This window comes from Carcharodon carcharias, chromosome 10, assembly GCF_017639515.1.
Source record: "Carcharodon carcharias isolate sCarCar2 chromosome 10, sCarCar2.pri, whole genome shotgun sequence".
Classification (NCBI taxonomy): domain Eukaryota; kingdom Metazoa; phylum Chordata; class Chondrichthyes; order Lamniformes; family Lamnidae; genus Carcharodon; species Carcharodon carcharias.
Genome location: NC_054476.1, coordinates 66,000,678 through 66,289,035, shown reverse-complemented (window position 1 = coordinate 66,289,035; position 288,358 = coordinate 66,000,678). Strand labels below are relative to the sequence as shown.

General features: G+C 43.3%; 1 protein-coding gene and 1 pseudogene across 3 annotated transcripts; both read left to right on the top strand.

Annotated features, from left to right (window-relative positions):
• The first annotated feature begins 120,036 nt into the window (after positions 1–120,036).
• ptprja (protein tyrosine phosphatase receptor type Ja) lies at positions 120,037–288,065 on the top strand. Of its 3 annotated transcripts, XM_041198436.1 has the most exons (32): positions 120,040–120,268; positions 156,641–156,659; positions 160,941–161,207; positions 170,370–170,630; positions 175,967–176,242; positions 180,043–180,312; positions 188,048–188,314; positions 191,804–192,079; positions 195,045–195,317; positions 196,248–196,514; positions 200,594–200,869; positions 202,916–203,197; positions 204,113–204,379; positions 210,091–210,366; positions 212,415–212,696; positions 220,059–220,331; positions 224,653–224,913; positions 229,765–230,046; positions 234,181–234,327; positions 242,458–242,659; positions 246,387–246,505; positions 247,216–247,303; positions 249,552–249,602; positions 256,063–256,074; positions 256,892–256,973; positions 257,890–257,980; positions 260,570–260,643; positions 266,506–266,640; positions 268,392–268,511; positions 270,987–271,147; positions 278,048–278,183; positions 285,905–288,065. In XM_041198436.1, exons 1-32 carry the CDS (start codon positions 120,209–120,211, stop codon positions 286,049–286,051), a joined length of 6,000 nt encoding a protein of 1,999 aa, XP_041054370.1. In that variant the 5' UTR covers positions 120,040–120,208; the 3' UTR covers positions 286,052–288,065. The 3 variants fall into 3 exon arrangements, 2 of the variants coding, with proteins under 2 accessions (XP_041054370.1, XP_041054371.1); XM_041198437.1 differs by lacking the exon at positions 170,370–170,630; XR_005944303.1 differs by lacking the exons at positions 260,570–260,643; positions 266,506–266,640; positions 268,392–268,511; ... (1 more) ...; positions 278,048–278,183; positions 285,905–288,065 and having other exon boundaries at positions 120,037–120,268; positions 256,068–256,074.
• LOC121283725 lies at positions 189,356–189,464 on the top strand (annotated as a pseudogene).
• Positions 288,066–288,358: the final 293 nt, after the last annotated feature.

The window sequence follows — 288,358 nt, the reverse complement described above, 5'->3', positions numbered from 1 at the left end:
AGATCACTACAGGAGTTCCTCGGGGCAGTGTCCTAGACCCAACTATCTTCAGCTGTTCCATCATAAGGTCAGAAGTGGGGATGTTTACTGATGATTGCACAATGTTCAGCACCATTCGCGATTCCTCAGACACTGAAACAGTCCATGTCCAAATGCAGCAAGACCTAGACAATGTCCAGGCTTGGGCTGACAAGTGGCAAGGAACATTCGTGCCATACAAATGCCAGGCAATGACCATCTCCAACAAGAGAGAATCTAACCATTGCCCCTTGACATTCAATGGCATGACCATCGTTGAATTCCCCACTATCAACATCCTGGGGTTACCATTGACCAGAAACTGAACTGGACTAGCCATAAAAATACTGTGGCTATAAGAGCAGGCCAGAGGCTAGGAATCCTACAGCGAGTAATTCACCTCCTGACTCCCCAAAGCCTGTCCACCATCTACAAGGTACAAGTCGGAGTGTGATGGAAAACTCTCCATTTGCCTGGATGAGTGCCACTCCAACAATGCTCAAGAAGCTTGACATCATCCAGGACAACGCAGACCACTTGATTGGCACACGATCCACAAACATTCACTCTCTCTACCACCAATGCACAGTGGCAGCAGTGTGTACCATCTACAAGATGCACTGCAGGAACTCACCAAGGCTCCTCAAACATCACCTTCCAAACCCACGACAGCTATTAGCTAGAAGGACAAGGGCAGCAGATGCATGTGAACACCACCACCTGGAAGTTCTCCTCCAAGCCACACACCATCCTGACTAGGAAATATATTGTCATTCTTTCACTGTCGCTGAGTCAAAATCCATGAACTTCCTCCCTAACAGCATTGAGGTGTACCTACACCACATGGACTGCTACAGTTCAAGAAGGTAGCTCACCACCACCTTCTCAAGGGCAATTAGGGATGGGTTATAAATGCTGGCCTGGCCAGTGTCACCCACATCCCATGAATTAATTTAAAAAGTCAATTTCGATCACAATTTTAGATGGAAATTCTGAAGTTTTTAAGTTGTTTCTTTTTATTTGTTATGTGGAAATTTCATGGATATTTTCCTACTTGTAAGTTTTCCCTCTGGTTACTCACCTCCTACAAGAAATAAAAAAGTGGCAGAGAATCCATCCAGTATCAATGTCAAATGGCCTTTTGGATTAAGCAAGCTCGATGGTGCCATTTCCTCATTTTGCACTTTCTTATGTCGGTAATCTAAGTTTAAGAAAAAGTTGTTGAGGAATTCTTAAAAGAAGAAATTGAGAGCATTTTTAGGGCATGTGGTGTTAGAATTAGTACATTTTTTAAAAAGTATTTTTCTTAGCTCTTACATAGTTCATTTGACAAACGTGATACTGTGTCATAAAACCAGAGACTAGGTTCAAACCTGGGTCTAATCTGAACTATTTGATCACAAGGTCAGGCAGGAGTGGTGACATTGTCCTCAAATTTCCTGAGCTGTGGAAGAGAAAATCAGCCAGTGACCCATTACTGGCTGCTTTGGAAAATGCATGTGTATGGATGTTGGGTGAGTAAAAGATTGGGTTGAGCCGTGACGCCCACTCCATGCTGGAACAGCCTGCCAACATCACTGTCTAGACACATAGAGCAGAATTGCCACTTAGGGATGGAGGTACCAGAGTACAGCTGGCTCCAATACAACTACACCACAGCCAAAGTCAGTGCTTTCAAGAGGCAGAGTTAAAGGGCATTATAAAGCATTTTTCTTCTTGAGCACAAAATATGGTGCAGTATTAGAAGAGTATATTTTCTCTGAATCTTGCAGATGTATAATTTGGAAATTAATAAATGTTACTAAATAAAGAGAAAGTGCATGGCTGAGAGAAAGACATCTTGTGTGTACATAAAGCATTCAGACTCAATTTAGTTACAAGGTCAAAGGAGATGGCAAATAACAGTTTAGCAATAATGGCAATATTTAAAATTAAAATGCTTTTGGTAGGCAAAAATGTTATTAATAAGGTAGTACTATTATTTTTGGTGAAGTTACTTGTATAAATAAATAACACCAGAACTGAAAGTCACAGTGCGCAATGACCATTTTAAGAAATATATTTTCAGTTCTGCTTTTACACAGAAAATTACTGGAATATATCTGACTTTGTGCCAGTAGTTTTAGGAACAAAAAATACAGCCGGCAAGACTGCTGCTGGCATCTCACAGGAAGTGTACAAGGTCCCTCACCTCTATCCTAGTTCATTCTCTTAGCTCTATCCCAATCCCATCTCACAGCTGTACCCAAACCCACCTCACAGCTGTCTCAACACCATCACACAGTTCTGTCCAAATTCATTCTCATAGCTCTGTGCCAATTCCACCTCAAAGATCCATCTCAATTAATTCTCTCAGCTTCATTCAAATTCATTCCCACAGCTCTGCCTCAACACTTCCTCCCAGCTCTATCCCAACTCCTTTTCACAGCTCTGTCCCAATCCCATTTTACAGCTCTAATCTAATCTACCCTCAGCTTTATTCCTATCTCTTCTCACAGTTCATTTACAGTTATTTTTATAGCTGTATCTCTATTTTTCTCATAGAGCAATTCCAATATCCTGTTAGTTTGCCTTACAGTTTCCAAACATGTCATCTTCTGAGCTTCACTTTCTTGCCCCTTGAATCATTAACGTCTTCAATGCTTCCTTTCAGAGAGAATGCAAAAGCACATATGGATTCTGGGCTCAATGCTGCTTTTGTCAGGGCCCTAATGTAATGGAGGAGGCAAAAGAGGGAGAGGCGACGCCACACACAGGTTCAGCAGGTGGGACATGCCTGAGGGACATGGTCAAGCAGAGCCAGAGCATGTCACTGGCAGGGGATACCCTCCAATTCCACATGGCATCAGGTCTTCACAAAGAATGCGGCTTATGTGATGTACCAGAGTTCAGGACGTGCACGGAATTGCTTCTCACTCATTTGTAACTAGGAGACTCTTCTATGAAACATGTGGAAACTGTAAGAGTCCATAGCTTTTCCTGGATTACTTGCATGGTGACTGACGTCGCCTTGTCCCTGAGACACTAGCACACACATCGAGGTGACCAAGGTGGCATCACAGATATGTAACATCTTGAGCCCTGCATGGAATGCTAAGGTTAATTGAGAAGAGTGACCCAACCTAGCTCTGTGCTCCAATCTCTGATGTGGCATATTAATGACCAATTAGTTGTTCACGGTCAATGAGTGGATGCCTTTTGGCCTGTTAGGGATGTAAAATCTGGTGAACACGTGAGAGGCCTTCATTGGTGTTCTGCCATGTACAATACATCTGTGCCTCCTTCACTATTGCCTGCATTCCCAAATTCTATGCTCCAATGTGTTACTCTTGACATGCAGCGACTGTGATGTGAAGCCACTAAGTTCTGAGTAGCCCTTTAACGGTGCTAATGAAGCTAATGGCTTTCAGTGGACTTCCTCCTTTCTTTCTAAGCAGACTCCTGTTCACTCCTGCAGCAAAAGGTTAGAGCACGACCCTGGAAAGGCCCACTTGTGTTTGCCCTTTCCCCTCACTACTATTCCACAGCCTTCCTTCTCCATTGCCCACCTTGTGTTCGTCATCCTCACCTGCACCTCACAGCCCACCCCTGGTTGAAGTGCTAGGTTCTGAAAGTGGAGTTCTGCCCAATCACCACTGTACAATGGTGTGATGTTGTCCTTGTGGACAACAGTCCAGCCACTGGGAGTAGAAGACCCCTGCACACCCTAATCCCAGCCACACTGGTCACTGTCAGAAAGTGGAGGCCTGCATGAGTACCACAGCACAACGTAGGCAAAGATCAGGAGCAGACCAACACTACCCTTGGAAAGCTAATGGAATGTTATCATTTATTACAAGGGGAATTGAATACAAAAGTAGGGAGGTAATGCTTCAGTTGTATAGGGCACTAATGAGACCACATCTGGAGTATTGTGTACAGTATTGGTCTACTTATTTAAGGAAAGATGGAGATCTGCCGGCATAAAAGGAGTTTGCAATTTTTCAGATAGCGGGTTAGTGGTGGGACTGTTATCCCGCTGACTAACGGTGTGAACGCCATTTGCATTCAAGCGTCTCATGAATGCTCATTAAAACAGCTGCTCGCCGAAATCTTGTCATGCCTTCCAATCGGGCCTCAAATTACATCGGTCCAAACCCTTTTGAAAAAGGATGTCATGCACAAGTTGGACCTCAGTTTGCTGATAACTTCAACATGAGTGCAACATACATAGCCTACCTGCCACAGCGCTGCGCCAGTCTTGTTGCAATGAACACCACACTGCTGGGGTTGTACATATGGACAAATGAACAAGGAGCAGGAATAGACCATTCAGCCCCTTGAGCCTGCTGCACCATTTAATAAGATCATGGCTGATCTAATAGTAACCTGAAATCTACATCTTGTCTACCCTGACAACCTATCACCCCATTGGGAGAAGTTTAGAGAATGTTTACCAGACTAATATCTGGAATGGGTGGTTGTTTTATGAGGAAATGTTGGACAAGCTAGGCTTGTATCTGCTGGAGTTTAGAAGAGTCAGAGGTGACTCGATTGAAATATAGAAGATCCTGATGGGACTTGACAGAATGGATGTGGTGAGGATGTTTCCTCTTGTGGAAAGATCTAGAATTAGGGGTCACTGTTTCAAAATATGGGGGTGCACATTTAAAGCAGAGATGAGGCAAAATTCTTTCACTCAAGAGGGTCATAAGTCTTTGGAACTCTCTCCCTGAAAGGGTGGTGGAAGCAGAATCTTTGAATATTTTTAAGGTAGAGGTGAATAGATTCTTGGTAAGCAAGGGGTGATAGGTTGTCAGGGTAGGCAAGATGTAGATTTCAGGTTACTATCAGATCAGCCATGATCTTATTAAATGGTGCAGCAGGCTCAAGGGGCTGAATGGTCTATTCCTGCTCCTTGTTCATTTGTCCATATGTACAACCCCAGCAGTGTGGTGTTCATTGCAACAAGACCGGCGCAGCGCTGTGGCAGGTAGGCTACGTATGTTGCACTCATGTTGAAGTTATCAGCAAACTGAGGTCCAAATTGTGCATGACATCCTTTTTCAAAAGGGTTTGGACCGATGTAATTTGAGGCCAGATTGGAAGGCATGACAAGATTTCGGCGAGCAGCTGTTTTAATGAGCATTCATGAGACGCTTGAATGCAAATGGCGTTCACACTGCTAGTCAGCGGGATAACAGTCCCACCACTAACCCGCTATCTGAAAAATTGCAAACTCCTTTTATGCCGGCAGATCTCCAATTTTTTGCCTGTGTTTGGATTCTCTGCTCCCGCCCGCCTTTGGCAGGATGGGAAATTTTCGCTCTATGTTTCTGATGGGAATTGTCAATCTCATTCAGAAAGGCCATAGAGTAGCTGATGCGAGAAATAAATAAAATGGCAAGTGTTCCATTCTCCAGTGCAAATATCATTGACAACCAGGAGCACAAAATTTACAAAAAAGTTACAAAATAAAATGCTGGCCAGTGAGTTATTTTTTAAATGATTCTGGATAAGTGACATCTCTTATTACTGGTAAAGTGCTTTCACAATCTAAAATAAAAAGAAATACTTCTGAGTCATCAAAATTGTCTGTGAACCAAACTCCCAATTCTTAAGTGTTCAAAAGAGAATTCATTACTCTGCACAAACCATTGCTTCAGCACATGATGGGATGCGAAGATCGAAGCAACAGGTGAAGCAAGGGAGAATATATAGCAAGATGGCAAGCTGTGCCTTGTTTCATGGATCGATGGAACACAGTTCAGGCTCTCTGCTTCAATGAGCTGCCAGTTCAACTATAGTTTTTTTCAATTCTTCCTTTTTTTCCTTTCCTCTTGAAGCTGCAAACTTTAGCTGGGTTACAGTTCATCAGACACCAACTATCCAGTGTTACACTGAGGTTACAGCACAGCAACAGGTTCTAACTGGTTGCTTCAACATTTATGCTTGACAGAATAGTACCACAATCAACTCACCATTATTAAGACCATCAACTCGGTCAAAGACCCTCTTTGGTTTGCCCAAAACTAGTTGTTCTCCCAGTGCAAAGAATTGTCCACAACTGAGTGTTGCAGACTGGGGATATTCCAAGGTCCAGAATTATGTGCTGAGGGACAAACTAAAATTTGGGGCAGCCACCACAGCAGTGCAATGGGGAAAGGCCATTGTCTAAGGCCTTTCAGCAATAGTATACTGAGGGGCTGGAAAATGGGTCAAACCTCTCAGACGTTATCTTTGACATGTAATGAATGTTGTAAATATTAAATGTATTTGTAAATGTAATAAGTAACTTACATCATTGGAAGAAACTGATTTGGTTTTGCACCTTGTATCACGTCAACTTTGAGTAGTCATACAATGTACTTTTATAAAATTTTATGAATAAAGTATATTTTTGGTAAAAGAAAATATTAATTCTAAACTCTAAACTCTAGATAGCAGAGGGCTATTCAACTGAAGAGACATCATCAAAGAACAGACCAGGGATAGATATTGGGTTCTTCTTGCCTATACAATTAAGTGTTATAACTGGTCGAGAATTTACTGAATGTGTCATTGGTTATCAGAGCTATCATTTTAATGCACAGCTCTTCATGCATTTGATATATTTTGATCACATGGTTAGCATTTGCTAGCTGCATACACTTCTAAGGTTGTAAAAATTATTTTAGGCTGTTGTAGCAGTCCCAAACATTGGCTGTTGAATTGAATTTTACACTGCACCATTTGAAAGATAATTTCATTTCAAAATTTTAAATTTTCCACTTTTAAAAGTCATAGCTCACATAAATGCTGTCCTTGTCCTTCCTCATTAATCTAAAAGAAGGCTGTGTTTATTTGTGCCACACCAGGAGGGGGAGCACTTCCTATGGCAACGAAACAGTCTGTGACTTTATCATTTGCAACGAGACAGGTATCCTCAATTAAAATTTGAGGTGCAAACTGAAACCTGGTGACAGGGAGTACATCATGTCAAGGTTGACTAGTTCCCCAAAATATTTTGTTCATTTGTAACTCATTACTATTAAAATCTTCATCAGAAATACGTCAGGGTATTGCTTTTTTAATAGGACATTTTGCAAATGCTATCAAAAAGACTTAGAGAAGCATCAAAATGTATGGGCTTACTCCAATTTGCATTATTTATTCACTTTTACTGTTTTCTACAAGTGAATGCATTCTTCAGCAAACAAATAAATAATAATAAACAATATTAAATAAAAAATCATCTCCCAATGTCAGGTTCAAGACCATGACTCTGGGCTTAAGAGCCCCATTAACTACCAACTGAGCTAGCCAGGGATTACTTTTGCACAACCCTTCCAACTCTGCAGTACCCACCAGAGCATATGTCACGATCCATCATGTTTGCTGCATTCGACATAACCTCACCATCATGAGGGCATAGCCCTTGCCACCGAGCATTTGAGGGGGAGGAAGGGAGGAGGCAAAAAACACACATCTTTTCTAGTTGGGCTGTCTGTGATTGGCTCATCTGGCTGCAGTACCAGTGAACACGCCCCAATTCCCCATTCATTAACAGTCTCATATCTTACTGGTCATAAGAGTGTTCTCTGGGCCACAATGCTGAAATAAAAGCCATAACAAAATAAATATTCTAAACCAATTTTATCAAACTTCATACAAGAGTTAACACATCACCCTTGGTGATTCCTTTAATGTCTGGCTTCCATTTGCCTTTGCCTGGCCTAGTGCTCTTAAGCAGTGCCATCCCAGCAGCTTCAGCTTGGTTGGTGGGAGGTTTCTGAATTTCAATGGGAGAGACTGTGGATGCACTTGCAGGATGACCTTGAGCATCTTTGACCCTAGAAGGCCCAGCTTTGGACTACACCATCTTGGCATGGACAGCAGAAGTCTGGGCTGACTGACTGGTAGGGAATAGCAAGGGCACTGGCGGAGTAGCATTGGCAGAGGAATGAATATTGTCATCCTGAGGGTGGACAGCACGTTTGTGCTCCACAGAGCCTCTGCTTGGGGCAGTGCCTCAGCAATCTTTGAAATATGTTGGAGGACAGAATGCTCCACTGCTATGAGACCCTCTGTCATGCTCAGTGCAAACATAAGGATATTGCATATTACGGACTGTAAAATCATAATTTCTTAAAGGGGCCACAAAACTTGTTAAGAAGGCTGCAACATAACATGTGACAATGAGCATTTAAACTATGTACAGTATTGGATTCTGTGGCCAATATTTAGTTAATCGTGGACCCGAATAAGGGTACTTTGCAGCCACCTGTGAAGCTTAAACATCTCATTGCTTAAGGATGAACCAACATTTGAAGAATATGGGATCTCTAGACTGTTGGTCTCCAAGTGCTATCTTGAACAAAGGAGAATATTTGAGCTCAAACTGAGTGAGTGAATTACCATTGTTACTGCCATAGTATCATTGTGGTCTGGACCCCAGAAGTGCTAACTGTGCAGTCATGTGACTGAAACTAACTTTCAGGGACTGCAGTTTAAAATACTCTGAACAAAGCAAATCTAGCAGAGAAACATCTGAACCATCATAGCTGAAAGTCTTCTAAGGCAGCCAAAGTTGTACTTGTAGTTGTTCCAGTTTCCAAGTCCACCTGAGAACCAATCTCTTGGCTATTCATCTATAAGAGGCTTTGCAGCTTCATGAGAATTTGTTGTTTCTAAAAGATCTTCACTCCAACTAAAGGACCAATACAACTAAGAAGATATCAGGCCTGCGTTGACATAGAGACTGAGTTATAAAATCTATTTTTATAATTACAGCTTTAACTTCATCTGTTTCAAATCTTTGTATGTGTGAGTGACATGAGTGATTCAGATGTTGCCTTTCAAATGTCTAGGGAAAGTATGTGATAATAAAAAATCTTCATTTTTAAAATCACCAAAAATTCTGCTCCTGGAATTTATTTTAAATTAGGAACAATTACTCTGAGAGTAAGAAATATACATACCTTATGTATAAACATCTTGATTACAAGTAGGAAAGGACCACACAAATTCTGCCCATTACACTTGCAAATCCCTTTGGGCACAGATATCTGCAGCCATGATGACAGCAGTCTTCGTACACATGGAAGCAAGCTGTGCTTACATGGCAACAAATTGAGCTTGCATGTCTTTAATCTGAGTTTCCACTGCAGCCCTCAGAATTAGGTGGCTACTACTAGTTTTGCAATGGAAGATGAGCCATCAGCCATGCAAGTGTTCTTATGGAGTTGACCAACACTTCCATGCTGAAAAGGTGGGCTCAAAGCTCTGCGCAAAGCCCTATGTCAAGTTAATACCAGATGATGCACACTCCATGACAGTGACCTGCATTGGCACTGCAGGCTTCCCAATGTACTAAATATTTCTATCTGCATACCCATCAGCCTTTTTCTGCATGCCGCCCTGTCGAACCCCTCATCTGAGACCCCTGAAACAGAACTAATATGCAATAATGAGCTGCACTACTCTTTCCCTCTGCCCTGATTGTAGGCCACTTATGCCCAGTGTCTCATCATGTGCAGATCCCACCTTAATGATAGCCCCGCCGCACATGCCAATATCTGAGTTGATGTAAGTGTAAGATTGAAGGACAGTTTCATCATCATTTGTCCATTCTTCCTTTTCCACTTTACACTCTTGCACCACTACCTGCCCAGCTGATAGTTCTTGGTTATCTGACAGGAGAAAGGTGCCAGGATAACATTACAGTGAGGGGAGGAGGTGAAAGTAAGAGATGCATGCTTGCATCATGTGTAGCTTGGAATCAGAAGAGATTGTGAAATCGGGGGAAGTGGAATGCAAGAAGGAGGATGAGATTTGAGCATACCGTCATCTTTGGTCCTTTCAGCCTTGCCGCTGGCCAGCTGTGGCCACTCTAATGATGGCGAGTATTGCCTCCTCCATCACAATGAGGACTTGAAAACATGCCTGACCGCTGTTAATTAGCTACAGCTGCTTTCAGTTGTCTACCACCTTGGCCTGCAATACAGAGGGAAGTGTATAGGTGATTGTGCTGCAGTCTGTTTGAGTGATGGCACTGTCATGGTTCAATAACTGTCAGTGTGGTGTGAGATGTGGTTTTGAGCCTTCCAACAGTACTAAGTCTTAAGGGTGAACGGTAAAGTTATAAATGTTAGGAATAAGTCATTATTGAGGAAGATTGTTGGTTGGTGAGAAATGGGGACAGGTGGTGGATTGTGCAGTGTTTGAGACGTGTGGTGCAGTTGGTGGAATGAGGCATTGAATAGGCTTAACCACTCCACGAAGTCATTCCTTCAGCACTGCATCCAGGTCTCAGACCTGCACTGCTGGCATTAAGAACAACCTTCCTTTCAGATTTGCTTCAGAAGCACCTTGAGTGCAGCATTCAAAATTTGAACAGCTGTACTTCAGCACTTTCCTTCTAGTCATAGTGAAGCACACAGACTTCGAAAATACTTGAAATCATCCAAGCAGAAGTGTAAATTGTTGACAATTGGCACATACACTATGGTTGCACTAGAATTCTGCAGATACTCTGTTTTGTGCATAGTCAGCCATGTGATAAATGGCTCCCATGATGATAAAAGACAGTGGTCAACAGCTAGATTTGTTACAGTTTCATTTCACATCACTTTTCTGAAATAAGTTTTGCAGGATAAAAGAGTGCGAAGAGAGCAGAGACACAAGATAAAAGAGTGTGAAGAGCGTGGCGGAGACATACGATAAAAGAGCGCGAGGAGAGTGGCGGAGACACAGGATAAAAGAGTGCAAGAAGAGTGGCGGAGACACAGGATAAAAGAGCATGAGGAGAGCAGAGACACAGGATAAAAGAGTGCGAGAAGGGCAGAGACCCAAGATAAAAGACTGCGAGGAGAGCAGAGACACAAGATAAAAAAGCATGAGAGTTGCAGAGACACAGGATAAAAGAATGCAAAAAGAGTGGAGACACACGATTAAAGAGTACAAGAAGAGTGGCGGAGACACAGGATAAAAGAGCACGAGGAGAGCAGTGAAGACACAAGATAAAAGAGCACGAGAAGAGCAGAGATACAGGATAAAAGAGCATAAGGAGAGTGGCAGAGACACAGGATAAAAGAATGCAGAGAGTGGCAGAGACACAGGATAAAAGAGCGCAAAGAGAGTGGCGGTGACACAGGATAAAAGAGTGTGAAGTCACACCTTGTAGTTAAGAAGCATATAACCTTAGTTGTCAGTGGTATTAGTATTCAATAAACACAGTAATTTGTAGATAAAAGCAAAATACTGCGGATGCTGGAAATCTGAAACAAAAACAAAAATAGCTGGAAAAACTCAGCAGATCTGACAGCATCTGCAGAGAGGAATACAGTTAACGTTTTGAGTCCGTATGACTCTTCATCAGAAGTTCATCTGTTCTGATGAAGAGTCATATGGACTTGAAATGTTAACTGTATTCCTCTCCGCAGATGCTGTCAGACCTGCTGAGTTTTTCCAGCTATTTTTGTTTTGTTACAGTAATTTGGAGCATACATAGAAAGAAAGTAATTAAATTAAATAACATAAATTAGAATGGCGGGACAGGTGTTATGTTGCAGCTGTGAAATGTGGGACCTTTTGGACGCCAAGGCGACCCATGACAAACACATTTGCAGGAAGTGTAAGCAGCTTGAAGAATTCCGGATCAGAATTATTGATCTGGAAGCCGAAATGCAGACACTGAGCAACATAAGGGAGGGGGAGAAATACCTGGATACTTTGTTCCAGAAGACAGTCACACCTTCTTAGAAAAGGGTCATCTGTTTTGGTCAGCAGTGAGGCTTAGGAGGATGTGAATATCATTGAGGCAGGTAATGGGACCAAGCAGACAGTAGGGGAGGAGCCTCAGACTTTGCAATTGTCAAATAGGTTTGAGGTGCTCATAACCTATGTGGATAAAAGCAAAGTCTGCAAGGTGGATGAGCTGACTGGCCATGGCACTGTAGTATAGGAAGCCATTCAGGTGGGGGGAGCAAAAACAAATGTAGTGACAGCAGGGGATAATATAGTGAGGGAGATTGACACTGTTCTCTGCAGCTAAGAGTAAGAGTCCAGACGGCTATGTTGCCTGCCCGGTGCCAGGGTTCGGGACATCTGCTCAGGGCTGGAGAGGAACTTGTAGTGGCAGGGGGAGGATCCAGTTGTCATGGCCCATTTGGTACCAATGACATAGGTAGAAATAGGAAAGAGGTTCTGCAAATTCAGTATGAGGACCTAGATACCAAATTAAGAAGCAGAACCTCAAAGATAATAATGGATTATTACTTGAGCCACGTGCGAATTGGCATAGGGTAAATAAGATTAGAGAGACAAATGCATGGCTCAAAGACTGGTGTGGGAGAAGTGGATTCTGGTTTGTGATGCACTGGCATCAGTACTGGTGAAAGAGGGGACTGTACTGTTGGGACGGTTTACACCTGAACCATGCTGGGCCGAGTGTCCTTGCAAATTGCATAACTAGGGAAGTAGAGAGGGCTTTAAACTTAACAAGAGGGTGAGGGATCAAGTTTGGGTAGAGGTAGCAATTCAAGGTGTAGAGTCAAGACAGGAAAGTAAAATAGTAATGTGAGAAATGAGGGTGAGAGAATGGCAGGAAGGGACAGAGAGAAAAAAAACCTAAGAATACATCAACAGCCAAGACTAGATGTTACAAAGGTGACAAAAAGACAAAACTGAAGGCTCTTTACCTGAATGCACATAGCATTCTTAGCAAAGTAAATGAATTGATGGCCCACATTGAAGTAAACGAATATGATCTGATAGCAATTAAGGAGGTGTGGCTGCAGGACAACAAAGATTGGGTCCTTAATATTGAAGGGTATATGACATTCAAAAAGAATAGGAAGCTAGGTAAGGGTGGAGGGGTAGCACTGTTAATCAAAGAGGGTATTGGTGCAACAGTTAGAGATGACCTTGGTTCAGGAGATCAGGATGTAGAATTGGTTTAAGTGGAGATGACAAATAGTAGAGGGAAAATGTCATTAGTGGGAGTGGTCTACAGCCCCCCTAACAATAGCCACAGTGTAGGACAAAGTATTCAAGAGAAAATATTGTGTGCTTGTGATAAAGGGACAGCAATAATCATGGGTGATTTTAATCTACACATAAACTGGAAAAATCAGATTGGCAGTAGTAGCCTGGATGAGGAATTCTTAGAATGCTTTCGAGATATTTTCTTAGTTCAGCATGTTCTGGAACCAACCAGAGAGCAGGTTATATTAGACTTAGTATTGTGTAACATGACAGAATTAATTAATGACTTCAGATTAAAGGCACCCCTAAGTAGCGGCGACCATGATTTGATTGAATTTTATATCCAGTTTGAAAGGGAGAAGAGCGGGTCTAAGACTATATCTTAAAATTAAATAAGGGCAACTATGTGGGGATGAAAGCTGAGCTAGCTGAAGTGATCTGGGAAACTAGGCTAGAGGATAGATCAAGAGAGAAGCAGTGGCAGACATTTAAGGGAATATTTCAGAGTATTCAGAATTAGTACATTAATACTATAAAGAAAAATTCTAAGGGGAGGACCCACCATCTGTGGTTAACTAAAGATGTTGAGGAAAGCATCAAATTTAAGGGAAAAGCATGCAACTCTGCAAAGATGAATGGCAGGGCAGATGATTGGACAGAATATAAAGAGCAGCAGAGAATGATTTCCCGGTCGGCGAGCAGGGGGCAGGGCCCACTTGCCAACGCATAAAATGACGCGGGATGATGTCACCCACCCCATTTTAATTTTCAGGTAGGCGGGGGCTCAGCAGAATCAGCTGTGCGCCCACCGACCTGTCAATGACTAATGTCACATGAGGGGGTCATGTCAGGGAAATTTTTTCTTTCTATTTTTAAGTTTTATTAGTGTGGAGCTGCTCTCCCTGAGGCAGCACTTAGCCTCAGAGAGATAAGTGTGCTCTTTAGTGCGCATGCATAAAAGAGCACACTCTCGGCTTAGGGAATCCCCCCCGTCTGCACAGGCAATGCATAGCGCTTCCTGGCAGACATCACGCTGGGTGGGCCTTAATTGGCCTGCCCATGTACCAATCAGGGGCACCGACCAGAGGTTTGCCTCCAAGCGCCCGCTCCTAAACATCCCCCCCAACAGGGGGAAAGTTCTGCCCTAAGAGAAAGAAATTAGAGTATGAGAGGAAGTTAGCTAGAAATGTAAAAACAGATGACAAGAGTTTCTACAGGTATTTAAAAAGGAAAAGAGTGAGTAAAGTGAGTGTTGGTCCTCTAGAGAGTGACAGTGGGGAGTTAATAGTAGACAGTAAGGAAATGGTGGAAGAAATGAACAAATTTTTTACTTCTGTGTTCACTATAGAGGATACAAAAAACATTCCAATAATAGCTGCAAATCAGGAGGTGAGCGGGAGAAAAGAATTTGGTGAAATTGAAATCACTAGGGAAACGGTACTGAGCAAATTGTTGGAGCTGCAGGCTGGCAAGTCTCCAAGTCCCAATAGACTAAATCCTAGGGTCTTAAAAGAGGTGACTAATGTGGTAGTTGATGCGCTGCTATTAATTTTCCAAAATAGCTAGATTCTGGAAACATTCCATCAGATTGGAAAGCAGCAAATATAACCCCCCTATTCAAGAAGGGAGAGAGGCAGAAAACCAGAAACTATAGGCTAGTTAGGTTGACATCTGTCGTGGGGAAGTTATTAGAATCGATCATTAAGGAGGTTATAGTTGGACACTTAGAAGACCTCAAGGCAGTAGGGAAGAGTCAGCTTGTTTTGTGAAAGGAAAATTATGTTTAAACAATTTAATGGAGTTTTTTGAAGGAGTAACATGTGCAGTAGATAAAGAGGAGCCTATTGACATACTATACTTGGATTTCCAGGTGGCATTTGATAAGGTGCCAAATCAAAGATTATTATGGAAAATAAAAGTACATGTGTAGTGGATAACATATTAGCCTGGATAAAAGATTGGCAGGCTGGCAGAAAGCAGACAGTATGCACAAATGGGTCTTTTTCTAATTGGCAGGATGTGACAAGTGGAGGCCCACAGGGGCCTACTGGGGCCTCAATTTTTTACAATTTACATCAATGACTTAGATGAGGAGAGCAAAGACATGGTAGCTAAACCTGCAGATGTCACAAAGATAGGTAGGAAAGTTTGTTGTGAAGAGGACATGAGGAGGTTGCAGGTGGATATAGATAGGTTGAGTGAGTCGGCCAAGGTCTGGCAAATAGAGTTTAATATGGGAAAATATGAAGTTGGCTTCAATGGAGAATGGCTACATAATTCTGAGGTGCAGAGGGATCTAGGTGTTCTAGTACTTGAGCCACAAAAAGTTAGTATGCAGGTACAACAAGCAATTAAGAAGGTTAATGGAATGCTATCCTTTATTACAAGAGGCATTGAACATAAAAGTAAGGGTAAACAAAAACAGAATTACCTGGAAAAACTCAGCAGGTTTGGCAGCATCGGCGGAGAAGAAAAGAGTTGACGTTTCGAGTCCTCATGACCCTTCGACAGAACTTGAGTTCGAGTCCAGGAAAGAGCTGAAATATAAGCTGGTTTAAGGTGTGTGTGTGGGGGGCGGAGAGATAGAGAGACAGAGAGGTGGAGGGGGTTGGTGTGGTTGTAGCGACAAACAAGCAGTGATAGAAGCAGAATATCAAAAGATGTCAACAACAATAGTACAATAGAACACATAGGTGTTAAAGATAAAGTTGGTGATATTATCTAAACGAATGTGCTAATTAAGAATGGATGGTAGGGCACTCAAGGTATAGCTCTAGTGGGTTTTTTTTTTATTTTATATAATGGAAATAGGTGGGAAAAGGAAAATCTTTATAATTTATTGGGAAAAAAAAAAGAGAAGGGGGAAACAGAAAGGGGGTGGGGATGGGGGAGGGGACTCACGACCTAAAGTTGTTGAATTCAATATTCAGTCCGGAAGGCTGTAAAGTCCCTAGTCGGAAGATGAGGTGTTGTTCCTCCAGTTTGCGTTGGGCTTCACTGGAACAATGCAGCAAGCCAAGGACAGACATGTGGGCAAGAGAGCAGGGTGGAGTGTTAAAATGGCAAGCGACAGGGAGGTTTGGGTCATTCTTGCGGACAGACCGCAGGTGTTCTGCAAAGCGGTCGCCCAGTTTACGTTTGGTCTCTCCAATGTAGAGGAGACCACATTGGGAGCAACGAATGCAGTAGACTAAGTTGGGGGAAATGCAAGTGAAATGCTGCTTCACTTGAAAGGAGTGTTTGGGTCCTTGGACGGTGAGGAGAGAGGAAGTGAAGGGGCAGGTGTTGCATCTTTTGCGTGGGCAAGGGGTTGTGCCATAGGAGGGGGTTGAGGAGTAGGGGGTGATGGAGGAGTGGACCAGGGTGTCCCGGAGGGAGCGATCCCTACGGAATGCCGATAAGGGGGGTGAAGGGAAGATGTGTTTGGTAGTGGCATCATGCTGGAGTTGGCGGAAATGGCGGAGGATGATCCTTTGAATGCGGAGGCTGGTGGGGTGATAAGTGAGGACAAGGGGGACCCTATCATGTTTCTGGGAGGGAGGAGAAGGAGTGAGGGCGGATGCGCGGGAGATGGGCCGGACACGGTTGAGGGCCCTGTCAACGACCGTGGGTGGAAAACCTCGGTTAAGGAAGAAGGAGGACATGTCAGAGGAACTGTTTTTGAATGTAGCATCATCGGAACAGATGCGACGGAGGCGAAGGAACTGAGAGAATGGGATGGAGTCCTTACAGGAAGTGGGGTGTGAGGAGCTGTAGTCGAGATAGCTGTGGGTGTCGGTGGGTTTGTAATGGATATTGGTGGACAGTCTATCACCAGAGATTGAGACAGAGAGGTCAAGGAAGGGAAGGGAAGTGTCAGAGATGTTTTTTGTTTTTATAAAAGTAAGGGTGTTATGCTTCAGTTATACAGGGCATTGGTGAGACTGCACCTCAAATACTGTGTGCAATTTTGGTGTCCTTATTGAAGGAAGGATGTAAATGCAATGGAGGCGGTTCAAAGGAGGTTTACTAGATTGATACCTGGAATGAGTGGGTTGTCTTATGAGGAAAGGTTGGATAGACTGGGCTTGTTTCCACTGGAGTTTAGAAGAGTGAGGGGTGATTTGATTGAAGTATACAAGATCCTGAACGGCCTTGACAAGGTGGATGTTGAAAGGATGTTTCCTCTTGTGGGTGAGTCCAGAATTAGGGGGCGCTGTTTTAAAATTAGGGGACACCCTTTTAGGACAGAGATAAGGAGAATTATTTTCTCTTTGAGGGTTGTGCAACTTCGGAATTCTCTGCCTCAGAAGGTGATGTAGGTAGGGTCATTGAATTTTTAAGGCAGAAGTGGATAGATTCTTAGATAAAAACAAAAAACTGTGGATGCTGGAAATCCAAAACAAAAACAGAAATACTTGGAAAATCTCAGCAGGTCTGGCAGCATTGGCGGAGAAGAACAAAGTTGACGTTTCGAGTCCTCGTGACCTTTCAACAGAACTAAGTAAAAATAGGAGAGGGGTGAAATATAAGCTGGTTTAAAGTGCGGGGGTGGGGGGTCCTCTTCTCCCCCCACCCCTGCACCTTAAACCAGCTTATATTTCACCCCTCTCCTATTTTTACTTAGTTCTGTTGAAGGGTCACGAGGACTCGAAACGTCAGCTTTGTTCTTCTCCGCCAATGCTGCCAGACCTGCTGAGTTTTTCCAGGTATTTCTGTTTTGATTTTCGATTGATTCTTGTTAGGCAAGGGAATCAAAGATTATTGGGGTTAGATAGGAATGTGGAAATCGAAACAAGGTCAGCCATGATTTTATTGAATGGTGGAGCAGGCTCGAGGGCCCAAATGGTCTATTCCTGTTCCTATTTCTTATGTTCTTAAGTTTTCAAGTTGGTTTAAGATTGTGAGCATTAGCAAGTCAATGATCAGGGTGGAACTGAGTGCTGGTAGCCAGTGAGCAACCAATGCAGAGAAATGTATGCTCTTATTTGCAATGGGCTGCTGCTTCCTCTCTTAGTTCTATTTCAGACCAAGTCACTGAACAGATATGGAGACTGTCAAGTGCTGACAGCATTATTTATAAGATACCACATTACCAGTAACGGAAATAGATTCAAGCAGATATTTCAGCAGTGCAGAAGTAACTGTTATCATTGGTTCTGAAGAAAGGGGTATGCTCAATGTGAATTAGTCACCAAGCGGGGTGATATTGTATTCGTGTTGTTACAGCCAGAAGCTGCAGCTGAGAAATTAATGATATGTTGGAATCCTATATTAAATTTGACACTTGACCAGTAGTTTCTGTTTTTGTGAACACCTATGTATTCATTCATATAAAAGCAAAATACTGCAGATGCTGGAAATCTGAAATAAAAACAGAAAATGCCGAACTGTTCTGATGAAAGGTCACAGACTTGAAACATTAACTCCCTTTCTCTCTCCACAGATGCTGCCAGACTGGCAGAGTATTTCCAGCATTTTCTGTTTTTTTCTATTAATTCACGGGATGTGGGCTTCACTGGCTGGGCCAGCATTTATTGCCCATCCCTAGTTTCCTTTGAGAAGGTGGTGGTGAGCTGCCTTCTTGAACCACTGCAGTCCATGCGGTGTAGGTACACCCACAGTGTTGTTAGGAAAGGAGTCCATATATTTTGACCCAACGACAGGGAAGGAACGGCGATATATTTCCAAGTCAGGATGGCGAGTGCCTTGGAGGGGGATTTCCAGGTGGTAGTGTTCCCATGTATTTGCTGCCCTTGTCCTTCTAAGTGGTAGTGATCGTGGGTTCAGAAGGTGCTGTCTAACGAGCCTTGGTGACTTCCTGCATTGCAACTTGTAGATGGTACACACTGCTGCTACTGTGTGTCAGTGGTGGAGGGAGTGAATGTTTGTGGATGTGGTGTCATTAAAGCGGACTGTTTTGTTATGTGTTCATTCAGTTATCTGCTGTATTTCCAAGCTGCTCACTATTGCAAGGAAAAATATGGAAGCACCGCTGTTGTCTTTTACTTCTGTGCTAGTAAAGGGGAAGTGTACCTTACTAAATTACCTTATAACTTGTACACTAAAACACATGCAGCCAATCTATATCTAGCAATCATGTGTTCTGCCATTAGTCAATATTGCACCTTTGATTTCATTCAAATGACAGTGGCGGATTTACAATGAAACATTGTGCCATGGCACGGGGTCCCCAAACAACAGGGGGGCCCCAAATAGATGAGTGAGTGCTGAACTGTTGGAAGTGCTGTCTTTCAGCTGAGACTTTAAACTGTCTGCTTGGCTGTATACAAAAAATCTCCTGGCAGTTTTCCCCCTCTCAAGACACTAAAACAAACCTTTATGTGATTTGCAAGCTTGATATGGCTGGAGCGAAGAGGGGGGGAGATGAAGAGTGTGGGAGGGAGGAGGATTCGGGGTAAGCAACCTCAGGATGTTCCAGGCAATGTGAATGGATGGCTGAAATCTCAGAGACAGGAGACACTTTCCAGTGATGTCCCTATAATAATGCCACCTCTTGTTGCTTTTAGATTCACCCTTCTGTGCTTGCTCGGTATTAGTGTGCAGGCTGCTTTTACCAAAGTATTGCATGTTTCAGTCATGCAGGGTGAATACAATGTGTGCAACATGGTTTTAAGGAGAAGAATAGTGACACAGTTCTAGTTTGTGGAGGCTGCAGATTGCATTGCTAGGCAGTTAGTTTTCAGCTTAGGTTATAAAACGAGAAGATTGGGTGAGAGAGAGAGCAATGATTTGGATGCACAGCAGATTCATTTTACTGCATGATAACCCTTTGTATGTAGTACAGTGGCAGAAAAAGAAAGTCTCAATATTGCAAAAACTGATTAGGGTCCAGGTTGAACTGAACAATGACTGGGGGGATGGGGGGACCGGAGCAAAAGGCAAGGGGGATGCCATTCCATTGCGGTGCCATTCATTCAGAGGGAAACAGGTGGGATAGGGATAAAAACAAAAAACTGCGGATGCTGGAAATCCAAAACAAAAACAGAATTACCTGGAAAAACTCAGCAGGTCTGGCAGCATCGGCTGAGAAGAAAAGAGTTGACGTTTCGAGTCCTCATGACCCTTTTGAATGTTTCTTGAAGCTTCAGCCCTTTCTGTTGTGTGTGTTAATGCGGGTTTGATGTGGCACTGTTTCCTGGAGGAGCAGGGGAATTTTCCCTGCAGTCCTGCTATCCATCAACCAGTGTCACAAAAGCAGATTATCCAGTAAAGGTCACATGTTGTTTGTGGAAGCTTCCTGTAAGCAACTGTGACTGCAACCTAACAGTACTTTATTGGCTGTATTGTCATTGTTCACGACCACCGGGTATCTCAAAATGTTATTACATTTTAGTCTTTCTTTTAAAAACTCCAGTGTAAATACAGGGCGAGAGATCAAAGAGAGTCACAGGTTAAACTAACCTGGAGACCATTAGTTGGGAAACTACCTGATGGCCCCACCCGACCCTCACCCACACCAGCCAATGTACTTCGAGAATTCTATTGCCTACTTCATACATTGATGCATTTTAAAGGGAAATAAATAACCTATTCATAACATCTTATATCACTGATAAACATTGGTTGGTTTAGATTATAGTATTCATTGCTGAGACTTTTTCGATCCAAGAAACTGGCAAATTGAACAACATGAAAAGAGTTAATGCCAAGATGAAACACACAGTGCAGAACCAGCAGTATCAGAAGGATCATCGCCTTCCTTTCTCTCTCCACAGAAGCTACTTCATCTGCTGAATTTTTGCAGCATTTCTGTTGATACTTGAAATATTTAACCAGGACCCATCCGTTCTCAATCTACAGAAATTGGTCTCTTCCAATTTAATTATTTTATTGCTCTGGATTGTACTGTGTCCCGTTCCACAGCCAGTTGAAAGCTCATGCCCTGAAGTTTTAGCTCCGCGGGTGGGCGCGATCGACAGGCCCGGGATTGGCCAGGAAATGCGCAGCCGACCACGACCGGACCCAACCGTATTTTCATGATGGCTGGCCAATTAACGGCCAGTCAGCATGAAGCGCATGCCGAAAAGCTCGGCGCTGCGGGTGAGGGCGGGAGGAGGGTGGGCAATGATGTCAACACGGGCGTGGGCGAGCGCTGAGAGAAAACTTCCTGAAGGCAGAGAGCTGCCGACCTGAAAATGTACCAATAAAATTTTTTTTTTAAATGTCCAAGCATCACAACCATGCACCTGAAAATATAAATGATAAAAATGCTGCCCACAGATTTTATTTTATACATTTTATTTTATTTCCTAACAGAAATCTCATCCCACCCTTAGGTGAGGTTTCATGAAAAATGTAAAGGCCGCCTGGCTGATTCGCCCGTCCGCCAAACGTGAGGTTGGACAGGCAACGGAAAATAGCAGACAATTGCCACTAAGGGCTTAATTGCCCTCTTAATTGTCGGTGGGCGGGCTTCCAACTTTTGCACCTGCCCATTGAATGAAATATCACCCGAGTGCGTGATGGCACTGGGATGCTCGTCCGACATCATCTCGTGCAATTTCACGCCCAATTGAGTCGGGCATGCGCCTGCCCGATCAACGTAAAAATCAGCCCCATGTTTTTCAGAACATGAGCCGCTCAACAGAAGTCCCTCTAGGTTTGGCTTGAACTCATAACTTTGGCAGTGCACACGCATCAATCCTGCCATTAATGTATCACGTGCTAACTGATTGCGCCACAACAGCAGAGCAGCGTTCATTTGCATACACATTTTAAGTTGTGTCATCTTGTTTGAGGTACTAAGTATTTTTGATTGAGTGGCAAGTACTGAGGTTATACAATAGTGTGCAGGAGTAGTTACGTGACTGTGAAAAAGCCGGTGAAACAACCAATACCCTGTACTTTTGGGTTCTGTCCAGGGCGTCCCCAAAAATGAAGCTGAGAACAGGGCCCCACAAACTGTAAATCTGCCACTGTTCCAGGGTGTCCACAATTATGAGATATCATTAGGTGCATACAATGTCCAGACCGCAACGCAGAGCCCAGAAAGGTTTACGCTCAAACTCATAGGCCCCAATCCCACACAGCTCATTCTAACTCCTTTCCAAGATCCTCAAACAGGAATATCCTCAAGCAGGTCCATTGTTTCCACTGTTCTTGCTTCATTGATCTTCCTTCATTTCTCGACTCAATTTTTTTCCCCTTGTCCAGTCTCTTCCCACCCACTTCTATTACTCTTCCAATGGCTTATGCCACTTTACCAGTTCCTAGTTTCCTTGCCCTAACAATCTGCTTTTCATCATGAACGTCTAGTCCCTCTACACCTTTATCCACCATCAGGACAGTCTGAGGGATCACTGCTTCTTCCTTGAAGGGAGGTCCAACCAGCCCTCATCCACCACCACATTCCTCTGCCTGGGTGAACTTGTTCTTAAATGAAATAACTTTTGTTTTGACTCCACTCACTTATGCCAAATGAAAAATGTTGTTATGGTAACTGAATAGGTCTTAGCTATATCTGCCTTTTCTTGGGATCTGTGGAACATTCTTTACTCCAATTTTATTCAGGTTTCCTTCCTACCTCTTTTTCTGGTACATTGATGACTGTAATGGCATCGCTTCTTGCTCGCAGCCCGAACTTTACTTCCAATTTCCACCCAACCTTCGCTTTCAAATCATCTATCTCTGATTCCTCGCTCCCCTTCCTGACTTGCCCATCTCAATTCTGGGGATAGACAGTTGGACAATAGCTATCATAAGATTACTTTCTCCCAAAGCTACTCTGATTACACTTCCCTCCAGCTTTCTTCCTGTACAGGCTCTATTCCATTCTCTCAGTTTCTCCATCACCATTGCATCTGTTCTGATACTGTCACCTTCCTTACTTTCAAGATGACACATCACAACCTCCTCAAGGGCAATTACCTAGTCACATTCCAGTCGAATATACAAAAAAACACCTAACTCTCACAGCAACTTTCATACACTTCTTCCATGAACTTCCTGTTAGAACTCTATTCAACTCTCCTAGCTTCTACAGCTCTGTTCTAAAGATTCTACCTTCCATACCAGTGCTTTTGATATGTCATCCTTTTTGCTCAACTGAGGATTCTCTTCCTCCATGGATAACAGGGCCCTCAACCGTATTTCCCACACTCTTGCTCTCACCTTTTTCTCTCCCAGAACCATGATAGGATTCCCTTTGAAATGCCTTCCAACCCATCAGCCTCCAGGTTTGACAGGTCATCCTCCGCCATTTCTGCCAGCTCCAGTATGATGCCATAACGAAACTCATCTTCCCTTACCCTCCCATGTCAGCATTCTGAACAGACAGTTCCCTCTGCGACACCCTGGTTCAGTCCCCAATCACCCCCAACAAACTTCCCCATTCCACAGCACCTACACACATAACTGCAAGAGATGTAACACCTGCCCTTAGTTCAGGGTTTCAAGCACTCCTTTCAGGTGAAATGGAAGTTTAGTTATATATCTTTCAATTTTGGTAACTGTTTTCCCTTACCATGATGTGGTCTCCTGTTCATTGCAGAGACCAAACACAGATTGACAAATAGCTTTGCTGAACACCTCTATTCAGTCCATAAGCATGATCCCAGATTTCTGGTCACTTGGTCATTTTAATTCTCTGCCATGCTCTAACCTCTCTGCCCTTGACCTCCTAAACTGCTCACTGTAAGCTCAAGGGACTGCACTTCTGCTGTAAAATTAATTGCCATGACCTTTGCTGGGGTAAGATGTGCTGCCAGCTGTTTCCTATCTAGCACATGAGGCAGTCTATCAGAAATGGGCACATGTGGGGGTGTCACCAGTATGCATCAGAAGGCTATGGATGCATGCTACACTGATGCCACACAACCCATCTGGCTGATTCAACACCAGATTACCTCATTTTGAATCATGTAACTCTTTCAAGTACAAACACGTTTCTATCTGTTCCTATTCAGATGAAGTTACATTGTTTCATAGTTTGCCATTGTGAGATTTGAACTCTTGATCTTGGGGTTACAAGCCCAGTACCATAACCACTTGGCTATTTAGGCCAAGCCTATTTTGAACCATCTAGGTGCAGGCAATGAGTTTATCAATCACTAATGAAAGCAAGCATGAAGTTGGAAAATGGGCCCCGCACTAACATTCTGTAAAGGGTCAGGCATCCAGGTTGCAAGTAAAGTAATTTTTAAGAACTTCTGCTGTTGCAAAGTGTCTGGAAATACTCTAGAATGTTTTTGGAGCTGTTGTGGTGTTGTTCCAGCTGTGGTTCAGCTGGTATCATTCACACTGTTAAATCACAAGGTTATGAGTTCAAGTCCCATTTCAGGGCTTAAGCACAACAATTTAGGCTGAAATTCCAATGCAGGACTTCTGAGGCAGTGCTGTACTGTTAGAGGTTCCAGATTTCAGCTGAGTTGTTGAACTGAGGCCCTGTCTGCCCTCTCAGGTGAATGTGATTAATCTCTTGATGCTATTTCGAAGAACAGCGAAGTTATCCCCAGTGTCCTGTCCAATACATATATCCCTCAGTCAACAGCACAAAAGCAGATTATCTGGTCATTATCATATTGCTGTTTGTAGGAGTTTGCAGTGCGCAAATTGACTGCCATGTTTGCAGCATTGCAACAGTGACCACAGGTCAAAATTATTTCATTAACTGTAAAGTGCTTTGGGACATCCGGTGGTCATGAAAGGCACTATTTAAATGAAAGTTTTTCTTTCCTTCTTTTTCCTGGATTTGACAGTGTTGTTGCATTCCAACAGGGATGGCTGCAATAGATCCATGACACAGTGGCAGTGCTTCCAGATCTGCAGCACTACAGTGAGATGGAGCACAAAGTGTGGAGAGATGGACCTGCACAATGGTCTCTGACAACTTGGAAAGGGATTCCTCAATGCTCCTTGACAATGACAGGAGGCTGTCTGGCAGGCCAGTGCACCTCATCTGAATCCTCTGCAACACTCACTCTCCAGTGAGCTAGCAAACAAACCACCCTTTCTCCTGGCCTTGCTGTAACCCACTTGTGCTCTAATGACTCACCACATGCTTATCCCAACACTATACTTGCCTCCAAGGTATGTATAGTGCCAGTATCTAAGCTAATGGCTCTGACTGTTGGTTCAAAAGACAGGTCATCTTCATCAGTGCTATGCTGTTGTTCTCTCTCTTCCTCCTTAGGCTGCTGTGTCTGGGCAAGCAGCAATTCTTGGGTATCTGAAAGCAGGAAATCAGAAGAGGAAGATTGGGATGAAAGAGGAAGGGTGGGGGAAACAAGAGGTCCATGGTCACTTCATAAGCAGCTTGTTTGTTATGCCAGATAACAGGATTAGCACATGCTGGGAGTTGAAAAGGGGCATAAGGCAGAAATAAACAGTTATCCTCAGTGTTCTCTGTGATACCGGATACCATGGGCTCCATTGCGGTGAGACGCATGATGTTAAGAGCATTTGCTTCATCGGGCTCAGGAGATGCCAGCATCTTTGTCCCCAATGTTTCTGTTCTCCTCTATTGTGTACCACCTTGACCTGCATAAGAGAGGGCAGAGTGTCAATGATTGAGTAGTGCTGTTTTTAGTTCATGTTCATGCCATAGCTAAATAGCTGGAAATCATGTAGAATGGTGATGGGTGTGTGGCTGACAGCATTGGTGGTTGCATAAGGATGAGGTGGAATATCTGGATGTTAGGAGTAAGTCCTGGATTTTAGGTAGTGCTGAGTGATGGTGGTGTGGAGCATTTAGCAGTGTGAGAGGTCGGTGGTATGGTGTGGTGGAATGGTATATCATGTGAAAGTGCATTCTCTGGTCTTGACTGCATGTGTGAGGTCATTGGACTTGTTGTAGAGTACTGGCAGATCCTCAGGGCCAGACTGTGGGAGTTGACCCATCTGGCCACCTGCTCCATTCCTGAGGGTGCCTCTTGAGGGCCTCCTGCACGCCAACCCCTGAAGAACCATGGCATCTCTCCTGCCCACCTGCACCACAAATGCCTCTAATGCCACATCTGTCACTTTGGAACCCCCTCATTTCAATGATGTTCATTTGCCATCTATTAAATTCCAGGAATATATTCTTCAACATAACTTTCCTTTAAGAGGGATAGGCTAAGTTTAATCAGAGCAGGCTGGCTGCAGCATATGATCTAAAAAAAAACACTCAGCTCTCTGCTGAGTGCAGAGGAAACTGACAGTGCACAGAGCAGCATACTGTTAGATAAATGAGATGGGAGCGCTAGGTTTGCATCCTGCCCACCTTCAGTGGAACTGGGGTGGACAAGTCGTGAATCATGACAACCCCATGCCACAACACAGGATAAACAAATTTTTAGCTCCTGATTTTTTGATTCGTCAATTTACAGCCTTCCAGACTCAACATCAAGTTCAAAAAGTTCAGGTCATAATCTCATCCACCATTCTGTTTGGACAGCAGCTGTTGGTAATGGTCCATCTTTGATTTCTTTACTTGGTATATTACCATCACTTTTTGGCTTGAACCATCATCACTTTTGTCATTTAATCTCTCCTGCCTTCCCCCGCACCCCCCCACCCCCATCTATCACAGACCATCTATTTTGGTTTTTTTCTCCTGTCCCTCCTTTCATTGCATCTGTGCTTTCTTAAGAACCTGTTACGTTTCTAACTTTTCCCAGTTCTGTAAAAAGATTGTTGTTAATTGTATATTAATTGCATTTGATCATATGCAGGTGGGCACTTGAATCCCCTTAAACAGAAACAGACTGAGACTGATTGTTGGGCTAGGAGGAGATGCTTATAATGTTAATTCTGTAAATAAGTATGAAAGTGTGTAAAGATTGCCTCCAGTTCTATTCTTCACCAGTTGGCTTTCTGGAACACAAATGGGAGCAAAGGATGATTGTCTAAGAGTGAAGGTTCGAAGCTGAGAGAAAAACATTTAGACAGAAAACTACAATCCTAGTGGCCATTGTGAGAAATGGCAGGAAGCAAGTGCACATTATTTGGGTATGATTACACTTTGAGGTTCTCAGAAACGGAATCATATGACCAGTGGAAGAACAAAGTAGATATGTAGAAACCGGTTAAGTCCCAACTTAAGAGGAAACATGATATGGCCTTGGTTTGTCACTTCCTACAAGAAGCAAAGTCAGAAATGAAGTATTTTGTGAGCTGGATGTTTATCAGTTGTACCGTGATGACGATTTGGACCTGCTATTAGAGTTCTTGGATGAAATTTACAAGAAAGATGGTCTGTTAAGTACCTACAAGTACCTGCAAAGGTTGACTTTGATAGATTTTGGAAAACAGATGGGCATTCCTTGGAAGAGTGTTTCATGAAATACAACAGATTGTCGAAGTACCAATCGGGGATTCCTGGATCAATGATGACATTCAAATCGCTGGATTGCACTAAGGTGATTCATTATGGGCATATAACCAGAGGGATCTCATATGCAGGTAGTGGACATTAACTCAATGCTCACTTGAATCTCTATAAATAGACTTGGACTGAAACAGTGGCTGAGTTTAGGAGGTGTATGCTTGCAATGTGTAACTCTATGGGTGGGGTTTTCCAGCCCTTCCTGCCAGTGGGAACTTCCAATCCCACAGAAGTCAACGGAGATTTGAATGGGTCGCAGCATCCACCGTGAGGGAACCTGCCATGGCGGGATCGGAAAATCCCAGCCTATGAATAAATAAAGAAGTGTAGAAAGAATGGTTCTAATTCTATCCTTCACCAGTTGCTTTCTGGAATATAACAGTAATTCAACTGAAACATTAACTCTGTTTCTCTCTCCACATATACTGCCTGACCTGCTGAGTATTTTCAGCTTTTTCTGTTTATATTTCAGGTTTCCAGCATCTGCAGTATTTTGTAAATATTCATCTACTTTGTTTTGGTCCAGATTTCATTTGATTTCTCAGTGGTGAGAGGTGACATGACAATATCCAGCACTGTATGCATTACTTAATTCAAGAGAAGATACCCTGAAGCCAACTGGGCTAAATGCGAACCCATATCACACAGATTTCACTGTACTTGTGCTTTTCTATTCTGAGTTTAAAAGAAAGCTTCAGTATCACTGGTTGTAGGTTTAACCTAGCCTGAAAAATAACTGTGTCACTAGTGTAAATATTACAAAAGCAGGTACCTACTTTGTGTATGTATAATCCTTCAACTGAAGAGGAGCAAAAAGCAGCCAGCATATCCCTCTGTACTGCAACTGGTTCATTTTTCCTTTAACTACTGTATGATGTATTCACACTAGTTTGAGTTTTTGCCAATGGAACAATAATGATTACATTTTAAACACCATTCATTGCCTGTGAAACACTTTGGGATGTCCCCATATGGGTTCATTGGCATATTTACAGCCTTGATCTAAGCTATAGTGTGGTCCAGAAGTGCGTTGCATTGTTGGAGACGTTAAAAGTTCTAAAAACAAAAAACTGCGGATGCTGGAAATGCAAAACAAAAACAGAATTACCTGGAAAAACTCAGCAGGTCTGGCAGCATCGGCAGAGAAGAAAAGAGTTGAAACGTCAACTCTTTTCTTCTCTGCCGATGCTGCCAGACCTGCTGAGTTTTTTCCAGGTAATTCTGTTTATGTTAAAAGTTCTGTTGATCTTTTTCAACCAGGTGTTAAAAAATCTCTTAGCACTGTTCAAAAAAGAGCAGGTTGCTTTCACACTATTCTGGCTGACATTCTTTTGTAGAATCATAAAGCACAGATGGAGGCCCTTTAGCCCATAGTGTCTGTGCAGCTCTCTGAAAGAGCTTTCTCCTGGGCTGTCCTTTCTACCAGTACCTGCTGTCACTTACTTGTGCTGGGTGCTTAACGACATGTAGACCTCTCCAGCTCACTATCTACCCTGTGCAGGTTAATCATACTGTGCAAGTTGTTGGGAGCGATGCAGCATGTGACAATGTATCTTCAGAAGGATCGTTCTCCTCTAAAGACCTGCAGGAACCTCTTGTTGAGAAGGACTTAAAGAAAAGCAGAAAGAATGGCAGAGAGATTGGACATCAATAGGTGACAGGCTTGAGAATGTAACTTGAAGTTGTGAAGCTTGCTGACTATTTGCTGAGGTGAATGAAGAATTGTGAGAGTTGTAGGCGCCTGGTTCAGGTAAGGCACCAGGATCGCCTGCCACAATATTCATGGCTCCGCCCATACCACTAATCTTCACAAGTTCTTGTTCTGCTTAGGTGAGAGCTATAATTTTGGGAACTTCTCTTCCAATCATGGTCTATTCGCTTGTATTATGTCCTGCAAAAGAGAGGATGAGTGGTAGACTATTGAAAAGCTAATTGGTTGATGCATGTAATACATATGCTAAGAAGTGGAGAAGAGGCAAAGTAGATTGAGGATGAGAAATGATGATGTAAGGCTATATATGTGGATTATGATGTGAGGAAGGAGTCCTATAAGGAGTTGGTGACTGCACAAACGGTAGGATATGAGAAGAGAATGGTGTCAGAGCACAATGCAAAGAGACCAAAGAAAGAAGTGTGTTTTTCAAATGAGAAAGTAAGTTGTTGCAGTGTGCTATAATGATTATACACTGAAGGTTATGATGTAGGGGAGGGAATTGTTGAGAGTGGTGGAGGCGAGTATGGTTTGATTGAGATGAAGAGTGTATTACCTTTGCTGCTATATTGAGGTCATATGCTTCCTCTTTCTGCACTAAAGTTAGTGAACCCTGGGGGCTGCTCCACAAGAGGAGCCCCAAACTCTTGTTCTTTTAAGTTTGTGGGGCCAGGAAGAGGGGGAATGGCCCCAAAAGATTTGAACTCAGCAACCGCCAGGCCTGACCTGCCAGTTAACCATTTTCCCACCCTTCCACATTCAGTAGGCTGTGGTAGAGTGTTCATTTGCTCCTGGAGCTCTTTGGCTCTAATGAAATGAGGCCCAAATCTGAAAATGGTTCTGGATTCTCACATGGTTTTGGGCAGTCAGCACAACCACTCCTCCAATGTTATGCCTGCTTTTGATGTACATTTGAAATCATCCTCAATCTTAGAGAACAGTTTCTTCCAAGAATCATTCTCAGGAATGCTGAAACATGCTGATTTGAATCATGTCACTTCTGGGCTGCTACCAAGTATGAGTCAGGCACTCCCCACAGGAAAATAAAGAAAATAGAAAGCTAGAGTCCAACAATGTTGTTGAATAATTCTATTTTAATAACTCCCTTTCACTTGCTGTATGGAAGCTAGGATAACCCTTTCTCCCAAAAGTTTTCTGTTTCCTTCTTAACTAGAAGCATTGACTTCCAGCTTGGCGAGCATCCCACAGTTGGGCACTCAAGGAATGGAAAATCAGAGACTAAAAAGGAGGAAGGCTTACAAGGAGACATTGAATACCACTGCATTATTAGAAACTGAAAGTAGCTCTCATATGCGTAGCAAAAAATCTATGAAGGCCTATTATTAACATGCAAATCATGTTGCTGGACTTATGATCCAATTTTAAGGTAACAATGGATGCATGTACCATGCACACTCTGCCCACTGGTGCTAATCTCCAATCCTTAAAGGGACCACTGCAGGCTTCTAAGAAAATAGGTAAGACAAGGTTAGTTCAAAGATACTTGTGGGGCCAGGAGCAACATAAATATGCCTCCATGATGACCCACAGAAGTCTTCTGGCCCATTACCGATCCATCTGCCACCCTTCAACCCACCTCATGATTCCCTCCCCAAATTTAACACTGGATTATGTACTCAACTCGACAAAGAAGCTGCTTCATTTGCCGCCTCCTCCCTGACTGACAGGTTGCCTGTGAACACTGGTTAAGCATTTATAGCTCACCAACGATTTTGGGGTGAATGGTGCAATAGCCCAGGAAAGCCCCGAAGAGGTACAGTCACACTTAGTAATAAGAAAGAAAGATTTGCATTTCTGTAGTGCTTTTCATGGCCACTGGATATCCTAAAACACTTTACAGCCAATTAAGCACTTTTGAAGTATAGTCACTGATGCAATATAGGAACGCAGGAGCCAAAGTGCCTGCAGCAAGTTCCCACAAACGGCAATGTGGTAATGAGCTGATAATCTGTTTCTGTAATGTTGATTTAGGGATAAATATTGGTCAGGACAGAGTGGATAATACCCCTACTTTTCTTCGAAATAGTGCCATGGGATCTTTTATGTCCACCTGAGACACCAGATGGATCCTTGGTTCAACGTCTCACCTGAAAGACAGCATCTCTGACAGTGCAGCAAACCTTCATTACTGTACTGGAGTGTCAACTAGATTTTCAAGCTCAAGTTCTGGAGTGGGACTTGAACTGGCAAACTTCTGACTCAGAGGTGAGAGTGCCACCCACTGAGCCATGGCTGACACTATTATTAAAGAATATTATCTTTTACTTCCAGGAAATTTCCTTTGTTGATGCATGATTAATTGAATTATGGGTTGCTATTGTGTAAAAAGTTAGCCATTTCCATGCCTAATTCTTAATTTAGGGTGACTATGAATGATGCTGTTTGATTTAAAGTTTTTTCTTAATTTTTCTTCCTTCCTTTCCTAATTGAACCTTATTAGGTAATGTCACCATGGATATCAATACTTCACCCAAGTAGCCTTTCTGCAATTCTGAATCTAGGCAATGAATGTTGTCAGGCTATTCCATCATGAGTGGCATCACAATTGAGAACGAATCCTGCTCTCAATCAACATCTGTACCTAGAAATAGAAAGTGTGATCAAGAGCAGATTATACAAAAGAGGTGTAGTAATTTCCTGGAGGGATTTGCAAACAAAATCAAGGCTTAGAGGGACAGGGCTAGTAGAGTTGGCTCAGGACTTTGTGTGCAAAAGCACTCGGGCTTTGTGTTCTCAATTAGCCTGGGTTTTTGGCATTGAGGAGGAAGTCAGCCAGAAGAACATTTCAGAAGTTAAACTTCAAAATGAAGGGTTTTGCAACATTGGGAGCATGATAGATGATGAGAAGGCAAGGTGGTCTTTATAACAGAAGGCACAACTCTCAGCCAAACAGAACAGTGTGGGTGCACATCACTCAGAGAAGAATGAGTGTGTGACCAGTCTAATGAACTCAGTGCCAGAAGCATGTAGGTCTTGGCAAAAGCCTAACTGGTTTGCTTCAGTGCTGTCCATGTTGAACAGGAGTTACTGAATAGCGATCAGGAGTAGTCACGCTTCCTGATTATTTTCCTATGGTCCTGAGATGATTTGTAACAGCTAACGGCATTCCCAGTTGAGATAAACTAATTCAATATGGACTAAGAATCAAACCTGAGACCTACTAAACCCTATGGCTTTACACTTCAGCACTCATACACAGAGATCAGTAAATTTTCAAATTTCTGCTTCTTAATTTACTGCTGGCAATCTGTTGAAGTAAAGATCAGGAAATTGGAATTTTGAAAACGATGGCCTGAATTTTGCACTCGTTGGGCGCGCAAGAACAGTGGGCCCGGGAGAGGCCGCAGTGTCCACTTCTGCCCACGAACGTTGGAACAACGTGATTTCACACTGGCTGGGCAATTAAGGGCCAGCCGGCATAAAACGTGCCTGGGCATTGGTGCAGTGCTGGCAGTGGGCACAGAACTGTGGCAGGTGCTGGCTGGAATGGTGACTCAGAGGGGGGCATAAAACGGGCTCAGGCAGCACCCTGAAGGTTGCTAGAAGTTGGGGAGGAGCCTAATGGAGCTGACAACAAGAGACCGGGAAATTTGGCATAAGTGATGGCCTCAGCACCCGGTGGGCATGGCAGGTGGGATGCCAATGCTGGTGGGCACTCTGGCCCACAGTTCACAGATGACTGCCTGCACGCCCTAGTGAAGGCAGTGACTGCCTAGCGTGAAATACTCATGCCGCGGGATGGCAAGAGGAGGCCACCCAACCAAATGAAGAAGGCCTGGACAGAGGTGGCTCCCCAGCTGAGTGGGTGTGATGTGGTGTGCTGCACATGGATCCAGTGCCGGAAATGGTTCAATGATCTTCTGCACTCTGCAAAGGTGAGTACGAGGCATGGAGGTGAGTAAAGATGTCTTGGAGGGTGGCCATAATTCACGGTGCTCAGGGGTCTGAGATGCATAATGCCATATGGCACATATCCCTACACCTGCCAAGGGTGGGAGATGTTGCCACTCACCTTGTGTGTACAGAAGGATGAGGAGTCCCAATCTGACGGGCACCTCAAGCTGGCTCTCCACGGAGGCTGAAAAGGTGTTGCAGGTAGAGGCTGGACCAATGAAAGCACTTGTTTATGTTTAGGAGAAGAGATGCCATAGCAAGCTGGAGTGCCCATGAACAGGTGGTGGGGTGCCCGACATCTTGACCCTGCCCAGGTTTGAGATGGATGCCCTGGGCAAGGAATGCGAGCGAGGAGCAAGGTCCATAGGTCTCAGAGAGGCAGGCATCTCAGAGGATGGTAAGAGTGCAGGGGGCGATGAGAGACTGGGGAGGTTTTGCAAAAAGGGTAGGGTCATGGCATCTCCAATGAGAAGTTCAAGTCCATCGCTTGGCCAGTCACAGTGCCTCAGTGAGGCACGTGTCCATTCTGGCAAACAACCGTCGTGCTTGCACAGACACATAGTGATGATATTCTTGACTAACATATTCTGTTTCCCCCTCAAAAGTGCCATCCTCACACACACGGCTGACACTAAGGGCCCCCCCCCACCCACCCTTTGACACCTGAGGAGGAACCACTGAGCGATGCACCCACATCACATCCGCTCTCTGCACCAAGCACCAGCACAGATACGCTATAGCATGTCGGCACCATTTGGAATGCACTGTGGTGAGGGCACATTACACTCGCGTGAGGAGCTGGAGAGTTCCCAGGGCGCCGGCAGTCAAAGGACTGCTGGCAACCAGGACCATGCTGAGTCCAAGGCAGATGATGAGCCTCTGGAGTCATCCATTGAACGGCAGATGCTGCATGTCCAGCAGGATGCGTGGAAAGATCTGGCAGAGATCCCAGGATCTACATGCGGTGGTTTCTGTCATGGAGGGATCCATGTGGTGTGTGAGCACTGCGTTGACCCTGAGCACCGAGCGCACAGCTTCCACCATTGAGGGGGTGGCAACTGTCACGGAAAGGCAGCCCCAGGAATAGAATCAGGGGTGCCTGGGGTCACACGACCTGTAAGCCCACACACCAGCTGTGAACTCACACTGCCAGTGTGACAGATGGATGAGGCACCTTGTCTCTTTTCTAGGTGCCTGACCATCAATGGTAAGCAGCAAGGTCTCGACGTAACTCACATGGGCAGACGAGCTGCCTGTCATCTCTGTGGACTCCTCCCATGGCGCTCCAGACAAGGGCGGCAGCTCCTCTGCCCCTCTGCCAAAGAGCATGCCATCTTCTGAGGCCATGATGACTGAGGAGTGCCCAGTCATGTTGCTGGTCGACCCTCTCAGGCAGAGTCTGCTCAGACCCTGCTGGCCAAAGGATGACCATCAAAGTCATCAGAGCCGACATAGGGTGTCACTGTGAATGGCCAAGCGATGGGTTCTCTGGACTTGAACTTCTCATAGGAGATGGCATGACAGAGAGCAGAGTCAACAATCCGCCTCCAATGCCGCTGCCAGTGAGGGGTTGGCACTTGCAAATGTAAGTATAAGGCACCGGATGGGGTTTTCACAGGTGACATGCATTCATTTCATCAGTGCTATGTACTGTTCTTGTGTAACTTTGACAACCATGTTATGTTTTGTTGCTTGTTTGCAACTCTGGTAAAGATGTAAAGCATGATTTTGTTTCAATGTCCTGACCGTCTCTCATGTTTCCCATGCAGGTCTCATCAGTGCTTTATAATAGATGGCAGGGGCAGTGACCTTTATTACAGAGGCTGTGAGGCGACATTGGGATCATAGCATTACCATCTCAGAAATGTGTATGACGGATCCATCTTGAGAATGACGCCTCGAGGCGGTGCCCTTGCACTGAGATGGAAGCCAAGCCCTGGCAGGCTAGCTGAAGGAGAGTTGAATCAAGGACTTCCTGATGTCCCTGCCTCCCTGAAGGTTCATCAAGTCTGCATCCTTGTCCCCACCCTCTGCATGCCCGGCTCCTCATCAAATATATCTGTAGAATCTTCCTCCGAGGCGTGTAGAGCTGCCTTGGTATCCTCATCAAGTGGGTCCCCCCTTGCCAGTGCCAGATTGTGCTGAGCGCAGCAGACCATGATGATAAGTGATGAGAGCTCTGGAGGATATTGTAGGCAACCTCCAGAACAGTCCAGGCAGTGGAACCTCATCTTCAGTAGCCCTACTGTCCTGTCAATCACTGCCCTTGTGGAGGCATGACTCCAATTGTACCTCTCTTCAGCCTCTGTCCTAGGGTGCCGGAGTGGCATCATGCCTTTTGACTGGATACCCTTTGTCACCCAGCAACCAACCATCCAGCTGAGCTGGAACCACGAACAGCCTGGGAGTGTTGCATCATGGGAGCTGCCAGGGTACCTCGCACACACTTGCAGAATCTGGGTCTGGTGGTCACATACAATCTGTACATTCATGGAGTGGTAATCCTCCCTGTTCATAAAAGCACTCGGCTGACCCGCTGGCACTTTATGGCCAACATGAGTGTAGTCTATGGCACTCTGGATGCAGGGGAACTCAGCAATAGTTGCGAAGCCTTTGGCTCGCTTAGCCTCACTGGCTTGGTCCGTCCCATAATAAGACCATAAGACATAGCAGCAGAAATTAGGCCCATCGAGTCTGCTCCGCCATTTAATCATGGCTGATAAGTTTCTCAACCCCATTCTCCCGCCTTCTCCGCGTAATCTTTGATCCCCTTACCAATCAAAAACCTATCTATCTCAGTCTTAAATACACTCAGTGATCTGGCCTCCACAGTCTTCAGTGGCAGTGAATTCCATAGATTCACCACTCTCTGGCTAAAGAAGTTTCTCCTCATCTCTGTTCTAAAAGATCTTCCCTTTACTCTGAGGCTGTGCCCTTGGGTCCTAGTCTCTCCTACAAATGGAAACATCTTCCCCACATCCATTCTATCCAGGCCTTTCAGTATTCTGTAAATTTCAATCAGATCCCCTCTCATCCTTCTAAACTCCATTGAGTATAGATCCAGAGTCCTCAAACATTCCTCATATGTTAAGCTTTCACTCTTGGGATCATTCTCGTGAACCTCCTCTGGACCCTCTCCAGGGCCAGCACATCCTTCCTGAGATACGGGACCCAAAATTGTTCACAATATTCTAAATGTGGTCTGACCAGAACCTTATAAAGCCTCAGCAGCACATCCCTGCTTTTATATTCTAGTCCTCTCGAAATAAATGCCAACATTGCATTTGCCTTCCTAGCTACTGACTCAAACTGCAAGTTACCCTTAAGAGAATCCTGGACTAGGACTCCCAAGTCCCTCTGCACTCCAGATTTCTGAATTCGCTCTCCTTTTAGAAAATAGTCTATGCCTCCATTCTTCCTACCAAAGTGCATGACCTCACACTTCCCCAAGTTGTATTCCAACTGCCACTTTTTTACCCATTCTCCTAACCTGTCTAAATCTTTCTGTAGCCTTCCCACCTCCTCAATACTACCTGTCCCTCCACCTATCTTTGTATCATCTGCAAACTTAGCCAGAATGATGAATAATTATAATATTATAATTATAATAAATATATATAATAAATGAATAATGAATGAATTTGAGGACCCATCTGAACAGAGCGTCCATTACAAGCTTGACACAACTGTGGACAGCTGAGTGGGTCACCCCACACAAATCCCCCACTGCCCCCTGGAAAGTACGGATGCATAAAAATTGAGGGCTACTGTGACCTTCAGAGCCACTGGTATCAGGTGCCCACCCACACAGTTAGAAGTGATCTCCGGCCCAATCATATGGCAAAATGATGTCATGGTGTCCCTAGAGAGGCGGAACCCCCTGCGGCACTGGACCTCGGACATGTTGAGGTAGCTGCATTGCTGCCTGTACACTCTGACAGCAGGATTGTGCTGCTTCTGCAGTCCCATCCGCCTCACTAGCCCTGAACCCTCTGTGCCCGTGCCTCTCCTCCAACAGGTCTCTCCCTGCAATGCTGCCTGCGGACACCTGGCCTCCTCTCCCTTCTGCCCCTCTCTTTCTCATCAGAGGAGATGCCCCTAGCAGAATACACAATCCCCATCTGCTGACATGGAGATGGCATTGCCCCGTGCACTGAAAGCTGCACTGTGCAGAAATGCTTCAACAGAGTTGACAAAACAAAACAGCCCTCAGAACAAGGTTAACAAAGCAAATACCTCAGAAGAAGGTCTGAAAGCTCAAAAATAAAACAACAGCAAACTCTCACCTGAACTACGAACAACTCACACAACCAATGCTCCTGCCCCTTTTATCCCATCCTTAGTTGAGAAAAGTGAAAAAACAAGATGGCTGCCTGCCCGTGTTGCCCTTGCACCAAATGAAAAATTGCATGACAAATGTAAAATTTAAGTCAATTACCCTTTTAATTGCCTTAAGTGACTGGTGTGTTGTCCTGCATGTGCCCAGCGACCACACTATCACGCGAGTGCAGGATGACGTCGGGACACCCAAAACTAGCACGTAAAATTCTGGTCAACAATTCTGTCAATAGGAAATGAGTTCTTGGTCTATGCAAATAACCATTGCTGTTGAGATAACTGATAAAAATGTTCAAGACTGGGTTTCTGCGTGAGGAAGTTGCACATTCTGGTCAGGGGTTTACATATAGACCTGTACAAGATATTCATTCTCTGACACAAGTCTGTCCTGTAAGTACCTGCACATCTGCTGAAATTAATATCTGTCCTATGATGGTGTGACCATGCAGCCACAGCAAGAGATTCCTCAGGTTGTGTACTGGACACTGTATCTTACACATGCCCCTACAAGTGATGCCCTATCTTATGGAAGGAGGACTGAGCAGTCCTCAAGTGAGACAAAATCAATTGCAAACTAAGAGATTTGTCTATTTAACATGTAACAGCAAATCAGGCATGCGGGTGGTTAAATGACATGCAATGTCCTTACCCCTGAGAAGGCATAACACTCTCAATCTGTACCATTTTTATCATGTTTAGCACAACAGTTATTTTCTCCTGCCTACAACATTACAATATCTAAGAACATTGATGCACCTTCCTTCTTTGGTCTGGTTCTTGCAAAGGCTCATTCGGCAGCAGATGTCTTCCCAGTTTTGCTCAAAATGACATTGTGTTAACAACAACGAGAACCCGGTGCCTTGTCTTCAATTTAGATTTTGTGCCTCAAATGTGATGAGACAATTTAAGAAAAAATATTCATACTCAGCATGTGGACATTGCTGGCAAGTCTGGAATTTATCTCCATCCCTGCTTGCCTTACAAAGGTCGTGACATGCATCCTTTGTGATTCACTTTAGCGGTTTTGAAGAACTGAGTGGTATTGCGGGACTGGAGTCACATATAGGTCAGACCAGGTAAGGACAGGACTGAACCAGTGAACCACAATCCAACAGCTTCAAAGTCATTTTTACTGCAGTTATTTACAGTTTTTTTTATTGCATTCACATTCTCAAACTGCTGCAGAATATCAGTCCAGACCACCAGATTGCTCGTCCAGTAACATAACCGCTACATTATCAGATTGAGGACGGGCAGGAGTTTTAGCCTGAAAGAGTGCATGGGTTTAGGCATTGGTGGAGCTTAAAACCAGAAAAAATGCAAGTACGTTGGAAGCTGAAACCAACCAACAGATTTCCGTGTTTAACTAGAGCGGCTTAGGCTACTTAGGTGTAACCTCTCAGGAGAGATGGGTTGCCTATTAACATATGTTAATCGCTGAATTGGAGTAATATTTGAACACACTTTCAAACTTAGCAGCACATCTATGAGCTACCCAGATTTTCTGAAACTTGACAGTGAAAACAAGGCAAGAACAAAACAATTGTGTAAGCTAATTCAAAACAAGTAACATGCCACACAAGTGCCAGGCAATAATAATCTCCAACAAGAAAGAATTTAAACACGTCCCCTTGATCGACAATGGCATTACTATTGTTGAATTCCCCACCATCAACATTCTGGGGTTGGGGTTCGGGGTGGTGTGTGGTGGGGGTTCACCATTGACCAGAAACTTAACTGACCAGCCATGTAAATATTTCGGCTACAACAACAGGTCAGATGCTGCGAATTCTGCAGCAATGACAGTAGTTCACCTCTTGACTCTCTAAAGCCTGTCCACAAACCTGCAAGGCACAAGTCAAAAGTGTAATGGAATATTCCCTACTTGCCTGGATGAGTGCAGCTCCAAAGACACTCAAGAAATTCAACACTATTCAGGACAACGCAGCCTGATAGATTGACCCCCACATTCAACATCTTAAACATTCAGTCCCTCTACCACCACTGCACAGTGGTAACAGTGTGTACCATCTACAAGCTGCACTGCAGAAACTTGCCAAATCTGCTTCAGCAGAACCTTCCAATCCCATGACCTCTGCTATCTAGAATGACAAGTGCAGCAGAGGCAGGAAAGCACTACCACCTGCAAGTTCTCCTCCAAGCACACACCATCCTGATTAGAACTATATTGTTGCTCTTTCCCTGTCACTGTATCAAAATCCTGGAATTCCCATTCTAACACAACAAGGGATGTACCTATATATAAAAGCAAAATACTGCGGATGCTGGAAATCTGAAACAAAAACAAAACGTGCTGGAAAAACTCAGCAGGTTTGACAGCATCTGTGGAGAGAAAGACAGAGTTAACGTTTCGAGTCCTTACGACTCTTCTTCAGAACTAAAGAAAATAAAAATGTGGTGAAATATATACTGTTTAAGGGGGATGGGACAGGTGAAGCTGAGTAAAAGGCCAGTGATAGGTGGAGGCAAAGGAGAGATTGCAAAAGATGTCATAAACAAAAGGTCGAAGAGGTATTGATGGTGGTGATACTGGCTAAAGGAGGTGCTAATGGTGACATTAAGAGTAGAAAGCAGGATGAGCAAGTCACAGATCGCCGTAGTGGGGGTGGGGTGGGGGGAGGGGACGGTGTGGGAAAAAAGATCAAAATGGGCTAAAAGATGGGGATAAAACAATGAATAAAAATGAAAATAAATTTTAAAATTAATAATCGTAAAAATAGGTGGGATAAAATATATATATAAAAATTAAAAAGTAAATCTTTGAAAAAAGGGGATCAAAAAGGAAGAGGATGGAGGAGAGAGTTCATGTCCGAAGTTGTTGAACTCAATGTTAAGTCCGGAAGGCTGTAAAGTGCCTAGTCAGAAGATGAGGTGCTGTTCCTACAGCTTGCGTTGAGCTTCACTGGAATATTGCAGCAGGCCAAAGATGGTCATGTGGGCATAAGAGCAGGGTGGAGTGTTGAAATGGCAAGTGACAGGAAGATCTGGGTCATGCTTGCGGACAGACCGAAGGTGTTCAGCAAAGAGGTCACCCAGTCTGCGTTTGTAGGGGATGTGCCTATACCACATGGACTGCAGCAGTTCAAGAAGGCAGTTCACCACCACCTTTACAAGGGCAACTAGGGACAATCTAACTTCTGTAAACTTAAGGTCATCCAAAACTCTGCTGACCAGGTCTCAACTCACACCAAGTCCCATTTCACTATCAACCCTATGCTCACTGACCTATATTGGCTCCAGGTCAAGCAATGTCTTGATTTTAAAATTCTCATCCTTGTTTTCAAACCCCTCTGTGGCCTCACCTCTCCCATTCTCTGTAATATTCTCCAGCCCTAAAACCTTCTGAGATATCTGCACTCCTCTAATTCTGGCCTCTTGAACATCCTGATTTTTACTCCTTACCTTTGGAGGCTACACCTTCAATTGCCTAGGCCCCAAGCTCTGGAATACCCTTCCTATATCTCCCTGCATTGCGACCTTGCTTTCCTCATTTAAGACAGTTCTTAAAACCTATATCTTTGACCAAGCTTTTGTTCATCTGACCTAATGTTTCCTTATGTGGCTTGTTGTCATATTTTGTTTTATAATGCTCCTGTGAGGCATGTTGGGACACTTGCACTGCATAAAAATGTTTTGTTGTTGTATGCAGGGGCACATTAATGAGAGCTGCTGTATTTGTTAGCATGCTATTTACATTGCTGCACTCTCTTCAGTCACAGTCAGGTGAACACATTTAAAAACTGAACAAGTGACTTGGCTGTAGTTTTCTATAGGCACAGAACAGATCCAAAAGATTAGCAGCTATTTCTCTTGTGCATTTTGCAGACATTCCATTCTGGAAAATCACCATCACACAGGTGAGAATTTGAAAGTGCACCAATGATCTTAGACGTTGGCTTCAGAAGCTTAACCAGTCTGATCACCCTGGCTCATAATTTAACAAATATTGATTTACAGCACTGAGCAATAAATAACCTGCAGAAGGTGATACATGTCAATTTTATGCAATAAAAACAGAAAATGCGGAAAGAGCTCAGCAAGTCTGGCAGCAGCTGTGGAGAGGGAAACAAGAGTTAACATTTCAAGTCCATGTGACCCTTCTTCAGAGATAAAGAGAAGTTGAAATGTGATAGGTTTTATACTGTTTAAGAGGTGGTGGAGCAGGACATGTGTTGATGTCATTCATTTTTTTAAAAAATAATTTTTCCCCAAATTGCTCCCTTCCAACACTATCCCAGAGGCTATCTGTCACTTGTTTCTATGTTGTGCTTTCATAGAGCGCTCACTCTTGTTTTGCTATTCACACACTCTGCCACTATCAGCACCTTCTTTAGTCCTTACTACTACTATTAACACTCCCTTTGTCTTGTGTCCATGACATCTTTGTCAATCTCTCCTCAGCTCCCATCTATTCCTGACCTTCTATCTTGCTTCACCTGCTCCACCCCCTCTTAAACAGTATAAAAGCCATCACATTTCTACTCTTTAGCTCTGAAGAAGAGTCATATGGACTCAAAATGTTAGCTCTGTTTCTCTCTCCACAGATGCTGCCAGACCTGCTGAGTTTTTCTAGGTTTTTATTTCAGATTTCTAGTATCCGTAGTATTTTACTTTCATCAGTTTTATGCAACTTGTCCTCGTAAATTAATCCTTTAATGCCTGGTGTCATTCTGGTGAATCTGCACTGCATTCACTCAAAAGTCAATATATCCTTCATGCGGTGCCACACCCAAAACTGAATGCATCCTTCCATTGGAGTCTGACTGAGGTGCTATAACACGCTTTGCACACCAGCATCAAGGTAAAACAGTTACTTCAGATTCCAGTATTGGGTCTGTGGTAGCGCTCTCCCCTCTGAGTCAGAAGGCCATATTCTGGAGTCTTGAGCACATAAGCCAGACTAACACTTCAGTATAGCACTGAGGGAATGCTGCACTGTCAGGGGTGCCAGCATTCATATGAGAAGTTATATGTGAAAGATCCCATGACTTTATCTTAAAGAAAAGTAGGGATGTAATCCTAATGTTCTCGCCACTATTTATTCCTCAACCAACATTATTAAAATCCAATTATCGAGACATTATCACATTGCTGTTTGTGGGAGTTTTGTGTGTGTAAATTGGCTGCCACATTTCCTTTATTAAAGAGCAATTATACTTCAGAAATATTTAGTTAGCTATAAAGCATTTTGAGACATCCTGAGGTCATAAAAGTCACTATATAAATCAAAGTCTTTGAGCTATAAGAAGGTTAACTTTCAGACAATATTTCATCTACTCTACCTTGTGTGCCTCTTCAGTGTGCTCACGAAGCATTTTCTTGATGCTTGATAGAAAAAACAAAGTTTGACACCAGCAAGTATGGCCTACCTACTTGGATGATCCATCATTTAAATAAGTAGATTAATACACTGTTTACTGAAAGTGGGAGTCAACCCTGCTCAGAGGGAGGCAGGAACCTTGAGTGGCGTTTTACTAGTGGCAGCCAATCACCGGGACTACTGAAAAATTTAAGATAGTGGCCCATCTTCCAGAGCTGTTGGCCTAATTGAGATGGGGTGTACTTGAAGACAAAATAAGTTTACCTTAAAGAGCTGGGGCTAGATAGGCAGGCCCCAGCAATCTGGTGGTTAGTTGGGGTTGCAGGTCACTTCCAAATGGCAGCTGTGACTGGAGGTGTACTGTGCCCCACTCCAGCTTCCTTAGCATGGTCTCCAGCAGCATTATGAGACACAACTTTTCTCCCTGTGTTCCTCCAATTCTGGCCTTGTACCTCTTTCCATTCTTTCACTCCACCATTGGTGCCATTCCTTCAGCCATCTATTCCCTAAGCTCTGCAATCCATCACTAAAACTCTCCACCTCCCTCTTCTCCTTTAAGACCCTCCATAAAACCTACCTCTGATCAACTGTCCTATAATGTCTCCCCCTTTTACTTGGTGTATTTTTTCTTCTTACTTAGTCACGGGATGTGGGTGTCGTTGACTAGGCCAGCATTTATTGCCCATCCCTAATTGCTCTTGAGAAGGTGACGGTGAACTGCCTTCTTGAACCGCTGCAGTCCATGTGGTGTAGGTACACCCACAGTGCTCTTAGGGAGGGAGTTCCAGGATTTTGACCCAGCAACAGTGAAAGAACGGCAATATATTTCCAAGTCAGGATGGTGATTGGCTTGGAGGGGAACATCCTGGTGGTGGTGTTTCCATGTATCTTCTGCCCTTGTCCTTCTAGATGGTAGTGGTAGTGAGTTGGGAGGCACTATCTAAGGAGCCTTGGTGAGTTCCTACAGTGCATCTTTCGATTGCACACACTGCTGCCACTGTGCATCAGTGGTGGAGGGAATAAATGTTTGTGGATGGGGTGCCAATCAAGCGGGCTGCTTTGTCCTGGGTGGTGTCAAGCTTTTTGAGTAATGTTGGAGTTGCACTCATCCAGGCAAGTGGAGAGTATTCCATCATGCTCCTGACTTGTGCCTTGCAGATTGTGGACAGGATTTGGGGGGTCAGGAGGTGAGTTACACGCTGCAAGATTCCTAGCCTCTGATCTGCTCTTGTAGCCACAGTATTTATACGGCTAGTCCAGTTCCATTTCTGGTCAATGGTAACCCCCAGGATGTTAACAGTGGGGCATTCAGTGATGGTAATGCCATTGAATATCAGATGGAGAAGGTTAGATTTTCTCTTGTTGGAGATGGTCATTGCCTGGCACTTGAGGCACAAATGTTCTTTTCCACTTGTCAGCCCAAGCCTGGATATTGTCCAGGTTTTTCTGCATTTGGACATGGACGACTTCAGTATCTGTGGAGTCATGAATGGTGTTGAACAGTGTGCAATTATCAGTGATCAGCCCCACTTCTGACCTTACGTTGGAAGGACTGTGTAGTGCTCACTCCTACCAATACTGTAATGGACAGATGCATCTGCAGCAGGCAGGTTGGTGATGATGAGGTCAAGTATGTTTTTCCCTCTTGTTGGTTCCTTTACCACCTGTCACAGGCCCAGTCTAGCAGCTATGTCCTTTAGGACTCAGCCAGCTCAGGGTGTACTGGTGCTACTCAGCCATTCTTGGTGTCGGACATTGAAGTCCCCCACCCAGAGTACATTCTGCATCCTTGCCACCATCAGTGCCTCCTCTAAGCGGTGTTGAACATGGAGGAGTCCTGATTCATCAGCTGAGGAGGCGCTGTACATGGTAATCAGCAGGAGATTTCCTTGCCCACGTTTGACCTGATACCATGAGACTTCATGGGGTAAAGAGTCGATTTTGAGGACTCCCAAGACAACTCCCTCCAGACTGTACACCATTGTGCCGCCATCACCTCTGCTGGGTCAGTCCTGCCAGTGGGACAGGACAGGGATTGTGATGGTGGTGTCTGGGACATTATCTGTAAGGTATGATTTTGAGAGCATGACTATGTTTGATTATGCTCCTGTAAAGCATCTTGAAACATTTTACTACATTAAAGGCATTATAACATGTAAAAAATTGTTTATCTCAAATAGCTGAGTTTAACTTGCTAGCTTGGACAGAATAAAGTTTCATGTGCCATCACTTTAGACTCTGGCCTAAACTTGGTTTCCAGGCAGCATTCTGAAACTGAAAGTGAGCTGAGCATGGGGACCATTCCCTCGGGACACCTGGTCCACTCCTCCATCACCCCCTACACCTCAACCCCCCTCCCACGGCATCTTCCCATGCAACCGCAGAAGGTGCAATACCTTCCCCTTTATTTCCCCCTCCCCACAGTCCAAGGGCCCAAACACTCCTTTCAAGTGAAGCAGCACTTCTCTTGAACTTCCCTCAATTTAGTCTACTACATTCGCTGCTCCCAATGCGGTCTCCTCTACATTGGAGGGACCAAACACAGACTGGGTGACCGCTTTGCATGACCTGGACCTCCCTGTCACTTGCCATTTCAACACACCACCCTGCTCTCATGCCCACATGTCCATCCTTGGCCTGCTGCAATGTTCCGTGAAGCTCAACGCAAACTGGAGAAACAGCACCTCATCTTCCGATTAGGCACTTTGTAGCCTTCCGGACTTAACATTGCGTTCAACAACTTCAGATCATGAAGTCTCTCCTCCATCCCCACCCCCTTTCTGATCCCCCTTTTTCCAATAATTTTTATATTCTTTATATATTTTTTTTATATATATATTTTTCTTTTCCCACCTATTTCTATTATTTCTAAATGTATTTCCATTCATTGTTTTATCTCCACCTTTTAGCCCATTTCGATCTCTTCCCCCAACCCCACCCCCAGTCGGACTATCTGTCACTTGCTCATCCTGCTTTCTACCCTAAATGTCACCATTAGCACATTCCTTAGATAATATCACCACCATCAACATCCCTTTGTCCTTTTGTCTATGACATCTTTGGCAATCTCTTCTTTGCCTCCACCTATCACTGGCCCTCTATCCGGCTCTACCTGTCCCACCCCCCTCAACCAGCTTATATTTCATCTCATTTCTATTTTTCCTTAGTTCTGATGAAGAGTCATGCGGACTCGAAACCTTAACTGTATTCCTCTCCACAGATGCTGTCAGACCTGCTGAGTTTTTTCAGCTATTTTTGTTTTTGTTTCAGATTTCCAGCATCTGCAGTATTTTGCTTTTATCTTAGTGTTTAACTGACTGCCACTTCTTTTCCAGGAATGCCTACCTTGGAGAAGTACTGCTCTTCTCTCCGACAGGATTTCCACTTGTCTCTTTTGCCCTGTTCACCTTCATTGCTTTCCATTTCTCTCCTGGTCTTTGACAAGGTGTTTACTAAAACTCGCTTTCACAGCCATATTTCCTTCCTCAGTGACTGTCTCCACCTCCGACTTACCCCACATGGATTCCAACTGAAGTTCCATCCCTCATGTTTCGAATCCACCTAGGATTACAGGTATCTCCGGGACATCCATCACTCCTCAGACTGCTGTTCTCATCGCATCCTGAGATCCACACTGTGTGCCATGCGCCGCCATATGAACATACTCAACCTCTCTCTCCAGCAGCACCAATTCACCCTATCTCTAAGCTGTCCTTGCCCCCAGTTTCACTTTATTCTTCATCTTATCCAACGCCTTAACAAGAAACTTTGTTCCTTCTTTCAGGTGCCAAGGAATGCAAGCTCCAACAACTCATTGACACCAACGCCCATCCAGGACCCTCCATCCTTGCCTGTCCCTCTGTCCCCATCCCATCTTCCAATCCCAGCCTCGGCCATGTATTCACCATACCCCATGACCTTACCCTCTCTGATGCTGAACATTCAGTAGTCAGTTTCATGCCCTTACACCCTCACCTCAATGAATTTCGGGCTCAGCACGATGCTGAACTCTTCTTCCGCCGCCTTCGTCTCCATGCTCACTTCTTTGGACAGAAGCCCTCTCCCCATTCAACAGATCCTTTTACCTGCCTCCAATATTCTCCCTCCACCTGGACCCCTCCCTCTGGATTCTTACCTGCTATGGATCTTTTCATTGAGAACTGTCGGCGTGACATCAGTCGTCTCAATTTCTCTGCTCCTCTCACCCACACTAACCTGTCTCTTTCTGAACTTGCCGCATGCTGTTCTCTCAGGTCCAACCCTGACTTTGTCATCAAACCTGCTGACAAGGGTGGTGCTGTTGTTGTCTGGCGCACTAACCTCTACCTCACAGAGGCTGAACGTCAACTCGCAGACACTTCCTCCTACCTCCCCCGAACCATGACCCCACCACTGAACATCAAGCCATTGTTTCCAGGACTGTTACTGACCTCATCTCCTCTGAAGATCTTCCTTCCACAGCTTCCAACCTCATAGTCTCCCAACCTTGGACAGCCCGCATCTACCTCCTACCCAAAATCTACAAACAGGACTGTCCTGGCAGACCGATCGTGTCAGCCTGTTCCTGCCCTCTGGAACTCCTTTCTTGCTATCTTGACTCCATGCTCTCTTCCCTTGTCCAGTCTCTTCCCACCTACATCCACGATTCCTGTCACGCTCTACAACATATCAATAATTTCCAGTTCCCTGGTCCTAACCGCCTCCTCTTCACCATGGACATCCAATCCCTCTACACCTCCATCCCCCACTGGGATGGTCTGAGGACTCTCCACTTCTTCCTCGAACAGAGAACCGAACAATCCCCATCTATCGCCACTCTCCTCCGTCTGGCTGAACTTGTTCTCACACTGAACAATTTCTCCTTAAACTTGTCTCACTTCCTCCAAATAAAAGGTGTGGCTATGGGTACCTGCATGGGCCCCAGTTATGCCTGTCTCTTTATGGGGTATGTGGAACATTCCTTGTTCCAGTCCTACTCCGGCCCCCTCCCACAACTCTTGCTCCGGTAAATCAATGATTACTTCGGTGCTGCTTCATGCTCTCGTCTAGACCTGGAAAAAATGTATAATTTTGCTTCCAATTTCCACCCCTCCATCAGTTTCACATGGTCCATCACTGACACTTCTGTTCCCTTCCTTGACCTCTCTGTCTCAATTTCTGGTGTTAGACTGTCCACCAATATTCATTACAAGCCTACCTACTCCCACAGCTACCTTGACTACAGCTCCTCACACCCTGCTTCCTGTAAGGACTCCATCCCATTCTCTCAGTTCCTTCGCCACCTTCGCATCCGTTCCGATGATGCCAATTTCCAAAACAGTTCCTCTGACATGTCTTCCTTCTTCCTTAACCGAACTTTTCCATCCATGGTGGTTGATAACGCCCTCAACCGTGTTCGGCCCATCTCCCGCGCATCTGCCCTCACACCTTCCTCTCCTTTCCAGAACCATGATAGGGTCCCCCTTGTCCTCACCTATCACCCCAACAGCCTCTGCATTCAAAGGATCATCCTCCACGATTTCTGCCAACTCCAGCATGATGCCACCACCAAATACATCTTCCCTTCAACCCACCCTGTTGACATTCCGTAGGGACCGTTCCCTCCGGGACACCCTGGTCCACTCCTCCATCACCCCCTACACCTCAACCCCCTCCCACTGCACCTTCCGATGCAACCGCAGAAGGTGCAACATCTGCCCCTTTATTTCCCCCCTCCTCATCGTCCAAGGGCCCCAACACTCCTGTCAAGTGAAGCAGCACTTCACTTGCACTTCCCTCAATTTAGTCTACTGCATTCGCTGCTCCCAATGCGGTCTCCTCTACATTGGAGGGACCAAACGCAGACTGGGTGACCGCTTTGCGGAACACCTTCGGTCTGTCCGCAAGCATGACCAGGACCTGCCTGGCGCTTGCCATTTCAACACCCCTTTGTACTTTTGTCTATGACATCTTTGGCAATCTCTTCTTTGCCTCCACCTATCACTGGCCCTCTATCCAGCTCTACCTGTCCCACCCCCCTCAACCAGCTTATATTTCATCTCATTTCTATTTTTCCTTAGTTCTGATGAAGAGTTATACGGACTCGAAATGTTAACTCTATTCCTCTCCATAGATGTTGTCAGACTTGCTGACTTTTTCCAGCTATTTTTGTTTTTGTTTCAGATTTCCAGCATCCACAGTATTTTGCTTTTATCTTGATCTTGGTGTGTCTTGCCTATCCCATGACAAAATCCTTCCCCAACAGCATCATGCCTAAGCATGACCATGATATCTCACCTCTGAGACGTTGCATTAGGATTGTGGACAGCATTAGCTGTAATGGTATCATTACAATAGAACATATAAAAGAGTCCAGGCAGTCTATAATTAGTAATTTTAAAGTATAATCAGTAACAAGATACTGTTGGGCCATCAGCATGTATGGAGAAATATTCCTTTCTAGCATTTAAGAGCATGGGACAATTCAATAGAACAGACTTCCCTCTAAGCAATGAATGAAAATGCAAACAGTGCATTACTTACTTGAAAGCAAGAATTGTTTTACCTTATCTATAAATGGCAAGAAGCAAAACTTTGCATTTGGGGCAGTTGAGTCTCTTTTATTTCTGTGTAAAAGAGAGAACATACAAACAAGAACAGCAGTTCTTGGGTTAAGGATTAACTTAAAAGAGGGAAATTCTGGCAAGACTATGATCATTTGAGTACATTCTGATTTTAGATAAGATATGCAAACAATAACCCCTTATGAACAGTTGCTTGGTAGTGCAGATCTTGCATATTGCTGAAAAGAGAGAGACATTGTTGAAGCTTTTCATCTTCTGCTCCTCAGGGCAAACATAAGAATGCCAAATTTAAAAAGAATCACTACAATTTATACCTCAGAAGGAAAGGGTACTGGTTGGTTGGCAAAAAGTTGACTCTGATTGGCCAAGGCATTGCCATGCAGAAATCAATGGGAAACTACAGGCTCTCTAAGCTCCCAAGAATTCAAAAAAGGTGCAAGGCTTGAACGTAATCCTTTTGTTTGCAGAGAATGGATCCCTCCTTATGAAAGTATATTGCCTCTAGCAAGCATAAATAAGCCATGTTACAAGCTTGACTGATTATCTTAAATTGGTTGTTAGTGTAGCTATTAGCACACTTAGGATATTTCAGCAAGTGCTGTCCATTTGCAAAATCTTATCTAACAGTAAACATTTTCTTTTGAATTTTGCAAGTGCAGGCTGGTTTAGTACCCTGCTTATTTCAAACAGCAGAAGGAACATGCTGTTTGATTCAATCAGCCAATTATTGGGATGAATGGTCAAATTGCAAATTGACAACTGCTCTAGCGTAGGCAGTACATGCAAAAAACACATTTCAGATGGTTGGGGGCCACAGCCCCTATCAATCAGTTTAAGGCAGGAATCCAAAGATACCTTCAATAATGTGGGACCATCCCCCAGCTTTGGAGGGGACGACTATTAGTTCAGTTTTTGCAGAACATTTGAATGCTATGTTAGCAGGGAGGAGAACATTTATTAAGGCAGAAGATTCAGCAAAATAATCAAGAGAGCTTTGAGGTATCGAATCAGGCCATCAGAAATGAATTTTAAGCCTGGGGTCATGGTGTATTATAAAACAGAGGGACAGAAAGATTGGAGAGGTCCAGCTAAAGTTATAGGCACTGATGGCAAAACAATAATCTTGCAACATAATTACCAAACTGTTAGAGTATATTCCATGTAGTTTACTGGCACTGATTACACATTGACAGAACCTGAACAGAAGACGGAAACTGAAGATGCACCATGCACGTCGCCCACATATATGCCGGACCTGTACGAACAACAGGTAGTGGCAGATCACAGGCTAATTGAGAGCAGACCAAGTGATAATTTATCACAAAGATTAACTATCAAAAGTTGGAACTAGGGTGAGATATATATCAGAAGGTGTGAGTCGGTGAAGGACGGGAAAGGCCACAGGGAAATACAAAAACTGGCCGAATGTACAAGACAAGGGGCAGAATATCAGATCTATGGATTGGCAGAATGAATTGAAATGTCAAAAGCCTGGAAATGTAGTGTAAGTTCAGACAGTGGGCCTAATGGTGATCACAGCCCAAGGAAAAGATCAAGAACTTGTCAAAGGAAGTCTAGTCGCTGGAGGGATGGGTCGAGTAGTAGTAGTCCAGATAGGGACAGGAGATCTAATAGGGGACGAAGTTTAACAAGAGCAAGGATCAAAGAACAGGTGAGGAGCGACACAAGAAGTAGGGTCCCCTACAATAGAGAAGTTCTAATAGTAGCTATTAACAAGTTAGATGGTAAATTGGTAAAGGAGGCAAAACAAAAAGAACTCACAGTTGGAGAGAGTTTAGCGTTTACACAGAGGTACCAGACAAAGGACAGCCAGCATTGTCTTATAGGTGGATATGAATGGAAAAAGTACTTCCTGATGGTACGTATAAAGCCAAAGCCAAACTTGTAGTTCGGGGATTTGAGGAACAACTGGACAACCAGGAAGTTCAAGTAGACTCTCTAACAGCAGGAAAAGTAGGTTTGAGGATTCTCCTAGCGACATACTCATGGGAGTGTAAACCCATTGACATCAAAGCAGCGTGTTTGCAAAGGGGAACAATTTTAAAGAGAAGTATTCTTAAAGACTCCAAAAGAAGCTAGAGATATAGAGGAGAAATTATGCAGGCTAAGTAAGTGTGTTTAAGGGTTAACCAATGTATCCAGGGATGGTATTTTTCAGTTAGGTCCATCCTGCTAAATGCTGTTTGTCTTCAGCTAAACAGATAGAGCAATGTTTTATTGATACAATGAAGGAAAACCAGTGGGCATTTTCTTCATGCACATAGATTATTTCCAGTGGGGGTGGGGCAGGAGGGCATTGGGATCTGTGGCATTTGATAAATTTATGATAGATAAAATTATAAAGAAATTCAAAATTGGAAGTCGGGCTTCTGGAGCATTTATGTGTACAGGATTGGACATTAGGCAGACTAAATTGGAAATAACTGTCACTCAACGGTCTTACCTAGAGAATGTTAAGAAGATCCTGATAAATCAGGCCAGATCCTCACTAAAGGAAGACTCTACAAACAAGGAAGAAGCAGATCAATTAAGAATCTTAATTGGGCAATTAAACTGGTTATGTACACAAACTCGACTGAATGTGTGCTATGATGTATTAGAATTGAGCACCATGCTGAAATATGCTACTGTCAGAAAAGTGCTAAAAGCAAACAAGACAGTGAAGAAATTAAGTTCAGAAGAATGTACGCTCAGATTCCCAGACCTGGGTGAAACAAAAGGGATGAAGTTGGTCATTTTTAGTGACACCTCAAATGCTAACCTTCCCGACGGTTTTTCAAGTACAGCAGGATTCATTGTATTTTTAGTGGGAACAAACAATAAATGTTGTCTGTTTGACTGGGAATCGAAGAAAATAAAGAGAGTAGTTAAAAGCACCTAAGCTGTGGAGAAACCTGCGCTGGTAGAAGTAACTGATATGGCTTTGCATTTATCAAGTATTTTAAAGGAACTCCTATATAAGGGGCAACCAGGGAAAAATGTGCCAATGGAATGCTCTATAGATAACCATTCGCTCTGCGACAATGTCCATTCAACAAAGAATGTCACAGAAAAGAGGTTGAGGATTGATCTCGTGAATATAAAAGAGATATTGGAAAAGAGGGAGATATCCAAAATAAAATGGGTTGATGCATGTCACCAGTTATCGGATTGTTTCACAGAAAGAACTGTTTGTCCAAAGAAATTGTTGCATATCCTCGAAGAGGGATGCTTTGTGTCATAATGAATTACGGGAACACGGAAATTTTCATGTTGTAACCTTATTAAAATTCTTTTTGTTTTTTTGGATGGGCGGGGTAATATGAAGTATGTTAAAGATTGATTGTATACTGAGATAACATGTATTATCATTTTGTATTTTTTCTTATGCATAGTTTTGTTTGCGTATCAATTTAACTTAAGGAGGGGAATTTGTTCATATCTAATTGGTTCTGTTGATGGATGTTAAATGCCTGATAGTTTAAGGTAATAGGGTGAACAAGTGTTGGGAATTGATTAGTTAATAATACTCAGATTTGAATAAAGAAGAATCAGCCAGCACTGGGGAGAGATTGTCTTAGAGTGAAGACGTAAGCTCTGTGGTAAGCAATAAATAGCCTTCACCAAAGCATCTTAGTCTCAATATATTCTTAATACACAGGCTTGGGAGTTTCTCTGACACTGAGAAGACTGGGTACATGGAAGCTGACATACAGTGGGGACCCAATCATACCCACTCCAAGGAATTAATTGGGTCCCATGAGAGGGTGAACAGTGCAGAGGGGGATCTGGCCATTAGAAGACAGGTGCCATTGGGTCAGTGCAGATTGAGGGGAGAATGGTCAATAAATATTTTGGCAGCATAGGGCATTGTCAACCTGCAGGCATCATGGGGGCATAAGAGGACAAAGGGGGCCATCTGAGCACAAGGAAGGCAGCAACTGGCAATAGGAACGTGAATCTTATATTTCAGGTCCAGTGACAATGAGAAGCAACATCCTCCGCAGGAAGGGCAGAGCCCTGGGCATTTGGAGGGTGGAGGAGAGGGATGGAGGCTACGAAAGCAATGGATGCTACACCCTAAGCATAGGATCTACTGCTGAAGATGGAACTACTTTGAGATAATCAAGGACCAGTGCTGGAGGAGACTGTGGCTCTCTGGGCAAATAGTCACCGACACTACTGCCCCCACCATAGAAGACCTCACACCTTGCAGCACCACTTGCCGTGCCCAGCCAGCAGCCATCAAAGTCACTGTCCTTGAGCCTCTTTATCTCTGGCTCCTTTCAAGGATCAGCTGTGGACCTTGGTGATATCTCACAAATAGCTACACACCAGTGCATCTCACAGGTAACTGATGCCCTATTTATAAGAGCTGGACCGTGTATTCAATTTCAGGCAGATGGTGCCTCACAGATACAGAGAGCAGTGGGTTTCTCCTCTATTGCTGGATTCCTCCAAGTACAGGACATCATCATTGTGGCCACCCTTGTGGGCATCAAGGCACCAACTGAGTGCCCAATGCGATTCATCACCAGAAAGGACTTACTCTCTCTCAACGTTCAGCTGGTCTGTAACCACAAGAGCTTCCTGTGTGCACTTCTTTTACTGGCAGCAGCCATGGGGACACTTTCATTGAAGACACGGCCTGGAACAGCTCAACTTTTACTGCCAATGAAGAAGGCACATCTGCCCAGAGATTACTATTCATGGACCCTTTTTCCTTTTCACAACTTCATCCTTCTTTTCCTGTAACATTAGCAATAAGAGGAGGCTCACACATCTGGCTTCATGTGTCAATATTTACATAGTGCTCAAAAAGGTAAAAAGTACACAGTTACAGGTGAAAAATTTCAGTGATCCACTCAATGCTCTGCCTGATGAAATGGCCTCTGTCTCAGCCATTTTTATACGGTACACCCCTTGTGGTAAAGATGAGGTAAAGGCAGTCCACTGACTTGTCACAGCTTGTGGCTGAGGAAACATGTGAGTCAATCATCCTTACTGCAGAGACTCCTGCACCTACCTCCATCACCAAGCCCAACTGCACAAATGTTCCCTCAATCAGAGGGGCCGTTGCTGCTGATGATGATGCCATGAGGGGTGGTACACTCATCCTCCTCAGTAACAGCCTCAGCCCTTGGCTGGTGCTCCTGATGGCTAGAGGAGACCATCAGCTGCTACAATTGGCATCCACTCCAAATACCTCTGTGTCATCAGCACCACTGACCAGTCAAGGCTACATGGCATGACATGCATCCTTTGTATGTCAGTACACAGTTCCTGCATGCACTCCAAGTGCTGCCACTTATCCCTCCAAGAGGTTGGCCACTCTCTCAAAGGAGGAGTTCATGTGCTCAAAGTCCTGAGCCATGGTGACATGCATGATTCCTCCATTCACAGCCCCTGACCATGCACCGCCTCAGGGAACTCTGACATGTAGCAGCACATCTGTTGCTGCTGACCTAAGTACAGCGTCCTTTCCTATGACTCCAGAAGCCCTGCATCTGTGCCCTGCTGAACAGGGTTGTGGCATCTTCCATCCTCCAACGGGATCTGCCCACAGTTGCCTTTGCCTCTGGCATCTCTCCCTACACACTCATGATGTGCTCATCACTCATTGCCTACCTGTCAAATTGCTTGCAGGGTGCTGAGGCGACTATATTTGGCTAATGTAGAGTACCCTTGTAAGGTGTGATGTTGTTTAGTCAGTGATGGCACAGGAATCAATGTTTGTGCCTCGACATTAGCACATGTGGGAAACACAAGAAAAGATCAGTAGAATTAGCCTTGGAGGGCGGAAGCTATATTAGTACAGCTCAGTCTTTGGCATGCTGTCAGAAAGAGTGGAAGTCAATGCACTGCCTGAATGTACGCATTGCAGTCTCAATTCAACCTCTCCACCAGGAATGCCCATCTCACCTTCCCCGACTTGCTCTTTGTCAGCAACCCTAGCAATCTCCATGGCTCCCTCTTACATTGTGGTGATGATGTGCAGGCAGGGAACCCCTCCTCCCATCTCTGCCCTCGCTTAGGCATTATGTGCCCAATTCTCCTGCAAGGATAAAAAAGATAGAGATATGGCACAGCTGGCCTCAACAGTCAATGCCAGTAGCTTACATAGATAAGAACAGCATGTATCAGTGCTGGCAGGTCCTCAGCAACACTATGGCTATGATCCCTACGAAGGGTCAGTAAGTGCACTGGGCATCAATGTTCAGGAGCAATATGCACCCTCAGGCTGCTGGTGTATTTGCTGGAGGTTGAATATCCAGAGGCCTGTTGTGGGGATTGGGGGGGGTTGCACCCACCTTGCCAGAGTGAATAAGGTCCTTGAACCTCTTCTTGCACAAGACCTGGATTCTGGTAGCCCATTCAAGCACAGCAGAGTCCCATGAGCAGCAATGAGATCATCTGTTTTCGAGGTATTTACATATATTTCCTGAGAAATACATCATCTCAAGTTCTGTGTAAAAAATTATGCCCTTGTGAAGTACATCAAGACTAGTTCACGGTGCTTACGTTTATAAGTTGCTCTATTTGCAATAAAATTGGTTAATACCTTGTCATGGTGTGATGTAGTTAGTATTTGTCTTCAGAGACATAGGCCGGGATTTTCTGGCCCTGTCACAGGCGGGACCCGCTCCAGGTGAGGCGGTGACTCAGCCAGAAGTCCATTAACTTGCGACGGGACCGGAAGATCGCGGCAGCAGGCGGGTGCAGAAAATCCCACCCATAATAGGATTCTCAAAACAGCAAGGTGTAGAAACAGTTTGGCTAGAGATAAGAAATAGGAAAGTTACAAGGTCACTTGTGAGAATAGTTTATAGGCCCCCTAAGAGTAGTTACACCTGTAAAGAGAATATCATTTTTTCCAACATTACTGTGGGGTACTGTGAAGGAGGCTTGTGGGGACTGCGTGTAGATTGTGTGTGTGTATGTATGTGAAACTAATTTAATTAGACTAAAGACAGTCAGATTGCAAGGTTTAAATCATCAAAGAGTTAGGTGTAAAGCAGGCATTTTTTAAGTGGAAACGGACAATCTAAGATGGGATACAAGTAAGGACAACATGAATAGGAATTTGCATTAGGAGATAAATGAGATATTGAATTTTTAGCTATTGAATTTCAAAAAAGGGGGGGGGGAAGGAAGTTTTACAACTGGCAAATATCTTAAATAAATAAACCAAAGTTATTAACTTTATTTTCCCCAAAAGTAGCAGCCATAAAGACAACATGAAGGCCAGGATTTTCCCCTTGGCGATTTGGGGGCGGAGCCCACTTGCCGAGGGGAAAATGACACGGGATGATGTCAGGAGGAACCCCCAACGTCATCCCGGGCCATCTAAAATTTTTAGAAGGCGGGCGGACAGCGAAATCAGTTGTCCACCCGCCGACCTGTCAATGGCCAATTGAGGCTATTGACAGGCAAGTTAAGATAATTAAATACCTGCCCATACAAGCTTAAGGCTGGTGGGCAGGCCAGGAGCCCCAGCAGGCTCCAGATTATTCATGAAACTTCATCCACTGGGGGGATGAAGTTTCATGTCCGTTTTTAAAAAATGTAATAAATTTTAAGTGTTTATTATTAACATGTCCCATCTTTTGTGACATTGTCACATGAGGGGGACATGTTAATAATTTTAATATTTTTCTATATTTTGACTTTACTTACCTGTCATGAATCTCCCTGAGACAGCACTTTGCCTCAGGGAGCTGTGCTCTCTTGTGCGTGCATGCACGAAAGAGCGCACTCTGACAGTTGGGGATTCCCCCCCACCCCACCCCACCCTAGAACAGGAAGTGCCTGACACACACTTGCTCTCTCTCACACACACTCGTTCTCTCTCACACACACTCATTCTCTCTCGCACACACTCCGGGCCCCGTTTCAGTGGAGGGGGTCGGCTGTCCGCTTGCCGCCGAGCCGGTGGGGCACGCATGCCAACCAAGGGCAAAATTCTGCCCGAAAGGTTTTTAGATTCTGGGAAAGGTAATTTTGAAAAGAAAGTTAAAAACAATGGGTTTAAAGATGAAATAGGAAAATATATTTAAGGAAAGATTGAAAGCTGTAGAGGGGTGTGTGGACATGTGATCTTGAAGAGAGTGCTGTGCTCACAGTCCTGTGAAGGAAGCAGCTTCTAGCCACCCCAGAGAAGTGTCTGGTTGTTCTAGAGAGCAAAGTTTTGTTACAAACTTTGGATCTCCATTGTCGAGTGAGAGGGAGAGAGACGTTTATGAAATACCTCCCTTATTGTAACAGTGGGTGCCTTGCAGTAATATTACTGGATGTTTCATAGATTAAGAATCTATAGGGATTTTTGCCTGGAAAATGGTGCTTATTTATAGGTCTAGCTAAGTAGAAATCTTTTGGGAAATGTTATAAGACTAAATTTAACTTGTAGAGGAAATATCATTTTTCCTAATATTACTGTGGAATACTGAAGCAGGCTTGTGGGGGCTGTATGTTGTGTGTGTGCATGAGAGAGCGATTGAGTGTGTATGTGTGTGTGAGACAGAGAGTGAGAGAGAATGAGTATGTGAGAGAGAGTGAGTGTGTGTTTGAGAGTGAGTGTGTGTTTGAGAGAGAGTGAATGTGTGTGTGAGAGAGAGCGAGTGTGTACATGAGAGAGTGAGTGTGTGCGAGAGAGAGTGAGTGTGTGCAAGAGAACGAGTGTGTGCAAGAGAGAACGAGTGTGTGCGAGAGAGAACGAGTGTGTGCGAGAGAGAGCAATTCTGTGTGAAAGAGAGCAAGCCTGTGTGTGTGAGAGAGAGCGAGTGTGCACGTGTGTGTGGGTGTGAGAGAGCGAGTGTGCATGTGTGTGGGTGTGTGTGTGAGGGAGATCGTGAGTGTGTGTGTGGCAGAATAAGTGTCAGAGAGAGAGTGTGTGAGAGAGAGTGTGAGAGAATGTGTGAGAGAGAATGAATGTGTTTGAGAGAGTGTGTGCAAGAGAGGACGAGAGTGTGTGTGTGTGTGGGAGAGAAAGTGTGTGTCTATGTGCATGTGTGTGTGTGTGTGTGTGCGTGCGTGAGAGAGAGCAAGAATATGTGTGTGTATGTATGTGTGAGAAACAGAGAGAAAGCAAGTGTGTGTGCGCATGTGAGAGAGTGTGTGCGTGTGAGAGAGCGAGTGTATGCACATGTGTGTGAGAGAGACAAAGCGAGTGTATGTGTGTTTCTGTGAGAGAGAGAGAGTGAGCGTGTGTGTGTGTGTGTGTAAGAGAGAGCTAGTGTGTATGTGTGTATAGATCTTATCATGCCTTCCCTAACACATAGCTTCAATCTCCTTTATACATGTTTCCCCCTTTTTATGTATATCCCACTGTTCCCTTATGTCTTCGGAACTTTACCTTTCTCATAATATAAATCTCTCCATCTTTTCATGGTGCTAATATTATCAGTAACCTTTGGGAAAAATAAACACACTGCTTGGCCTAGCTTCTCTGGCTAGGTGTAACATTCTACCATCTCTTTAAAATTCAAAATACCTTGATTTATCTAAAAATGCTAATTCTCCTCACCTCACATTCTAAAACTTCAGCCATGTTTATATATTTAACATTTCAAACCTAGTTTCTTTTGATGAGTCAAAGCCTCCAGACCAGCTGTCTCCAATTCAATTAAATCCCACACATACACACAAACTATCCAAACCCCATTATTAACCTACTTTTACAATAAATCACAATATTATGAGAATTATTATACTTTTGTGACAGCCTCTTCCTTACGGGAAAATGAAACATAACTTCAAAAGACGGCTTCGTTTTCTTAACCCATTTTAAACTACCTCCTATACTTATCTATATCCTCAGACTATTACATTACCAGATGCATGCATTAATATAACTATATAATCCTTGGTATCAACAGAAGTTATTCCAATCCATTGTCCAGGTTTTAAATGTCCAATTTACCATTTGAGCTTTAAACTCTTGACAATGCATCTGCAATTAGTTTTTCCCATCCAGCCATAAGTATAATCTATAGATTAAATGGTTGCAGTAATACACACCACCTGAATAGCCTTGCACCTTGGTCTCAAAATTTGTCCAGAAACTTTAAAGGACTGTGGTCTACATAAGCAATTGTTTCTGATGAATTGTTTGCAACATAAAACTCGAAATGCTGCAACGCTAATACCAGACACAGAGTGTCCTTTTTGATCATTGAATATCTTCTCTGTTAAACATTCAACTTCCGTGAAAAATACCCTATCGGTGTCTCAACTCCAGTTTCATTTTCTTGCAACGGTTCAGCCCCAATGCCTATATTGATTGCATCAATGACCAACTTAAATTGCTTTGCATAATTGGATGCTGCCAAAATTGTTGTCATAGTCAATACAATTTTTAAGTTGTCAAATGCCTTCTGATACTCCTGTCCATTGAAACTTCTGGTTCCTTTTTAATAGTTCAGTCAATGAAGCAACCACACTGCTAAAATTTCTGGTAAAACGCACTCATGTCCAGAAATTTCAAAACTTCTCATTTTGTTGTGGCACAGGGAAATCCACAATAGCTTTGACTTTCACAACCCTTGGGGCCACCATACCATGCCCAATGGTATGGCCTAAATATGTAACTTGCATTTCTGCAAACACACTTTTAGCCAAATTTGTCACCAAGTTAACTCTTTATAGTCGACTAAATAATTCTTCCAGATGTTGTAAATGTTTGATTGAAAACTATCAAGTCGTCAATATAAATAACACAATAGCTCAGTCCTGCAAATATATTTTTTGTCAGTCTTTGAAATGTTGCGGGTGCATTTTTCATACCATATGGTATGTCTTTAAACTGATATAGTCCATCTGGTGTCACAAAAACCAATATCTCCTTTGCTTTCTCCAATAAGGGTACTTGCCAATATCCTCTCAGCAAATCAGTTTTTGTGATAAACTTTGATTGTCCCACTTTCTCAATGCAATATTCCAGCCATGGTATAGAATATGAATCTGCTTTTGTCATTGCATTCACCTTTTGATAGTCCACACACAAGGCGGAACTTTCCGTGCCTGCTGGTGACGGGCATGATAGGTGGTGTGCGCGGACAAATGACACAATCTGTTTCATGACAGCACAAAGGCAGGTCACGATCATCCGCTCAACCCACTGATGGTGGGCCATGTTTCCCACCAACGGTCGTTGGGGAAATCATTGTAATACATAAGCATATCATTAAAAGGCCATCCTGGCAGGCTCTTGGACCCCTGCTGGATCGACTGTCCACATCGATGGGAAAGCACATCAGCATGTTTCACAACAGCACACAGGCAATGTGCACTTGGCAGCCTTCATTTTGGGGGAACTGGAGACGAGTGAACAACATCATTCTGCAGAGCTTGCCTGAGTCGCCTGTTGCTTTGCAGGCTTCAGGGGCGTTGGGTGAGGTGCCGCCCTGCCACTGAGGTGACTGTTGTCAGAGGGGTGTATGGGGGCAACTGCTGCCCAGCCTCAGAGGCGACTGTTGTCAGGGGTTGGATCCTGTGCACAAGAAATCGAGGTGGGGGACAGGGTAGATGAGGGAAGTAGACACCTGTGTAAACCGACCATTCCTCTGCAAGTGAGACAGTTCAGGCACAGCCGCAGTGATATGATTGAGGTCGGGCAACACAAAGGCACCAAAGTGCCACCAAGCGCGCCAGACCTTAACCTTCATCCTGCATCCCAGCCCCTAGCACGAACTGCGAGTCCACAACCACTTTACTGGACCATGGAGCAGTTGGACTGCTCCTCGCCAGCGCTGGCCATGTAGCAGTCACTGCTGGAGGTGCTCACAGCTCCTCGCAATCTCAGCATCCCGGTCAGGAGCAGCCTCCCCATGTTGCAGGTTGACAGGGCAGCCATGCAGTGCACTCATCTCTGGCCATCTGAGGGGTGGCCAGCACTCTCCACAAAGCATTAAGGGGCCATCACACAGGGCCAGGAAAGGTGCTAAATACACCTATGCTAACCATGTCTCTCTCTCTCTTTTATGCCGGGGGTGGGCCACATCAGGAATACATAGCCTGGTGACCTAGCTGAATGCCTGATGGCCAACAAAGAGCGAAGAAGATGGAGGAGAGAGTGACTGAGGCTCCTGGCTATGTACAGGCAGAAGCAGCAACTTCAGGAAGAAGGGGCTGCTGGGGCTCCCATACATGTTGCCCAGGAGCCACAGTGACCCATGGTTAGTCAGCGTCCAGGGTCTATAGGCACCGCCTGTCATCCCTGCAGATGACCAAGAACCAGTGTCACCCACAACTGCGTATGTCTCAGGACCTGGTCGCTCACGTCTGCCACTTACTGCAGGACTTGGCGCCAAGGGGACGTGGAGTGCATCCCACTGCCCATGGCTGTGCAAGTGACCGTGGCACTCACTTTCTACACCAGTGGCTCCTTTCAGGGCTCCACAGGTGACCTCTGTGGGATCTCACAAGCCACCACCACTAATGCTTCCATGAGGTCACAGATGTCAGCTTCTCACAAAACTTTGTGCATTTCACCCAGGACCATGACATCCAGAATGCAAGGGCCATCGGATTCTCCCGTATCTGGGGATTCCCACAGGTGCAGGGTGCGATTGACTGCACCCTGTGGAGCTCATGTCTCCATCACTACACTCAGTGGAATACATCAACTGCAAGGGCTTCCACTCACTGAATGTGCAGCTGGTGTGCAACCATTAGAAATGCATCCTCCGGGTGTGCGCACTGTTTCCAGGGAGTGTGCACAACATCTACATCCTCAGTTGGTCACAGATCCCTGCAGTCTTCCAGGATCCACAGAGGCTGCAGGGATGGCCCCTCGGGAACAAGGACTACACACAGAGGACATGGTGGCTGATGACACCCATGCGGCTGCCTCAGACTGCAGCAGAGCGACGGTATAATGAGGCTCATGCTGCAGCTCCCAACTTGGTGGTGCAAACCATCAGGATGCTGAAGGTGCAGTTCCGGTGCCTGGTCCGATCTGGTGGAACCCTGCAATACAGTCCACAGAAGGTGTCAGGAATCGGAGTTGTTTGCTGCACCTTTTACAGCCTGGCACTCCAATGGCGAGATGAGCTGGAGGAGCTGCACGTCTCCTCCAATGCCTACGGGGTGAGAGTGAGAAGGTCCTTGAAGGCGATGATGACAGGGATGAGGTTCTTACACTGGTTAGATGAGGCAAGCATGCTTGGGATGCCCTCATAGCTGCTAGATTTGTGGAGGATGATGACGACATGAAGTGAGGTGACCGCATAGATCCTCACATCACATTTGTGAACGTTTGACTCCAGTCTGGCATACGTCATGGAGATGCAGTGGAGGCCCTAATAGTCACTCAATTGCAGGAGGATAATGACGACATGCAGTTGGGACAATCCATAAATCTTCACGTAGCCTCCGAGAATATCTGACTCCTGTCTGGCCGAGGACAGCTCACTCATGCTCCATGTTCAGGGTCATCCCATAGAGACGCAGCCATGAAACTTTAGAAGCATCTGATCCTTTGTCTTCCTTCAGCACCTGAGCCCTTCAGGAGCTGGAGCATAGCAGCAGCGGTCACAGATGCTGAAGACGTGGGAACCAGCTACTTGCTAAAGGTGCTGAGAGCACATTGAGAAAATGAGAGAACTCTGTGGCACCTGCCCACTACATTCTGGCAGCAATGACAAGCACCACTGAGTTGCAGGTATCAGTAATGTTTCCAGGGCGTGAGAGGCTAGACCATCACTTTGATCTGAAGGCTGCACAGAACAAAGGGAAGAGGCCCTGGACTGAGACACCTGCCTTTATCTTGTACAGAAAGGTTTCACATCTGAGTGACAAGAACACTGCACATCAGAACAAGGAGCCATAGGCAGGGAGACATTCTTGGGAATTTATTGACAATAGTGAACATTATGTACAGGTGATTAACACCTGTACACAGGCTGTGCAACGTATTGTCCTTGATGGTGAACCTGCTCCTGGGCCTGGCCAAGTTAGCCATTAACAGGTCCAAGCAGTGGGTGATCAAGGGGGTCATCCGACCCGACCATCTGCCCCTCTTCCGCAGCTGCTTCGCGGTCAGATGTCCCTGGAGAGGGAGCACATGGTGTCTGCCGGCACTGTCAAGGCCTTCCATGCCCGGTTGACACCATGGGGACTGGGGTGTTTTATCGACCCTGATAAACACATTTTGATTTGATGTTTGTAAGTTTCCTTTAAATTTTGTCCTTGGTTTTGCAGTTCCCTAATTTAGGGGCTGTGTTTATTTTATCCATCATTTTGTTAATTTAGTTTATTTGGTTGACTCCAAAAGAGTTAATTGCCCTTGACAGGATTGAGGAGGACCTCCTCATGAACCTGCTCCTACGCCTGGCCAAGTTAGTCATTAACAGGTCCAGGCAGCGAGCGATCGAGGGGGTCGTCCGACCTGACTATCTGCCTCTCTTCCGCGGCTACTTTCGCGGCCGGGTGTCCCTGGAAAGGGAGCACGCGGTGTCTGCTGACTCCGTCAAGGCCTTCTGTGCCCGGTGGGCAGCGCGGAGACTGGGGTGTTTTATCAACCCTGATAATCACATTTTGATTTGATGTTTGTAAGTTTACTTTAAATTTCGTCTTTGGTTTTACAGTTCCCTAATTTAGAGGCTGTCTTTATTTGTCCCTGAGTTTGTTAATTTAGATGTATAAATAATGTGTTGGGCTCAGGACAATATGGCACAAAAACCCACCATCACCATCAGCGGGTAGAATGCCATTTTGCCCACCTGAAAAACCCACCATCACCATCATCGGGTAGAATGCCATTTTGCCCGCCTGATACCACACTTAGAGCAAATTTGGGAAACTTCCATTTGCAGTCTTTGTGTTCCTTCTATTTTTGGTACCATCCCAGTAGGCAAACTCCAGGTACTGTAGCTAGACTCAATGATGTCATTTTGAAGCATAAATTCAATTTTTTTCTGTACTTGTGATAACTTTTAATGTATAAGGATGTTGACTTGTTGAAGTTGAAACTTCTACGCTCACATCCTCTGTAGCTAAATTTGTCCTCCACAGCTTATTCCCACAAATAGCTTTGTGTGACTACAATAGCTTCTCCAAATCACTTTGACACTTGTCTGGAAGGTAACTCAATATTAGAACTAAATTTTCAAGTACTCCCTCAATATCCAATTTGATTAGAGGAAAGTCAATTTCAGAATCATTCATTTCTACCTGTTTCTCCTTATCTACCACCAATAATACTTCCTTTTGGTCTTCTTCTCTGTCAAACATATTTGTAAACATATTTACATGACATACCCTTTGCTTTTTTTTCTATCTGGAGTATTTATTAAATAATTTACTTCACTCCATTTCTTTTCAATCCTGTAAGGCCTACTAAACCTTGCCTTTAATGAGTCACCCAGTACTGGTAACATGACTAATATTTTTCCACAGCAACAAAATTCTGAGCTGCAGCCTTCCTGTCTGCTTTCACTTTCATCACTTGCTGTGATATCTTTAAATGTTCCCTAGCTAACTCACATTCTCTTTCCAATCTTTCTCTGAAGTTTGATACATAACCCAGAAGAGTAGTTTCTGAATATTGACCCACCAATTTCTCATGAATTAATATCAGTGGTCCCCTTACCTCATTACTGTAGACTAATTCGAAAGGACTAAATCCAGCCGATAGGAGCATCCCTAATAGCAAATAACAAGAAAGGAATTCCCATATTTCAATCCTGTGAATAGTCCTGGCTATATGCCCTTATCATAGTTTTAAAAGTTTGATGCCATCTTTCCAAAGCCCCTTGTGAATCAGGATGGTAAGCTGTTTTATCCCCAAACTGTCCATTACTTCCTTAAACAACTATGACATGAAATTTGAACTCTGGTCTTATTGCATATCTTTTGGTAAACTATATCCAGTAAAAAAAAAATTAGTCAACTCTTCCACAATTCTCTTTGTTGTGATATTTCACAAAGGTATCGCTTCAGGAAACCATGTAGACACAACCATTATTGTCAGTAAGTACTGATTTCCAATTTTGTCTTAGGGAGGGGTCCTACACAATCAATCATGACCCTAGTAAAAGGTTCTTTAAATGCTTGAATTGGAACTAAAGGTGTTGGCTTAATCACTGCTTGTGGCTTCCCTATCTGACATTTGTGACACGTTCTTCAGAATTTGACCACATCTCTATGCAATCAAGGCTAATAAAAATATTTTTGTATTTTTGCTTGTGTCTTTCTAATTCCTAAATGTCCCCCCATTGGAATTTCATGAGCTATTGTTAGTATTTCATTTCTCTATCCAAATTGTATAACATTCTGAGGTACTTCCATCCAGTTTTCATTTACCTACTCTGCCCTGTACACATGGAAAGACTTTCCCTTCACAGACAAAATCTTTAAACGTTTATGTAACCTGCTCCTCAGAACTCCCTTGGGTGAACTGTGAACACATTCCCACTTCTTTACTTATTGTTGATTCTTCCTGTTTTGCCTGTATACAGATCACTAGTTTTACCTGTGCCTGAGCCTCACTAACACATTACCCTGAAGGTAATAACATTCTGGAATACATTCTGCCTCTGGTTCTGAGTAAGCTGTCTGATATAACTATTTTATTCATGGATTCTTTTTCTATAACTTTGCTTACTGCTTTTAGCTAAACACCTCAGCTGCATCATCCTCCATTCTTTCTTCCTGAACAATCTTATCAAAGGCAGTGTCAGCTAATTGAACTTCAACACATTTTCCCTGCCTTTTAACTTCCTGTTCTTCCTGTTTCAAGCTGTGAGCTTGTGATCTTATCATCACAGAATGTGGAAATGATCCAGGATGCTCCTTCTGCAACATTTCTGTTGAAAACACCTCTCCAGGCTGCTCATCTACCATAGGCATCACCCACATCTGTGACCCAGCTATATCATTACCTAAAATAAATTGAACCCCTGCAATGGGCAATTTTTCCATTACTCCAACAATCACCTCACCTGTTTTCTACCTACTCTTTAAATTTACCTTCCACAATAGAATAGGTTTAGCATCTCCATGAACCCCACTTATTATTACCTGTTCCCACAATACTCCCTCTGTACAACAAATATCACTATCCCATAGCATTAATGATTGACTAGTCTCTGTGTCTCATAAAATTTTAATCTTTACCTAATCTGCCCTGTACACATGGAAAGACTTTCGCTTCACAGACAAAATCTTTAAATGTTTATGCAACCTGCTCCTCAGAACTCCCTTGGGTGAACTGTGAACACATTCCCACTTCTTTACTTATTGTTGATTCTTCCTGATTTGCCGTACACAGATCACTAGTTTTTCCTGTGCCTGAGCCTCAGAACCCTCAATACTTCTACTTCCAGAACTTTTCTGCATCCCAATAATTCCAATAGATTTTCTGTGATTTCCAACACACTGACTTAGTGTGCCTAACTTTATTACAATTAACATGCCTCAATTTGCATGTGTCACTTCTACCCTCAGCACCTTCCTTTTCCGTCTGAGAAAAAACTTCCTCGGAATTCCCACCTAATCCATCTCTTCCTTGAAGACCCACCTTCCTTTCACTTTCCCACTTTCTATCCTTCTCTGATTTAAAAGGGTGATGAAAACAAGGATTAGACCTATGAACTAACTTATAAGTATCAGCTTTCTCTGCTGCTTGTATCTCCATTTTAACCCTCTGTTCCTCAACATGAGTTTTTACTACCAAAGCAACTGAATCTTTAAATTCTTCCTAAAGAATTACTTTTCTAAGAGCTGCATATGTTGTTTCTTATCTTTAATGCCCATATCCACTGGTAAAATTACTTTGTTTTACTCCCTCAAACTCAATATAGGTTTGCCCAGGCTGTTTTCTTATATTCCTAGATTTCTGCCTGAATGCCTCAGGAACCAACTCAGATGCACTCAAAATAGACCTTTTGTTACCACATCATAATCCACTGACATTTCTTCTGATAGTGAAGCATAAACCTCATGAGCTCTACCCACTAACCTAGATTGTAACAACAATGCCCAGTTTTCTTCTGGCCATTTCATCTGTTTAGCCATCTTCTCAAATGAAATGAAGAATGCCTCCACATCTCTTTCTTCAAACTTCAGAAGAGCTTGCACAAACTTAAACATCTCCCCACTGGGTTTTAGGTTAACAGTTTTCTCATCATCAGAATTTTCCTCACATCTGATGTTTCTTTTTTAAAGCCCAGCTTTTTAAGTCGGTAGTCTCTGTCTCTTTCCTTCTCTCTTTCTTCCAATGCTAATTTTTCTCTCTGGAGATCAAGTTTTTGAATTTCCATTTTTTTTCAAAATAATCTCTCTTTTTCTTTTGCCTCCAGTTCAAGTTTTTTTCAGTTTCTTTGCTTGTTCAAATTCAAGCTTCTTCATTTCTAACTGAAGTCTCACTAACTACAGTTGTGACTCATTAGTTTCAGGTGTCACTTACAACTTTAAATGCTGTGCTATCACTTCAATTATGTCTGCTTTCTTTGCCCCTACAGGTAACCTCAAGCTTGGCTTAAATAGCCAAGTGGTTATGGTACTGGGTTTGTAACCCCAAGATCAGGAGTTCAAATCTCACAATGGCAAACTATGAAACAATGTAACTTCATCTGAAACAGATGGAAACAGGTTTACTCAAAAAAAAGAGTATCAAGATTCAAATCTCACAATGGCAAACTATGAAACAATGTAACTTCATCTGAACAGGAACAGATGGAAACGAGTTTGTACTCGAAAGAGTTACAGGTAACCTCAACTGCAACTTATCTGCCAACTCTGTTAACTTACCCTTAGATACTTTTTGTAACACAGAGTTATATCTTCTACCTCCAAAAAGGTTTTGCAGTCTCACCACTTTAAAAATCCCTCATACCAACTACCGAATACAAAATGCTTCTCTTACTCATAATCTTAAGATTCACCAACTCCAGACCAATCAAGGAATTTCAAATATCCCACAAAGAGCCTCCAGTTGGCAGATGATGTGTGCCAGCCAATCAAATCCATGTGGAAAACTCAATCCCACTATCAGAATGGTTTTGCAATTTGTATTTTATTTTTAGATGCGTCCCCTGATTTCAATAGTAATATGTCCACCAAGAGTTTAGAGATTTTTAGAAAACTAAATTAAACGTTTATTAACAAAGTAAAAGATTTCAAGCTTATACATACATCTAAAAATTACTGCTATAATAACCTGTAAAACCCTTAATTAATCTGGCTTCCAGTTACACCCCTGTTAAGGCAACAGTAAAAACAAATAGATTTGAACAGATACAAGCAAGTCAACACAATACCCTGGATAATAGAATTCAAAGTGGCCTTTCCTAGCCTCAGTTTCTGTAGACAGCAAGCTTGGTGCACAAATACTGGAGGCTTTTCACACTTCTGATAGATCTTACAATACCTTCCCTGACATATAGCTTCAATGGCCTTCATACATGTTTCTCCCTTTTAATGTTAAATCCCACTGTTCCCTTATGTCTTTGGGACTTTACCTTTCTCATAATATAAATCTCTCCACGGTGCTAATATTATCAGTAACCTTTGAGAAAATAAACACACTGCTTGGCCTAGCTTCTCTGGCTAGGTGCAAAATCCTACCATCTCTTTAAAATCCAAACTACCCTGATTTATCTAAAAATGCAAATTGTCCTCACCTCACATTCTAAAACTTCAGCCATGTTTACATATTTAGCATTTCAAACCTAGCTTCTTTTGATGAGCCGAAGCCTCCAGACCAGCTGTCTCCAATTCAATTAAATCCCATACACACAGAGAAACTACCTAAACCCCACTATTAACCTAAATTTATAATAAATAACAATATTATGAGAATTATTATACTTCCATGACCATGCTCTAATGATTATCTTCATTAATTACTCATTTTTAAAATATTATCAATTTGTTGCTTCGACACTATATTTTTGCTCAGCAAGTTGTTTCTTTTCTTCATACTTAACCTTGATTTGAAATTCATATATCTTTCTGAAATTTGCTCACCAGTCCATTCAATGTGAAGAAAAATGGAAATGCTGCCCCCACACAAATAGGTTGGACAGGACTGATTTAAATGGAGGGAGATTGCAGAACTTGGTGGTGTAGAGGAGTCAAGAAGAATGAAAGGTGATCTTTTTGAAATATATAAGATCCTGAGGGGAGTGGATAGGGTGGATGCTGGGAGGATGTTCCTCTTTTAAGGAAGACTAAAACTTGGGGACACAGTTTAAAAATAAGAGGTCTCCCTTTTAAGACAGAGGTAAAGAGGTTTTATTTTCTCTCAGACGGTCATTAATCTGTGGAATTCTCTTCCCCAGAAAGCAGTGGAGGCTGGGGCACTGAATTTATTTAAGGTTGAGTTACATATATTTTTGATAAACAAGGGAGTCGAGATTATGGGGGCAGACAGGAAAGTGGAATTGAGACCACAACCAGATCAACCATGATCTTAACTATGGTGGAGCAGGCTAGAAGGGTTGAATGGCCTCTTTCTGCTCCTAAGTCCTATGTTCCTATACACAATCTAGTAAAAAGTTTACCATAAAGGGAGGAGTGTTTGCACTGATACATGCTCTATCCCATGTACTAGAGATAAAGGATAATATTCAGGCAGTAGGATGTGCAAACTCGCCTTTGGGAGCTGTAATGAAAAGGTGAAAATAGCATTGGGAGCAAGTCCAAATAGCCTTGGGACAATTGAGAGCATGTTATTATTACTCTGTGGTGTTGTTGGTATATGCTATGTCAATATTTTTCATTAATACTGTGTGCTCTGATATTGCCACAGACAATCACAATATCACAGCATCTTTACAGTGCAGTAGAAGGCCATTTGGCTCATCGAGTCTGGACTTGCTCTCTGAAAGAACATTCCACCTAGTCCCACTCCCCTGCCTTATCCCCAAAACCTTGCACATTCCTTCTTTCCATGTAGCAATCCAATTCCCTTTTGAATACCTCAATCAAACCTGCCTCCACCAACTGGGTGAAAATACTTTTCCTCACATCACAATTACTCCTGTTGCCAATTATTTTGAATCTGTGCCCTCTAGTCGTTGATATTCATTTGGAGGGGAACAGTTTCTCACTATTTACCCTGTCCACACCACTCAGGATCTTGAATACCTCTATCAAGTCTCCTCTCAGCCTTTGTTTTCACAAGGAAAAGTGTCTCAACCTCTCCAATCTATCCTCATGGTTACAGCTTTTTATCCCCGGAATCATTTTTGTAAATCTCCTCTGTAGTCTCTCCAAAGCCTTCACATCCTTTCTCAAGTATGCCGACCAGAACAGTATTCCAGATGAGGTCTAACAAGTGTGTTATACAAGTTCAACATGAACTCCTTACTCTTGTACTCAATGCCCCTATCAATCAAGCCTAAGATACTATATGCTTTTTTATCTGCTGTCTCAACATACATAGGTCATTGAAGATGACAGGGTATATATACACCAAGGTCCCTCTGTTCCTGCGCCTCCTTTAGAGGCTCTAGCTTTATTTTATCCTGTCTCGCCATATTTTTCCTGCCAAAACGAATAACCTCACACTCCTCTGCATTGAACTTAATCTGCCACTTGTCTGCCCAATCCACCAACATGTCTATGTCCTTTTGAAGTTCAAGACTATCCCCATTGCAGTTGACAACATTTCAAATCTTCATATCATCTGCAAATTTTGAAATCACGCCTTGCACACCCTGTCTAGGTCATTAATATATATCAGGAAAAGCAAGGGTCCCAACACTGACCCTTGGGAGACTCCACTACAAACCTTCCTCCAATCTGAAAAACAACCATTTATCACTACTCTCTGTTTTCTGTCACTCAGCCAATTTCTTATCCAAGTGCCTAATTTCCCTTTTATTTCATGGCCTACAATTTTGTTCACAAGTGTGTTGTGTGGCACTGTATCAAAAGTCTTTTAAAAAAATATATAGCCCACATCAATAGCATTTCTCTTATCAACTTTTTCTGTTACCTCCTCAAAAGACTCTAGCAAGTTAATTAAACATGAATTTGAATTTCTCTTAATGAATCCATGCTGGCTTTCCTTAAGTGACTATTGATGTTATCCCGTACTATAGTTTCCAGAAGTTTCCCTACCACAGACGTCAAAATGACTGGTCTGTAGTTGCCAGCTTTATTCTTGCATCCCTTTTTGAACAGGAGTGTAACATTCGCAATTCTCCAGTCCTCTGGCAATGATTGGCATATAGCATTTACTTCGTTATGCACACATTTCTATGGTATAACATCTTTCCTACTGCTAAAAATATCTTGCGGCCAACAAATTCCACTCGATTGACCTCCAGGAACACCAGTATCTTCTTGCAGAATCATTCCCCTTAGTGCGTCTTCTGGATCTGCTATTTTAAAGCAGATTAGCCAAGCATAAGCAAGATGTTTTGCTTAAGATGCACAGATGTAAATGTTTAATCTAAATGAATGAATCAAAGGTGGCATTCCCAAGTCTAAGGACAACATGTGCCATTCATTCAGCATTGTGTCCAGTCATGGATGGGGCAGATACAAGCATTTGAATTAGGAACAGGATTAGGCCACTTGGCCGCTTGAGCCTGCTCCACCATTCAATAAAGCCTAAGTGGAACGTAACCTCAACTCCACCTTCCTGCCTACCCCCGATAACATTTCATCCCTTTGTTAATCAAGAATCTATCTAGTTCTGCCTTAAGAATATTCAAAGATTCTGCTTCTGCCCCCTTTTGAGGAAGAGAGTTCCAAAGACTCACAACTTTCTGAGAGAAAAAAATTCCCTTCATCTCTGTCTTAAGTGAGTGACCCCTTATTTTTAAACAGTGACCCCTAGTCCTAGATTCTCCCACAAGAGGAAACATCCTCTTCACAACCAACCTGTCAAGACCCCTCAGGATCTTAAAGGTTTCAATTAAGTCGCCTCTTACTCTTCTAAATTCCAGTGGTTACAAGCATAACCTGCCCAGCCTTTCATCATAAGACAACTTGCCCATTCCTGGTATTAGTCTAGTAAACCTTCCCTGACCTGCTTCTAACACATTTACATATTTCTTTAAATAAGGAGACCGGTACTGTACACAATAGTCCAGATGTTGTCTCACCAATGACCTGTTCAACTGAAGCACAACCTCCCTACTTTTGTAATCAATTCCCCTCACAATAAATAATAACATTCCATTAGCTTTCCTGCGGTACCTACATACTAACCTTTTATGATTCACAGCATTTCAAATACAGGGCATGAATAATGATGGGCCTACACACATTGTGCTCATATACCACAATCTTTTACTATTTCCAGAGTCACCTGCCTTTACTGAACAGTTCTTGATATCTGTAAGAGTTTATTGTAGTAGACAGGTTGAAATTTCCCTATGACCCGGGAATATATCAATTTCTAGATTATTTGCATCTTAGCTATCACGCAATGTTGTGAAGGCAACAGGGCACCTATACCACAAGAAACTGAGAATACTCATCATCATTGGATATCTGAAATAAGGGAATGTTCCTTTTCCCAGTGATGATCCTCACCTTGAGACTTTAAAATTTATAAAGACCTTAGATTGCCAACCTCCTACAATATTATGAGTCATCAACTAATAGAACAAATGCGCTGGGTGATTCTATTTTAGTCTTTCTCATGCGTCACTAAAGGAATGAAAAATGCTAGTACCTTAAGGCATGTGGTTGCGCAGGATGATACATTGAAAACACACAGCCACAACTGAACCTGCCAAGGTACTGGAACAGAGGAATGAAGTCAGACAGGAACTAATGCATCAAACAGTGACTTTTTAAATTCTGAAGAAATTATCAATAGCTTCAGATCCCATGGCCAGGATTTGATGGCGTCTCAGGGAGTGTCCTAAGAGGCTGCAGTGGAGGGGAGCTTTAAATTGGTTGGGGTGGGGGGGGGAGTGTCATATCCACTGCCCTCCTGCTGTAGTTGGCATTTTACCAGTGGAGGGTAGACATTTTGCCATGTGGGGAGACCACCAAATATATCTTGGCGACCTCCCTTTGGGCTTGGTTGGGGGTGGGCACCCTCGTGATCAGGCACCCTGTGGCTCATGGAGGGCATCCCCCACAAAGTGGCAAGGACCACCTTCACTGAAAGAGCCAGCCATGTCCTCACAAACAACCCTCTGCCCAATCCTGGGGCTTGCTAATTGGCACTGGTGAACCCAACCCAATTTTTACCTCCATTCCGGAAGCTCCTCCAACATGACTGGCCCCGGTCGGCTGCATTCACTTCCAGTGGTGCTGGTGGGACTGAAGAGCTGCCAGCCCTCTGTGTGGCCAGCAGTTCATGGTGGGTGCATAGTCTCATCTCTTGAAGAGATGGAAACCCCAAATGTAGGCAGTTAATTGCCTGATGGATGTAAAATACATTTGAGGCTTCATAATTTACTTAGCCAGGGTTGCCCCCAAGCTTCCAGCTAGTGGATGGGGCCATTGCCACCCGTAAATTCCCAGCTCATGTATTTGTAACATAAACATCCAGTTTTGGGTTTAAGCTCTATTTCTTTATGTTGTTTATTATATGCTAGTGACCTAAAATATACTTAAGAATCTCCAAACCAAGCCGCTGAGTAGTTCAAACAAATAGTTTCTGTTTGCCTGATATGAAGTACACACTGTCTTCCCAGAAGGATACACCATATGTACCTGAGTCCAGAGAGTTTAGGAGCAGTCTGTCACAAGGCAACACTTAGGGACTCCTACATGTGCACAAGAATACCATTGACAACAAGCATGCAGTTACCAGTACGAAATACCAGCCAGCTTCCTCCTGGTTGGCTAACTAAGGCATGCAGGAAGTTTCTAACCTCCAGTGACAGATCATATTAATGACCCAAGCTGGTTGCTCAATCATGAACAATGAATTTGAATGCTGCACTTACATCGGTGCAGACATTTGATTACCAGGCCTTCCTTGAAGTCCTAGACCCACTCACATATTAGTTACATAAAGATCGAGCATTGTATGCCTAGGATTTCGAAACTACTAACTGAAAACTGTTTGGAAATATAACTTGTACCCTAAAAGCTCAACTTGCATTGAGACTTGGGCCAGAATTTTCCTTGTGGTGTGCGGGGGCAGCCCCGCACACCAACGCATAAAATGATGTGTGGTGACATTGGGCGAGCGTCCCGACATCACCGCGCACCATCACGATATTTAGGTGGGCAGGCCCGCGATGTTCTTGGATATGCAGCCGCCATTAATTATTCATGTAGTTAAGGCCCTTGAGGCAGCAATTGACTGCAATATTTCAGGGTCCATGTGATCTTCAGGGCATTGCACAGGCACAACAGGCAGGCGGGTAGGAGACACTTGTATAAACCTCATCCTCGGGCGAGATGACGGGTGAGTGGGATTGCGAATGTTATCTGCCAGATATTTAATTGTGAAAGTTACTGCTACTTGCCTTTGTGAGCAGGAATACTTCAAAACTCATACCAGCTGCTTGGATAGGAGTAAAAGCCTTCAGGTCAGGACTCTACAGTCAGGACTGTACTCATTTTTGGGGCCTGCAGCTTTCAGGAAGCCTTCCTATAGCCTGAGAATGGGAGTTGTGCACTCCACTGAAGGCACCTCCTCTGAGGAGGAAGGGAGGGCCAAAAGGGGGAGGAGGCCAGGAGTCCACATTCAGCCTCCAGGGGAACCACCTTTGGAAGGAGAGGTGCAGGCACAAAGGGCACAGGGCCAATAGGAAGTCCAAGGTGGAAGGGGCCACAGATGACACCACTATCCTGCCGCCAGGGTTTACAGGCGGCGAAGCAGCTACCTCAATATGTCTGAGGTGCAGTGCCGAAGGAGGCTCCGTCTCTCAAGGGAAACGGTCACCTCCATCTGTCAGATGATAGGCCCCGAGATCTGTGTGGGTGGGCACCCCATGCCAGTAGCACTAAAGGTCACAGCTGCCCTCAACTTCTATGGCTCCAGCTCTTTCCGGGGCTCGGTGGGTGATCTTGGCAGTGTCTCCCAATCAGCTGTACACACTTGTGTCAAGCAGGTCACAGACGCTCTGTTCAGATGTGCATTGACCTTCATCCACTTCCATTGGGACCAGGCAAGTCAGGCACAGCGAGCCAGGGGCTTCGCGGCCATTGCTGGCTTCCCCCGCGTCCAGGATGCAATAAACTGTACACATGTGGCCATCAAGGTGCCAGCAGGTGAGCCCGGTGCCTTCATCAACAGGAAGGGCTTCCACTCCATGAACGTGCAGATAGTGTGTGATCACAGGATGCTGATTCTACAAGTTTGTGCAAGGTAGCCAGGCAGCTCTGATGACCCCTACATCCTGAGACACACCCAAGTGCCGAGGCTCTTCAGCGCTCCAGCTCAGCTTGATGGATGGCTGCTGGGTGACAAGGGCTATCCACTCAGAAGGTGACTCGAGACACCTCTCCGCCATCCAAGAACAGAAGCTGAGCAATGGTATAATAGGAGCCTCCACATGGGCTGTGGTGGAGAGAACCAACGGTCTTCTCAAGATGCGCTTTCAATGCCTTCGCTGCTCAGGGGCTGCACTCCAATACTGCCCAGATTGTCTGTCAATGATAGTGGTTGCATGCTGCGCCCTCCATAATCTGGCGCTGGAAAGGGGCGACACAGTGGACGAGGAAGACGTAGACACAGTTGCTCCAAATGCACATGAGTCCAGCAGAGAGTCCAAGGATGAGCACACACAGGAGAATACTGAGGGGGTAGACGCTGATCCGGGCTAACTCCAAGGAGGCAGGGATACCCGCGAGGCTTTAATCCAAAGAACCTTCAGCTAGCACACCACGGATGGACCTTCAACACACACCAGGGCTGCAGGTTCCATACTCAGTACCTGAGTGCTAAATCTTCCTGGTAACATTAACTAAGGTCCTTGTCAATAAAGCTCAATATTAAACAACTCACTCATAACATCATGGCTTCCCATCCATCCGCAGAAGTAAGGAATCACCCTGAGGCATGGCAACATATCAAAATTTATTGAGAGAACAAATGTAACTTCATAAACCAAAAACAAAAGGTGTTGCACATGACACCAAGTCTTCAATAAACTACTATGGGCCAACATAAAAGCACCTGTGAGAAACCCGTTGTGTGCCTAAGGTGCCTTAAATTTACGCTTATGGGTGCTACGTCTAGGTGCTGTCCCATCGCTGGCACTGGCATCTGAAATAGCCTGCTCACTCTGCTGTCCTGTTGGCCTCGATGACATTGCTGTACTCTGGCCCGTGGAGCCTTTGATAGCCCCACCTGGGAGGGAGTGGCCAGTTCCACAACAGGCTTCTCCCCATTTGCTGCAGCCTCATTGGATCCCACAGTCACTGGCAGTGGGGCGGAGGAGCTGCTGCCCTCATCTGGAGCACACTGAGAGGAGCTCGCACAGACGACAGGCAGCTGCTGCGCCAATGTGAGGTCGCTTCAGACCTCCAAATTCGCCATAGATGGATGGACACCGGGTTGGGATACTTGGTTCCCAAACCATCTCCCACATTGGCACTGACCAGCTGAGGTCAATGCTGCTGTGAGGGCTTGTAAGTCTGAGCGCAACCCCAGGAAGCTCTGATTGTTCTCCTGGAGGAGCCTCTCCACGAGAGTGGGCCACTCTCTCCATGGAGGAAGCATGGCGCTCAGCCATGAGGAACATTGCATTGCTGATCCTCCACATGGACTCCTCCAGCACGGGGACCACGCCATGCATAGTCTCATGTATCTCCGCCAGATCCTCCTGCATACCCTGCTGCACTTCCAGCCTTTGCTGCCTCACAGTTGACTCCAGAGGCACATAATCAGCCACCAACTGAGCAGGTGCCTGGTCCCCAATAGTCCTCCGACTGCCGGCGCTCTGGGCACTCTCTGTCTCTGCCTGCATCTCAAGTGAGTGTGAAGTGCCCTCACCACTGTGCCCCGGGACACTAGCCAAAGATTTAATTCCCACCGAGGTGCTCGTATCTGTGCTGGTGCCTGCCTGACAGAGATGATGTGACACTGGTGAGTCGATTTCCTCTGGGCTCTTAGGTGTGAAAGGTGGCCCCTCTGCCTCCTTCTCCTGGCCCTGCTCCAGTGATGCTGGAAGGAAGAACAAGGACACTTGATTAGTTACAGTGCAGACAATGTCAATTTCCTTGCCTGTCCCCCGGATTGGTGTGCGCTCATCCTTCCATAATCAATGGCCAACCCATGTTGCAAACTTCAATCACTGAGCATTCAGCAGTGCCATGGTTTTTGGAACACACATAGTGACCTCAATACTCGGCAAACATACCTCCCTATGGCGCGCCAGCCTCATCACCACTGGTAGGCCTGGGCACATGGGGCTTCTCCAGATCCATGGCCTACTGTTCAAAAGGTGTCAGGGTCGCCAACTGGGCCTAGCCTCCGCCAGTCCGCACCCGCTCTGCGGAATTGTGCACAGTCTTCTCCTGAAAAGGAGAGAAGTGCATTGATTAGTCCAGCCTGTACCTGGATTCCCATCACATCCCTACCAACACAACCAGAGTGGGACATTGCAGGGCTCTTGTTCTTCATTACCCTGCAGCTGCCACACACTCATACAAAGAAGCCAGGGTTGACCCCTGCCTTGCCCAAATGCTGCCTCCTTCACATGTGGCACCACAAGGTGTAACTTTGCTAAGCAAGAATGCACAAGCACATGGAACGGAAAGACCAGCAGATGGATTGGTGCCCCACCACCTGGAAGCTCCCCTCCCAGCATGTTAGCACCCTAAATTTGACATGCTTCCCAGTTCCAGCACTATGCCTAGGTGCAGATCCTTGAGTTTCACCCACATTCTATACTCTGGGTGTCAGTGTCACACATACTGCGGGTGCAGAACCCATCCTAGCTCAACTCTCTCAGGGTGAACTAGGCATGGGCAATAGCTGCTGGCACACCCAGCGAGGAATATGTGCCATGAAGGATTCAAAGCCGTTACTGTACTCAGAGCTGGGGGGTGGGGGGCAGGCTGCATTAAGTGACCTCAGCCAACATGGTACTCACCCTTCTCGAGCACAGGAAGTCATTGAATCTTTTACGGCACTAGACCCATGTGCTCCACACCACATCATGGGAGCTCACACTCTCGGCTACCTCTTCCCATGCACGTTTGGTCAGGTGGGAAGGCGTCCGCCTCCCATCCCTCGGAATCAGGACCTCCCGCTGCGCTGCCAACTCCTCCAGGGGAGCAGCTAGGCACTCATCCAAGAAACGAGGGGCACACTGCCCCACTGCCCTATCCTCCGGCCTGACCTGGCCTGCCCCGCTGGCCTACCCTCCGTATTTGTGTGCTGCACAGTAGCCCTCTGCTGTGCACTTCTGCCGGCCATTGTGAGCAGCCTTGCAAAGGCTGCCAGGCCTTCGTTTAAACAGGCCACTGGGTCACTATTGGACCTGGCGGTCTGTGCACACCCGCTGCTGCTCACCCACTCCCATTATCCTCAGGAGTCAAGAAATATGCTGGGCAGGCCTTAATTGGCCCACCTGTGTAAATGGCGGCACGGACCCAATCGCGGGCAGCGATCGGGTCCGTGACCATCCATGCCCACTCCTGCTCAGCCTGCCCGCCATGAGGAGCATTCTCCCCTTGCTCTCAGTGAGAAATTACAAAGAAGATCAAAGCACACTTTGTTCCCTCTCTGTGTTGTGTTGGCGAATTGTGCCTAAGGCTCATATCACAGATGTCTGTTTCAAATTCCAATCAAAACTTTAAAGATTTCATTTTGAGTAATTCTGCACTTGCGGAAACCCATCATCATATTTCGCAAGTTAGTTTGTTTAAAGCTGACAATTAGGGCACAATTGATCCTGTATGAGTGTGTAGATGATAATAGGCAATGTTATCTATGAACTAGGAAAGATACAAAGACCTAATGGTAAGGAATAATGTCTAATCCACTTTATTTAGCTTTAATTACCAAACTTACTGAAGCTGAATCCCAATGTGCCCCCAGAAAACATTTGTAGTTAATCCTTGCTATTTATTCGACAAGCCCAACCATTCATACTTTACAAATAGTAAATGCAAATATATATGTATTTTTCCCCATGTTTCAAACATTGTACTTAATGTAAAATGCATCATTTATACAATAATCAGTTTTATGCAAAATTAATTATAAATAATTAATTATAAGCATACAAATAACATTTTTTAAACATTTCTTCATACATCATGATTTCTCACCATGTCATTCTCCACAATAGCCTTCTGTTTGTGTTTCATTGCTGTATATATGTGTGCACACGTCTCTATCAAGTTTAACAGCCGGACCTTATTATCATTTTAATATTCCATTTCCTGCCCAACAGCCAGTCAACCTATCAATTTGGTCAGCTGCTGGGCGGATAAACACGCAGCAGGAGACCACTGCCAGATCCCAGCAATCAGGAAGTGGGCAACCCACCACTGCCCCAAATAAGTCAGTAGTAGGAAGGTCTGTGGACAGCCTTCCAGCTTGCTTTCAACTGAGGCTCTTAGGTGGGAAGTTAATGCCCATTTGAAAGCCTCACCCTACCGTGGCTGATATTCATCCAGCAGTGGGGAATTCGCCATGAGGGAATCCTGAAAAGTAAACCCTGTTGGGATTGCCTACAAGTTCCCAGGAGTCCCTCGTTCAAAGGCACTCGGTACTTGATTGAGGGGCCTGGCATCAGGAAGGGAGGGCAGTCTAGCTGAGAGCCACCCTCTGCCTTTGTTGCTGACCCTCCCTCCCACCATCATTCACCTGTGCATGGCGATCGTAGGACTCAAGTAGCACGAATACAAGCAGCATCGACAGCATCCACCATGACATTGCAGTGCAAGGAAGAGCTGCTGGCCTCTGACTGGCCAACAGCTCTCAGAGGGCAGGAATTCTGCCCCCCAGGTTCTTGATCCCAGGGAAGGCCCACTGCTGTCCAGTTAAGTGCCTGATAGGCACTTAATTCAGTGTGTTTTCCATTAAAGAGGCGATGGGTGGGGCTCTCCCCAGTTCTCCAACCGGCAGGCGTAACCCCATCACCTCCAATAAATCCCGCACTATGTGTCAGCTTGGCTCTTGCCTCTAAGGCTGAAGGTTTTTGGTGCAAGCCTTGAAGGGGGTAGGGTGGGGTGCAAAGAAAAAGACTTTCCATTCTCTGGGCAGGAAAGCTATAATAATCAGGATCTGGTGCAACTTGCTCCTTCAATGTCTTCGACCTGAGTTAGTAAAGTGGTTGAAGGCATTATCACAATTTTCCTCGTACCTCTGACATGGAGCTTTATCCTCATGGCCTTGTGGTTCTCTGACCCTGGATAGGCCTAGTCATGCGCTTGTGTCTATGAATCAATACAGCCGGCTATTTATGAAGGGGTTGAGGGGGAGGAAAGCGATGCACTGCCTTTGTTACTCATGGTGATGAAGTCGGATGGGCAAATTCGCCCAGGGCCCGGACTATTTCTCTCATCTGTCTCTGCCACAACTGTTGTGGCTAATTTGTGTCATTGGCTTTCACCACTCTGTTAGGGTTTGGCATCTAAATAATGAGGAAATCTATTTCTGAAATGGAGGATGTAAACCTGGAATTTTAGTCCAGTCTGACCCATGTGCACAAAACTAGCCTGTAGTAAGCACTGAGTTGTTGCCCCTGGTTCATTTCTTGTTAAGTAAATGATTGATGGAGCTGACCTTGGCATATTACATATGGAAGTATTCCAGTAGGAGCAAGAACTGCAAAAAACAGGAAAGGTTGTTATAAACTCACACAATAAATAACAGATATAGATAAATTTTAATGTAACCATCAGCTTCAAAACAACAAGACCTAGAATGATGATACAGAATTTCCTTCATCAAATTCAACCATAATGGCTGATGAACACCAAGCAGGTGAAGGTGTGAGTAAAAAACATAAAGCTGCCATTAACCCCAAAAAAATAAGGAATTATGAAGACAGCTATACTTGAATTTTGGTTTTATTTATACTGTAAGTGGAGATGTCCATTGAATCTTTGAAACTTTCCAAATTGCTGAGACATTTAGTTACAAAGCATGAAATATATAAAGACAGTAGTGATTGTTTTTTGAGCAAAAATCTAAGTAGTTGATCAGTACTCGAGCATTAATGAAATCCACAACTACCACCGTTTAAAAGCTTGTAGTCTCATCTTAATTAGTGGTGCATAAAATTGCTGAAGCAAAAAAAACCCCACATAATTGCTGAGGAGTTGATATCGTCATATACCATTGAAATTGTAAGACCAATGTTTGTAGAGCAGGCCAAGGAACTGGAAAAAAGATACCAAAGCTAAATAACACAATCAAACAACAAAATGATTTAACGTCAGAAGACATAGTTTTGCAGTGTGCTGATCAAATGCATGACAACCTGCAACATGATGAATCCATATATATTTCTAAAATGTCCCATTTACTTAAGGAGACCTGCATTTTGCAGTGTTTTGTAATTGTTTGAATACTGAAATGTTCATAATTATGCAATTATTTTATACTTTATTTTTATTTTAATGATTGTCTATAACTATGTTATGGATTATGACTACTTTGATTTGCATCATCATCACAATTCAGCACCTGCCACCATGATGGTTTTTCAATAAACAATTATCTAAACTAATTAACTACTTGCCTACATTCAGTATGTCATGAAATAAATTTATTGTGTGTCCCTGGGTACTAAATCAGCAGTCTATGGAGATTATAACATTTAAGGTACAGGATGTTCCAATGTTTATTACATTGGTTCCTGCCGAGTAACAAGGGTGGGACCCTCTAGGAGTGTTGTGATAGGTCACCAGATCAGTTCAAGGGATAGTGAACAACATCGAAGGCAGTCAGTTATGGGAAATCAGCCAGAGTTAGAGTTTAAGATAGAGATTGTAAATTGTTTTCTCTTTCTGAACTTGTAAATTTTATTTTTGTCTGTTCAAAGCCTGTGAAATCTTGTGGCTTTATTCACTTAGTAGGCGTCTCGTACCTCAAACTTTGTCTACTTTAAGCAAAACGTTATTTGTACCTTACTGGATCTCCCCCATGTCCTTGGATCTGGTCAAGAATCGTAACAGGTGAATAAGGAAAGAAAGAAGACATTTTATTTTTCAAAGAGCTCAAGACAACAACAAAGTCAGATGACATCTTCAGATTATTTTTATGATTTCATGACTTCAGCATAAATAGCATTGAAGTCCGCACTGATGGGGTTGCAGCAATGACCAGGAAGCATTCTAGTGTTGTGCAAAAAATAAAAGCCTTTGCATGCACCAGTGCTATTTGGACACATTGCTATTTTTGTGCTGAGAAGTACGTGCTGCAAAAGATATTAAGCCAGGTCTTCACAGTGTTCACAATATACCAACAAAACCATGGTGTTCTGCTGTACTTTGTGGGGAAGTGGATACAAAGGACAATTCCATGTTCATGCATTGTTACAATCCTCATAGAGACTAATAACTTAGAAAAGAAATGAACACAGCAGAAGATTGTTTGTTCCTGCATCTCTGCTGCAGCTATCCTTTTCCCTGTGAGATACTGTGAAAGGTCTTAAAACTGCCACTTTACCTCAATTGGTTTCTATTTGAATTTCTCTCCCCATGGCAAGCAGATCACGTGGTCATTTCCCTGAACTGAGGTTTTTAACAGGAATTTACCCTTCTCTCCTTTTCAGAGTGTTCTGTTTTAAGTTAAAGAAGGGATTTTAAAACATAAACGTCTTGTAATGTCCAGCATTCATGACTGCAGACAGAGGTAAGATGGCTGCTCCAAGGCAGAATACTTACCTATATATTTCATCTCAAAGAAAACAAAAGCACTTTCTTAGCTGACAACAAACCTGAACTTGCAAAAGGTGCTGAATAATGACATGTGGGTGGCTAAACTGGTAACCTCACAAACACAGTCAGTGAAATGAATAAGCTGAAGAAAACTATGCAAGGTGGGAGAGCTCATTTTTTTTTGCCCAGTGTGAAAGAATTGACACATTCAAAAGGAAACAGCAAGTCTGGAAAGTTCTTACCTCTGGGGGAGGACAGAAATGTTTGAATTCTCACATTCTTTCTTTTAAGAAGAAAATATTGACTTTGACATAATTAAACCACAGGTGGCAGTGCTTCTTTCTGGTCTCTGCATCAAATTTAATAATTACTTTCCAGAACTCAGGAGGGAACAATCTGTTACACACCTGTTGACTATAACTCCTTTATTTAGAATATCGAAGCTAAAGTGCTACCTCTGCCCCATCAAAGCAACTAGAAGTCCTCAATGACATTTCACTAGACAGCTCCTTCAGAACCAAGTTCCGTCAAATACCACTGGAAATGTTTTGGTGATAAAGCTCCGATGAATTCAGCACTGTTTCTTCTGCAGCTCTGGAAGTTTTGGTTCCATTTAGTAAAATGTACCTAAGCAAAACTGGATTTTCAGAGATGACATCAATGAAATATTGAACTGGGCTAAACATTAACTATGAAATGTGTGTATATTTGCCAAGATGGCTCCATATCTTGACAGAATTGTTGTTCAGCACTCGCAACAAGTTTCACATTAAGTAAAACAATAATAATAAACATGTGTACTTAATTGTATAACTAATTTTTATAGTGAAAAAAATACTTATGTTACAGGGAATACCCAGAATTTTTATAACACATGAAGGGAGTCTTGGAAGCAAAATGGTTGCGAACCTTTGCACTGAACAACATATATAGTGTACAATCCACCTATGTTTAAAAAGTATGCTGTAACTGAGATAAAATGTAATAAAGAAAAGAAAATTAGCTTTTTTTTTGGTGTTCCTTCAGCTATGCTCCACGTAAAATAGTGAGCAGGGAAACATAGCAGGTGACTGAGGAGTGGCTGCATGAGGCAGGAGCAAAATTTGAATTACTGGTTCCGAGTGTGAAAACAAGTTCAACAGTACCATGAAAAGAAAGGAACTGAAGGGATTATTCACATGCGAAGAAAAGGTTTGAGTGAAAAGGTAATAGTTTGCAAGGTTTTTTTGGGGGCAATGGTGTAGTGTATAGAGCAGCAGTGCATCATGTCTTGGTACTGTTTGAGATTGTTTTGGTGCTGCCAGACTGCGGGAGACAGGAAGGAATAACCTAGGGGGACTTCCGATTGGTACTGGGACCTGAAAAGGAGGTATTACCCCCACATCACCCCTTGGCCAGCCACCAGTTAGCCAGGTTTTACCTGGCAGGCTGGGGATTTGGGACCAGCTTCCTCTGCCATGGTAAAATCCCAGCAGCGGCAGAAGGAGGCCCTTAATTATTGGCCACTTAAGGGCTTCAATTGGCCCAAAGGTAAGTGGGCCTCCCTGATGCCTCCCCCACTGCTAGTAAAATCCCAGGAGGGCGGGTGGTAGTGAGTAGGTGGTGGACACTGTATGTGCCACTGCTATGATGGTTCCCAGTTTTACAGCCCTCTGCCGCCTGCCATCCTGGGGTGGACCATTAAATTCCAGCTGATGCCTTGCATAATATACTTTGCTGTGCAACATTAGCTTCACATGTGGAGCAGGCAGAAGATGCAGGAGAAGCAAGGCTCTCCTCAGAATGCCCCACCCAGAAAGGGCCTTCTGAGAGCACCACTCCTACGTTGCGATGATCCAGGCACAGTGCCTGAGGGAGCTTTGTTTCAGGACGTAGTGATGGAGTTGTGCCACCTCCCTCACACTGAGCTGGAGGCTGAAATAAGGGCAAGGACAGCATTCCCAGGGATTGCAAAGATCACAGTCACCTTTACAGTTATCCAGTGTGATCCATTCAGGTGGGAGCAGGCGGCATCAGCAATCTGTTCACATTTCACTGTGCAGAGGTAATGATCTGGGGTCCCGGACTTGATTCAATAAAAATCTGGAATTAAAAGTCTACTGATGACCATGAAACTCGTTGTCCATTGCTGTAAAAGCCCATCAGGTTCACTAATGTTCTTTAGGGAAAGAAATGTTCCATCCTCACCTGGTCTCTCCTACATGTGACTCCACACCCACAGCAATGTGGTTGACTCTTAAATGCCCTCTGAAATGGCCTGGCAAGTCACTTAGTTGTATCAAACTACTACAAAGTCAATAAAAAAGAATGAAACTGGATGGACCACCCGGCATTAACCTAGGCACCGGCAAAGACAATGGCAAACCCAGCCCTGTCAACCCTGCAAAGTCCTCCTTACTCACATCTGGGGGCTTGTGCCAAAATTGGGAGAGCTGTTTCACTGACCAGTCAAGCAACAGCCTGACATAGTCATTCACATGGAATCATATCTTATCAGACAAATGTCCCAGGCACCACCATCACCATCCCTAGTGTGTCTTGTCCCATGGCAGGACAGACCCAGCAGAGGTGTCAGCACAGTGCTTTACAGTCAGGAGGGAGTTCTCAACATCAACTCCTGCCCCCATGAAGTCTCATCGTATCAGGTCAAACATGGACAAGGAAACCTCCTGCTGATTACACATGCCAGCCTCCACCTCTGCTGATGAATCAGTGCTCCTCCATATTGAACACCAGTTGGAGGAAGCACTCAGGGTGGCAAGGGCACAGAATGCACTCTGGTTGGGGGACTTCAATGTCCATCACCAAGAGTGGCTTGGTAGCACCACTACTGACTGAGCTGGCTGAATCCTAAAGGACATAGCTACTAGACTGGGTCTGCAGCAGGTGGTGAGGAAACCAACAAGAGGGAAAAACATACTTGACCTCATCCTCACCAACCTGCCTGCCACATATGCAACTGTATATGACAGTATCGCTAGGAGTGACTACCACACGATAGTTGTGGTGATGAAGCCCAGCCCCACCTTCACATTGAGGATACCTCCCATTGTGTTGTGTGGCACTACCACCATGCTAAAAGGGATAGTTTTCAAACAGATCCAGCAGATCAAGACTTGGGCATCTATGAGGCACTGTGGGCCACCAGCAGCAGCAGCAGAATTGTACTCAACCACAATCTGTAACCTCATGGCCCAGCATATCCCCAACTCTACCATTACCACCAAGCCAGGGGATCAACCCTGGTTGAATGAAGAGTGCAGGGGGGCATCCCAGGAGCAGCACCTGGCATACCTAAAAATCAGGTGTCAACCTGGTGAAGCTACAACACAGGGCTACTTGCGAGGCAAACAGAATAAGCAGCAAGTGATAGGCAGAGCTAAACAATTCCACAACCAATGGATCAGATCTAAGCTCTGCAGTCCTACCACACCCAGTCGTGAACGGTGGTAGATGTTTAAACAACTCACTGGATCCCCATCCTCAATGTTGGAGGAGCCCAGCACATCAGTTGTTATAGAGTTGATTTTCCAGGCAGCTTTTCTTGGTGGAAACATTGAACTTTATTTACAATTGATTACATATACTGCTTCTCCAACAGTAAATCATCACTCATGACTATGCAAATCATGAGTTACTTTTTGGTTCCCTTGACTTTTCTCCACCTTCCCCTCCAAATTGGGAAGTCCTAGGCTTAGTCATGTTCGAAGATGGTGCCTCATCAGTAACTCTGCAGGTATTGCACCTGTGACGATGTGGGGAGTTGTTCTGTAGTGAAATAGGAAATGAGTAAGTTTAGTTTCCAATGATTCACCTGTTAACTTTTTTATTCCCACATTTAAGTTTGTACTGCTCTTTCTGCCAGTCCGTTAGATGACAGATGGTATCGTGCAGTCTTCTCCATTGAGGCTGACGAATCTTTGAAATTCAACACTCGTAAATGCAGCACCATTATCTGAGATGATTACTTCTGGCAATCCATGGATAGAAAAGCTTTGGGGTAGTTTTTCTATAGTAGTGCCTGACGTTGGCCACTTTACCTCATTAATGTCTAACCACTTGGAATGAGCATCTATAATCAGTAGAAACATGGTTCCAAGAAAAAGGACAATGTAGTCAATCTCACCCGGGATCTACCAGGGCACTCCCATGGTTGTGACGGGGCTACTACCAGTAATTTTTGTAGCTGTTGGCATTGCACAGTATTTTACCACTTTTTCAATATTGCCATCCATCCCCAGCCACCAAAGATAGCTTCGCGCTACGTTCTCCATTCTTCAGATTCCCAGATGGGCACTGTGTAACTCTACAAAGAGTGGTTCCCTTCCTTGTGAAGGAACTACTACTCATGCACCCCATAATAAAATACTATCTTGACTGCTTATTTCATATCTTCGCTGAAAAATTACTTCAATTCATCAGAGACTGGTTCCTGGGTATGCATGTAACACTTGGGCCAGGATTCTGACCTCATCAGGCAGGCTAGGCAGGGATGAGTGGGAGTGGTTGGGAAGTTGACCATAGCCCACAATTGGAGCATGACCACAATTTCACGTTGGTGGCCAATTAAGATCTGCACTCGGCTCAGCGCTGCCTGTGTGTGTGTGAGGAGCAGGGGGTGCGGGTGGCAGGAGAGAGAGGAGGGTGTGCAGGGAACTTTGTGCATGCACACAGGTGTGCACAGGAAAAGCTCCCTGAGGCAGAGAGCTGTCTCAGGGAGCTGAAGATTTAATAATTTAAAAATAAAGAATTTAACAATGTTACAAAACATGTCCCCGCACATGTTATTAATTAAATTTAAACATTTTTATGTAATTTTTATTTGCTGTTGGGAACCTCATTCCACCCATGGATGAGATTTCCTAAAAAATCCAAAGGCCGCTTGACCTTTCCACCGCAGTGAAAAACTGAACTCAGTTATTACTTTAATGGACTTAACAGGCTTTTTAATTGTCGGCGGGCATGCTGCCAACTCGTGTGCACCCTCGCCAACCAAAATATCGTGCGAGTGTGCGATGATGTCAGGATGCTCGCCCACCATCATCACGCATTATTTTACTCACGATTGCTTCGGGCATGCGCTCGCCCAACGAGTAAAAAATTCTGGCTTTGGTCTCTCACTTGAGGCAGGACTGGATCATAATTCATCCAGTTTCTTATCTGCCAGCCACAGACTGGTGAGGAATCTAGGAAATTCATCGCTAGTACAAGCTCTTGGGGAATTGGGACATGGTCATTGTTCTCTTGCAAAGGAAGACCATTTAAGGCATCGGCATTTCCTATATGAATCGCTGGTCTATGCACAAAGGTATATTCATATGCTGCAAAAATTAGGGCCCATCTTTGAATTCATGCAGAAGCTATGGGAGGGATAGCCTTTTCCTCGCTAAACAGGCCCAGAAGTGGCTTGTGGTTTGATACTATCGTGAAGTGTTGCCCATGCACATATTGGGGGGATTTTTTTTACGCTAAAAATAATCGACAGACCTTCCTTTTTAATCTGAGAACATCCTTTTTCAGCTGTGGTAATTGTTCTGGATACATAGCCTCTCTGTACCGTCGCCCATCTCATGAGATAGTACTGCTCTCACTTGCAAGTCAGCACCAATTCCTTTGTCGGGTCATAATGCGCTAACAAATTTGAAGAGTGCGAGAGCTGTTTTACTTTCATGAAGGCTTCTTATTGGGGTGACTCCCAAACCCAACACTGGTTTTTCTTTAGCACTAAATGTAGAGGGGCGAGAACTGTTGATAAATTTGTTAGAAATTGACTATAATAATTTACCATCCCTAAAAAGGATTTAAGCTCAGAGATGTTCTTAGGTGCAAGTGGCTCTCTGATTGCTTTAACCTTCTTTTCGACAGAGTGTAACCCTTGGGCATCTACCCAGTGACCCAAATAAATGACTTCATTTGCCTGAAAAGTGCATTTTTCCTTCTTTAGGCACACAGTTGCTACAAAAAGTCGTTTCAAGACTTCCTCTAGATTTGTCAAGTATTCCTTTTCCATGAATCCAGCTATTAGTACATCACCCAGGTAGACCACAACTTGGAGGTAGTCCTTGCAGCAAGCTCTCCATCATCCTCTGAAAAATAGCACAGACCGAAGAAACACTCAAGACATGCATGTGTATTGATATAACCTTTTGTTCCCTTACGGTCACAAATTCTCAGGAGGCATCATCCAGCTCAAATTGTTGATATGCATGACTCATGTCAAGTTTTGTATATGTTGTCCCTCCCGCTAGTTTGGCATAGAGGTCTTCAGTCTTAGGAATAGGCTACCTGTCCAGTTTGGCTGCTTTGTTGACCATTAGCTTATAGTCCCCACAGATCCGGATGGTCTGATCTGGTTTTAAGACAGGGGCCATGGGTGCTGCCCACTCAGAACTGAACCGCTGTTATGACACACAGCCTCTAGCATCAACCTTTTCTCTCAGGGCATATAGCACTGGTCTTGCTTTCAAGAAGCAAAGAGTTGCTTCTGGGTCCAGGTTAATCTTGGCCTGTAGGCCTTTGATTTTTCTCAGTTCATCCTTAAAGACGGTGTCATTTTTTTTTAAGCAGCTCTGGCAGTCCCCCGGTCACAACTGGAAGATCTTGGACCAGTTTAATTTAATCTCCCACATCCAATCACGACCTGGAAGGCTTGGTCTTTCACCTTCTGCCACCACCACTGGTAATTGTGCTGTTTTGTGCCTGTAATAAACAGGTACTCTGGTGACAAAACAAAAACAAAAATACCTAGAAAAACTCAGCAGGTCTGGCAGCATCTGCGGAGAGGAACACAGTTAATGTTTCAAGTTCGTATGACTCTTCAACAGAACTAAGTAAAAATAGAAAAGAGGTGAAATACTCTGGTATACCCTTTACCTGGATTTCTTCGCCCTGTGTACATTTTCAACTTGGAAGAGGTTGGTTCCAAATTTAATTGTTGAGCACCGCTATTTAAATATCTGAAAGTGTGTTCTCCTCTTACAGTGGTAGAACCACCCCTGTCTACTTCCATTTTTAAGGGTTTACCATTCACTTGCAATGAGACAGTAACTGGCTCTGTCTTCCCAGCTTTCATGTTGATTAAGGAATAAAGGTCAGAATTGGTTGTTTCTGGTTCTTCCACACGATATACTTCATTGGACCTCGTTTGTTGCCTGGAAACCTGTTTGAATCTGGCTTTGCAATGTTTAATTATGTGCCCACTTTTGTGACAAAAATAACGCTGCACCTTTTTAAATTGCCAATCATTAGGAGCATAATTGTTTCCACGTCGATAAAAATTAGTTTTCGAATTTGCTGCTAAGCTGTTTCCACTAAATTTCCTGTTTTCTGTTTCCCACTTTGTGGCGGAGTCCCGGCTTTTCGCGCCACTTTTGGCTGACTGTTCCTGCCCAACTAGGAGAATGGCACCATTTTGCACCCCTTGAATCGCTTGTGAATTCCTTGCAGTGCTTTCCATTGCAAGCGCTATTTCTATCGCTTTCTTCAAATCAAGACCCATTTCAGCCAGCAATCTTCACTGAATAGCATCCTCTTGCATGTCACAGACCAAACGATCCCTGAGCATAACATTCAGGGTTTCACTGAAATCTCAATATTCCATTAGTTATTTTAATTTTGCCATGTAGGTACCATTGGTCTTCTATTCCGTGAATTAAACCTGAACCTCTACATTGTGACTGAGGACTTGGGTTGGGAATGTCCCTTAACAAGGTCTACTAACTTACTGAAGGTCTTCGAATCGGGGCACTGGGAGCCATCAAGCTTCTAATTAAGCTGTAGGGCTTGCTCCCACAAATACTCAGCAGTGCTCGTCTTCTTTCCTTCCCTGCAATTTTATTGGCTTGAAAGTAGAACTCAAGAACGAGTATATCTTTCTTTCTTTTTCATTACCTTAGATGCTGACAACCGCTGGGCGAGGGACAACACCAGGTCTGATTTATCCTCATCACCAGTTTGTTGTAGAATTGCTTTTCCAGGCAACTTTTCTTGGTGGAAGCATTAAACTTTATTTACAAGACAGCAGCAGCAATTACACATGTGCATCTAACTCTATAACTAAAGAACTCCCTCCTAGAGGTTCCCTGCACTGCTAATTCATTGGTTTACACAGATCATGTGATCTTACAACATAGGGTTATCCTTAAAGCTACAGCCCTATGTTTATCGAAACTATAATTATGACATCAGTGCAAAAGATAAGGCTGAAGCATTCGCAACAATCTTCAGCCAGAAGTGCCTAGTGGATGGTGCATCTCAGGCTCTTCCAGAGGTCCCCAGCATCACAGATGCCAGTCTTCAGCCAATTCGATTCATTCCACGTGATATCCAGAAACAGCTGAAGGCACTGAATACTGCAAAGGCTATGAGCCCTGACAAAATTCGGGCAATAGTACTGAAGACTTGTGCTCCAGAACTTGCTGCACCCCTAGCCAAGCTGTTCCAGTACAGCTACGACACTGGCAACTACCCGGCTCTGTGGAAAATTGCCCAGGTATGTCCTGTACACAAAAAGTAGGACAAATCCAAACCAGCTAGTTACCGTCCTATCAGTCTTCTCTCAATCATCAGTAAAGTGATGGAAGGGATCATCAACAGTGCTATCAAGCAGCACTTGCTTTGCAATAACCTGCTCACTGATGCTCAGTTTGGGCTCCGCCAGGGTCACTCAACCTCTGACCTTATTACACCCTTGGTTCAAGCATGGACAAAACAGCTGAACTCCAAAGGTGAGGTGAAAGTGACTGCACTTGACATCAAGGCAGCATTTGACTGAGTGTGGCATCAAGGAGCCCTAGCAAAACTGGAGTCAATGGGAATCAGTGATTGGAGTCATACCTAGCACAAAGGAAGATGGTTGTGGTTGTTGGAGGTCAGTCAGCTCAGTTCCAGGACATCACTGCAGGGGTTCCTCAGGGTAGAGTCCTAGGCCCAACCAGCTTCAGCTGCTTCATCAATGACCTTCCTTCTATCATAAAGTCAAAATTGGGTATGTTCGCTGATGATTGCACAGTGTTCAGTACAATTTGCGACTTCTCAGATACTGGAGCAGTCCGTGTCCAAATGCAGCAAAACCTAGGCAATATCCAGGCTTGGGCTGACAAGTGGCAAGTAACATTCGCACCACACAAGTACCAGGCAATGACTTCTCCAACAAAAGAGAATCTAACCATCGCCCCTTAACAATCAATGACATTACCTCCACTGAAGTCCCCACTAATTGACCAGAAACTGAACTGGACTCGCCATATAAATACTGTGGCTACAATAGCAAGCCAGAGGCTAGGAATCCTGTGGATTCCTGACTCCCCAAAGCTTCTCCACCATCTACATTGCACAAGTCAGGAGTGTGATGGAATGCTCTCTGCTTGCCTGGATGAGTGCAGCTCCAACAACACTCAGGAAGCTTGATAGCTTCCAGGATAAAGCAGCATGCTTGATTGGCACCCCTTCCACAAACATTCACTCCTTCCAGCACTGACTCACAGTAGCAGCAGTGGGTACCATCTACAAGTTGCACAGTAGGAACTCACCAAGGCTCCTTAAGGCAGCATCTACCAAACCCATGACCACTACCATCTTGATGGACCAGATAGATGGGAAAACCACTACCTGGAAATTCCCCTCCAAGCCACTCACCATCTTGACTTTCCCATTCCTTCACTGTCGCTTGGTCAAAATCCTGGAACTCGTTCCCTAGCAGCACTGTGGGTGTACCTACACCACATGGACCGCAGAGGTTTAAGAAGGCAGCTTACCACCACCTTCAAGGGCAATTAAGAGTGGGCAATATATGCTGGCCCAGCCAGCGACACCCACATCCTGTAAATGAATAAAAAATAGAAGCATCAAGGAAGTGACAGAGGCGCTCTACAGGAAAAGAAGTTTCTCTCTCCCCAAGGAGGGAAGGCCATGATGAGGTAACACTTGGGATTGCCGGGAGGGCAGGCTTCTTGATGGTGCAGGGCACCATGTACCCTTTTTTCAAAATTCATACATGAGCTGTGGGTGTAACTGGCTAGGTCAGCATGTATTGCCCATCCCTAATTGCCCTTGTTCGGAGGACAGTTAAAGGTCAACCACATTGCTGTGAGTCTGGGGTCCATATAGGCCAGGCCAGGTAAGGACAGCAGATTTCCTTCCCTAAAGGACATTAGTGAACCAGATGAGTTTTTATGACAATCACAAATGCTTTTATGGTCATCAGACTTTTAATTCCAGAATTTTATTGAAGTCAAATTTCAAATTCTGCTGTGGTGGGAACCCAGATCCCCAGGGCATTACCCTGAGTCTCTGGAATACTAGTCCCGTGACAATACCACTGTACCACCTCACCCGGCAACCATAATGCAAGTGCAAGAGCTACCACTCTGTCAGTGTGCAATTGGTGTGTGACCACAGCAAGAAATTCATTTCAATAAATGCCTGCTATCCTGGTGGCACCCATGATGATTTTGTCCTGCAACAGTCAGCAATACCCACTATCCTCAGGCTTCCAGGATGTTCCATAGAATGGCTACTTGCCATTAAGAACTATCCCCACTACCCATAGTTCATGACTACCTTACAACAATCTACCACACAAGTTCAGAGGGTCTTCAATAAAAGTCATAGGGTGGAATTTTCCCAAATTTGCATGAGGTGTGGTAGTGGGCGGGTAAAACTATGTTATTTATGCATTCCCGGGAAACACGCCATTTCCATGGTCGGCAGACTCTCATTTGCCCTCCCGTCATCATCCTGCCGTTAACATCGCACTGGCTGCCCTGTTTAAAAGGCAGCTGCCAACACACTGCCCATCGCTACCAGCTCACCACTGCTGCCTGGGAGACATGGCCAGCAAAGGAAAAAAGACCGCAGCCTCCCAGTTAATGACAGGTCCCTCAAGCGACTGCTGGATGCTGTGGAGGCCCGCTAGGTCAGCAGGACGGACAGCAACTTGACCAACCCGGCTTTTGGCAGCGGCAGCGGTGGTCAGTGCCAACGCTCTTCAGAAGAGGACAGCCACCCAGTGCCGCAAGGGGATGAATCATCTCCTCTGTTCCAACAGGTAGGTCACTCTTCTCATCACTCTCAACTCACACACTCACAAACCCAGCACACACCCACAGGGCCCTCACTCACTGCCAGTTCAAGGGACATAACCATTCACTTTCTTACACACACCTTCATTGTTCTCAGCCCGTCTATGGGCCACTCCCCATCCACACAGGCCAGGCACATCAATCATCTGGCCCGGCAGGCATCCTGCTTACAATTTCTCCATCTCTATCCATGCAGGACAAGCTGGCCCATAACAAGAGAGAGAGAGGTTGCAGACCAGTGGCAGAATGCCCGAAATCAAGGTCCTCATGGACTTTGAAAACAGAGCCATCCAGCTGGCTGGCCATGATCTGGACCAGTCCTGTGCTGACACTGAGGATGGTGCTGCTCGACCAAGTGAGGATCTAGCAGTGCATCATCCATCAGACAATCATGCCATGAGTGATGTGTCCTCTTTCACAGGTCACTGCCATACATTAATTATCTCCCCTTGCTTCCACAGGCACATCTGCCAAACAGCCGACAGAGTCAAGAACCCAGGGCCTCCAATCAAGCCCCGAAGAAACCTCTGAAGGGGATTCTGAAGGCACCCTCCTCAAAGTTCCATCACAGCACTCACCTACACCCTCCACCAGCACAGAGGCACACACCTCGGTGGGACCTAGCTCTAGAATAGACACAGGAAATCATACTGGTGAGCACAGTGCACAGTCTGATCCACAGCAGGCAGCGGCAGGGACTTCCCAGGTACCCGGCATTCCGAAGGCTATTGGAGGCCAGGAACCTATTGAGTCCGAGTCAGATGACGAGCCTCTGGACTCGGTCATGTCACAGTTGCTGGAGCTGCAAAGGCAAGCGTGGGAACATCAAGAAGGGATGTCCACTGTGCTCCTCAGATTGCAAGGCACAATGGAGGAGTTCGTCTGCCTTCAGTCTGAGGTGATAGCGCTGGCATTGCAACACACCAAGGTCAATACTGGCAGGATGGGGGCCGCCATGGAGACCTTGGTCTAGGATGTCACTCCTTCACTGCTGCATGAGCTTAACTCCATCGCTAACACCATAGTTGGCCTCCAGCCCAGCAAGAGGGGTGCTGGGCAGCTCGATCTCACTCCTGCTACCCCTTCCCCTCATGGAGTCAGCCAGGGGCCCTCGGGCACCCATTGGGTGCAGGATCAGCATGTGCACACCCCATGGTCAATCACTCAGGTGACTCCAGGAGTGTCCAGCCCATCCGAATCCCATCCTCCTGTGACCTCCGCAGCTCCAGCTCCACAGGCCGAGGAGGGTGCTGCTGACACACAGCAGGACCCCAAAAGCAGGCTGGGGCCCTTCAAGACTTGGCCCTCCAGAGGATGCCCGCCTAAGTCATCACAGGCAGGGCATCGCAGGCTGCCTCCACCTCCACTGTGAATGTCCGGGAAACACCAAGATGTTAGAGCATTTAAGGAAAAGTAGTTGCACGGCCTGGGCACAGGTGTTGGTCACTTCTACATACTGTTCCCTATTGTCAATAAAGTCCTAAGGATGTCTCCATGCCTGTGGCTCCTTGTTCTGATGAGCAGTGTTCTTGTCACTTGGGTGTGAAACCTTTCTGCACAAGATGAAAGGCAGGTGTCTCAGGCCAGGGCATCTTCCCTGTGCTCTGTGCAGTCTTCAGACCACAGAGATGGTCCAGCCTCACACTCCCTGGAAACATTACTGTTGCCTGCACCTCAACGGTGCTAGTCATTGCTGCTCTAATGTAGTAGGCAGGTGCCACATTCTCTCCATGTGCTCTCAGGTCATTTAAGGTGGGGCTGGCCCCTATTGCACCAGCGTCTGTGACCATTGACGCTGTGCACCAGCTCCTGAAGGGCTCAGGTGGTGAAGGCAGACACAGCATAAAGTTTCATGACTGCATCTCTAAGAGATGGCCATGATCATGGAGCGCAAGCGAGATGCCCTCGGCCAGACAGGTTCAGACATTCTCAGAGGCTAGGTGAAGATTCATGGAGTGTCCTCACTGCATGTTGTCATCATCCTCCTGTGATTGAGTGACTTTTAGGGCCTCCACTGCATCTTGCTGACAGGAGCATTCTCACAGAGGATATTGGCACTGCGACAAGCCAGACAGGAGTCAAATATTCACAACTGCAATGTGAGGATCTATGGGGACACCTCACTGCATGTCATCAACATCGTCCACAAATCTGGCAGCTATGAGGGTCTCCTGGGCACGCCTGCCTCATCTGGCCTGTGCAAGAGCCTCATCCGTGTCATCGGCACCACTGAGGATCTCCTCAGCCTCATCCCCGCTGCTGTCCTCCTCATCCGAGGAGACCTCCAGCTCCTACATCTCCTCCTCAGCCAGCTCCTCACCCCATTGCGGTGCCAGGTTGTAAAGGGTGCAGCAGATGATGATGATGCGTGACACCCTCTGTGGACTCTATGGCAGGGCTCCACCAGACTGGTCCAGGCACCTGAACCTCATCTTCAGCATCCCAATTATCTGTTCCGCCAAGTTGTGAACTGCATCATGAGCTTCGTTATAGCGTCGCTCTGCTGCAGTCTGAGGCCACTGCACGGGTGTCATTGGCCACAGCCTCTGCGTGTAGCCCTTGTCCCAGAGGAGCCATCCCTGCAGCCTCTGTGGACCCTGGAAGACTGCAGGGATCTGAGAGTGACTAAGGGTGTAGGCATCATGCACATTCCCTGGAAACAGGGTGCACAGGTAGTTGCATAACAGCTGCACGTTCAGTGAGTGGAAGCCCTTGCTATTGATGAAGTCCACTGTATGTAGCGATGGAGACCTGAGCAGCAAATGAGTGCAGTCAATCACATACATAAATTAGCAATTATCATCATTACCTCCTGGGCTCTGGAAGCCACCTTGGGAGGAGGAGGAAGGGAAAAAGAGGGTGATGAAGAAAAAAGAATATATCCACCTGTGGGAATCCCAAGATCCGGACAAATCCAATGGCCCTTGCGTCCTGGCTGTCCCGGTCCCGGGAAAAAGGCACAAATTTGTGTGCCATGGAGAGAATGGCCACAGAGATCACCTGTGGAGCCCTGAAATGAACCAGTAGCATAGAAATTGAGCGCTGCAGTCACTTTCACAGCCACTGGCAGCGGATGCCCTCCATATCCCCTTGGCGCCAAGTCATGAGGTAAGTGGCAGATAAGAGTGACCAGGTCCTAGGCAAGCGCAGTCTTCAGCGACAGTGGTTCCTCGGTCATCTTTTGGAATGACAAGAGGCATCTATAGATAAGGCACCGACAAGTCACAGCTCGCTATCGCTCCTGGGCAGTGCGTGCAGAGGCCCAGCAGCCCCTTTTTCCCGAGATTGTGGCTCCTGTCTTTGTGCGGCCAGGGGCCTCAGTCGCTCTCTCCTCCATCTTCTTCGCTCTCTGTAGGCCATAAAGCATACAGCTAGGTCACCAGGATCCATGATCCTGATGTGGTCCTCCTGCATCATGAAAGATAGAGAGAGAGAGAAGTGGTTATCTTGGGTGTACTTAGCACCCTTTCCCGGCCCTGTGTGACTGCTCCTTAGTGCTTCCCAGGAAGTGCTGGCCACCCCACAAATGGCCACAGATGAGTGTACTGCTTGGCTGCCCTGTCAACCTGTGACATGGGGGGACACTGGTCCAAACTGTGATGCTGAGATTGCAAGGGGCTGTGAGCACCTCCAGTGACTGCTACATGGCCAGCATTGGCGAGGAGATTGTACAACTTGTGTAGTCCAACTGCCATGTGGTCCAGAAAAGTGGTCACAGACTTGCAGTCTGTGCCGGGGCAGCGGGGGCTAAGGTCTGGAGGGCTTGGTGGCACATTGGTGCCTCCACATTGCTTGCATGGGCGGGCAGGCTAGCAACCTGACCCCAATATCACTGTGGCTACGCTTGAACTGTCTCAGTTACAGAAGGATGGTCAGCTTATACAGGTGTCCCTATTGCGTGGCCACTTCCCTCGCCTAACCTGCCCCCCACCTTGATTGGTTGTGTGTGGGATCCAGTGCCAAGACAGCAGTTGCCCCCAGACACCCCCATCCCGAGTACAGTCACCTCCGGGGCCTGGCAGCAGTTGCCCCCAGACACCACCTCCCTGAAAACAGTCATCTCCAAGGCAGAGCGGCACTTCACCCAGACCGCCTGGTGCCCTGAAGCCTGCAAAGCAACATGCGATCCTGGCGAGCTGTGGAAAACGATGCTCTTCACTCACCTCAGTTCCCCCAAAGTGAAGGCCGCTAAGTGCATATCGCCTGTGTGCTGTTGTGAAGCACATCGACATGCTTTCCCACCGACGTGGGCAGACAATCTGGCAGTCCAGAGCCTGGCGAGATGACCTTTTAATGAGATACTGATTTATGACAATGAGTTCCCTGGCAACCGTTGGCGGGAAACACAGCCCAAGCGCATGATCACGGCCTGCCTTCACGCCATTGTTAACCAGATCATGCCATATAGTCCGCACCTGCCCCCTATCATGCCCACTGCCAAAGGGCACAGAAAATTCCACCCATAGAATCAGCTGCAACGTTGTGGAGCAAACCGTAAGTGGCCTGAAACAAAGGTTTCGCTGCTTAGATCACTCAGGGGATCTCTGCAGTACATACCCAGAAGAGCCACCATGTTTGTAGAGGTGTGTGTGGCCTCCATAAATTAGCGATTATCATCATTACCTACTGGGCTCTGGAAGCCACCTTGGGAGGAGGAGGAAGGGAAAAAGAGGGGGATGAAGAAAAAAGAATACATCCACCATATGGATGGAGCATGGAGCAAGAGGGATCACATTGTGAGGCTTCGCTTCAGTTGAAATGAATTTCCCTAGCCCTAACATGAACTACCACTCCCTAACAGTAAATCCATTTCAGTTCCTCATCACAAAATCCCCTTGGCCAATCAATCACTCAATAACTTTATACAGCATCACATCAATAAAAAACATAACTAATCACCCTTGTACATCCGTGCAGTGCTTCTCTTGAGGATGTCTTTGCCTAACCTGGTTCTCCTACGCAGTGGCTGCAGCATGGCTATGGAAGGTTGCTGACATAAATTGGGGGAGACTTGCAGGATGCCCTTGTGCAGCTCTGGGCCTAGAGGCCTGCCTTCAGACAGTGCCACCTTGGTATGGGTGGCAGCAGAATGGACTGGCTGGTTGACAGGCACCAGCAAGGGAACTGATGGAGTGTGGGAGCATGATTTCTGTCATCCTGATAGAGAACAGCAGGGTTTCTGCTCCACAGTACCACTGACAAGGGGCAGCCCCTCAACAATCCCAGCAATCTGCTGTGAAAGCCTGCTTAACTCACTGAGCACTGAGATCCACATCCACGATGCAGCTGTCTGGGCCTGGATGGCAGCAGTGTGAGTTTGCATCCAAGATTTGCCAAATGCCTAGTGCCACTGGAGTCAGACTCCTTCATGATCCTTGCCAGTAACGGTAGGCTATCTAATAGATCTGCCAAAACAATTAGCAGCTCTGTGTGTATCATCATCAGCATTTTCCTATGGTCTACCCCAAGAAAGTCCTCATATAACTCCCCTGTGGCTGAATTTATCTGCAACCTTGCCTTCCAAGGACCTCGCAAACAAACTACCCTATCCCGGCCTGGCTGCAGGTCACTCATACCTGGTGACTCATCACATGTAGGTCATGATCTTATACTAGCCTTTAACGTTTGTGCAGTGCCAGTATCTGAGCTGGTAGCTGCGAGTGTAAGGTCAAGTGAAGGTGCTTCTTCGTCAGAGGTGTGCTCTTCCTTTTACCCTTCCAGCTGAGGCTACAGTGCATGAGAAGTTGCAGTTCTTGAAAACACAATAGCATTAGTGGGATGGGTTGGTGGGCGGATGGTTGGGGGGGGGGGTTTGGGGATGAGGGGATGGTGAACGGCCAGGTAGGTAGAAAAGCAATAGGTCAGCATTCACATTGGTAGTTTCCATTTCATATCAACTTTATGAGAGTGAGGAGTGAGTAGAGAGATAGAAAGGCATCCTTGGCCTTTGCAGCGCTGGGTACCACTATCTCTGTGGCATCGGTACCTATTGTCCTGTGGGTTATTTCCTCAAGGGTGCTGAGGAGATTGATTCGAAGTGGTCCTCCATCAGTCCTTTGGGTCTCTGTCCTATTGTGTGTGAAGTCAGCTCCACTTTGCAGTTAAAAATACAATAAGCAAGGTTATAAATGTCAAGTCATGCTCATTCTGATTATGACTAATCTTCTCCTGCAAGAGAGAGGGCAGAATGTCAGTGACTCTGTGTCAGTGTAGATGATATGCTGCCATTGCTTAATAGCTGTAGATTTGCAGAAGCGTGTAGACCTATGTGTGCACTGAGTAGTGTGAGACACGTGTGGTGTGGGTGAGAGATGTTAAGTGCAGATGCATTCATTCACCTTGACCAACTGAGTAAGATCATAACACTTTTTCCAACACTGCTGCCATGTTCTGGGAGCCACACTCTGGGCATTGATCACCTTCACCATGTGCTCCCATTCCATTTGGAGGCTCCATCTTGAGGGCTTTCTGTTCCCTATAGAAAACATGGCCATCTTTCTGACCTCGATCTCTCGATATAGTATGTCCAGCATGGGGTCACTAAAGCATGAGCGCCCTTCTTCCCTTGGTGCACTATGCTTCTTCTCCTTCAGTGGCAAAATGTGATCACCAACAGCCTGCAGTGCATTGCTGCAAATTTCCTTTTATAGGGACGTAGGCTTTAATAAGGAAAGACGGTCTTCCCGTCATTACATTAATTATTAAAGATAATATTTAATGGGATAAGGTCTTCGAAACTAACTTTTCTAAACTATAATTAAGAAATGTATGTGCAAATATTGCCTTACTGCTGTTTGATATGAATGATTGCATAGTTGCTTTGTATCGTTTTATTGTTCAGATAATGCATGTCATTGCTTCACTGTGCTACTTGGCCCCCTGGTGTGCAGAGGATGCCAGCAGTATAATGGAGTCTGGGGCAGCACAGGAGCTGTGTGCTGCTAAAGTGGATGAAAGAATTTTGTGTCCTAGCCATCTCATTTCCATGGTCCATTGTGAATTGCAGCCCCTGGGTCAAAAATCAGGGTGAATGAATTTCATGCCCAATCTATTTTAGTGATGTTGGCTGAGGGATTAAATATTGGCCAGGACACAGGAGATAATTCCCTTGGTCTTCTTTGAAATAGTGCCATTGGTCTATTACATCAATGAGTGGGTAGATGGGAGCTTTATTTTATATTTTATCTGATAGACAGCAACTTTCTCTGTACTGCAGTAGACTGTCAACCTAGGTTTTGTGCTAAGTCTCTCAATTGAAGATTGAATCTACAACTTTTTGATTCAGATACAAGAGTGCAACCAACTGATCCACAGCTGAAAATATATAAGGTATGCTGACAATAAAGTATGACATGGATGATTGTGGACCTCCTGTAGCTCAGTGAGTAAATGTACTGTGGTACATTACTGGCCATGAAGAACAAGAATAGAAGAAAAAACATAAATGGGGAGAAAATTCAGGAATCAAAAAAACATGGAATTGTCAACGCAGACTTAGCCAGTTTTTTTTTGTTTCACCAGTAAATATTATTTCTGGGAGTTGATAACATGCTTATAATAATAACAAGCTTCACCAATGAGGAAAGGCATATTTATAACACTCAGTAAAGATAGCATTATCTGAACAATAAAACAATACAAAGCAACTTTGGAAACATTCATATCAAACAGCAGTGAGGCAATATTTGCACATACATTTCCTAATTATAGTTTAGAAAAGTTAGTTTTGAAGACCTTATCCCATTAAATATTATCTTTAATAATTAAAGATTTTTTTCAGTGAAACAAATTTTATTTCATACCGTTCTTTAAACATTTTGAAATCATAGGTTGGAATTGTGGTATAAATTGGCAAAGCGCAAAGTTTGAGTGATCTCTTTGACCAGTTAACGAATGGGTATAATTTTAAACTTAAAATGTTCTAAAATGCACCCAGAGGAAGGAAATCTTGGGGGTGAATTCCACATCCGCCACCAGTTACAAAACTCTATGCGAACCAACTGACTTTAAAAAAGGCCACCCTGCAGTGATATTATGCTGCAGGCGGCCTAAACAAACAGAGTGGGAGAAAGTCCCACACTCTGCAGCCAATCTGATTGGCCAGCGCTCTGGCAGTTCCAGCAGTGCCAGAACTCAGTGGTCGGTACTCCTAGGGCTGCAAGAGAACAATGGGTCCCAAAGGACCAGGACTCAGGTAAGTCTGGGACTTTCAGACAGGGAGGGATTGGACACTAGGGAGGGGAGTGAGGGAGGTCAGGGGGTACAGCATTGCTTTGAAGGTATTTCTTATCCCCAGCAGCACCCTACTGAGATCATGTTTGCAATTCAATTTGTGGCCATCCATTGTCATCTTTAGAACTTATCTGCTCCATTCCTCCAGGCAGGGATTTTACACTTCCAAATTGAGACTGCTGCCATCCTGCACATGTGTAAAATCCAATGTGGTGATGTCGGGTCATGAACCCATAATACAGTGGGTGGACTGGCACCAAAGTTGGCAGCCTGCCCACTTTAGAGGCCAGGCATGGAGGCACAGAGCGAGGGGGTGGGATGATATCATCTTGGGAGGTGCCACCGATGCACATATGGCACCCACTAAAAGATTTACCCACATTCTGTGCCACTTTTTCACCTCATATGGTGAAAAGTGGACTCCCACTCTTGCCCACCTGCCCATGCCAACTGCATTGTGGCTTGGGCAGCATAATATTTGAGTCAATTGGCTTGTTAACAAGCTCAATTACCCATTAACAATTTTTTTTTTACAAATGGCGGGCAGGCTGCCAACTTTGGTGCCGGTCCACCCACTGTATTATGGGTTCGCGACCCGACATCATCACAGTGGATTTTACACATGTGCAGGATGGCAGCAGTCTCGATGTGGAAGTGTAAAATCCCTGCCTGGAGGAATGGAGGAGATAAGTTCTAAGGATGGCAATGGATGGCCACAAATTGAATTGCAAACATGATCTTAGTAGGGAGCTGCCAGCCAGAAATCATCATTCATACTGTATGGTGGTCTAGTAGTCTACTTTTATCCTGAGGCAGTTCGTAGTTATCATACCACTATTCTTCACTATGAAAAAAAAAATGTCTCAATGAATCCTTGGGGATAAGAAATACCTTCAAAACAATGCTGTACCTTCATACCTCAGGTAAGGCAGCAAATTACAAGGGTCCTGCCATACAAAAATTGTGCTGTACAAGGTTCTGAAAGCACACTTCAGATGCCTTGACAGCTTGTGGGTATCTTTTCTGTACATTTCTATCAGTATCATTGTGGGAGCTGTATTCCTCATAATTTGGCAGTTCAGAAAGAACCCCAGATGCCTGCCAGAAGAAGAAAGTGAGTGAATTACTTGGTGAGAAGGCAGCCAAGAGCACACTGAAGAAAGATATATTGCAGGGAAATGCTTTTTATCTTTATTCTTTCATGGGATGTGGGCACCACTGGCAAGGCCAGCGGTTGTTGCCTATCCCTAATTGCCCTTCATCTAGGTGGCTTGCTTGGCCATTTCAGAGGGCAGTTAAGAGGCAATCACATTGCTGTGAGTCTGTAATCATATGTAGGCCAGACCAAGTGAGGGTGGCAGAAAAGTACATTAGCAAACCGGATGGGTTTTTTCAACAATCGATGATAGTTTTGTGGTCGCCATTACTGAGACAAGTTTTCAATTCCAGATTTTTATGAATTTTAATTTAAATTGCACCAGCTACCATGGTGGGATCTGAACCCTCGTGCCCGGAGCATTAGTCTGGGTCTCTGGATTACTCGCCCAGTGACATTACCAATATGGCCAGAGTTTTACAGCACCAACCACCACCCCACTACCCACCAGCAGGTTCTGAGGTGGGAGGGGAGCGTGAAACTGCATGGACAGGATTCCCTCTGGGATCCCGCCCACCTTGATTTGGTCACGATTTTACGTCAGGGTGGGCAGGGCCTGAAACAGGAAGCCCATCCTTGCCCCAATTTCCCTGCCCAGCCTTAATTTTTAGGCTGGTGAGTGACAGGTCAGTGGGGCAAACCTGAAAACAGACAGAGTTCGATCTCGGGCGGGAAATGAGGTTGGGAGTGGGGTGGGGGGGGGGGCGTTGGGGGGGGGGGGGGGGGGGGGGAGGTGGTGGCGCCTCCATCAGAAGCCCCCATCTGGCTGAGGATGCCTCCTTAAGGCCCGGTGACTTCTGGACCTCCCTGCCCCCACCCACAGCCTATCCCCGGAAACTCAATTGCCTTCCTTGATATTCCCTAGGCCTTCTCTTTCCTCCCCCCACTGGGACCCCTGTCACTTACCATCCTGAAAATTCAGCCTATTCCATTGTCTTTGCCAGCTGTAAGCTATCTGCAGAAGCAGTTCATGCTACAGATCTTTTCATACATTCCATCACTTACTCTGCTAGACATGCAATCTCATCACTGTGTTCGCCTTAGCAGCAACAACATTTGATTCCATTCCAGACATTTAACTATGTTCCTGAACTAACCAATTAGGTTGGAATCATATGCAAAACAATCGCAAAAATGTTTCCCCACCTTACCAAAAACATGCTGCACACAGGCATCTGACTAAGAGCCTTTTAACTATGAGATTTTTGTTTCCTTTCAACTTTTTTTGTGGCAGTGCTTCTCTTTGACGCCTTTCAATTCTAATGCATTGTTTTCCTTCAGTGCTCCCTCAATGGAAGGAGGTTAGAAAGAGTCTTCTTTCAGGAGCCTTTGGGATGTGAAGGTGAGCCATATCTCAGGGCATCTGCAATTCCATAAAGACATGGATTTTCCAGTCTTGCCAATGGCAAGCATCGTCACGGCAGGACAGGAAAATTTGGAGATCTGTTGACTTGTCACATTACACAAGACAATCTAATCTGGGAGACTGGAGCATCACAAAGACTAGAGCGCATACTCAGGATGACTGAAGGTATTATTACAACAGGGTGACTGGAGCCATCTCAAGAAATTAGGGTCACTCGAAGGAATCTGGGTGGTCGGAGCCAGCACAAGGAATCAGGGTAACTGGGTCCATCAAAAAGAATTGGTGCCAAAGGGTATAAATTCTCCAGTATGTTATTAGACTTCCAGCAAATAGAGTTTAGGCACAAGCTTTATTTTTGGAAACATTTGAACTTTTGAACCATCTATCGTGCAACTGAATGAAAATGTTCCCATGTAAATACTAGATGATTGGAACACCAATTAAGAAAAATTTGCTTCTGTGTGAATACTTGTAGTGTTTGAATGAATGAAGAAAAGCAAGCTAGGTGGAAATTTGAACAACTCATGATGGAATAGTAGTTTCCTAACAGCTAAAAAGTTGCATATATGAAAAGTGAGACACAAGAGAGCTTTGGCTTTCAGGTCCATTCATAACAGCTTCCTCTGAATTCAATGTGGGGGTGGGGGGGGGTCACTTTGCACTTAACAAAAAATACTTCCTGAAATTCACCTGAGTGTTGAATGAGGAATGCTATCATAGCGCTGTAATATAATAGAACCTCCTACCTTCTCAATGTCTCTTGCCCTAACCTGTTTGACCACTGTATTTGGGTATTTCCAAACAATGGCTTTTGTTTTGGAAGTGAGAAGCAGAAGTTAGCAGTGCCCCATAGAAATGAAATATCAGGTATTGTCACAGTGCAGTTACATGAGTTGATTTGCATTGTTGCTAAGGCACAACAAATTACTTTAAAAAAAATTTCAGGAAACTGTAATACTAAGTAAGGAAGCTTGCAACATCAGGTCGGTAAGCATCTAGTATCTCTTCAAATATTTCCTCATGCAGTAAATTCTTGGGTACCCTTAGCAAGTAGGATTCAACATAGTATGCAAGCTGCCTAAAGATCTGGCACAAACTCTGTAGTAAAAGTCAGGGGGAAAATTATCAATTGACTGGAGTTCTAAGCACAAATCAAGATTCTGGTTGTTGGAAGCCCATTATTTCAGCCCCAGGACACCGCTGCAGGAGTTCTTTAAGGCAGTGTCCTAGGCCCAACTATCTCCACCTGCTTTGTCAATGATGTTTCCTCCATCATAAGATCAGAGGTTGGGATATTCATTGACAATTGCACAGTGTTCAGTTCCATTTGCATCTCCTCAGAAAATAAAGTCATCCATGTCCACAAGCAGCAAGACTTGAACAACATTCAGGCATAAGTGGCAAGTAACACCTGTGCTACACAAGTGCCAGGTAATAACCTTCTCCAATAGGAGAAAGCTTAATCACCTCCCCTTCACATTCTATGACATTATCATAATTGAATCCCCTCCATTGACATCCTGGGCATTGCCATTGACCAGAACAGCCACATAAATACTGTGGCTAAAAAAGCAGGTCAGAAGCCAGGTATTTGTGGTGAGTGACTCATCGCCTGACTCCTCAAAACCTGTCCACCCCCTACAAGGCACAAGTCAGAAATATGATGGAATACTTTCCACTTGCCTGGGTGAGTGCAACTCCAACAACACAAGAAGTTCAACACCATCCAGAACAAAGTAATCAATTTGATTTGCATGCTGTACACCACCTTAAATTTTCACTCCACCCACCACCAGCACACCATGGCTGCAATGTATACCACCTATAAGATACAATGCAGCAACTCACCAAGGGTTAAACATAGGAACACAGAAAATAGGAGCAAGAGTAAGTCAAGTCTGCTCTGCTTTGTAATATGATCATGGCTGATTCTCTATCTCAATGCCATAATCCCACATTCTCTATACCCTTAATGCTTGAGAGTACAGAAATCTATTTCCTTCTTAAATATATTCAGTGACTTGGCCTTCACAGCCTTCTGTGATAGAGAATTCCACAGGATCACCACCTTCTGAGTGAAGATGTTTCTCCTCATCTCAGTCCTAAATGGCCTACCCCATGTCCTGAGACTGTAACCCCTTGTTCTAGACCCCTGAGCCAGAGGAAACATCATCCCTGCATCCAGTCTGTCCATCCCTGTCAGAATTTTATACGTTTCAATGAGATCCACTCTCAGTCTTCTAAGCTCCAGTGAATACAGGCCTAGTCAGCCCAATCTCTCCTCAGACGACAATCTTTCCATACCAGGAATCAGTCTGGTGAACCTTTGCTGCGCTCCCTCTATGGCAAGTGTATCCTTTCTTAGGTAAGGAAACCAAAATTACACACAAGGCTCCAGATGTAGTCTCACCAAGGCCCTGTACAGCTTTAGGAAGAGATCCTGGGGAGGTGAATGTGTAGTGGTATTGTCACTGGACTAGTAATCCAGACACCCAGGGTAATCCTCTGGGTAATCCCAGCAGATGGTGCAATATAAATTCAAAAAAAATCTGGAATTAAAAATCTAATGATGACCATGAAACTATTGTTGATTGTTGTAAAAACCCATCTGGTTCACTAATGTCCTTTCGGGAAGGAAATCTGTCATCCTTGCCTGGTCTGGCCTTCATGTGACTCCAGACCCACAGTAATGTGGTTGACTCTTAAATGCCCTCTGAAATGGCCTAGCAAGCCACCAATTGTAACAAACCGCTAAACAAGTGACAAAAAAGGACTGAAATCGGATGGACCACTCGGCATCAACCTAGGCACCGGAAACAACAACGGCAATTGCAGTCCTGTCGACTCTACAAAGTCCTCCTTACTAACATCTGGGGGCTAGTCCCAAAATTGGGAGAGCTGTCTCACAGACTAATCAAGCAACAGCCTGACATAGTCATCCTCAGAGAATCATACCTTACAGATAATGTCCCAGACACCACCATCACCATCACTGGGTATGTCCTGTCCCACCGGCAGGACAGACCCAGCAGAGTGGTATACAGTTGGGAGGGAGTTGCCCTGGGAGTCCTCAACATTGACTCTGGACCCCATGAGGTGTCATGACATCAGGTCAAACATGAGCAAGGAAACCCCCTGCTGATTACCACGTACCGCCCTCCCTCAGCTGTTGAATCAGTGCTGCTCCATGTTGAATACCACTTGGAGGAAGCACTGAGAGTGGCAAGGATGCAGAATATACTCTGGGTGGAGGACTTAAATGTCCATCACCAAGAGTGGCTTGGCAGCACCACTACTGACCTTGCTGGCTGAGTCCTAAAGGACATAGCTACATAGCTGCTAGACTGGGTCTGCGGCAGTTGGTGAGGAAACCAACAAGAGGGAAAGACACACTTGACCTCATCCTCACCAATCTGCCTGCCGCAGATGCATCTGTCCATGACAGTATTGGTAGGAGCAACCACCGCACAGTCGTTGTGGAGGAAATCCCACCTTCACATTGAGGATACCCTCCGTTGTGTTGTGTAGTACTACCACCGCGCTAAATGGGATAGACTTCAAACAGATCTAGCAAGACTGGGCATCCATGAGGCTCTGTGAGCCATTAGCAGCAACAAAACTGCACTTGAATGCAATCTGTAACCTCATGGCCCGGCATATCCCCCACTCTACCATTACCATCAAGCCAGATAATCAACCCCGGTTCAATGAAGAGTTCAGGAGGGCATGCCAGGAGCAGCACCGGGCATATATAAAAATGAGGTGTCAGCCTGAAAAGCGACAACACAGGACTACTTGTGTGCCAAATGGCAAAAGCAGCAAGTGTTAGACAGAGCTAAGCGATCCCACAACCAACGGATCAGGTCTAAGCTCTGCAGTCCTGCCACATCCTGTTGCGAATGGTGGTAGACAATTAAACAACTCACTGGAGGAGGAGTGTCCACAAATATCCCCATCCTCAATGATGGAGGAGCCCAGCACATCAGTGCAAAAGATAAGGCTGAAGCATTCGCAACAATCTTCAGCCAGAAGTACTGAGTGGATGATCCAGCTCGGCTTCATCCAAAGGTCCCCAGCATCACAGATGCCAGTCTTCGACCAATTCAATTCACTCCATGTGATATCAAGAAACAGCGGAAGGCACTGGATACTGTAAAGGCTATGGGCCCTGACAATATTCTGGCAATAGTACTGAAGACTTGTGCTCCAGAACTTGCCTCGCCACTAGCCAAGCTGCTCCAGTACAGCTACAACAGTGGCGTCTACCCGGCTACGTGGAAAATTGCCCATGTATGTCCTGTACACAAAATGCAAGACAAATCGAACCCGACGAATTACCACTCCATCAGTCTACTCTCGACCATCAGTAAAGTAATGGAAGGGGGTCATCAACAGTGCTATCAAGCGGCACTTGCTTAGCGATAACCTGCTCACTGATGCCCAGTTTAGGTTCCGTCAGGACCACTCAGCTCCTGACCTCATTACAGCCTTGGTTGAAACATGGACAAAACAGCTGAACTCCAGAGGTGAGGTGAGAGTGATCGCCCTTGACATCAAGGCAGCATTTGACTGAGTGTGGCATCAAGGAGCCCTAGTAAAACTGGAGTCAATGGGAATCTGGGGGAAAACTCTTCACTGGTTGGAGTCACACCTAGCAGAAAGGAAGATGGTTGTGGTTGTAGGAGGTCAGTCATCTCAGTTCCAGGACATCACTGCAGGGGTTCCTCAAGGTAGTGTCCTTGGCCCAACCATCTTCAGCTGCTCTATCACTGACCTTCCTGCCATCATAAGATCAGGAATGGGAATGTTAGATGATGATTGCACAATGTTCAGCACAATTCATGACTCCTCAGATACTGAAGCAGTCCATGTCCAAATACAGCAAGACCTGGACAATGTCCAGACTTGGACTGACAAGTGGCAAGTAACATTCGCACCACACAAGTGTCAGGCAATGACCACCTCCAACAAGAGAATCCAATCATCGCCCCTTGATGTTCAATGGCATTACAATCGCTGAATCACCCACTATCAAAATCCTGGGGGTTGCCATTTACCAGAAACTGAATTGGACTAGCCATATTAATACTGTGGCTACAAGAGCAGGTCAGAGGCTAGGAATCATGCTATGAGTAACTCACCTCCTGACTCCCCAGAGCCTGTCCAGTATCTACAAGGCACAAGTCAGGAGTGTGATGCAATACTCCGCACTTGCCTGGATGAGTGCAGCTCCCTCAACAATCAAGAAGATTGACTCCATCCGGGGCAAAGCAGCCCACTTGATTAGCACCACATCCACAAACATTCGCTCCCTCCACCACCAACACACAGTGGCAGAATTATGTACCATCTACAAGATGCACTGCAGAAATTCACCAAGGCTTCTTCAACAGCATCTTCCAAACCCACAACCACTACCATCTAGAAGGACAAGGGCAGCAGATAGATGGGAACACCACCACCTGGAAGTGGTGGTGAGCCCTCCAAATCACTCACCACCCTGACTTGGAAATATATCGCCATTCCTTCACTGCCACTGGGTCAAAATCCTGGAACTCCCTTCCTAACAGCACTGTGGGTGTACCTACACCACATGGACTGCAGCGGTGCAAGAAGGCAGCTCACCACCACCAAGGGCAACTAGGGATGGGCAATAAATGCTGGCCCATCCAGTGAAGCTCACATCCTGTGAACAAATTTTTAAAAATCCTGGCTCCTGTGCTCAAGACCTCTTGCAATGAAGGCCAACATACCATTTGCCTTCTAACTGCTTTCTGCACCTTCATCCTTGCTTTCAGTGATTGGTGTATGAGGACATCCAGGTCCCTTTGTACGTCAACATTTCTCAATCTATCACCATTTAAATAATACTCTGACATTCTGTTTTTCCTGCCAAGGTGGATAACTTCACACTTAACCATGTTATCCTGCATCTGCCATTTATTTGCTCACTCACTCAACCTGTCTAAATTGCCTTGAAGCTTCTTAACATCCTTTTCATTGCTCACATTCCCACCAAGTTTCATATCATCAGCAAATTTGGAAATATTACATTTGCCTACCACTCCGAAAATGACCTATTTATTCCTATCCTGTTTCCTGACTGCTAACCAATTCTCAATCCATGCCAGTATATTACCCCCAATCCCATGTGCTTTAATTTTACACTCTAACCTATGTAGGACTTTATCAAAAGCTTTCTGAAAATCCAAATACACCATATCCAGTGGTTCTCCCTTATCTATTCTGCTAGGTATGTCCTCAAAAAACTCCAATAGGTTTGTCAAACATGATTTCCCTTTCATAAGTCCATGCTGACTTTGTCTAATCCCGTTGATATTTTCTAAATGTCCTGTTATCACATCCTTTATAATAAACTCTAGGATTTTCCCTACTACTGATGTTAGGCTAACTGGTCAGTAATTCTCTGTTTTCTCCTTCCTTTTTTAAACAGTGGGTTACATTTGTCACCCTCTAAATCTGCCAGGAATGTTCCAGAGTCTACAGAATTTTGGAAGATGATAACCAATGCATCCACTATTTCCATGGCCACCTCTTTTAGATCCCCAGGGTGTCAATATCAGGCCCTGGTGATGTATTGGCTTTCAGTCCTATTAATTTCTCCAGTACTAGTTTTTTTAGTAATACTAACTTCCTTCAATTCCTCCTTCTCATTTGACCCTTGGTTCCCTCATATTTCTGGGGAGTTATTTGTGTCTTCCTCCAAGAAGACAGAATTAATGTAGTTGATTAATTGCTCTGCCATTTCTTTGTTCTCCATTATAAATTCTGCCGTTTCAGACTGCAATAAACCTACATTTGTCTTCAATAATCTTCTTCTTTTTACATACTTACAGAAATTTTTACAGTCCACTTTTATGTTCCTTGCAAGTTTACAGTGATACTATATTTCTCCCCACTTTATCAATCTCTTGGCCCTCCTTTGCTGAATTCTAAACTGCTCCCAATTCTCAGGCTTTCTAATTTTTCTAGCAACTTTATATGACTCCTCTTTGGATCTAATTTTACCCTTAATTTCTTTTGCTAGCCATGGTTGGGCGGCTTTTCCTGTTGTGTTTTTGCACCAGAAAGGAATGTATAACTGTTGCAGTGCAAACAATCATTCTTTAAATATTAGCCATTGTCTATCCTTTTATCTAGCCTTTCAATTAAGTTCCGCAATCTATCTTAGCCAAACCACACCTCATACCATGGTAGTTTCCTTTGTTTAGATTTATGATCCTAGTTTCAGATTGGACTACCTCACTTTCCATCCTAATGAAGGATTCTATTATGTTATGGTCACTGTTCCCTAAAGTACCCCGCACAAGATTATTAATTAACCTCTTCTCACTGCACAATACCAAATCTAGGATAGCCTGTTCCCTCATCGGCTCCTCAACATACTGGTGCAAAAAAACCATTTTGTACACACTCCAGGAATTCATCCGGCATAGTATTATTAGTATTTGCAAGGGTCTTCAACAGCGCCTCGCAAATCCATGATTTCTACCACCTAGGAGGGCAGCATGCACATGGTGACACTAACCTCTAAGTTCCCCACCATCCTAACTTGGAAATATACCACCATTCCTTCAATGTAACTGGGTTAAACCCTTGAATCCTCTAACCTAACAACATGGTTTGAGTACCTCCATCACAAGGACTGCAGTGGATTAAGGTGGGAGCTCCCAACCACCTTTTCAAGGGCAATTAGTGATGGGCACTAAATCCTGGCCTTGCCAGTGATGCACACATCGAGAAAGAATTTTTAAAAAACTCAATAAGAAAGAAGAATAAATATCAGGATAAAATATATTTGGGAAGGATGGAAAGGATGTAGAGAGGATTAACATTCAAGGAAGGAATACAGAGTCGCTATGATTAGATTTTTAAGATTTTAAGAAGTGCTTGTGGATTAGGCGTATATTACTGATGTTCAAATTATGGAAAGGAGATGGTACAGGGAATCTTCAGTTAGGTTAGAGAGATTAGTAGGTATATAAAAATTACTGTCTGGGATATTTTAATTGTCCACTTACTATGGGAGTAAACAAAGAAAGAGGAATGGAATCCCTAAAATGTGTGCAACCAGTATGTCAGAAGGCCTACAAAGGCAGAGGCATTGCTGGAGTTAGTAGATGAGCAAAATGGGGGTGAACACCTTGGGAATAATGGCTACATTTTCCAAAAGGTTTTAAGATCCAACTAGAAAGGGGACCGACCAGCCAACGCAAAAACTAGAGCACCAACTTGGATGAGGGCAAATTTTAGAAAGATGGGGAGCGAAGGAGCTAATACTTTTCTTTCTGGAAGGAGAAATTTTTGCATATGGCTGTCAAGCAATAGTTGGATGCTTTTAAGAATAGAGACGGCAAAGGTGCAGAATACATATATCCCATTAATAAAGGAAAGTGTTTGTGATTTTAAATAATATAGTTAGCAACTAATTAAAACTGAAGAGTTGATGAGCACTTTAAAAATAAATATTTTTTAAAATGTCCAATATGAAAAAGGAAAAACATAAGTGGAACGGGAAATGCTTAGAAACAGTTTGGGTTTTCTTTTAAAGACATCAAAAGGAAAATAAATAATTTTACAAGCATTTCAGCAAAATGATAATTGTTAAGTGAGGTAGGCTCCTAAAAGGAGAGAATTGTCAATTTTTAAATGACGAAGGAAAAAATGACAGATGTACTTACAAAGCCATTCAAATCATATCAGAAATATATCAGAAATCCTGAAACAAGTTGCTTAAGCAAAATGCCAGCGTTAAAGGGACACATCCTATGACTCTTAGGGAGAAAATTGCCAGAGCCCTAAAATTATATTTTAGAGGTCATTTTACAGGAATGATTTTGCGATCCCAGTGGGAAACTGCGTTTACATGGAATGTAGCTTGGAGCCAGGGTTACAACATTGCAGTCATGAATGTTTGACCTGTGAACTTGGCTCCCCGCTGAGATCACAGCACCATGGAATAACAACAACGGGTTAGGATCTGCAATTCACTGTCTGAGAGTATGGTGGAAGCAGATTCAATTGAGGCCTTCAGAAGATAATTGTCTGAAGAGATTTGCAGGGCTATGGAGAAAAGGCAGAGGAGTGAGACTAAGCGAGTTGTTCTTGCAGAGTACCAGCATGAACACAACAGGCTTCCTAAACAAAAACAGAATTACCTGGAAAAACTCAGCAGGTCTGGCAGCATCGGCGGAGAAGAAAATAGTTGACGTTTCGAGTCCTCATGACCCTTCGACAGAACTTGAGTTCGAGTCCAAGAAAGAGTTGAAATATAAGCTGGTTTAAGGTGTGTGGGGGGGGGGGTGCGGAGAGAGAGAGAGAGAGAGAGAGAGAGAGAAGTGGAGGGGGGGGTGTGGTTGTAGGGACAAACAAGCAGTGATAGAAGCAGATCATCAAAAGATGTCAACAACAATAGAACAAAAGAAAACATAGGTGTTAAAGTTGGTGATATTATCTAAACGAATGTGCTAATTAAGAATGGATGGTAGGGCACTCAAGGTATAGCTCTAGTAGGGGTGGAGGGAGCATAAAAGATTTTAAAATATTTAAAAATAATGGAAATAGGTGGGAAAAGTAAAATCTATATAATTTATTGGGAAAAAAAAGGAAGGGGGAAACAGAAAGGGGGTGGGGATGGAGGAGGGAGCTCAAAGTTGTTGAATTCAATATTCAGTCCGGAAGGCTGTAAAGTGCCTAGTCGGAAGATGAGGTGTTGTTCCTCCAGTTTGCGTTGGGCTTCACTGGAACAATGCAGCAAACCAAGGACAGACATGTGGGCAAGAGAGCAGGGTGGAGTGTTAAAATGGCAAGCGACAGGCAGGTTTGGGTCATTCTTGCGGACAGACCGCAGGTGTTCTGCAAAGTGGTCGTCCAGTTTACGTTTGGTCTCTCCAATGTAGAGGAGACCACATTGGGAGCAACAAATGCAGTAGACTACGTTGGGGGAAATGCAAGTGAAATGCTGCTTCACTTGAAAGGAGTGTTTGGGCCCTTGGATGGTGAGGAGAGAGGAAGTGAAGGGGCAGGTGTTGCATCTTTTGCGTGGGCATGGGGTGGTGCCATAGGAGGGGGTTGAGGAGTAGGGGGTGATGGAGGAGTGGACCAGGGTGTCTCAGAGGGAGCGATCCCTACGGAATGCCGATAGGGGGGGTGAAGGGAAGATGTGTTTGGTGGTGGCATCATGCTGGAGTTGGCGGAAATGGCGGAGGATGATCCTTTGAATGCGGAGGCTGGTGGGGTGATAAGTAAGGACAAGGGGGACCCTATCATGTTTCTGGGAGGGAGAAGAAGGCGTGAGGGCGGATGCGTGGGAGATGGGCCGGACACGGTTGAGGGCCCTGTCAACGACCGTGGGTGGAAAACCTCGGTTAAGGAAGAAGGAGGACATGTCAGAGGAACTGTTTTTGAAGGTAGCATCATCGGAACAGATGCGATGGAGGCGAATGAACTGAGAGAATGGGATGGAGTCCTTACAGGAAGCGGGGTGTGAGGAGCTGTAGTCAAGGTAGCTGTGGGAGTCGGTGGGTTTGTAATGGATATTGGTGGACAGTCTATCACCAGAGATTGAGACAGAGAGATCAAGGAAGGGAAGGGAAGTGTCAGAGATGGACCACGTGAAAATGATGGAGGGGTGGAGATTGGAAGCAAAATTAATAAATTTTTCTAAGTCCCGACGAGAGCATGAAGCAGCACCGCAGTAATCATCGATGTACCGGAGATAGAGTTGTGGAAGGGGGCCGGAGTAGGGCTGAAACAAGGAATGTTCCACATACCCCATAAAGAGACAGGCATAGCTGGGGCCCATGCGGGTACCCATAGCCACACCTTTTATTTGGAGGAAGTGAGAGGAGTTGAAGGAGAAATTGTTCAGCATGAGAACAAGTTCAGCCAGACGGAGGAGAGTAGTGGTGGATGGGGATTGTTCGGGCCTCTGTTCGAGGAAGAAGCTAAGGGCCCTCAGACCATCCTGGTGGGGGATGGAGGTGTAGAGGGATTGGACGTCCATGGTGAAGAGGAAGCGGTTGGGGCCAGGGAACTGGAAATTGTTGATGTGACGTAAGGTGTCAGAGGAATTATAGATGTAGGTGGGAAGGGTTCCTTCCGGGTTTGGTCTATTGAGTGCCGCTGTGTGTTGAAGAACTAGAGATTGGCTAATGTAGTATCCACGTTTAAAGAGGGCTACAGAGCTAATCTGGGTAATTGCAAGCCAGGTTAACATCTGTAATGGGGAAAATGTTAGACTCTCTCACTAACAATAAAATTACCACATATCTAGACAAAGAGAAATAATTTGAAGTAGCCAGCATTGATTTCAAAAAGGAAATTCATGTTTCTCAAAACTCGTGGAATTCTTTGAGGAGTTTACAGCCATGGTAGATGGGGAAAACGTGTAAACATAAGGCCGGATCCTCCAGTCAGTGGCGATCTGACTGCGAGGATAATTATGCCCTTTTTCCTGTCCTTGCAGCCAGGTCTTCCTGTCACATCTGCAGCAGCGATCCCTCGGCACAGCCATCCACGGAAAGCAATGGTGAACAGGAGGAGCAGAGAGGACACGCACCCTTTTTACAACATCAGCTAATGGGTTTTAATGGGGCTGTGAGGGGAGCTGAGGGGGAGTGGGAAATCAGGCGGGTGGGGGAATAATGGATGGGTCAATTTTGATCGGTCAGTTTAAGGAATGCGCCTATTGGTGGATTTATTTGGTGAGTGGTGCCTGGTGCATGCGGACATATTTGGAGCACACAGAGAACTGGAGTGTATAACATGCGTGCGGCTGACAACAGTTGGTGGAGAACAAGGGGTGGGGTAGTGTACACAAACAGTGGAAGGTAAAGGGAGCCCAACAAACAAAGTTTGTTACAAAGTTACCCTGGCTGGAGAGATTGTTTCCTCGAGGGATGAGAATAGCATGGGAGGGATAGAAGGGGTGGGATGGAGATGGCATAGATAGCGTGGATGAGATGATGGAATTGGTTAAGTGTGGTAAAATGGCAGAGATAAATAAATACTTTATACAATTTATTGTTCAAAAGTTTTCAGGTGAATTAAAAGAATTCACCAGCATTAACTCTGTAGATGAAGAAGATGATAACAGCGTATACCTTCCGGTTTGTTCACAGCCTAATTCCATTGGGCATGCCACCGCACAAGGAAGGCGCTACAAAACTGGAATCGCAAACAAGAGCCTGAATTTTCCAGCCCTTCACGCAGGTGGGATCTTCCGGTTCTGCCAATTTGAACAGTGAGTTCAACTGCTAATCAATCCCGCCACGGGGGCGGGGGGTTTAGAAAATTCCGGCCAAGGGAACTGTCAATGAACGAGATTGGTAGTTAGGAAGATGTTTTTTCGATGACGCATGCTGAAATTCTAACAAGCAGATTTCAAGGAAATAGTGTTTATTCCTCAAATAACATTGAACCCATCAGATGGAAGCCTACCTTTTCAGCTCAGGAGAAAACAGTTCCCATTTAGACTGTCTTATAGTGTGACTATAAACAAGTCAGAAGGCCAGACTTTTGGCAAAAATTTGTATTTATGATCCTAGGCCAATTTTTACACATGGATAGTTTACTGTAGCTTTGTTCCAGAGTGAGAAGTTTTAATTCTATTAAAGGCTTTGCTGAATGAATAACTGTAAAGTATTCAAAGAAGTACTATTGCAATAAAGATACTAATATGATTGCAAATGTTGCAGGTTTCAGCTAGTAAATAAAATAAAATAATTAATAAATAAAATCCACCACTAGACAATTTCACTTGTGTGGCACCATAGTATGTGTATAACAGTTTAGGATCCTCTGCACTCAAAGAATATCCACTTGCAGAAACCAGTGTCTTCAGGAGAATATTGAAACAAACTGAAAGGTGCAAATATTCTTAAAAGAAAAACACAAAAAATGCCTTTGCCATTTGAATTATACAGAAGATGCAGGCAGCTGGAATTGTATATTTAACAACGTCAGCCATTGGCATTTGTAGCTGATGAAAAACAATTCAACCTATGTGTCAGCTTTCACAAGAAAATTCAGTTTTTATCACTGAGATGGAGGTTGTCAGTTTAACCAATAAGATCTATTAGAAGGCAACCCTGGAACCTGTGAAAGACAATTACATCAGTTGAAAGATGGGCCTCCAGTACACCAGAATAAAGCACATTGACTCAAGGAAGAGGGCTAAAGGCAAATCAAACAATCAGATAATTGAAGGGTGCGAATGAAGGGAAATTAGAACAGGTGGAGCATATGGGACAATGTCCAGTCTAAACTATTTAAGTGGGCATTGCCAGTTTAAGTCGACAGAGACTACACATCTAAACGCAGAAGTGTCAGCTTGGATTACTGCTCAAGTCTCTGGAGTTGAGTTAAACATATTACCTTCTGACCATTGACCCAAGGCTGACACCAGGGCAGTTAGTCAAACCCTACCTGAGCACAAAATTCAGCTTTGCATCCTGTTGCTGTGAATTATTTTATGCACACTTCAGCTTGTATTCTAATGATTACAGTATGTAATTAAATTTATTTCCAATTCCAGAACTTTGCAATAGGATTAATAAAACAACACAGACTGGAAATTACAGTTGAAGCTAATAGCAACACGTGCTTATTCCCATATAGCTTTCACTATTTAATTGGAGGAGTTAATTTATTTTAAGTGAGTAAACACTTGATCAAATGGTGGCCAGAAAAGTGTCATACAAGTACATTTAGGATTTGTCTTATTATTTTCATCTCTATTTTTTGTGACTCTGGTGCACTATTCCTCCTCATCCTTATCTTTCTATTTGCTGTCTCTAACACAGCTGACCACCTCATCTGCCCTCAACATCTCTAGTCCATTGTCCAGCTGGGTAGAACTCCCTTGCTAGATTCTGTTCTTATCATTTGAGTTGTTCCCTTCCTGTTTCAGCACTGTTACTTATGGAGTTCCTCAGGATCCACTCTTTGCCCCTTTTATTTCTCATTCATTTGTTGCTCCTTGGTGGCATCATCTAAAAACGAAATGTCAGATTCCAAATATATGTTGATGAAACCCAGTTGTACCTCACTACCACCTCTCTCAATGCTAGCACTGACTCTAATTTGTCATGCTGCCTGTCTGACATCCATTATTCGATAAGCAAAAATTTACTTCAATTAAATATTGGTAAGACTACGGTCATTGTATTTGCTTCCTGCCACAAACTCAGTTTCCTAGCCACCTACTCTGTCCCTCTCCATGGCCACTATCTGAGGCTGAAACAGACTGTCAAATAGAACACCAAGGTTGTGAACTCTGGCCTCAGCTTCCAATCCTATATACCCACCTACTTCCACCTCCATAACATTATCGATGTCCCCTGTTTCCTCGCTGCATCTGCTGCTGAAACCTTTTGTTATCTGCAGACTCAAGTATTCCAATGCTCTCCTGGCCAGCCTACCACTCTCTATAAACTTCAATTGATCCAGAACTTTGAGGCCTGTATCATAAATCACACCAAGAACTGTACCACTGTGATCTTTGTGCTTGCTTGCATTGGTTCCAGGCCTGACAATGCCTAAAGTTTAAAATTCTCATCCTATTGTTCAAATCCCTCCTTGGCCACAGAGCTGTCTATTGCTGTAATTTCCTTCAGCCCAACAACCCATGTCATCCCTGCATATCTCCAATCCTGGTCCCTGATTTCCATCACTCCGCCATTGACAGTCAAGTCTCCAGGTGCTTAGGCCTTAAAGCAATGAATTTTCTCCCATTAACCATTCCTTCTTTAATTACATAGAGTTTACTGGACAGAAATAAGACATTTCTGCCAAACTGGTTTCTGCCTGTGTTCATATTCCATTGGATTCTCCTCCCACTCTACTTCATCTCACTGTTTCATTCTACTGCTTCCTCCTGAATTCCTTGATTGTATTTATTTGTGATTTATATTTTGGATTCCCCACAGATACTCCTTCAAGTCTACCTCTTTAACCAAATCTTTGGTTACCTGTCCTAATACTTATGTGGTTCAGTGGCAAAATTTGTCTGATAACAACCCTTGGGGATGGTAAATGTATGATATTTATTTTTTTAAAGGCATTTCAGGTGAATCGGTATATTTAATAAACAGTTTAAATAATTGGGAGAAGACCTGGGTCTTAATATTTTACCCCAGACTGTCGCTAACTGATGAGGTTCCAGGTAAATGGAAATGTATTGTTTGTTAGGCCAGCCCGGCCGGTTGAACTGGAGTTTACAGCAGATCAGTGCTCGGAATGTTTCTCTGACGTTTCAGAGATTGGGCCCCACCCTCTTAAATTAAACTTTCTTCCTTCTACCAGCCCAGGTCAGTGTCTTAATACACTCCGCGTACATTGTGGGCTTCAACTGCGAGTTTACAGACGTCAAAATGAAGTTTGTTATTTTTTTAAGTTGACAAAATCAGCGCACTGAAGTTCGTGAACTGAAACACGGAGAGAGAAAAGGTGGAAAAGAAGTTTCACTGCAGTTGGTGCGGTTTCCTGGATCGAGATGGAGCCAAGTTGGCGGAATGCTCTGGTGTTGCTGGTGGGCAGCGCCTTGCTGTTTCAGGTAAGGATAGTCTGGGCAGTGAGCTGAGATTTCCATAGCCCCTCGCTGGGTAGAGGGAAGGGAGGATGGAATTAACTTACTGTTCAAATGAGAATACGGAGGTTGCCCAATGCACCTGTCGAATGGAGGCAGGTAACTTGTAGCCTTCCCAGCTGGGAGAGGGAGGATTGTGGGTGCAGAGACTACCCCTGGACGGTGCTGAGGCTACCCTGGATGTACAGTCTTTGCCTGCGAATTACACCATTGTTGCACTCTCTCGTGTAACGTTTAGTGTAACGGTTTCCTGGGTCCTAACGCCGACTATCGCTTTTGGAGTACAAATGTGCAATACATAGTAGTTCAATCACGATTTAATATACGTGCATTGAGATCTGCAAAATCAGTTTTACGAGTATAATTATTAGATATCTTTTATAGAACTGACCCTGTGAAGCTCCAACCTGTGTAAACAGATATGTACTGCTTTATCATCATGCATCTATATTTAAAGTTAATAAATAAAAAAATAATCAAAATATAAATGTGACAACTAGGATTTAAGAAAACAACTTTGGAATATTAAATATTTAAAATGTGTAATATTGTCAAATCTTCTCTCTGCTACACTAGAATCTTGCAATAATCTTCAGTTTCTTTGTACTGTGATTCTCAACGTCAAGAAATAATGCCTTGGGGTTATCCATTAAACTAATTTAAGCCACATCTCTGGTTAATTCTTGGATGTTCATCCCAAGATGGAGGTCAACCATTGTGAGTTCTGTGGTATCTGATGCTTATTCCTCTGGAACATTCTATCTGGTTTATGTTTCGGTAAAGCAGGTGACAGGTAAAGCCATAAAGATTGTTGGTGATTTCTGGAGCAGGGTGTTAAGTAACTCTAAACCTGTATTTGTGCTTGTGTCTCTGACCTGAGGTGAATGATGACTGGCATACCTTGAGGGCTGAATGAAATATTTCACATGTGAGCAATCAATTTAAGACATTGCATTTTAACGGATAGAATTTCCAAAGAATTCCTGGAGAAAAGCTCATATTAAGCTTTGTTTTCTGTTCAGTTATTTTTATAGAAATCATTCATTGCATTTTCTAAAATATTAATGGCCACTCTGTCTGCACACAGTACAGTTGTAGCTGAAAGACAGTTGAAATGAGCAAGCTCCTTATCAGATTCATGGGTAATGGTCCATAACACCATTATGACTAACTGTTTCTAAATGCATCCAGTAAAGTCGGGTACTTCCCTACCCACCCTCTATTTTGTTATATAAATTGATTTGAGATTATCGAGTTTGCTTCCTTTTATAAGAACTTCAGTAACCCAACAGAGCCACTGTTTTTTGCCATGGCACAGTTAGTCAAAGTTCCAGTTGACAATGAGTCAATCAATGCGTCAATTAAAATAATTCTAATTAATGATATTGTTTGTAACATAAACCTCCTTGTTATAATTGTATCCTTATAATTGTATCCAGTTTCACAACACTGCTAAGTTAGTTTTAGTTTCTGGCTCAGTTTCTGCTGACATTGTGATAACTTAAATTGTATCTTATAACTTAAACTTATAGGATGTTTTACTCCATAAAAATATTATTTAAGTTCTTCATAGTTGGCAGAAAGAATTGAGCAAGATCAAAGGTGCTGTCAAAGTGATAGATGTCAAGGAGGTCTCGAAGCTAGGAAGACATGAGAAGATAGGCAAGATGACTGATGCTACCAATCACAGAATCAAAGAATTTTAATGGCACAGAAGGAGGCCATTCAGCCTATCGTGCCTGCACCGACTCTCCAACTGAGCATTATGACCTAGTGCCATTGCCCTGCCTTTTCCCCGTACCCCTGCACATTGTTTCTATTCAAATAATCATCTAATACCCTCTTGAATGCCTCGATTGAACCTGCCTCCACCACACTTCCAGGCAGTGCATTCCAGACCCAAACCACTTGTTGTGTGAAAAGGTTTTTTTTCCTCACAATGATGGAGGGGAGGACTGCTATGTTGTACTTTGCTTAGGTTAAAGCTGGTCATTGCAACTCTGTGCAAGAAAAATATTGTGGTAGCACGCAGCGTTGAAGGATAAAGGGTATGCACAGGGAAACGGGGCTGGAGGAGGTTGCAGAAGAATTCTGTGAAATAATTTTCAAGCAAGAGGAATTTTGCAGTTGATGCACCTAACGACTAGGAGCCACTAGAGGAAATCATGGGGGTGGGAGGTGAGCAGGATTTGGCATGAATTTTATTTTTGAAAATATAAGTTATGGAGGAGCTGAAGTATATTATAGATGGAGCTCAAGAACCTGGTTGACTGTACAGACAAATAAGCCAGGGTGTCAGCAGCAGTATTGGCTAGGTAGAGATAGAGTTACATGACATGGACAAGGGAATAGGTAATTCTGGTGATGGACATGAATTTTGAAAGTCAGCACAGTGTCAAGCAGGACACTAAGTTCGCGCACTATCAGGTTTAGCTTGATGTGCCTGCCACAGGCCCATGCTGCTCCCACAGATCTTAAAATTACTGACTTCAAATATGCAGATTGGCCTCTGATGCAGTAATCAGGTTCCAACTGCTATTTTAACCAAGGACCTGGATGGGGAAGCTTTCTGCCAGGGAATAAGAGTCTGGGGCCAGAGGAGGCCAAGAAGGTGAAATGTTTATAAGTTATTTGACTTTGCTTGTGAAATCAGGAGAATCAGGATTCCTCCCACCCTCTACCCTGAGTTATTTATGTAAGTATCATTTTTTTGCACTTAAAGTGCCACATGAATTACTGATTTAGCTAAATCCTGGATATTCATGTGGATATATCTTGATCCATAGTGGGTCTGAATAAAAAATTGGATTAAAAAGTGAAACTTGATAAAAGTGATTACCTACCAGATAATTCAGTGCAGCCTAGGTGTTGGGAATATTTATCACACGGAAACATGAGCTCAGGTTCAGCATGTACTCTAATACCCAGCATTGCCTCACCACCATCTCACCTGTTGCCTTCGCTGACTGATTTGTCATGCTGCTTGTCTGACATCATGTATCAGATGGGCAGAAATTGCCACCAATTAAATATTCTATAACTAATGGCAATAGCCATTGTCTTCAGTTCCTGTTTTATTTGCTTTCCCTAGTCACTGCCTGAGGTTCAACCAGACTGTTCAATTTTGACATTTTATTTGACCCTGAGTTTCTAACCCCATGTATCTCCATCATTGAGACTTCCTATTTCCACCTCTGTAATCTCATCTGTCTTCCCCTCTGCCTCAGCTCATCTCCTGCTGATGCTGTCATCTATGTCTTTGTTATCTCTAGACTTGAATGTTTCAATGACCAGACTTCTACTTTGCATCCTTGGTACACTTGAGTGCAACTCTGTTGCCTGTCTCCTAACTTGCACCAAGCCCTGTTCAACCGTCACCCCTTTGCTCCCTGACCTAAGTTTGCTTCAGATCTGGTAACGCCATGATTTTAACATTCTGATCCTTTTTTTTTTATGTTTTGCCCCTCTCATTCTCTGTGACATCCTCTAGCCCTAAACCCCTCCAAGATCTCTGCACTAATTCTGCACTCTTACATATCCATGATTATCTTTGTTCCACCATTGGTGATGTGCCTTCAGTAGCCTTGGTCGTAAGCTCTGCAATTTCCTTCCTAAAACCTCTCTATCGCTTTTTCTATATCTCTCATCTTTTAGGACACTTCTTGAAACTTTTTGACTGTCTTTTTGGTCACCTGTCGAAAAAATATCTCTGTGACAGTGTCAAATATTATTTAATTATTGCTTCCCTAGAGTGTCTTGGAATGTTTTATTACATTAAGGTCACTTTTTAAATGAAATTTGCTTTTCAAATTGCAATATTGGACAGATAGGCTCAATGACCTCTCCTCATCCTTGACATTTTCTTGTATACATTTAGCTTGGAATTCTGATGGTTTCTTGTTCTGAATATAAATTGTATAAAACATACAGAATTGGGCTCTGTCCTGTCACTCCTGGCATTGGATCTTGATGCACCAATTTGTCCCCTGTTTCTTTTAGAGAGTGGAACTTGTCACTTTTACTTAGTCTGCTCTACACTTTTACTTAGTCTGGTATACATGGTTGACTCTCTTGATAGCCTTTGAAGTGTCCTTGCAAACCACTCAGTTGTAAAAAGAATTTTCCACCTAACACTACTTATCACTATCAGGATTGTACTGGCTCACTATCACCGTTTCTGTGTGATGGTTGCCAGCATCTCGCCAGGATCTTTCCCATCCTGAGAACAAGGCTGCAAATTTCAACGCCCTTATGCCTGTAGTTTCTGTTCTACAGGAGCCATTTTTGCCCAAAATGGCATCTGCACTGTGTGTGCACACACTTCTGGGACAGCCCACACCAGATACCATTTTGATGAGGGTGTTGGGAGCGTGCGCTGGATTAACACAGAATAAACAGTGACGTCAGTCAGCGTGTAATATTGATTTGATATTGGCACTGCAATTTTTTGACTTCAGTGCAGCTGATGCCCTCTCTTAAATATGTACACCTATACATATGTTCAGGAACAAGAAGGATCCCTACTAGTGCTGTTTAAAAGGATCAACAACTTCTTTCATATTAGTTGCTGATTCATTTCTACTGGCTCTGTCTGAGTTTGCAGAAGCAGTTTCCTAGTGCTGTCTGAAGTTGTTGAAGTCGATAGGGCGTGATATTATGCATGGTGAAGGCCTTTGCTATGACTTCAAGGATTCCAACCCCATCACTTGCTCCTAGTCATGGGTGCTGTATTTAACAGCAACCTTGGCCTGCAGCATGGAAGGGACAACAGCACAGAGACCGAGGGAGCCTGAATGAGCTCACACTTGGTGTCAGGACTGTGACCAGAAACATTCCTGAGCAATCAGTAACCCTGCAGCGTGCTTTCCACCTTGGCCTGTGACAGGTAAAACTGCAGTAACTGGTATAAATCTATTGATTTTATTGTGTTATGATCCCCGTAGAGACTGTTAACTTTAAAAAAGAAATTTGAACTTCCAGTAAATAGCTGAAAAAAATGACACAACAAAATTTCATGTTTTTGAGATGTTTACTGTAACAAAAACTAAAAGCTCTATTAACTAAATGCTATTTTTAAAGGCAACCTACACTTTAAACCACAAAACAGAATACCTCCCTTTGTTTTTACTACAACCGAAAAACACACTTCACAGGTATACGTTATACCGAGCTTTTAAGTAGACATTCAATTCTCCCAAAATCAGGCCAAAGTGATTTTTAGTTCCTGAAGGTTTAACCTGTTCTTTTCCTTTTTCGGCCTGATAACTTCCAACCCCAGAACTGTCCTTCACAGTGAGAATATTACAGGAGATCCTTCCTCCAGCGCAAGCTAAATAAACGTAACATTCATAAGTAAATGTTCCAGCCTCCTTTTAACTCCTCACAAACTTGGTCTTTTGAATCCAAGTGCGAGTTTCCACCTGCATTCCTGCATTGTGAACCATAAAAACTTACAGCCTCCGGCACCCTCTCTCTCCCGGACCCTGGCAGGCTGTGGACCTCCAAGTCCTAGAGTAGTACAAAAAATCACCTGATTGTGATATTTTAGGAAAGTCTGTAACCCGATATTTACAATGGTTTACTCTGCACCTTTCCTCATGACAATGTAAGTCACATGTGCCTTTTATCCAGCTAGAAATGCTAATTAGCTATTTCTAAGACCCCAACTCTGTCCATTTGATTTCAGGATAGGATAGTTCAAAGTATACACTTTTGCAACCTGATATTTTTTGTACTTGGAGGTCCACAGTCTGTCCACCATCATCACAGTTCCTTCGTCACTGTCTGTAAGTTTGAATACCTTTTCCCAGTTAAACAATCTAGGCCTCCCTTTAATCTTTAACAGCCCTATCACCCATACCTGTTGCCAGACAGATTTCAGCACAGGCCACATGACTTCCTTCATTTTTACCCTAAATTTAAAGATGTAGTCCCAAAACATAATCTTATAAACCTCATTGTAATATAGGATCTATTGTTCACAGAAAGAGAAGGAGGATGGAAAGTAGGGCTTTCAGCTGGAGGCCTTATCCACGCAGGAGCATACCTTAACCTCAGTGAGGTATATGTGTCGTCTTCATTTTACAAAGGAGGCGCTCACTTTGCAGTCAGGTGTTCCAAGCAGGGCAAGGATCGTGCTGCTCGTGGCTGTGAAGGCAGCTGTGGCCATAAATTTCTTTGTGTGGGAGCTTTTCAGTGTGGCACCAGCAACATCTCTAACACCTCCCAGTTCACTGTCCACTGTTGCATATGGGAAGTGATTTGCACTCTTTATCCCAGGAAAGGGGAGTACATCACATTCTCTATGACCAGAGAGATGCAGGCAGAATGTGCACAAAAATTTGACAGAATATAGGGCTTAAACATGGTGCAGGGTACCATTGACTACACACACGAGGCTTTGCAAGTACTCCATCTAAATGCGGAGATGTACCTTAACTGCAAAAGATTCCACTCCCTAAATATGCAGTTGGCATGAAACCATGTTCAGCATTTCATGGCAGCTGAATTTTTTGCTATCCTGGCAGCAGCCATAATGCCATTATTCTGCACAAGTCCATTGTTTCCTTAGAATCTTAGCCAATTCAAACTAGAGGGTGGCTGCTGGACAACAAGGGCTATCAGCTGACCACCTAGCTCATGCCTCCAGTATGCAACCCAACCACATGTGGCCAGCATATATATAATAAGAATAGTGCTGCCACACAAATCGTTATCAAGTGGGCCATTGAGACACTCAAGTAATGCCAACTCAAGAAACCCTGCCGTACTCATCAGATCATGTGTCACAATTTGTCATGATCTACTGTATTCTGCACAACCTCGCCATCATGAGCGGTCAGCCATTACCACCTGGTATGCAGTGGTTGTTCAAGGGAAGGAGAAGAAAGGGACGAAGCTACCAACATGTCCCCTTTCTGGTTGAGATAGCCATGACTGCCTCATCTGACCACAATACCAGTGGTTAGCAGAAAGTTGCTGAATTTCTGTTGAGGAAGCTGAAGGTGGCCCAGGAGAATGGCCTCAAGCAGACCTGGACCTGGAAGGCCCAGTTTGGACTACACCACCTCAGCATGGGTAGCAGCAGCTTGGGCTGGCTAGCTGACAGGTAACTGTAAGGATACTGGTGGTGTGGCAGTGGTGAGAGGACAAATGCTGTCACCCTGAGAAAGGAGAGCAGATATGTGCTCTGTTGTGCCACTGCCACTTCCCTTGGCCAGCAGTTCAGCATTCCTAGTAATCTGCTGCAGGACAGATTGCTCAACATTTGTGAGACCCAGAAAGCCTCTTTTGAGCACTGGTATCCATAGGCATGATGACAGCTGCCTGAACCTACATGGCAGAAAACTGATATTGCATGACCTCAATCTTGGCTTTCACTGCAGCATTGAGATGTTAAGTGGCTTCTGTTTGTGCTGCAATGCAAGCTGAGACAATGACCATACAATTCCGCAGAGTGGTTAGATCTGCAAGTGTTCATGTTGAATTGGCCACCACTTCCATTCTAGAAAGGGTGGCTCCAAGTTCACTGCAAAGCCATCTACCAAGTTGATGCCAAACTCCTCCATGCTCGTTCCAGTGACAGCGGGCTTTTTGTCAGGTCTGTGAATGCATCAAACATTTTGTTGTGCATGTCTGTCAATGTTTGTGCAGGTAGCTGCAAGTTTGAGATTGAGACAAGGTGTTTTTTCATCATCAGCAGTCACTTGTTCCTCTTGGACTTCATTCTCCTGCACTGTTACTTGTCCAGGTTGCAGTCCTTTGGTATCTAAAAGGAGAAGGGCAAAAGGTAGGGTTGCAGTGAGGGAAGAAGGGGAAAGCAAGAGTTGCAAGCTTACTCTATCTGCATTTTGTAAGTCAGAAAGATGGTAAGGTGAAAGGGAAGTGGAATGTATGAGGTGGATTAGGTCAGAAAATATTGTCATTTTCAATGCTTTGAACCCCATCGCCTGCCATAGCTTCAGTCATGGCCACTCCAGTGGTGGTCAGCTCTGTCTCCTCCATCAGGATGAGGACATGTGGCCGTGTTTATCCCCCACCGATTAGGCACTGAAGTCTGTGATTATGTACCACCTTCTCCTGCAAGGAGAGGGTGGTTTTGTCAGTGAGTGTGGATTAATGGGTTTGGATGATGTGCCTGTCATAGTTGAACAGCTGACAATGTGTGCAAGCTGAGAGATATGGATGTAAGGCTTGCAACAGTGCTAAGTATGTAAGGTTAGGGTGAGGTTATGAATGTGAAGAATAAGTGTGCTTGATGGAGAATATTGGGAGGTGAGTGAAGGCAGACTCATGACTGGAGCATTGTGTGAGGCTCATGGTCCATTTTTAAGTGTATGGCACTTGATGCATTCACTAACCTTTACCACACGTGTGAGATCATTAAACTTCTTCCTGCATGGGCTGCAGCCAAGTTCTTGGAGCTACGCTGCTTACATTGACCGCAGTGGCTTTTTGCTCCCAATGCCTTTGCAGTGTCTGGAGCTGGGGTCCCCAAACTGACCCCCAGTGGGGTTGTGGGATAAAGTTTTGGGTCCGCTAGATCCAAGACCCTAATGGCCAGAATGAAGCAGCCTAATGGAAATCTTGCAATGGGCCACTTTTATAAATCTACAACTACAACTCCCTGACGTGCTCTGGATGGAGCAAGAGTCTGGATGGCAAGATATGCTAGAGCCAGCCTCCATTTTGTGGCCTTGAGTCTGACCCAGCGGTATTCACTATGCTGCCCTCAGGAGAGATGCAGTGAGCGGCAGGGAGGAAAGCGGCAGGGTCGGGGATTGGGAGGGAAGCAGTAATTCTTCTGTTACAGGCACTTCTAGCATACATAGCAGCCTGAATTTTAACTGCCTTTTCTCTGGGGGTACATTATTAAATTTGTTATGCACTTATGTGCGAAACAAGACAGTGTGCAAGCTTTGAGGTACAGTCCTTTGTCAAATATACCCGCTTCATGGCTCATGGCTCAATTAGTGTATAAAACTTACTGGAAAAGAAATGACATTAATGCTGCTGTTTTATACCAGCTCTTGCATATGGTGGACTTGGGATGCATCACTAGCAATCAATCTGACATCTAGTCCCCCCACCCACCCCACTTTCTCAACTCTACACACCCCTACCCCACTGAATAGAGGAGCTCTCTTCTCCTGTCCACCTCCTGCACCGAGGCCTCCAAGTGCTATGCCTGAGAACCTTGGAACGTACCTTTGCCCAGTTATGCCATTTTCACTCTTCTTCTATCAGACACTCTTCCCCAGCCATTCCCAACACCTGCTGCAGCCAGAATGCAGAATTTCTCCTGATCCTAGTCTCTTGCGGATGCCTGGAGGTTGTGATAATCGTGTGGAATGTCATCATCACCAGTGCTGTAAGGCCAACCAGAGGAAGCACAGAAAGCTCAGAATGTTTTAGATTTATAGTTCCACAAATTGGTTTCAGGAATCACAGTTAATGTTGGTACTGAGTTGCCTGGCACAAAGTTGCTGGCCCATATCTGTCTCTCATCGTAAATAAGGATACAGCACACAATCAGTATTCTTTCAATTTTTGATACTTCCTCCTTTATTGATGCATTTAGCTTTTTTTTAAAAAGGCCCCTCTGTGACCTACATTGAGAGGTTCCTCACATTGGAACGTTAATCAATGGTTCCCCAACACTGGGATCTCTTTGGAGTCAAAGTACCTCTTAGGTGTCATGCCTAGCAATTGAAATTAGGAACAAAGTTAACACTCTGTGGCACTCCGTATTTCCAGCACTTTCTGTTTTTATCTCAGCAAGTCTGATAGCATCTGTAGAATAAGAAACAGAATTAATGTTTCGAGTTGAAAATATGACCCCTTCAGAAGAATCACTCTGGCACTCAGTAATCTGATAACTGACTCAAGCAAGTCACAGTTCTCCAGGGCATCGTGCGTCAGGCTTACTAATAAACTATTAACAAATAAAATCTACAGGGATTGACCTGTCATCGGCTGGTGCCTTCCTATATGACTTCATCAGACAATAGGATGTTTTTAACTAAACGAGCAGCAGAAAGCTCACCAATGATTTTTATCTAGTTGATTTTTAGCCTGCATATACTTGGAGAGGAAGGAATTTGTCCCTATGGGGGCAGGAGGGGCATTGAGATCATGTCAGCAATCAATATCAAGCAGATAAATTCTTCTGGTGAACATTTCTTTGTAATTTGATTTGGAGACTTAAACGTGATGACTGATTTTGGTATGAGCTGAATACCTAGCTAATTACACAAAAATCCTTGTAGATTTGTTACCCTATCAGATCTAGCCATGGGAAAACCAAGCTGTAACAATGCTGAATCCTGTTAAACAGATTGACCTTTAACACCTGATTACAAAATAAAAACAGACAATGTTGGAAATATGCAGCAGGTCTGTCAGTATCTGAAAGAGATTGGTCAGGGTAACGCTTGAAGTCGGGCACTTTATCAAAACTTATTTTTTTCCCCATCTGCCATTTACTTCTGGTTAAGCATAAAGAGGTTAAGTTACACCCTGAAACCCAAGGAGGAGTGGGAGGAAGATTCAGAGGGTTCATATGTAGAATAATAGTCTCTGACCAAGTGATAATCTTTTAAGGAATATTTTTGTTGTCATCTTCATGTAGCTTGTCTAGTATTTTGGTAAGATGACTTCAGTGGAGGGTCTCTGAAATTTTGCTGGCCCATCAGTGGAACATTGGTCGTTGGTATTTATAGGTTGGTGGTTGGTTTGTGCCATTTTTATAAATCTGATATGAACCACATGGGATTAAACAGAATGAAAAGGGGAAGTACAGCTTTCATATTGCTACAGTGTTGAATGTGAAACTAAAATCTCCTACATACAGCTAGGCAGAAATATGTTAAAAATAGGATGGGTGGATCCCATTATCCTGAGCCTTTACCGTTGATGTGTCTCAAATTTGTCCCTGTTGCTGGAAGTTGTCTTTTATTCTTTTTTTTTGCTTTCAGTTTCCTCCTATTCTTTCCTGAAGGTATGGACTTGCTGGTGTACAGTTCCACAGATATTGCCAGCCTTCCAGTACTTCACCAAAGTTGTTTGACCCTTGACAGTAGTAAAAACTGTGTGTGTGGGTTTGGTTTAGGTTGGGGTTAGGCTCAGCTGTGATTTCTGCTCCCACTCCTCTCACCCCAGTCAGTTGAAGAGCCTGCCAACACATGGGCAGGTTGCTGACACGTGTTGGATTGGACCTAAAAAGAGTTTATGTCCATGAAAACAAAGGACAAAACTTGCCAGAAAAAACAAGCTGCTGCTGAGAGGTATGGGACATTGTGAGATGGAGGAGAACGCTGTATCAGAGTATGTGTTTTTCCTCCATCTCAACATCCGAAATGCACATAATTCTTTCCGCATGAATTGCAAATCCTGACAGTACTACTCTGATCAGTTCTTTGCTGAACCTTCACCTTTTGCCGAAATGCATTTCCCTCAGGACAGTTCGGGACAGCTAACAGAAACTTGCATCACATTAGTCAGGACTGGATTTGAACTCAGATGCCAGAAGTGAAAGGATACACACTGTATGTAAACTGGACAAAGCAATCCCCTGGGCGTTGATGTCAGACTGTTAGGGCGGGGGCTAATTTGGGAATATGCTATGTTGATTAGTGCAGTCTTAGAGCAGTGAAAGAAAGACTTGCATATATGGAGTAGCTTTCTCAACCTCAGGGCATCCCAGAGCACCTTACAGCCAATTAAATACTTCAGAACTGTAGTCACTGTTGTGATGTAAGAAATGCGGTAGCCAATTTGCTCACAGCAAGCTCCCACAAATAGCAATGTGACAATGCCCTGATCTGTTTTTGTGATGTTGATGGGAAAAATATTGGTCAGAACACCTGGGCTAACTCCTGTCCCTTTTGTTGCAACAGTTGCATGGGATCTTTTACATCGACCAGAGAGGGCAGATGGGGCTGCGGTTTAATGTTTCATGGGAAAGGCCCTTGTGAAATAAAAGCAAAGATAATGTAGCTGGACAAGTTGGCTACCCCTGAGGGATTATTCTTCATAAGAAAAAATATTAAGGAGCTTCATCAGTGATCAAGGCAATAAGGTCCGTAGTTAGTGCTGAGGTAGCTGATGTCAACTTGTGAAATTTTTAGGGGAACAGTACTACATGTGTGTTTGCCTGTACATGCCTGTTGCATTTGTGCCTGTTTGTGTGTGCTCGCTAGCGCGCGTGTGTTCGAGCGTATACCTTTTTGCATCTACTTGCAGTTGTGCCTAATTGTGTTTGTTGTTGCCCGAGTATATGGGTAGCAGTGACTGTGGGCATGTGTGCACACCTGTTTGTGTGCCTGTGTTCATATGCTCGTGTATCTGTGCCTGTGTTCATGTGTGTGTGATCATATGCTTTTGTGTGTTCAAGTGTGTAATTGTTTGTGTGCCTGTTTGTTTTTGTGAGTGTGGTCATGTTTGTGTGTTTTCACCTGTCTATGTGCGTGCACGTGTGTATATGCGTCTGTATGCCTTTTTATATCCATGTGTGTCTGCGCGTGTCCATGCATGTTCGTGCGTGCGCATGCGTCCGTGTGTGTGCATGCATTCCCATGCGTTCATGTGCTTGTTTGTGTGTGTACCTGTTTGGTTGCGTGTATGTGGTTTTGCATGTCTTCCTGTTCACAATGACTCCCGGGCTGCCAACTTTTTGTCTGAATTTGACTTTCAAATCATCTGGATGTCATGACTACCATTCTCAACCGGACTAGGCTCAGTTGGTCTTATCGTCAAATCACACCTTAGACTGCCCCCATCCCTTTGGAATGCTCTTTTCCTTTGAACATCTCTTCTATCTCATCCTCTCAGTTCTCCTTTTAAAAGCCTCACTCTCTATGACCTACTCAAGTACCACACTGGGTTCTCATGTAGCTATCTTCTCTGCTTTCTACCATCAGCGTCAACACTGAGCAACTTCTTATCCTTGGTGATCTCAACCTCCAACTGAACTCAATATGCCCTGCCTCATCTGAGTTCGCTTTCCTCCCATTTTCACTTAATCTCTCCCTCTATATAAACTCCTCTATCCATATTCATGGCCATCCCCTCTACCTTGCCAGCTCACATGGCCTTTCCTATCATGTCAGTTAAGATAAGGCCATCTCTGATTACTTCCTTTTGTCTTCACTCACATCCCCTTTCCCTTCCCAACCCCACTTCCTTCAAGTGTCACCTGTTCCCTTAAGCCATTGCAACAGCGCTTTAAAATTCCCAACCATCTATCCTGTGGCCCTCTATTCAGCAGCTACCATCTGCTCAGTTATAACCTTGCCTCTACCTTTGATGCCTTAGTCCCCATTAAAATAGCTACTCTACTTCACCCTGGTTACTCCCCAATACAGCCGTTATCTCAGCTCCCATAAGTCAATTGGATACAATATACGAACATATGAAATAGGAGCAGAAATAGACCATTCGGCCCCTCGGGCCTGCTCCGCCATTCATTAAGATCATGGCTGATCTGTTTGTGTTTCGAATTCCACATTTCCATCTACCCCTGATCACCTTTTATTCCCTTAAGTAACAAGAATCTATCTATCACTGCCTTAAAAATATTCATTGACCCCGCCTCCTCTGCCTTCAGAGACAGGGAGTCCCAAAGTTTCACAGTCCTCTGAGAGAAAAAAAGTTCTCCTCACCTCTGTCCTAAAAGGACAACCCCTAATTTTAAAACAGTGTCCTTTAGTTCTGGACTCACTCACAAGAGGAAACATCTTTCCACATCCAACTTCTCAATACTGTTCAGGATCTTTATATACTTCAATGAAGTCAACTCTCACTCTTCTAAACTCCAGTGGAAACAAGCCCAGTCTGTCTAACCTTTCCTCATAAAATAATCCACTCATTCCAGGTATCAATCTAGTAAACCTCTTCTAAACCGCCTCTAATGCATTTACATCCTTCCTTAAATAAGGAGACCAAAACTGCACAGAATATTCAAGATGTGGCCTCACCAATGCCCTATATAACTAAAGCATAATATCCCTATTTTTATGTTCAACCCATCTCGTAATAAAAATTATTATTATTCTATTAGTCGCCTTAATTACTTGCTGTACCTGCATACTAACTTTTTGTGACCCGTGCATTAGAACACCCTAGGGCAGGGTTGCCCCCCATCGGAGGTGAAGTTGAAGGGCGGGTGCGCACAGGCATGCCTCCAATCGGCGCAGTGCAATTTTATGTGGGCAGGCCAATTAGGCCTGCCCAGCACAACGTTCGCACGGAAGCGCTATGCGCTCCCTGTGCGGGTGGGTGGGGACTCCCTAAACCCAAGAGTGCTCTCTTTCACGCATGCGCACGAAAGAGCACACTCATCTCCCTGAGGCTAAGTGCTGCCTCAGGGAGATCGGCTGTTCTGTCACAAATATTAAAAATAGAAGAAAAAAACTCCTGACATGTCCCCTCATTTGACACTGTCACATTAGTTGGGACATGTCCATAATTTTTAAAAAAAAACTTTAATAAAATTTTTAAAAACCTACATGAAACCTCATCCCGCCCGTGGATGAGGTTTCATGCTTTTTCTAATTCCCGCTGGGGCTCCTGGCTTGCCCGCCAACCTTAATTAATGGGCAGGTCCATTAATTAGTTAAATGGTCTCAATTGGCCATTGACAGGTCGGCAGGCACACAGCTGATTTTGCTGCGCCCCCGCCAACCAGAAAATTTAAATGGGGCGTGGTGACATCGGGAATTCCGCCCAAGTCACCGCGTGTCATTTTATGCATTGGCGAGCGAGCCCCGCCCCCTGCTCACCGATGAGAAAATCCTGCCCTTAGATCCCACTGCAGCTTGGAATTCTGCAGCCGTTCTCCGTTTAAGTAATATGCTGCTTTTTTTATTCTTCCTGCCATAGTGAACTATTTCACAATTTCCCACATTATACTCCATCTGCCATACTTTTTCCCTCTCACTCAACTTATCTATATCTGTCTGCAACCTCCTCATGTTCCCTTCACAACGTACTTTCCTACCTATCTTTATGTCATTTGCAAACTTAACTACCATGCCTTCACTCCCCTCATTGTCATTGATATAAATTGTAAAAAGTTGAGGCCCTAGGATAAATCCCTGTGGGCCTGCATTCGTCAATCAGAAAAAGACCTATTTATGCATACTGTCTATTTTCTGCCAGCCAGCCAATCTTCGATCCATGCAAACCCCTACAGCATGAGCTTTTATTTTCCACAATAACCTTTGATTTGGCACCTTATCAAATGCCTTCTGAAAATCAAAATTTCCACACCTACAAACTCCCCTTTATCCAGAGCGCTTGTTACTCCTTCAAAGAACTCCAATAAATTGGATAAACATGATTTCCCTTTCACAAAATCATGCTGACTTACCAACTTCTTGGGGTTTCTCTAAGTGCCCAGCTTAACCTTCTTAATGATCAATTCTAACACCTTCCCCATAACAGACGTCAAGCTAACTGGCCTATAGTTTCCTGTTTTCTGCCTCCCTCCCTTCTTGAATAGAGGGGTTATATTTGCTACTTTCCAGTCAATTGGAACCTTTCCAGAATCTAGGGAAATTTGGAAAATTAACACCAGTGCATCTACTACCTCATTAGCTGCCTCTTTTAAGACCCTAGGATGAAGTCCATCAGGACCTGAAGACTTGTCAGCCTGCAGGTCCATCAGTTTGCTTAGTACCACTTCCCTGGTGTTTGTAATTTCACCCAGTTCCCTCTCCCTTCCACCTCCTGATCTACAGCTATTACTGGAATGTTTTTTACATCCTTTTATAGTGAACACAGAAGCAAAATATTTGTTTGTTTCATCTGCCTTTTCTTTATTATCTACTATTAGCTCCCCATTGTCACTCTCTAGAAGACCAACACTCACTTGACTCATTCTTTTCCTTTTTAAATAGCTGTAGAAAGCCTTGCTCCATTTTTTACATTTCTAGCTAGCTTCCTCTCATGCTCTAATTTCTTACTCTTGATTAACCTTTTAATCATTCTCTGCCATTCTTTGTATTCTGACCAGTCATTTGACTTGCCACTCACCTTTGTGCAGTAATATGTTTTTTCCTTAAGTTTGATGCTTTGCTTAACTTCTATAGTTAACCAAGTATGGCGGGTCCTCCCTTTAGAATTTTTCTTTATAGTAGGAATATACTCCTGAGTATTCTGAAATATCCCCTCAAATGTCTGCCTCTGTTTCTCTATGGATCTTCCCCTAGCCTAGTATCCTAGTTCACTTCAACGAGATTAGCTTTCATGCCCACATAGTTGTCTTTATTTAAGTTTAAAATACTGGTCTTAGATCCAATCTTCTCCCTTTCAAACTGGATGTAAAATTCAATCTTATTGTGGTCATTGTTACCTAGAGGTGCCTTCACTCTGAGGTCATTCATTAATCCTGTCACATTACACAATAGCAAGTTTAATATAACCTGCTCTCTGGTTGGTTGCAGAACATGCTGTTTTAAGAAACTATCTCAAAAGCTTTCTATGAACTTCTCATCCAGGCTACTACTGCCAATCTGATTTTTCCAGTTTATATGTAGATTAAAATCACCCATGATTATTGCAGTCCCTTTATCACAAGCATCCATTATTTCTTCTTGTATACTTTGTCCTAGATTGTGGATACTGTTGGGGGGCCTGTAGACCACTCCCTCCAGTGACTTCTTTCCCCTGCTATTCTTCATCTTCACCCAAACCAATTCTACATCCTGATCACCTGAACCAAGGTCATCTCTAACTATTGCACTAATGCCATCCTTGAACAACAGTGATATCCCTCCACCTTTAGCTAGCCTCCTATTTTTCTTGAATGTCATATACCCCTCAATATTTGGGACGCAATCGTTGTCATCCTGCAGCCATGTCTCCATAATGGCTTTCAGATCAAATTCCTTTACTTTGCTGTGAATGCTATGTGCATTCAGATACAGAGCCTTTAGTTTTGTCTTTCTGTTAATCTTGTTACATCCAGTCTTGACTGCTGGTGTATTCTTAGGTTTTATCTCTTTGCCCCTTCCTGCTATTCTATGATTCTCATTTCTCATATTACTATTATGGTCTCCTGCCTTGAATCTACTCCTTGAATTGTTACCTCTACCCAAGCTTGATCCCTCACCATCACCACCCCCCCACTCCTCCACCAACCTCCCAACCATCACCCCCCTCACCCCCACCCCGTTTAGTTTAAAGCCCTCTCAACTTCCCTAGTTATGCAATTCGCAAGAACACTCATCCCAGCACGGTTCAGGTGTAAACTGTCCTCACTTCCCCCAGTCCTGGTGCCAATGACTCAAACCGGAGATTAAGAGATTATTACCTTTGAGGTTCTGCTTCTTAATGTGGTGCCTAGCTTCTCATACTGACTATGCAGAACCTCCTTTCTTGTCCCACCTATTTCGTTAGTACCTACATGGACCACGACAATTGGATCCTTCCCCTCCCCCTGCAAGTTCCTCTTCAGCTCTGGTCAGATGTCCTGAACCCTGGCATTGGGCAGGCAACACAGCTGTCTGGACTCACTCTTTGTTGCAGAGAACAGTGCCAATCCTGCTCACTATACTGTCGCCTACTACCACTGCATTCCTTTTTGCTCTCCCGGCTTGAATGGCTTCCTGTGCCATGCTGCAATGGTCAGCCAGCTCATCCGCCTTGCAAACATCGCTTTCATCCACACAGGTTGTGAACACCTCAAACCTGTTTGACAATTGCAAAGTCTGAGTCTCCTCCACTGCTATCTGCTCAGTCCCATTACCTGCCTCACTACTCATGCTCTCTCTCTCTGTTTCCCTTTCCCTACCTTAAAACCTAGCTCTTTGACCATACTTTGGTCAAATATCCCTGATGTGACTAGGTGTCTGATTGTCTTGAGGAATTATGTTAGAGGCTCTATATAAATGCAAGTTGTTATGTAGTTGTTTGGTGAGGATAGATTAGGTTCAGCTATCAATTTATGTAATTGCAGCCCCACCCAACCCCCCGCCCCAGCCAGATGGGGTCACACAAACAATAGATACTTGGATGAAGTACTGGAGGGTGATTGATGTAAATGGCATTATATCCATAAGCCTGATGCTGTCAAGAAGGAAAAAAACTGGTTCTGGGGTGAGGGTGTGATGGAAAAGAAGATTTAGAAGGTTTAGGTTAAGTGCTTTGTGATATGTTGCATGCCCCTTACTATGACATTCTGCATGCATCCTCATCATTCAAAAAAAGAGGGCTGGCTCTCTTGCAACTAGTCCATTTTGGCTTAGTATTTGTTTTCCACCATGGGGTTCTGCTGTTTTGAAAATTATGCTTTTGTGGCCATTATCCATTTTAAGTGAATAACTTCTATTTTGAAACATACTGAAAGACAGTGCTGGATGGGATCTGTAGTGAAATCCAGCAACTGCAATCAGTTCTTGGATGAATGAATGTCCGGAATGTCGGGGCTTGGTGAGTTTCAAAGTCCAGTATTTGAAGTACTCTTTATGGAGATGTCCGATCTTATCAGCAGCGAACCCAGTGCTCTTTAACAATTTCCTCCTAAACTTCCTGATTTATTTTCAGTTGATACTACTGCCACATCCAATCATTCAAAAAGCAAAATAAATTCTTAAAATTACTTTTTAATTTTTTTAAAGCCAAGCAAGCACACATGGAGTATTTCCACTTAGATTGTCCAGTTGATTGGGATGCCTTTTTTTCCAGTTTCCTTAGAAATCCCCCAGAAGACTAAGGGGGAATTGGTTTATCTTTATTGTGCATCAGTTTTCTGATGATTAAGTTGTTCTGACCTTTCCTGAGCAAGGAGGCTCCCTGAACAACTAAACTTCTCATTCAGACCAGTGGCAGTTAAATACAGACCTTCTATATTTATATATTCCCTTGCATATTTCACCCATTTTTATAGCTGAACCCATGCCACACAAATTACACAGAGACTGGAGACTGGGTGGTGCAATGGTTGAATACTGTTTCATTCTCTGGGCACTTTGATCCAGCCGAGGCTGCTGGAATGAAAGTCTTTGTTGCTTTTTTTCCTCACTAACCCCTCATCATTCCCATCTCTAAGGACCTCAGTTAAAATTATTTTGGGCGCTCTCAACTTAGCTCCCTGAAGTTGGCAGTTGGTGTCCAGAACTTGTACATATTCTGGTGCTCATTGTCATTCTCATTCCCAACAAGGTAGCTACAAGATGATGTTCATGCTGGTACAGAGGAAGGTGCATTTCCGGCTAGGATTATAGCATATTGTTATGATACGTGAGGTTTTACTCAGTGTCTAATGGCTAGGTCAGTTGCAGCAGAAGTGTTCAACAGGCTAGTGTAGGTGACTTTTCCTTTCTATTTAATCCACGCTGTATCTGACAGAAGAATGTTAAAATGATATAAAAGACATTTACTCTATATCAAACCCACTATGTGCATGACCTAGGAGTACATAATCCTCACACTTGGGCAAAAACTTTAAATTCCCCAGCATTGGCATTCCTGCTATGATGTGGCAGATAATGTGTGCCAGGCGGATCAAATTCATGAGGGAAACTTGATCACGCAGTCACAATGGTTTTGCAATTTGTATTTTATTTCGAGATGCCTGCCCTGAATTCAGTAGTAATAAGTCCACCCAGACTTCAGAGTTTTGTTAGAAAACTAAATTAATTTTTTATTAACAAAGGAAAAGATTTCAAGCACATATAGAGGTCTACAAATTACTACTATAATAACTCCTAAAACCCCTAATTAGTCTGGCTTCCAGTTACACCCCCGTTAAGGCAATGGCTAAAACAAAAAGATTTAAACAGATCTAGGCAAGTCAATATAATACAGTTGAATTCAAAGTGGCTTTTCCCAGCTTCAGTTTCTGTAGGCAGCAGCTTAATGCACAAGTATTGGAGGCTTTTCACACTTCTGGTAGATCTTACAAGGCCTTCTCCGTTATACATGTTTCTCCCTTTTAATGTAAATCCCATTGTTTTCATATGTCTTGGGAACCTTACTTTCTCATAATATAAATCTTTTCATAGTGCTAATATTACCAGTACCCTTTGTGAAAAATAAATGCACTACTTGAACTAGCTTCTCTGGCTAGGTGTAACGTACTACCATCTCACTGAAATTCAAACTATCCTGATTTATCTAAAAATGCAAATTCTCCTCACCTCACATTCTAAAACTTCAATGAAATGTTTAGCATTTCAAACCTAGCTTCTTTTGATGAGTCAAAACCTCCAGACCAGCTATCTCCAATTCAATTAAATCTCTCTCTCTCACACACACACATGCTCCAAGTCCCACTATTAACCTACTTTTATAATAAATCACAATAATATTATGAGAATTATTATACTTTTGTGACAATCCCTCACCTTACTGAGCTCAAAGTTTACCAAAACAAAAATAATTTGATTAAGATCGTAATGATGATTGAAGCTGGGATAATAACTTTTGGATTATTTACAAAGCCTGAATGCTACTCCAGAATTCTAGTGTTTCAGCAGCAGCTTGGGCTTTAACTTTAGCTAACATAATTTACTTCATTTGTGTTTTTGTCCCTCTGTCATTTCTATTGCATCATTCCCAGGCTCAGACAGTAGATTCTGAGTATTCTGCTCCCTGGCTGAGACAATGCACTCTGTAAGCAATATCTAGGCATATTTGACAAGGGTCTGTCAATATCCTTCACCTGTCCTTTTTCTTATTTTCTTGGTGGGGGTTGACAAATGGTATACGTACACTGGCACGATGCTGCATTGCAGAAGACAGATGAGCAAAAAAATCTGTTTTTGTCATAAATTGCCTGAATGCCATTTGCTGCAATATTGCTTTGTGGTCATTTGGATTCTGTTTTAGAAAAAAATTATATTTTATGCTTCAAATTCTATTTGCTTATGACCCTTGGTATTTCAAGTGATGGATCACAATACTCTAGCTATTACCTTCACAGGATCTTGCATGCAGGTTAAGATTTGCCCAAGCTAGGCCTCACAGGTTTTGCTTGAAGCTGTTTGCTCTCCTATTCTGTTCTGTTCTGTGTGCTCAATGGTTCCCCTCAGCACACAGTGTCCAGAACATGCTAATAGCTGATGAGTGGCACCATGTCATTACTTAATATTTAGAGCGAAACTCCCAACCAGCCTCAACAATGTTACAGAGTAACTTCCAAAAGCTCCAAAGTTGAAAAGCTGCTAAGGTCAGAAGACCTTATTTGAATAATGTGTTTCTGAACCCCTCACTCTCACCAGAAGCTGGGTGATTGGACTGTGATAATTTGTTTGAAGTATGATAACAGGAGGAAACTGATAATAAAAGGGGTTTTGAAACACCAGTAGGGGAATGAATCAAGAGTTCAGTATGTAGGCTGGAGGCCTATCTGAGCCATGAAGACTAATGGCCAAAGCACCAGATTGGGTTATGCAAAATACCCTAAGGCAGAATATTAACAGAACCCGGGACATAGGAGAGAAAAATCCACCTGCTGTGGTTTTATGTTTTAATCCGGTTGCCTGAATTGGCCACCTTTCTGTTAATGATTAGTTAAATAATCTGCCTTTTGATGTAACTACTCTAATTGTTCTATGATGCATTCATCAATCCTCACACAGCGGACTTGAAGTAATAATTTTCCCCTTCTTAAGCATTAATTTGCTGCATTATGATTCCATGGATGTGGCCTGCTCTGCTGTACCCTGCACAACGTGAACCTGTTAAGTGTCCACAGGGTATTTACTCTAAGGGGTATCACAGTCAGAGCCAGTCCTTCTATTGGCTAAACCCCACATGCACTCTCCAACATGGGGTATTTACCAATGATCAGGAGCAAAAAACTGGCTATTTATTTTCCTGCTGAGGGTCATTGAAACACATTGCTACACTCCAGTCACTGAATCATCTGGCCTAGCACAGACTGTGGTGGAACCTGGGATTTTCTGGTCTATAAGGTGCAGTATGACACCAGACATTAGCTCAATAATTGAAGGCATCGGTAGAGCTTGATGGCTTGAAGGACCTGTGCAAAGAGTGGGGAAAGCTCTGCTAAGACTGGTGACTGAAGATTTGGGCTAGAACTCACATGCAGCTATTCTTTTATTGTAGTAGCTCTGAAAAGTGTTTACAAATAACCTGATTAACCAGAGAAAACTACCAGCACTCAGCTTCTTATGTAAAGGCTTGTTGGTGACCTATAGACATATTCCCACAAAACTTGGTAGAGCTGTATTGTGATTGCCTTTTGGAAGGTTTGACCAATTTTGACATTCTGAGACCTTTCTTTTTGCTACAATGTGATTCACTGGGCCCAATATTTCTTTGAGTTGCATACAATTACCATTACCATCATATTGCTTTCTTCTTTATTTATGTTCCATTGTAACGTGTAAGACCCTTTAATGATTTTCAGTCAGGCCTTCCGGAGCAAATAAGAATACATTAACTTTGCTGTGTATGCAACATTTTATCAATCAGTTACTGTAGATTTCTGGCACGTATTTCAGTGCAGAAATGAGGGAGTGCTGCACTATCAGACTTCCATTTTGCATAAAATAGAAAGATCCAAATGCTATACTGTTCCTTGTGGGGAGGGAAGGGGCCTCATTAGCCCTGTCAGGTGAATGTAAAAGACCCCTTGGCACTATTTTGAAGAAGTGGGGAGTTGTTTGGGTTTTCCCTCAGTCAACATGACTAAAAGAGCCTATCTGGTCATTATCTCATTGCTGCTGTGGGTCCTTCTTGTATGTAAATTGGCTATTGCACTTCCAACATTACAACAGTGAAAAATACTCAACTCGATGGAAAGCACTTTGGGATATTTTGAGGTAATGAAAGGTGTGAAATACTAGAAAATGGTAGGACAGTGGTTATATGACTGTAGTCACTAATAATCCAGAGATATGAGTTCCAATACCACCATGGCAGCTAAGGAGTTTAATTTCCAGTTAATTTAAATTCAGACAACAGTATTTCACATCAGTTGCACAAAAATAGATGCACACATTTTCCTTTCAGTTGCACCAATCACTTTGATCCCTCATCCAAGAGCCTGTTCAGCCCTTTAACTGCACCCAGCTCTTGAAATATCGAAGTTCGACCACCTACTTTGTGAGCTTTCTGGCCCCTGGCAGAACTTCCACCCTTCTCCTGCAAGCATTATTTAAATTAGTTGAACCTGATATGTGATGGGATCAGTCTTCTCCAAAGTTGGTGACTATAGGTCCTTCCCTGCTCCATTTGTGTCACTACTTCAGCGACTCAAGAATTTCTAGCCAATGTGCATGTGGACATGGGTTAAAAATAAAATTTGAGTTCAGTTGTCATGGCCTTACAGTCAAATATAGTAGTTTATTTTTGGGGGGAGATAGTGGTGTAGTGATAATGTCACTGGACTAGTAATGCAGAGCCCAGACTAATGCTGTAGGGATATGAGTTCAAATCCCACTTTGGCAGCTAGTTGAACTGAAATTTAATTAACAAATCTGGAATATAGAGCTAGTCTCAGTAATGGTGACCATGAAACTATCATTAATTGCTGTAAAAACACATCTGGTTCACTAATGTCCTTTAGGGAAGGAAATCTGCCATCCATGTCTGCCCTACATGTGACTCCAGACCAAAAACAGTGTGGTTGAATCTTAACTGCCCTCTGAAATGGCCTAGCAAGCCACTGAGTTCAAGGGCAATTAGGGATGGGTGACAAATGCTGGCCTTGTCAGCAACAACCACATCTTATGAAATAATAAAAATAACCTGCTAGCACTCCAACAATCACTACCAAAGTTCATATATGAAGTATGGACACTTGGGTGGGATATAGTCAAGAGCTACCAGGAGAATGACAGGAAAGACAAGATCCCAAGTGAACCTCCCTCTGCACTGGTCCATCAAGTACTCCCAGAGCAAGTACAGCATGGGTGAGACGCTGTGAAGATATCTTGAACAACTTACCATCTCCTGGTTTTTGGTTAGTTGTAACCAGCTTATCCCCAACAGCAAGCTGAAGCTGTTGGAGATTGGCCATTTAAGACCAAGAAATGCTTATAGCTCTGACAACTCTGCCTCCATTGGCTTATTCTTCTCGGCTACTGAGTCAACCAGGATTCCTGTTATTGATCTCCTTCCATGATCAGTGCTGGAAAATACAAATGCATGAATGATGAGCTGCAATTACCCATGGAACAAAGCCTAGCAGTATTCCCTTCAGGAGAAGAGAGAAAATCGAAACTTAGACAGGGAAAGAAAAAGCTCTTTTTAAGTTTGGCTGGGTCTGGGTGCAGCTTACTAGATTTGATCTATATCCTTTTGTTGGAGAAATGCAAAGCTCCTTTCATGCCAAGCAGGGGATTAACGAGTTTTGTTTTACTTCAAGTATTTCCCCATTCCTACATGCATTTTATTTCGGCATTTCATAAACCTGACCGCACCTATGCCAGGTCTTATTTAACAACAAGTTAAAAAGATGCAACACCCTTGTATCAAAGAGCTGCAACCGACACTGAAATGGAGACATGGGGGTCTCCTGAAGAACACAATATCTTCCTTCCCGGGGTCAGTAAACTCCAGCACAACCTATCTTTTTTCTTTTTTTTTAACAACATTGTTTCACTGGCGCTGTTTTTTTTCTCATTCCTTCCTCCTAGATTTTAAATGCACCTTCTTACGTAGTCTCCTTTCTCCCTACGATCTCACTGTGTTGAAGCAAAGACTTATGTCATCGTTTACTCTGACTTACTCTTTTCCAGCCTACGGCCTCTGTGTTGCCTTTGTCAAAAAAATGTACAGACTTTTGAAAGTTAAGCTTCACAACATCAAGTTACTATTTCCAGTATACTTCCTTCCCTTTCCTACTCATTTCAGCTCTGGTATCCAGCATTATTGGTCCTTCACCTAGCAAGGCTCAAATGGAGGGAAAAGGAACAAATAGGATTTTGTGTGGGATAACAGATCCACGGGGAATAGAATCCTCAAAGGACTTAAGAAACATCGAAGGAAGATTTGTGGTTCCCTCTGTGTGAGATTTTTGACTTCATACTGGGTGAAAGAACTTCATTGTACCTTGGCTTTATTCAGAAAGGTAGCTGGGGCACAGTGCTCTGTGAGGTGTAAAAGTGTAGGAGAATTGAATATAAACATAAAATAGTTATAGTGCAGAAGAAGGCGATTTGACCAGTCGTGTCTGTGCTGACTCTTTGCAAGAGCGATTCACCTGGTGCCACTCCTCTGCCTTTACCCTGTAGCTCTGCAAATTTTCCCTCTTCAGATAATGATCCAATTCTCTGACAAGATTATCATAAGTTCTTTGTTTTTATACCCTATGCCCATTCTTATAAAGCCTAGGATCCCATATGCTTTATTAACTGCTTTCTCAAACTGCCCTGAAACCTTTAGTGATTTGTGTACCATATATCCCCAGGTCCCTCTACTCCTGCACTCCCTTTACAATTGTACCCTTTCCTTTATATTGATTCTTCCCATTCTTCCTGCCAAAATGAATCACTTAACACTTCTCTGCATTAAGTTTTATTTGCCTCTTGTCCATATATTCCACCAACCTGTCTGTCATTTTGAAGTTTAACATCATCCTTCTAACAGTTCACATCCAAGTTCTGTGTCATCCACAATTTTTGGAATTGTGTTCTGTACACCAAAGTCTAGGTTATTAATATATACCAAGAAGAGCAGGAATCCTAACAATGAACCTTACCTCACTATAAACCTTCCCCTAGTCTTAAAAACTGTTCATCGCACATTCCCTGTCAACCAATTTTATATCATATTGCTACTGACCCTTTTATTCCATGAGCTGTAATTTTGCTCATAAGCCTGTTGTATGGCACTGTATCAAATGCCTTTTGAAAGCCCATGTACAACACATCAGTCGTATTGCTTTCATTAACACCCTGTTACTTCATCAAAGAGCTCAAACAAATTATTTGAACACAGTTTGTCCTTAACAAATTTGTGCTGACTCTCCTTAATTAACATGCATTTGTCCAAGTGAATGAAGCTCTTAAATGCTCAAAACAACCTGTATAAATGGACCTGGGGCAGTACCACGACCAGTTGGTGACTAAATCAGATATGCTTTGGTACCACAGTGCAAATGCATGTATATTGTACCAAACACCTGTGAAGTCTGAATGTTATAGAATCAGTAGCCATTCACCTGAATTTATGGTTAAATTAAGTGACATTCCAGTTCTGCCACTCCCAGATCTGACTATATTGTTCTGGGAAATGGCATTCTACACAATTTGAATGGAATTCTTGTGATATTTTTGATAGATCTGGATTTCGTAGCCACAATCTGGGGTTCTACCCTCTGGAGCAGCAACAGAATTGGGTTGGAGCTGCCAGAAACGAGAGAAAAACCTGCCAGTATAAACTGGGAACGAACAGGAGGAAGAGTGATAGCATAGACCATGATATAGCAGAAGAGAGTCTGGTATGAACTGAGCTGGGGGAAAGGTAGATAAGTGCTAGAGGGGTTGAGGAAGAACCAGGTGTGCCATATTGAACTGAAGAGAGAGAGGCGGAGTGGCAATGTGTCTGCTTTTATATTCCTGTGATCTTAAAACAATTTAGCAATGGAGCCCGCCATTATGGTTGACAGTGTTAGTCTTCATCTCCCCTAACTGTAGTGCAGTTCTAAGGGCATCTGCAATTCTCTGGTATCTTGCACAAGTGCAATCCTCTATGTGTGAGCCCAGGTTGTTCCTCTGTGGAGAAGATCATCATTGAGCTCAAACCTGGCCCACCCAACATCTGGGATGGAATTTTATAACCCCACTGCAGAAAGGGCAGAGCTGTAAAATATGGTGAGCCATTCAAAAGCTCATTGACTTTGGGAGGGCCGTAAAATTCCACCGGCATTAAATTTCGACTCTGAGAAGATGTATTTTACAGCAGGAATTAGTGGGAAGTGATCTCTTTCTACTTGCCCAAAGCACAGCTAAAATCAGTTATTTCAGGGACTGAGAACTAAACCTGGGGATATTCCAATACATCACACAATGTGTATTCACCCACAAAGTCTCCAGCACTTTGGGATATCCTGAGATCATGAAAGATGTTATATAAACAGGCCAGAATTTTCCTGTCGGTGATTTGGGGGTGGGGCCCGCTCACCGATGGGAAAATGCCGCGGAATAACGTCGGGAGGAACCCCCGACGTCATCCCGGACCCTTTAAATGTTTAGTAAGGCGGGCGGACAGCGAAATCAGCTGTCCGCCCACCGACCTGTCAATGGCCAATTGAGGCTATTGACAGGCTAACGAAGATCATTAAAGACCTGCCTGTCCAACCTTAAGGCTGGCGGGCAGGCCAGGAGCCCCAGCGGGTTTCTGATAATATATGAAACCTCATCCACTGGCGGGATGAGGTTCATGTCCAATTTTTAAAAGTTTAATAAAGTTTATGTCATTTTTATTAACATGTACCATCTCATGTGACATTGTCACATGAGGGGGACTTGTTAATAATATTTTTATTTTTCTATTTTTTTAACTTTTGTGCACTGTCAATGATCTCCCTGAGATAGCACTTAGTCTCAGGGAGCAGTGTGCTCTTTCGCACCCATGCGCGAAAGAGTGCACTTTGACAACTGGGGATTCCCTCCCTCCCCCCTCACAGGAAGCGCATAATGCTTCCTGTCGGGAAGGCCGTTGGGCGGGCCTTAATTGGCCCACCCACTCAAAATGGCGGCGGGCCCCGTTTCAGCGGCGGGGTTCGGGTGTCCGCCCGCTGCTGAACCGGTGGGGCCCGCACACCCACCAAGGGCAAAATTTTGCCCAAAGTTTTTTTTTCCATTCTTCCATTCTTTAATGTGCCTATTCTAAAGTACACTGGCCTCACCACCATAGTTCAGGTATGCAGCTCCTCTCCATCCACTCTAGCTCGAGCAGGCTGCTTTTCGCCCATTTGCTACTCATTGATAGCCATGAGAAGATTAACCACACTACCACGTTTGCCCTCGGCTTGGGTTATGTGCCAGTGCTCAGTATGATCATGACCTCCCTGCACAAATTTTCCTCTTCTACCATCCCTGCCCCCTCTCCTGCCAAATGAGATTCGCTGATTTATCAGAGCTCAATTCAATTATTTTTTCAATATTTTGTTCACATCAGTGAAGTAGTAATTCTCTGCTCTGCCTGGGGCAGGATTTTGAGTTTGGCATGCGGGCATGGTTGGTGGGCCAGGGAGCAGCTGGGAAATGGGCCATCATCCGCGATTGGCCCCCGACCGGGATTTCACACTGGCTGGCCAATTAATGGCCAGCCAGCTTGAAAGGCGCGCTGAAAGGTTCAGTGCTGCTGGGCTGGGAGTGGGAGGAGGGTGAGCGCTGAAGTCAGCGTGGGTGCAGGGGGAGCGCTCATAGAAAACTCCCTGAAGGCAGAGAGCTGTCTCAGGTTGCTGAAGAGTTTAAATGCCAGAAATAAAGATTTTAAAAACCAGCAAAAAATGCCTACGCATCAATCAAGCACTAGAACATATATCAGATGCAAATTCTGTCCAATCATTTTTTATTTAATTAATATTGGAAACCTCATCCCGTCCTTGGATGACGCTTTCTCAAAAAGGCAAAGGCCGCCTGGCTGATTCATCCACTCACCAACCATAACGTTGGACGGGCAACAGAAAATCACTGTTAACTGTGTTCCACTCTGCAGATGCTGCCAGACCTGCTGAGTTTTTCCAGGTATTTTTAGTTTTATTTTTGTTTTGAATTTCCAGCATCCGCAGTTTTTTGCTTTTATTATAGAAAATCACCATTGATTACTAAGTTAGTGGCCTTAATAGGCCTCTTAATTGTTGGCGGGCGCATTGCTGACTCTCACGCCCTCCCGTTGAACGAAATATCGCGCAAGTGCACGATGATGTCAGGATGCTTGCCCAATGTCATCACGAGCAGTGTCACGCCCGAGCGGATCAGGTGCACACCCACATGCCAAGTGAAAAACTCTGCCCCTGGTGTTGCAACCCTTCTGTAGCTCTTTCCTTTGTTAAAATTAGCCTTGTCATTTGGTAATATTTCAAACTGGAGTAAAGTTTGGTTTCATTTGCCAGCAAATTTCTAGTTATGATGGATCACCGCAAGTGATCACTGTAGGAGTACTGCTTGGCAAGGTTATATAAGCAGCTCTAATGATATAAAACTCCCCTCTTTGTCTTTTTTGCCTGGCTTCCTCAGTCTTTTGTTCTATTAATACTATTCATGCTTTTTTGCCTTGAGTGTTTGATGTTCTCTGATCAAAGACCATTTGCAAAGGCTGTACCCTGCTTGGTTTAACATAATTACTTTCTGCAGTAGTCTTACTTTGAATGTAATGCAGAAAAAAAATTAAACAATTTAAATGGAAAAAGAAGCTCTTGGCAATGGTTAATCATATCAGGACTGAGCTTTTGAAAAGAACCAGGCGTTTAGCTAAATTTACTGTACCCAGAATAATTATTGAAATAAAACAATGTACCTACATGTCCTCTTCATATGTTCTCTCACTCTGTATCTATCATGAGTTCGCTCTCTGCCTCTTAATGTCAGTTGTCTCAGTTAGTGTCACTCTTGCTTCTTGGGTCAAAAGGCTATGAGTTCAAGTCCAGTCAATGCTGACACTCCAGTGCAGTGCTGAGAGGGCAGTACAGGCCCTCAGTTTTAGCTATACTGCACAGGCGGCACAGGCCGTCTTTCGAATGAGTTGTTCAATAAGATGAAATGTCTTGCCTCTCTGGTGAATATAAAGGACCCCGTTCCACAATTTTGAAGAAGAGCAGGAGAGTTATCTTAGTGCCCTGGACAATGTTTACCCCCAAAGCAGCGTGGCAAAAACAGATTATCTGGTTATTATCACATTTATGGGAGTTTGCTGTACATGAAATTGGTTGCTGCGATTCCTACATTACAACAGTGACTACACTTCAAAAAGTACTTCATTACCTGTAGACACTTTAGGACAGCTGTGGTCATGAAAGGCATTAGATGAATCCAAGTCTGTGTTTTATTTTGCACTCTCTGCCTGATTACCTATTAGGATTTATTTTGCTGAGTTGAGTTGGGATTGGGAGGCCCCAGTTTACACACTAATTTATTTTTGATGGCCTTATATTGAAATTTCCTCTTTGAGCTGCTTCTGCATAAATTGGGGATCCATGGACAGTTAGTACAATGAATTTTCCTGAAGAATACAGAAGTCATAATACATATATTTTCTCTCAATTATGAAGCAGCTTCTCATTTTAAAATCCTTGCTTTTGTTTTATGGTCAGGCTGGTGCAGAACAGGTATAGTGAATGTATGGATCATTGTGTATGAGCTGAGTCAGTTCCTGTGTTCGTGTCACTTGATGAGACATCCCTCTATACCAGTCATTGTCATTATGTGTGAGATATCTTAAATTCAAATTACGAAAAAAAATTATTACACCAAGATGGTTAATCATTGTCTCTTTATCTATTGTACTTTTTTAAAAAAAAACTCTCCCAGGTTTACCAGACTTCTTTATAAAGTTATAATCCTCCATCCTCTGTCTCATCATCATAGTGTTCCACACTTACGGACTATAGATTTCATAGTGGACTTTAATTAAATCTGTGGTTACTCAGACAGCCCCCATCTTCAAAGCTTTCTCATTCTGTCAAGGGAAAGAAAGATGTAGCTTACATTTATAAAGCACCTTTCGCAACTTTAGGATGTCCCAAAGTCTCCCACAATCAATCAAATGCATTGATTTTCTAATTTACTGTGAAAGGTGCTATGATATATTTTAATCCCCTCCTGTGGGGACTGTTTAATGTCTCTATCAAAAGTTGGGGCCTCCAACAAGGCAGTTTTCCCTCCGTATCGTATTTAAATATCAGTCTGGATTTTGTACTTATGTCTGTAGCAAGGCTTGCAGAGGCAAGAATAGTACCACTGAGCCAAGGCCGACACCTTGCAATTGTTGTATGTTCAGCAGAGGTTCATGAAGAGGTTCTGAATCTTCGATGGTTGAACATTAACAGTTTTTTGATAACACATAACTATGTACACATATACAGAGGATGGCCCAAGCTATGAGCAACCCCATGCTTGCCTCTAGACAGGGCTCTATCCACTCCACAATGGACCCTAATCTCGGGTCATGTGTCTCTTTACATCACGCTGTGGGTGATACTGTTTCCCAGTCCCACATTAACCTGTAATGAGGACTCGAAACGTCAACTCTTTTCTTCTCTGCCGATGCTGCCAGACCTGCTGAGTTTTTCCAGGTAATTCTGTTTTTGTTTTGGATTTCCAGCATCCGCAGTTTTTTTGTTTTTAACCTGTAGTATGGCAGATATCCTTATACTACAGAATGACATAAGTTCAAGGTGAGGGGCAGGAGGTTTAGGGGGGATGTGAGGAAAAACTTTTTTACCCAAAGGGTGGTGATGGTCTGGAATGAGCTGCCTGGGAGGGTGTTGGAGGCGAGTTGCCTCACATCCTTTAAAAAGTACCTGGATGATCACTTGGCACATCATAACATTCAAGGATATGGGCCAAGTGCTGGGGTTAGGTAAGTAGGTCAGGTGTTTCTCACGTGTCGATGCAGACTCGATGGACTGAAGGACCTCTTCTGCACTGTGTGATTCTATGATTCTGTGACTTGAACCTAGAACTCAGTCAGGTGATCTGTGAGAAAATGGAGAGAGAAGGAAAATAAAAGTAAGCAGGAAGTTTAATACATTAATCAACATATATTCTTGCCTATACAGGGGAAAGCCAAATACAGCTAGGGTGAATCCTCGCCCAATAACTGCAAGGATAATCATAATCACCCTGAAGTGACTTCACCACCCATTGTTATTTTCGCTCAATACAAACTTCAGCAGTATCTCTCCCTCCTTTTGGGCACTCTGTAGCCATCTAGTGTGAATTTTGACATTAATTGCTGTTGTTCTTTACATTTATGCCTTGTCAGTTTAGAGCTATTTTTATTCACCTATCTTTCCAATCTATTTTGACAGTCTGCTTGTGATGTGCTTTGATCAGCAGTTTTCAGTTTAAAAAATCTTCAACTAAAGCTGTGAACCTCATGAACAGTTCCTCTTTTAAATAGAGCGTTTGGCATATTTGTGCAGTGACCTTTTAGTTCTGTTCTCCACTTCTGTTTTATTTGCCCCTACTATAAAGGGACTTGCATGTCTTCATTTGCCAGGGATTGGACTTGAAATGGTACTGTGTCCTGTCTTTTTTAAATACTGGAAGACTTGATTTAAAAGCCAGCATTTTGTTTTATTTCAGATTTCCAGTATTTGCAATTTCTCCTTTATATAAATAGAAGGACTGCTAAATGGCATTAGTCGATCTCATGACAAAGACAACTTTTTTTTAAACATTCTTCATCTCTGGTTTCAAAATGAAATTGGATGCACACTTGAGGGAAATAAGTTTGCAGGGTTATGGGGATAGAACATGGGACTTACTGGATTGTTCTACAGAGATAGAATGGGGGGGGGGTTGCGAAATGAGACTGCCAAGATTTCTCAACTACAAATCCACAAATGGACATGAACTCAATAGGCCAAAAGCCCGCCTTCTGTGCCATAATGGTATTGATTCTTCCACCATCCCACTCCACCATCTCCTCCCACTCCCTCCACCCCACCCCAAAGATCTGTCTGTCTGCTCTTCTCTTTCTCTGTGTTTTTGTGTTGTAGTGTATATCTCTATGTCTGTTGCTTTATCTTTGTCTGTTCAAACACTTTCTATACTGCTGCCTACTTCTTTTCTTTTTTCCTCTTGGCATTGTTTTTCTTTCTCATTTTCCTTTACTCCTCTGCTGTAACTGCTGACTCATGCTGAAGAGTGGATCTGCTGCCCAGCTGCCTTTCAGTAGCTTGCTTAAGTCACCTTTCTTACTGTGGGGTCCTAGACAATTAACTTGGCTAGAAATTTGCAAGAGAAGGGAAATGCATATCTCCAACTACCTAAAGTTTTTTCCCCACTGTTTTTGCGTCAATGCCCTTAGAAATCTTGCAATATTAAAAAAATCATGTGGAATTTCCCTATGAAGTGCTGTTTACATAAAGTCTAAAGACCAAAAATGATGACCTGCTGCATATGAAATACGGCCATTTTTTAATTTCAGCTAATGTATTCCAGTGTCTGTTCGCATCATCTGAATGTAACAGTTATTTTAAGGTGTCTAATGCAGGATCTTGTGAAGTTGCTGATCGTCTAATTGCTACTTAATGGAAACATTCAACCGGAGCAGTTCCCAACTGGAGTCAAGGGGGAAGGAAAGTTGTCCCATGTTTTTGTGGCAAGCATTTCCCACTTGCATGAAAATAAAAATGCTTTAGGTTATTGATTCACAGAGGCCACTGGAAACATTGGTTAATCATTTGATCATTGATATGACAAAGGTAGTGTTAATCTCTTTGGTATGACAAAGGTACTATTAATCTATTGGTAAAGACCAATTGGTATGATCCGGGTAGAGGTCAGTAACTTATATTAAAAAAACCCAGAAATCTGAAATCCCTGGTATTTATTGAAAGAATGAAACCACAAGATTCTACGGTGTGATATAAATGAATTTTACCACACAAGCATTAAGTAAAGCAAACATTGCCAAATAAATATTAAATAAGTAATTACTTGTACTTGGCATTGGAAAGCACAATAAAAAAACACAATCATGCTCCATTCAATTTCACTTTACTACTCATACAGAAATTTGTTATGCATTTATTGCTTGTTCGTTTAAAAAATTACATATAAATGAGCAATAACAATAAGAGAGAGGAAATTAACCTATCAGAAAGGTCTAATTTTAATTAAATATGTATTTAAAGGATTCCAATGCATTAAAATAATCAGTCAGTAAGTTCCACCCTGAGACACACCATACATCATCATATACTTTATGTCCAACTCCATCTTGCACCCATCAGCATCACACCCCATCATCCGCCCCCCCCCCCCCGCAAACCTCCCAGGAGCAAACATTGCATCATTCAGGCACAGTTTTTGAGGTGGTTGTGTTGTGTTGGGAGTTTTTCTGACTTGAGTTCCCTACCTCAGGAGCAAAAGTGCAGCTTACTGTCTGAAGAGTGGGACATCCTCCCTCATGGTGGTGGAAGCTATGATCTCAAGCAGCTAATTGCCTGAGCCACGCAAGATAGCCTCGTAGCTTCCAAGGCTAGCGAAGCCAGGCTCACCTCTGACTTTCCATTGCAGTGGACAGGCCACCACCTTGACATTAAAATGTGGCCATCAATTCCAAGGGCAGTTTATCTAACAAGTTTCACTTCCCACTGGAAGTGGGAGGTGAGAGTGGAAATTTGGGGCACCGATCATAATCTTCCAGCCTTCCTTAGACAGAGGGGTGGTGCCAGAGGACTGAAGAATTGTGAATGTTACACCCTTGTTCAAAAAGGAATGCAAGGATAATGCCGGCAACTACAGACCAGTCGGTTTGACTTCAGTGGTAGGGAAACACCTGGAAACTATAGTTTGGGGCAAAATCAGTAATCACTTAGACAGCTGCAGGATAATTTAGGAAAGCCAGCATGGATTCATTAAGGGAAAATCATGTTTAACTAACTTGCTGTAGTTTTTTGAGGAGGTAACAGAAAAGGGTGATAAGGGCAATGCGGTTGACGTGATGTACATGGATTTTCAAGAGGCATTTGATACAGTGTCACACAGTAGACTTGTGAGCAAAATTCTAGCTCATGGAATAAAAGGAAAAGTAAGCACTTGGATAAGAAATTGGCTGAGTGACAGGAAACAGAGAGTAATGATAAATGGCTGTTTTTCAGATTGGAGGAAGGTCTGTAGTGGAGATCCCCAGGGGTCAGTGTTGGGACCCTTGCTCTTCTTGGTATATTAGTGACTTGGACAGTGGTGTGTAGGGCATGATTTCAAAATTTGTGGATGATACGAAGATTAGAAATGTTGTCAACTGTGAGGAAGATTGTCTTGAACTTCAAAAGGGCGTAGACATATTGGTGGATAGGGCAGACAAATGGCAGATGAAATTCAATGCAGTGAAGTGTGAGATGATTCATCTTAGCAGGAAGAATGTGAAACAAAGGGAGAGCCTCTAAAGGAGATGCAAGAACAAAGGGACTTCAGTGTATGTGTACATAAGAAGTCATTGAAGGTGGCAGGACATGTTGAGAGAGCAGTTAGTAAAGCATATGGTATCCTAGGTTTAATTAATAGGGGTATTGAGTACAAGAGTAAGGAGGTCATGTTGAACTTGTATAAGGCACTAGTTAGGCCTCATTTGGAGTACTGCGTCCAGTTCTGGGCATCATACTTGAGGAAGGATGTGAAGGCATTGGAGAGAGTACAGAGGAGAGTACAGAAGAGTAGAGAGGATCAAGAATGATTCCAGGGATAAACAACTGTAGCGATGAGGATAGATTGGCGAGATTGGGACACATTTCCATGGAGAAAAGAAGGCTTGAGGAGACTTGATAGAGGTATTCAAGACCCTGAGCGGTATGGACAGGGTAAATAGTGAAAAACTGTTCCCACTCAAGAGTACATCAAGAACTAGACAGCACAGATTCAAACTAATGGGCAAAAGGAGTAGAAATGATAAAAGGAAAATTTTTTTCACCCAAAGCGTGGTTGGAGTCTGGAACAACTCCCTGAAAGGGTGGCAGAGGCAGGTTCAATCGAGGTATTCAAAAGGGAATTGAATTGCTATCTGAAAAGAGAGAATGTGCAAGGCTGTGGGGATGAGGCAATGGAGTGGGATTAGGTAGAATGATCTTTCAGCGATTCAGTGTAGACTCAATGGGCTGAATGGCCTCCTGCACTGTAAACACTGTGATTTTGTGAACACTGGCTGTAAAATACAAATTGAGTATCAGCCTCCCATCCTTCAGCAAATGTCATCACTACTTAGTAAGCTAGAGTGAGACAAAGCCAACAAAATGGAGACAACAGTAAGGGAATCATAATGAAGATGCTTGTGCGATCTGATAACTGAGTGGTTAAAGATATTATCCTGTGTGATCCTCAGGCAGTAAGGTCCCAGATCCCATTCATGACTTGGTGTTTACTTAGCTGATGTCTATTACAATAGCAGTAAAGGTAGTAGAATTAGTATCAGCAACCAAGGTTAATGAGGGGAAATGAAACTGGTGAGGGTTTATGCTCCTAATTGCTATCTAGTGACTCCGGCTGGAAAGTGTGCTTGTGTAATCATCCAGTGAGAACAGAATATTTGTCAACTCCAATATTCAGTTTAGGTTCACAATAAAAATGACCATTTGAACAAAGGACCAAGGGACTGGCTAAACTGTACTCCAGCAAAAGATGGGGTCTTCAACAGAGGTGGGAGAAATTCAAAGTCATCTAACATTTTTGTTTCTCTTTTTCCTCATAGGGCATCATCACTGATGAATGTAAGTATCCATTTTAATTCTATAAGTAATTATATTTGTTGATTTATGAATCTGGTACATACATGCTAATGTTTTTTTTTCAGAAAAGCTCTCAAAAGCTGACAAATAGCCCAAAAAGTTGATTATTCAAATACAATCAAGAATTGAAAAGAACTCCACATAAAGGCCTATGACCAGGGCCACTTCCTTATGGTGACAGAAGTAGTTCAATTATCATTTATTAAATGGCACTCCAGGTCTTTCACAATAGAACAAGATGAGACCATTCAGCCCCTTGAGGATTCTCCACCATCGCATTAAATCACTACTGATCCCTATTTCAACTCTTATTTACCTGAATTTGTTACATATGCCTTTATGGCCTTACCTAACAAAAATCTATCAATCTCATTTTAAAAATCGTCATAAGTAAATGAGCAATAGGAGCAGAAGTAGGCCATTCAGCCTCGGGAACCTGCTCCGCCAGTCATTAAAGATCATGGTCGATCTACTGAGGCCTTAACATCTTTCCTGCCTGTCTCCCATAACCTTTGACTCTCTTGTCAATCAAACATATGTCTAATGAGCCTTGAATATATTCAATGACCCAGCCTCCACTGCTCCCTGGGGTAGAGAATTCCAAACACTGATGACCCCCTGAGAGAAGAAATTCCTCCTCATTTCCATCTTAAAAGGAGACTCCTTATTTTGAAACTGTTCCCCCTAGTTTTAGGTTCCACCTTGAGGAGAAACATCCTCTCAATATCTATCCTCCCAAGCCGCCTCAGAATCTTATGCTTCAATAGGATCATCTCTCATTCTTCTAAACTTCAAAGAGTATAGGCCCAACCTGTTCCACCTTTCCTCATAAGACAGCTCCTTCATCCCAGGAATCAGCCTAGTGAACCTTCTCTGAACTGCCTGTAACGCAAGGCTAACATTCCGTTTGCCTTCTTAATTTCTTGCTGTACCTGCGCGCTGACTTTTTGTATTTCATGTAAGAGGACATCTAGGTTCCTCTGTACCTCAACATTCTGCAGTATCTTTCCATTTAAATAATCTTCCTGCCAAAGTGGACAACCTCATGTTTCCCACATTATGCTCCATTTGCCATTTTTTTCCCACTCATTGACCTAACGACACCCCTTTGCAGACATATTGTATCCCCTTCACAACTTGTTTTCCTACCTGTCTTCAGTAAACTTGGCTACAATACAGTCAGTCCCTGCATCCAAATCATTGCTATAGATCATAAATAGTTGAGGCCCCAGTACTGATCCCTGTGGAACTCCACTAGTTAACAGTTTTCCAACTTGAAAAAGACCCCACGTCTCCCAACTTTCTATTTCTTCTTCGTTAGCCAGTCCTCTTATTCATGCTAATACATCACCCCCAAACCATATCCTGTTACCTTTTATGTGGCACCTTATCGAATGCCTTTTGAAAATATAAATACACTACAGCTATTGGTTCCCTCTATCTACCCCATTTGTTACATCCTCAAAAAAACTCTAATAAATTTGTCAAACCTGATTTCCCTTTCACAAAACCATGTTGACTCTGCCTGATGGTATTATGATGTTTTAAATGTCCTGCAACAACCTCTTTAAGAATGGATTCTAGCATTTTCCCAATGTCAGATGTTCAGCTAACTGGCCTATAGTTTCCTGCTTTCTGTCTCTTCTAGTCCACTGGGAGCTTTCCAGAAGGTAGAGAATTTTGGAAGGTTACAACAAATATATCCACTATGTCTGCAGCCACTTTTAAGACCCGAGGATGCAGGCTATCAGAGGACTTGTCAGCCTTAAGTTCCATTAGTATTCCCATTACTTTTTCTCTAGTGATAGTGATTGTTCTAAATTCCTTCCTCCCTTTGCCTCTTGATTTTCAACTATTTTTGGGATGCGTTTCATCTTTCTACTGTGAAGATGAATGCAAAATAACATGTTCAAAGCCTCTGCCATTTGCTCTTTTCCCAATATTAATTCCCCACTTTAATTCACTCTCTTAGGCACCTATGCTTACTTTAGCTACTCTTTTCCTTTTTATATTCTTGGTGAAGCTTTTAATGTTTGGTTTTGTATTTCTTGCCAGTTTTCCCTCGTACTCCAATTTCTCCCTAAATTTTTGGTCATCCTTCATTGGTTTCTAAAACTTTCCTCGCAATCACTAATCTTCACAGCATTGTATGGCTTTGCTTTCAATTTGATACTATCCTTAGCTTCCTTACTTAGCCACGGATGATGCATCCTTCTGGTAGAGTATTTTTCCTTAATGGAATATATCTTTGGTGGGAGCTTGAAATATCATCTTAAATGTCTGCCACTGCATACCTATCAACTTACCTTTTAACCTATTTTCCTAGTCCACTTAGCCAACTCTGTCTTCAAACCCTTGTAATTGCTATCATTTAAGTTTTTCAATTTACCTAGCCTCATTAGCAGTAAATTTGGTAGCAAGCAGAGGAGTGAAACACAGTCCAAGAATTTGAGGGAGGAGTGTAAGTTGATCCAGTAGTTTCCATAGGATTCAGAGTGATCCAAAAGCAGAAAAAGGGTGAAAAAAATTGACCCCCGAGTCAGTGAAGTTGATTTCAGAGGATGGCAACTAATTAGAGATTGATCAAAGGAAGGAAATAGGCAGGGTAGGGGGAAATGAAAAATAGAATGTAAATCTGGAGAATTCAGGGTTCTTGAAAGATTTGGGTGTTTGAATTCTGGTTCTTTGTTCTGTTCAATTTGTTCATGACTTTCAATTTGAATATTTCGCTATGCACTAAGCTTCAAAACATTCTAAATCTAAATATGTTATGATGAATGAAGCTATGTTTAGCATACTTTGAAATTCTGCTGTGACACACTGAGGCCTACAAGAGCTACTAGTGCCACCTTGAGACAGAAGTACTCTGGTACCTGCAAAGGATTTACTGACACCTGCTGGATCTACAACAGCTTATGTTTGTGAAATAGCTTTGCATTGTTACCTTTGTTCACTACAAGCTAACTGGGTTTGGTGCAATTGTTGGAAGTGGAACAATTGTGAAGAATGTCAATCTCAAAATTTTCACTCTTCCTATTGAAGGTTTAGGTAACACATTAGTTCACCATTCAATCCAGTGTTACCCATAAAGCTTTGTAAATCCTCCAAACAGCTTCTACATTGACAAGAGAAAGGAAGTTTCAAATGGCTCTAATTGAGTGCAATGGGAAAAAGCAGGAATGCACAGACAACCTAAGCATTCCCTATCAGCTATCCTTTCAACCGTCCCCTCACTGCCAGAGACGGCTTACCATCTATTCCATACAGGGCTTCTGTACTGACTGTCAATCAAATCGAAGGCAGAAAACCAGGAAAATGTATGGCAAGACTGAGCCCTATGATGGTTGGCACATTCCACTCTGTATGGAAAGGAAGGAAAATTGGGCCAATCCAATGTTCTCCTGGCGAGCCTCCCACTTTGCACCCTTGATAAAGTTGAGCGCACAAAAGACTCTGCCTGGATGCTAACTTGCAGAAATCCCCATCTCCCCTGTACTTGTTGCCTATATTGGCTTCTGTATTAAAGTTCAATAAATGTGCTTAGAGTTCAGTGACTTAATTATACAGCCATGAAATCTCATCCTTGGCTACATCTCTGACAGAAAGCTGTCCAGAAGAAAAGTAGATAAAATACAGAGGGAAGACTAGGTCACAATTGTGTCAGACTCCTGTTCAAAGCAGGAGGGTTTGAAACCCTAATCTCATTATTCTTCAAATGCATATGGTTCCTTCCAAAATTCTGTCATGTACAAAGACCTCAATTTATGCAGCAGCTTTAACATAGAAAAAATTCAATTGGAGTTCATCAGAAAAGGAAGGCACAGATTAGAGATGGAAGTTAGGAAGCATTACCAAAAACACACACAAAAAAAGACTTCAAACTGTTTTTAATGAGAGGAGGTAATGATAGTAGTGAGCTTTTATCAAGGCATATCGGAGCATAGTAAAGTGAAGTGGGAATGCATAGAAAGTCAAAACTGGTGGATGAAAGGAGCATAATGGAAGAGGTTCCATTTATAGAATTACATGAAGCCATTGATGGATTTGTAAATGACAATGAAGATTTGATTTGAATTCAATGGCTTGATGGACAGAGACTGAATGATGATAAGGTGAGTGGAACCCAGTGGACAACAGGATGTGGATCATAGTTTTGAATCAGTTGCAATTTGTATAGGGTGGAAATTAGAAGGCTAGCAAGAGGACAATGGAATGCTATGGGTTTACTGATTTGTATAACGTTCTAAATTTTGTTTTGAACAGCTCTTGCCAAGCCTGGAGAAATCATGGTGACGAACATTACCAATTCATCCATCTCTCTGAGCTGGGACAGACCTGCAGACATGAATGGCACCGAGTATAACTTCAGCATTACGTATCGTCCTTCTAATCAAACTGATTCCAAATTAGAAGTGGTAAACTTCACCACAATAATTGGCTTACTTTCTGGAACCAATTACACTATCACTGTGGCAACTGTTATTGATAACGAGACAAAGAGTGAGTCTGTGGTTACAACTGTATTTACAAGTAAGTAAAACAGTGGCCTTGAGTTTCTATTGGGAATAATTTTCCTACTATGCTTCTAACATTGCATTAAGTTTGTTTTGGTGAAACTATAGCCAATTCTTCATGTAAATTCATGAGCATAAGCCTGAATGTAAAATATTCCATATATTAATGTAATCAAATGTAATGAGTTTGTGACTAGATTAAGGCCATTGGCCCTCAAAGTGCCTGGGTGGAGCATATACAAAATAAGGGGAAAAAATTATTTCCAAGTGAGACCGGAAACTACAACTTAAATTGCACTTTTAAGTTTATTTAAACTAATTGACTTTTGTAGCAGTGGACTTCTGTTGACTGCTGTTCAGATGATTAATGCTGGATTCATTTGACCATGGGTTTGTGTGCACCAGTAATGTGACGAGCACCACCTCCCACCAACCCCTTCAGTGAAAACTCATCTCTGTGACCCGTGGGTGGGGACTATTTTTTAATTCATTTTACAGGATGTGGGCAGCATTTATTGCCTAATTGCGCTTGAGAAGGCGGCGGTGAGCCGACCTCTTGAACCGCTGCAGTCAATGTGGTGTAGGTACACCCACAGTGCTGTTAGGGAGGGAGTTCCAGGATTTTGACCCAGCAACAGTGAAGGAACAGCGATATATTTCCAAATCAAGGTGGTGAGTGACTTGGAGGGGAACTTCCAGGTGGTACTGTTCCCATTCATCTGTTGCCCTTGTCCTTCTAGATGGTAGTGGTTGTGGGTTTGGAAGGTGCTGCCTAAGGAGCCTTGGTGAGTTTCAGCAGTGCATCTTGTGGATGGTGCTCACTGATGCCACTGTTCGTCAGTGGTGGAGGGAGTGAATGTTTGTGGAAGGGGTGCCAGTCAAACGGGCTGCTTTGCCCTGGATAGTCTCCAACTTCTTGAATGTTTCTGGACCGACAATCATCCAGCCAAGCGGAGAGTGTTTCATCAGACTCCTGACTTGTGACTAGTAGATAGTGGACAAGCTTTGGGGAGTCAGGAGGTGAGTTACACGCCACATGATTCCTAGCCCCTGACCTACTCTTGTAGCCACAGTATTTATGTGGCTAGACCAATTCAGGTTCTGGTTGATAGTGGAGAATTCAACAATGGTAATGCCATTGAATGCCGAGGGGCGACAGTTAGATTCTCTTTTGTTGGGGATGGTCATTGCCTGGCACTTGTGTGGCACGAATGTTACTTGCCACTTGTCAGCCCAAGCCTAGATATTGTCCAGGTCTTGCTGCATTTGGACATGGACTGTTTCAGTATCTGAGGAGTCTCAAATGGTGCTGAGCATTGTGGTGGACAATTAAACATCCACACTTCTGACCTTATGATTGAAGGAAGGTCATTGATGAAGCAGCTGAAGCTGGTTGAGCCTAGGACACTACCCTAAGGAACTCCTGCAGTGATGCCCTGGAACTGAAATGATTGACCTCCAGCAACCACAACTATCTTCCTGTGTGCTAGGTATGACTCCAACCAGTGGAGAGTTTTCCCCCTAATTCCCATTGACTCCAGTTTTGCTCAGGCTGTTTGATGCCACACTCAGTCAAATGTTGCTTTGATGTCAAAAGCAGTCAATCTCACCTCACCTTTTGGAGTTCAGCTCTTTGGCCCACGTTTGAACCAAGGGTGTAATGAGGTCAGGAGCTGAGTGACCCTGGTGGAACCCAAACTGAGTGTGAGTGAGCAGGTTATTGCTGAGCAAGTGCCACTTGATAGCAGTGTTGATGACCCCTTCTGATCCTTTATTGATGATCGAGAGTAGACTGATGGGACGATAATTGGCCGGGTTGGATTTGTCCTGCTTTTTGTGTACAGGACATATCTGCACAATTTTCCTCATTGCTGGGTAGATGTCAGTGTTGTAGCTGTGCTGGAACAGCTTGGCTAGGGGTGTGGCAAGTTCTGGCGCTCAAGTCTTCAGTACTATTGCCAGAATATTGTCAAGGCCCGTAGTCTTTGCAGCATCCAGTGCCTTTAGCCATTTTTTGATATCATGTGGAGTGAATTGAACTGGCTGAAGACTGGCATCTGTGATGTTGGGGACTTCTGGAGGAGGCCGATGGATCATCCACTCGGCATTTCTGGCTGAAGATTGTTGCAAGTGCTTCAGCCTTATCTTTTGCACTGGTGTGCTGGGCTCCTCCATCATTGAGGATGGAGATATTTGTGGAGCTGCCTCCTCTAGGGAGTTGTTTAATTGTCCACCACCATTCATGACTGGAAGTGGCAGAACTGCAGAGCTTAGACCTGACCAGTTGATGTGGAATCACTTAGCTCTGTTTATCACTTGCTGCTTATGCTTTATGGTAGGCAAGTAGTCCTGTGTTGCAGCTTCACCAGGTTGACACCTCATATTTAGGTATGTCTGGTGCTGCTCCTGACATGCCCTCCTGCAGTCTTTATTGATGCAGGGTTGATACCGGTTGGTTGTAATGGGAGGATGAGGGATATGCCAGGCTATGAGGTTAAAGATTGTGGTTGCGTACAATTCTGCTACTGCTGATGGCCCAAAGCACCTCATGGTTGCCCAGTCTTGAATTGCTAGATCTGTTCGAAACCTATCCCACTTAGCACGGCAGTGTTGCCACATAACACGATGGAGGGTACCCTCAATGTGAAGACGGGACTTTGCCTCCACAAGGATTGTGCGATGGTTACTCCTACCGATACTGTCATGGACAGATGCACCTGTGACAATGAGGTCAAGTATGTTTTTTTTTCTTGTTAGTTCCCTTACCACCTGCTGCAGACCTAGTCCGGCAGCTATGCCCTTTAGGATTCTGCCAACTTGGTCTGTGGTGGTGCGATCGAGCCACTCTTGGTGATGGACAGTGAAGTCCCCCGCACAGATTACACTCTGTGCCTTTGCCAACCTCAGTGCGTCTTCCAAGTGGTGTTCAACATGGAGGAGTACTGATTCATCAGCTGAGGGAGGGCGGTGCGTGGCAATCAGTCTCCGTTTGACCTGATGCCAAGGGACTTTCTGGAGGCCGGAGTCGATGTTGAGGACTCCCTCCCGCCTGTATACCATAATGCCGCCACCTCTGCTGGGTCTGTCCTGCCAGTGGGGATATAGGGCATACCCAGGATGGTGATGGTGATGTCTGGGACATTATCTGTAAGGTATGATTCTGTGAGTATGACGATGTCAGGCTGTTGCTTGACTAGTCTGTGAGACAGCTCTCCCAATTTTAGCACAAGCCCCAGATGTTAGTAAGGAGGACTTTGCAGGGTTGACAGGGCTGGGTTTGTTGTTGTCATTCCCTGTGCCTAGGTCGATGCTGTGTGGTCTGTCAGGTTTCATTTTTTTTTATTGAATTTGTAGTAGTTTGATATACAAGTGGCTTGCTAGGCCATTTCAGAGGGCATTTAAGAGTCAACCACATTACTGTGGATCTGGAGTCACATGTAGGCCAGACCAAGTGAGGACAGCAGATTTCCTTCCCTAAAGGACATTAGTGAACTCAATGGGTTTTTACTACAATTGACAATGGTTTCATGATCATCATCAGACTTTTAATTCCAGATTTTTATTTTTATTCAAATTCCACCATCTGCCAGAGTAGTGTATTGTCTCTGGCTTACCAGTCCAGTGACAATACCACTACGCCACCGCCTCCCCCAAAGGCAAAGGGACTGCTGAACTAGCATAGAAGAAAGTTGAAAATAAGGTAGTATCAATGCAACTCACTGACACTTAATATTCCACATTATTTTGCTCTATTTGATTTGATTTTGCCCAGTGACCCTGTCAAATTATGTTTTCATGTTACATGAGCATGTTCCATTGATCGCCTCTGTACAGATGTTCGAAAAGCTTCAACATTGGTTATTTAAGTTCAAGGGTTAAGCACAATGGCCCATTTTCCAAATTGAGTTGTTATTTACTTTTAATTCAAGTCTTGAGAAATCATACCATCTCATCATTCCACACTGAATTTTGTTCTTGCTCATTGTGTGGAAGAACTGGATTGAACAAGCTAATTGTAAAATATGAGTGTTTGTAATCGAAGCAATTGGATGCAAAATAGACCGAGCCCTTATTTTTCAAGAGCATCTGTTGGGTATATTTCCAAGATAGGTGGAAGTAGCCTGATGCCCACTATTTCTTTTTCACCGTTCTTAATGGAGGGCAAAATTATTGCAATCAGTAACTGCCACACTCATTTCATAGGGCACCAAGACAACTCACAGTTGGAATGTACAGCACTTTTTTCCTCAACTTGCACTAGGTGCAACAAAGTTCAACAAAAGACCCTTAGGATCTTCTTTGGCATTATTGTTCAGGATCTGTCACCTTATGAAGAGGAGAGCCAGTCTGTTTCTCATTTTTATTTTATTCTGGAAGTTACCAAATTTGCCATTTATTAATGCAATGAAGAAATTGAAACACAGTGACATGACTGTTATCAAAGGGAGTAATGTTATTTCTAGGAGGAAATATGGATTGGCTAACACTGTAGTAAAAGTCATGTAGTAATACTGATGTAGGATTAATGTAATGCTCAACACCTCTAAATGTATTTGTGAAACACAGAACTACATCAGTAACTAGAATGGGACAGCACACCTCATGAAGTGTCCAAGTACAGTAAGGGTGGTAACAGTAGGAATTCCTTCCTTTAGTACAGTCTTTGAAGTTCACTAATGTGCGTCACGCTCATTTGACTTGTGCGTGAGTGATAAATCTCTAATATTGTTGGCCAAACAAACATGTACTGAGCTGTTTAAAAAGGACTTTATAAAAACACAAAAAGACATTGGCTAAAGGTGGCTACTACAAGTCAGCTGACATCTAGTATTCCTGGTTGACCAACTCTGGAAAGTTCTGATGTGGAATTACAATTCAAACTTTGCAGTTTGAACTGAGACAGAGCCAAACTACTTAAAAATGCAAGGCCACATTCCAAGGTGAACCCTTTGGAGGAGGGAGGATGGTAGGGGAGGAGTGTGAAGATAGAGACGATTCCTATTATCCAGCCACGCATCGAAACTTGGAACTGTCTAAGGAAGAGGCATTAAAATGTAAAGTGCTGGATATTGAAACAATGGCTGCCACAGACAGACCTATCCAAAGTCCCTTGGAAATACACAATGGGTGAAATATTTCAAGGTCAAGCTGCAGCCACTGCAGAGAGATTGCAAGAAAGATTTCTGAAGAGGAAACAGGCTGAAAGCTGGACTCCCTCCCCTTTGGAATAAGTAGTGTGTCACCCAATTCAAGAAGCTAACCACCAGAAACCTACCAGAGAACTGAGATCTCATAATATTTGCAGCATCTTCTACATCTGACCACATCTAAAAAACCAGCTAACCTAAATCGGCAGCAATGTTAAAAGTCTACGCTTCAAGGACAATCAAAGGACACTTAGCTGTGTCTGCTTTTACCTTTTTATTTGACTCTAAGTCTCTTTATCTGTGTTTGTGTGTATGTGGGCCCGAATTGCTGCATAAGGGGCGAATGCTTGCTGGCACGTTTTGATTTTTTTTTTCGGGTTTCGTGGTGAATAAGTTTGCTCTTCATTGAACTTAAGGAAATCTTGTTTGGTTGGCTCCTTATTGCTCACTGCTTATATAGATAAATACATTCTGATTTGAAAAGACATACCCTTATGAAAAAGAAACTTAAACCTTTGTTATGACCAACTGAGGAGGTTGAATAGAGGGGAGCCACTTCATCCCTTCTCACCTAGTCGTAACATGAAGAAGAAATGTAAAACTAGATGGATGCTCAATATGTTGCACTGGAAGCAGATAACATATAAACTGTTCGTGAGATCTTTTCCGACAATTTGGAAATGGTGGCACATCTGGCTGAAAGCTTGATGTGAGTGCTTCAATTAGCTTGCTGGATAGCTAAAAGGAAGGAAACCTCCATTCATTAATTGGTGCTTAAGAATGTATCAAACAGAATTTGAAATCTGTAACTAAACATTCCAGATTAAGCTTTCGCAGTGCAAGGGCTCAGTTCAAAGGGAACAGTGTTGTTCAGGGAGATGTCCGCTGGCAATGAGGAATCAAAAATATGAGAAGGAATCTGTGTTGGATTGATTACCTGTTGGTTTATTGGAATGTTGGACTGATGTTCAACCAGGAAAATTTAATTTTATTGCTACTACTTCATTGCTTTCAATGATGTTCTTCTGGGTTGAGAGCAACCTGCCCTGAACAGTCCGACATTTATATTGCATAGCAAGTATTGGAAATCTATAGACAATTGCAGATCTAATAAAGTCTTAGTAGTTCAAGTGAGACCTGATATTTGAGTTTCTGGAGAAGACTGAGTCAATATTCAAGGGAACAATTGGCCAAGCACATGCTAGATTCACTTATTTTTGTCTAAGAGTGTATAGTTGAAGTCAAGGATTGATTAGTACATGGGTAAGAATGCACAAGGGAAATTGATCAGATGGTTCAAAAATCAAAATGTTTGCATCATTTGAACTGATTTTGATGAAACATTATATATCCATTGCTAGGTCACTGCTCTAATGGCTGCTATAGCCAGTTCAGGATTGTGGAAGGAATTGGGATGACATGAATAGACCCTGAACAGGTTATCATGGATCATCAACATGAGTAGAGAAGGAGGAAATGTGAGGTTGATACTATTCTAAACACCTAATTAATATTTGCAGAACCAAATCCTGTGTCCAGCGTAATCCTAGTGAATCACAGTGACTTCACCAATATGCCACCATCTCGTCATTTGTTGTGGGATTAGAAGGTGTGCTGTAAACACAATTAGTAGCTCCATCATTGTGACAAATACATGATAATATGGTAACTAAAAGGTGGTGAAGAGGTTGGTTGATTTCTCGCCAATTGGCAATTCGACCCATTAGCATGCTGATTCCTTTTTGGACGGAAGACAGTGCACATAATTTTGCCATGATGTCAGCAGTCAAACAAAAATTTGAGCAGGTGTAAATTGGATGTGATCAGTGTACTTTTGGCTGGAACCAACATTGTTGGCATCTTCAGTGATTGAGTTATTTGGCAACTGAGAGAGGAGCGTATCCAAGTTGTCGAGATGAGATACAAGATCTGAGTTGGACAAGATTTAACCAAGCTGCCAACTTGTTAACTGTTTTTGGCTTGTGGAGTACCATGGAGGGTTATGATTAATTAATACTGAGGGAAGTGTGCACAGAGAATTTGACGATGGTTCAGCATGTTTGCATCATTTTAAAGAGTCTTCTCAAAGAAGATTAGGTGGTTGTGATTGCCAGTTCAGCATAGCGGACAGAAATTGGAATGATATGGATTCATTGTACTTATTGTCAACTGGAGCAGAGCAGGAGGCAGTGTGAGGTTGGTGCTATTCTCAACATTTCATTACTATTTTCAGAACCAAATGCTGTGACTAATTTAACCCTTGTGAATCGCAACACCACTTCATTTACTGTGAGCTGGGTCTGTCCATCAGACCATAAACCTGAGTACAGATACAGAGTGGAGACGACTGGAGATCCATCTTCAAATATCACTGTTGCTGATGAGTCTATTACAGTGGCACAACTGAACCCTGGGACCAATTACACGTTCAGAGTGTTCACACTGGCAGCTGATGAGACATCAGCAGATCCGGCCACAGTCTCTTTAACAACAAGTAAGGAAGCGGCTCAAAATGGACTCTGGTTTAATAAGAGTTTTCCTTGATCATGATGGATGGGTAATACTGGAGGAGGTCTCTTCTTCCTCAGTCCTACAAAACAACAACCACGAACAGAACGAAAACATCAATTGGAAAATTTGTGCTCACCGATGTTATTCGACTCTCAATTTTCTAGAATGGAGATTGAGATTGCACTAGATACAATCTGTGTTAGTTGTTGGAAAGGGCTTCAAGTTATATTTGTTCCGTTCTTGTTAGCTCCCTCAGCATAGCGGTGGAGGAATTGTTATGTACTGGAGTGAAATAAGGAATCTACAAAATTGTGGAAAAAGAAGCCTGTGATGCATTTGTCGGCATATTTGCTGATTGAGATGTGTTTTTCTTTGAAATATTTACTAGTGGTAAGTGAGCATGTGTAGCGAGCATCACTGGCAAGGCCAGCATTTGCTGCCCACCCCTAAATGCCCTTGAGAAGATTGTTGGTGAGCTGTCTTCTTTAACCGTTGTGGTTCATCTGGTGGGACTTTTCCCTGTAATGGTTAGAACAACTGAATGTCTTCCTAGGTCATATCAGAGGGCAGTCGAGAGTGAACCAGATTGCCGTGGGCCTGGAGTCACATGTAGGTCAGGGTAAGGACAGCAGATTTCCCTCCCTGAAAGTCATTAGTAAACCAGATGTTTATTTTACAACAATTTACGATAGCTTCATGGTCGCTGTTACTGAGAGTAGCTCTTAATTCCAGATTTTGAAAATTAAATGTAAATTCCACCAGCTGCCGTGGTGGGACTTGAACCCTTTTTCCCATGTTTTAGCCCTGAGCCGCTGGTTTACTAGTACAGCGACTTTACCACTCTGCTTCCACATCCCTATTTGTTGGGGGTTGGAATGTTTATTGGGAGACTGAATTAGTGGCTCCATAAGTGCGATAATTGAATCACATTGTGATAACTAGTAAGTCGGTGGTGAAAGAATTGGTTGATTTCCCATCTGTGTACTATTCAATCCATTGGCACATTGATTACTTTTGGCACGGAAGACATGCACATAATTTTGCCATCATATCAGCAGTCAAACACAAAACTAGGATGGTAATGATGGGATGTGATGAATCAACTTGTGCATGGAACCAATATGTTAGCACCTTGAGTTATTGGACAACAGAGAGAGTAGCTATCAAAGTTGTCAAAATGAGAGACAAGACTGGAGTTAGACATGAATTCACCAAGCTGACAACTTGTTCACTTTTTTGGTTTGTGGAATACTGTTGACGATTATGATTAATTAGCACTGAGGCAAGAGTGCACAGGGGAACTTGTCAGGACGGTTCAGCATGTTTGCGTCATTTTAAAGGATTTTCTGAAGGAAGTTAGATCATTGATGAGATGGTTGGGATTGCCAGTCCAAGGTGGTGGAAAAGAACTGCTGTCATACGGATTGGTTCTGCTGAAGGTATCATGGATCATCAGCAAGAGCGGAGCAGGGGGCAGTGTGAGTTCGATGTTGTTCTTAACATCTCATTATTGTTCACAGAACCAAATGTCGTGACCAACTTAAGCCTTGTGAATCGCAACACCACTTCAGTTACTCTGAGTTGGGTCCATCCATCAGACCATAAACCTGAGTACAGATACAGAGTGGAGACGACTGGAGATCCATCTTCAAATATCACTGTTGCTGATGAGTCTATTACAGTGGCACAACTGAACCCTGGGACCAATTACACGTTCAGAGTGTTCACACTGGCAGCTGATGAGACATCAGCAGATCCGGCCACGGTCTCTTTAACAACAGGTGAGGAAGCAACTCAATGTGGACTTTGGTTTAATAAGAGTTTATCCTTGATCATGATGGATGGGTAATACTGGAGGGGGTCTCTTCTTCCTCAGTCACTTCAATCTCTTCTGAGCTTCAGGAAACCTACAGACATGAATGACACTTGATACAGCTTCAGCATTATGTCGAGTTCTTCTCATAGGAATGGCTCTTTTATTGAAGGGTAATTTCCAGCCCAATAACTAACCTAGAACCAGGGACCACTTTGGTTTAATGATTAATGGGTCATACTGGAGGGGGTCTCTTCTTGCTCAGCCCTACAAAACAATAACCGTGATCGGAATGAAAACATGCTGAAAATTTGTGCTCGCCGATATAATTTGACTGTCAATTTTTCTAGAGATTGCACTAGATATAATCTGTGTTGGTCGCTAGAAAGGGTTTAAAGTTATATTTGTTCTATTTTTGTCAGCTCTCTCAGCATAATTGTTACATACTAGAGTAAAACTGGAAAAATTGCGTTTGTGCATTAGTTGGCATATGTACTGATGGAGATGTGTTTTTCTTTTAAATCTTCATTCATGGGACGTGAGCACGGGAAGTCAGCATCATTGGCAAGGCCCATATTTGTTGCGCATCCCTAATTACCCTTGAGGAGATTGCTGGTGAGCTCCTGCTTTAACCGCTGTGGTTCCTCCGGTGGGACATTTTTCTGTAGTGGTTAGAACAACTGAGTGTCTTGCCAGGCCATTTCAGAGGGCAGTCAAATGTCGCCCTCATTGCTATGAGCCTGTAGGCCAGACCAGGTCAAACAGCAGATTTCCCTCCCTGATGGTCATTAGTGAACCAGATGTTTATTTTATAACAATTGACAACATCCTCATGGTCACAGTTACTGAGACTAGCTTTTAATTCCAGATTTTTAAAATTAATGTACATTCCAGCTGCCGTGTTAGGACTTGAAACTTCTACCCACGCTTTAGCCTGGGCAGCTGGTTTACTAGTATAGTGACTTTGCCTCTGCCTCCCCATTTGTTGGGGGATGGATGGTTTACTGGCAGACTCAATTCGTGGCCACATAAGTATGATAATTACATCACATTGTGATAACTAGTAAGTCAGTAGTGAAACAATTGGTTGATTTCTCGCCAGTGCACTACACAATCCATTGGCACATTGATTACACTTGTTACCCAAGGCACTGCACATAATATAAAATTGAAATTGAGGCAATTTCGAGGGCATGAACGCAGAGCTAGCACTGCACATATTATAACATTTTATTGCACGCAATTTTGAGGGCATGAATGCAGAGCTAGCTGAAGTGATCTGGAAAATGAGGCTAAGAGATCTGTCAATCGAACTTCAGTGGCAGACTTTTAAAGGGATATTTCAGAATACAAAGAATAAACACTCCAATGAGAAAGATAATTTCCAAGAAGAGGGCCCACCATCCATGCTTAACTAAATAAGTTAAAGTAAATAAAAAGTCTTAAAGAAAAAGCGTATAATTACGCAAAGACGTGTGGCAGGTTAGAAGATTGGAAAGAATATCAAGAACAGCAAAGAATAACAAAAAGATTAATGACGAGGGCAATATTTGAGTATGAGAGAAAGTTAGCTAGTAATATAAAGATGGATACTAAGAGTTTCTATAAATATTTAAATAAGATTCAAGCTAACAAAGTGAGCATTGGTCCTATCAGGAGTGCATCTGGGGAATTGATAATGGAAAGTCGGGAGATGGCGGACGAATTAAACAGGTATTTTGCTTCCATCTTCTCTATAGAGGACACAAGGAACATCCCGGAAATAGCTGTAAATCCCGAAATGGAAGGGAGAGAGGAACTCAGGAAAATTACAATCACAAAGGGAGTGGTATTGAGCAAATTGAGGCTGTGAGCTGACAAACCCCCAGGTCCAGTTGAACATCACCTTTAAGATCTTGAAAGAAATGGCTTCTGAGATAGTTAATGCATTGGTTTTAATTTTGCAAAATTCCCTAGATTCGGGTAAGGTTCCATTAGATTGGAAAATAGCAAATGTAGCTCCTTTATTCAAAAAGGGAAGGAGACAGAAAGCAGGAAACTCTCGGCCAGTTAGCTTAACATCGGTCATAGGAAAGTGTTTGAAGCTGTTATTAAAGATGTTATAACAGGGCACTTAGAAAAGTTCAAGGCAACAAGGCAGAGTCAACCTTGTTTTGTAAAAGGGAAATCATGTTTAACCAATTTATTGGAGTTCTTTGAAGGAATCATAGGTGCTGTCATTAAAGAGGAACCAGTGGATGTACTGTACTTAGATTTCCAGAAGGCATTTGATAAAGTGCCACCTCAAAGATTATTGCAGAAAATAAAAGCTTGTGGTGTAGGGGGTAACATATTGGCATGGATAGAAGATTTGGCTAGCTAATAGGAAGCTGAGAGTTGGCATAAATGGGTCTTTTTCTGGTTGGCAGGATGTGATGAGTGGTGTGCCATTCTTTAAAAGATTCCCCAACACTGAAGTTAAACTGACTGGCCTGTAGTTGCTGGGCTTATCTTTATACTTTTTTTGAACATGGGTGTAACATTTGCAATTGTGCAGTCCTCTGGCACCACACCTGAGTCTAAGGAAGATTGGAAAATTGTGGCCAGTGCATCTGCAATTTCCACTCTCACTTCCTTAAGCATCGTTGGATACGTCGTCTGGTTTGGGTACCTTATTCACTTTTAAGTACAGACAGTCTATCCAATAAATTTTCCATACCAGTTTTAATCTCTTTGGGTGTCTGATCTTCCTCTTCTTTCATGAGACATGGGTAGTGCCTTCTTTGGTAAAGATAGATACAAGGTATTCATTTAATACCTCAACCATGCCTCTGGCTCTGTATGTAAATTTCTTTTTGGTCCCTACTCAGCCCCTTAACTACCATTTTACTGTTTATGTGCCCTATAGAAGACTTTTAGATTCCTTTTTATGTTAACTATCAATTCCTTCTCAAACTCTTTCTTTGCTTTGCTTGTTTGCTTTTTCAATTCCCCCCCTGAACATTTTATATTCAGCCTGGCTCTGAATTGTATTGTCCACCTGACATCTGTCATAATCATACCTTTATCTGCTTCATCTTCATCACTATCTCTTTTGTCACCCAGGGAGCTCTGAATTTATTTGCCCTACCTTTCCCCTTCATGGGAATATACCTTGACTGTGCTTAATTGATCTCTTCTTTAAAGGCAGTCCACTATTTAGTTTTGCCTACCAATCTTTGGCTCCAATTTTTCTGAGCCAGGTCCATTCATAGACCATTGAAGTTGGCTTCCTCCAGATAATTATTCTTACTCTAGATTGTTCCTTGTCCTTTTCCATAACCAACATAAACCTTAGATATATTGATCACTGTCCCCTAAATGTTCCCCTACTGGCATTTGATCTACTTGGCCCATTTTATTCCCAGAAACCAGGTCCAAAAGTGCTTCCTTTCTCAATGGACTGGGCACATACTGCTATAGATAATTCTGCTGAACACACTGTAGGAACTCTTGTCCCTCTCTGCCCTTTACACTACTACTATTCCCTTTTATTTACTCTATGATCAGTGGATGTTATGTGAAACTACTGGGCTCTACTAGCCGCTTGGGGTAAAGTTCCCTGGAGGTGAAGACCCTTAAAGCCTCAGGGTTGACTTCTGGTTGTTGTGCACAGTACTTTTGCCCCAAGGCTTCTGAAGGCATGGAAGGAAACAATGGGGAATGTGCTGGAAGGATTGAGATTTAGTGTAGGGAGCAAAGTGCAAAATAAAGCATATGTTGATATCACAGGATTGAAGGATGCATGCAGGGATTACAGTGCTGTGAAGTTTATCCACACTACAATAAGGATTTTTTGATTCTTTCAGGAGATGTGGTTGTCCCTGGCTAGGCCAGCATTTTTATTGTCCATCCCTAAATTGCCCTTGAGAAGGTGATGGTGAGCCACCTTCTTGAAATGCTATAATCTATGTGGTGTAGGTACACCCACAGTGCTATTAAGAAGGGAGTTCCAGGATTTTGACCCAGCGACAATGAAAGAACAGCGATATAATTCCAAGTCAGATGGTGTGTGGTTTGGAGGACAACTTGTAGGTGGTGGTGTTCCCATGTATCTGCTGCCCTTGTCCTTCTAGGTGGTAGAGGTTGCGGGTTTGGAAGGTGCTGTTTGAAGGAGCCTTGAGCTGCTGCAGTGCGTCATCTAGAATAGATGGTACACACTGCTGCCATTGTGCATCAGTGGTGGAATCAGTGGATTGTGAAGATGGTGGATGGGATGCCAATTATGTGGGCTGCTTTGTCCTGGATGGTATTCAGCCTCTTGAGTATTGTTGGAGCTGCACTTATCCAGGCAAGTGTGGGGTATTGCATCACACTCCTGATTTGTTCCTTGTAGGGTGGTAGACAGGCTTTGGGGAGTCAGGAGATGAGTTGCTCTCCACAGAATTCCCAGTCTCTGACCTGCCCTTGTAGGTAATGGGAGAAGTTGAAAATGAGGTCTCAAATTTTAGCCAACTGAAATAAATGGTTTATTATAGAATAGAATTAAAGCTGTCATGAGCTATTGTTCATTATTCAGTGCTTTGCACTGTCTCCTCTACTTTCTTAGCACCTGTTTCTTTGCACCAAGAACCTGCCCTCATTTCTTTCTGTCTCGGCATCAGTGACCTCCTCTGCTGGCTGCTTCACTCTGTGCTGCAAAAAGTGAGGAAGATACTTCTTTCACTTTCACAAAGATCTCCACAAAATTGACCTTCCCGCATTTGAGAGAAAGTTTAATGGTTTTCTACCTATTAAATTTTGGCTACGTGAAGCATCCCTATTTCTTTCACTGCTGCTCTTCCAAATTACTTCCAAATAATTAATCCTTAGATTTTCTTTCCAATGCTCAGCTTATTTTAACAAAAACCACTTGGTATTCACTAAAACTCAGCTCATATGCTATCTAGTGTCAATTGAAATCGAAGTGACTGTGCTATGATTAGTACTTGTAATACTTTTCCCATCGTCTGCAAGGATCTGTCCCCATTTCCATTCCCCTTCCCTTCTGCTCCCTATCAGTGACCCCCCCCCATCCCCCCACCCCCCCCCGCTGCCTCCTTACTTCTTTGTCTTTTCTTTTCCTACAATCTGCAGTCCTTCTGCAGAAAAAAAGCTACTCAGGATTATCAAATTTCACTTTATTACCCTTTCTATGCTTTTGAACCTTGGATGTGTGGTGGATTATGCTTTCATGGCCCTTCACTGCATTTCCCTGATTTAAATAAATTCCTGAGTGCCATTTCTCGTACGCTGCGATAAGCAACTGTTTATTATTTTTTTAACTGGGGTAACTGTTTCCAACAGAGCCTAATGAAGTGCTGAATTTGATGGTTGTGAATGTTGGCACCAACTTTGTAACCCTGAATTGGACGAGACCACCAGATTATAAAGATGGGTATCAGTACATAGTACTGACCAAGAGAAACACAACCCCTACTGGTGATTATAGGAATACAACTGTAAGAAGTGAGAACGCTACCATAAAGGAACTGACATCCGGAACCATGTACAGTTTTACCATTACTACACTGACAGCAGATGGCACTCGAGGAGGTCCAGTGATAGAATTTAACTACACAAGTAAGTGTTATTCTTGGGCAGATCAAAGAGATCTGCTGAATAAAAATCTCACCTTAATCTTTACTGATTCTACAATCACTAATGTACAGTTTACATGAAAATGTTATCAAGCCTGCTTTCTGTATTAGTTGTTACCTATAATGCTTTTATTCACAGGAGATGTGAACTCTGAATTAAGTCTTAAATGCCAATGTTTCACTGATGTAATCATTTTATGCTTCATATATAGCTAACTTTACACTTTCCTATTCTGGTTGATGTTGTAGCAAGGTGCCTCAGCCAGAATATGCTTTAAGCAAAAACAATAACCTCCCATGGATGCAGTGCATTTATGTGTTTAAAGTCTTTTGCTAAATGCGGTGGTTAAGTTATCCAAAAGAGTATCAGCTTGACTTACTTGATAGCACTCTTGCTTTTGTTCTGAATGTTCATTGTACTGTTTAAGTACATAATTTAATCTGGCTTCAGTGCAATACTGAGTCATTGTTGGAGCTGCTATCTGTCTGTTCAGGTGGACTTAAATGATGCCTCAGTACTTTTCTGGAAAACAGCAGGAAGTTATTCCAGTGCCTTGGCCAAATTAGCTTGCCATTTTCTTTTTTGGGATTTTGCTTTGTGCAAAATTGACTGCTATGTTTCCCAAAATATTGATTGCACTTCAAAAAAACTAGTTGACTGTGAAGCACCCTGGAACATTGAGGAATTGATATATAAATGAGTAATAAAAACAAAGAATATGTGACAGGTTGGACAGCATCTGTGATGAGAGAAAGAGTTGTTGCTTTAGGTCAATGACTTTTCAGCAGAACTGGAAAATGTTCGAGATGTATCATGTTTTAAGCAATTGCAGAGGTAGGGAAGGGTGATTAGAGGAAGAGGTAAAGAACCAAAGTGAAGGCCTGTGTCGGGATGGAAGACGGGACTACTTACAGGACAAAAGGGATATGGTGCAATGTAAAAGGGGATGGTAATGGGACAAGTAAAGAAAAAAATGAGTAAATAGCCACAGTATCTGCTGCCCAAAAATGGAGTGATGATTGTGATCTTAAATTGTTGAACTCATTGGGTTCATAAAACTTTTCAGACTCAAACAAAAAATTCCTCAAGCTTCCATTAAACTTTATGACTACAGTCTAAGAGGGTGAGGACAGAAAGCTCATAGTAGAAATGGGATGGAGAATTAAAATGGCAAGCAACCAAAAGCTCAGGGTCATCCTTGCAGACTGATTGGAGATATTCAGCAAAACAATTAATCATTTGGCCTTTTGTCTCTCCAAGGTAGAGGAAACCAGATTGTGAGTAGTGAATACAATATGCTAAATTGACAGGAGAGCAAGTAAATTACCGTTTCACCTGGAAGGAGTGTTTTGGGTCCTTGATGGTGAGAAGGGAGAAAGTAAAGGTCAGATGTTGCATCTCTTCCATTTGCATGGGAAGTTGCTGTGAGAGGCAGAGCCAACATTGGGGATGATTGAAAAGTGGGCCAGGGTATCTCGGGGGGAGTGGTTCCTTCAGAAGAGGAGGGGAAGATGTGTTTGACGTGGCAATGTGCTGGAGGTGATGGAGACTTTGAACGTGATAACTCATTGGATGGAAGGCAAGGACAAGGGGAACTGTACCATCACGCTGGAAAGGAGGACAAGAAAACAGAAGTATAGAAAATGAGACAAGCATGATCAAGGGCCCTGTCAACCTCAGTGGAGGGGAATCCTCAGTTGAGGGAAAAGGGAGATAGGTTGGAAACACTGGTATAGCAGATGGCATAATTAAAATAGGTACAACAGAGACAGAGAAACTGGGAGAAAGGGATTGTTTCCTTACAGTAACCTTGGTGGGGCTAGGGAAGTGTACTCAAGGTAGATCTGGAAATCAGTGGCCTTTTAGTTGACATTGGCTGGCAGCTGCTTCCCAGAAATAGAGATAGAGAATTTGAGAAAGGTAAGAGTCAGAGGTGAACTGTGTGAAGACAAGGGAGGGATGGAAATTGAGAGTAAAGTTCCAGCGAGAACATTCAGTAGCACTGATGGAGTCAACAGTGTGTCAAATAAAGAAGTGAGGTGGAGACCTGTGTAGGATTGGAATGAATATTCCACATATCCCACAAAAAGGCAGCCTAGCCATGAATCATACAGATTTCCACAGCAACACATTCTAGTTGGAGGAAGTGTAGAGAGTCAAAGGAGAAAATAATCCAAATAAGAACATGTTCAGCCATATGGAGAAGAATGGTCGTGGATGGGACTGGTTGTGCCTTTTTCGAGAAGCAGCAGAGCACCTGTACATTGTCCTGGTGGGAAATGGAGGTACAGAGGGATTGGACATCCATGGTGCAAAGAAGATGAGTTAGGGCCAGGAAAATAGAAACTGTTGAAGTGGCAAAGGAAGAATTGTGGATGCAAGTGGGAATAGATGGGAGAAAGGAGAAAAATAGAGTCGAAGTGGAACAAATAAATTCTGTGGGACAAGAACAGGTTAAAAGGATGGGTCTGCCAGGGTAGTCCTGTTTGTGGATTTTGGGAAGGAGGTGGAAAGGTTAGGGTTAGGGGAATCGCAGTAATTGTTCGGGAAGTCATCTTTTGATTTTTGGTGTTGCGATCATGAGGTAAGGAGGTGGTGTTGGAGAGTTGGCATCAGCCTCTCCAAGGTGGAGGTCTGATCATCAAGCAACAGAAGAATATGCTGTGGGGTGATGGGCAATATGGAGGATGATATTGTAACTGTAAGGAAGAACAGTGGTGTCTAGCAGCATTTGGGAAATTTGAAAATTATTATTTTTCAAGATTTTTGACTCTTTGGCCTAAGAAAGGTTTCAGATTAATTCATATAAAGATGCTGCTATTATGTCAAATTCAAAACCGGTTAAATCTACACAACTTTCAACTCATGGAAATTTGCATTAATTCCACTCACCCAAAGGGGTGCTTTTTACGGTTTCAGACATTGAGGTTTAAGTTTAATGATATTCATATCTTTATATAATAGAATAGTTTCATTTATCAGAGCCCAGCCAAAGTAGTGGGTGTGTTTAACTGCCAGGAGCCTACAACTTTTGATTTCAACTCAATTTGTGAAACTCTAGAGGCAGAGCTGATAAAAGAGCAGAGGTCAAATCTTTGAATTCCCGTCTATCTGGCGCTCAATCCCAATCTAAAAGCTTTGGTATAGAGGTTGTCAGTGAGGCAGAGAACTTTCTTGCTAAGTATAAGCTGGCCACTCATCAAATGCTAACTTGTATAAGTGAAACATGGCCTTCATCGTGGGTTACGTTGGCAAAATGTGCTATTTTTCATGTTATAAACTTCAATAGGGATTAAGTTAAAATAAATGTATAATTTTCAATTTGTACCTTTTGTTAGAGCAATAATATCCTTTTTATTAATGCATCTTGAGTTATGGACAATATTCTAGTTGGAATTTAGCAAAATCTTATAAAGCAATAATACAACCACTTTTCATTCACACTCTATCCCTCTGCTACTTCAGCACAGGACTTATTTCCATTTCTGCTGCAGCAAAACACTGTGTTGGTGATTCTTATAAGGTTGTTCATAACCTTCCATCAGAGAAAGTCCAGCTAATGCAGGCAATGTATTTTTTGTGACCAGTCTTCAGGTTTCTGTGTAATTGGATATATACTCAAAATTGAGTTTCTTTTGCTTTGTATCAACCAAAATGGTTTTTTGACGAGTGCAGGTAAAAATGACAGTATTCTTCTAAATTGTCTACAAGTACTTAAAAGCCTGCAGCAGCTCACACCCTACTGCTCAAGGATTCAAAACTTACTTCTTTCAACCCCACAGAACCTGTACAGATACCACCAGAGAACATCACAGTGAATAATAATTCGACAACAGACAAGTTGATTGTCTCCTGGGCTCCTCCTCCTGGCAACGTGGAGACATTCTTTGTCATTGTTCAAGGTGTAGAAGGTTTTAAAAATCAAACCAGCACAAATTCCACATCATCCGTGACATTCACTAATCTTCGACCTGGGCGGGAGTACAACATCAGCGTGATCACAAACAGTGGACCTTTCAATGTAACCTCTGCCAGCGTGCGTGGTATAACAGGTAGGTGGAATGTAAGAAAATCAGTTCAGATTAAATCCATATTACTGTAATATGGCAAGGGTTCAACTTCTCAGAAATTGTAAAATTAACAAGTACTTAACAAGTACCCTCTGCCAAGAGCTTTGGAATGTTTAAGTTTTCCCTATTATGGGAAGCTACACATATTAACTTTTTGGTGGAACAAAATTACTGGAGTGAGATCTTTGTTTGCATGAGGATTTTATAACAACAAAAAGTTAATAAGTTGAACATGCAAAGTCTGCTACTTCATTTTATCACATGTCAAAATACTCATTGTTGGTAAATTTCTTCACAAATGTTTATAGCTTCAGGACCATAATCCCCCAGAATCTGTGGATTTAGTCTAGTAACACAGCAGTACCGCTAATTCGGTATGAATATATTTCACATAATTTTAGCTGTTGATTTTCATCGAAGGGTTGCAAACCAACTCTCATGAAACTATATGTAAATGTTAAAGTATGACAGCCACATCTCCTAAATAGGCAGCACATGAAACTTAGCAATGTATACCTGCAACTGCCTGCTAAGATGGGTGTACAAAATATTTTGTTTACTCCTACTTTTAATTGCAGTTTTATCCAAAGTAAAGGAGGAAAAAATTCATTTAATTCCTCTATCCTCCTACCATTCTCAACCATGCAGTGGAACCTCTAATCCAGCTCTAAAACACATGAGCCAAATATTGCGATTTGGTTTTTCTGCAAACCACTGAGGAATTGGAAGGAGTGCAAAAATCCTCCAATATATTTCCTCCTCCATGCCACAGCTAAGATTCAACTTTTTGGAGCTTGTGCACTGAATTTTACTTGTAATTTATTTCAGATTAGACCTGTTGTTGGAGCTCTTGTAGCGCAGTGGGTACGATCCCTGAGCCATATGTTCCGGGTTCAAGTCCTACTCCAGGACTTGTTGGCCAAGGAAGGCGCTTTTATAAAGTAGCCAAACAGGTTGAGCATCAACTTGTAAGTCCTTCCAACATACATCAATGGGAGGTAGTAAGAACGGGAGAGATTCCTGGTCAGCAATATGATGGAAAGAAGATTGGAGCCTCTAACCATCACTATACATAGCTCTGAACTATAACATACATTTAAAAGTGCATGTTGCCATAGCAGCTTGGACTCCTTGGACAGTTGGTGTGGATCAGATTATTGCCAATAGCACGGGACTCGATCCCTGTTCCAGCTGTGTGGGTTAAGAACCTGCCTCCTTGCCCTACCTGTGATGGAGGTCACGATGCTGTGTCAGACCCACCTTTGAGCAGAGAACTGATGAAGGTGATCTATAATTAAGCGAACCCTGGTTTATCAGAATTCTTCTGGGCATAAGAAGAATTTAAAACTTTTGTAATTTTTCAACTCCAGTATTTTACAGCCAATTTGTTAAATCCAACTGTGAATGTTAGATAAAGGCAAAATACTGCGGATGCTGGAAATCTGAAACAAAAACAAAAAATGCTGGAAAAACTCAGCAACTCTGACAGCATCTGTGGAGAGAAAGACAGAGTTTCGAGTCATACAGAGCTCTGTCTTTCTCTCCACAGATGCTGTCAGACCTGCTGAGCTTTTCTAGCATTGTGTGTGATTGTTAGATGTTGCAGTTTTTCTCTCTGTTGTGGGAAAACTTTTATGATTTGCCCTATTGCATGACCAACATCCAGTACTAGATGAGTGGATTGGGATACCAGCGGGATTGTCTTTAGTCCCCATCCAAAAATCCATTCTCTAGCTATCTCTCCCTGAAACTGAACCTGACCTTTTATGACTTTGATATCCTGTTTGGCCCTGAGATGAGCTTCCCGCCCCATATACACTCAATCAACAAGACACTTCCAACCTCAGTAACATCGCCAGTTTCCACACCTGCCTCATCTCAGCTGCTGCTGAGATCCTCATCTATGCCTTTGTTACCTCTAAACTTTATTATTCTTCATTTGCCCCCATCAATGCCCCCATTTTCCACCCTGTATGAGCTTGAACTCATCCATTTGCTGCCCATTTACTATCTGGCATCATCCCGCTCATTCATAAACCTTTTGCTCGCTGATCCACGTCGATTCCTAGTCTGGCAGCTAGGACCTTGATTGTAAAATGCTCTTTCTTATTTTCAAATCCGTGACCTCACTCTGTCTATCTTTGTAACCTCTCCAGCTCTAAAACTCGTCAAGATCCCTGCAGTATTCCAATTCTGATCTCATGGCCATCACTGATTTTAATTATTCCACCATTGTGTGCTGTAACAATATTCATAACAAGACTGATCAATTAATGACACAAATGGAGATAAATGGGTTGACCTAGTCACCAACGCTGAGACATGGTCGCAAGGTGACCAAAGTTGGGAACTAAATATTTCAAAGTTCTTGACACTTAGAAAAGGAAAAATGAAAAGGAGCTGTGGTAGCCCTGGTAATAAAGAAAGAGGTAAAAACAGTAGGGAGAAAGAATCTTAGCCCAAAATATCAGGATATAGAATCAGTATGGGTAGAGCTAAGAAATCATCATCGTTGGCTGTCATTTGATTCGAGGATGGCATCTACTCCAGGTCATGAATTTCTGCCTTGTGTCATTGTCTTACTGAATAGGAAGATTCTCGACCCACAGATCTTTGGGCACATGGGACAGGACATCCCATGATGTAGTGGGATCCGGAGTACAAGATTCGCTTCCTTTATTTTCCTTCTCTGCCAGCATTCTTCTTCATCATTAAGGGGTTTGGACTCAAAGCATGATGCAGCTGAACAAGTTGTTGGCATTTTGAACAATTGGTGGAAAGCGTCTCCTAGCCATTAATGTCAAATCTGCTGCACCTCAAGGAATGCATCAGAGTGTTTTTGTAGAGTTTCCTTTGTCCTTCACTGGAACACTGGCCATCTGAGAGTTGTGAAAACAGCACCTAGTGGCAGAGATGCTTTTCAACCATCCATATATTGTCCAGTGCATCATAGTTGCTTTTGCAGGAGTTTTGCCTGAATACTTGTGGAGTTAGCTTCATTAAGGACACTAGCATTTATTCGATAATCCTCCAATTAAATCTGGAGGATCTGACAGAGGCACAGGAATTTCTCTAGTGCTCATATGTGTCACTAGTACATAGTTCAGGTTTCACTGCAGTACAGGAGGGCGGTGATGACAACTGCTCTGTACACTAGGAAAGGAGCTCCCGATGGCAATGTTCAAGGGATTGTTGGAGCACACAAGCCTCTGCACCCACATCAAGGTGATGATCCACGGAGGGAGCTAAGAAATAACAAAGTGCAGACAATATCAGTAGGAGTATTTATAGGTTCCTTAACTGTAATAACAGAGTGTTTGTCAGGGTATAAATCAGGAAATTAGAAGAGCATATAACAAAAGTAATGAAATTATCATGGGGGACTTCTATCTTCTTATAAACTGAGCAAATCAAATTGACAAAGTAGTTTGGAGGAAGAATTCATAGAATGTATTCAAGCCAGTTTCCTAGAACAATATGTCAAGGAATCAATCAGGCAACAGATTATTTTAGGTCTAGTCTTGCGCAATGAGTCTGGGTTAAACAATATTCTTACAATAAAGATCCTCCAGAGAGGAGTGATCATAATTTGTTAGAATTTCGTACTAATTTTGAAAGTGATGTAGTCAATTCTGATGTCCACGAAATTGATAAAGAGGAAGAAAATCAAATAAGAGAGTATATTACGAAGATATGTAAAACCAAGTTGTAAGAGCTTTTCTAAGTACGTAAAAAGGAAGAGATTAGCAAAAGTATATGCAGGTCCTTTAGAAGCAGAGACAGAAAATATAATAATGGGATAAGAAAATGGCAGAGATGTTAAACAAATATTTTCTGTCTGTTTCACAGTAGAAATCACAAAGAACACACCAGAAATTTTGGGACACCTAGGGTCTTATAAGAGTGAGGAACTTTAAGTATTTAACATTAAACTATTGTAGAAGTGAATGGGGCTAAAAGCTAACTAATTCCCTAGACCTGATGACTTACCTCTTAGGGTTTTAAGAAATGACAACAGAGATAGTGGGTGCACAGTTTTGTTCTTCCAAAATTTCTTAGGCTCTGGAAAGTTTTCCATGGATTGGAAGGAGACAAATGTATTTTTATTATTCAGGACACAATGGAGAAAGGAAACAAGAAGCAATAGGCTAGTTAACCTGACATCAGTAGTAAGGAAAATGCTAGATTCTATTGACAAAAGCGTGGTTAGCAGGGCACTTGGAAAATCACAATATGATTAGGCATAGCTAGCATGGTTTTATGAAAGGGAAATTGTGTTTGATATAGCTATTAGTTTTTTGAGGGTGTAACTTTCAGGTTGGATAACAGGGAAACAGTGGATTTAGACTTTTAGAAGGCATTTGATAAGGTGCTGCAAAGAAGGTTGTTGCACAAGATTTCGGGCTCGTGGGGCAGTAGGCATTTTCTGAGTGGCAGAGTGTGGAGTGCTGCAAAGATCAGTGCCTTGGGCCTCAAGTATTTAGAATTCATATATTTGACTTCTATGAGGACACCGAGTGTAATATATCTAAGTTTGCTGGCAAATCAATGCTAGGTGAAAAAATACACTGAGAAGGAAATAGAGGTTGCAAAGGGATTATTGAATAGATTGGACAAGAAGGTGGCAGATGGAGTATCATGTGCAGAAGTTTGAAATTATCCACTTTGGTAGGAAGGATAGAAAACTGGGATTTTTTAACAAGGTGAGAGACCAGGAATTGCCACGATTCAAAGGGATTTGGGTGCGCTTGTAGACGAATCACAAAAAGTTAATAAGCTGTTATAGCAAGCAATCAAAAGACAAACCATATTTATTGTAAAGGGAAAAATAAAAATACCTGGAAAAACTCAGCAGGTCTGGCAGCGTCTGCGGAGTAGAACACAGTTAACCTTTCGAGTCCGTATGACTCTTCAACAGAACTAAGTAAAAATAGAAAAGAGGTGAAATGTAAGCTGGTTTAAGGCGGGGGTGGGACAGGTAGAGCTGGATAGAAGGCCAGTGATAGTTGGAGATAGCCAAAAGATGTCATAGACAAAAGGACAAAGAGGTGTTGAAGGTGGTGATATTATCTAAGGCATGTGCTAATTAAGGGTAGAAAGCAGGACAAGCAAGGTACAGATAGCCCTAGTGGGGGTGGGGTTGGGGTGAAGGGAAGGGATCGAAATAGGCTAAAAGGTAGAGATAAAACAATGGATGGAAATACATTTAAAAATAATGGAAATAGGTGGGAAAAGAAAAATCTATATAAATTAATGGAAAAAATAAGGGGATCGGAAAGGGGGTGGGGATAGAGGAGAGAGTTCATGATCTAAAATTGTTGAACGCAATATTCAGTCCGGAAGGCTGTAAAGTGCCTAGTTGGAAGATGAGGTGCTGTTCCTCCAGTTTGCGTTGTTCTATCTCTACCTTTTAGCCTATTTTGATCCCTTCCCCACCCCACCCCACCCCTACTAGGGCTATCTGTACCTTGCTTGTCCTGCTTTCTACCCTTAATTAGCACATGCCTTAGATAATATCACCACCTTCAACACCTCTTTGTCCTTTTGTCTATGACATCTTTTGGCTATCTCCACCTATCACTGGCCCTCTATCCAGCTCTACCTGTCTCCCCCCGCCCCCTTAAACCAGCTTATATTTCACCTCTTTTCTATTTTTACTTAGTTCTGTTGAAGAGTCATACGGACTCGAAACATAACTATGTTCCTCTCCACAGATGCTGCCTGACCTGCTGAGTTTTTCCAGGTATTTATATTTTTGTTTTGGATTTCCAGCATCCACAGTTTTTTGCTTTTATTTTATTGTAAAGGGGTTGCTGTGTAAGAGTTAGGATGTCTTGCTTCAGTGATATAAAGCTTTGGTGAGCTGCAGTATAGTGTACAGTTTTGGTTTCCTTACCTAAGAAAGGATATAGTTAGCTTGCAGAGTACAATGGAGGTTCACTAGATTGATTTTTCAGACAGGTCAGCCCTCTCAATGCCAATAGGAGAGATTGAGCAGAATGTGCCCATGGTCACCTGTCCTAACATCTCTTTGTGACGAGATGTCAAATTAAGTGCCTTGGTACATTTTACATTTTAACATTTATCATGGGCAGAATTTTGCTTCAGCGGGATTTTATTTTCCCGCTGTCGTCAATGGGATTTATAACGGCCCCATCCCCACCAAAACGGGACCATAAAATTCTGCCCCATGTTAAAGGCTGTATATAAATACAAATTCTTATTGTTGTTTTTGTGTCCCTTTTGCCATCCATTTGTAGATTTTATTGACCAGTTTAGGGAAAAGAATATAATCAGCCAAAAGCTGTTTCTTCCATGAAGCTGCCATCTGGCCCCATCCTGTGTTTAGTAAATATTAAAGTTCATGAAGTCTGATGATCAAACCAGAGAATTCCCTGCAACTGAAGTTCTAGATAGATCAATGTGAGCAAAAGAAACATATTCCAATTATCCATTCCTCTGTGCCCACCTGCCTTCTTCACAATCATTAACTGCTTGCTGTCCTCTTTTCATTGTCTTCCACCAGTTTCTATTCTATGTCTCCTATTTTCTTTTCCTCCCATTTCACTTCATGCCCCCTAAAATTAGCGAAGGAAAGGCCATGTTGACTGCAAAGAGGTAAACTGATCTTTTGAGCATGAAGTACTGATAGAAGATCTGTTCTCAGGAAGCTCTTTGCCAAAAGCAATACATTGTGCACTTTACCCCAAAAGTCTTTGTTTTAAAATAGCATCTCAAATTGGTGGTGCAAGGAACTTTGAGTCATAAAGTTTTAATTTTATATTGTGTAAATATCAGCATGCAAACTCTAAAAGGATGATATGAAATCCTTTTGTTCAATATTTAAAATTTTGTTTCAAAATTGTAGAGAAAGAAATTTCAAAAGATTACATAGGGCATTTGTTTTCTGATATTTTCACATATTCATTCCAATGCCAAAGTGATAAAATGAATGCGCAGCATCACACCAGTTCTAGAGACACAGTGCAGATTTCTTAATAATTCAGATGCCAGTGCTGGATTTTGAAGATCCAAACAGTATTGCAGGATGGGAGAGACATTACAAAAATCCCTAAAAGTGCAATGTCGGGGGTCATTTTAATCCCCAAGGATGTGTGAGTTATGTACAGCTGTAAAGTAAAATGGTTACAAAATCTCAAATGTATGTAGTGGGGTGCGGCCAACAAGATCGTTATTAGGAGGTGGTTCAGTCAGTTAAAGCTTTAAAGGAGTTTGTGTACCTCCATTTTCACAAATTTTTAATTTTAACCCAGGGAGGCCTGATTTCCCAGGACTCTGGGATCACAGCAGATAAGAGACTGGAAGGGCCAAATCCATGAGGTAAAATCATTTAATAACACTCCTTGTGAGCCAGGAGGAATAGGAGTGTTCCTCACAGAGCCCAAGGAAATCCTGCTCTTATCACGCCCACCCTGACCCCCCACTTCCCCTTCTTAGCGGCCCCCTCCCCCACCACCACCACCGCCACCACCACCATAACCACCATAACCTCTCCATGGCTGCAAGTAAATATCAGAAATCTCTTGGCTTTTCTTTTTTAAATGCTGCACACATACACTTCTTTCAAGCCAAAACAGCTTGCATTTATATAGCATATTTAACATAGAAGTGTTTCAGAGGCATAATAAAATAATCAGGAACCTGTATACACTGGTACAGGTGAGAGTAACTTATTTGTATCTTTTCCCCCACTCAGTTCCCAGCACCCCTGGAAATATCAGTGTGACCAACTTCAGCACCAATTCCATCTCATTGAACTGGGGAGCACCTGCAGACATGGATGATGGACACTATGCTTTCAATGTTACTTACCACAATGGTTCTACTACTGAATATATGACGGAAAATACAACTGCCACCACAATTTCAAATCTTACTTCTGGAACTAATTATACCATTTCTGTGGCCACCATTGGACCTGGTAATTTGCAGAGTGTCTTTGTGTCAACAACTCACTTCACCAGTAAGTGTAATTTCCAAAAGGAGTTTAAAATGGATAACTAACTTTCTTCCTTTCACCTTTCTTATGTGCATCCACACCAGCTTCAGCATGAAATCAGATAACCACCTCCTCTCACTGCATATATTGTTGTAAAGCTGACTTCTGAGAGCTGGCTCCAAATTCCAGAACTGACTTTCTCTGCAAAGTGCCCAGGATTCTCTCATCACTTCCTCTCATGGCTAAAATCAGTCATTTAACAAATAAGCAATGCCAAATGAACCCAGCACTACCACTCACAGACAATGCTTTGGTACACTGGACTGTTTATAATTTTTCACTTTTGTCAAAGCATTGTAGCTCTAATGTTTTCATATTGTTTGGTTCTTAATATGCTTGTAAATTGGGAGTTCCTTTCTTTCTCTGCATCCATCCTGGGAAAGTCATTGCAGGTCTAAGGTGTTAAAAGCAAAAAACTGCAGGTGCTGGAAATCCAAAACAAAAAGGTGTAAGATGTTGCTTGTCTGTGGCAAAACAAGTCAGTGCTTTGCAGTTTTTTATCACCTAGATGTCACACATATGAAAAGTTACTGCATCAACGGTTAAGTGAATGCAAGCATTGAGTTTTGTTCCACCAAACAAAACTTCTAACTTGGTCTGGTGTTTGCTCTGTTGTCTGCTTACTTAGTCACTTATTGTCAAGCCCATCTCTACTGTATGTTAATACTTCCTACTGAGTTGTGAAACCTTGTTCTGTTCAAGACCTCTAACTAGGTTTCTATCATGCCCACAGCAAGTCACCATGAAGGTCACTGATCACTGTCCCAAATCACTGATCCTCATTTGACCATCTAGTAACCATTCCATCAATTGTCTCTCTTCTAACTCACCATCATCTACAGCTGTCTTATAGCTTGGCCTAAATAGCCAAGTGGTTATGGTACTGGGCTTGCAACCCCAAGATCAAGAGTTCAAATCTCACAATGGCAAACAATGTAACTTCATCTAAATAGGAACAGATGGAAACGTGTTTGTACTCAAAAGAGTTACAGCAGCCATACCTTTGCCTACGGCCATACTAGTCTGAAAACGCCTGATCTCGGAAGCTAAGCAGACTCAGGCCTGGTTAGTACTTGGATGGGAGACTGCCTGGGAATACCAGGTGCAGTAGGCTAGCTTGGCCTAAATAGCCAAGTGGTTATGGTACTGGGTTTGTAACCCTGAGATCGAGAGTTCAAATCTCACAATGGCAAACTATGAAATAATGTAACTTCATCTGAAACAGATGGAAACAGGTTTGTACTCGAAAGAGTTACAAACAATTTAAAAGATTTAAAAGATTATCAAGAGTTCAAATCTCACAGTGGCAAACCATAAAACAATGTAACTTCATCTGAAACAGATGGAAATGGGTTTGTACTGGAAAGAATTACAGCTGTCTCATGATTTCATTTTTGTCTTTCAATAAAAAAAACCTTAAATAACTTCTATAATAACTCCACCTGTCACCCCTGAGATACCCCACAGGTCCAATTCTGCTTCCATCTCTCTCCATTTAAATGCTACAAGGCTATTGCTATGTCTGCAGCTGCCTGTCCAACACTAAAGTCTGGATCTATAAGAGTTAGTGTGTCTGTCTCTGGTAAAACTTGCTTTCACCTTCAAATCATTGTTCATTTCTGTTCCATTTCTTCCCTCCAGTTTCAAAACAACAATGTTGATTCATCCAATGTTGTCCTTGCTGCCATCCCTGCTTCCACCCTCCACAACTATTATTTATCTAGTATAGCACAGACCAGTTTTTCACCCACACAAAGGCCACAATCCCCTCAACCCTCATCTTCATCTGTCCCACTAGTTTCCGATACACCTGTAAATTGATTATAAAATCCTCGCATTTAAATTGCTTCATGGATTTGCCCAAACCCTACAACAGGGAACTTAAGTCCTCGCATGCGCTTTCCACGCCTCCAGCATTAATTCCTTCTTTGTTCTCTGCTGCAACATTGATAGCTGCATCAACAACTATATTCCATCCTTCAACCCCTCCATTTTGCAACCTCTCTGCCTGCCTTCAAAATGCCTTTCTCTGACTCTTCTTTCTCCCCCTCCTAACCTCTCTCTTTCTTTTCTCCTTCTTGTGCACAACCCGCTCTTGTTGTTCTTCTTTTTGTAAAGTATTCAGAGTTGTCCCTGTAAATGGGGAAAGATTTAAAGTTGAACCAAATTTCCCTTTTGTTGGAGAAAAGGTCCATGTGAAATTGGTAGGAATTCATCTTAAGTTTATAAACACTTCCTTGAAAGATCTTACCCAGGATGACACAATTCATTCCTTGCACCTGTGCAACTGTCTGTCTCTGATTTCAGAGGTGTTATCCAGTTCTCTAACTCACTTTTACTACATTCACGTGTTAGAAATTTCCAGTGAACTAGTTTTGCAATATGAAAAAATTACCAAACTCTAGGGAGAGGTCCAAATATCTGACACCTCTGGTGAGTTGATTTATGAAAAAGAGACAGGCCTCTTCAGAGAAGATTACTAAAGGTAAAACTCCACAGCTTGTGGGGAAAGCCAGACTTATGGGTTTCCTGCTTGCTACTGAACCACCATGCTCCCACCGTGTCTGCAAGGAAAAACATCTCTTCTATAATAATAATAATAATAATAAAACATCTCTTCTGCTTGTCTCAGTAAGGATTCTTCAATCTAATTGGTTAAGGAAATATAAGTTGCTTGCTGTGTCCACAGATCCCCAGTAGAGGGTGCAATGTTACTTTGAATTTCTGATTACTGCAACTTTCAAAGGGCAAAGGGCAAATTTTAATGGGCCTCCCAGGAGCAGAATGGGTGGCAGTGGCGAGAAGAGCTATGAGCGAAGCTAGGGGTGGTGTGCCCTTCACCTTCCCAATGTCATCTGTCAGCAGGAGGAAAGGGCCCAAAAGCCAACTGAGGCCCTTAAGTGGTCAATTAATTGGGGTGTGCACCATCCTGATTGGACACACTGTGGCCTAATGAGGGTCCCACACCCAGCAGCAAGGGCCACCCTTTCAGAAACAAACTTCTCCCCTGTCGTCACCAACCACTCTCCCTACCTCCTGACCAGGGCCTGCCTGACATGCCCTGGTGACCCAACTCCATATATTTTAGTATGAGGGCAACGTCCTTGCTGTTTGTCTGAGCCAGGTGCAACCCCAGCAGTAGCCACTGGTATCAGTGGCGATGCCAAGTCTAAAGTACTGCCAGCACTCCAATTGGCAGTGTCCCTTAGAGGGATGAGAGCCCCTGCGCCAGGCAACTAATTTCCAGATTGTCTCAGAATCTGGCTGTACCTCACAGAAACAGCCAAGGTGGGGTAGCTCCTGGATTTCTGGCCTGCCATTGGGACCACCGCTGTCCTGACAAAATACAGCCAGATGTCTGTGGGTAAATTGCATTTGTAATCCTGAGGTCCTGAGCTGGCTGCAGCCTTTTTAATACCCACAACATATCTGTTTAATTGTTTTCCTCAACAGAGCCAAACCCTATTGCGAACCTACAAGTAGTACAGATTAACACAACCAGCATAACCCTGAGTTGGACAAGACCAGACCAGTATAAAGTTGGGTATCAGTATAGGGTGCTGACAGATGGAAGCCCAGCACCCATAGGTAGTAGTGGAAATCAAACCGTAAGAAAGGAAAATGTTTCCGTGACGGAACTGACACCTGGAACCAACTACACATTTTCGGTTATCACTCTGGCAGAGGATGGCACTGAAGCAGATCCAGTTGTTGTAGCCAATTATACAGGTAACCCACTATTGGGCATGAGAATTAAATTATCTGCATGAAATTGTTAATTTATGTTTTGAAATATGTTTTCATTCTCATCTCCAGGCCATATTACAATACAGATGGTGCTGCTATTAAGCCACACACTATCAGGATCCCAGGTTCAATCCCTGGCGTGTGATAGGTTAGCTGATTTCATCCAGAACAGTGAGTGGAAGTGTTAACACTTCACCTTGGTGGTTTTGCAGGAGAAAGGAGAAACCAGAAGAAATTTCGCTTTTGACTGCTCTCCAGTGACCTCTGCTGTAGATTCTGTGTAGACAGCTGATGAGGGTAGTCAGGTTTGCCTACAGTCAAACTGTGAATGTTCACATAATGGGAAGGTTAATGATGAATGGACAATGGAGTAATTAAGAGCTTCTGCTATCTTAAGGACCATATCCCAATATGAATTATTGGCATCAAAACATGGGGTTTAGGGAAATCTATACTAGTGGCTTTAAGAAAGAGGCTGTGATTTTGCCTCCACAACTGCTCAACGACTTTCTTTCCTCGTATGAGGCACTTCATAAAGGCTTAATGCACGGAGAGAAATACAAATGCAGAAATTATGGAGAATTTGATTAATGGCCCAGGTATAATACAGATTCACATCATTGACAAAGGCTTAGAACTAGGTCACTGTAACTTTCAACAATGAGTGCCTAACTTTAAAAAAAACTTTTGGGATCAGAATGGGGTGAAGTACATGGAAGGCCCCAGAATGTTGAGAGGTTAATCTGAGTTAGGTACTTGTGGAAATGCTTGGTGATTGTCAGTCACGTTAGCAAGTGTCCAAAAGCAGAGAAGGGAAAATGTTAGAGACAGTCGCACATACCACTGTTGTGTACCCCAAGCATCAATCAGGACTTGTAATTTGGAAGCAGGACATATGTGGACACCTGGGGAGGCCTGAAATGAGGAGAGAAAACGACTCTAAAGTGCATCCAGTCATGGAGGTCACTATTTAGAGGTGAACTTTGTTTATTAAATATGAATGCATATAATTGGAATTCCGTCCCTTGCAATTGTGGAAAAAAATACCATTTTGAATAGGCTAAGTGAATTGGAGGATTGATACTGTGCACTAGACCCTACCTCATGTGTTCCATGTTACCTAGAGGTCAACAGCAGCAAAATCAAAAAAGATCAATATTTCTTTATGTATGATTTAGCTTCACTATAGCTCCTGATGTGCATGAGACATGCACACACAACTGACCCTAAATGGCTTCAATTGTCTCTAATCTCACTGAGTTATCGGATGACTGTACCCCACCCCCCCACCCCCACCCCCACAACCCTCGGTAGGCCCAACATCCTGCACCCCCCCGGCCTAACCTGACCTGAGGCCCGACACCTCCCTTCTCCACCATGACATCCTCCCCTGAATTCCAACACCTGCCCCCTTGCAGGCCCGACCCGACACCCTGACCCCTCCTCCTCCTCCACTGAGCCCCTGACACCCTACCTCCAAAAAACCGACCCGAACATCCCGCCCTACCATGATCTCTGACACATCCACCCACCAAGCCCTCTGTACTGTGGAAGACTTGATCCCTGGAATCAGCTACATCTTCACCATTATCACACTGGCAGCAGATGATACCCCAGCTGATTCAGTGATGATATCCAGCTACACAAGTAAGTGCTGCATTGTGTGGCACCTCACAGAAGTAAATTGTATAAAAAAGCTTCCTTTTCTTAATTCATCCTCCTGTCTTCTGAGATGGAAACACACAATGGGGTACGGTGCCAAAGACTGAAAGCCTCCCAGTACATAGTCAAAGTGACCGTTTTTTACTTGTGTGCCTGGACAATGAGTGTGGGGATGTTATAGCCATCTACTTGCAATCCACCCCACCTGCATTTTCCAGCTGAAGTGATCAAACAACAGTAAGAAGGAGGGAATCATAACAAACTTCTCTCTGAGGTGAAAGCTAGTAGCTCCATTGTTATTCCAAGTGAACTCAGTGCAACTTATGAGCCAGATATGAGCTACCTGTGTTGCACAGTGCGACACCATAAGGTGTTATTACCTACTGCTTCAAAGCCTGAAGTATTTTTAAAATTCTATATACAGTGATATATCCTCACACACACAGATTTCTTTCAAAAGCATTTAATTTGTTTTTAATTGTGGAATTTTGTGCCCAGCACAATGGGGGATATCAGCACTGACAAAGTAAAAACTATGCCGTTTGTCATTCAGTATTATTGAGGCTTCCTGGATCAAGCATAGTATAATTTAAATGCAGAGTTTTTCCACTTCTCTATACTTTGGGCTGAATCTACATTGCCCCAGAAAATATTCATCTCTAAAATGGTTGAAAAGAAGCTCTTTTTGCACAATCTCAACAACTTGGCTGAATCCCAACATTAGATAACGTGCTGCAACAGTATGAAATCTCGTTGTTGAGGGAGTTCTGAGTAAAATTTGCAATGCCTTTTTTTTTCTAGAAGGCAACTCAAAGCAGGAGGTGTTAGTAGCCTGTCCAGGTTATCTAATGAGACCTTCGAGTCAGATAACTTTCTTCAGGTGGAGGAATCCAGGGCAAAATGATGAAACCTCAAAACTAGAGTCAGGCTACTCAGGGGGGCAATCAGGAAGCATTTTGTCATATAAAGGGTAGCAGAAATCTGAAACGCTCTCATTCAAAAGGTTTTGGATACTAGGGCAGTTGAGTTTTCCATGACTGAGACTGATAGATTTATACGAGATGAGAATACCAAAAGATATGGAGCAAAGGCAAGTGGGCAAATAGGGTTGAAGTACAGGTCAGCAATCTTAGAATTGAATGACAGAGCATAAACTCAAGGGCTGAATGGCCTACTTCTTATCCTGTGCTCCTTTTCTCTGATTGACCTTTCCTCACCAACCCCTTCACATTCTTCTTTGTACCTGAATGTTTCTGGAATATTCAAACTTCTTTCAAACCCACAGAACCTGTACAGATACCACAAGTCAACATTACAGTAACTAATAATGGGACAACAGACACGTTGATTGTCTCCTGGGCTGCTGCTCCTGGCAATGTGGAGAAATTCTTCGTCATTGTTCAAGATGCAAGAAGTTTAGAAGATGAACTCAAAATCACAAATTTCACATCGCCGGTAACATTCACAAATCTTCGACCTGGCCGAGAGTACATCATTAATGTGATTACAAACAGCGGGCCTTTCAATAAAACCTCTGATAATGTGCAGGGTATAACAGGTATGTGGAATGTAAGATAATCAGTACAGTGGCATGGATTTAATCTGAAATGTGGATCAATTTCATCTTATCAAAAATGATTTTAAAAAATCAACAGCTTGTTAACCATCCCCTGCTAAGTGCTCTTGAATTTGAATCACTGAATCTGTAACATTTCGCTACCACTGATTTTTTGTCCCAAATACAGCACATTTGTGATGTCAACTAAAAAAGAAAAAGCCAATGAAGAATTTTTGAAGTGTAGTCACTGTTATAATGTAAAGAAAAAAGAAATGATGAATATTAGTTTATCACCAACATAGACTATCTGTCAGTGAAATTTCTCGATATGTATTGTAGTAAAATATAGGAGTTCTGTTGTCCCAGCAATAAGTTTGATTATCATTTATGGATCAATTTTTCAGCTGCAATTTGACAACTGAAACTACTGTATAACAATGCTTGAAAATTGACTACGCTAGTTTTGTCTTGCATTACCTTGGAGCTAACTGTTGGTTTTGAGACTGATAAACCTATTTTCCCTTGACTCTATATTAATAAGCAGAAGAAACATTTGGCTCTAGACAATGGATAGGCCTTTACCTCATATACTGAGGGTGATGCCAATGACTATGCAGTGTCTCAGCTGAAGGCAGCAAATAATGGCCCTCTTGATTTCCCCCACCATCACTACCATACCCCTTACCCCACCACTCCTACCCCACCAACCATGTCCCATTATTGTAAGACTTCTCTATCACTTTATTGACAAATTTGGTGCTGGACTCATATTCTAATACCAGTTCTAAGTCTTGGCCAGCTCAAGTAATGCTTCAAATAAGCATTTCCAAGTCAAAGAACATCAAGTTGAGAAATATCTGAAAACCCTTTAGAAACCTGTATGCATTGGTACAGATGGAATAATATTTTTGTATCTTTTTCCCCATTCAGTTCCCAGCATTCCTGGAAGAATAAATGTGACCGCCTTCAGCACCAATTCTATCTCATTAAACTGGGGACCACCTGCAAACATGGATTTTGGAAACTATACCTTCAATGTTACCTACAATAATGGTTCTGTTACTGAGTCTATGACGGCAAATATAAACTCCACCACTATTTCAAATCTTACTTCTGGAACTAATTATACCATTTCTGTGGCCACCGTTGGACTTGGACAATTGCAGAGTGCCTTTGTGTCGAAATTTCAGTTCACCAGTAAGTGTAACGAGGAGTGTGATAATTGGTATTGACAAAGAGGGTTGGGTTTTCAGTTGTCTGTAGGGACAGGATCCGTATGGGCGTGCTTTGAAAGTAGCGCTTCCTGATGCCATGTCAGTCTATGGACCCCTCAGAAATGTGCTGGAATTTTCAAAGTGATGGAAGGGTGGGGGAGTTGCCAACCCACACGTCTCCAATTATCTCCCTGTTAAGCTCCTGGAAGTGCTTGTTAATGTGCTGGACAGGGCTCAGAAAAGGTTTTCAAAACTGAGAAGAAGAGCGAACAGTCTAGGGCCTAGTTGTGCAGAGCCATATGTATTGTTGCTGCTGTTTTTAAAGTTTTAAAAAGAAAGAGAAGTTCCCACTGAGGCGCTTAATCAATCACATAAATTTGCTATCACTTGAGCAGAGCAGATCAAGAATATGACTGACCATTTGGCACTTGTACACACCATGAAGCTGCTGGCCCTCTGCTTTCCTCCTGCTCCACTCTGCAAGGCAACAGTAAGGCCAGTCATGCTGCCACTGCCTTTCAGATTTGCCCTCCAGAGCCAGTTTCTAACTTCAGGCAGTGCCTGGCACCACTGATTAGGTAGCGAACTTGCCTCTGGCCCTGTTAGCACCTTTGTATATAAAAGATAGTCAGCGGCACAGGTGTGGGGTCATGACCCAGAGGTGATCCAGCCCAAATTGAAAATCAAGCGCAGAGAGTCTTAAAAAGCAGGAGCACGTTGCCATGTATATAATCGCCTTTGTAAGGAAACAGGGAGGAATTTTCTCAATGGGAAAGCTTTTCAGCATACAAGTAAATGTGTTTCGAAGTTGGTGAAAAATCAAAACTCTCCTCTTCATTTGACTTCCAAGCTCCCCAGTTTCAGACTGGGGGTTGGGGGAGCACCCAAAAGATGTGCCAGGGAATCCACTTCAAAGGTTCCCAGATTTACACGGCAATTGCCGAGAAGTGCAAACTTCCCCTGGAAGTTAATGCAATTAAATCACAAACTTGGGATGGTTTGACAGGGTTACCGCTTCTAACTCCTGGGTAACTATTGCACAAACCCAGACCGACCCCCAAGAGACACCCCTGCCCCTGACCTCCCCCATCCCCACACCTCAGCAAGCCCAACACCCTGCCCTCGCAGGCCTGACCTGACCCGCGGCATGACACGTCCCTCCCCAACCCACCAAGCCTCTCCCCCCATCAGCCTCCCTGAGATCCGACACCTCCCATCCCCTGAAGGCCCAAGACAACAGCATCCCCCCTCTTCCTCCACCACTGCGGCCCTGACACCCTCCCCACAAAGCCTGACCCGACACTCCCTCCGTCCCACCCTGACCTCTGACACACCCACCCACCAAACCCTATGCGCTTATCTTAGACACTTAACTTTTCCCTGGCCTGTCAAGGATCTTTAAATTTCAATGGACCTTTAAACTTACATGGTTTACGGTAAAAAAAGGGATGTGGCCACCTTCCTTTCAACTCTCCTAGAGTTCGACACTGGGCCTCAAGGAAGCACTGCACTGCCTGGCTTTTGCCAGGCCTGATTCGGAAGGTCGAGGGAGATAGGATTGAAAAAAATTTGACGTAAGTAATTGGGCATGGAGTGGCAATCCGACGCTGAATGCCACTCCGAGGAAGTTCAGGCCCAATAACTTGTTAAACTAAAAGTGGGTGCTGTGACCAATTTGAGAATGCCCTTGTAAGTTGTGCCATTTTTGATCAATGTTCAGATCACTATCTTGTAACATTGCTCCTATTTAGGCCTACCTTATGAGTAATTGAAATTAATTTTTATGAAATTAATTATTTTATGTTGTATCTTTTGTTTGAGTCAGAATAAACATATGAATAAAGCAGTATTAAGAGCACCACTGAGAGCAGAACACAAGAAAAGGGACCACATGGCCCATCCAGCCTGCTTTGCCATTCAATACAATGATGGCTGATCGTGGGTTACAACTCCACTTTCCTGTCCACTCCCCATATCCTTTGATTGCTGGAGAGACCAAAACATTTGTCTATCCAAGCTTTAAATATATTCAACGATGGAGCATCCACAACCCTCTGGAGTAGAGAATTCCAAAGGTTCACAACCCTTTCAATGGAGTAATTTCTCTTCCCCACAGTCCGAAATGATCGGCCCTTTATCCTAAGACTGTGCCCCTGTGTCTTACGTTCTTTGACTAGAGGAAACAGTCTCTCAGTGGCCACCATATCAATCCCCTTCGAAATTTTTTATGTTTCAATGAGATTGCTTCTCATTCTTTCAAGTTCCAGAGAATATAGGCCCAGATTACCAGGCCTTTCATCATAGGACAACCCCTCATCCCAGGGACCAACCATTGCTGTACCACCTCCATTGCAAGTATATCCTTTCTTAAATGTGGAGAACAAAACTGCACACGGTACTCCAGAAGTGCTCTCATCAACTGTAGCAGGACTTCTTTATTCCTGTACTCCAATCCCCTTGCAATATAGGTCATCATGCCATTTTCCTTCCTAGTCCCTTGCTGTACTTGCATGTTAATAATCTGCGTTCCTTATATGAGCACACCCAACATCAATACTTATAATTTCTCACCTTAATTATTTCTATTTCTATTCTTATCACCAAAGGGAATAACATCACACTTCCTAACGTTATTCTCCATCTGCCATCTTGTTGCCCACTCACTTAATCTGTCTATAACTCTTTGCAACCTTTCTGTTTCCTTCCCACGGCTTACCTTTCCACCTTCATCAGCAAACTCAGATGGATTACTTTCTGTCTCTTCATCTAAGTCATTAACATAGATGTTAAATAACTGAGGTCCCAACAATGATCCTTATGGCACTACCCTGTTCCCTCCCTGGCAACTTGAAAATGCTTCATTTATGCCCACTCTGCTTTCTGTCCCTTAATCAATCCTTTATCCATGCTAATATATTGCCCCCAACTCCCTGAGCCCTTATCTTGACCTAATAACATTTTGTGTGACCTTGTCAAATGCCTTTTGGAAATGCAGGTACATCTACTGGTTCCCCTTTACTTCCCCTACTGGTTGCATCCTCAAAAACTCTGAATACATTTATCACACAGGATATCCCTTTAGTAAAACCACATTGACTTGTTCAAATCATATAAAGTGTTTCCAAGTGCATTGTTAAGGCTTCCATAATAATAGGTTCCAGAATTTTCGTAATGACCAATGCTAGGCCAACTAACCTTGTAGTTCACTGTTTTCTCTCTCCCTCCTTTCTTGAAGAATGGTGTAACATGTGTCAACTTCCAATCTGATGGGACTGTTCCTGAATCTAAGGAACTTTGGAAAATCATAGCTAGTCCATGTTGTAGCCAGATTTGCAGCTTTTCTGGTACAGCCTAGCTAGGGACACAGCTAGTTCTGGAGCACAAGTCTTCAGTATTATTGACGGAATATTGTCAGGGTCCATAGACTTTGCATTGTCCAGTGCTTTTGGCTATTTCTTCATATCACATGGAATATTTTGAATTGGCTGTAGATATCTGTGATTCTGGGCACCTCAGAAGTGGACTAAGATGGATCACTCAGTTGTTACATCTGGCTGAAGATGTTTTTTGCACTGATGTACTGGGCTTCCCCACTGCCATCATTGAGGGAGGGGGTAGTGTGGAGCCTCCTCCTCCAGTTAGTTGCTTATGCTGCTTACGCTGTTTGGCACGCATGTAGTCCTGTGTTTTAGCTTCACCAGATTGACATCTCATTTTCGGGTATGCCTTCCTGCACTCTCCAATGAACCAGGTTTGATCCCCTGGCTTGATGGTAATGGTACGGTGGGAGATATACTGGGCCATGAGGTTACAAATTGTGGTTGAGTACAATTCTGCTGCTACTGATGGTCCACAGCGCCTCACGGATGCCTGGTTTGAGTTGCTAAATCTGTTTGAATCTATCCCATTTAGCACAGTGGTAGTGCCACACAACATGATGGAGAGTATCCTCACTGTGAAGATTGATTTGGTCAGAATGTTGAAAGATCATTCAGTGATCCTGAACCGGCTGCAGCCTTTTTAATACCCACAACATATCTGTTTAATTGTTTTCCTCAACAGAGCCAAACCCTATTACGAACCTGCAGGTAGTACAGATTAACACAACCAGCATAACCCTGAGTTGGACAAGACCAGACCAGTATAAAGTTGAGTATCAGTATAAGGTGCTGACAGACGGAAGCCCAGCACCCATAGGTAGTAGTGGAAATCAAACCGTAAGAAAGGAAAATGTTTCCGTGACGGAACTGACACCTGGAACCAACTACACATTTTCGATTATCACTCTGGCAGAGGATGGCACTGAAGCAGATCCAGTTGTTGTAGCCAATTATACAGGTAACCCACTATTGGGCATGAGAATTAAATTATCTGCATGAAATTGTTAATTTATTTTGTGAAATAGGTTTTCATGCTCATCCCCAGGTCATATTATAATACAGATGGTGCTGCTATTAAGCCACACACTTTGAGGATCCCAGGTTCAATCCCTGGCGTGTGATAAGTTAGTTGATTTCATCCAGAACAGTGAGTGGAAGTGTTAACACTTCACCTTGGTGGTTTTGCAGGAGAAACCAGAAGAAATTTCCGCTTTTGACTGCTCTCCAGTGACCTCTGCTGTAGATTCTGTGTAGACAGCTGATGAGGGTAGTCAGGTTTGCCTACAGTCAAACTGTGAATGTTCACATAATGGGAAGGTTAATGATGAATGGACAATGGAGTAATTGAGAGCTTCTGCTATCTTTAGAACCATATCCCAAAATGAATTATTGGCATCAAAATGGGGTTTAGGGAAATCCATACCAGTGACTTTGAAAGAAGTTGTGATTTTGCCTCCACAACTGCCCAACGACTTTCTTTCCTCGTATGAGGCTCTTCATAATGATTTAATGCAAGGAGAGAAATACATATGCAGAAATTATGGAGAATTTGATTAATGGCCCAGGTATAATACAGATCACATCATTGACAAAGGCTTAGAACTGGGTTACTGTGGCTTTCAACAATGAGTGCCTCACTTTAAAAAAAACTTTTGGTATCAGAATGGGGTGAAGTACATGGAAGGTCCCAGAATGCTGAGAGGTTAATCTGAGTTAGGTACTTGTGGAAATGCTTGGTGATTGTCAGTCACGTTAGCAAGTGTCCAAAAGCGGAGAAGGGAAAATGTTAGAGACAGTCGCACATACCACTGTTGTGTACCCCAAGCATCAATCAGGACTTGTAATTTGGAAGCAGGACATATGTGGTCACCTGGGGAGGCCTGAAATGGGGAGAGAAATTGACTCCAGAGTGCATCCAGTCATGGAGGTCACCATTTAGAGCTGAACTTTGTTTGTTAAATAGGAATGCATATAACTGGAATTCCTTCCCTTACAATTGTGGGAAAAAATACCATTTTGAAGAGGCTGATAGGATTGGAGGATTGGTACTGTGCACTAGACCCTACCTCATGTGTTCCATGTATCCCGAAGGTCAACAGCAGCAAAATCTACATAAAGCTCAAAATCTCTTTATTTAGCTGCAGTATAGCTCCTGTTGTGCCTTCGACCACCACACACAACTGACCCTAAATGGCATCAATTGTCTCTAATTTACAATCTGCAAATGGGAAGACTGGTTGGGAAATGGGGATTGGTGCATTGGAGGGCATACTTGTGATTAGGCTGGTCAAATTGTTGGGATGGATAAGAGGACCATTTACTCTGCATTTAACCCATGCTATCTTTGTCTTGGGAATGGAGCAGTGAAGATGGGTGCTCTGTTTAGCAGTTAGTGTCTTCGGTCTGGTACAGTATGATTTAAGCGCAGACACTTGCTTACTGAAATAGGAAAGATCCCATTCCCCAGTGTTAATTTTTTATTGTATAATTTAAGGATAAATGTCTACAGGTTGGGGTGGGGAGGTCATTAGAATAATGAAAGAAAAACTTGAAAGATAAATATTTTTCCAAGCATCCCTCATGCATGTTGAAATGCACGTTGTGATGTTCCACTTGGTTGGCTCCTAAAATAATTGGGTGGGAAAATCACAGGCTCAGGATGTGCCATTTTCTGATATATATCATGAGTATCAAAGTTGAAAATCCCCAAATGTTTTCTTTCTGTTATCCTGGCATGTTATTGGGAGCTTGCTTAGATCTCAAAAATTTGAACAGTTGGGATTTTCTCATGCAAAATAACCTATAGGTTAGTGGGTAGGGGGCAGATTTGAGCTTACATGATAAGAGGAGATGAACAAACAAGAGCAAAACAGCTCTTTCTCATTTCTATACCCAGAACCTAATGATATTATCATTGGTGAGATGGAACCAGAATACCCATCATCATGTCATCATTACGCCATGTCCCATGGTCATGCACTAATATTATTTTATTTGTAAACAGAACCTGTGAAAATACCAAACAAAAACATCTCTCTGAGCAATGAGAACACAACTGATTCACTTACCATTTCCTGGATCCGTCCACCAGGAGGTGTTGAGAACTTCACCATTGACATTGAAGATTTTCAAAATCAAACAGCGTTCACGAACAGCACCACTGTATCATCATCAACAGATACAGTACGGTTCAGCAGCCTGCGCCCTGGAAGATTGTATCGTGTAAAGGTGACAACAATAAGTGGGCCCCATCACATAACTTCAGATCCTGTGACACAGGCCACAAGTAAGTACAGAGCATATTATAATTATATATTAGTATCAAAATTTTCTTTCCAAATTTATGAGGAATCAAACTGCAACTGACCTAGTTTCCTCAGAACTTAACTATATTCTTTCTCACCCAATCCAGTCTTTACCCACCTAGATTCACAATTTTTCTGATTCCCTCTGCCACTTTGACAAAATTTCATTCTCCAGCCCCAAAAGTCACCTCTTGGACGTTGACCAGAAATTCTGCTTTCTTAATCTGTGACCTAACTGCTGCCCACCAATTGGCTGAACATTTGTTCATCCTGAACTACTTCTCTTCTAACTATCCTTCCTTCATTCAGATAATAGGTGGTACTATGGGAGCATGAATGTGCCTCAGATTTGCTTTTTTATAAGATTTGTGGGACAATCCTTCTAATTCGATGAATGCTCCCTCCTGGATTTCAGCCTCTGTAATGGTGTTAATTGTGCTGTGTTGTTTCCTCCAACTGTTCTATCCTTGGTTCTTTATTGTGCAACTGGAGCAGATGCAACATCTGCCCATTCACTTTTATTACTCTATTATCCAAGCTCCTAAATAGCATAAAAGCAAATAAGTGCGGAAGCTGGAAATCCAAAACAAAAACAAAAATACCTGGAAAAGCTCAGCAGTTCTGGCAGCATCTGTGGAGAGGAGCACAGTTAACGTTTTGAGTCCGAATGACCCTTGAACAGAACTGACAACCATTATTGTAAGATTTCTCTATCACTTTATTGACAAATTTGGTGCTGGCCTCATATTCTCATACCAGTTCTAAGTCTTGGCCAGCTTCAAATAAGCATTTCCAAGTCAAAGAACATCAAGTTGAGAAATATCTGAAAACCCTTTAGAAACCTGTATGCATTGGTAAAGGTGGAATAATATTTTTGTATCTTTTTCCCCATTCAGTTCCCAGCATTCCTGGAAGTATAAATGTGACCACCTTCAGCACCAATTCTATCTCATTAAACTGGGGACCACCTGCAAACATGGATTTTGGAAACTATACCTTCAATGTTACCTACAATAATGGTTCAGTTACTGAGTCTATGACGGCAAATATAAACTCCACCACGATTTCAAATCTTACTTCTGGAACTAATTATACCATTTCTGTGGCCACCGTTGGACTTGGACAATTGCAGAGTGCCTTTGTGTCGAAATTTCAGTTCACCAGTAAGTGTAACGAGGAGTGTGATAATTGGTATTGACAAAGAGGGTTGGGTTTTCAGTTGTCTGTAGGGACAGGATCCGTATGGGCGTGCTTTGAAAGTAACGCTTCCTGATGCCATGTCAGTCTATGGACCCCTCAGAAACATGTTGGAATTTTCAAAGTGAAGGATGGGTGGGGGGAGTTGCGAACCCACACACCTCCAATTATCTCCCTGTTATGCTCCTGGAAGAGCTTGTTAATGTGCTGGACAGGGCTCGGAAAAGGTTTTCAAAGCTGAGAAGAGGAAGAGCGAACAGGCTAGGACCTGGTCGTGCAGAGCTATATATATTGTTGCTGCTGTTTTTAAAGTTTTAAAAAGAAAGGGAAACCCCAACTGGGGTGCTGAATCACTCACCCAAATTTGCTATCACTTGAGCAGAGCAGATCAAGAATATGATTGACCATTTGGACACTTGTACACACCTGTTTTTCTCCCGCTGCACTCTGCAAGGCAACAGTAAGGCCAGTCATGCTGCCACAGCCATTCAGATTTGCCCTCCAGAGCCAGTTTCTAACTCCAAGCAGTGCCCGTCACCACTGATTAGGTGGCGAACTTGCCTCTGGTACTGTTGTGTATAAAAGCTAGTGTTGAGTCAGCGGCACAGGTGTAGGGTCATGACCCAGAGGTGATCGTGGCGTTCGGTTCCCAACCCCAATTGAAAATCAAGCGCAGAGAGTCTTAAAAAGCAGGAGCACTTTGCCATGCATATAATCGCCTTTGTAAGAAAACAGGAGGAATTTTCTCAATGGGAAAGCTTTTGAGCATTTAAGTAAATGTGTTTTGAAGCTGGTGAAAAATCAAAACTCTCCTTTTCATTTTATGGGCCTTGACTTCCAAGGTCCCCAGTTTCAACCTTTGGGGAATACCCCAAAGATGTGCAAGGGAATCCATATCATATGTTCCCATTTAAGTTTTATGTGGCAATTGCAGAGAAGTGCAAACTTGCCCTGAGCAATTGCCCTGCACTGGAAACCATCCAAAAATGCAGTTTAAATCTCAAACTTGGGATGATTCTGACAGGGTTACACCAATAGTTACTGCTTCTAACTCCTGGGTAACCATTGTACAAACCCAGACCGACCCCCACGGGACTCCCCTACCCCAACAACCCCAGCCACTCCCATCCCTTGGCAGGCCCAACACCCTTCCCCCAAAAGCCTGACCTGACCCACACCGATCCCCCCCCACCAGACCCCCCCGGCCGCCCCCCCCCCCCCCCCCCCCCCCCCCCCCCCCCCCCCCCCCCCCCACACCCCGCCCCCCCAACCCCCCCACCCACCCACCAACCATCCCTCCGCCGCCCCCGACAACCTTACCCGAGATCCAACACCCCCCCCCATGCCTTGCAGGCCTGACCCGACACCCTTCCCTCTTGTCCTCCACAACTGCAGCCCTGATGCACTCCCCCTGAGGCCAGGTCCAACCACCACCCCACCCCGTCCCATACTGATCTCTTACACACCCACCCGCCAAATCCTTTGTACTTAACTTAGACACTTAACTTCTCCCTGGCCTGTCAAGAACACTTAAATTTCAATGGACTTTTAAACTTATCTGGGTTATGGTTAAAAAAAAGGATGTGGTCTTCGTTTTGACTCTCCTGGAGTTCGATGCTGGACCTTGAGGACATGCTGCATTGCTTGGATCTTGCCCAGCCTAAGTCAGAATGTCGAGGGAGATAAGAAAGAAAAATTTGACATAAGTAATTGGGCATAGAGGGGCAATCCAAAGCTGAATGCCATTCCAAGGAAGTTCAGGCCCAATAACTTGTTAAACCAAAAGTGGGTGCTGTGACCAATTTGAGAATGCCCTTGTAAATCATTCCATTTTTGATCAATGTTCAGATCACTGTCTTGTAACAATGCTCCTACATGGCCTAGCTAATGAGCAATTGGGTTTAATTTTTATGAAATTAATTATTTGATTATGTCTCTTTCCATTGAGTCAGAATAATCATGATGACAGCAGTATTAAGAGTACTACTTGAGAGAGGAAACAAGACACAAGAAAAGGGAGCAGCAATGGACCACATGGCCCATCCAGCCTGCTTTGCCATTCAATACAATGATAGCTGATAATGGGTTTCAACTCCACTGTCCTATCCACTCCTCATATCCCTTGATTCCTGGAGAGACCAAAAATCTGTCAATCCCAGTCTTAAATGTGTTCAGTGATGGAGCATCCACAACAGTCTCTCAGCATCCACCCTATCAAGCCCCTTCGGAATCTTTTATGTTTCAATGAGATTGCTTCTCATTCTTTCAAATTCCAGAGAATGTAGACCCTATTTACCAAGCCTTTCATCATAGGCCAACCCCTCATCCCAGGGACCAATCATTGCTGTACCGCCTCCATTGCAAGTATATTCTTTCTTAAATGTGGAGAACAAAACTGCACACGGTACTCCAAATGTGGTCTCATCAACTGTAGCAGGACTTCTTTATTCCTGTATTCCAATCCCCTTGCAATAAAGATCATCATACCATTTGCCTTCCTAATTGCTTGCTGTACTTGCATGCTAATTTTCTTCATTCCTTGTACAAGCACACCCAAGTGCCTTTTAACATCAACACTTATAATTGCTCACTTTAAATATTCTGCTTCTCTATTCTTATCAGCAAAGGAAATAACTTCACACTTCCCAACGTTATACTCCACAACCATCTTGTTGTCCACTCACTTAACCTGTCTACATCTTTTTGCAGCCTTTCTGTGCCCTTCGAAAAGCTTACCTTTCCACCTTCATCAGCAAACTCAGATGGATCACACTCTGTCTCTTCATCTGAGTGATTAATATAGATGTTAAACAGCAATGATTCTTATGATCCCGTTCACCACCTGGCAACTTGAAAATGCTTCATTTATGCCCACTCAGCTTCCTGTCCATTAACTAATCCTTTATCCATGCTAATATATTACCCCGAACTCCATGAGCCCTTATCTTGCCTGTTAACCTTTCATGTGGCACCTTGTCAAATGCCTTTTGGAAATCCAGACACATCTACTGGCTCCCCTTTATTTCCCCTACTGTTTATATCCTCAAAAAACTCTTAATAAATTTGTCAATCAGGATGTCCCTTTAGTAAAACCACGTTGACTTTGTTCAAATCATGCAAAGCATTTCTAAGTGCATTGTTCCATAATAATAGATTCCAGCATTTTCCCAATGACTGATGCTAGACTAACCAAGATAAAAGCAAAATACTCTAGATGCTGGAAATCTGAAACAAAAACAAAAATTGCTGGAAAAGCTCAGCAGGTCTGACAACATCGGTGGAGAGAAAGACAGAGTTAACATTTCGAGTCCGTATGACTCTTCTTCAGAACTGAAGAGAAGTAAAAATGTGGTGAAATATATATGGTTTAAGGGGGTGGGACAGGTGAAGCTGGATAGAAGACCAGTAATAGGTGGAGGCAAAGGAGAGACTGCAAAAGATGTCATAAACAGAAGGTTAAAGAGGCGTTGATGGTGGTGATACTGGCTAAAGGAGGTACTAATGGTGACATTAAGAGTAGAAAGCAGGATGAGCAAGTGGCAGATGGCCCTGATTGGGGAAGGGGACGGTATTGGAAAAACAATTGAAATAGGCTAAAAGGTGGGGATAAAACCATGAATGGAAATATATTTTTAAAATAATAAGTAGAATAGGTGGGAAAAAATATATATATAAAAATAAAAAAATAAATATTTGAAAAAGGGGGATCAAAAAGGGGTGAGGATGGAGGAGAGAGTTCATGAACTGAAGTTATTGAACTCACTGTTGAGTCCAGAAAGCTGGAAAGACGGAAGATGAGGTGCAGTTCCTCCAGTTTGCATTGAGCTTCACTGGGACATTGCAGCAGGCCAAGGACGGACCTGTGGGCATGAGAGCAGAGTGGTGTGTTGAAATGGCAAGTGACAGGAAGGTTTGGGTCATGCTTGCAGACAGACTGAAGGCGTTCCGCAAAGCGGTCACCCAGTCTGCGTCTGACCTGTCCAGTGTAGAGGAGACCACATTGGGAGCAGCGACTGCAGTAGCCCAAATTGAGGGAAGTGCAAGTGAAGCGCTGCTTCACTTGAAAAGAGTGTTTGGGCACTTGGACAGTGAGGAGAGGGGAAGTAAAGGAGCAGGTGTTGCACCTTCTGCGATTGCATGAGAAGGTGCCCGTGGGAGGAGGTTGAGGTGTTGTACACACCGTGAGGAGGGTGATGGAGGAGTGGGCCAGGGCGTCCCTGAGGGAATGGTCCCTATGGAGTGCCAACAGGGGGTGGGGGGCGGGGGGGTGGAGGGGTGGCGAAGGCAAGATGTGTCTGGTGGTGACATCATGCTGGAGCTGCCGGAAATGGCGGAGGATGATACTTTGAATGTGGATGCCAGTGGGGAGAAAAGTGAGGACAAGGGAAAGACCCTATCTTGGTTCTGGGAGGGAGTGGAAGGTGTCAGGGCAGAGGTGCCTCTGTCACATCTGTTCCAATGCTCCTTTCCAAAACAGTGCTTCTGACATGTCTTCCTTCTTCCTTAATCGAGGTTTCCCACCCACAGCGATTGACAGGGCTCTCAACTGTATCCGACCCATTTCCCACGACTCTACTTTGCCTCCACCTATCACTGGCCTTCTATCCAGCTTCACCAGTCCCACCCCCCGTGCCCCCCCCCCCCCACCATCCCCAACTTAAACAATATATATTTCACCAAATTTTTATATCTCTTTAGTTCTGAAGTGGAATACTGACTTGAAACGTTAACTCTGTCTTTCTCTCCACAGGTGCTGTTAGACCTGCTAGGTTTTACAGCAATTTTTGTTTTCGTTGCTAGACTAAGTAAACATGTAGTTCACTGTTTTCTTTCTCCCTCCTTTCTTGAAAAATGGTGTAACATATGCCAACTTCCAATCTGATGGGACTGTTCCTGAATCTAAGGAATTTTGGAAAATCATAGCTACTCCATGTTGTAGCCAGATTTGCAACTTTCCTGGAACAGTCTAGCCAGGGGCACAGCTAGTTCTGGAGCACAAGTCTTCAGTATTATTGACAGAATATTGTCAGGGACCATAGACTTTGCATTGTCCAGTGCTTTCAGCTGTTTCTTCATATCACATGGAATATTTTGAATTGGCTGTAGATTTCTGTGATTCTGGGCACCTCAGAAGTGGGCTAAGATGAATCACTCAGTTGTTACATCTGGCTGAAGATGTTTTTTGCACTGATGTACTGGACTTCCCCACTGCCATCATTGAGGGAGGGGGTAGTGTGGAGCCTCCTCCTCCAGTTAGTTGCTTATGCTGCTTACGCTGTTTGGCATGCATGTAGTCCTATGTTTTAGCTTCACCAGATTGACATCTCATTTTCGGGTATGCCTTCCTGCACTCTCCAATGAACCAGGTTTGATCCCCTGGCTTGATGGTAATGGTACGGTGGGAGATATACTGGGCCATGAGGTTACAAATTGTGGTTGAGTACAATTCTGCTGCTACTGATGGTCCACAGCGCCTCACGGATGCCTGGTTTGAGTTGCTAAATCTGTTTGAATCTATCCCATTTAGCACAGTGGTAGTGCCACACAACATGATGGAGAGTATCCTCACTGTGAAGATTGATTTGGTCAGAATGTTGAAAGATCATTCAGTGATCCTGAACCGGCTGCAGCCTTTTTAATACCCACAACATATCTGTTTAATTGTTTTCCTCAACAGAGCCAAACCCTATTACGAACCTGCAGGTAGTACAGATTAACACAACCAGCATAACCCTGAGTTGGACAAGACCAGACCAGTATAAAGTTGAGTATCAGTATAAGGTGCTGACAGACGGAAGCCCAGCACCCATAGGTAGTAGTGGAAATCAAACCGTAAGAAAGGAAAATGTTTCCGTGACGGAACTGACACCTGGAACCAACTACACATTTTCGATTATCACTCTGGCAGAGGATGGCACTGAAGCAGATCCAGTTGTTGTAGCCAATTATACAGGTAACCCACTATTGGGCATGAGAATTAAATTATCTGCATGAAATTGTTAATTTATTTTGTGAAATAGGTTTTCATGCTCATCCCCAGGTCATATTATAATACAGATGGTGCTGCTATTAAGCCACACACTTTGAGGATCCCAGGTTCAATCCCTGGCGTGTGATAAGTTAGTTGATTTCATCCAGAACAGTGAGTGGAAGTGTTAACACTTCACCTTGATGATTTTGCAGGAGAAAGGAGGAACCAGAAGAAATTTCCGCTTTTGACTGCTCTCCAGTGACCTCTGCTGTAGATTCTGTGTAGACAGCTGATGAGGGTAGTCAGGTTTGCCTACAGTCAAACTGTGAATGTTCACATAATGGGAAGGTTAATGATGAATGGACAATGGAGTAATTGAGAGCTTCTGCTATCTTTAGAACCATATCCCAAAATGAATTATTGGCATCAAAATGGGGTTTAGGGAAATCCATACCAGTGACTTTGAAAGAGGCTGTGATTTTGCCCCCACAACTGCCCAACGACTTACTTTCCTCGTATGAGGCACTTCATAAAGATTTAATGCAAGGAGAGAAGTACAAATGCAGAAATTATGGAGAGTTTGATCAATGGCCCAGGTATAATACAGATCACATCATTGACAAAGGCTTAGAACTGGGTCACTGTGGCTTTCAACAATGAGTGCCTAACTTTTAAAAAAAAAAACTTTTGGTATCAGAATGGGGTGAAGTACATGGAAGGCCCCAGAATGTTGAGAGGTTAATCTGAGTTAGGCACTTGTGGTAATGCTTGGTGATTGTCAGTCATGTTAGCAAGTGTCCAAAAGCGGAGAAGGGAAAATGTTAGAGACAGTCGCACATACCACTGTTGTGTACCCCAAGCATCAATCAGGACTTGTAATCTGGAAGCAGGACATATGTGGTCACCTGGGGAGGCCTGAAATGGGGAGAGAAAATGACTCCAGAGTGCATCCAGTCATGGAGGTCACCATTTAGAGGTGAACTTTGTTTGTTAAATATGAATGCATATAACTGGAATTCCTTCCCTTACAATTGTGGGAAAAAATACCATTTTGAAGAGGCTGATAGGATTGGAGGATTGATACTATGCACTAGACCCTACCTCATTTGTTCCATGTATCCTGAAGGTCAACAGCAACAAAATCTACATAAAGCTCAAATTCTCTTTATTTAGCTGCAGTATAGCTCCTGTTGTGCCTTCGACCATCACAACTGACCCTAAATGGTTTCAATTGTCTCTAATTTACAATCTCACTGAGTCCTGGGAAGACTGGATAGGAAATGGAGATATTGGTGCATACTTGTGATTAGGCTGGTCAAGTTGTTGGGATGGCTAAGGGGGCCATTTACTCTGCATTTAACCCATGCTATCTTTGTCTTGGGAATGGAGCAGTGAAGATGGGAGCTCTGTTTAGCAGTTAGTGTCCCCGGTCTGGTACAGTATGATTTAAGCGCAGACACTTACTTACTGAAATAGGAAAGATCCCATTCCCCAGTGTTAATTTTTTATTGTATAATTTAAGGATAAATGTCTACAGGTTGGGGGGGAGGTCATTAGAATAATGAAAGAAAAACTTGAAAGATAAATATTTCTCCAAGCATCCCTCATGCATGTTGAAATGCATGTTGTGAAGTTCCACTTCGTTGGCTCCTAAAATAATTGGGTGGGAAAATCACAGGCTCAGGATGTGCCATTTTCTGATATATATCATGAGTATCAAAGTTGAAAATCCCCAAATGTTTTCTTTCTGTTATCCTGGCATGTTATTGGGAGCTTGCTTAGATCTCAAAAATTTGAACAGTTGGGATTTTCTCATGCAACATAACCTATAGGTTAGTGGGTAGGGGGCAGATTTGAGCTTACATGATAAGAGGAGATGAACAAACAAGAGCAAAACAGCTCTTTCTCATTTCTATACCCAGAACCTAATGATATTATCATTGGTGAGATGGAACCAGAAAACCCATCATCATGTCATCATCATGCCATGTCCCATGGTCATGCACTAATATTATTTTATTTGTAAACAGAACCTGTGAAAATACCAAACAAAAACATCTCTCTGAGCAATGAGAACACAACTGATTCACTTACCATTTCCTGGATCCGTCCACCAGGAGGTGTTGAGAACTTCACCATTGACATTGAAGATTTTCAAAATCAAACAGCGTTCACGAACAGCACCACTGTATCATCATCAACAGATACAGTACGGTTCAGCAGCCTGCGCCCTGGAAGATTGTATCGTGTAAAGGTGACAACAATAAGTGGGCCCCATCACATAACTTCAGATCCTGTGACACAGGCCACAAGTAAGTACAGAGCATATTATAATTGTTATATATTAGTATCAAAATTTTCTTTCCAAATTTATGAGGAATCAAACTGCAACTGACCTAGTTTCCTCAGAACTTAACTATATTCTTTCTCACCCAATCCAGTCTTTACCCACCTAGATTCACAATTTTTCTGATTCCCTCTGCCACTTTGACAAAATTTCATTCTCCAGCCCCAAAAGTCACCTCTTGGACGTTGACCACCAACCCTGCTTTCTTAAACTGTGACCTAACTGCTGCCCTCCAATTGGCTGAACATTTGTTCATCCTGAACTACTTCTCTTCTAACTATCCTTCCTTCATTCAGATAATAGGTGGTACTATGGGAGCATGAATGTGCCTCAGATTTGCTTTTTTATAAGATTTGTGGGACAATCCTTCTAATTCGATGAATGCTCCCTCCTGGATTTCAGCCTCTGTAATGGTGTTAATTGTGCTGTGTTGTTTCCTCCAACATCTCCCCATTCACTTTTATTACTCTATTATCCAAGCTCCTAAATAGTATAAAAGCAAAAAAGTGCAGATGCTGGAAATCCAAAACAAAAACAAGAATACCTCGAAAAACTCAGCAGTTCTGGCAGTATCTGTGGAGAGGAGCACAGTTAACGTTTCGAGTCCGAATAACCCTTCAACAAAATTAATTTGGCCCATTACAGTGTTCCCTTGGCCATGATCCAACAATAAAAGCCAGCAATAAAAGCCTTCACCTTTCTTATAACACTTTTATCCAACAGCATATTCAACAAAGGGTCATTCGGACTCGAAACATTAACTGTGCTCTTCTCCACAGATGCTGCCAGACCTGCTGAGTTTTTCCCGGTATTTTTGTTTTTGTCTCCTAAATAGTATTTTGTGTGAAACCATGCGTAGCCTAGCAAACAGTGTTTCCTATGTATGATGCATCCTCCTTTCACACTTGGGAGATCAGATGCAGTTTAGGAGATGGCTTAGCCAAACAAGATTCATGACTATGACCCTGGCCTCCCTGTATTTCGCCATATTAACTCTTCCTTTCTCACTGTGATATTTCCATTTTTTGACCTACTCAAGCTGTTTCAGTGTGGTTCAATGCAAGATATAGGATTAGTATCTTGCCCTGGTCTCAGTGATATGAAAAATAACTTCAGCAACTTCAAATTTTAGTTATGTTCCTTTTTTTCAGCTGTCATTACACAGTGGGAGCACACATTTCACCCCAATAGTGCCATCTCTAGCTGAATTACTGAAGCCTAGCATCCTTCTGCTGGGCACACTGCACCACCAGCCTCTTCCACTGTACTCCATAAGGACCCCCATGTGGGCATCCCAGTCAAGTACTGGGAGCCTGAGAAAGATCACTACCTCAGCCCTACCAGCTGCTGTGACACCAGAATACTTAATTTGGGCCAGGCAGGTCCAGACAACATACTTGTGCGTCACTCTGCAAAGAACAAGCACAGCGCTGCAAGATGGACCCTGTCATAGTGTTTTTTAAAGGGCCAAGCAGGTCAACTCAACCAGCAAGTCAGGTTTTTTAGAATAGCTTATGCTTAGGCTGAGTTTGTGGAAACACAATGGAGTGTTTTTAAAGTTGGGTTTTGAGAGCTGGTGTTTAACAGTCAGTGAGAACGGAGGAATTCCTGCCCGAGGTATGACAGCTGTGGTTGCAGTACAGCTTGATCTCAACATGACCAATAAATGGATCAAAGGATGCAGAAATGGGAAACTCTGCATAGAGGAAGGAGGAAGAGGGACAGCTAGAGGTTGAGGAGGAACAGCTGGAGGAGGAGGTATTCTAAATTTCTTTTAACAAGATGGGCTGTGAAAGAGCAGAATATTAAACCCTGATTTGATTTTTGTTTCTAGACCAACGTAAACCCACCATTCCCTACTGGTACATCCATCTGAAATACCCATTACAGTGTTCCCTTGGCCATTATCCAATAATAAAAGCCACCAATAAAAGCCTTCACCTTTCGTATAACACTTTTATCCAACAGCATATTCAACTATACAAGCAAAAGTGAGCTATTCACCCTTGTCCAATCCCTCAGTGTCTTTTGTGCACAAAATAAACTTCGTACAAAGTATTTAAGGTATGCACAATGCCATTTTCTAAGCTGGAAACTGGGAAATTGAGTAATGGTGCTTCCTCATCACTGATGTGGGGCTACCCTTATTATTTTTCCTGGCTTTGTTGAAGCTGCCTAAGTGGCAGTTTCAGGGTATTGAAAGCATAAAAACAGAATGGGAGGATAAGGAAGGAACATAGGGATGAAAGCAGGTGGTCCATGTTCACACCAATGGCAATTGGGTGAGAATGAGGAGGGAGTTGAGAGGAGGCATGAGGCAGCAAATTACTGTCATCTTGGATGGCCTCAGCAGTGCAAGCTACCATGGGCGCTGTTGTTGCTGGACTCATGATTCTAAGCATCATCTCCTCAAGGAGTCTCAGGATGGAGTCGTGCCAGCCCCCGAGCACTGCTGACCACTTCTTTCAGTCTCCCTTCTGTTATGTGCAACCTTATCCTGCAAAAAAGAGGGCAGGATGTCAGTGCTTATGTTGCACTCTGGTCTGCTTTGAATAACTGGAGCTATGTGGAGGTAGTAAGAGTTAAGGGTGAGGCTGGAATCTTTGGAAGATCTGTTGGGTTGAAATGGAGTATGTGAATGTTAGATGCGAGTCCTGAGTACTGGTAAGTGCTAATAAGTGAATGATAGGGCTATGGTACACTGAGCAGTGAGAGAGGTTGGTGGTGTGGTGAGTAGGAGATATCATTTGAGGATGCATTTAGTGACCTTGACCACATGTGTGAGGTCATTAAACTTCTTGCAATACTGCTACCAGGCCCCTGGGGCTACACTGTTGGCATTCATCTCCCTTACCACATGCTCCCACTCACGTTGGAGGCTCCTGCAGACCCCCTGCAAAACATGGGGCGGAATCATCCCAGATTTGCACTAAGTGAGGTAGCGGGCAGGTAAAACAACGTTCCAGCAGCAGTAGTGGGTTTTCATGCCATATCATCCCAAATCCGCCACATTAGTTATGCATTCCTGGGAAACATGCCATTTCAATGGTGGGCAGGCTTTCATTTGCCTGCCACACCATCACCTCGCTGCTTCATCATGCAGGTGCCATATTTAAAGTCCAGCCATGTGCACACATCTCAGGCCATGACTACTGTGGGGAAGATGTCCACCAAAGGCAAAAAGCCTGCAGCCCCCAGGTTTAGTGACATGTCACTGGAACACCTTTTGGACACTGTGGAGGCTTGCCGCAATGTCCTCTATCCCGCTCTGGCCACAGGATGGGCAGCGGTGTGACCAACCAGGCTTGGGAGGCCGTGGCATGGCACTGTTGATCAACGCCAATGCTACACAGAAGAGGTTGGCCATTCAATGCAGATAGAGGATGAATGATCTCATCAGTGCAGCCAGGGAATGGCAACCATCTCATCACTCTAAACTCACACACTCAAGCCCATCACACATTCACTGTCATCTCACTCACTGACAGCTCAAGGGACATCACCACCCATTCTCTCACACATACCCTCACATGTCCATCTGGCTTCATCTCCCATGGAAACTGCCTCCTGAGCCCTCAACATCTTGAGACACCTTGCTCAGATCAACATGTACCCCCACACACCTTGGGATACTCTCCTTCCCCAGAACAGCCTTCGTCCTGCATTCTCTTCCTTTGCCTGAGGCCACTTCTCCCCCTTCACCAATCAAGCCCTAGCCCTGCAGCCATTGAAAAGCCTCCCACACACGACTGATCTGGTGGGTAGAGACCTGCCTGTGAGCCCCCCTAAAAGTGATGTGGTGCTGTCTGTGAAGTCTGGTGCTGATGACTGCGAATGCTGACTGAAGCAAGATAGGCAAACAAACCTTGAAATCCTGAGTGAAGTGCAGCGCACCAGTTGCACATCATTTATTTGCTGTTATGAAACACATCGGCGTGTTTTCCCGCCCACATGGGCGGACGATCCGGAGGAGGAGGGACAATTCCGGCAGGCACGCCTAAAAATGAAATTCCGATGTATTACAATGACGTTCCCAACAACCGCTGGCAGAGAACGCGGCCTGCCATTAGCAGGCTGAGCAGACAGTCGCGAACTGGATTCATGCTGTTGTGAAACCTATCGTGCCATATTGTACGCTCACGCCACCGAACAAGCCTGACCCTGGCAAGCATGGAAAATACCAGCCATGGCCTCACTTCCGGCCTCCGCTTAGGTCACTACTACCTTCAACATGGCATCACTGAGACTTGGAGCCCTCTCACTTGAGTGGTGTGCCATTTTTCTGAGCTTCAATGTTTCTGATCTTCAGTGTTCCAAGATCACTTACTGTCAGCCTTCAGTTCAGTAGCACACCTTCCCTTTGAGAAGCAGTCTACCTTTAAGAGCTGAAAGCTTGCAGGAACACATGCTAACCTCACACTCTGTTAGCCCCCACTATCATTTCGCCATCAGCCAGCCAGCAATATGGGCGATACACTGGCTTTACAGTACAATTGTGGTCATGAGGTGCCAACATGCAATTTACATGCTGGGCTTTTCCAGCACAGCCAGCACAGGCAGATCACAACTCTCCATCCTTGCACCTAAATGAAAACCAGTGTAAGCCAAGTTTGGAATCTCTAGTCATTTGGAGGTTCAGGGACCAAGTTAATGGCTACAGCTGTAGATATTTTCATCTACCAGTAATTTTGTTGGTCTTTTGCTGGGGTGTTGACTTGTATTTTCTCTCTTCAGGACAGGTAGACCTCAATGTTTGTCCAGCATTTTCTATTTTCCTTCCAGGCCCCTTGTCTTCCCATATTTTCCATTGTACATTCTTCTAGTATCTTTTCATTGACCTTTTATGAAAAGTAACAGGTTCTTGATTTTCAGTTAAGCAATTTTAGGCCATTTAGTACATGGACTTTCTCTTGATGTTTGGAGTGTTTATTCTGTCTCATCCTCTCATCTGCAATATGCGAGGCAGTTCCTTTATCTCTTGATTTTAAGTTGCATCCAAAATGTTAATTTTTCTGTTTACAAATGCTTACTGACTTACTCTATGGTTTGGATTTTCATCAGTGAAATGGGTATCAGGAGTTGGGAAATTTTCCCAACCCCGCAATCCCATTTCTGTCTGGAGGAGCCCGCCCACGATATTCTCATGTCAGGGAGGTGGGCATGGGCTGGAGATGGGCCAGCTGTGTCCAAAGGCAGTCCTCAGGATAGAATAGAGGTGGGTGATGGTGAGGCTGGCAGGTTAGAAGGCAGTCCTCCCTGTGGGACACTGGCCCACTTGCATTCATAGCTGTTAGACCATTTAGCCTTCACCCCTAACCCTCCAGTCACCACTATGTCTCCTTATACTTCCCATGTTCCTGCCATGTCAACTCACCCAGAATGCAATAGGTCCACAACCAATAAGCCATATAATAACATTAGCAAGTCTTCGCAATGTTCATGAAATAAAAAAAAGCCATTCAAAAATCCTTTTGAAAGAAATTGCCCCTCTTACCGTCTCATGAAACTGCCAATAAAACACTCAGTGAGAGCCCATTGAAGAAACCTTCAAAGCACTTCGCAAGTCTTAATCTTGTCCAAATAAACACACAGATATTGAAAACCAATTTAAAAGAAAGAAGAAAGATTAAGTTCTGACAATGTAAAAAAAAACTGTCAATAAAACAAAGCTTTACAACCGTGTAAACAAACTCCTGCCAGGCATTCTTGTAGCTCAGCCAAGCATTCATAATGAGGCCATCTGGTAAGCAAACCAACAGAAGCAGGCTGAACAGATGGACAGACATCTGTTTTGCCACATGGCCTCATTATGAATGCTTAACTAAGTTCCCAGTACAGCTAATGGACTCAGCCTGATAAGCATTTGTTTATACAGTTAGTTAGAAGTGGACTGCTAGCTTTTTTTGATTGACAGCTTTATTACCTTGCAATAATTTGACCTTTCTTTAAAGTTGGTTTGCAATGCCTATTTGTTTATTTGGACAAGATTAAGAACTGTGAAATAGATGAAAGGTTTCTTCACAGTGTGTGTGTATTTGATTGGCAGTTTTATGGGTAAATAATAAGGACATTTTTTTCAAAAGGAAATGTTGAATTTCTGATGGATTTTTGGGGGGGTTTCCAATGCCAGACTAGTATTCCCTTCATAGTTCACAACACCTCTGAGAAGACGTGAACTACATCTCCTGTAAAAGCCAGCCCAACTCCATCAAAGTTGTTAAAAACAAAAAACTGCGGATGCTGGAAATCCAAAACAAAAACAGAATTACCTGGAAAAACTCAGCAGGTCTGGCAGCATCGGCGGAGAAGAAAAGAGTCGACGGTTCAAGTCTTCAGAACACTGTTGAAGGGTCATGAGGACTCGAAACGTCAACTCTTTTCTTCTCCGCCGATGCTGCCAGACCTGCTGAGTTTTTCCAGGTAATTTTGTGTCTATCAAAATTGTGGGAGGTCTGAAATGTCCACTGCTGCAATGACATAGGCAAGGATGTGAGTAAAGTGTGTAGGTTTGCTACATGCACCTACATGCAAAAATTACCAGAGATGGTGATAGGGATGGGAATCAGGCCCCAGCGCCCCCCCAACTCCCGCCGCCACCCCCCCCACCCCAAACCCTGTCACTTTTAAAGCCCTTCATCTCCGTGTTGACACAAATGGAGACATGAAAGTCCTTTTTATGTCCAACAACCTCTGTTTTTATTTTAATATCCCAGTTCTAGTATTCATTTTTGCCATTTTGGGAGGTGTAGAGGGTCAACTATTGTCCTTACACTTCTGAACCTATTGCACAATGATGGAGTGAACATCACCTCTTCTGGCATTAGAAGTCCTTTCTAAAATGAGTTTGACAGATGCAATCCAGTTACTTAGCAATTAGTTAATGTGATGGATCATAGGTAACAGAACTTAGGAATTTGACAGTCAAGATGTCAATTTAAAAATAATGCTTTCAAAACTTTTTACTGGCTCAGGACACATTCCAGCAGAATCCACTCCTAGAGCAGCTTCCTCTGACAGACGAATCCTAGACCACCAAGTTGGTCACTATGATAGGTTTCTATTGTGATTGTTGATGAGTATCTGCAGTGTAAAATGTAGACTTGTATTATTTTTTAAATGCTAAAACAGAAGTTTCTTTGGGGATTATGACCACAGATGTGGCTATGTTTTTGCATCTTGGGACATATGGCAACCAATACCATTTGATAACCATATTTAGGGTGCTGTAAAACCAAGACTGAGTCATTGCAGTTTCTAAAATGTGTGAATTCTATGTTTTTGTCATGCAAAAATGTTCCAGGATAAAAAAAAAATATTTCTTCCACAGTTCCCTCACCACCTGGAACCATAGTGGTGACTAGCTTCACTAATTCCACCATTGAGTTTGGCTGGCCAAGGCCTGAAAATATGGATATTGGAACATACAACTTTACTGTTGCCTACAAGGTGGCACAAAAAGCAAATGAAATAGTTCATTCTGTAAAAGATAACAAATCTATTATATCTGACCTTGACTCTGGAACCGAGTACATCATAACTGTTTTTACCACTATCCGTGAGAATTTGATCAGCAGTGTTGTGACAATATCTCTCTACACACGTAAGTGCCCTGTGCTGTTTTTCCTTCATAGAAGACTGGAATTTATGTTTGGCTATTTATCTAAATGAAAAATGTTCTCTTATGTTTGCCGTCCAACCTTCTGTAGAGTTCATCAGCTGAATTTAGTAGATCATTGAAATAGTGTGGCCTAACTGGGTGGAGGTAGATGAAAAAATTAATTCCATCTACAATTACATCAATGTCAATTTCTTGTAATGAGCATAAACAGGTTCAATTCATGTTCCATAGTCCTTGTCTCTGGATCAGTGGAGCTTTCCATAATTACTAACTGGTAGTTCAAGACTTGAATCTCCAATTATTGATGTTATTTCCTTCCAGAATTTCTCCCTAAGGAAGGAATGCAGTTGGGACCTTTTTTGATATCTGCCATGAATAATTGAGTTGAGTTGTGCCATGAATCTTCTTGACACTCTGAACATTAAATAATACATTGCACATTGATGCTCCAGCAGACAGTGCCAGGTTGTCGCTTCATACCCAAAATGCCCCAGCATAAGGTGTTTCTGACTCTTCTGATGAAGAGTTACTCATTTTGGGAATGCTGTCATGGAAGAAACTAGCAAGCAAGACATCAAAGATAGCAATCTTCACTTCAGTTTTGTCGCATGCGCTCTGAATATAGAAATAGGAGGATGGAGAAGTTGAATGCATGACTAGAGAGATGGTGCAGGAGTGAGGGCTGTTAGATTCCTGACATGTTGGAACCGTCCAAGAGGAGATGGAACCTGTATGGCCAGACAAGCTGTGGCTAATCAGCTGGGAGCAATAACCAGTGCTATTGGGGAAGGTTCAATTTGGCAGGAGAAACCAGGATGTAACATTAGAGAGGAAAAACAAGCTGCATAAGGAATTGGGAGAGACAGATAGCAGTAGTGTAAAAAAAATAGTAAGGTCACTTCATAGCACAGAAAACCGCTGAAAGAAGAGAGCTGTTGCTGAAGCTTTTGTCTTGCACTCATCAGGACAAACACAAGAAAGCCTAATTTCAAAGGATCGCAACAATTTATACTTTAGGAGAAAAGCATGTTGATTGGTTGGCAAGTCAACTCTGGATGAGACATTATTTTGGAAAAATCAATGGGAAACTATCAGCTCCCCAAGCTCCTGAGTAATTCAAAACATGTGCAAAGCTTGAACATATTCCTTTTGTTTGCAGAGAACAGGTCCCTATGTAACTCTTTCGAGTACAAACCCATTTCCACCTGTTTCAGATGAAGTTACATTGTTTCATAGTTTGCCATTGTGAGATTTGAACTCTTGATCTTGGGGTTACAAACCCAGTACCATAACCACTTGGCTATTCAGGCCAAGCCAGGTCCCTATGTATGAGTGCATGTCACTTCTAGCAAGGTAAATGAGCCATGTTACGAGCTCAACTGATTATCTTAAATTGATGGTTAGTGTAGCTGTTAGTGTACTCAGGTTTGTTCAGTCACAGAATCACACCCAACAATAGATGTTTTCTTTAGGGTTTTGCAAGCTCAGGCTGGTTGAGTACGCTCTGTACTCTGCCTATTATGAACAACCAAAGGAACATATGAGATAAAAGCAAAAAACTGCGGATGCTGGAAATCCAAAACAAAAGTAAAAATACCTGGAAAAACTCAGCAGGCCTGGCAGCATCTGTGGAGAGGAACACACATGATGCCACCACCAAATACATCTTCCCTTCACCACCACCACCCACCGCCCCCCCCGCCCCCGGCGGCATTCCGCAGGGATCGTTCCCTCCGGGACACCCTGGTCCACTCCTCCATCGCCCCCTACACCTCAACCCCCTCCCATGGCACCTTCCCATGCAACCACAGAAGGTGCAACACCTGCCCCATTTACTTCCCCTCTCCTCACCATCCAAGGGCCCAAACACTCCTTTCAAGTGAGGCAGCATTTCACTTGCACTTACCTCAATTTAGTCTACTGCATTCGTTGCTCTCAATGCAGTTTCCTCTACATTGGAGACCAATCGCAGACTGGGTGAGCGCTTTGCAGAACACCTTCGGTCTGTCCACCAACATGACCCAGACCTCCCTGTCACTTGCCATTTCAACACTCCATCCTGCTCTCATGCCCACATGTCTGTCCTTAGCCTGCTGCATTGCTCCAATGAAGCTCAACACAAACTGGAGGAACAGCACCTCATCTTCCGACTAGGCACTTTACAGCCTTCCGGACTGAATATTGAGTTCAACAATTTTAGTTCATGAACTCTCCCCTCCATCCCCACCCCCTTTCCGATCCCCACCCCTTTTCCATTAATTTATATAGATTTTTCTTTTCCCACCTATTTCCATTATTTTTAAATGTATTTCCATCCATTGTTTTATCTCTACCTTTTAGCCTATTTCGATTCCTTCACCCCACCCCCACTAGGGCTATCTGTATCTTGCTCGTCCTGCTTTCTACCCTTAATTAGCACATTCCTTAGATAATATCACCACCTTCAACACCTCTTTGTTCTTTTGTCTATGACATCTTTTGGCTATCTTCACCTATCACTGGCCCTCTATCCAGCTCTACTTGTCCTACCCCCACCCCCCCCCCTCCGAAACCAGCTTATATTTCATCTCTCTTCTATTTTTACTTAGTTCTGTTGAAGAGTCATACGGACTCGAAACGTTAACTGTGTTCCTCTCCATAGATGCTGCCTGGCCTGCTGAGTTTTTCCAGGTATTTTTATTTTTATTTTTGCAAAGGAACATGTGCTTTGATTCATTCAGCCAATTGCTGGGATGTACTGCCTTCGTAATTGGCATCACACTGCTACTGAAAGGCTTCAGCAACATGTCTCTCTTTTCAGCAATATTCAAATGTAAGGTATTAGGTTGGGTCAGAGGAAGAGGAAATGCAATAAGGTCTAAATTGGGTTTATTGTGCATGTTTGTGAACACAGAGTGTGATAAATATGGGATGGGAACTGTAGGCGCAGATAGCCACATTGAGGATATGATGTCATGTTGACGATGGAGACCTGGCTCAAAAAGGAGCAGGACTGAGTACTAAATATTGCTGGAAATAAGGTGTCCTGGAAAGATAGATAAAGGAAGAGGCTGACAGTATTAATTTAGAAGAATTATAAAGTGCAACAGAGAGAGAATGTCCTAGAAGATCAAGGACAGGATCTATTTGGGTAGCGCTAAGAAACAATAGAGGTACCATTACACGACTGGATGTATTTTATAGGCCACCAACTGGCAGGAAAGAATTAGAGGAACAAATTTACAAGGAAATTACAGAGAGGTATAAAAACTATAAAGTAGTTATAATAGCAGACCTTAATTATTCTGACATAGACTGGAATAATATTACCGTAAAGGGCAGAGAGGGGGAGGAGTTTCTAGAGCGTGTTCAGGAGAATTTTCTACAGCAGTATGTTTCCAGTCCAATGAGAAAGGAGGCTTTGCATCTGGTTCTGGTGGTGAGACAAGCAGAGAGGTGTCAGTAGGGGAAAATTTAGCGGACGTTGATCACTGCAACATAAGGTTTAGGTCAGCTATGGAAAAGAATAAAAAGCAATCCATGGTAAAAATTAATTAGGAGAGGACCCATAACAATGAACTGATTTGGACCAGACAAATAAGAATCAAAGATTGGCAGGCAAACTGTAATTGAGCACTTTGGAGATAATTTGGGTGCAGTCGAGGTGCATTCCCACAAGGAGGAAAGATAAAGCAATTAATGTCAGCTCCCTGGATGACAAAACAGAGGATAAAATAAGCAGAAAAGGATACATATAACAGATGTCATTTTGATAATACATTGCAAAAACCAGGCTGGATACAGAAAATTCAAAGGGGAAACAATAAAGTAAATAGGAGCAACAGAGAGAGAATGAGAAGAGACTGGCAGCCAACATAAAAGGGAATCCAAAAATCTTCCACAGACATATAAATATTAAGAGTGGGAAAAGGAGGAGTAGGGCTGATAAGGGTCCAAAAAGGGATCCATGCATGGGCAGAGGGCAGGCCTGAGGTACTAAATGAGTACTTTGCATCTGTCTTTACCGAGATGAAGATGCTGCCAAGGTCATAGTGAAAGAAGAGGTAGTTGAGATACTGGGTACTTAAAAATTGATGAAGAGGTGGTATTAGAAAGGCTGGCAGTACTTACAGTTGATAAGTCACCAGGATTGGATCAGATACATCCGAGGACACTGAAGGAAGTAAGCCTAATCAATAGTAGCATTGGCAGTGTCTAATAACAGTAGATTTCTTTCCATCAAGGAGTTGGTATTAAGTGGGGGAGGAAAATTAAGAAAGGGAGCAAATAAAACAGAATCTCTAACTTGCATTTTTGCCCCCAGGACCAAACCCCATCAGAAATCCCATTGTTGTAAGTAGCAACACGACCTCTATAAATCTGGCATGGGACAAGCCGCTTGGGCACAAGGATGAGTACAAATACAGAGTGCAAACAGATGAGAATCCACCTTCCAATAACACAGTCAACATCAATTCTATTACTGTCAGTGGCTTGACGTCAGGAGATAATTTCATATTCACTGTCATCACACTGGCAGCAAATGATGCTGAAGGAAGCCCTGTCAGCTTGAAACATTGCACTGGTAAGTGCTGAAGCTCCCAGTTACTTGTCAATATGTCTGTCCTAATCTTTGTATCATCAGCTGTCAAAGACAAGTAATTCTTCCAATTCTGCATAACTACTTACACATGTAACCAAATGCACGCATTCACCCAAAAAATGTTCATTTATAGGGACATGAAACATGTAAGCAGATGGTAGCTCCATTGCATGAAAACAAGAGCAGGGAGGATCCAAGTTCATATCAATCACATGACTCATGTGAATTAAAATCACGTTGGAGCGCTGAAAGGAGAGTGACAGCAACACCCGTTTTAAAAGGAGGAAGTGGCTTCGATTCTTTTCTGTTTGTCAGCTGTTAGACCACCTTTGCACTAGACCCAAGAGACTGCCCCAGGTGCACTAATACTGGTTCAAGCACCTGAATACGGTATATTAATTAGAATCATAAAATGGTTACAGCACAGAAGGAGGCCATTCAGTCCATCATGTCTATGCCCTGTAGGAGCAATTCACAAGTGCCACTGCCTCCCAATTGTTCACTGTTGCCCTGCACATTTTTCTTTTTCAGATAATAATCCAATTCCTCTTTGAATGCTATGATTGAACCTGCCTCCATCACAGTCTCAGGCAGGACATTCCAGATCCTAACCACTCACTGCATAAAAAAGTCTTTCCTCATGTTGCAATTGCTTCTTTTGCCAATAAGCTGTGTTCCCTAGTTCTCAAGCCTTCCACCAATGGGAACAGTCTCTTCCTCTCACTCTTTGTGCTAGCTGAGATCCAAACTGGAGCCCCAGTTCAAGAGGATAAGCAATATTCATTTTAGCGTCAATGAGATTTAAAAATAATTTTCTTTTGTAACATATATTTGAAGTTTATTGGAGGCACTTCTAATGTTATTACTTTACTTTCTAGCATGCAGCCTTCCATTAAATTAGGACCCTTTGCTCATAGAGCAATAGAAGTTGACCAGAGGCCATTCAGCCCAGCATTGTGGGTCACTCCTTCCCTAAAGAAATCAAAAATTAATCTCACTGTTGTTTTTCTTCTCATGATCTTTCTCCTTACAAACTCACCTTGCCATTTTCTCTGCCCTCACTTCATATCACCTGTGCTCTTTTGACCCACATCAATATAGAGTGACCTATCTCAGCCATTTCAAAGTCATAAGATTGCGATGTTTGTGTTAGAAATGTTGCAGCAGCACCTACTTCCTGTCAATTCCTCCGATTATAAGTTACTATATTCACATGTGGAAATTGGCACACTGAACTTTCATCCTCCCCAGTGGATATGTTGACATGCAATAAGTTTATATAGGCAGTGTCCATTATAAATGTGGATCTAGGAATTTATAATGGAAGATATAGAAATAAGGATGGAATGTAGGACTTTAAAATAGAGGTTCCATTACTTTATTCTCTCTCTTTGTTTTTCTCTAAATTGTTATAACCAATAGTACTTTGCCTGACTTCTCCAAAGTGAAGCTGTTATGTGCATTCCATTGTTATTAATGCTTCTGATACTTCATAATTTTGTTACAAAGCTTTCTGCATTCAAATTTCTGTGACTTAACCATCTTACTTTTTCTCTACTCTGTGCCATATCAGTTTAAGCCCACCTAAGCACTGAAGACATTTCCTGTAGTCCTTTTCAGATGAAATCCTTCACCCATGTCATTGGTTTAATCCCTATGTCTTAAATATCTCAACCTTGCTGCACTATTTCTCCATCAGTGTATTTCCCACCCTCACCTTTCTGTTCCTATACTGAATGAGGACCTTCTCTTTAATTTATATTCCAATTTCTGATCGTTCCTCTTAAGCACCTCAGTTTTTCTTCCTGTTATTGATTCCAATACAAACCATGACTTGTGTCTGTTCCTCTCAAAAGTATTTTGTACCTTCTCCCTGATACCCCCAGACCTGATCCTTGTAGAGCAACAAGCCTTTTGGGACTCTTGATTGCAGCTACAGAACAAATGTCTATTCCCCTTACCACGAAATCCCTGTAGTGTGTGTTTCTATATTTAACTTTTCCTTTTTGGTAATCACTGGATCCTCAGTGCTGTGGCTTTGCTTGTCATTAGTCACCCGCAAATTGCTGTATTCAGCACTGAATGTCTGTTTGTAAATTCAACACATCTGGAAGATCCTTGCACTATCTCTTCTTCCTACCTCCGTGGATGGTCTCACATTTCTCTTCTTCATTTCCTCATTCTGCCTGTGGTCTGACCGCCTCTTATAATATGCATTCCAAGAACACTTCAGCCTCTCATACTGGTTTAGTAAGCTGAGCTGCTCCCCAGGCTTAGAAACTGGCAGTCAGAGACTCTTCCCACAATGTGCGTGCACAAAACATGTATTGCATATTTTCAATTTCTTCTTTCCTCCCTCCCTTCCCAATCCATATTAAACTAGATCTGTTTTGTAAATGAAATGGAATGTAAGTGGAATGAAATCAAATGTAACCCCTCCATGTATAATTTTACACTGTGTATGTCAAAACTGAGCTAATTTGCACCCTACTGGTGCCTCATTGCTCAAGACTAATAACATATTAAATTTCTGCTGTCTTATTGCATAGCTCAACTGCCAATGAAAAAACAAATCAGGGAACAGATTATTTTGTTATTTATGTAACAGGAACATAGGAATTTCTATATGAAAAAAGAGCTGGCTGGTTCAAGTTCACCTGCAACCATTCTGGCAGTCACCTGATGTAAAGGAGTTGTTAACTACTCGCACAATCAATCTCTATCAGTTAGTCTACAACGGACATAGACATGAGGCAAGAAAAATCTCTGTCATGGAAAGCTTTTTGAACCATAGGTCCAAAGTCACCAGTTCGCCCTAAGCGTTGCTACTATTACCATATGTCATGACTCAAATTGCTCGCACACCGTATCTCAAAATATTCTCTGACAGAAACCTATCTAATTTGTATTTGAATTAATCAATACTATCTGCTGAAAGTGGTCTATTCTATAGTAGCAGCGTGAATCCAAGAGCTTCACCTGCATTCAAATTTTTGAGATTTTGCCCTTCCAGGGTATCTCAAAAAAAGGTATCTCAAAAATGTGAGCAACATGTGAAGCTAGCTGTTTCACGCTGCTACTATGCAATAGCAGCACGAGTGGTATTTGCCAGTAGCAGGATGCTGCTGTCAAGCCAAAAAGACGTTCTGCCTATCGCACAAATGAGTAATGTGCTGTATGAATTTCTGTCCCAGTGTGATGCTAGGTATGTAGGCCGTATGTCCCAAAGACTGGGGGATCCTATTAAACAGCAGGTCCCAGCCACTGTTCGCAGCGGGCAGGGTACAGACCATACCCAAATAGCCCGTGCTTGCAAAACTCAAAACACAGTGTCGAACACCAGATGTGATTCTGTGATTGGACAAAATTTACTAAATACTCCTCAATGTGCTAAGAATTATGCTGAAAACCAATTTAAGATCGTCAGTCAGGTTCACAATGTGGCACACTTGCTGTACTGGAAGCTGCATATATTAATACACAGGGCACTGTTCTTTGCAGACAACGCCTATTTCAGCTAAACAAAATGAGTGACAGCCATTCACTGTCTTATTCCTCAGGGCAATGCTTTGACCAATAGGGTCAAGCTGCCTGGTTTAAATTTCAAACAATGCTTAGCAATTAACTGTCACTCACCATCAGTGGTGCGTTCTCCATGGCAACGCCACTTGCCAACCAATCAGCACTCTCTTCATATGCATATAACTTGTTGTTTTTCCCCTTTATATTGGTATTCTTGCAAGTGTCCTGATGAGCGCAAGACAAAAAGCTTAGACATGCCTCTTTCTTTCACCAATACTCAAGCTCTATACTACCAAACAACTCTTCATGAGTTTTGTGTTTTCTGCCAATTTTGTCATTTTACTTAAGTCTGAGGCATAGATGATGTGTAAAGGTGTCACAAAACAGACACTGATAACATGCTGCCAGGCTGAGAATAATCCTTGTACTGCGATCACACCCAATTGCACACCCATTGATAAATATTTTCACTGATTTCCACTTCCTTTATTTTCAGCAATCAATTAATTAACCTAATTCCATGCTAAACCAGTTCAAAGGAAGACACAAAATAAATAGAAATAAATAAAGTTAAAATACAAATATGTAAAAGTCTATTTTTTCCATATTTACTCACTCCATTGAATCTAAGCTCCATGCTCAACTAGACTTTTACATTACATCACTGCCCAGTGCTGATCATTGATTAGCAGCACAGATGTGCCTTTCCTAATGGTTTAATGGGTATATGCACTATGAATTATGATGCTTAACTTCCCAGATAGGAAGCATCCAGGTTTGAATCATGGCCATGAATGACTGAGTAAAATAATCTCAGGTAAGCCAAAAGATGCTGAAGTTAATCTTGGAGCACCTGGGCTAGAGAATAGAAAAATCAGTCAAACTCCCTAGTCCTGATTATCCAGTGAAAATCAGATTAGGGTGGTACCCTGTGGTCAAACATTTTATAGTGACACATTGATCAAGCTCACACAAGATGAGCTACTTGGGCAAGGGACTAGAGAGAGAATTATCTTGCGATAATACCGAAGCAAGTCACTGGGCAGAATTTTACAGCCCCCCCCACCAGCAGGATTTTCCAATCCCGCTAAAGTCGATGGACTTTTGAAAGTCGCATTTTCCAGCCCTACCCTCAGCACTTCGGGACCATAAAATTCCTCCCACTTCAGGAGAGAGGGTGAGCAAAAGCTGGTGAGGGGAAAGTCATAACACAAGTAAGGGAAAGAATTGGAACGATATTTTAGAACAGAATTTTATTTCCCTAAGTGTTGACTTGAATTGTTACATAATATGAGTTTTGGTTCCCTGCAGATGCAGCCGCAGTTTCTTCCCTGACGTGTGACGGAGTGGAACTCCACCCTATCCTTCAGTTGGCGTGGACATGTGCGAGCGGAACGCACAGAGGCTTTCATATTAGTGCAGCAGATTCCACCACTGTCATAACTAACAACATTTCGTCATGTCCCTCAAAAGAGAAACCATTCGATCTGAAAATTGTTGCATTCTTCACAAATTATTCTGTGAACGTCACCACCTTGTCGTGTGGTCGGCCAAGTACACCGACCAGTGTAGACTGTCGTTCTGGCATTGCTCGTAAGTACAAACTCGGCCCGCTGTCTTCACAGTGAACAAATAGATGTGACACTGGAGAGCTGGCATCAAAAGAGACTTCTCAGACACACCTTTCTGCTAAAGAAATATTTTTTTACTACCAACTTTACTTTTATCCTAGGGGTTCTGATCAGGAGTCCTCAGATACTGAAGCAGTCCTTGTTCAAATACAGCAAGACCTGGACAACGTCCAGGCTTGGGCTGACAAGTAACATTCACACCAGGCAATAACCATCTCCGACAAGAGAGAATCTGACCATCACCCCTTGACATTCAGTGGTACTACCACCGCTGAATGGCCTACTATCAACAACCTGAGGGTTACCATTGATCAAAAACTGAGCTGGACTAGCCATATAAATACTGTGGCTACAAGGCCATGTCAGAGGTTAGGAATCCTGCAATGAGTAATCCACCACCTGACTCCCCAAAGCCTGCCCACCATCTACAAGGTACAAGTCAGGAGTGTGATTGAATGCTCTCCATTTGCCTAGATGAGTGTAGCTTCAACAACACTCAAGAGGCTTGACACCATCTAGGACAAAGCAGCCGCTTGATTGGCACCACATCCACAAACAATCACTCCCTCCACCACTGACAAACAGTGGCAGCAGTGTTCTACAAGATGCACTGCAGAAATCCATCAAGGCTGCTTAGGCAGCACCTTCCAAACCCACGACCACTACCAACTAGAAGGACAAAGACAGCAGATAATGGGAACACCATCACCTGGATGTTCTCCTCCAAGCCACTAACCATCCTGACTTGGAAATATATCACCGTTCCTTCCACTGTCACTGGGTCAAAATCCTGGAACTCCCTCTCTAACAGCACTGTGGGTGTAACTACACCACATGGACTGCAACAGTTCAAGGAGGCAGCTCACCACCATCTTCTCAAGGACAATTAGGGAGGAGCAATAAATGCTGGCCCAGCCAGCGACGCCTACATCCCCTAAATGAATTTAAAAAACAAAGCAAAGTTATGATACTAAGTAGAATCATAAAATCTTACTGTAGAAAAAGAGGGCCTTCAGCCTATTGTGCCTGTGCCAACTGTGGATGAGTTAACCAATTAGTCACTCTTTCTCCATCGCAATTTTTTCTTTTCAAGTATACATTCAATTTTTTTTTGAAAGATGCTATTAAATGCGGTTCCACCACACTTTGAGGCAGTGCTTTCCAAATTATCATAACTTGCTGTGTAAAAACAGAAATCTCTTATGAGACTTTTGCCAATTATTTTGCATCCTCTGGATACCAACCCACACGCCAGAGAAAGCAGTTTCTCCTTAATTACTTTAATAAAACCCTTCATAATTTTGAACATCCCACCCACCAGCCCCCACCCCCTGCATCCAGCAGCTAAAAAGTCAGTAGGGAGTCCACCCAAAACCCCAACAGCTGCCCAGCAACAATTTAACACTGGGATCAGTGTTTAATTGCTTTAAGGTGAGATTTACGCCCCTTCCTCGGAACGCCGGCATCTCTGTGATTCCCAGCAGTGCCATTCAGGAGCAATGGCCACTGCTGACACTACAGGCAGTGTCACCACACTGAGGAGCCCAGGTAAGCCCGGATTTATTGCTGTGATTGTTGCAAAAGAGCAACGCAGTAAGTATTTCCTTTTTTTAATTGAATTACAATCATCCTTCCCCTATGAGGAATTGGACTCATCTAATGATCCTGACCCTGGCTGATTTGCATCTCATATTATACCAGAGGTGCAAATATCCTTGCCCTGAACTTTTTTAAAGCTTTGTTTGTTGTGGAAGTGCAATAGATTAGGATTTCTGGCCAACAATCCTTAACTGCTCGGAATGAGTTCTTCTATAGAGTATCATTTACAGATTTATCTGGATGCTTGAAGCATGCAGGAATCAGGAAAATTGGAGAAATATCGGCAAACATTTGGCAGGTAATGGTGGTCGTTCTAGTTGAAGGTAGATTTTTTTTTAGTGGCAACAGTTTCTCTGTTCTTGATCAGTGATCTGAAGAAAGGCATTGAGGAAACTGTCTGCAGGTTTATAGTACGCAGATTTTATGTGAACCTAACTAAGTGTGGCTGAAGTCACATTCACTTATGAAAGATAGGTGAAATATTTGGGAATATCTCCCCTGACACAGTGATTGGCTGGAACTTGTTTGACCAACATTTGGGGTTAGAGAAGAATTTCCCAGTGAGGAGATGTAGGGGGCCGAGTTCCAGGCCAGTAGGTAGGCTTGCCTCAAACACGGCCCGGGGGAGGGTTAACCCTCAGGAGTGCAAGGGGGTGAGAAGATCTGGGGGTGGGGGTGCCTCCGATGGACCCAGGAGGCCCACAAAGGAGGATTTTCCCTCCCCCTTTGCTCGATCCTAGTCAGCGTAAACTACTGGGTTTCTCGCATAGCATGGGACTCCCCCGTTGCAGATAAAATTAAAACACCGGTGGTGGCCGTCTCCCCCAGCCCCATAAATTTCCAGACAGGTTGGGACTGGCAAGTAGGCAGAGGGATAGCCACGAGCTGGATTTTACTTACCCCCCACCCCACCTCCTCTGGCCTTTGAAGCTGGCGATGGAACATAAAATCCAGTCTCTTCTGTCTAAATAGCATATGGTGTTTCAAAGCACTTCACATAATGAAGTACAGCAATAATTGTTAAGTACACAAGTGTGACAGCAAGTTTTTACAGAGTTGAGATGATTGACCAATTAATGTGTCTTTGCTGTTAATTAAAGGATAGATGTTGGCCAGAGCACCAGGAGAATTCCCTGTCCCTCTTCAAATGCTGACAAAAAGATTTTTTGCATCTACTTGACCCAGTGCAAACTACAGACGGGACTCCATTTTAGTGTATTTTTCAAAGGCCACGAATGTCCATTGAGGCAACACACACTAGACTTGCAGACCAAGTAGTACTAGCTCATGGTCTGAAAATCTAGAGTGGGGACTGGAACTCTCAACCTTCTCACAATAGGGAGGCAGCTGGAATTGCTTCCACCAGTCAGCCTCCTGGTAGCTTGATTTGTTTTCCCACTTTTACCTCTGATTCCACACTTTCGTATTTTGGTACTCTTGGTGCTTGCTGGGAGTACATATCAGGAAATTTGGCAATCCACCCATTTTCTGACTTACTTTATTCTTAGTTTAATGGTCAGGAAATCATAGACTGGGGGAAGTAGGATAAGATGGATGCAAGTTCCCAATATATGTATCTTGCAAGTGCAAGGACTGTTGAAACAAGTCCTGAGATAAGTCTTGAGATAGTTCACTGCTGCAATTGATAATTGAAGAAAACTAAATGTTGGCATAAAAGCAAAATACTGCAGATGCTGAAAATCTGAAACAAATTTGGAACATTATTGAACGAAATATAAGCCTTTCCATATGTAACCCAGAGACAGTGGAGGAAAGTCTGCCCTGTTTATGAGCTAAAAAAATTCCAAGCGAAATGCCTTTGGCAGTCTTTATCCAGTTCCTAATGACCCTACACACACATACTTCAACTAGATATTGAGGCACTAATGGGTATATTTTCCACTTGCAAGCTCTAGATGCAAGGCAGCATCTGCCAGGATTGCATATTGGGAAATCCCTTGAGTTATGTCCATGAATTATCCAATCAGAATTGTTACTTGTGTAACAATTCCAGTTGTGCTGTTTTAAAGTTCAGGCTGAAGTATTTATTGTGTTGGAGCAGCACGATAGGATTTTATTCCACATCTAACCCTGCTATAGGAAAGGTGAGGATGCCTGAAACAGAATCTAAATGTCTGAAATGCAAAGAATCCCATTCTCCTAATATAGGAGTGAGAAAGGAAGTCCAGCAAAACATTTCCACCCATTCTGTAATAAGCTTTGAAATAAGTCATTCGGTAAATTAATTGAAATGTGAATTAATTCAAGATATTTCCTTGAAAAGGAGTGGAGAAAAAAGAATGATGGCTGTTAGTGAGAAAAGTGCAGGTTGGGTTGGTCAAAGAATAGGGGACAGTTGCGTTGTGTTTTGAATTGCTGAAAGTTCTTGTATTCTAACATCCCTTTCCTTGTTGATCAAAAATGTACATACCCAAGCACACAAGTCATTGAAAAGGTGCATTGTGCTATTTCATACTTTCATCTTGTTTATTTGCAGGACCTCCCCAGCCTTCTGGTAACTTAGAATTACCAGATATTATAATTACCCACAAAACAATGAAGTTCACCATCCAAGAAGGTGCTTTTAATTCCAGCAATGGTCCGCTTGTGGCAATTGCTGTGATTGTTACAAAAGAACAACGCAGTAAGTATTTCCTTTTTTTAATTGAATTACAATCATCCTTCCCCTATGAGGAGTTGGACTCATCTAATGATCCTGACCCTGGCTGATTTGCATCTCAGATTATACCAGAGGTGCAAATATCCTTGCCCTGAACTTTTTAAAGCTTTGTTGTGGAAGTGCAATAGATTAGGATTTCTGGCCAACAATCCTTAACTGCTCGGAATGAGTTCTTCTATAGAGTATCATTTACAGATTTATCTGGATGCTTGAAGCATGCAGGAATCAGGAAAATTGGAGAAATATCTTGGCAAACATTTGGCAGGTAATAGTGGTCGTTCTAGTTGAAGGTAGATTTTTTTTTAGTGGCAACAGTTTCTCTGTTCTTGATCAGTGATCTGAAGAAAGGCATTGAGGAAACTATTTGCAGGTTCATAGTACGCAGATTTTATGTGAACTGAATGTGGCTGAAGTTGCATTCACTAATGAAAAATAGGTGAAATATTTGGGAATATCTTCCCTGACAGTGATTGGCTGGAACTTGTTTGACCAACATTTGGGGTTAGAGAAGAATTTCCCAGAATTTTCTTTCATCCCGCCCCCTCCAAAATTGGCTTTATTTTTTCCTCATAGGGCATTGTGTGGCTGATTGTTGGGAAGATGTGACAGGATGAGGTTTATGAGTGAAGAAATTAAAGCATGAGAGTATTGGACAGGTGTGACAAACCATCTGGTCTTTTTCTGACCACCCTCTTTATATTTTTGCAAACATAACAGCATGGTTGAAAAACAGCTTTTAAAATGATACGTATGCAATAGGAATGGCCTCGGTAATTCCTTGCATTCCAATCAATAATATTCAAGGTCAAGCTAAGAGCTGGAGCTTTCTCAACCTACTGCTGAAATACAGAGATGGCAAGAGTTCTGCACAACCTTCTCATATAACACTTTCACCTTTTACAATTGTGTATTAATGCATAAGATTTGGTATGTTAGTGTTGCTGTGAAAAACCTTCCAATTGGGTATATAAAAGTTGATCTTATGAGATTCCATTGGTGGTGAGGAGCTTTGCTGACCCAGAAAACAAGTCTGGAATCAGGTGCTCAGGCCATCTTCCCTAGCCCACATTTTGAATGTGAAGGAAAAAGCCAGCACTTATTGTCCATTCCTAATTGCACTTGAGAAAATGGTGAGACACCTTCTTGACCTGCTGCCATGTGTGTGGCATAGTTACATCCACAGTGTGGTTACCCTTAAGACTTCATTAAGATACAGATTTGAATAGGACCTTTGGTGAGCGGGATGGAACTTACTTTGGGTGAAGTTGAAGAGAAAAAGCAATTCCTTGAGGATATAAGAAAGAGCAAGGCCCAATATGTTCACTACTTTCCTGTGGAAAACAGGCTTAACTGGGCACAGAACTGCTAAGGTTCATAAGAGAACAGAGCATAATAGAAAATAGAATCATAGAATGGTTACAGCACAGAAGTAGGATATTCAGCCCATCATTTTTGTGCTGGATCCCTAAAGGAGCAATTCACATAGCGCTACTTCGCCACCTTCTCACCATAGCCCTGTATTTTTTTTCTTTTCAGCTAGTGACCCAATTCCCTCTTCAATGTCTCAATTGAACCTGCCTACACAAAACTCTCGGGAAGTGCATTCCAGATCTAACCACTCACTGTGTGAAAAGTTATTCTGCATGTCATCATTGCTTCCTTTGCCAATTACCTTAAATTCCTGGTTCTCGATCCTTCCACCAATGGGAATAGTCTCTCTCTCTTTACCCTGTCCAGACTCCTCATGATTTTGAATGCATCCATCATATCACTTCTTAACCTTCTCTTCTGCAAGGAGAACAGTCCCAACTTCTCCAATGTCAGTATGCAACTGAAGTTCCTCATCCTTAGAACCGTGCTTTTCTACACTCTCTCTAATTCCTTCACACCCTACCCAAAGTCTGGTGCCCAGAACTGGATACAGTACTCCTTTTGCGGCCAAACCAGTGTTTTATACAGGTTTAACATAATTTCCTTGCTTTTATACTCTATACCCCTATTTATAAAGCCCAGGATGATGTGTGCTTTATTAACCATGCCCTCAACCTGTCCTGCCACCTTCAATGGCCTATGCACAAATACACCTAGGTCCCTCTGCTCCTACATTCTCTTTAGAATTGTAATCTTTATTTTATTTTGTCTCTCTGCAATCTGCCTATCAAAGTTAATCGCTTCACACTTCTCTGCACTAAATTTCATATGCCAAATGCCCACCCATTCCACCAACATGTCTATGTCCTTTTGAAGTTCTATATTATCCTCCTCACAGTTCACAATACTTCCAAGCTTCATGTCGTCCAAAAATGTTGAAGTTGTGCCCTGTACTCCATTGTCAATGTCATTCATATAACAAAGACCAGGGGTACTAACACTGGGGAACTCCACTATAAACCTTCCTTCACTCCGAAAAACAACTGTTCAGCATTACTCTTTGTTTCCTATTGCTCAGCCAATTTGCTATCCATGTTGCTATACTTCGACTGTATGCAAACTATCTCTTCTTCAAAAGTATAATTATAGTTACAGTTTTGTTTGCTAATCTTTGTTTCCAATTTATCTGAGCCAGATCCCTTCTTAGCCCGTGGAATTTGGCTTTCCCTCAGCTAATTATTCTTATCCTAGATTGCTCCTTGTCCTTTTCCATAGCCAACCTAAACCTTATAACACAACAATCACTATCCCCTAGATGGTCCCTTAGTGAGACTTGATCCACTTGGCCCACATCATTCCCAAGAACCAGATCCAGAAATGTTTTTTTGTTGGACTAGAAACATAGTGCTATAGAAAATTCTCCTGAACACACTCTAGGAACTCATGCCCTTCTCTGCTTCTTACACTACCACTACTATCAAAGTCTATATTCAGATACTGACCTCATCTCATCTGGAGATCTTCCTTCCACAGCTTCCAACCTCATAGTCTCACAACCTCGGATGGCACGCTTCTATCTCCTACCCAAAATCCACAAACAGGATATCCCGGCAGACTGATCATGTCAGCCTGTTCCTGCCCCACGGAACTCATTTCTTGCTATCTTGACTCCATTCTCTCTCCCCTTGTCCAGTCCCATCCCACCTCCGTCCGTGATTCCTCTGACACCCTACATCTTATGAACAATTTCCAGTGACCTGGTTCCAACCGCCTCCTCTTCACCATGGACGTCCAATCCCTCTACACCTCCATCCCCAGGATGGTCTGAGGGCTCTCCACTTCTTCCTCGATCAGAGACCCGAACAATCCTCATCCACCACTACTCTCCTCCATCTGGCTGAACTTGTTCTCTCAATGAACAATTTCTCCTTAAACTCCTCTCACTTCCTCCAAATAAAAGGTGTGGCTATGGGTACCTGCATGGGCCCAGTTATGCCTGTCTCTTTAAGGGGTATGTGGAACATTTCTTGTTCCAGTCCTACTCGGGCCCCCTCCCACAACTCTTTCTCCGCTACGTCAATGACTGCTTCGGTGCTGTTTCATGCTCTCGTCTGGACCTGGAAAAATTTATTAATTTTGCTTCCAATTTCCACCCCTCCATCATTTTCACATCATCCATCTCTAACACTTCCCTTTCCTTCCTTGACCTCTCTGTCTCAATTTCTGGTGATACACTGTCCACCAATATTCATTACAAGCCTACAGGCTCTCACAGCTACCTTGACTACAGCTCCTCACACCCCGCTTCCTGTAAGGACTCCATCCCATTCTCTCAGTTCCTTCACCTCTGTCGCATCTGTTCTGATGATGCCACTTTCAAAAACAGTTCCTCTGACATGTCTTCCTTCTTCCTTAACCGAGGTTTTCCACCCACGGTGGTTGACAGGGCCCTCAACCATCTCTGGCCCTTCTCCCGTGCATCCGCCCTCTCACCTTCCTCTCCCTCCCAGAACCATGATAGGGTCCCCCTTGTCCTCACTTATCATCCTACCAGCCTCCGCATTCAAAGGATCATCCTCCACTATTTCCGCCAACCCCAGCATGATGCCACCACCAAACACATCTTCCCTTCAGCCCCCCCCGGCGGCAATCCACAGGGATCGTTCCCTCCGAGACACCGTGGTGCATTCCCCCATCACCCCCTACACCTCAACCCCCCTCTCACGGCACCTTCCCATGCAATCACAGAAGGTGCAACACCTGCCCCCTTACTTCCCCTCTCCTCACCGTCCAAGGGCCCAAACACTGCTTTCAAGTGAAGCAGCACTTCACTTGCACTTCCCTCAATTTAGTCTACTGCATTTGTTGCTCCCAATGCAGTTTCCTCTACATTGGAGAGACCAAATGCAGACTGGGTGACGCTTTGCAGAACACCTTTGGTCTGTCCGCAAGCATGACCCAGACCTCCCTGTCACTTGCCATTTCAATACTCCACCCTGCTCTCATGCCCACGTGTCCATCCTTGACCTGCTGCAATGTTCCAGTGAAGCTCAACGCAAACTGGAGGAACAACACCTCATCTTCTGACTAGGCACTTTACAGCCTTCCAGAATATTGAGTTCAACAACTTTAGATCATGAACTCTCTCCTCCATCCCCACCCCCTTTTCGATCCCCCTTTTTTCCAATAATTTATATATATTTTTCTTTTCCCACCTATTTCCATTATTTTTAAATGTATTTCCATCCATTGTTTTATCTCTACCTTTTAGCCTATTTTGATCCCTTCCCCCCACTCCACCCCCACGAGGGCTATCTGTCCCTTGCTCGTCCTGCTTTCTACCCTTAATGTCACCTATTAGCACATTTCTTAGCTAATATCACCACCGTCAACACCTCTTTGTCCTTTTGTCCATGACATCTTTTGGCAATCCCCACCTATCATTGGCCCTCTATCCAGCTTTACCTGCACCCCCCCCCCCCTTAAACCAGCTTATATTTCACCTCTCTTATGTTTTTCCTTAGTTCTGTTGAAGAGTCATACGGACTCGAAACGTTAACTGTGTTCCTCTCCACAGATGCTGTCAGACCTGCTGAGTTTTTCCAGGTTTTTTTTTGGATTTCCAGCATCCGCAGTTTTTTGCTTTTATTCAGATAATTAAAGTCCCCCATTATAACTACTCCATAATACTTGCACTTCACAGTAATTTCCTTGCAAATTTGTTGTTCTATATCTTTCACACTAGCCAAACAGAGTGAGATGTACTCAGGGTTCTCCTGCATTATCTGCCCATTTCTTCTTGATTGCCTTCTATCCTTGCATATTCTTAAACTGCAGGGTGACCATACCTATTAACATGCTATTCACAAAGCTTGCAACCTCGCAGATATACCCCAGTGACATCGGCCACTGCTCAAACTCTGAACCTAGAGTTCGAGTTGCTGCAACTCTTGATATTTCATGCATAAATGATTATCCAGGGCACAAGAAATATTCTAGAGTACCCACATGGAACAGGATGTTCACTTCAGGGGTCTGAACTGCCCTACCATTCTTCTATTTATAAAATAAAACTTACTGCTTAAAAAAGACTCACTTCTCTTCATCCATTGTCACTTAAATGTAGAGGGGTTAATTGAAATGTTTTACTTAACCTTATTATTAAAAGTTGAAATTTTTAATGTCATCATGTACAGGGCATTAAACCTGACCACCATGTCTTGACTGGTATAGTGCATGAACTATCATCTGGGGAAGATGCTCTGTAGTACCAAAGAAGGGTGCCCTCCTTCCACCCATCTTGTTCAGCAACAGATACACTTTGCCAGCTAACAAACAAAGGACAGTTGGGTTCTACATTTCTCCATTTCTTGCCTTCAAACTTTGTTTTCCACCTCCATATTGGTGTTTCCTTTCCTCGTCTCCCTAAGCTTGGTAAAGGTTCTCAAATATTTAGCATTTATTTTTCTGTTTTTTAAATGCTGAAGCAATATTTCCCATATGCAGCCACTTAGCTTTTAGCAAGTACATTGTTTAAGTTTAAGTTTAAGTTGCAGGACAGGTTATGTCTATCCTCCGTTAAGCGGATGACTAAAACCTAGTTGGGAGCTTTGCTAATGAAAATAAGCTTTCCTTGTAAAATTGTGCAATTAGCTCAGTGTGTTGTAAGTTATGGCTTGCAGTTGATTTGTCATTATGACATTGCAGTAGCAAAACTGAGATTGAGTGTTCCAATCCCACCACATTGTGAAATTGAATTCTGCAACAATCTGGTGAATTATGGGCTTGTATTAGAAAAATAATCATGAAAACTGATTGTCATAAAATTGAGACACGATGGTTCTTCCAGGAAGGAAACCTACCACCCGATCTGACCTGGCCAATGTGCATCTCTAATCTCGCACATTAAGTCATGGAATTGTAATGTCCTCAGGACATCTAGACATATGGATTAAATAATATCTCAATGGTGTCACCCCTATTACATCCCAAGAACAGCTTTTGAAAAAAGCTTGATCCTTGTCTCTGTTTTTCCTCGTCTCATAAAATCAGGGCTGTCACACAAGCATTCCTTTGTTACAGATTATTTCCAGTACATTTAGATGCAAAATAAAGCTCCCTCTAATGCAAATTGCAGCTTCTTTCAGCTCCAAGCTCAAAATAGCATTCCCTACTGCATTGGTGTGGCAACATATCCCCTCTGCGAGATTGCCTAATTCATCACCAATTGATGTTATAATCTCAGCTACCTAAAGTAAGTTCACACATGAGGAGATGTTCATCTTGAAATGTATTTTTGCCCAGTTCCAGTTTATGGTCACTGCATCATTCCAGTAGCTCAGCATCTTCACATTTAAAGCGAACAAAAAGAAAATTTGTTTAGAAAACTTGTTAATTTGTGTAGACAGTCACAATGCAATCGATGTAAATAACACTGGACCACATCATGGTGTCATACATGAATGATGTTTTATTATTTAAAAAAAGGACACCTGGCTATTCTGATTCCTTTCCCTCCCAAAACACTTTTAAGTACTATGCCTATTTAAAATGTTTTTGTACATTTTGAAGGTTTTGGGAATTACAAAGTTTATTTTGGGTCCTTGTCCTTTCAGCTATACCCAAATGTTTCTGAGGGGAGAATGTTCTCCCCGTTGGGTGGGCCATCCGGAACAGGCACGGGCAGGCACGGAGCCAATCGGCTTCGCAACGCCATTTTACATGGGCGGGCAAATTAAGGCCCGCCCAGCGTGACGCGCATCTGGAAGCATTCATCCCTACCTGTGCGGGTGTGTGTGGAGGAAGAGTCGGGGCCTTCGCTCTTTAGCACATGCACACAAAAAAGCTCAGAAATCTCCCTAAGGCAGCTCGGTGCCTCAGGAAGATTAAGTTCAGTTCAAAAAATGTTTAAAATCAAAAAATAAAATTATTCAGACATGTCCCCTCATGACACAGTGCCACATGAGCTGGAACATGTTTATGAATTTTAATGAAAAATTTTATTTAATATATAAACCCTTCATGAAACCTCATCCCGCCCATGGATGAGGTTTCATGAGAATTGCAAAGGCCGCCTGGGCTCTTCGCCTGCCCACCAACCTAAAGGTTGGACAGGCAGCCCTGACAATGACTTGACTGAGGCAATTAATGGCCTTAACAGGCCTTTGACAGTTTGGCGGGCGCACAGCCGACTCTGGTGCATGCCCACCGAACAGAAGATTGGAATGACGCGCGAAAACATTGGGACGCACGCCCAACGTGACCGTGCGTCATTTTATGCATTGGCACGCGGGGCCTGCCCCCACACGCTGAGTGGAAGATTCTGGCCCATCAGTTTCCAATTGTACTGAGATACTTTGATGCTTTTGATCACCGATGGTAACTATCCAAAATGGCATGTATCAAATTAGAAGCAGGAATGAAGATTACAAAGGATGATCAAATAGCCTATGCAACATTGTGACTCTTGAGCTGTTGGAACCATAAAATTTTCAAGCGAAGGAACTGGTCAAGCTAACATATGATCTTGTTTTTTTCAGGGATAACATGCGTTTTACCTTTTGATGTGAGCAAATGAAATGAAAAATTTTGAAGCCTTTAGATGATTCAGTGAAATAAAATTTATGATATATGGTCTGTGGAAGGATTGGAATTGATGATTCGAGTAGTCTTGTCTTATTCCACGCTTTCTTCTGTTAAGATTTCTTTTCATTTCTACTACAGATAATATGCCTAATGAGAAAGCCCTTGAAACAGCCTTTAGCGCTGCTACATCTACCTACGTAACTCGCGTCATAGATCTTGAAAGTACAACTCAAAATACCAGAAGACCTGCTCTGGCAGCTCCTATCTCTGTCAACATAGGAGATAATAGTAGAAGTCATGGATATGTCAATCAAGAGTTGACTCCTTTAACCAAATACCGGTAAGTTCTGTGCTTATACATTGTTAATAAATGACTGCAAAGAAACAGTGCCATTGTGATACACCGTATTGTAATTGTGTCTCAGCTTTGAAATATTCTTGCCAAATCACTCCTTTCAGAGAGCATTATTCACCTTTCCACCCATTTAGGAAGGTATGAAATGCAATATCCTTTCCCGCTCAGCACATTGTGCAAACGCAACCAAAAAAAAATAGATGTTAGATTGATAAGGTGACTATCCCATCCCTGAGAAGCACAATTATATGCATGAGAAAAGGAGGAATAATGTCTTGCTGCAGTATGCAACAGGGCTCGGAGACTGACTGATGCCGTTTCTCTGTTGATACGTTGGTATTTAGCTCTGTCTCTTTAATGATCTGCATCAGAGGTGAGCACATAATTCTTAACACAGCTTTTGAAAATTAAATTGTAAAACTGATTGTAATACAGTAATTCCTCACTTAACATTGTAGTTGCATTACTGAAAAGTGCCACTTTAAATGAAACTACCTTAAACAAATCAGATTTTCCCATTAGAACCAATGCAAAAGCTGAAGTTAGGTTCTGTCAGAACCTTTCTCATCAGAAAAAAAACATTGGCCTGGATCTTCCAGTCATCAGCCATTCTGGGCACAACACCACAGCCCTTGAAGTTCTCTGCGACCTGATGATATTGCCCACTTTCAGCTGTATCCAATCCTGGCTGCAGCTGAAATGGGCAAACCCCAGCAAGCGCAGGAGACCCCAAGGAAACAAGACATTTTAATTACGGTAGCTGCTGTATTCAGGTAAGTTTTAAAAGTTCTCAAGTCTTTTCATGAATGAGTGGGATGAGCAGTCGGGTCTGGGAGAGGGGGCTGTCAGGTCGGGGTAGGTGGGTAGTGGGGTTGGGTCAGGGGCGATCACGGGGGAGGTAGCTGGCTGTGGTGCTTGTTGTGATGCAGCAGGTGGTACATGCCAGGCGGACCAAATCCTCAAAGGAAACTTGGCCGTGCTATCACAATGGTTTTGCAATTTGTATTTATTACGAGAAGATTTCTGCACTGAATTCAGAAGTAATGAGTCCACTAACAGCTTCAGAGGTTTAAAAATTTAAATTAAAACATTTATTAACAAAAGAAAAGAATTCAAACACATACATAAGATTACAGTTACTTGATATTATAACAAGTCCCAAAATTCCCAATTAACCTGACTCCCAACTACACACCCCCTTTAAAGCAACAGTCCAAAATAGATTTTAAATTTAAATAATCAATCCAGCAAGCTTACCACAGCACCCACTTGACAGTGGAATTCCAATGGCTTCTACACAACTTTAGTTACTGGAGCTGCACTTCTTCAGAGACTTTTCTCAAGCCTGTTTCACCCGGTATACCTTTCAAGATTTTACACAGCCACCCCCACATAGCCTTCCATCCTTCTTTATATGTGTTTCTCTCCCTTTAATGTGTAAAATCCCATTTTTTTACATGTCTTTGGAAATTTGCTTTGCCCATAATATAAAAATATTTCATGTCAATATGGCTGTTTCCTTTTGGGGAAAATAAACATATTGCTTTGCCTCACTATCTTGTTAGTTGTAAACATTATACCATCCCTTTGAAAGTCAAACAACCCCTTCGCTGATCTAAAAATGCAAATTTCCTTTACACCCCATCTGTGGAACCCTCATCCTAACTGATCAATCTCCATTTGAAAAGTCTGCTTTCCACCTAACTCTTTAGATAATTTCAATCTTCTAGCCTAAGCATCTCTTGTCTAATTAAATCAGTCACACAAACAGAACCATCCACACTCACACCCATAAGCCTACAATAATATTATGGGAAAAATTTCCCCCCTGTCCAGGGCGGGGGGAGCGTGTGTGGGCAGGTGCGCCTCCGATCAGTGCCCCCAATTGCGGGGCGTGCCGCCATTTTACATGGATGGGCCAATTAAGGCCCACCCAGTGTGACGTCCGCCAGGAAGCACTATGCGCTCCCTATGCAGGCCAGGAGGAGTTCCCTCAGCCGGGAGTACACTCTTTCACGAAGCGCACACTGATCTCCCTGAGGCTAAACGCTGCCTCAAGGAGATTGGCTCCAAATTTAAAAATCTTAAAGAAACACTGTCCCATGAGTTGGGACATGTCCATCACTTTTACTGAAACCTTTATTAAATATTTAAAAACCCTCACCAAACCTCATCCCACCCGTGGATGAGGTTTCATGCTTTTTCTTAAGCCCAGGGCTCCCGCCAGCCTTAATTAATAAACCTACCCATCTAACCTTATGTCAACTACTTTTTAAATGGCCTCAATAGGCCATTGATACGTCGGCGGGCGCACAGCTGACTCGGCTCGCTGACCAGAATATCCTCCCCTATGAAAAATATGATAGTTTGGTGATAGCTCACTTCAGTTACACTGGCTAATCATTGAGTTAGGCCAGGTGTTAACCAGGTGAAATATGCAGGTAAGTCCTGCGTATCTTGACCAAGTCTCTGACGCTGGGATCAATGTCAGAGGCATTCATGCAGAATCCAGGATAGCGCAAATGAGCCCATCAGAAGTTTATACCTCCCAGGCCATTACAGCGCACATGCATGTGTCAGAATTTCCACAGGATCCCAATGTGCAGCAGCGACTTAAGTCCAGATTTCACTACCTTGGACATTGGAAGATTTGCGCTAATATAATGTTATATCCTGTAAGGTGAACTACTGTACATTCCTGAATTCCTATATTTGTAAATGAAATAGCTTTTAAAATAAAAAAAAATGTAAAAGAAATATGCTACCTCTGTCAACCTATCTCCCATTGGCTGACACACTTCCACTTGTTAGTTTGTGCGCTCTCTCTCCCACTTGCCAATTCACGCTCTCTATCTTTCTCTCCCACTGACCAACTCACTCACGCTCTCTCTCTCTCTCCTGCTTGTCCACTTGCCTTCTCCTGCATGCCAACTCACTCTCTCCTGTGCGCTGATGTCCTCTCTCCCGCATAATGATGCATGATCACTCTCTCTCTCCTGCTCACTGAACTGTTCCCTCTCTCTCACCCACTTGCCAATCCAGTCCCCTTCTCTTTCCTGCCCACCAACTCACTCCCTCTCCCCTTCTCTCTCTCTCCTTCCCACTCGCTAACCCTCTCGCGCACTCCCTCCCACTCGCCAACCCTCTCGCGCGCGCTCTCTCTCCGATGGCCAACTCACGCCGTCTTGCGTGCTCTCTCTGTCCTGCTCGCTGTCTCACACTAACCAACTCGCCCTCTCGCTCTTCAACCCTATTGAGCTCGCCGACTCGCTGTCTCTCCACTTACACTCTTTCTCGCTGGCCAACCCTCTTGAGCTCGCCAGCTCACTCTCTCTCTCACTCACCAATTTGCACCCTTTTGCTCGTCGACCCTCTCTAGCTCATCAACTTGCTCACTCTCGCATGCTCTCGCTCCCACTCACTGATTCGCTCTCTCCCACTCGCCAATTTGCTCTCTCTTGCACACTCACTCTCTCAAGCTCACCAACTTGCTCTCTGTCACACGCTCTCTATCCCGCTTGCCAATTCACTCTCTTCTGCTTGCTGTCTGGCTTGCTCTTCCACTCACCGATTCGGTCCCTCACTTGATTGCAAAAGCAAACTTTTTTTCCGGAAAATTAGGTTTCCAGTTTACAGTATCCTAAATGAGCACCTTTCAGACAACACATTGCAGTGTCTTCCCTAATGTTCTTTACTTTCTGCTCTTCTTCAGACTCAGCTTGGCTGGATTTACCAAAGTAAAATTTACTGCAAACAAGAGCATCGATTCACGTGAATCCTTCTACTCAGTGTATCATTATTCAAAGGCGTTTGTATCGAATCAGAATCCAGGTTTATTTTAACACCGTTTGTGATTTCTAATTTAATTCCTGTATCTTTGTAGTTTTTACTGTACCTATTTGTTTTTTGGTCATAATTTTGTCCTTATCTTTTTTGTATCTCACTCCCTACCTCAGAATGCCTCTTCCCCTACTGATTGGAGAGAGTCCACATTTTGTTTCAAAGGCCCTATTTTATCTACTGCAATAATGCAACATTTGTTTAATTTCTCAAACCAACTGCCCATGCTTTTGACTTTCCTTGTGGAGATTTCCAATTGGACTCAAACTTATTTTTTGCTTTAGCTGATGCCCACTGCAATCTGCATTAAAACTGCCCCAGACTTACTTCACCCAACCAGTGAAGGGACAGAAGATTTTCATTCCATTAGTCCAGTCGAAATATTAACCTAGCTTCCACAACCAGCAACCCACTGGAGCTGGTTCACAATTTTCTGACATTTATTGTTAAGAATTTATATCCCATGATAAAATAATGTAATTTGGGAGGAAGAGTAAATTGGAGAAGTTGACTTTATTTTCTCTTCAGTTACTAAACATAGGTTTTGGACTCATATTTTATCCTATCATCCCAGATTATAATGTTCTAGACATAATTGTTACAGACTCGTAGATTTTTAAGGAAAGGAGAAATGCTTTCTTTCTGTGACTCTCAGATGCTGGCCTTCAAGGATTACTAATGCCTGTCGGTATCTATTACAGATGTTATTGTTGGAGCTGTAGTTGGAACTATCCTGGGCGCAATTGTAATAGTATTCCTGGTGATAATGCTTTTCTGGTGGAAGAAACGGTAAGCAACATCTCTGATTGTTTATGTCCAATCATGTCCCTGCCTTCTTCAATCACATTACCCAACTCTTAAGTGGCCATTCTCTGCCTCTCCATCTTGTTTAACAAGGTTTGAAGCTTTACTCTCCCAAGAATATGTAGTGCAGAAAAGTGTCTAATCATTAAATTTAAACCTAGTAGCTAAATAAATGATTTAGTGTAATTATATGTAATTATAATAGACCAATGTTTGAATAGATAACTGCATTGCTTGTTGTGATACTGAGATAAATACACCAGGAAGATCTTAGCCAGTCTGTACTGAGTTAGCTGATCTCAATAATACAGAAATCAGTACAAGCAAGGGGAGACCATTCAGTCCATCAAGCTGTTTCTTTCATGGAAACTTTGTTCCACTGCCTCTCATCACAGAATCCCACTACACCTTGAATAATCAATTTTTTGCCTTCATATCCCTACCCAAAGCCTATTGCAAATATTAATCTCTCTCTCTCTGTGTAGAAGTACTTCTTAATATCAGTCCTGAACTTGCCTTTTACTAATTTGCCTATTTTACCTATGCTCCCTTGGCCTATACTTATGAGGCAAAATGTTGAGTTTGGCGTGCGGGCAAGGTCGGTGGGCCTGGGAAATGGGCCGTTGCCAGCGATTGGCCCCCAACCGTGACTTCACACTGGCTGCCAAATTAACAGCCAGCTAGCATGAAAGATGCACTGAAAGGCCCAGCGCTGCCAAGGTGGAGGCAGGAGGTGGGCTAGTGCTGAAGTCAGTGTGGGCGCGGGGGAGCGTGCAAAGAAAGCTCCCTAAAGGCAGAGAGCTGCCCCGGGAGCTGAAGAATTTAAAAGCCAAAAATAAACATTTTGAAATGCCAAAAAAATGTCCACCCATCAGAATCATGCACCTGAACATCTGGTGATGAAAATTCTGTCCAACCATTTTTATGTTTTTAAATTAATATTGGAAACCTCACCTTGCCCTTGGATGTGGTTTCCTGAAAAAGGCAAAGGCTGCCTGGTCATTTCACCTGCCTGCCAACCATAATGTTGGATGGGCAGCGAAAAATCACTGTTAATTATAACGTTAAAGGCTTTAATTGGCCTCTTAATTGTTGGTAGGTGCGCTGCCGACTCTCGCGCTTGCCCATCAACCAAAATATCGCATGAGTGCGTGATGACATTGGGACGCTCACCTGACATCATCGCACCCTATTTTACATTCGGGCATGTCAGGCACGCGCCTGCATGCCTAGTAAAAAATTCCTGCTCATTTGAAATAGTGCTCTGCTTTTTCTGTTCAATTTACTAGTTAAAAATTTGTCTAAGTGCTTCATATTCCGTGCCTCCACCCCATTCATCCATTTCCATTTTCTAGCTTGGTGATCAGCTTTGTGGTATTCTCTGCATTACCTCCAGGATTTAGAAAGCTTCCTTGTGTTTTGCTGACCAGCAATGAACACCACCTAGTGACTCCCATCAAGCTCATTTTTAAGTGAGCCCACAATTGGCAGTCTCACTGACAACACTGGATAGCTAGTGAAGGGAATGGAAAAATTGTCACTCCTGTACAGGAAACAACACTTGTCTAAGGTTGGGTTAGATTAGAGGGAGCTTTATTTAGCAGCTAAACCATTGTAGCCATCAAAAGTCAACCCTTTAAAGGAGAAAAAGAGAGAACTAAATTCAAAAACCATGTTTATTCCTCTGAAAAGTGCTATTTTAAATATGGGGTGATAGCATGGCTATTTATATTCTGTCACAGGTTATAAGCTCATAATATCTGATAATTACTGATGCAGCCTGTTTCTGATCTTAGCCACCCCATTGGGGAGGATAATCAAAATCAGGTACTTCCCCACTGGGAGACGTTGAGTTGAGCTTTGGTGCTTTGAAAGAGGATATAAAGGTGACGCCAGACACCTCTAATGATGGGGTACTGTATAGTGGCTGACACTTCAGGGAGCACCATCCTGAGGCTAAGCTGGGCATTTTTAATTGTGCAACACTGAATCTCAGCTAGGCATTTGCACTAAATGGAGAATTCCTTTAAAACGTAGATAATCTAAAAGAAGCATGTTTGCTTTCCATGCCAACACACCAGATGGTGTATAGTATGAGTAGACATCCAAGAAGAAAAGAATAGTACTGCCCAAGTGAAATGTTTCTGAGTGCGTCAGCAATATGATGATTGATGCTGAGTTATGCTACTGTCTCAATTCATTTTTCAATCCAATGCTTCTGTCTCTCTCACAGAACAAAGTCCAACAACAAGAATTTAACCCAGCTTCCAATCTCAAATCTCAGGTAACATTTTTTTTGGATAACCCAAATAAAGAGTTAAGGTAAATATTGCAGAGCATTACCAAGGTTATAAAGACTATGGGTTGAGAGGAGGTAAATCAGAGAGTAGTGTTTAACTTGATTATTTTAGTCCTTTAAGATTGTGGGAGGGAAGCAAGGCAATGCATGTAAGGAGTTCCAAATGTTTGAAGTTCTGCAAAAGAATGAGTAGAAGCAGGAGACGATATGAGTCTTAATTCTAATATTAGTGGTGGAGAGAGGGGAAAGGAAATATGTGGAGCAAAATGGGGAAAGAAAGGAAAGTTGACAAGGGCTATGACCACAATTGTATTGATCAAACCGAGAAGAAAGATTGAAGGCTAGAAGCAATTAGCGGAGACTGTATAGTCAGAATTCAGGAATGAGGCAGGGCTTAAAACTGTAATGAGAGTTGAATATTGCCCTCCTGATGGTGACAGTAAAGTGGTAGAATGTACTAATTCAGGGATTAGCAAGGTTTACAACAAAAACAGCGCTGTTTTTATTGGTAAACCTCAATTTTCATATAGATTGGAAAGGGCAGAGTAGCTCAAGCCAGGATGGTAGGAAATTTCTTAAATATATTCAGGATAGCTTTCTGGACTAATGCATTCCAGAACCATAAAGAGAGTAGCCCACAGTAGATTCAGTAATTCATTCTTAATAATCTAACCATAAGGGAATGTCTAACTAACAGTGATCATAATAGGATGGAATTTTAATGTTAGGGTTGAAAATTAAAAGCCTAATGCAGTTACTAATATTGTACATTTTGGTAAGGCTTGCTTTAGCAGGATGAGCCAAAGACTTATGGCAGCATTAATCACAACTGGTAGGAGAAAAAATTATAGATGAAGAGTGGGAGGTGTACAAAAAAAGTGAACAAAATGCAAGACTAGTATATGGCCCTAAGAAACAAGAGCTCGACTTATCAAATATAAGAAGTTTTCACAATGATATTATGTGGAAATGAATCATAAAGGGTCATTGTGGGCTCTTTAAAAACAAATGTGTGTAATATCACAAATGCAAATGAGGATATGGCACATTTGTGTAATAACTACTTTGTCAGTCTTCACAGTAGAGGAAGAGGATAATGTAATTGATAATCTACAGCCTTCTAGCCTTCAATCTTTCTTCTCAGCTTGATCAATACAATTGTGGTCATAGTCCTTGTCAACTTTCCTTTTCTTGCCCCATTTAGCTTCAAATATTCCCTTTCCCCTCCCTCTACCGCTAATGTTAGAATTAAGACTCATATCATTTCCTGCTTCAACTCATTCTTTTGCAAAACTTCAAACATATGGAACTCCTTACTTACATTGCCTTGCTTTCCTCCCACAATCTTAAAAGATTAAAACATTCACGGTAGAGGAAGAGGATAATATCATTGAAATTCCAGGGAAACTAACAACAAATTCAAGTCTGAAACTCACTAAAGATGGAGTAAGCAAATACGAAAACAATATTGGAAAAAAATAACACCACTAAAAACTGAGAAATCCCATGACCCAATGGTTTCCACCCCAGGTTTCGAAGAAGGTCGTTGAGGAAATTACAGGTGCCTAGCCATAATCTCCCAAAGCTCTTGATTCAGGAAGTGTCAGTTTTGATTGGAAAATTGCAACTAAAATTCCATTGTTTAAAAAAGGTGAGAGAGAAACCAGGAAGTTATAAATCTGTTGATCTAACATATGTTTTGGGGAAGTTATTTGGATCTATAGCTTAAATTTGAGCTGATTGAAGAGAGCCAACATGGATTTTCAAAGGGTAGTTCAGATTTAATGAACTTAATTGAATTTTTTGAGGAAGTAACTAAAGTAATAGACAGGCAACGTGTATGAATATTGTCCATATGGACTTCCAGAAGACATTCTATAAAATACCCTATAAGAGATTGTTAGCTAAAATTAAAGCCCATGGATTTTGAGGCAGATCATTGACCTGTTTAGAAGATTGTTAAGCAGTAGGACACAGAGAGAAGGGTTGAATGGGTATGTACTAAAATTGGAAGGAAATTAGTGGTGTCCCACAGGAATTGTGCTGGGCCCTCAAGTATTCACTATTTATTAATGAGATCCGTGGGCTGAATTTTACATTGATCGAGTGGGCACGTGCCCACAAGGTGACATCGGGCGAGTGTCCCTAGGTCAGCGTGATATTTCACTCGGCGGGTGCGCGCATAAGTCATTTAATTGGCCAGCCAGCATGAAATCGAAGTCAGCGGTTGATCGTGGTCAGCAGCCCATTTCCTGGCCAATCCCAGGCCCATCAATCGCACCTGCCCGCCGAGCTAAAAATTCAGGCCCATGCATCTAAATGTGCTGATGGCACAAAGATAGGTGGTATAGTAAGTAGTGTAGGCAGAAGCATAAAAGTACACACAGACATTGGTATATTAAGTGAGCGTACAGAGCTATGGCAGATGGGTGTCAATGTGTCTGTGGTTGTCCATTTTGGACCAAAAATGGCGAAAAGCTAGAAATAATTGAAGTCCAAATTGATTTAGGAGTCCATGTGCACAGATCGCTAAAACGTAATAGTCGGGTGCAAAAAACATCAATAACGCTAATGGAATGATAGCCCTTACCAGTTAGAGATCTAGAATATAGATAGAATATAGAATAGAATAGAATAGGGGAGGAAGTTTTGTTCTAGCTATAAAATCCCCTGGCTAGACTACATCTGGAATACTATGTACAGTTCAGGGTATCATACCTTAGAAGGGACATATTGGACTTGGAAGGAATGCAGCACAGATTCACCAGAATCTAGGGCTCCAGAGTTTAGTTGTGAGAAGAGATTATATAAACTAGTTTCATATTCCATAGAATGTAGAAGGTTAAAGGGGAAATTTTTAAGAGGTTTTAGGATTTTGGAAGAATTTGGCAGATAGGAGAAACTTGTGGAGAAGTCTAGGGCACGGAATCATAGCCTTAAAATCAGAGCCAGGCCATTCAGGAGAGAAATAGGGAAACATAAAGGGTTGTAGGGGTGTGGAACTTCCACAAAGATCATTTAATAATTTTAAATCTGAGTTTGATAGATTTTTGCTAGCCAAGGGTAATGAGGAATATGGAGCCAAGGTAGATAAATGAAATTGGATAAAGATCAGCCGTAATGTTATTGAATGGTGGAACACTGTTGAGGAGCTGAGTGGTCCACACCTGTTCCTATGTTCTTAAGAGGTCAAAGACGCTCTTGCTGCAAACAGCCTGTACTCTGTTGTATTCTGGTAAAGGCCAATCTCAGTATCCTGGTTCTTGGTGACCAACTGTTGCTAGTTTTTAGCCAGAATGTTTAAGCTGTCTGTTTCATTGACCAAGGAGCAGAGCACGTGGAGGGGAAAAAAATGTGAACATAAAAGAAGAACATAAGAAATAGGAGCAGGGGTAGACCATTCAGCCCCTCAAGCCTGCCCCACCATTCAACAAGATCATGGCTGATCTGCCCCAGGCCTCAACTCCTCTTTCATGCCAGCTCCTCGTAGCCCTCAACTCCCTGATATTTCAAAAATCTACCTAACTCCTCTTTAAATACTTTCAATGATCTAGCCTCCACAACTCCCTGGGGTAGAGAATTCCAGGCATTCACCACCCTCTGAGAGAATAAATTCCTTCGCATCTCAGTTCTAAATGAGTGTCCCCTTATTCTGTAACTATGTCCTCTAGTTCAAAATTATCCTTCTACTGGAAACATCTTCTCAACATCTACTCTGTCAACCCCCTTCAGAATCTTGTATGTTTCAATAAGATCACCCCTCATTCTCCTAAAGTCTAATAAATAAAGGCCTAACCTGTTAAGCCATTCTTGATAAGTCAACCCCTTCATCCCAGGAATCAGCCTAGTGAATCTCTTCTGAACTGATTCAGATGCCAGTATATCCTTTCTTAAATACGGGGACCAAAACTGTACACAGTACTCCAGATGCGGCCTCACCAACAGTACAGTTGTAACAAGACTTCCCTATTTTTAAAGTCCAACCCCCTAGCACTACAGGCCAAAATCCCATTTGCCTTCTTAATTACTTGCTGCACCTGCATACTAACTTTTTTGTGTTTCATGCACAAGAGCACCCAGATCCCTCTGTGCTGCACTTTTTTGGAGTGTCTCTCTATTTAAATAATAGCCTGCCTTTTGATTCTTCCTACCAAAGAGCATGACTTCACACTTTCCTACATTAAATACCATCTGCCAAGAATTTGCCCACTCACTCAACCTATCTACGTCCCCTTGCAGATTCCTTATGTCCTTATTACAACATGCCCTCCCACCTATTTTTGTATCATCAGCAAATTTGGATACATTACACTCTTCCCCCTCCTCCAAGTCAGTAATATAGATAGTAAATAATTGAGCCCTTGGGACTGATCCTTGTGGCACTCCACTAGTTACGTATTTCCAACCTGAAAATTAATCCCGACTCTCTGTCTTCTGGCTATTAACCAATTCTCAATCCATGCTAATACATTACCTCCAATACTGTGAGCTCCTATCTTGTGCAATTACCTTTTATGTGGCACCTTATCGAATGCCTTCTGGAAATCCAAATACAGTACACCTACTAGTTCCCCTTTATCAACTCTGCTTGTTATATCCTCAAAGAATGCGAGCAAATTTGTCAAACATGATTTCCTTTTCACAAAAAGTATGTGCTTGCATAAATGTGGCATTGACCCTGGTTTTGCGGGCGTAACAATGGCAAAACTGTCAGTGTTCACCATCATTATTCCTCTGAAGCCGACAGCAACTTCTGAAAAACATGCATGCGCAGTACAATGTGGAAATCCAGAAGTTGCTGTCAATGATTCCTTACTTCTCTGGAGGGCGAGCTATTGATGTCATTCAAACATCAATCATCAGAAAATCTTGAAGTGATGAGAAATTTAACTGTTGCGCTCTTTGTTTCACTACAACAGCCCTTGAAAAAGTTACAACTTGTTAAATAATATCTTTTTCGTAGTGTACCAAGTTCATTATTAGTGCAAAACCATCTCACTAACTCTGGAAGAGCAATTTTATATTTATTAAATGCTAAGTTTCTCCATGGTAAGAAATTTAAAATTTCTAAAATGTTTGTTTATTATATTTTAGCTTCCGCCAATACGTATGCCAAACCATTAATTTTTCTATTTGTAAAATGTAAAAATTAGAAGTGAAGGAATAGTGTTTTTTTGTGATTTGAAGACTGGGATGATACTTCAGTCTGACTTGCTGCTTTCTGTCTTGATGACATCACTCTTACTGGATCCCGAGAGATCCGCTTGGTGCAAGATTCAAAGTGACATCGGCAAAGGGAATGTCCAGAGATCACGATAAGCCTTTGTTTCACTGCTCAGCGCAAAGTCCAGGCCATTGTCATGCCATAACTTGCATAAACTCAAGAAGACATGTAGGGATATTGGTCTGCAGTGTTTGAAGCTCAGGAAAAGGCAACAAGGATTGCTTTGAAGTAAAATGATGGCTAATGTCTTCCTCCTTTTGTTAAGGAACTGACTTCTATAATAAAAGGAACTATTTCATTCTGTGAATCATGGGGCTAAATTTTTCACTGAGCAGGCAGATGCATGCCCAACCCGCTCGAGCATCAAATGACGTGCGATATTTCAGTTGGCAGGCATGTGCGGGAGTTGGCAGCATACCCACTGACAATTAACAAGTCTATTAAGGCCAATAAAGTATTAATCGAATGCAATTTTTCACTGCTCATCCAACCTTATGGTTGGTGGGCAGGAGAATAGGCCAAGTGGCCTTTGGATTTTTTATGAAACCTTATCCATGGGCGGGATGAGGTTTCCAACAGGAATTAAAAATAAAATAAAAATTTTAAAATATCATTTATAACATGTTCATTTGACAGAGTCACATTGGGACGTGTTTTTAACATCTGTAAATTCTTTAATTTTTGGTTTTAAAAATCTTCAGGTCCCTGCAGCAGCTCTGTCCCTCAGGGAGCTTTCATTGTACGCACCCACGCGCATGCGCAAACTTCCATGCCCACCCTACTCCCGCCCCGGCAGCGTTTAGCGTTGCAGCATGCAATTTGCACTGGCTGGCCGTTAATTAGATGAAGGATAGCATTGGCCAGGTGAGCATTGTAATATTCGCATATGAATAAAATAATAGTGTGGATGAGGGTTTCAGCAAATTCTTTGACATTGGTTTAATGTAGTTCTGTGCTTTTTGATGCTTAAATGTGCATTAATATAATGAGACCAATTGGAAAAGTTACCCACTGATAAAAAGAAGAGAGAAGTCTACAGAGATCATGGCGTTTTCTCAAGTGTCATTGTCCTGGCACCCAAGCATCAAAGTAAAAAGTCCCTTTAAAGGATCTGTGATGCAGCAATACATTGGTCAATAATTAACACATGGTCTCTCTCTCTCTCTCTCTTCCTTCACCACCACCCCATCTCCCTCTTCCCCAACCCACCTCTTTCAACAGGGTAGCAAGAAAGTAAGTATGAAACTTGGTTTTAAACTTGTCATTCTATCCATATCTTGCAAGTAGACTGCTGTCACTCACAGTCTAGGTTCAACCACGAGTAGTGACCACTTGAGCAAAGTAAAGCTGAAAGCGGCCATGGAATCTAATACGGGGTGGGGGGTTGTGGTGTACTGTAGGGGTGGAAGGAGCAAACAAGATCACAATAGCTGAGTAAAAAAAAGTGCCTTCGGATCCAGCGAAGAATATGACTGAGGTAATCTTTGATGATCACTGTGTTGCATGCATTCGTGAATTATGTAGGTATTCCCCGTGCTGACACTCAGCAATAATGCTGTGTCTGCTTCATCTCACTGCAGTAATGTTTGGTGTAGCTAATACATGTGTCTAATATAAGCTGATGAGTGTTCTAGAAACTGCAACCAGCTCACATACTGAAAGCTCGTCAGGAAACCATAAGAGTGCTGTTAAAATAAAGGCTTTTAAAGAACATTTTCCTTTTAGTCCCAGGGCCAGAATTATGGAATGAATGTTCTCATTCTCAGTTAGCTCCTATGCAAGTGGGAGTGGTATAAAGAAACCTGCATTATCCTATTCTGAATGTGTTTGGAACAGCATAAGGGAAGCTTTAGTCTACATCTAACCTGTGCTGTACCTGACCCCAGGCTGATTCCAAGATGCTAACAAAATTACCGTGCTCCATTCCCCATAGGTTACTTGTTTTCATATTGAGGGCAAAAACCCAGGTAAAATGTTAATATTTAAAAGATGCAAATGAATTAACTCAAGGGCCTGAGGACTGATTGTTATGCTTTGTTACTGCTCATAGTGCCATCAGTGTGGACTACTTTGAAGGATATTTCAGTAAGCAACATGCTGACTCTGACTGTGGATTTGCTGAAGAGTATGAGGTTAGAATATTAATTCTACCCCAAAATTTGTTTATGTTCTTTGTCCTGCTTTATTCCATTCTGGTCTGGGGCAGGCGATGCACATCTGTGTTCAAAGTTTTTAATGCTATAATCAACTTTTACTTTTGCATTACTGGGATTTATGGGGTTTTGTGTTGTTAGAGAATCATTTGGCCTAATGTTGCAGCTTGCATGTAGCTCTGTTGTTGCTGCAGTTCTTACCTGCTGCCAAAGGAGTTAGTGTTGCCCTTGATCTCCCCCCTCCCACTTAGCACATTTACCATTGGATGATCACACATTGATGGTCATTTCATCTGAAGGACTCTGCAAATTAGCAACCCAGTGAACGTATATGCTTGATCGTGGTTTCTCTTGACTTGTGACTTATGTTTCCCATGCTCAATCATGAGGCAAATAAACACATTATTAAAATATTGAAGGATTTGGTTCCAAACTCTAGCCACCCATTTCTGTACAGCATAGATGGAACAAAAAGTGTGACTAATCTTGTCATGTCAGTCAGAGTCTGCTCCAGTTTAGAATGGGTTCCTTGTATGGTAATGAACTTAACGTTTTTAAAACACAAAATCCTGTAATAGATTGTTGGAGATAAGGTGGCTAAATAATGGATCATGGTATCCCCTAGCCTAAATCTAAATGGAAAATGCCAGAAATATAAGTAAGGTCTGTCTTTGGCTTACAATTTCCATGACCTCAAACCTTTGGAATTCCTTGCTACCTTTAGTCTTCCCTAGGGCCAACAACTGAACTGAAAGCCTTGGTCCTTCACTTCAGTTCCATAAGGGGGAAAGAAATGAAATAGCTCGAGATTGGTTAAAGAGATTTTAATACATTTTTAAAGTGAGAACTCTATCTTCCTGGACAAACCTGTCACTGATGAATCTCTCCTTTCTAGGAACTGAAACCAGTTGGAATCTTGCAGTCGACACAAGCTGCCCAACAACCCCTGAACAAGCCTAAGAATCGCTACAATAATGTCTTGCCCTGTAAGTACTTGATACGAGTGTCAATCTCTGTCTTCCTCACTTCACCATTCCCTCACACTTACAGTACTTCCCTGTAAGTACTCAGTGTTTCTGCTCCCTTGGACAAGTTTTCCCTCTCTTCACCAGGCCTGCCTGCTTGGCCCCACTGAGGGTGCATCCATTTTGTGGCACCCTTGCATTCTCCTTGATGCCTGAACAGCAGCCATCTCTTCAGATGGGGCTGCCAAAGCTCCAGAGCTGCTGGCTCTCTAATTTGGTTGGCAGTCTGGGAGACCCACTGGCTGCCCTCCTACTTGCTGGCTGCTCTCCTACTTGCTGGCTCTTCCTGGCAATATCATAGGTGAAATCACACCTCACACCCAAGTAGACCTCTGACCCAGAAACCACTCCAACTACAGTTATTCTAGCTTTGGTATATGCAAAGCTAGAAATGCATTAACTACAGCCTTCCCTTCCCATAAGGTTCAGATTTGACCCCAACAGAAGGCTTATTCCCTTTTGCTCCTTCTGATTCCTCTCCACCATTGGTCCACTCCTTCACCCTTTCTCCTCGTATGTCCCTCTCCTATACTTCCATCTATCTTCCTGTTACGGACAGGAGGGGGGTTAATTTAAACAGCATAAATTTCCCACCTGTAAACAGAAAAGTATTTTTGATTTGCTTCTCCCTTTATAAGCGGTGGCGTATCTCCCAACCCCTTGGTTTTGGTGTGATCCAATTTTCTATTAATAGCCCCACAGCAAACTCGAGATAGGATGAACTCAAAGGGTTAGTTTATTTGCACACACTGCAAACGCAGAAAGAGGATTGCAACGTTGCCTCCTTTGCGTTCACATAGCAAAAGAGGGATAGAGAAAATAAAGATCTATAGAGCAGAGACCACAGAGAAAATAAATATTGTTTCATGTGGGTTCCAGAGCCCAGAATCAAAATCCAATGAGATACTCCTTCACGGAGACCAGTGAGCTAAATCCAATGCTAGATAATTCACTTCTTCAGTGATGTTGACTTCACACAATGAGATAGGCATGCAGAGACAATTCAATCTTATAGGCAATGATACATTTTTTCCAGATAGATGAGGCCAGGTGTCCAATGTGGGCCAGAGCTCTTTGTTTGTGATGCTGCTAGTTAGATGTTAAAATGGCAGGCTGAGACTGTGTGCAATACAGCAAGGCAATATTACTGATTCCACAAACCAGAGGTCCATGTCACATGGCACTCACCTTTCCACACTGTCTTTGATAAAGGGTATGTATCCCTTGCCTGGGTCCCTGAGATTGTTGAATGTTTCAGCCATTAAGAATTGAAAGGAAGGCTGTGGGGCCCTTTGTTTTAGCAGACAAGCAGACTCTTATTGGCCAGCCTGGGTTATGAAATGCAGATGGCCTTTGTATAGCTCTCTTTGGTCTGTGCAGCCCACAATATGTCATTAGTGGCTCTTAAGAGATAATGATATACGAGTTTCCCTGCAACCAGGTAACATCTTTTGTTCAAGGGTCGCAGACAGACGTAGATGCAGCCATTTTAGGTCTGTATCTAGTTTTAGATATTTGGAGATAGCAACAAGCATATCTTTATATACAGGGTGAGGTCTTAGTCCCTCACATTTCCCCTCTTTCCCTTTCCTATCCTTCTATTCCCTCTCTCCTCCTCCTCACCCTTTCCTTCGCTTCCTTTCCTCCTGCTGCATGCGAATCCTGCTTAACCAGACTAGATTACTTAATTTTGATTCATCATTGCAAGTTTATAGAAGATCGAAAAGTGCTCAAATCTGCTGACAGTAGCAAGTAGACTTAGTATGGTGATTTAAATTGATAGAGCTGCTGGTGTGGCAAAATACATTCAACTCATATATGATTTTCTGTTGGCCAATTCATTCTAGTGCAGATTTTGTTCCTTATTGTAAATTCTTCCAATCAACAAAATGAAGTCATGCTAAACCAATAAAATTTCATTTTGAATTAAATGGGATATCTTTATTTTCCAACATTGATCCTTCATTGGGGACACACAACTCCTACTCTCACTCCCAGTTCTCATTCTCTGGTTGGGACCTGCAGTGTTGTTGATTTCTTATGGAGGGTGCTTGCTGATGAAATGGGGCACGCTGCTGCGTGCTCATTTGTTCCCACTAATAGAGCTGCTGCCTTTCATCCTGCCCCTCCAATCAGTTGTATCCTTTGGCAAGTTTTACATTTGGCAGGTTTATATTTGGAACAACCTGTGTTGGAGTTAGAATACTGGAGGGATGAACTTTGATGAACTGAATAATCTCTTTTTGTCCTTGATTTTTTTTATGTTATGATGCTGAAAGCATGTGACTGAATTAGAAAGTGATCTGTTCCCACTGCTAAGATATTGCTCCTCAAATAGCACTGAAAAAACTAAAATTCCACATTTTTAAAAGCTCTTTCTTTGTGTTGTCAAGTAATGACTAGGTTAGCACAGATCTGTTGCAACATTAGGGGAGGTACTTTACTAATTACCATTAAACTGGTCAGACAAGCTCTCACCTCCTGCCAATGTGCTGCTTCTTGCATCTTTATCTCTTGTGTAAAGTAATCATGTTTCCTTTAAATTTTTAGATGATATAAGTAGAGTTAAACTCTCTGTCACTGGAGACCCATCCAGTGATTACATCAATGCTAATTTCATGCCGGTGAGTTACATCAATTTATTTTATATAGAACTTATAAATCTAGTTATACATGGACTTTCAAAAAGCTCTTGGTAACGTAATGTGTAGTAAACCCATGATTTTAAATCGGAGCATGTGTAATCGGGATGAATTACAGAATGGCTTCAAAACAGGAAACAAACATAGGGATAAAGGTAGTTATTCACACTGGTGGAAAGTGGTGCTCCACAGAGATTTATGATAAATATTTGGAGTCTGGAATCGGAATTGCAACATTAAAGTTTTCAGTTGACACCAAATTGAGGGATTATGGTGGTAAACTGTGACAAAACACAAGATGTTAAAAGAATTGCAAAATAGGCATTTAAGTTGCAAATTAATTTTAATGCGGACAAATGTGAGGTAAGGGTTTTGGTAGTAGGAATAAGGAGGCCACCTGCTTCTTGAGAAGTAAGAGCCTGCATAGGATAGAGAGATCTAGGGGTACGGGTACACAAATCATTATATGTAACAATGTAGGTTAACAAAGTCCTTCGGGTAGCATGCCCTAAGAGGACAATGGCAACCATGGACTTCACTGGATCGGTCCATGATTATGCTTGGCAAAGTACTGCAATGGTTTGCCATTGCCTCCTGCAGTATGGCTGACCGGGAATAGAATCCATCACATGTTTCATATCTGAAATTTTAAGAAGAGGAATATGGAGAATCGGATGACATGGATAGTTCTTTGAGAGCTGTGCAGTTACAATGATGGGCTGAGTGGCTTCCTTCTGTGCTGTGAAATGTTACTGTTCCCACATTGAAATCGGATGTCCTCTGAGGAGTACTGCCACTGATTAAATACATTACTTCCCAACATGTTTTTTTTTTATTATTCGTTCATGGGAAGTGGGCATCGCTGGCTAGGCCAGCATTTATTACCAATTGCCCTAGTTCAGAATGCATTTAAGAGTCAACCATATTGCTGTGGGTCTGGAGTCACATGTAGGCCAGACCAGGTAAGGACGGCAGATTTCCTTCCCTAAAGGGCATTAGTGAACCAGATGGGTTTTTACAACAATTGACAATGGCTTCATAGTCACCATTAGATTTTTAATGAATTTAAATTCCACCATCTGCCGTGGCAGGATTCAAACCTGAGTTCCCAGAGCATTACCCTGGGTTTCTAGATTACTGGTCCAGCAACCAATACCACTAAGTCATCACCTGCCCCTGTTGGGTAAAGAAGAAATTGTTGCCTGCACGCACAACTATCTTTTTCCTGCCACCCTACCTATTGGCTAAGGTAACACACGTTAATTTCTGATCAATTATCATCTTTTCGTCATATACATAACCTTTCCATCTTAGGTGTTGTGGTTCACATGACCCAAGTCTTGATCCTTATAAAATATTTATCAGGTTGGGAAGCCTAAAGAGGTCGCAGCCCTGGTGCTGAGATACTATAAGAGAGACATTGCCTGATTCACTTCTGCTTGCAATAACACAAAGGAAGACAAGACATTAATCAAAAAGCAGAATACATTGTTCTTTCTGAAGGATTGCAGGCTTGAAGTAGACTGACTTGGCTTCACCTCAGTGCTAGGTTGAGGGCTTTACGTACAGAATGTGCCTCTCTCTCCCAATGAGCTGGTGGTGCACTCCTGTACACCACATCCTACAGTGATGGCGGCTGCCCTTGAACACTTCCAGTAGCCAACTGCATCGCAATGCCAGGGGTGCCTCCCCGGCGGAGACAACTGTCAGGATCAGTTCACTCCAGGAGGAGCGGGCCCATTTCCTGGATACAAATGGATATCACTCACCCACTCATCCACTCACTTACACACACTCTCACTCTCTCATTAACACACACTCTCTCACTCCCGCACACCCTCTCACTCCCACACACTCTCACTCTGACTCCCATACACACATTCATTCTCTCCTTCCCACACATGCACATACTCTCTCACTCTCTCACAAACACACACACAAACTCTCTCACTAACACACACACACACACTCTTGCTCACTCTCTCACTCACACACTCTCTCGCTCACACCCTCTCGCTCACACTCTCACTCTCACACACTCTCCCACACACTCCCTCACTCTCACACACTCTCACTCTCACACATTCTCTCACTAACACACACACTCTCTCACTAACGCACATTCTCACTCCCACACGCTCTCACTCTGACTCCCACACACGCACTCACTCTCTCCTTCCCACACACGCACACATTGTCTCACTCCCACGCCCACGCACTCTCTCGCTTCCACACCCACGCACTCTCTCTCATGCACACGCACTCTCTCTCACTCCCACACACACGCACTCTCTCTCACTCCCACACACTCTCTCTCACTCCCACGCACGCGCACTCTCTCTCACTCCCACGCACGCGCACTTTCTCTCACTCCCACACACACACACTTTCTCTCACTCCCACGCACACAGATAAAGACACGGCAGTCAGCCTCTTCCCCCCACCCTCCACCCAACCTGGGGCCCCACTCCTCAGAGTTCCTCTCCTGGCCCTCGCAGCCAGCTTTATCTGTCCAGGACTCTGACATTCTACTCCCCCACACCCTGTGTCCCAGGCCCTGGTTGCGTCAAAGCCCCACTCCGGCAGCACTACACCACTGGGCCCAGGGGTGGGATGATTCCAGTGCACCATAAGACCTCTTCACAAACAGAGTACTGAATTTAATTTCGAGAGAAAAGAGTTTGAAAGCGTTGTTAAATTTATATTGAAACTTGAATAGATTATACTTAAGCCTACAGTGCACAGTCCTTTTGTAATTCATTCATTGAATGTAGATATTCCTAGTGTTATGTACAGGAGTGGGTGTTAATTTAAACAGCCCTGATTTCTCCTTTCACCACCCACCCATAAACAAAGATATTTTGATGTCCCCCTTTATAAGCACTGGCATATTTCCCAACCCCTCAGTTTTGGTGTGATCCAGTTTCTCAAAATAACTCCACAACAAACTCGTGATAGGATGAACTCAGAGTTAATTCATTTACACACATTCAAATGCAGAAGGAGGGTAGCAACGTTGCCTCCTTTTTCACTCGTACAGTAAAGAGGGATAGAGAAAGAAAGATTTACAGGGCAAAGATCACAGAGTAAAGAATTATTGTTTCAGGTGAGTCCAGAGTCCAGAATCAAAGTCCAATGGTATATTCTTTCACAAAAGTCAGCAGGTTGAAAACTGATGCTGGATAATTCACTTTTCAAGTAGAGATGGCCTCCACAATGAGATAGGTACGCACAGATGTAGGTGAATGTATCGAAGTTCAGAAGTTCCAGTAAAACAGTGTAGATAGGGACCAGGCATTCAAACCTGGACAGAGCCTCTATTTTAGGCTGCTGCTTGGTAGATGGAAGATGGCAGACTGATGTGCAGTACAGCAAGACAGTATAACTGGTTCCCCTCGCTAGAGGGATCATATCACATGCTTCCCACCTCTTAACTTTGACTTTGACAAAGGGTGTACATTCCTTTGTTTGATTCCTGAGATTGTTAAAGTTCTAACCATTAAGAATTTGAAAGGAAGGTTGCAGCATTCTTTGTCCTAGTAGACTCCGGTTGCCAGGCCTGGCTTATGAAATGTAGATGGTCTTTGTATCATTCTGATCTCTGCAGCCCACAGTGGTAATTAGTGTCTCCTCAGAGATAATGAGGTGCAAATTTCTTTGATACTGCCAGATTAGCTCCTATTGTTCGAAGGTAACAGCCAGACGTGGCTTCAATCATTTTAAAAGATCATATCCAGTTTTTAAAATGTTAGGAATTAGCCATGAGTGTATATATATATATATAGATGGATAGCCCCATCACACTAGCAAAGCCAACAGTTATTGCCATCGCTAATTGCCCTTGAGAAGGTGATGGTGAGCTGCTGCCCTGAACCTCTGCTGACTGTATGGTGTTACAGTGCTGTTCAGAAGTATTTTGACCTAGCAACAGTGAAGGAGCAGTGTTATATCTCTAAGTCAACATGGTGTGTGATTTGGCGAGGAAACTGCTAGAATATTTCATCAGTATGGCTGACTGATATAATGCATCCAAAGAAGTTAAATACTTCACATGTGCTCAGACTGCACAGTCTAGATTCAGCTCAGAGTCACAGCTTTGGTCAAAGATCTGAACCTTCAAGTAAAAACTGAAGTGAATGAATTAAAGAGATTCAGTGGATAAATCAAATCATGCTTTTGTGAATTTTACATTTTTTGTATATGTTTTATTTTATTCAGAATCTTTATTTTGGATATTAAAGATTTATTTACTGAAGTTAAAAAGATGAAACCAATTTCTGTGAAGTATTTGTGCAATCTGGCTTTCAGAATCCCAACAAATTAAAACGACAAATTTATATTGACAAGACCAAATATGAAAATAGACTTGATGGGAAAAAGTTTGATGCAAAAAATTTGACAAAAGTGGACCAGTGGTCCAGTTGTGTGAAAAGGCCGTTGGCACAATGTAACATTTTTAATATTGTATATAGAGGATGGGGCACAGAGGCTGTTATTCTGCTTAATTTAGGTTGATCCATTCTCTCTCTCACACTCTCTCTTCCCCCCTCTCTCTCTTTCCCTCTCTCACTTCCCCTTTCTTTCCCTCTCTCTCTCTTTCTCCCCCCCTCTCTGTCCCCCTCATCCCTGTCTGTCCCCCCATCTTTCTCTCTCGGTCCCCCCATCTCTCTCTCTCAGTTCCCCCATCTCTGACTGCCCTCCCCCCTCTCTGACTGCCCCCCCCGACGGTTCCCCTGCTCTCTGTCTGTCCCTCCCCTCTCTGTCTGTGCCCCCTCTCTGTCTGTGCCCCCTCTCTGTCTGTGCCCTCCCTCCCTCTCTGTGCCCTCCCTCCCTCTCTGTACCCTCCCTCCCTCTCCGTGCCCTCCCTCCCTCTCCGTGCCCTCCCTCCCTCTCTCTATGCCTCCCCTCTCTCTCTGTGCCTCCCCTCTCTCTCTGTGCCTCCCCTCTCTCTCTGTGCCTCCCCTCTCTCTCTGTGCCTCCCCTCGCTCTCTGTGCCTCCCCTCGCTCTCTGTGCCTCCCCTCGCTCTCTGTGCCTCCCCTCGCTTTCTGTGCCTCCCCTCGCTATCTGTGCCTCCCCTCGCTCTCTGTGCCCCCCCTCGCTCTCTGTGCCCCCCCTCGCTCTCTGTGCCCCCCCTCGCTCTCTGTGCCCCCCCTCGCTCTCTGTGCCCCCCCTCGCTCTCTGTGCCCCCCCTCGCTCTCTGTGCCCCCCCTCGCTCTCTGTGCCCCCCTCGCTCTCTGTGCCCCCCTCGCTCTCTGTGCCCCCCTCGCTCTCTGTGCCCCCCTCGCTCTCTGTGCCCCCCTCGCTCTCTGTGCCCCCCTCGCTCTCTGTGCCCCCCTCGCTCTCTGTGCCCCCCTCGCTCTCTGTGCCCCCCTCGCTCTCTGTGCCCCCTCTCTCCCTTCCCCTCTCCCTCTTTCCCCCCTTCTGTCTCTCTCTCTCTCTTCCCCCTCTCATTCTTTCTCAGCCCCCTCTCTTCATGCCCCCGCCCCCTTCTCCTCTCTTCCTTTGGTCCCCATCTCTCATCTCTCTTCCCCCCCCCCCCACCCCCCCCCCCCGTGTCCCCACACCCCCATCTCTCTTCCATGCACACACTGGCCAATAAGACTGTTTATGTGATTACTTTTGATTTGACCAAGATAAATCTTTTGGTCCTGACACTCCTGCAGTAAGACATAAGTGACACTTGATGTCACTGCAGCATCTACAGTGAATGATCCACCAGTCAGTATCAGGAGAGCTTTACTTCAATGTCTTTTGTACCTTTATGATCATTTTTCTGAAAAGTGATTGTGCCAAATGATCTGATTCTCCACTACCTCTTAAGCTGATATCCCATTTCTTTCCAGGGCTACAACTCAAAAAAAGAGTTCATTGCTGCGCAGGGACCGCTGTTGAATACAGTCAACGATTTCTGGCGAATGATTTGGGAACATAATGTGCCAGCCATTGTCATGCTCACCAAATGTGTAGAACAAGGGAGGGTATGTAGGTCATTCTGATTCTTATTGATTTTGAAAAGATTTAATAATGGGCAAAAATAATTTTCCGGTCCTGCTGAAAGTCAATGGACTCTTTTGGCTAGGCTGCTGCATAATCCGCGGTGGGTCCCACCCTGGCGGGGCCAGAAAATGCTGGCCAGTGTCTTGTAAATGTGAAACTATATTCTAGTTTTTTTTTTTCACCAACCAGCAGCTGAAAGTTCATATTCTATGGCAGGCCCGACATTCTTGATGTACCAGCCAGATGTATAATGAGCCTATTTGTTTCTGAGTCTCAAGATGGCAGCTGTCATGGATTTTGCATTTAGATAGGACCTTCCATTTAGTCCCTTTTGTGGCCTTGTGATTTTTAAGTTTGGATTGTCATTGTTTCAGATGTGAGGTCTTGCAAACCAAGTTAATGGGAGTAATTTTTACCTTCACCAACTGGGCGGTATTCTGGTGGAACATATCGCCCATCGTTATCACCCAGATAGCAACAGTGATAATCATCCTCCAATATATCACGAGAAGATTATGCTGGCAAAAATAGCACCAACAGAGGCATGCTGTTCTCCAATAAGCTCTTTCCTATAATAAGATGGCAATGCATTATGGTGCCCTCGCTGCCCCTGACCTTCCTCCCATCAGAAGACGAAATGTGAGGTCCCAAGAAGGAGGTGAGTTCAAGGAAGTCTGAGAGAAACTGACACAAGTCTCACAGGCACAGGACAGACCTAGCTGTCTTGCAAAAAAAAGTGCAAATGAAGGTCATTTGACAGCCAACAGTGGATCAAAAGAAGCTTTCTGTGAGACAGCTGATGGGTTTAAGAAATATGATAAGGCCTAAGGAGAATGATGACATTTGTGGAGTCCCTGTGTGGAACAATGGGATCAGGATAACTTGGTGCTAAGGAGCGAGCCTGTTCAGCTCGATAAGAGAAACTTCTTATTGTGCAGCAGGCAGGATATCCTGACAGGAAGTTTCAGTGGGCTCTGAGGGTGAAAGGTTGATGAATATTAAGGATTTCCTGAACAATCTTTTTAATTAGTGGGACCTTTAATGATCTGTTGCCTTTGACTTGCCAAAGCTATTGGATATCCTGTTATATCATGAGATGAATGAATAGATCCCAACCATCATCATGAAAGAAAAGGTCACAAACCATTTGAACACGTGCAGACATGTTTATATTTAAAAGTGAGAAACATTGAAATAGGTGGCATTTTTAAACCTGTGATGCATCGCATGAGTCAGATTTTCTACATCAAAAAATGTAACTGAGCTTTGTGTTGCTCCTGCTACTGCTCCGTTATGCTATGCCTATGAAGCTTGCGTTAGGTGATTAGGTCTACACCACTTTGTATTGACACTGAATGAGAACTTTATATCAATCATGGAGTACAGGAAATTGGCAAACTATTCCCTCTGCCTTGGGAGATTTTTTTAGAATCAAGGTGACTTGATTTATTTTGCACTGAAATTCTTATTTAGTAGAGAAAAGGGACATCACAGCCCCATTACTAAACTGGACTCGACTTCATGTTGAGGCTCTGTAATCAGGCTTGAGCTCTATTTAATCTATAATACAGCAAAATCATTCCTATTATTTGCAAAGAGAGCAAGAACTTGTCTCTACACGTTAACGTTCTACTCCCTGAAACTGATCAAACAAACCAAAAGTTCATTTGAATATCATGAAAATCTTTTAGATTTAATATCAATTTTTTTTATCTCTTATTTCACATGCTAGGCAAAATGTGAGCAGTACTGGCCAACTGAACGTCCTCTCATCTTTGGAGACAAAATTGTTACCTTGACATCAGAAATAGTTCTCCAAGATTGGACCATCAGGGACTTTACAATAATAAAGGTGAGTTATCTGTATGTTAGAGTCTCCACATAGCACTAAGGAATTCTGATTGGGAGAGGTGAGTCATCGACACAGTTCAGATTCTGACAGCAAGCAACGAGGTGCACTAGGGATCCAAGAGTCATGTAAACTACAACTGCTTTCACCAAGCAGCACTTGCCATATAGAACTAAATCATATGATTGAGATCCCTATCTAAGTTACGATGGCAAAAAATATTTTCTCTCTTGTTGCCCAGAGAATTGGGAAACCACATTTCAACTCAGTCACTACATCGATCTTGCTGCTTGGACAACCCCTTCCCTAACATTCTCTGTGCACCTGTAAAGGTTTCTGAACATCAGTTGTCAGTTTAGTACAGACAACGCTCAACAACATTGTGTTCACTGAGGTTGATCTTTATTGAATAGATTATATCCTGGCATGGCACAGTACCACACTGATTATTGCATTTACCCACTCAGCCATCAGAAATTTTGTTCTTATCCAGCCCTAGGTTGTCCTTTTGAAAGAATCTGTTAGTCCCTGTGATGGAATATTTACTCGTTTTAGCTGTTAATGTGTCCTGTACTGGAAGGGTCTGCTTATCCCCCATTGTACTACACCAAGCCAGGAGCAGTTTTGAGTGGCATGATTGGGCAGGATGGTCATAATGCCAAGTCACATCAGAACTCTTCTAGCTGTTGGCTGTAAGGCTCCAATATAAAATGAGATTGCAAATTTCAATTCATCTTCACTCAATGCTCTAGGGTACATGATACAACCATTAATGATTGCAGACAGAAATGTTTGGGATTATGTGTGTGGTGAATCATGCTTACTTCATGTCTGTAAATATTGTGATGTAATGCTGTGTCACCTTTGGTGAGATTGCTGTTTTATGAACCAAGTGGAACTAGGGACAGATCTTAATGGGTCCTCACTGGTGGGTTTGCAGGGGGTGGTGGGGGAGGGGAAGCTGCAGAATTCAATTAATGGCCACAACCTGACCAGTCACAATTTTGAGACCGGTGGGCAAAGGTCAGGGTCAGGGTTGCTCAGCAGGTTACCCTGCCCATGCAGGAAGGTTGGGGAGCGGGGCTGATTGCGCCCCTCCCCTAAGGTCTTTGCTTCCATCCCTCACCTCCTCCCTCAGTGCTATCATCACCCCACCTCCACCCCCTCACCCCCAAACCTCTCCATTAAGAACACCCCCCTCACCTGTTCCCCGTGCCTCGCCTCGCCTCCAAGCCCCACAAGGCCTTCCTTTGTCCTGTCGGTTCTACCAGTGACTCACTGACTAGTGGGACTGCCTGTAGTCCTAGCAATGGTCATCCACCCGGTGGTGCTGCTGGGTCAATGGAGCTGCCGATCAATCAGATGGACAGCAGCACTCTGACTTGGGAATTTCTTCCATGTGAGGAGAGAAAGTCCCATCTCCAGCCAATTAATGGAGTGTTAATTGGCTGCAAGACAGCCAACATTATCCTGCCGATTCTTCAGATGGTGAGGTGGGAAACCCTGCCTCCCTTTAAATTCTACCCGAAGTGTTGAATAGGAATCAAGTACACCTGAGGTGTAAATGGAACACAATTTACCAGAAGTCTGAGATCTTAATTCCATTGTGAGACATATGTGAGTTTGGATAAATGTAGAACAATATTCCTCAAACCTCGGCTCTATTTTGGCCTATTGGATTGAAACTGGATTGAGGAAGATTTTTGATGAACTTGAGAACTCACTTAGCATTATGTATGAACCAAGGCTCCTAAGGATAAATGTCAAAGGTGTTTCTGAAGAAAAATCATTCAGGCCATCTAGATTGTACAACCCAAAGCGCCCCCTGCCCTGCCCCCACCCCATCCCCCCCCCACCATCCTCCAACCAATTCCTTTTAATGTCTGTCCCCTGACACAACATCCTATTTAATCAATTGTCATCTTTATACCAACCCATATCTCTGTAGCCTTCATTTTATCAGCAATCAATCAAATTCTCTTTCGAATCCTTTAACAGTCAGGCTTTGATGCATCACTTGGCAGTCTGTTCCATAAATCTATGATGACTAAGTACAAAGCAATTATGCATTGTGCTGAATTTAGCTCATGGTCTTTCTAATTCAGAGTTATGTCTTTTGGTTCTCCTACTTTACTGTCACACAAAATGTATCTCCAGATCAGCAGCCTAAATGATAATGGATTCAGCTTCATCCACTTTGCATTGATCTAAAGCATGGAAGTATTTCTTTTGTCTTCTTTGATGTATTACATTCCACTGCTCTAGATTAGTGTAGTAAAAAGGAGAGATTGGTAAATATACAGTAGCTGGTAGCTGCAAGATATGTGTTTGCCTTGGCTTTACACTGAGGTCTGTGTTATCATTCAAAATCATCAAGCGGAACATGGACCAAAACTACCATACTCACCAGATTACTTGCTGTTGCATTTGCCTGTTTAGCTCCTCTGACAATGCCATCTATTTCTTTTTTTCCTACAGGAAAAGTCCAAAGAGAAACGTGCCCTGCGGCATTTCCACTTTACAGGCTGGCCTGACCATGGAGTTCCTAGCACCACTGGGGTCCTCATTGACTTCAGGAACTTGGTGCGGCAGTACATCAATCAGTACCCAATGAATGGACCCACTGTGGTGCATTGCAGGTAATGAGACCATTACTTTACTGCTTTTTGAATATTGTGTATTCAACATTGAATATTGTGTATTGTATCTTTGCACTGAGGCATTTTAAGAACCAAATAGAACTAGGGACAGATTTTAATGGGTCCCCACTGCGGGGTTTGCAGGAGTAAAGTCGGGGCTATAAAATCTCTGGTTGGCCTATCCTCCCTGTCGCTCCACACCCTGACCACAATTTTAACGGGGAGGTGGATGGGGGGATAAGACCTAGCGTGGCTGCCCATCCTCACCCCAGTTGAGGCCCTTAAGTGACCAATTAATTTTGAGGCCGGTGGGTGGAAGTCAGGTATGTTCAGCAAGTTACCCTGCCCAGGCAGGAAAGTTGGGTGGGTGTAGCACTGCACAGATGCTATATTTGTGAGGTTCTCTCCTTTTGATGCCTGAGCTCTCAGAAGATGAGGTGCAGTACTGCTAGAGAAATGAATATCTTTCCCTCCCCATGAACTGCTTCTAATCTGCTTACAATTCTGGATGAAATGGAGTGAGAGAAAGGAGCAGGGGAGCTGTAAAAATGGAGTGACACCATTCCAGATGTTTCTACATTTTGATACCGCTGGTTATGCTGCCAGATGATGTTACCAAGGAAAGCTGCTGAATTGCCACTGAGGCTCTCGAGGATTAGGTTTTAAACAAAAGCCTTCATTAGGTGGACCCAAAAGGAGTTTGATTGCTCCTCAAGAAATGTTTAGATCTCTGGGGTCCCACCCCTAGCCGCAAAACTTTGAGCACCCTATCTGCTGGACTTCCCTTTCTGGCAACCTTCTCAGTGGTGAGGGCGGTGGGCTGGGGGCTTGGTCTCTGTCCCACAATCTTAGTTTTCCCTCCACCAACCCCAAGTTGGAGCACAGCTGTGTTCTAAACAAAACAGGTGGGTAGCTGAGAGGTGGCATTCAAATGAAGGCTGGCAGGTAAATAACAACTTGTATTTTTGTGGCACCTTAACAGAGTAAAACATCCCAAGGCACACCACAGAAAGTATATCAATAAAATTTGATGCCAAGCCACATAAGAAGATTTTAGGCCTAATGATCAAAACTTTGATCAAAGAAGTAGGTTTTAAGGAGTGTCTTAAAGGGGGAAAGTTAGAAAATGTGACGATGAGGTTTAGGGAAAGAACTCCAGATCTTAAGGCCTTGAAAGTAAGGCTGCCAATGGTGAAACGATTAAAATCAGGGATGCTTGAGGTGAGAATTGGAGGAATGTAAAGATAATTTGGAAGCTTGTGGGACTGGAGAAGATTACAGAGATAGGAAGGGGAGAGGCCATGAGGGGAGTTCAAAACCAGCATGAGAATTTTAAGATCAAGGCATTGCTTAAGCCGGTATTAATATAGGACAATGAGCACAGGCATGATAGGTGAATGGGACTTGGTGCAAGTTAGGGCAAGGGCCACAGAGTTTTGGATGGCCACATAGAGCAGAACATGTGAGGTCAGCCAGGAATCTATTGAAATAATCAAACCTAGAGGTGACAAAGTCATGTCATGGATGAGGGTTTCAGCAGCAGATGAGCTGAGAGAGGGGTGGAGACGGGTGAAGTTACGGAGCTGGAAATGGGCTGCCCCAGTGATGGTGTGGATAGATGCTGAGAAACTCACCTCGAGATCAGATATCATACCAACGTTGCGAATAGTTTGTATCCGACTCAGACAGCCGTCAGGGAGGAAACGGAGTCAGTGGCTTTTTATTTAGTTCCTTTCACGTGATGCAGGCATCTCTGGCAAGGCCACTATTTGTTGTCCATCCCTAATTTCCCTTGAGAAGATGGTGATGAGCCAACGTCTTGAACCATTTCAGTCCATCTGGTGCAGGTACACCCACAGTGCTATTAGAAAGCAAACAGAGTTTGCAACAGGGACCAAAGACAGTCTCTTCGGTCATCCAAGTATCTAGTTGGAGGGAATTTCTGCTCAGCCAAGCAGTCTGATAATTAAGAGACCATGGAGGGATTGAACAAGGTGGTACGACTGGTGAGCTAGAGGTGGATGTTGTCTGCGTACATGTGGAAATAATGCTGTGTTTTTAGATGATGTCATTGAGGGACAGCGTGTAGATGAGAAATTTGGGGGGCCAAGGATAGATCTTTGGGGGACACCAGAGGTAATGGTGTGGGAGCATGAAGAGAAGCCATCATAGGTGATATTCTGGCTACAACTCGATGGATAAGAATGGAATGAGGCAAGTGCAGTTCCACCTGGCTAGATAGGCACTGAAGGATAATAGGTCACCAACCATGTCCAAAGCCGCAGACAGGTCAAGCAGAAAATCAACTGGGCATTTGCTAAATATTCCCATCCGCTTCCACTGTATTTCTGCTGGATGGTGAAGTTGGCCCAAGAGATAGATAAATAGCCACATATAACATATACCGAATGAGTTAGAGATTTACCAGGAATTTTCCAACCACCTTGGAAGTGGTTTAGGAGGCAAGGGTTGGGAAAATGACCAAAGGAGTGACTGACGCAGCTTCAGACTGGTAATGGCAACCCAGCTGGCAGTGGTGAGAAACCAACTAAGGTAGCTCAGGAGATAATCAACAGGGATATCCAATTCTTTCCAATTCCTCCCAAGGCAGATGGGATCCCCAGAGTGAGCGGAACTCAGCGGCTCACAGGAAGTGAGTACACAGCGAGAGGTCCCAGCCACTTGACATTTACAAGCAATCTGATTTTTACTTGCCGAAGTCAGAAAGACACTGATTATCCGCACGGGCCTGGCATTACAGCAGTCTCTCATGGACTTTACCCTCCCTTGCATTGCTACCTCTTGTATCCCAGTCACCGTAGTTGCGTTCCTACTTAAGCCACATTAAAAACTGCTGGCCTCCTTCACATTTCATTCCCTAAATGCCCTCTCCCTGCCCATGAGCCCACCTCCTCAGCCTGCTCATTGTCCCTAATTTGACAGCGATGCTGGAGGGCGGTTCTTAATTGGCTGCCTCTGATCAGATCATTCCTGAACTCCTGCTGCTACAGTAAACAGGGTCAGGCCCTAAAATGGTCCGGATGTCCGAAAAATTTCAGAGTCCGAAGACTCAGTCCCTACAGTCACACGTAGTCTGAAATGATGAGATACTGGAAAGGAGTTTTAAAATAGATTTGTTCAGATCACACTGTTGCCACCAGTTTTCTCCTGGTTGCTCAGCAGTTCAGTTACATGCACAGTTACAATAAAAAGATTTCCCTTTTTTATCCCTTTACTCTTTCTATGACTGTTCTATGACAAGGTGAGAGCTATTAGTTCAGGGGACTGGAATTCCTCCCATCTCAGTTTAATAAAATGGCGCTGCAAGATATAGAACAATACTCGCTCTGCCCCACAATACAGCCAATATTGCATCATTCTTTTTAATTCGTTCATCGGATGTGGGTGTCGCTGGCTGGGCCAGCATTTATTACCCATCCCTAATTGCTGTGGAGAAGGTTGTGGTGTGCTGCCTTCTTGAACCACTGCAGTCTATGTGGTGTAGGTACACCCACAGTACTGTTAGGGAGGGAGTTCCAGGATTTTGACCCAGTGACATTGAAGGAACGGCAATATATTTCCAAGTTAGGATGGTGAGTGGTTTGGAGGGGAAATTGCATGTGATGGTGTTCCTGTGCACCTGTTGCCCTTGTCCTGCTAGGTGGTAGTGGTCACAGGTTGGAAGATACTGTCGAAGGAGCCTTAGTGAATTGCTGCAATGCATCTTGTAGATCATACACACTGCTGCCAATGAGCATCGGTGGCGGAGGGAGTGAATGTTCTTTGTGGTGGATATTGTGCCAATCAAGCGGACTGCCTTGTCCTGGATGGTGTCGAGCTTCTTGAGTATTGTTGGAGCCGCATTCATCTGGGCAAGTAGCGAGTATTCCATCATACTCTTGACTTGAGCTTTGTAGATGGTGGACAGACTTTGGGGATTCAGGAGGTGGGGGATTCAGTGATTGTAATGCCATTGAATGTCAAGGGGAGATGTTTGGATTCTCTCCTGTTGGAGATAGTCCTTTCCTGGCACTTGGGTGACGCGAATATTACTCACCACTCACCAGCCCAATGTGAATATTATCTGGGTCTTGCTGCATTTGGACACGGATTGCTTCAGTATCTGGGGAGTCATGGATCATACTAAAATTGTGCAATCATCAGTAATCGTCCCCATTTCTGACCTTGTGATGGAGGGAAAATCATTGATGAAGCAGCTGGAGAATGGTTGGGCCTAGGACACTACCCTGAGGAACTCCTGTAGTGATATCCCAGGACTGAGATGATTAACTATCATCTTTTGTACTAGGTATGACTCCAGCCAGCGGAGGGTTTTCCCCCTGATCCCCATTGACTTCAGTTTTGCTTGGGCTCTTTGATGCCCACTCATCAGATGCTGCCTTGATATCAAGGGCAGTCACTCTCACATCACCTCTTGAGTTGAGCTCCTTTGTCCATGTTTGGACCATGGTTGTAAGGAGGTCAGGAGCTAAGTAGCCCTGGCGGGACTCAAACTGAGCATCAATGAACAGATTATTGCTGAGTAAATGCTGCTTGATAGCACTGTTGATGACAATTCCCATCACTTTACTGATGATGGAGAGTAGAGTGATGGGTCAGTAACTGACCGGGTTGGATTTGTCCTGCTTTTTGTAGACAGAGGACATACATGGGCAATTTTCCACATAGCTGGGTAGATGCCAGTGTCATGGCTGTACTGGAACAGCTTGGCTAGGACGTAGCTAGTCCAGGAGCACATCTTAAGTACTATTGCCGGAATGTTGTCAGGGCCCATAGTCTTTGCACTATTCAGTGCCTTCAACCATTTTTTGTTATCATGTGAGGTGAATCAAATTGGCTGAAGACTGGCATCTGTGATAGTGGAGATTAAGATGGATCATCAACTAGGTACTTCTGGCTGAATGTAGCAGCAAAATGTTTCAACCCTGTCCTTTGCACTGATGTGCTGGGCTTCCCCATCATTGAAGATGGGAATATTTGTGGAGCCTCCTTCTTCAGTGAGTTGTTTAATTGTCCACCACCATTCATGACTGGATGTGGCAGGACTGCAGAAATTAGGTCTGATCCATTGGTTGTGGGATCACTGAGCTCTGTCTATCGCTTGCTGCTTTCACTGTTTGGCATGCATGTAGTTCTGTGCTATAGCTTCACCAGGTTGAAACCTCTCTTTTAGGTATGCCTAGTACTGTTCCTGGTATGCACTCCTGCACTTTTCAGTGAATCAGGGCTGATCCCCAGGCTTGATGGTAATGAGGTTACAGATTGTGGTTGTATTAAATTCTGCTGCTGATGGCCCAGAGTACTTCATGGATGCCCAGCCTTGAGTTGCCAGATCTGCTTGGAACTGATCCCATTTTGCAAGGTGGTAGTGCCACATAACATGATGAAAGGTATCCTCATTGTGGAACTTTGTCTCCACAAGGTCTCTGCGATGGTCATTCTTCTCAGTACTGTCATGGACAGGCGCACCTGCGACAGGTAGTTTGGTGGAAGACGTGGTCAAGTAGGTTTCTCCCTCTTGGTTCCCTCAGCACCTGCTGCAGACCCAGTGTGACAGCTATGATCTTTAGGACTCGGCCAGCAGTGATGCTACTGAGCCACTATTGGTGACAGACATTGAAGTCCCCCAACTAGAGTACATTCTATGCCCTTGCCACCATCAGCGCTTCCTCCAATTGGTGTTCAACATGGAGGAGCATTGATTCATCAGCTGACTGGGGACAGTAGGTGGTAACCAGCAGGAGGTTTCCTTGCCCATGTTTCACCTGATGCCATGAGACTTCATGGGGTCCAGAGTCGATGTTTAGGACTCCCAGGGCAACTCCCTCCTGACTGCATACCACTGTGCCGCCGCCATCTCTGCTGGGCCTGTCCTGCCAGTAGGACAGGACATAATCAGTGATGGTGATGGTGGTGTCTGGGACATTATCTGTATGGTATGATTCCGTGAGGATGACTATGTCAAGCTGTTGCTTGATTAGTCTTTGAGACAGCTCTCCCAATTTTGGCACAAGCCCGCATTGCAGGGTCGACAAGGCTGGGTATGGTATTGTCATTTCCCGTGCTGAGGTTGATGACAGGTGGTCTGTCCAGTTTCATTGCTTTTTGGCTTTTTCGCCGTTTGATACAACTGAGTGGCTTGCTAGGCTATTTCATAGGGCAATTAAGAGTCAACCACATTGCTGTGAGTCTGCAATCACATGTAGGCCAGACCAGGTAGGGGCAGCAGATTTTCTTTCGTAAAGGACATTAGAGGACCAGATAAGTTTTTACAACAATTGATGATGGTTTCATGGTCACCATCAGGCTAGTTTAAATACCACTAGCAGATATGGTGGGATTTGAACCCATGTCCCCAGAACCTGGGCCTCTGGATTACTAGACCAATGACATTACCACAATGCCACCGCCTCCCCTGTCATTGTTATTAACATCCTTGTTGTCGTCATCATCAGCTTTCTGTTGTATAACATCTTCGCCCTTGAAAAACATTCCAAAATGTATTGGTATGACTTTATTGTTCCTTTCCCCAACTTATTTATTTTTCCCATTGAGTGAGATTACCAATTTGTGTTGATTTAGGGACAATCCTGTGCTGTCAGCCCATGCTTACGAGGCACGAAAGTCTGTTCAAATTATTTTTGAAGAAACCTTGCAGTGAGTGTCTTTTATCCCATAGTATGGGCCATATTTAAACCCTTGCCCCAGAGGTGAAAGACTAATGCTGAACCCATTATGCCACTCAGTTTCTCATGCAAGAATTTTGTTCCCCTCGCTGGTAACAAAAATGGGTGGGCATTAAGTGGCTGAGAGGACAGAGGAGCTTGACTCTCCAACATGCTTGCAATGTGACTGACATTGGTCTCCTTTCCCTCACAGTGCTGGAGTTGGTCGGACCGGGACATTCATTTCCATCGATCATATGATTTATCAAGTAGACAACAGCAGAAAGGTTGATATCTGGGATACAGTTCATCAGCTGCGAATGCACCGACCACTGATGGTACAGACTGAGGTAAGGCACCCAGCAGAGTGAATAATGTGGGTGTTCATCATAGGGCCTGGAGATCACCAGTGGCACCAATGTATATTAATCAATGAGAACCACAAGCTTTTCCCCTCAACTAATGGCAGAATCATTCCAGTTTGCGCTAATTGTGGTAGCGGGCAGAAAAAAGGCCGTTTTACCTGTTGGCCACAATTGCGGCTTTTCACACTGTCTCATCCCAAACCCGCCTCATTAATAATGCATTCCCAGGAAGCACACCATTTCGGTGGCAGGTGTGCTCTCATTTGCCCGCCACGCCATCACTTCGCTGTGCCGCTTCATCACGCTGGGTGCCATATTTAAAGTGCAGCCGCGTGCACATCTCTCAGTGCTTCCAAACAAGGACTGCTGTAAAGAAGAGATGGCCCCAAAAGTCAAGAAGACTGCAGCCCCCTGGTTTAATGACACTGTTGAGCACCCTTTAGACACAGTGGAGGCCTGCCATGATGTCTTCTCTCCCCTCTCTAGCCACAGGGGAGGGCAGCAATATCATCAATCCAGCATGGGAGACGGTGGTCAGCGCCTGGAAGGTGTCAGGGATCTGTGACTGATTGAGAATGTAGGAGTCATGGACACTCCCTGGAAACCATGCGCAGAACTGCAAGATGTGTTTGTGGTGGCCGCACACCAGCTGCATATTCAGCGAATGGAATCCCTTGTGGTTGACATCGTTGAATGCGTGTTGTGACAGAGATCAGAATGCCATGTGAGTGCAGTCGATGTCACTTTGCACCTGTGGGAAACCAGAGATCTGGGCAAATCCCAGCGCTCATACATCCTGGCTTTCCTGGCCCCGGGCGAGATGCACAAAGTTGTGTGCCATCGTGAAGATGGCATCCGTGACCTCATGGTTGCATTTGTGGGTGGAGGCTTGTGATATCCCACAGAGGTCACCCGTGGAGCCCTGAAAGAGGCCATTGGCATAAAAATTGAGCGGCACTGTCACTTTCATTACCACTGGAAGTGGATGCCCTCCATGTTCCCATTGTGCAAAATCCTGCAGCAACTGGACATGCACAGTCTTCGGCGACACCGTTTCTCCGTCATCTACAGGAATGACCCAAACCCTGAGTCTAGCTAGACGCTGAACAGCAACGGCTCGCTGAGGCTCAGCAGTGGTGTGCACAGGAGACCCAGCTGCCCTTTCTCCCTGAGGGTGCTGCTCCTTTTTCTGCGCAGCCAGGCGCCTCCATCACTCCCTTCTACTTCATCTCCGCTCTCTGTACACCACAAGGCATACAGCTCAGCCAAACAGCTCCTGATGTACTTCTCTTGCAAGATGAATGAGAGATGCATGGGTTAGCTTGGGTGTTCTAAGAACCTCTCTTGGTTAAATCTGAAGGCTGTTTAACTCATCCCAGAGAGTGCTGGCCACCACTTGGATAGCCAGAGATTAGTGCACTGCATGGCTGCCTGAGACCCTATCTACCACTGCCCCACTCCACCTGCCCGATTGGCAGCAAAAGCTGGAAAAAGCCCATTGGACTGCATGCTGTGCTCCTAGCTCAGGCGCAGACATTCTCCTAACCCACACTGCAAGGCTGTACTGGTAGCTTGAACCATGGGGGAGAATGGTTCAAACCTGAATGATGACATTGCAACAGGCTGTGAGCATCTCCACCAGTGACTGCTCCATGGCCAGCGTTAGCAAGGAGATTGTACAACCTGCCCAATCTTCCAATTGTTTTGCAGTCCACTAAAATGCTCATTAGTTTGCAGTCTGTGCCCAAGGGTGAAAAGTTCAAGAGGATTTGGTGGCAATTCCATACCCCTGCATTGCTTGAATGGGCAGATAAGCTGGAGGCCTGACTTCAAGCATGTCAATGTGGCTGCATCTGAACTGTCTCGGCTGTGGAGGAATGTTCATTTTTTACGAGGTTTCCCTGATGAATGGCTGCTTCCCTCCCCGCCATCCCGCACGTGCTTGTGCACTAACATCAACCGCAGTGCACCCTTGTCCACAACCCCCCCCCCCCAACTCATCTGAATCGCATGGCAGCCCTAGCCCTGGCACCACACTGTCAACCAGCTGGGAGAAAGCAACTTGCCTGTGCCCTCACTGGAATGCGCGGCCCCTCAACCTCGAAGTCCAACAGGTGATTCTGGTGAGCACTGCACAGTGTTACTGTGCACTCACTTCCAAGCTCCCCTCGAAGTGCAGCCCGCCAATTGCATGCCTTGTATATGCTGTTGTGAAACATGTCAGCGTGCAATTGTGCCAACATTCTCTAATGATCCAGTGTGGAGGGATGATTCTGGCAGGCTGAGCTTGTAATGATACACAGATGTATTACAATGAGGTTCCCGATGTCCAACAGTGGGAAACACGGCCTGCCATTGATAGGCAGAGTGGACGATTGCAAACTGTTTTCAGATGTCATGAAAATGATTTTTGGCCTTCTAGCCATATTGTCCACTCACGCCACCAAATACGCCCAATGCCAGCGGGCACGGAAAATTCTGCCCTAGGCATCAGTGAAAAGGGACTTAGTTAAATCTACTTTTGGCCTACCCTTTTTTCATGTCATTTGGCAGCACATTGAGAATTGCTGAAAAAAGAGAAATGATCAAGCTTTTCGTCTTGCACTCATCAGGACCCTCGCAAGAATATCAATATAAGGGGGAAGAAAACAACAATTTATCCTGGAAGTAATGATTGGTTGGAAAGTGGCATTGCCATGGAGAATGCACCACTGATGATGACAGACAGTTAACTGCCAAGCATTGTTTGAAATTTAAACCAGGCAGCTTGATCCTGATTGGTCAAGGCATTGCCCTGAGGCATGAGTCAGCAAATGGCTGTCACTTATTTTGTTTAGCTGAAACAGGTGCAATGCGTATACACATTCTTTCTGTCTGTAAAGAACAGGGCCCTGTGTATTAATATATGCAGCTTCCGATACACGCAAATGCACCACACTGCGAGCCCAACTGATAATCATAAATTGGTTGTCAGTGTAATTCTTAGCACATTGAGGATTATTTAGCAAATGTTGTCCAATCGCCATATCACATCTAATGTAGGACACTGTTTTGAGTTTTGCAAGCACGGGCTGGTTGGGTACGGTCTGTCCATTGCAAACAGCAGCTGGGACCTGCTGTTTGATATGTTCCGCTAGTCTTTGCAGCATACGGCCTACATACCTAGCTCCACACTGGCACTGAAATTCATATACCACCTTATTCATTTGTGTGATAAGCAGAACATCTTTTTGGCTTGACAGCAGCATCCTGTTAGTGGTGATTACCACTTGTGTTGCTACTGCATAGTAGCAGCATGAAACAGCTAGCTTCACCTGTTGCTCAAATTTTTGAGATACCTTATTCTTCCAGGGTAATCTGAGATAGACCAGTCCAAAGGTGACGACCTTCGGCCCGTTCATGTTGTTTTCCCCCTTTTATTGGTATTCTGGCAAGTGTCCTGATGAGTGCAAGACGAAAAGCTTAGACACGCTCCTTTTTTCAGCAATACTCAAGTAATTATTATTATAGCAATTATTATTATTAAATAGTTTGTACAGATGACATTACCGACTGATCATTGCAATGGGAAGTGTTAATCCAGCTCCATCTCAGTCTCTGGTATAGCAAGCAGCCAGAGAGCACCCTGCTTTTACGATCAGATTTCTGGTTAATTCAGTTACTTCAGATTGTCAAATTTAGTTACTCTTCACAGTCAGTATGATGTGTTACTGACTGTACCTCCACTGTCGAGAATAGTACCAGCTCCTAGTCAACACTCCATTGAAACCATCAGCACTTACTTAAAACAGAAATATAGAATTAATCAGTATCAAAAAGTTGATGATGACTCTTTGAGCTGATTCCTCAATGTGACATTCCAAATCAAGAGCAGTGCTTACAGGGATGTTGGTTGTGCAACTGCAGGCCTAAGTGCCAGGTTTTGCATCCGTTAATTTAAATGGGTAGAGAGACAACTGCTGTAGGCCCAGATATCGTGACCTGCACTCTTATGAGTGCCTTGTCAAAAGTGCCCACCTGGGGAATCAGCTCTTTTGTGTCTTGATGGTTAGACTGAAACTCCTCAAATATTTTAAATGCCGTTTTTAAATCCATGTGTGAGATCTGTTATAGCATTTGCAAGCTGAAAGAAGAAAGAAAGAAAGACTTGCCTTTCAAGACCTCAGGACATCCCAAAATGCTTTACAGCTAATGAAGTACTTTGCAATGCAGTCACTGTTGTAAAAAGGAAAACTGGCAACTAAAGCTGTGCAGAGCAAGCTTCCATAAACAGCAATGTGATAATGATCAATTATTCTGTTTCTTGCAATGTTGATTGGCCAGGACACTGGAGATAACTCCCCGGGTCGTCTTCAAAATAGTGTCATAGGATGTTTTAGGGCAAACAGGGCCTCATTTTAATGTCTTATCCAAAAGCCAGTACCTTTGACAGTATAGCACTCCCTCAGTACTACACTGGAGTATCAGTCTAGATTTGTAGATAAAGCTATTTTGTATTATTCCTTGCTAGTTTACTCTTATATTCTATTTTCTCCTTCTATAATTTTCTTGATTTTGAAAACTCTTCCAATGGCAATGTTACCGTCATAAAGAAGGGTGAAGTGGTGTATGATGGAAACAAGGCTCAGTTAAGGTTCAAAAATAATACTTTTTTATGTAATAACTTACCTAGATGAAATATTGTGATTCAAAGATTGGTTTCAGGTAACTGAATTTGAATATCTCCAAATGCTTCCGATATCTAGTTTATCTTGATACCCCACCACTCCCTCACATTGAGCAGCAGATGTTTTCAGGTTATTCTCAATAATCACAACCAAACCCTTGTCCTTTTCAGCCTCTGGCTATGGAGAAAAGTTCTTTCATTTATTTTGCCTCTTCCTAAATATGCATCGCTTTCATATTTCAGCCAGCATAAAATTGATGAGTTTCATTTCATTTACCCTCTCAAATTAATGCATATCATCAGCAAATTCAATACTCCCACTGCAGACACCACACATATTGTGAATAGCAAAAATCTCAGAACAGATTCCGATGGAACACTAATGCTTAATTTTTACCCAGGGCAAAGCACTTTACATTGGTCATCATCACTTCTATATTATCCTAATAAACTAGTTCTCATTACATTTAGTCATAAACTTGAATCTTCTTCAAAATCTTATATTAACAATCACACAAAGTCTTGAAAATCCAGCACAACCTCTCAGCAGCCTTTGACACGGTTAATCACACCATCCTGCTCCAACACTTCTCCTCCACTGTGCAACTCTTACCTACCTTGTTGTAAAAAGTAAATCTCCTGAAATGGTTTTTCTTCCTGAACACACACACTCACCGCTCTCTGGAGTCCCCCAGTGACCTATCCTTGCCACCGCCTTCTTCTCAGCCACATGTTACCCCTCGGTGAGATTATCCAAAAACTTGACACAAAGATTTCACCCATCTTTGCTTCATGACCGACTCTTAGATTTTGACTGGTGAGCTACATTTCAGGCTGACCCCCATTGCGCTTGTATTTTCTGACTGCTTGTCTGACATCTTGTCTTGGATGAGCCACAACTTCCTGCAATTAAACATTAGGAAAACCAAAGCCATTGTCTTCAAACCACGCTACCAATTCTATGCCCCTCCTGGGCCAATGACTCAGACTGAACCAGCCCGTAACCTTGTCATCTTATTAACCCTGATCTAAGCATCTGGCCCACATCTTCTCAATCACCAAGACCAATTGACTACACCTCTATAACATCCATTGTCTACACTCCTGCCTCGGCCCACCTTTTGCTGAAGAACTCATCCATGCTTTTGTAATCTCCCAGACTCTACAACTGTATTTTTTTCCTTGCTAACCTCCAACCTTCCATCCTCCATAAAATTGAGCTTACCTGAAATTTTGATGCCAATGTCCTAACTTCCATCTAACCCCATTCGCACATCATTTGTATACTTACTGATCTGTATGGCTCCTGAACTGGCAACAGCTTGATTCTAAATTTTCATTCCTATTTTCAGATTCCTCCATGGGGTCTTCAGCTCTCATTGGCTTCATCACTCCTTATCTGTGTAACCTCCTGCAGCCCTATAACCCTCCAAGGCCCCTATGTTACTCCCAGGTGTGGCCTTTTTGTGTATTCCCCACTCTCCTTGCCCTCCAATTGGCAGCCGTGCCTTCATCCGTCTAGGCCCTAAGCTCTGGAATTCACCCTCTAAACCTTTCTGCTTCTCAGCCTCTTTCTCCTCATTTAAGGTTCCTTGTAAAATTTACACCTTTAGCCAAGTTTTTGGTCACCCATCCTAAATATCTCTTCCTTTGGCTAAGAAAGATTTCTTGTTTGATAAAGCTCTTTTAAAACACCTTGGGCCAATAACTGCAAAACTTACATTTATATAGCATCGTTAATGAAGTAAAACATCCCAAGGAACTTTACAGAAGTGTTATTTAACAAAAAATTTGACATCAAGTCACATGAGATATTAGGGTAGATAACCAAAAGTTTAGTCAAAGAGGTAGGGTATAAGGAAGAAATAAGGTGGAAGGGTTTAGGGAGGGAATTTCAGAGCTTAGGGCCTTGGCAACTGAAGGCACACAGCTCCTGCTGGTGATGCACTTTACAATCAAAAATGTTTAAGCCTTGAATTGGAGAGGCACAGATATTGGGCTGGAGGAGATTACAAAGATTGGGAGGGATTTGAAAATGAGGATGAAAATTTTAAAATTGAGGCACAGCTTAACTTGGAGCCAATGTAGATTGGAGAGCACAGGGGTGATAGATGAACAGGACTTGCTGCAGGTTGGGACAGGCAGCAGAGTTTCAATGAGTTCAAATTCAAGAAAGACATGAAAGCAAAGAGAAAAAACGATGTAGTCAAATGGGAATTTCACTATTATGTAATGCAGAATGGCTTTATCTTGATAATATACTCTAATACATCTGAAGATTTTTCCACTTTCACAGTACTGGTCAATTTAATGGTCATTTTCCTTAACTAAGCAAAGCCCTTTCATCAATCACTGTATTTAAAAAACATATATACAATACATACAGCACTTCATTATGACATGTGAATGGAGCTGGCAAATTGGGACAGCTGGATGAGAGCTCACAGCCCGATCCTTTAGACCACACCAATCAAAAAGGCCAACGTCGGGAATGGGGACAGGGCTCCTAAAACTGGATTCCATTCACTATTTTTAAAGCCTGCCCAACACAGGTCAGCCTTCTGTGAGAATGGGAACATTCAGCCCATAGTCTCACTGCACGGAAGTTTGTTTGCACTTCAGTGTTACTGTGCAAAAATGAGTAGCTGTCACTCTTTGAGACATGGGTGATATTCATGATTGACAGAATCTCATTAGGAATGAGTGATTGGCACTGTCAGTCTCATTGTAGGTGGTTGGATGGATAGCCATTGGGTGGAAGTTGGTTGGTCTCACTTATAGAGATAGAGCAACATCATTACAGCCTAACAATGGAAGATGGATTACTGGTTCTGTTGCGTGTTTTGGGGTGATGGGTTGGTTAACACTGTTGGTCTCATTGTGTGGGCAAATAAAGCTGGGTTCTCAGCCTCACTGAGTGGTGGAGGTGGCAGGTATTGAGTGTAGCAGGCCTTTCTGGAAGCATTAATCTGAAGGCTGCTGTGTACACGGAGCTGTCCTGGCACCTCTCATTACTAACTTCTCTTTTTTGTCTTCCCAGTCACAGTATGTCTTCCTGAACAAATGTGCTCTGGAGTACATCAGAGCAAATAAACAGCCAAATGATGACGCAGTCTACCAAAATACACCTATCCTCATCTACGAGAATACCTCTGCCATCCAAGCAGCCAATGGCCACGCACTTTAATGAAAATGGCCTCAGAGCCTCTTTTTTAAATTCAACTGCACCCTTCACTAATTTTATTTTGTAAATTATGTGTTTATTTTTTAAGAGGAATATATATTCATTCAGTAAGGCATGTTTAAAATTTCTGCCCTTTTAATGCAGATTTGCTATTTTTTCAAAATATGAAACTACTGTGGAACACAGGTTGGGAAATGCTAAGAAACCGTAGGTAATCTTTGCCAAGCCTTCGAATACTTTGAAACCTTTGAAAATCCTACACATTATTCATTGCAAATAGTGACCATTTCATCTGAAATGACATCTGAACCTTGGATTCTCTCTGTAATTTCACTTTAAATGCAGCCTCTTCAAATAGAACTGGTTGGTGTGTGAAATGGACACTGTCTTTGACAGGACCATCTCAAAAATATTCAACCTTCCTATCCTTTAGGCAGTTATATAAACTTATTAAGTTATCCAAGCCATTGAGGCATGACCTTTCCAGGCTTCATTCTTGTGAAGCACTGCAGAAATGCAAACCCTTAAAAATGTCACCAGAATCAGGCGCAAGCTGGGAAAGTTGTTTCCTGATGTTGATCCCTTAAGTGTTTTCACCAAACCTGATGACATTGAAGCCACATTTTATAGTGATCGCTTTGTTCAAGTCAAGCCCACAGATGAAAAAAGAACCCTTTCTCCAAAGAAGTTCAGTACCATAGCATAATGTGAAGTGGGAAATTATTTTCTGAATTTACTCATTATCAGCATTGACTGGATCACCCAGCATGCCCCACATGGTAAAACTAATTAATTTTGCTGTTTTCCAGTTCTGTAGTGAATTAATATTCAGCGTGCATTATAGCACTGGAATTAATATACAATCAGTCTGCAAGTTACCCACCATATTCCTTCCTAGACCAGTCTTTGCTCATAATATTCTGAGCCTTGCACCGTAGCTAACAGACAAAACAGCAACAGGAGGCAGTTTAGTCAGGAGAGAATTGATCCTATGCACCGACTGAATGACTGACTGAATGTAAAGTTGCTTCTTAATTCAGCTCTCTATAAAGCATTGCATAGAACTGAAATGTTTATTTTGTTTTGCGAACTTAATATGTTCATTGCTCTCAACATTGATATATGTTTGAATCAAGCTTTTAAAAAATCTGTCTCTGAGCAGTCAGTCTCAGTGATTGCCGAGAGCTGGTTTGATCACTGAGTTTATTGCCAAGAGAGAAATGAGAGATCTCTGAGTGCAGGGTGACAAGACAAGGTCTCTTTTTGATCTAAACAGTAGTGGGAATCTGTCACAGTGTGAGCCAATATTATACCATATGCATTAGTTAAAATGTTTAAAGAGTGTAATACGTAAATTTTGATTTAATCTTAAACTTGTAGTGAAGAAGTGATTGAACCTCCTCGGTGTCAGTGTATTTCACAGCCTCATTACATCTGTGTAGCCTGATGTCAGAGCTTATGATTTGATCTATGTTGAATTTGAATGCTTGTGTATTTGTAAAACTTGAGCCTGATGTAATTGGGGTGAATAAGGGAAAGTTAGCATACCAAGGCCAAGAATTATCATTTGTAACTCATACAGCATCCAAGAACATTATTACAGATGAAAAGTTTATTTTAAATTTATTCTGTTTATCATGAAGAGCTTTGAATGGAGCACACGATTTATTCAGGGCTTCATAGGGGCATTACATCATTGGAAAAGGCTGCTTAGAGATGGGGTTGACCTGTTATCATTGTCACTAGTTTTTTTCCAAACTATTACCTAACAAATAGATTTTCAACCACAAAATAATTTCTCATGAGTAGTGCCATTGACGGAGTTTGCCTGGAAATGGTGAGCTGTTTGTCTTTTTTTGGGAGGGAGGAATAATTGAGAAACCCAAAGCTTGGCCTGAAATTTTAAATACAAGAGGATTGAGCTGCAAAATGGTGATGAATTGTAATTTACAAATTGATTGTTTCAGATTCTTTATATTGCAATAAGGAAACAAATTGGAGTTGAAATACTTGCAAATTAGGGTTTGGGAGGGTGGGTGGGATGAATGGTGCTTGATGATTGCAGTCAGTGCTGGCCCTGATTCACTTTCAGTTCAAATCAATAAAAACGTTCATAATTAGTGAGTTTTTCACATACAATTTGAAGAAGAGGAAATGAGTTATAAATGGTAATGAGGTCACTTGGTTTATATTTTTCCTTTCTTGGAGGGGATGATGCAAATGATGGGAGAAGACAGTGAAGCCCAATTCGATCTTACTACGTACAAGAGCTATTTGCTTCTAGGACCAATCCTCACTGTTAGGCTCTCC

Excerpts from the sequence above, each read along its gene's own strand:
- ptprja (XM_041198436.1), top strand. The coding sequence starts at position 120,209 with ATGGAGCCAAGTTGGCGGAATGCTCTGGTGTTGCTGGTGGGCAGCGCC. Across the intron at positions 268,512-270,986 it reads GGGACTTTACAATAATAAAG|GAAAAGTCCAAAGAGAAACG; the intron begins GTGAGTTATCTG and ends TTTTTCCTACAG. Across the intron at positions 278,184-285,904 it reads CACTGATGGTACAGACTGAG|TCACAGTATGTCTTCCTGAA; the intron begins GTAAGGCACCCA and ends TTGTCTTCCCAG.